We start from the raw sequence: 266858 nt of genomic DNA on the forward strand, positions 1-266858 counted from the left end.
TCATAAAATTACAAGCTTGCTCAGAACTACTAACATTTTTATGTGGTTGTATGTACTTAGAGATACAAAACCCTAGGAAGCATTAATGGTGTAGTTATAAATTCATAAAATTACAACTTTGCTCAAAAGTAGTGAACTGTTATGCTGGATGCATTATCTAAGCTAACACATGTGTTATATCACACAACAAGCAAGTTCATCAACCAGGAAAATCATATTACATTTTTAGATAAGAGGGAAAAAATAATCATCCCAATGTCTTTGGCCTGAACAACATTTTGTTGCAATTTTGTAGTGAGAATCATGGAAGGGAAGATTCACGTTCACTGATCGCACTCATAAATTTCTCTGGCCTTTGTTGCAGGGCAGCCTTTTGACCCAAGAAGAAGTTATGCAAGTGCTGTTTCTAATGTGATCTGTGCAGTAATCTTTGGCAATCGATTTGATTACAAAGATCACACCTTCATAAAGAACCAGGAGATTGTGGAGTCTCAAATAAGATTTCTTTATAGTTTCCTAGGAATGGTACGTTTTCCCTCTCTGATGCTCCTCCTGATACCCCATTTTTCCTACTAGGTCTCTCTGTGTGTGCAAACCTCCAAATCAGAATTGCAATGAGCTACTAAGCATGAACTATCAAAGCTAGACATCCAGTGGGATTGAGCTATTCAAACATAAATTGATTCTCAGCAAACCTTTCCTAGCTAGGCTTATTTCCTAGGAGACCATTTCCTTCTTTCGTAACTCCTTTGGTTCCTGATCTGCTTATTCTAGAATCACTGATTTCTTATAAATTAATGATATAAGGACAATGTCAATATTACAATCAAACTAATTATTATATTTTACAAAGTATTATAACATTTTTTAAAGTGCAATGGTATGCATACAGCTATGAATCATATTAGCAGTGCTAATTATCATGTCAGATGGTAGACAGGTGCATCTCTCCTTGTCATGGCTTTTCAGACAACTACCATAGGTTTATGCACACACTTCTTTCTTCCAATCTTCAAGGACTTTGGCCTTTTTCACCATTATCGCTTTGTAGGAGAGATGGGGCAGGGGGAGTCTAGGAAAGGAGCAGGTGAGTCCCTTGCAAAGTATCTCCTGCATGGAAATCAGCCCAGGTGAGGAGAGATCTAGGGGAACTTTCCAAGAGACACCTCTTCAATTAACTTATTACAATGATACATTCCCATTTTAATTTCTAGATGCTGTATTTACTCGTGACTACAATTAAAAACAACATACTGAGATTCTTGTGATTCTTGTCTTCTGGTCTTGGACCTATCTGAGGGTTGACAATTAGTAATATCAAAGTAAAAGCTACTCTCTGAACAGTTGGGGTATTAAGCCTCCACAATAATGACCAAAAAGGCATACTATTTAATTGTACTCTGTGGCAGATGTACAATACTTTTCCAAAAACAATGGAATACTTTTTTGGGTAAGGTGACCAGACGTCCCGCTTTTGGCGGGACACCCCCGCCTTTTGATGCATATTCCCGCGTCCCGCCCGCTTTTTAAAAAGACACGCTTTTTTTGGCGCTGGCAGCTCCCGCCCATCAGCTGCTGGGCTGGCTCATCATTTCGTTCTATGCTACCTACAAATTTAAGCCAGCCCAGCCTGCCGCTCACTAATTTGATTGGCTGGACTCCAGCCAATCAGTGAGCTGGCCAACCAGCTCACTGATTGGCTGGACTCCTTAGCTGAGGACGCATGCGCGAGTTCTCCATTTTATTTCGTCTTTCTTTCTTGTTGGGGTTGCAGCTGCTGCGCTTACTCACTGGTGGTGAGTATGTTTTGTATTGTCTAATTAATTTGGTACCGTGGGAATCGGGAGGCGCTGGGGGGAGGAGACGTTGCTGGTCGCCGCGTGCTCCCTCGCTCGCGGCGGAGGAGGAGGAGGGGAAAGCAGCCCGGCGTTGCTGGTCGCCGCGTGCTCCCTCGCTCGCGGCTGAGGAGGGGGAGGAGGGGGAAGCAGCCCGGCGTTGCTCGCGGAGGAGGAGGAGGAGGGGTGGAAGGCAAGCAGCCCGGCGTTGCGTTGCTCGCGGAGGAGGAGGAGGGGGGGAAGGCAAGCAGCCCGGCGTTGCACGCGGCGGAGGAGGAGGAGGGGTGGAAGACAAGCAGCCCCGCGTTGCGTTGCTCGCGGAGGAGGAGGAGGAGGGGGAAGGCAAGCAGCCCAGCGTTGCACGCGGCGGAGGAGGAAGCAGCCCGGCGTCGCTGCTCGCCACCCGCTCCCTCGCTCGCGGCCAGGCTTTGGTGCTGCCTTTCCCGCTCTGTGCGTGCTGCCCAGACCAGACCTCTCTTCCTTCTGTGGAGTCCGTTCGTGAATCCATGGGATTCGCCACGGAAGGAAGAGATATCGGGGGAGCGGCGGACGCCAGCAGAGAACGTCCCCTCGCTTCTTGGCCTCCCCGCTGCTGTCCCGATGTCTCTTCCTTCCGTGGAGTCCGTTCGTGAATCCATGGGATTCGCCGCGGAAGGAAGAGATATCGGGGGAGCGGCGCCGCCAGCAGAGAACGTCCCCTCGCTTCTGGGCCTCCGAGAGCGTGGACGCAGCGGCAGCTGCCCGCAGACAACTTCCACGCTCTTCCGGGGCTCCTGTCGCTCGGCAGAAGCTCCTGAAGCGTGTGGAAGTTGTCTGCGGGGCAGCTGCCAGCGCACCCACCTCTCCTCCTGCCTCTTCGTGCATGGGATCGCTGCCTCCGAGAGCGTGGGAGCGGCCGTGAGGAGTCCGTTCGTGCAGCGCCCCAACCTCTCCTCCTGCCTCTTCGTGTATGGGATCGCTGCCTCCGAGAGCGTGGGAGCGGCCGCGAGGAGTCCGTTCGTGCAGCGCCCCAACCTCTCCTCCTGCCTCTTCGTGAATGGGATCGCCGCCTCCGAGAGCATGGGCGCAGCGGCTGCCGCCCGCACAGAACGTCGTGCGGGGGTCCCGCCGCCCGGAAAGTTATGGAAAGTTATCTGCGGGCGGCGTCCGTTCGTGATTGGGATCGATCGCCGGGGCAGCCTCTCGCTTCCGGAACTTCCTCTCTCACTTCCGGGGGTCCTGCCGCCCGGCATAAGCCCCTGAACCGCCGCGGAATCCATTTGTGAATCAAAATGGATCCGCGCGGCAGGAGGAGAGGTTGGGGCGCTGCCAGCTGCCCGCAGACAATTTCCTCTCGCTTTCGGGGGTCCCGCCGCCTGGCAAAAGCCCCTGAATCGCTTGGAAGTTATCTGCTGGCGGCGTCCGTTCGTGATTGGGATCCATCGCCGCCTCCGAGAGGGTATACAGAACACTATTTACCTAAATGTGCATATATACAGTTTAGTATTTTAGCATTTATTTTTGAAAAAAATCAAACTCCTAAATCATGGTGTATAGCTTATTGCTCCTATCTTGGACATATTTTTTCTGATCAAACATTTGTGTTTACTGGGGTGGTGCATAAAGCTGAAAAGAGTTATTGTTTGTAATTTTTCTACATTATTTTGCTGTTAAAGAAGAGTTTTCTTCTTGGGGATAGATATTGATGGAGATTTCTTGTGCCATTAGGAATTGTTGCAAAGAAAAGATAAAGAATCTTATGGTGTGATATTGGTGAATTTTTTAAAAAAATAGTCTGTGTTGTCTTTCTGTCCCAAATAGTTAAATATAATTTCATTATGAACATCTGCAGGGTTTATGGGATTCCCATAATATGGGAGATTCATGCCTTTGTAGGTCATATTTGCCCATTTGTGGTTTTCTGTCTCATCTGTGAAATTCACAACCTTTTATTTGTTATGTTCTGAATTTTTCTCTTTTTAGAAAGTGATAAATCTACCTGCAATTTAATCTTGACCAGGCATCCTGACTTTTAAGAAGTCACTGACATGCCAGTTTTAAAATTGTTTTTTTTCTTGATAGTTAAGGTCAAAAATTTAAACTTGCTGTCACAACTTTGAGCAGGGTGTGAGATTGTTGATGTCCATTTTACTGTCTTTCAATAACTGTATAATGTTCCAATCAAGCCTCAAATTAAGATGTTACCAACTAGTATGTGAACTACTGGAAAGATTGTGTGCCTATAGAGTTAAGAGTAAGAGTTTCATTTCATGCATCAGAAGGCTGTATAGTGTAGAGAGAAAAATATGTTCAAAACATTACAGTTGTATGTGTTAGCCGCCTGAATCTATATTACTGTCTTTGTTTTAAAAATTTTCTCTCAGGATCCCAAAATGGTATTTGTTTGTATGGGTTATATTTATCAATATGTATTGCATTAAATATTGAAATCTAAGTATTCACTGCTACTGTGGATTCTCACAATTGTTTGATGGGATTTCAACATAGGCTGGCAAATTTGAATTTTGAGTACCCTTGATTGGGTCTGACCCTCTGGACTCCAAGGAGAGATTTTAAGAAACACTGATTTCTTTTGCCAGGTAATATGTAATAGGTTGCCACTGCAAGTGTATTTGAAAAAGATAGCTTACTCTATGGTGTTGTTTTTTTTATTTTTATACTGGAATTCTTCATGAAAAAATCCAAAAGGATTTACAAAAGAATAATAAAATATCTCTTCAAGAAAACAATAAAACTAACAGTGTCAGTGAAGATAATATAGAAAAGCAAGGCTAAGTGAGGGGTCTCGAGGAGGGGGAAAACATTTAGTGACCAAAGTTACAATGGCATTGAAAAAAGTGACTGATGACCATTTTTCACACTTAGCGACCGTTGCGACCATTTTTCACACTTAGCGACCGTTGCAGCATCCTCATGGTCACGTGATCAAAATTTTGTTTGGCAACAGATTCGTATTTATGCTGGTTTCAGTGTCCTGGGGTGACCTTTTGACAAAAAATTTTTTTTTTAATCAAGCCCCCCCTCCCCCCCCCGGTCAAGGGTGTCCCTCTTTTCCAATCTGAAAATCTGGTCACCTTATTTTTGGGTGACACATCAAGTCTTTTGCTGAGGTTGAAAAATTCTGCGATTATATCCATGAGAAGGTGGATTTGAACAAGAAGACATTAGATCCCCAGAACCCACGTGATTATATTGATTGCTTCCTTCTCAGAATACAGAAGGTAGGCATGTAGATACCATATCTGGATAACTGTATAAATATCTCCAATATGCACCTAAGATGAAAGTAGTTCATCCCAGATGATGATGGTGGTGATGAAGTTATCCATTCAGTGGTGTTCAAGTCCTAGTTATAATATGGTCCAGGCCTTTCCACATCTTCTGATCTTGACCTAGTTATCTGAGTTATTCTGTGCTACGGCTTGTGTCCAGACATTGTGTTCTTTGATGTCACTTTTTCCACCGGTCCGATTTTCATTACTAGACTTGGATATAAATGAATTGATAAAAATATTCCTTTCCACTACCTGATGGACAGAGAGTACCTCCCAAACAATTTGATACTGATTTTGAAAGTTTACAAAACTTTGGGGGAATTGAAAATTGGGTTTAATTTACCTCAGAGGCTTCCTGGTAATTTATTCAATGAAAATATTGACTATTTAAAATATAATTGTATGATGAATCAGGAGTTTAGTAGTTCTGGATGAGAGTCCAAGTTTGCGTAACCCTCCTGGAAGTCACAGTTTAAAGCAGTTTGTATTTCATTACCCTCATAGTACTGAATTCAAGGCGGAAGTATCATCTCTAACAAGCTGACAAAAGCTGAGGAAAGAAACACCTTAAATCCTACAAGAGTTCAAAAGCTATTTGCGTTATTTGAAGGATACTTCCTCAAGCAGGAGAGGGGTCATGTAAGTTCACCTTTTAAGGAATGAAGTAGACAAGGCCCTCAACCCTGTGAGCGCCACCACCTGTCAGTAAGATCCTTGTCCCTCTGAATGTTGAAAGCCTCCAGGACAGTGACCAGAGGGTGGATCCAGGTTATGATTAATATGTAGGGTGACCAGATGTACCGATTTCAGCATGACAAGCACGCTTTCTAACAATTTTTCCTGCGTCCCTCCGCCTTTTAAAAAAGTCTCGATTTTCTGGCTTCATGTTGAAAGCCCAGTGGATTTGCTTAAGAAATCCTAACCGGGTCAAGACAAAAGACACCCTATCTAATCCCTCTCTCTCTCTGTCTCAGTACTTTCATTGAAGATATTAAAACGTTAAAGCAACAAAACAGACCTCCCCCCCCCCCAAGCGCCGGTCACGTTCACCTCATTTTATAAGGAAAAAATGATCTAGTACCATAGAGCTGCAGGAAATGGCTAGAGAGGTCGCCATTGTTACTTCCTGGATTTTCTGGAGGGGAGGGGCACAGAGGTTGGAGGACTCTAAAATGGTGGGAAAGTTTCTTTGAAACTTGGAGTTTCTGCCTGCTGGTAAGTATGCTGGGTTTTTTTTCTTTTATTTTTTAATGCATTTTAAAATAATGTAGGTTTTCAAAAATGTGCAGCTGTTTTTTTTTTATTCAAAACAATATGTGATGTGCCATGGAAAAATCATTAAAAAAAAAAACCTGAAAGAACAAAAGGTTTTTTTTAGGGTATTTTCCTGATCAAAACTATAATTGTTTCTGCATGACACCCTTAATCACAAATAGCCAACTACCCTTCATTCTAAATAGTTTTATTTCCTTTATTGTATGTGATTACTCAAGTCCAAAAACTGAGTTAATTGGATAAACTCAGCTCCACAATTTACTAAATATACAGTTACAGGAATTTCATGTATAGTATGCTGTCTCTTAGGGTTTATTGAACATAGGAGAATAATATGAGAGGGATTTGGTGTAAAATAAGCTCTTTTAATGAATTCAAAATCAACGCAGCAGACAAGACATGGGAGTGAACATAATACACACTTTAACAATATTTTTTTTTCTTTTAGCCATCAAATACTGCAGCAAGTGTGTCAGTAATAATAGCAAGACAGGCATAGGATTTTCCAGCCAGGTTAATTTTACTTTTTTATGGTTTTGATGTTGTATTTAATTTTATCTGCATTAGAAACTTATGAAGGCTGTGCAACATTTTGAGGTGATATAGAGTATGTAAAGGCATGAATACAGTAGAACCTCTGGTCACAACCATAATTCGTTCCATAACATTGGTCGCAAACTGATTTGGTCAGGAATCAAACCTAATTTTGGAAATTTGGCGCTGACAAAAAAAATGGTGCAGAAGGGGAAATCAGCAGCGGGGGGGGGGAGGGAGGAGAATATGAATATTTTGGTCAGAAGCGTTCGTGACCAGAGGTTCTACTGTATAACATCTTCACTTAAGACTTAAGATTCACTTAAGATATAACATCTTCACTTAGGATTCACTTAAGAACTGTGGCAGGAAAGGTGGTATAGTGACCAAAGTTACAATGGCATTGAAAAAAAGTGACTGATGACCATTTTTCAAACTTAGCGACCATTTTCATACTTAGCGACTGTTGCAGCATCCTCATGGTCACGGGATCAAAATTTTGATGTTTGGCAACAGATTCGTATTTATGATGGTTTCAGTGTCCTGGGGTCATATAATCACCTTTTGACACAGTCAAATGGGGAAACCAGATTCACTTATGTTACTAACTTATCAGCTGCATTTATTCACTTAAGAACTGTGGCAAGAAAGGTGATATATTGACCAAAGTTACAATGGGATTGAAAAAAGTGACTGATGACCATTTTTCACACTTAGCGACCATTTTCACACTTAGCGACCGTTGCAGCATCCTCATGGTCACGTGATCAAAATTCGGATGTTTGGCAATAGTTACAATTTATATTTGTAAATTGTAGTTATGTTGAAATAAAAAAAACATTACAATACTATTTTTGCGTTATATGAAAAATTTTGTTGCTCCGTATAAAATTTTTAATCACCCCCCCCCCCGGTCAAAGGTGTCCCTCTTTACCAATCTGAAAATCTGGTCACCTTATTAATATGTCATTAGATGGAGGGTATTTCTGGAGGCTTTTAAAGAGACCTTGGTTTGCCTCCTCCTTAAAAAACCATCACTGCCAGGACAACTTTCATCCAATTTCCTTTTTGGTGAATGTTATGGAAAATCTGGGGACCTGACAGCTTCAGAGGGTCCTAGATGAAGCAAATTATCTGGATCCCTTTCAGTCAGCATTCGGGCCTAGTTATGGGATGGAAATGTCATTGGTCACACTTGATCATCTTTGATGAGAGTGGGATTGGGATATTGCAACCACCCTTGCTCTCCATGACCTCTCAATGGCTTTCAATAACATTGATCATGATATCCTTCTGGGTCAGCAATGGGGAATACAGCTGGGTGGCACAGTTTAGTGCTAGTTCAGCTCCTTTCTCAAAGCTGATTCCAATCACTGTTAATAGGGATTGAGAGATCGAGCTCTTGGTCATTATCATGTGGCATTCTGCAGGGCTTGCCACTCGTCTCTATTCCTTTCCATCATCCATATGAATCCATATGGATGAGATCATCTGTCACCATGGGTTCAGGTGTCTTCAGACTTTTGACAATATCTAAATCTATATTGCCACTCCTGGTGATCCAAATGATACTCTGGTTATCCTCTTGTGGTGCCTGGAGGCTGTGGGGCCTGGATGGGCCTTTGATTGAATCCTGGTAAGACCAAATGGCTTTGGGTACATGAGGCTTTGTCATCTTTGAATATGAATGAGGTGGCACTACCCTAGTTCAGAATTTTTTGGGGAGGGGGTCTCCTGGACTTGCAACTCCTGCCCAAAGAGCAGGTGGCTAAGGAGAAACTTTGGGTTGTGTACCAATTGTGGCATTTCCTGGATCAGGAATCCCTGGGCTCTTTTGTTCAGGAGCTAGATATCTTACAATTGGGCTATTGTAATGTGCTCTGTTGAGCCTACCTTTGAAGAGCATTTGGAAGTTACAGCTGGTACAGAGTGCAGTGGCTCAGACAGTTCTTGGGATCCAAAGAATGCCCCATATAACATCACTAATCTGTGAGCTGTATTGGCTGCCGGTCTGCCTCCAGGTGCAATTCAAGGTCTTGGTAATCATCTTTAAAGCAGCTGATGGCATAAGAGAAGACTACTTGAGGGACTCAATTGGCTTGGCCCATCCCATCTGTGCTGGCATGCTGCAGGCTTGATTATTCTGGCTGGCAGTGTCCAGGAGAAGTGCTTTCTTTGCCATTGCACCTGTGTCAGCCTCAACCCTCCTCACCTTTCATAAGGGCCAGTAGACCTGACTTTCCCAGAGTATAAGAGAGAAGCAACCTAGAACTAAGGACACAGTTTCTAACAGTGAGAACAATTAAATAGTGGAACATCTTGTCTTCAGAGGTTCTGAATGCTCCATCATTGGAGGCTTTTAAGAAGGGACTGGACAACTAATTGTCTGAAATGGAATATGGTATCCCGCTTGTGCAGTAGGTTGGACTAGACGAACTCTAAGGTCTATTCCAACTCTGTTTTTCTGTTATTATTATTTTCTTCTGAAATGATTTTTACCTTGGATAGTTATATAAAAGGCAAATGTCCCTGTTTTCAATTCAATTTATACATGCTCCATATTGTGGCACAAAAAGTACAGAAACAAGAACTCATTTCAACCTAGAATCCAAAGGTAGAGATATTGGTAAATAATTACCCTGTATTGATAACAGTAAAAGAACAAATTGATTTTTTTTTAAAGGATCATAGAAAATATGTTATTTAAATGTGATTGGGGCTCCAGTTGCCTTCTTTTTTCAATATTGTCTCATTGAAACCGTTTCTGGGAGTTTTGAAGAGGAAAATAACTCAGAAGAGGATGGAGCTGACATGGACAGGAGTTGCGCTTCTTCTCTGTATACTTTTCACTCTTGTCTCATATTTCCAAATGTACAAGAGAAAAGGGCAGCTGCCCCCTGGACCTGCTCCATGGCCTATTTTGGGGAACCTCTTTCAGCGAGATGTACTACCTTTGTATAAACATTCTCAAAAGGTAAGGCTAGTTAACTCTTGTACTTCTTCAAAGTTTCTGACCTTTGAAAGATATTTATAGCTTCTTTAATTGCATTAGCTTGATTTATTTTATAAAGAACAATTTTATTTGTGGCTCATTTCTTCAAAGGGAATTGTAATATAAAGTCACCTTGTAGCAATCTGATAAACCAGCAATGGAGGTTTCAAAGTTCATTAAAACATATAGTAACAAGAAAAACTTTAGAAAAAATAAATCTATGAGCCTCAAAATTGTATCATTTGGATTACCGGTAGCATCAAATTCACTGAAAATTCCATTTGATTCCAGATTGTTGAAATGCAGATACAACCTCTGTCCTAATAAAGTTCATCTGGGCTGAAAAAAATCCAGATGATAACTAGATGCCATCAAAGACATACAGAAACACAAAGTCTTTCCTATAATATTATGGAAATCCAGTTCCTTGAAGCCAATTTAGGTTACCAGAGATAGTTTGTCTTCATGAATGGTAGCATTTTGTTCCTGCTTCCATCCTTCAAATGAATCAATTATTCTCTTCCATGCACATTTTTTTCCATCTGTAACCTTTTTTTGTAAAAATAAAATAAAATATCCAGCCTGAAATTAATTCAAAAATTAGAAGAATATGGCAAAGTGGCAGGACTAAAGATCAATGAAGACAAAATGTTTGAATGTTTATTTTATTTATATGCCACCCTTTTCCCCCAAAGGGGACTCAGGGCGGCTCACAACTCAAACCAGGGAAGGGGGGGATACATACAAAATTAAAAACGACACAAAACAATGCATAATTTAAAACACATGATAGTCATACCATTCGAGATGGGGCAACGGTTCTGTAGCCCGAGTCCTGTCGGAACAGCCAGGTTTTAAGGGCTTTGCGGAAGGCCTGGAGGGTGGTGAGGGTTCGAATCTCCACGGGGAGTTCGTTCCAGAGGGTCGGAGCAGCCACAGAGAAGGCTCTCCTCTGGGTAGTCGCCAGTCGACACTGGCCGGCGGATGGAATTCGGAGGAGGCCTAATCTGTGGGATCTAATCAGTCTAGTGGAGGTAATTGGCAGCAGGCGGTCTCTCAAGTATCCAAGTCCAATACCATGAAGGGCTTTATAAGTGACGACTAGCGCCTTGAAGCGTATCCGGAGACCAATAGGCAGCCAGTGCAGCTCGCGGAGGATAGGTGTTACGTGGGTGAACCGAGGTGCACCCACGATCGCTCGCGCGGCTGCATTCTGGACAAGCTGGAGTCGCCGAATGCTCTTCAAGGGCTGCCCCATGTAGACCACGTTGCAGTAGTCCAGTCTAGAGGTCACAAGGGCGCGATTGACTGTTGTGAGGGCCTCCCGGTTGAGGTAGGGACGCAACTGGTGCACCAGGCGAACCTGGGCAAATGGCCCCTGGTCAAAGCCGACAAGTGGTGTTCAAAAGTCAGCTGTGGGTCCAGGAGGACTCCCAAATTGCGAACCCTGTCTGAGGGGCATACTGTTTGACCCCCCAGCCTGAGAGATGGAACACTTGGCCAATTAGTAGGAGGGAAACACACCAGCCACTCGGTCTTATCCGGATTGAGTACAAGCTTGTTAACCCCCTCCAGTCCCTAACAGCCTCAAGGCCCTGGCACATCATGTCAACCGCTTCACTGAGTTGGGCATGGGGCGGACAGATACAGCTGCGTATCGTCCGCATAATGATGGTATTTTATCCCGTGCCGTCGAATGATCTCACCCAGCGGCTTCATGTAGATATTAAACAGGAGGGGGGACAGGACCGAACCCTGTGGCACCCCATAATTCAGGGGCCTAGGGGTCGATCTCTGCCCTCCGACCAACACCGACTGCGACCTGTCCGAGAGGTAAGAGGAGAACCACCGTAGGACAGTGCCTCCCACACCCACCTCCTGCAGTCGTCGCAGAAGGATACCATGGTCGATGGTATCGAAAGCCACTGAGAGGTCAAGGAGCACTAGGACGGAGGCATAACCTCTATCCCTGGCTCTCCAGAGATCATCGATCAATGCGACCAAAGCGGTTTCCGTGCTGTAGCCAGGCCTAAATCCCGGAAGGGATCTAGATAATCGGTTTCCTCCAAGGACCGCCGGAGCTGAAAGGCTACCACCTTCTCAACAACCTTCCCCACAAAGGGGAGGTTGGAGACTGGACGATAGTTGTTTAAGACAGCTGGATCCAAAGATGGCTTCTTCAGAAGGGGTCTCACCACCACCGCCTTTAGAGTGGGGGAAAAGAACCTCTCCCGAAGGGAGGCGGTAACAACTGCCTGGATCCAACCCCGTGTCACCTCCCTGCTGTTAGCGACCAGCCAGGAGGCGCACGGGTCCAGCACACATGTGGAGACACTTACAGCTCCCATGGCCTTGTCCATATCCTCAGGGGTAACAACTTGAAAATCAATCCAGTGATGTCCTGCCAGATTCTCCCTGGTGCCTCAGCTGGCTCTGCGCAATTGGAGTCCAGGTCTGTCCGAAGCCGAGCAACTTTATCCGCGAGGAATTGGACGTAATCCTCAGCTCTGTCTTGCAAAGGATCGCTCGTATCCCTCCTATTTAGGAGGGAATGGGTTATCCTGAACAAGGCGGCTGGGCGCGACTCAGCGGAAGCAATCAGAGAGGCAATGTGTGTTCTTTTAGTCGTCCTAATTGCCCGGAGGTAAGCTCTGATGCTGGATGTTAAAAGTGCTCGGTCTGACTCAGACTTACTGGATCTCCATCGTTGCTCTAGGCATCTCTTTCGGCGCTTCATCTCCCGGAGTTCCTCAGTAAACCAAGGAGCCCTCCTGGATCCACTGCCTCGGATCGGCCGTAAAGGCGCAATCTGGTTAAGAGCCCCTGCCGCTGCTGAATTCCAAGCAGCAACCAGAGTCTCCGCCGGACTGTGGGCGAGGGTATCAGGAACAACACCAAGCTCCATCTGAAAGCCCAAAGGGTCCATAAGTCGCCTGGGGTGGAACCACCTAATCGGTTCCTCCTCCCTACAGTGGGGGTTTGGTCTCCGAAAGTCAAGCCTCAGTAGGTAGTGGTCCGACCATAACAGGGGTAAGATCTCGCTACCCCTCAAACCAAGATCACAACTCCACTGCTCCGAGAGGAATACGAGGTCGAGCATGTGACCCGCCGAGTGAGTCGGGCCCCAAATTACTTGGGCCAAGCCCATGGCTGTCATGGAAGCCATGAACTCCTGCGCTCCATCAGAGTGTTCACCGAGCGAAGGCAAATTGAAATCCTCCAGAACCATAAGCCTGGGAAACTCAATTGCCAGCTCGGCTACTGACTCGAGGAGCGAGGGGAGGGCTGCTGCAACGCTGTTGGGAGGCAGGTACGTTAACAGCAAGCCCACTTGACCCTTGAGGTCCAACTTCACCAGCAGGGACTCACACCCGACAAGCTCCGGAGCAGGGATCCTACGAGGTACTAGAGACTCTGGGATAACAATAGCCACACACCCACCCTTTTTCTGGGATCGCGGCTGATGAAGCACCTGAAAACCCTCTGGGCACATCTCTACAAGGGGGACTCCTCCCTCCGGGCCCAGCCAGGTTTCAGTAATACATGCCAGGTCTGCCCTCTCGTCTAAAATTAGGTCCCGGATGAGGAGAGCCTTATGAACTACAGACCTGGCATTTAGCGACAGCAGCCTGAGACCAGGGTCCTGATTACTCGCACCATCTGGCCTTGGAGTGGGACTCATAGGGCTGGAAGGAGGGATCTCTGTAACGTAGCGAGCCCTCCTTCCCCAGTAATGGCCAGCCCTAAAATCCCCACCATATCTGCCCCTCCCTGTTAAGACCATAATGCTCTGGCCCACTCCCGTATCTGTAGTCTCTCCACCCACCCCTATAGCCCCTGTGTTTCCCGACAGGCCCTTCGAATCAGTCATCCTCTCACACAAACACAGCCACTCATCCATGCATTCCCCACATAGGTCAATTAAAACACAAAAAATACAACAGTAATGAAGTTAAAAAAGTGGGTACAGTCATCAATCAGACATACCATTCACACCACATTCCTAAAAATTTCCCCCCCTCCGGTAGGCTGAAAAGGTCCCAAGAGTCTAAGGTGGTTGAGGGGAGCAGAAGGCCTTCTTATGCGCAGTGGGCATCCCCATTTGTCCAAAAACCAAGGCACTATGATAGATGAAATTAAATAAGTGCTGTTCAAGATGGTATTGGTATTCCTAGGGCAGTTGCAGCTAGTAATAGTCAAAGCAGCTGGGGCTGAGATAGCACGTCCAGAGGCCCTGGGAATGTTGTGTTCTTATGGTTAATTTCTTTATTCACATTTTTTTTCTTTTAAGTCTTGTCTTGCACTCCCTTCCCCCCATTGTTGTAAGCCGCCCTGAGTCCCCTCAGGGAAAAGGGCAGCATATAAATGCTCATTAAAATAAAATAAAAAATCAAATTATGGTTAGGCAAAACTTAATGTTTAAAAGCACAGCTGGAGAAGGACCAGATGACCAGCAAGGGAAGTAGACAAAAGCTCCACAATATTGATGACAGGCTGTATGAGAAACTCTCCCAGTCCACCAGGGGAAGAAGTCCAAACAAACAGAGCTCAGGAGAGAACGAGGGCAGTGATAATACAAAGGCTGAGCCACAGGGGGAGGGGAGGGGGAGGCATCCGGAAGGGCTATGGTGGTGGCAATTGTAGTCAGCCGCCCAATTCTCTACGGGCGCCCAGATTGTTTTCTCCCCCTCTGGAGCAGAGGCAGTCCAGGAAAGTCCCTAGGGGTTCAGCAAACCGGGCGGGTACCGTCGAAAGATGTTGCAGGCACCCAGGGATGGAAAGAAACTCTGCCATCATCTGCCCGCCGCCTGCAGCAGCAACAGCAAGCAGTGAAGGAGCCGCACCAGAGAGACAAGGGGGTGGGGGGGAGGCGGTCTGGGGAAACTGTAGTGGCGGCAGCAAAACCAGCTGCCCTGTCCCGACCACTTTGCCGTTGGAGTACAGCCGCCCATTCCTCAGGGCGAGGCGCAAGCTGCCTCATGTAGCACACCGCCCAGAGCAGTCAAACACAAGCCCCGAACCCAGGGTCTCACCGGCAGCGCTGCGCAGCTGAGAAAAAACGCCTGCTGCTCGCCCGCTGTTTTCAACACCGCCGAGGCCAGAATGGGATCACAAAAACCGTCCAGGGGCCGTCCAGCAGCAGCCCCCCCATGTAAGCAGATGCCTCTTCGGCTTGCCCAGTAGTTAATCTCCTGCCAGGACTCCTTTTCGCTGATCGCCGGGATCTCAATCCGCAGATTATTCGTTCTTTTCGTTCTTTGTAAGCCCAGCGTTTAGCTTGGGCAGCCATTTTCCCATCCTGCACATGTGCAGAACTCAGACTTACTGGATCTCCAAAACAAAAATGATAACCAAGAACATGACAAAAAAGCAAGAAGGAACTGGAAGTAGCAACCAGAATGCAAATTACTAAGAAAGTGAAATACTTGGGGATCTGGGTGTCAGCAAAATATTCCACAATTAAAGACAATAATTATAATAAATTGGTGATACAAATAAAGAAAGATTTAGAAAATTGGAAAAATATTCAGTTATCACTCATGGGATGTATAGCGACAATTAAAATGAATATTTTGCCAAGAATCTTTTTTATTCCTGATTCAAGCAGCTCCTATTAAAAATTCTTTCAAAAAAATTCTTTCAAAAATTAAAATAACCGCTAGGTTCATTTGGCAGGGATGAAGAGCGAGGATTAAACTAAAGTCAATGCAAGACAGGAAGGAGAGGGGCGGCTTAGCATTACCGAATTGGGATTTATACGCATCAGCAGTAACAATAACATTGGTGAAGGATTGGGTAGAGCTAAAGAATAAAAGAATTTTGACCTTAGAAGGCCATGATTTGCAAACAGGCTGACATACATTCCTGTGGGATGACAAAAATGAAATGCAGAAATACTTTCAAAATCATTTAATCAGAAGAGCGTTATTGCAAAAATGGCTCAAAATCAAAAAAATCCACTATGTGAAAATCCCAAATTGGTTATCACCAACAAAAGGATGACTCACCCAAATTTTATAGATTTGAACAAAATGCTAAGATTCAGAGACTTAATTGATAGACAGGGACATTTAAAAACAATTGAAGAATTGGCAGATCAGAACATGAAAGTTGACTGGCTAACTTACCTCCAAATCAAAACTAAATACAATAAAGATACTAAATTATATGACATCAAAACAGAACCACACAAATTGGATAAAATTATTCAAAGCTCAGATAGAAAGATGATAGGGAGAATATATAAATTCCTCCTGAAGTATAAAATGGAAGAGGAAATTATGAAAGAACAAATGATAAAATGGGCGCAGAACTTTGGCTATAATATTGAATTAGACAAATGGGAAAAATTTTGGGGAACAAACTTAAAAATGACACTATCAGTTGCATACAAGGAAAACCAGTACAAAATGTTTTACAGATGGCACCTGGCACCAACAAGGTTAGCTAAAATCTTAACAAATACCTCCCCACAATGTTGGAGATGCGAATCAATACACTGAACATATTACCATTTATGGTGGACCTGTGAGGAGGCTAAATTTTTTTTGGAAAAGGATCAAAAATTGGCTGGAGGCAATAACAGGGGTTAAAATAGAATGGAAACCTGAAGTATTTTTATTAGGAATAATGTCTGCGAAATACAAAAAAGAAATCCAGTATTTAATACTACATATAATTACGGCAGCAATGATTGCCTTTGCTCAGAAATGGAAAAACAAATTAATTCCAAATGAAGATGAAATAATAAGAAAGGTTATGGATTGTGCTGAAATGGACAAACTAACTAAAGAAATCCAGGGAAAAGAAGAATCAGAATTCTACCAGATAAGGGATAAATGGTATAGGTGGATGGAGGAAAGAAACAAGAATCAATGAAGGAATATAACAAAACTCAAAAAATAATAGTATCAGTAAAATAAGAGAGTTAAGAATGGTGAAATCCAAATGAAATACAATAGAAAAAAAATAATATAAGGTGAGTGGTATCGATTGATAATTGTTATTAGAACGAACAGGAAGCTCCTGTTCATATTGTATCGTGTAAATGTGGTGTACATCTAGGTTTTGGGTGTGTGTGTTTTACATGTTTCTTAATTAAAAATAAAATAAAATAGTCCATTAGTATACTTCTACATCAGTGGCCCTTTGCAATATGATTCCTTGTACATTGTTTGAAGCACTCCTATATATTCTTTCCTTATATCCACATTCCATTCAGTCTGTTGGGAAATTGATGTACACTATATGTTGTTATTTTTCATGAAATATGTTAATTTTTATTTTTGCAATAATTTTACATTCACGCTTAGATTTTTCACTTCTTTCCTTTTCTTCTGAGTCCATTTTGTCATGGCCTGTGCTTTCTTTATTTATAGCAATAGCACTTATAATTATATACTGTTTCACTATGCTTTACAGCCCTCTCTAGTGGTTTACAGAGTCAGCACATTGCCCCCGCAATTTGGGTCCCCATTTTACTACCTCAGAAGGATGGAAGGCTGAGTCAACCTGGAGCCTGGTGAGATTAGATCTGCCAAATTGCAGTCAGCTAGCAGTCAGCAGAAATAGCCTGCAGTACTGCATTCTAACCAATGTGCCACCGCAGCTCCTAATGCCAGAATGGTGAACTTATGGCATGAGTGCCACAGGTGCCACGCAGAGCCATTTAACAGGGCACGGAAGATGTTGCCGTGTCAGCTGACTTCAGCTTTTTTTAAAGCCATTTTTCACCCACCCCAGGCTCCAGAGGCTTTATAGGTGCTTGGGGAGAGTGAAAAAAAGTGAAAAGCCCTGCCCCCCACCCCCAGAGCGCAAAAAACAGTTCTATGGGCAAACCGGAAGTTCGGGAATGATCCTACAAGCAGGGTAGTTTTTAGTCCTCCAAAGGCTTCAGGAAAGCTCCTAATCGCTGTCCTAATTAATGTATGAATCAAATATATCAATGGCAGACTTTTGAGCATTACAGAAAGATAATTCTTACATTTTGAAAAGTCAGTTCAACCTGGGCCTATTCCTTTTCTGTTTCAAATTTTTATTAGTTTATCAAAATATAAAATACAAAATAAAAATAATGGGCAACTAGAGGAAGGAAAAAGAAAATGAAAGTTAAAGGGGGAAAAGAAAAAAAAAGTATCAACTTCTGACTTTTTAGCACAGTAGAAGATAACATTACAGCCGCTTTAACTTTTTCTTTTTGCACATTAGAACACACTACTTATTTCTATAACAACAATCTACTTAGTCAGCAAAACCAAAATCAAAGTGTCATTTTTTTTTCATCACATGGATAAAATCCAGAAGTTATTTCTAAATGAAAAAAAAACATAATTAATTATATTATCTTCTTTGAACAAAGCAATCAATTTAAACATCTCTGCTTTTTCTTCCTTGCTGTTGAAGCAGTGCAGAGTGCAGAGAAGATCAACAAAGATGATCAGGGGAATGTAGGCTAAAACATAAAAAGAACGGTTGCTGGGATTGGGTATATTTAATTTAATGAAAAGGACTGGGGTAACACGATAGTAGTGTTCCAATACCTCAGGGGCTGCCACAAGGAAGAGGGAGTCAAGCTATTCTCTAATGCACCTGAAGGCAGGACAAGAAGCAATGGATGGAAACTAATAAAGGAGAGTAGCAACCAAGAACTAAGGAGAAATTTTCTGACAGAACAATTAATCAGTGAAAAACTTTCCTCCAAAGTTGTGAATGGTCCAACACTGGAAATTTTTTAAAATAGCTTGAACAATCATTTGTCTGAAGTAATATAGGGCTCAGGCAGGAACCAGGGTGTCAAACTTGTGACAAGACGTTGTCATCATGTGATGTATTGCAACTTTCCCCCCTTTGTTAAACCAGGGGTAGGCATTTCCAGTGCAAGACACATTTTATTTGCAGGCCCCGTGGTATAGTATTTCCTGCCTGAGCAGGGGGTTGGACTAGAGAACCTCCAAGATCACTCCCAACTCTGTTATTCCGTTTACTAATATTTCTGTTTCCACTTAATAATTTTTGTAAATTGGGACTTCCGGTGACGTCATTGGCTATGGCGGCAGGCTTGGAAATCGCTCCGTAGCCTAGCTGACAACCAGGTGTCTGGCAGCATAAAGAGCAGTCGTTCGCTGGTCTTGGAGGGACTCAGCGAAGAACAGAGGTGCTTCTCTGCAGGCGGGGGGAGGTGCGATCTCCTCGGCAAGACAGAGGAGCCCTGATCCCAGACGTCTGGAGAAGGACGCATGGCGGTCCCAGCCATGACACAGCACTTTTGTTTGGCGTAGGATTTTCGGAGTGAATCTGGACACCCTAATTTTTTTTGAAGAGTAAGTTGGATTTACTATTTCGTTACTGCATCTCTGGCAATCTTTTCCCCCCCTCTTTGATGGGACTTTTAGCGGCAATTAAGACAAACAGGAGCAAATGAACTAACAATTGAAGACAGATTTACATCATAAAGAGTCATCGAAGGCGGCCTAGGTTGGTGGAAACAGAGAAGAGGGAAGTTTTTTTACCCTGAGGCATAGCTGATAGTAATCAGCCGACTTGTTCTGCCTGCTCCCAAGATTTTTGGAAAACTTTTGTGCTGTTATAGGAGGAGGCTTAAGGCTCCACTTGAGACAGTCAATATTATATCCACTGTGCGCATTGTTTTCTCTTTTCCTCTTTTGGAGCTGGAGTTGGACACTTGAAAGGGGAACACTTCGAGCTGAACCTTTTTTCTTTTTTATTCTCTTCTCTTTGAGGTTTGATTTTTTTGTGTTGATGTATTTTCCCCCCCCTTCTTTCCTTTCTTCCTGATATGAGCCCCCTCCTGTACCTTTTTTAGATCTCTCTATGGGACTATATTTATATATATTTTTCCGTATAGATAGCAGCAAAGTAAGTTGGAACATTGCTTAAACTGGTAGCAGATAGCTTATGAAGCAGTGGGATATTCTTAACTTAATTGATATGAGCTGGGCAAAGGGGGAAAAAAAACCTCGGCATTACCTACTCAGCCGTCCCCATCTACAACCCCTCCAATAACACACAGAACTTTAGACAATATGGCAGGGGTAGAGAAGGCACCCACATTGCAAAACATACAGACAACTTTGCTATCGATACAAAATAATATGGCTAGGAATCAAGAGATCACCGAAAAATCCCTGGCCGACATTAAAAATGAAATGGGAGACATGAGGGGTGAAATGAAACAGCTGTATTCACAGCAAAAGGAGATTTGGGCAAAAATGGAGAAACAGGAGGGTCAAATTCAAGAGTTAGGAGTAAAAATGAAGGAAAGTGAAGAGAATATGGCGAGGTGGGAGATGAGGCAGCTACATATTAATAGAAGGTTGGAAGATGAGATTGCTATGTTGGAATTAGAAAAGTCAGCCTTCTTTCTCAGATTTCAAAATATTCCAGAGGAAAGAGGGGAGAAACTGAAGGAAATTATGGTGGAGATGATAGCAGGGATCACCCAGAAAGATAAGTTGTTGATACAGAGTGACATCAATGACGTATATAGAGTCTATACTTCCTATACTAGGAGACAGAAACTGCCACGTGAAGTGCACGTGAGGTTTACTAAACGATCCCTGAGAGAAGAAATTTACCAGAAGGCACGTGACCAGAATACCATGTATGCGGGGGAAATGGTCATAGTACTAAAACAGATACCAAGAAGAGTGAGGGAAAGGAGGCAGAAATATCAGGACCTAACAACACAATTGAGGAAACTTCAGGTGATGTATAGGTGGCTTTTCCCAGAAGGGTTATCTTTTCTCTGGCAAGGCCAGAGGTTTCGGATTGAATCATTGCAAGATGCACAAGACTTTATGGAAAGCCAGTTGAAGAAGGGAACTCAGAATAACAATGGAGAATTGGACAACAAGAGCCGAGGAGAGGAGCGAAAGAATAGTGTCCCGGGAGATGAGAAAGGGGGAAATGAGAAACAAAGGAGAGATGAGAGACCACAAACGAGGCAAACAACGAAAGCTAAAGCCTTAAACAAATAAACATGGCGGATGAACTCCGCTTAATTTCCTTAAATATAAATGGTTTGAATTCACTAAGAAAGAGAAATAAAATACTGAATGCTCTATTTGAATTGTGATTTAACATGCTTGCAAGAAGTACATATAGCGAACCACCAGCAAAATGTGTTGTATTACCCCCGGCTGGGTATAATGTATACAAGTTTAGCAGATGAAAAGAAAAGGGGCATTGTGTTGTATGTTAAAGACCATATCGATTCTAAATTGGTGTATACGGATGGGGAGGGTAGAATCTTAATGGTCGAATTGAAATTTGGTCGATATAAAATTTTGCTGGTGGCCATATACGCACCGAATGACAGCCAAAGTACTTTCTTTAGAAAGTTGCATTTAAAAATTGCAGAGTTAGGCTATGATCATATATGTGTGGTGGGTGATTATAATGCGGTGGCAGATAGGACAATGGATTATAACCCAGGAAACATCCAAAAGGGGGAGGGGAATTAAGAGAAAGGAGGAGAGTTCTCCCCAAAACCTTTGAAGACATGAGGGAGGAATATGAATTAAAGGATGTATGGCGTGAACTCCACCCACAGAAACAACAATTTACTTTCTTTTCACATAGACATCAATCCTGTTCTAGGATCGACATGGCCTGGTTGACACCAGAAATTGGGGATTTGATTAAGGAAGCAGCAATTGAGGTTAATACCTGGGTCGATCATAATCCACTCTTATTGGTGTGGGAAGGAGTAAGGCAGGGGAGGAAGAGAAGGTGGATGTTGAATACAGAGATAGTGAAAGAACAAGAATTTCAGCAAATGTTTAAAAGGGAAATGAGGTTTTTTTTTAAAGAAAATAGGAAAGGAGTAACCCCACAAATACTTTGGGATACGGCCAAGGCTTATATGAGAGGCCTAGCTATTAAACATACAACAGGCACACACAGGAAAAAATTAGAAGAGAGGGCAAAATGGGTAGCTAAACTGGAAGTGGTAGAAAAAGCCTTGCAACAGAACCCACTAGATGATAGGAAAAAAGAAGAAATGGCTAGAATTCAGCACGGGATGTCTCTTCTAGACCAGGAGGATGTCGTTCGGAAACTTAGGGGGATTAAGCAAAACTTTTTTGAGCATGCTAACAAACCGGGTCGTTGGCTCTCTTATAGACTTCGAAAAGAAAGAGAGAGCAGACGTATAGCTCAACTGCAGAATAGTAAAGGGGAATTAGTAGAAACCAAGGGGGAGAAACAGGAAATTATCCAAGGTTTTTTTCAGCAACTATATAGTAGGGAAGAAGTTTCTGAGGACCAAATTAAGGAATTTTTAGACAATGCAAATCTACCCAAGATCTCAAATGAAGCAAAAGGGGTACTGAACCAAAAGATAACAATAGATGAATTAGAAAAGGCAGTCAAAAAAATGGAAAACAACAAAACTCCTGGCATGGATGGCTTGCCATTTGAAATCTATAAATCTTTTTGGGAAATTTTAGGACAAGAGATGATAGTAATATTTAATGCTGTCTTGACGGATTCTATCGCACCAAAATCATGGGCCGAGACTTATATAACCCTTTTGCCTAAAGCTGGAGCTGACCGCACCCAAATTAAAAACTATAGGCCCATTTCACTTTTGAATGTGAATTATAAAATCTTTGCAGCTATACTGGCAGATAGACTTAAATTGTTCCTTAACAAATTTATACACCCTGATCAGAACGGCTTCCTGCCGTCAAGGCATTTGAAAGATAATGTTAGAATTATTTTGGATGCCTTAGAATATTATGAAGCTCGGCCGGATAAACAAGTGGCCTTTATGTTTCTTGATGCACAAAAGGCTTTTGATCGGGTAAATTGGAACTTTATGTTGTCACAACTAGAAAATATGAAGTTTGGAGAAAGCTTCTTAAATGCAATTCGGGCAATTTATGTACGACAAACCGCAACATTATTGGTAAATGGAGAAGAGGCGGGTGATATTGAGATTGGTAAAGGCACAAGACAAGGATGCCCGTTATCCCCCCTACTGTTCATCCTCACATTAGAACCCCTTCTTAGAATAGTGAGAAGTGACACACAAATTAAAGGGTTACGAGCTAAAGCTCAGGAATTTAAGGTCCAGGCTTTCGCCGATGACCTTGTTTTTATCCTGGAGGATCCTATGGCTTCTGGGATACAACTTTTACATAAAATAGAGGAGTACGGTAGGATAGCGGGGCTACGTATAAACAAAGAGAAGACAAAACTGTTAATTAAGAATATGACTCTGAACCAGAAAAGGGAAGTACAAAGCCTGTTAGGGATCAACATGGCCCACAAAGTACAATACTTGGGAATTTGGCTCACGGAGAGATGCTCCTCTATCAAGGTAGATAACTATATGAAATTGCTACAGCAGGTATCTAAAGATATGACTAATTGGAGTGGTAAACAACTGTCTCTGATGGGCAGGATTGCGACAGTCAAGACATATATATTACCAAAATTTTTGTTTCTGTTTCAAACGGCACCAACTAAATTGGACAAAAATTTTTTAAAATCTTTGGAGACAATAGTGACTCAATTTATATGGCAAGGCAAGAAAGCACGAATTAAAGCCCAAATATTGCAAAAACGTAGAGAACTGGGAGGCTTCGGAGTACCCAACTGGGAAGCATACTATAACGCAGCAATCATGACATGGGTGAAAGATTGGGTGATGTTGAGTAGAAGGTGCCTATTGGCTATAGAGGGACATGACCTCCCTCAGGGATGGCATGCCTCCCTCTGGCAAGAAAGAGACACCCCCCCCATAGGTATTTCATGGGACATTATATTCGGAAGATTTTGATGGGGGTCTGGGAAAAGATGAGGAAAAAATACTATCTTAGGGTTCCGTGCTGGTTGGCACCATTAGAGGCCTTAACGCATCCCAGTGTATTTAATTGGACAAGAAACATAACATATAAAGACATCATGACAGAAGATGGCAACATGAAAACAAAGATGGAATTAGAGCAGCAGGGCAGAAATTTGGAATGGTGGGAATATTTACAGGTTAGAAACAGGTTTAAAAGTTTTGGGATCTACCCAAACCCTCAGGGGCTAGATAAGATTTTGTTTGGAGGAGACAAGAAAATGTTATCGAAGATTTACCAATTTTTGACCTGCCAAGATGCTAATGAAGAGATGGACAAAAGCCTTCTAATAGCATGGGAGAGAAACCTTGGCTATGAAATTGAAATGGGCAAATGGTGGGATCTATGGAGTAAGACCATTAAACTTACAATATCTACAGCATTCAAAGAAAACATATACAAGATGGTTTATAGGTGGCACTTCCCCCCAACGAGGTTAGCCAAGATGTTCCCTGGGTTATCTCCATTGTGTTGGAAATGTGGAAGAAAGGATGGCACATTCTACCATATTTGGTGGTCCTGTACTGAGGCCACAAAATATTGGAAAAGAATTAAAAAATGGCTAAAAGAGGTTACCGGGGCAAACATGGAATGGAGACCCGAGAACCTTCTACTAAGCATTAAACCAGAAAACATAAGCAGTTCAATATGGCATTTGAGCCTACATATAATTGTGGCTGCAAGAATAACTTATGCAAAATTTTGGAACTCCACTACCATACCGTCGGAAGATGCTATAATTAAAAAGATCTACGAATGTGCAGAAATGGATAGAATGACGGATTGGCTGAGGGACAAAGGAGAAACGGAACACTATCTTAGCTGGAACTTATGGTATATGTGGGCGACAAGGAGAACAGCAGGGACTTAAAATGGGGAAAGTTAAAAGTGAACATGGGTATTGTAATAGATCCCTGAACTTTGCAATGAGAAGATGTGGCTTAGAGACCTAACAATGAGGAAGGAAAGAAAAAAGTTGGGTTGTGAATGACTGTCACCGCAGGGGGGGGAGGGGAGGGGGGTTGTATGTTTAAAATTGTATTTGTATCTGTATGTTTTACGCTTTAAAAAAATGTATAACTAATGAATGCCGATACAAAAGGCTGTATATTTACTCTATATTGTTATGTATGTTTTGTCTTTTCTTATGTTGTTGTATTTTTCTTTCTGTTTTTAAAGGTAATAATGTTTAATAAAAATTATATTTAAAAAAATAAATAAATACATTGGTCTCTCTCTCAAAAAAAAATAATTTTTGTAAATTGTCACCATTTATTTTAACAAAATTCATTATATCCTTTCAAATTATTTAACCTTAAAAGGAAAAAAAGCACTTTTCCCCATCCATTTCAAAACATTAAATTTTTTTGTAAAAACATTTCTAAAATCAGTAAGTTCTAATACATCTTTTTTTAAATTTCCTCTTAACATACATACTTTCAAATTTGTTTTCAGTAATATTTCACAAGCTTTAAATATTACTCAAAAATTATATATAGAAGAAAAAACAATGTCCAAACTCATTTTATAAACACAGCACAAGCTGCATTAGAGCTTTCCTTCAATTACATAGATCAAACCAATAAACATCCAACTAATTCCAATTAAATCATTAAATTTAAATCAGTCCCTCCAAGTTAACCTCGTAGAATATTTTTTTTCTTTTTGTATACATGCATTTATAGACTCAAAACTTTTCTTTAAGATAATACATCTTTTTTATTTAAATGCTCCTTAACATTAATACTTTCCAGTACACTTTCAGTAATATTTTACAATCTTGAGGAATAACTTAAGCATTATATAAAAAAATACATTTTCAAAGTGTTATATTAACACTTTCTTTCAGTTACAAATATCAAACAGATAAAAATCCATCCTGATTCCAATAGACTCATTAAATTTAAATCATTCCCTCCAGCTTATCTTCATAGTATAACTTTTCTTCTTCTCTAGAATGTCAATCAAGTAGTTATAAACTCTTTTTATCTAGGATTTTTCAATCTTGTTAATATCAATGAAGAAAAAGTCCCAAACTTGCCTGTTAAGTTCCGGGTGATGTACGTATCTGTGACTCACCACAGTCCTTTGTTGATACAGTTCTTTGTGGTGGCTGAGCTGGAATGTCTTTAGCTGGGGTTGTCTCTGTTGGAGTCCATTCTGGCTGGTTGCAGACAGAGGTTCCGAGGCGGTCACACGGTTGATGTAGCAGCACCACGACCTGCTATCTTTGAGTGCTACCTTGTAGGAATGCAACCCAGTAACGTCCACTACCCAGGCAGGAATCCAGCAAGAGCTCCCAGCGTGGTTGTGGGTGTAGACAAGGTCACCCAGTGACAATGACTAGACCTGGCTGATCGAGTCTGCAGGGACCTTGGAGGAGTACTCTCGGTGCAGCCGGTTTAAGTTGGTCCACAGGCCATGACCCATTAGTAGTTTGGCTGGACTCCTGTTGGTGGTGGAGCTTGGTGTAACATGCTGGACCAGGAGGTACTCAGCTATCTGTGTTTGCCAGTCCCCTGGGCCCATCCTTGCCAGTGCTTCCTTTGCTGATCAGACCATCTGCTCAGCTTGCCCATTGTTAGCAATGGTGCAATCCAGTGGTGGGTTGTGGATCCTGTCACAACCGGTACACTGCACATGGGACCAGCATCCTAGTCTGGCACATGTGCTGCGCATGCATGTGCAAGCCACCACTCTGCAACACCCAGCTGCTCGGCGGAGGAGGCTCAGGCTCCACATGATGTGCACGTGTGCTCATTTGCCTGGTCACGTTATAAACACTATATATAGGGTGGGCCAAATGAACCACCATACTAATTTGATGGCTGCTGCTCCCAGCTACTAGCGGTACAGCCATACTGGGCTGTATCGCCCAGATTCCACCACTGGTGTAATCAGGGCATGACGAATACCATGACAGCTCGAACTTGCTTGATATGAGCTATGGCCTGTTGTCCAAAACGAGGATGTCTGGTAGTCCATGGGTCACAAACAGCCTTTTAAGGGTCTTGATCATTGAGTCTGAGATGATAGATTTCATGAGTACCACCTCAAGCCATTTTGAGTAAGCATCCACAACCACGATAAAAGTCTGTCCATGAAAGGCCCTGAAAAGTTAATATGCATCCTCGCTCAAGAGCTTCCAAAACTGGCTGCTGCAGCCTCTGAGGTACCACCACACAACTCCTCCAGAGTAGGCAGCTCCATTGAGCGGAGAGCTCATGTTGCTGAGATGTGGAAGGGAAGGAACTTTGTGTTAATTGGCTTCTTTGGCCACCTCCTCCACACCCAGTTGAGCACCTGGGCAATGACATGGTCCTTGGCAGAGTATGTAGCGATCTCAGTATCTTTCTTACTTGTTTAACAATGAGAAAAAAAATCCTCAAAATGGCACAGATCCTCAAAGGAATAACAGGCTGTGGCTAAATAAAATCTTTTCTAGCTTAATAAAGATTAATAGTCCTTAAAAGTGATTAAGAAATCAAAGACACAACATTTGAAAAATAAATTCCAAAAAGTGCTGCTTTTCAAATAAAGTGACACTTTATTTGAAGTAACACCTTTCAGCTGTTAACTTACCATGTTCTGAAGCTCATCTCCTGAAGCTAACTTGCAGACTGTTGCTGTATGGAAGATCGATGATTCTAGAACACTCCCTAACCCAGGAGAGTCATATAAACTAAAGGAATGTTGGTTTCTTCTGTTTAGAAGAAAAAGTGACAGTCTAGAAAAAAAATCCTTCTCAGGGAGCTCCTATGATCTCTCCGTGGGTGTGTTGTCAGTTGGTCATCTTCACCAGAAGTCCCAAGGCCTGTCCTTGACACAGCAAATAATCACTTGACCAACTTTAAGAAGCTCTCACCAAAATATTTTTCAAGCTTACTTTTACCTTTGTAACATATAACTTTTTTTTTGTTAATGATAAGAATAAAACTTCTGCATTTTGGTTCTTTTGTGCTAGTATGTCAGAAGTATAACCAAAGCAGAGTTTTATTTCGAGGAGCTCAAAGCTGTTCTCTTCAAGCTAGGTTCTATAATCCAATCCACAACAGTGATCTGCAGTCAGGGTAGGCAGAGGAGGCAGAGCCTCATCACTGTCATCATGAAAAGAAAAAAAAATTAAAAGGAAAAAGGCTGAGGTAGTTGCTGCCAGAGTCACAGTGGATGACTCTGCTTAGTGCTTAACTGTTTAAAAAAGCCTCTTAAAAAGTGCCCTCTTCAGTAGGAGGCAGGAGAACCACGTGCCTCATTTAGTCTGACTTTATGATCACTCAAGCAGAATTAAGCAAGGGTTAAAAGGCAAAAAATTCCTTATGTAGATGAGGCACTTGGTTCTCTTGGCTCCTCCTGTAGAGGGCGTTTTTTAAGAGACTTTTTTAAACAGTTAAGGAGAGGAATCCATTGAGGACTCTGGCAGCAGCTAACCCAGCCTGACCTCAGCAGCTCTTGCCTTTTTCCTTTTATATTTTTACATTTTTATGATGGCAGGCAAGAGCAGAGTTGAACTCCTCTGTGATTGTGACACAGCTGGAAAAGGTAGCTCAGGCGGGCTGCAGTATCTGAGCAAAAGAAAGAAAGTAGCTGCCAGCTGCTGGCTTTCTTTTGCCTGCCACTATGTCCGACATAGAGGTGGGCAAAAGAAAGCCAGAGGCAGGCGGCCACTTTCTTTCTGAGAAGTAGTCCCAGGGGCTCTGAAGCGAGCCGCCCCTGATGGCTGCCTCCCGTAGTGACAGGAGCAGCAGGTCCCGGTGGGGGTCAGAACCAGTGAGTCCCTGAAGGAGGCCACCAGGGCGAGCAGTTCCAGGTTGAGGTGCTCAAAGGCAGGCGAGAGGAGGTCGGTGGAGGCGGGCGGGGATGAGACGCAGGGCACACGAGCAAAGGAGGCCAGGTCGGGCAGGCCAAGCAATGGGGGAGGCGTGGCAGGCACTAGATAAATTGAAGCTCTGGCGCAGGAGGGGTGGGGAGGCTGCCAAAGACCTGCGTCTCCTCAGGGAAGTGATGAAGTGGCAGCGGGAGCTGTAGGGACACTCACTGTGCAAGTAGAACTTGTGGCACAGCTCCGTCTTGTACTCGGGGTGGCAGTTGACGGAGCGCATCTCGGACGAGCCGTGGGCGAACTGGCAGTTGGTGCGATACTTGCAGCGGCAGCTCTCAGTGAAGATGCGGCAGAGCTCAGCCTTGTAGTGGGACGACAGGGCAGGTGCGCTGGGCGGCTTGAGCAGCGGGAAGCCCCGGTGGCAGGGGCGGCTGCGGCTGGGCCGCCTTGCCTTCAGTCAGGCTGACCGAGTGGTCCAGGCGCAGCAGGGGCCATGGCTGCTCACCTTTGGGGCTCCAGAGGCTGCGCAGCAACCACACTGCCAAGTCCCTGCCGCCCGGCAGCATCGCCTTAGAGGAGCAGGCCGAGCGGCTGCAGAAGAAGGCAGAGGTGGAAGCATCCAGCTCTTCCCTCAGCGAGAGGTTGATCAGGTTCTGGTAGAGGTTCCAGACATCCAGAATGGAGCTCATTGTGCCGCCTGCTCGTGCTCCGCTCACCAAAAGCAGCACCGACAACTCCGCTTTCTTTCTTTTGCCCAGAGGCCATCTCTACACAAAAGAAAGAAAACGCCAGCCGGTCGCTGGCTTTCTTTTGCCCGCCTCTATGTCGGACATAGCAGCAGCCAAAAGAAAGCCAGAGGCAGGCTGGTGTTTTCTTTTGCCCGCCTGTCAGAACTCAGGCAGGCAAAAGAAAGAAAGTGCTTTAGACAGTGTGATTTTGGGGGAGAAGACTGCCTAACCAGCCATAAACCTCACCGCACGTCACTGATCCACAAATACCCACAAAGGCCAACATAACGTGGTCTATCACTTACCCGGTAGGAGATATATAGCATGTACTGGATCATAATTATATTGAAGTATTTTATAGGTATTAACAGTTATTGAAGTTCTGGCAAATTTAAGAAGTATTTCAAAAATACTGTTGGAAGAAATATCTTTCTGGGTTCAGTTCCAAATGGGGAAAAGACACTGGAAAACATGGAGGCTGCTTGGAAAGATGGTTTAATGGTGGACAGGATCATATGGCTTGAGCTCCTGAACAGAAAAGGGAGAAGATGCTGAGAGTGCCCTGGTTTTTTGTCCTATCTGGGTCCCACCCCAGAGCTTCCTATTCCTGTGTAAGAAATGCATTCTGATTGGTGGTCATACTTCCAGGGGTGGAGGTGGAAGCGGTCTTAGCTAACTTTGTAGGCTATCCTGAGAACCAAGCTTGTTTGAATTGCTGGCTGATGTAATTTTCACGGGTGCCTTGTAGTGAGTTTTGGTTGCTAGATGGGTATGCCTGAAGGGGGTAGATCTTTGTTATATAGAATAGACTGGCTCAGGCCTTAATGGCCCATTGAGAAAGGTGGGTGGAAGCTGAGTTTCTGACTCCTTTTTAAAGGAATTTTTCTGCTCTTTTAATATTTCCTAAAATATTTCATTATTTTATAGAGGGGTTTTAACTTCCTACAATACTTTATAATAATTTCACCAAAAATGGTTTGTCACCTAATTAACTGAATTTTCATCTAATTCTGTCCTTAGCTTGCTGAGAAATATGGACCTATATTTACTGTCTGGAATGGATCAGAACCGATGGTTGTTCTTTGTGGGTATGCCATGGTAAAAGATGCTTTGGTAGATCATTCAGAAGAATTTGCTGGGCGATCTGAAATGCCTGCTCATAAGCAATTGTTCCAAGGGAAAGGTTGGTCCCTTTTCATTTCTTCATTAGTTACTGTTTTTCTTTAATTTTCTGTAAACATTGTCTGAATGCCATTAATAATATTGATAGTTGTGAAAGATGCACTTGAAATGTCTTGTAAAGATGTAGATTTGGTCATGTTTCTTGAAAAAACTGGTCGCTTCTCAAGTCTGCTCAGATTGTTGCTCACATGCAAAATAACAACCACAACAAACAATAACAATAATTTGACCTCTAAATTGGTCCTTTGGGAAGACATACAAAGTGGTTTACCAACAAAGACACTTTTTGACTTATGTTATCCAAATTAATCTTGAATATCAACTTCATGTGCCTTCAAAATAATTTGGATTTTGAAGAAGCAGGATAGAGAAAATATTGATGCCTTTTAAGCTTTGATGTTGGAGAAGATTCCAGAGAAAACTCTTGAGAATATTATGGATGTCCAGGAAAAAAAAATCATTGAACAAATCTCTCCAGGATTTTCACTCAAAGCACAAATGACTAGACTCAAATGATCATATTTCAGAAAGATTGTGCAAAGGCTTAGCTCTCTAGAGAGAGTTGTAATTGTGGGAAGTGCAATACTGGGAAGTGCAGTACATACTGCAATGTGCTCTACATGGGGCTGCCCTTGAAGAGCATTCGGCGACTTCAGCTAGTCCAGAATGCGGCCGCGTGAGCGATTGTGGGTGCACCTCGCTTCACCCACGTTACACCTATCCTCCACGAGCTGCACTGGCTGCCTGTCGATCTCCGGGTGCGCTTCAAGGTGCTACTTATCACCTATAAAGCCCTTCATGGTAGTGGGCCTGGGTATTTGAGAGACCGCCTACTGCCAATTACCTCCCCTAGACCAATACGATCGCATCGATTAGGCCTCCACCGAATTCCATCTACTAGCCAGTGCAAACTGGCAACTACCCAGAGGAGAGCCTTCTCGGTGGCTGCTCCGACCCTCTGGAACGAACTCCCCATGGAGATTCGGACCCTCACCACCCTCCAATCCTTCCGCGCCGCTTTGAAGATCTGGCTGTCCCGGCTGGCCTGGGGTTAAGATTCCAACCCCACCCGAATTGCGTGACTGTTGTGCTCTCTTTTAATATGTTGTATTGTTTCCATATTGGAATACTGTTTGTCTTCCCCCCCCTCCCTTTTTGAATTGTGAGCCGCCCTGAGTCTCCCCAGGGAAAAGGGCGGCATACAAATAAAGGAAATGAAATGAAATGAATGAAGTGTGGTAGGAAGGAGAGTTGATGGAATTAGGTAGGAATGATAAGCATATCAAAGTCCTCAAGAACTAGGTTGGAGAGAGGTTGTAATGGACAAAATCTATGTGGTTGCTTATAATTTACAGTGACATTGTGGTACATAATGAAGCAACCAAATAAGAGAGCAAGTGGAAGGTACTTATTTTCTGTGAACAAAACCTCTACTATACAAAAATAACTGAATTCCCATTTTTTCTACTTACTGAAAAGAGAGATTGAGATTGAGATTTGTTTTATTTATATGCCGCCCTATTCCCGGAGGGACTCAGGGTGGTGAACAACTCAAAAGGGGAAAGGGAACACAAAAGTACAAGACAAGCATCAACCCCAGGCCTGCCGACACAGCCAGGTTTTAACGGCTTTTCGGAAGGCCTGGAGAGAGGTGAGGGTCCGAATCACTGTGGGGAGTTCGTTCCACAGGGCCGGAGCTGCCACAGAGAAGGTCCTCCCCTGGGTCATAGCCAGATGGCATTGGCTGGTAGACGGAACCCGGAGGAGGCCAACCCTGTGCGATCTAATGGGTCTTTGGGAGGTAATTGGCAGCAGGCCAATTCAAGTACCCAGGTCCAATACCATGAAGGGCTTTATAAGTGACAATTAGCAACTTGAAGCGTATCTGGAGACCAATCGGCAGCCAGTGCAATTCGCGGAGGATAGGTGTAACGTGGGTGTACTGATGTGCACTCACAATCGCTCGCGCGGCTGCATTCTGAATGAGTTGAAGTCTCCGAATGCTCTTCAAGGGCTGCCCCATGTAGAGCGCATTGCAGTAGTCCAGTCCTGAGGTCACGAGGGCATGAGTGACTGTTGCGAGTGCCTCCCGGTTCAGGTAGGGACGCAACTGGTGCACCAGGCGAACCTGGGCAAATGCCTCCCTGGTCACAGCCGACAGATGATGTTCTAAAGTCAGCTGTGGGTCCAGGAGGACTCCCAAGTGGCGAGCCCTGTCTGAGGGGTGTAAAATTTCACCCCCCAGCCTGAGTGATGGAATGCTAACCAAATTTTTGGGAGGGAAACAGCCACTCGGTCTTGTCTGGATTGAGCACAAGCTTGTTAGCCCCATCCAGACCCTGACAGCCTCCAGGCACTGGCACATCACGTCGACCGCTTCACTGAGTTAGCATGGGGCAGACAGATACAGCTGGGTATCGTCCGCATACTGGTGGTATTTTATCCTGTGCCGTCGAATGATCTCACCCAGTGGCTTCAAGTAGATGTTAAACAGGAGGGGGGATAGGACCAAACCCTAAGGAACCCCATATTTCATGTGCCTAGGGGTCGACCTCTGCCCCCCGACCAACACCGACTGCGACCTGTCCGAGAGGTAGGAGGAGAACCATCGAAGAACGGTGCCTCCCACCCCCACCTCTCGTAACCGTCGCAGAAGGATATCATGGTCGATGGTATCGAAGGCTGCTGAGAGGTCGAGAAGCACTAGGATGGAGGGATGGCTTCCATCCCTGGCTCTCCAGAGATCATCGGTCAGTGCGACGAAAGCGGTTTCCATGCTGTAGCCAGGCCTGAATCCAGACTGAAAGGAGTCCAGATAATCCGCTTCATCCACAGACCATCGGAGTTGAGAGGCTATCACTTTCTCAACAACCTTCCCAATATAGGGGAGGTTGGAGACTGGACGGTAGTTATTCAAAATGGCTGGATCCAGCGATGGCTTCTTTGGGAGGGGTCTCACCACCGCTATCTTCAATGCCGGTGGGAAGAAGCCCTCCCGAAGAGAGGCATTCACCATCGCCTGGATCCAGCTCCGCGTCACCTCCTTGCTGTTTGCGACCAGCCAGGAGGGGCACGGGTCCAGTATACACGTGGCAGCACTCACCGCTCCAATGGGCTTGTCCACTTCATCAGGAGCAACAGGTTGAAAGTCAGTCCAGAGATGTCGTTCAAGACCTTCCCCCGGTACCCCGGCTGGCTCTGCGCAATTGGAGTCCAGGTCCATCCGAAGCCGAGCAACTTTGTCCGCGAGGAACTGGACATATTCCTCTGCTCTACCTTGTAAGGGGTTATCCGCAACCCTCGCATTTAGGAGGGAGCGGGTCACCCTAAACAAGGTGGCAGGGCAAGACTCAGCGGACGCTAACAGAGCGGCAATATAGTTGTTCTTGGTTGTCCGTATTGCCGAGAGGTATGCTCCGATGCAAGCTTTTAATAGTGCTCGGTCTGACTCAGATTTACTGGACCTCCAGCGGCGCTCTAGGTGTCTCTTTTGGTGCTTCATCTCCCGGAGGTCCTCCGTAAACCAAATGGCCCTCCTGGATCCACTGCTGCAGATCGGCCGTAAAGGCGCAATCCGGTGGAGAGCCTCAGACGCCACCGAGTTCCAAGTAGCAACTAAGGTCTCCACTGGGCTGTGGGCGAGAGTATCAGGCATAACGCCAAGCACCGTTTGGAAACCCTGGGGATCCATAAGACGCCTGGGGTGGAACCACCTAATCGGTTCCTCCTCCCTACAGCGGGGGATTGGTCTCCGAACATCGAGCCTCAGTAGGAAGTGGTCCGATCATGACACGGGCAAGATCTCACTACCCCTCAGACAAAGATCACAACTCCACTGCTCCAAGAGGAATACGAGGTCGAGTGTGTACCCCGCTGAGTGAGTTTGACCCTGGATTACTTGGGTCAAGCCCATGGCTGTCATGGAAGCCATGAACTCCTGTGCTCCATCAGAATGTTCAGCGAGCGAAGGCAGATTGAAGTCCCCCAGTATCATAAGTCTGGGGAACTCAACTGCCAGCTCAGCTACTGACTCGAGGAGCAAGGGGAGGGCTGTTGTCACGCTGTTGGGAGGCAGGTACATTAACAACAAGCCCACTTGACCCACAAGGTCTATCTTCACCAGCAAGGACTCACACCCGACAAGCTCCGGAGCAGGGGATCCTACGAGGACCTAAGGACTGTCGGATAACAATGGCCACTCCCCCGCCCCTTTAATCTGCGGTTGCGGTTGATGAAGCACCTGAAAACCCTCTGGGCACATTTCGGTGAGGGGGACTCCTCCCTCTGGGCCCAGCCAGGTTTCAGTAATACATGCCAGGTCTGCCCCCTCATCTACAATTAGGTCCTGGACAAGGGGAGCCTTGTGAACCACAGACCTGGCATTTAGTAACAGCAACCTGAGACCAGGGTCCTGACTACTCATGCCATCTGGCCTTGGAGTGGAACTCACAGGGCCGGAAGGAGGGATCCCTCTGACATAGGGAACCCTCCTTCCCCGGTAATGGCTTGCCCTGAAGTTCCTGCCATATCTGCCCCTCCCCAATATGACCCCAATATTCCGGCCCACTCCCGCATCTGTGGTCCCTCCACCCTCTCCCCCAGCCGCCGAATTCACCGGCAGGCCCTTCGACACACACATCCAAGGGCCGGAACGAGGCCTGGGTCCCCCTGACACTTCTGCCAAAGCACTCAGTGCAGGAGGTACCCAGCTAAACTCCCGGCCCACCAAACACACCCATACATACAATCAATCAATCCTCACAATACAAATTAAAAACAGAAAAACAGCAATATCATGATAAAAGTGGGAACATTCAGTCAATCACAATCATACCACACACTCCCTATACATTTAAAAATTATAAAATTGTAAAAATTACAAATATATAAAAAATTATAAATTTGCGCAATCGCCAGTTATATAGTCCGAAGAGGCCAAAGAGGGAGTAGTATCCAAGCCTCCCATACAAGTGTCTGAAGTCCAAGAAATAATAGCGGGGGCATATGATGGTAACCCAGCAGTAGTCCAGAGAGAAGCCAGGAAAGTCTGAGAGGCAAGTAGGCCACAGGCAATGAATGATGGTGAAAGTTGTAGGGCCAGCCACAGGCAACGGCAGCCAGCAACGCCCCTCCTCGTCAGAAGCAGAGAACACCCGGGAGCCAGGGAAACCCCACGATAAAGGGGGGGAAGCCCCACTCCCAGCTGTACCATGACACTCCCGGTGGAGGCAGCCCATCGGTAGGCCATTAGGCTAGCAATCCCATCCCCACCCTAACCCTAACCCTAACCTTAAACTTAACCTAACTTAAACTAACCCCACTCTATTCTAATCTAGCCCTACCCTGTCCCTAGCCTGACCCTACAGCAGCACAACAGCAGAAGGAGGCGTCACACAACCTGGGGGGGTCGGGTCCCCCCAAACATTTACCGACAGCCACTTCCACGGCAGCCAAGACGGTCTCAGCCTGCTCTTCCAAGTTCCGGCAGGTATCCTCGGCCTTGACGGTCGGGAAGTCCCCACCCGCCCCTCGCCACAGGCGGCACCACAAATTTCACAAGATGGTTAGTTCAATTCGCCTAGCTACTTGAGTGATGACCCAAAAAAACTCCACAGCATCCTCTCTGGGTATTCGCAGCGCTTAACGGCAATCACAGTGGAATCGGGGCTTCCTCAGAAACCCTTAGCCAGCAGGCAGCAAAGCCCCTCCAAAACCGCTGAGCTGCAGTATTCTCTAAAAGAGTCTAAAAGCAGAGCCAGGGCAGTCTCAGGCCATAATGTTCTCAATCGGCCTCAATGGCCACGGCAGTCATATGGGAGCTCCAGCAAAGTCAGGGCCCCTCCCAGGGTCAAAAGCTAGAGCAAAGTCAGGGCCCCTCCCAGGGTCAAGTCAGCAAAGTCAGAGCCCCTCCCAGGGTCAAAACTCCCCTAGGGCAGCTGGGCCGCGGTGCTCGCAAGCTGCGTCATTCACAAACAGCCTCGGCGTCATTCACAAACAGCCCCGGCATCCACAGGCATCTTCAACCGACTGGGCTGCGACGTTCCCAAACGGCCATGGCATTCCCGGGTGGCCTCGATGATTGCAGCAGTCAGAGGACCCCTCCCAGCAGCCGGGCAGCGGCGTTTTGAAACACCGTTCTAGCAACTGCAGCACTCCCAGCTGGTCTCAACAGTCACGGAGCACAGATAGAAGCTCCGGTAAGATCTCTCGACCAGCTGAGCCACGGTGACTTCAAACAGTGTCAGCCTACTAAGATTGCATCTTAGTACAGAAATCTGTCCATGACTGGCCTAAAGACCTGTCCCTATCAGTGGTGGGTTTCAAAAATTTTCACTACTGATTTGGTGGGTGTGTCTAGGTGGCCATTACAGCTGCAGCAGGGATGAGGGCAGCCTGGCAAGCTGGGTCCCTGTAAATAGCACGGAGGTGTCGCCAAATTGTGGGAGCAGGTGCAACACATGGGATGCTCCCCACAGTTCCTCAGCTCATCTGAGCTGCAGCTGAGCCTGCTGGCTTGAGCCAGTGGACAGAGACACCACAGACACCCGAACGCCAGACTCCACCATTGCAATGGCCCTGCCTGCGTTGCCACCAGTTGGCTCCTGAGCTAGGAGTTAATGGTCTGCTCCCCCTACCCTCCAGATTGCCAATATGAGAGTGGCTCTCCAGGAGCTGCAATGGCGGTGGCTTTGTCCTGATGGGAAGGGAGCCACATAGTCACATGGCTGTGAAGCTTTCTGGGCTGCCCTGTCCCCATCCCCACCATGGCTTTGGGAGACATTGGCCGGTGGGGAGGGGGAGGTAGCCTACTGTGAATGCTTACCTGCGTGTAGGCAGGAGGAGGTAGTTCTGTGGATGCACATGGCGAAGGTGAGGCAGAGCAAGTGTCCAAACCAGTTTGGGGGCATGGCCAGCCTGTAGTCTCTATCGGTTCAGCGACCCAGGCCTCATTTCCACTACTGGTTTGCCTGAAGTGGTATGAACCGGTAAGAACCCACCTCTGATCCCTATCCATTTCACATTTATAGTAAGGTGTGACATGATTTCCACAACCTCATTCATTCTTCTCCTAATATGAGAGCACTCAAGAATGAATAGATGAAAACTGCAGTTGATCTATTTAGTAATTCAAGCACGAAGGCTTTTTTACTGTAAAAGTGGAGTGGGGAAAAATTGTAATGTATAACTTTTTCCCCTTTTGCAAAATTTGAGAACTGATACCACATTGTGATTTGTTTCCTGTGTTCTTGGTTTCAGGTGTGACCACCGCTATTGAGAAGAAATGGAGGGAGATACGGCGGTTCACACTGTCCACCTTGCGAGATTTTGGGATGGGGAAGAAAAGAATGTCTGAGAGGGTGCAGGAGGAAGCCCTTTGTCTGGTGGAGGAAATGGCTACCACAAAAGGTTTTAAAAAAAGAATCTGGAAAGGAATTGAATAGAATTGAATTTATTATATTTCTATGCCACCCTTTTCCCCAAAGGGGACTCAGGGCGGCTCATAATCCAAGTCAAGGAGGGGGGTACAAATAAGGAATAAAAATGACTAACAGAACAATACACAATTTAAAAGCACACAACAACTATACCATTCGAGGGGGGGACAAAAGCTCATTAGCCCCAGGCCTGTCGGAACAGCCAGGTTTTAAGGGGTTTGCGGAAGGCCTGGAAGGTGGTGTGGGTTCGAATCTCCATGGGGAGCTCGTTCCAGAGGGCCAGAGCAGCCACAAAGAAGGCTCTCCTCCGGGTGGTCGCCAGTCAGCATTGGCCGGCGGATGGAATTCGGAGGAGGCCTAATCTGTGGGATCTGATCGGTCTCTTGGAGGTAATTGGCAGCAGGCGGTCTCTCAAGTACCCAGGTCCAATACCATGAAGGGCTTTATAAGTGACGACTAGCACCTTGAAGCATATCCGAAGACCAATAGGCAGCCAGTGCATCTCGCAGGGGAGAGGTGTAACGTGGGTGAACCGAGGTGCACCCACGATCGCTCTTGCGGTTGCATTCTGGACAAGCTGAAGTCTCAGAATGCTCTTCAAGGGCTGCCCCATGTAGAGCACGTTGCAGTAGTCCAGTCTTGAGGTCACAAGGGCACGAGTGACTGTTGTGAGGGCCTCCCGGTTCAGGTAGGGACGCAACTGGTGCACCAGGCGAACCTTGGCAAATGCCCCCCTGGTCACAGCCGACAAGTGGTGTTCAAAAGTCAGCTGTGGGTCCAGGAGGACTCCCAAATTGCGAACCCTGTCTGAGGGGCGTACTGTTTGACCCCCCCAGCCTGAGAGATGGAAAACTTGGCGAATTAGTGGGAGAGAAACACACCAGCCACTCGGTCTTATCCGGATTGAGTGCAAGCTTGCTAACCCCCATCCAGACCCTAACAGCCTCGAGGCACTGGCACATCACGTCAACCGCTTCACTGAGTTGGCATGGGGCGGACAGATACAACTGTGTATCATCCACATACTGATGGTATTTTATCCCGTGCCGTCGAATGATCTCACCCAGCGGCTTCATGTAGATATTAGACAGGAGGGGGGACAGGACCGAACCCTGCGGCACCCCATAATTCAGGGGCCTAGGGGGCGATCTCTGCCCTCCAACCAACACCGACTGCGACCTGTCCAAGAGGTAAGAGGAGAACCACCGTAGGACAGTGCCTCCCACACCCACCTCCCGCAGTCGTCGCAGAAGGATACCATGGTCGATGGTATTGAAGGCCGCTGAGAGGTCAAGGAGCACTAGGACGGAGGCGTGACCCCCATCCATGGCTCTCCAGAGATCATCGGTCAGCGCGACCAAAGCGGTTTCCGTGCTGTAGCCAGGCCTAAATCCCGACTGAAAGGGATCTAGATAATCGGTTTCCTCCAAGGACCGCTGGAGCTGAAAGGCCCCCACTTTCTCAACAACCTTCCCCACAAAGGGGAGGTTGGAGACTGGACGATAGTTATTTAAAACAGCTGGATCCAAAGATGGCTTCTTCAGAAGGGGTTTCACCACCACCGCCTTTAATGCGGGGGGAAAGAACCCCTCCCGAAGGGAGGCGGTAACAACCGCCTGGATCCAGCCCCGTGTCACCTCCCTGCTGTTAGCAACCAGCCAGGAGGGGCACGGGTCCAGCACACATGTGGAGGCACTTACAGCTCCGATGGCCTTGTCCACTTCCTCAGGGGTAACAATGTGAAAAACAATCCAGTGATGTCTATCCAGATTCTCCCCTGGTGCCTCGACTGGCTCTGCACAATTGGAGTCCAGGTCCGTCCAAAGCCGAGCAACTTTATCCGCGAGAAATTGGACGTATTCCTCAGCTCTGCCTTGCAAAGGATCGCTCATATCCCTCCTTTTCAGGAGGGAACGGGTTATCCTGAACAAGGCGGCTGGGCGCGACTCAGTGGAAGCTATCAGAGAGGCAATATGTGTTCTTTTTGTCATCCTAATTGCCCGAAGGTAGACTCTGATGCTGGATGTTAAAAGTGCTCGGTCTGACTCAGACTTAGTGGATCTCCATCGTTGCTCTAGGAGTCTCTTTCAGTGCTTCATCTCCCGGAGTTCCTCAGTAAACCAAGGAGCCCTCCTGGATCCACTGCTCGGATCGGCCTTAAAGGCGCAATCCAGTTAAGAGCCTCTGCCACTGCTGAATTCCAGGCAGCAACCAGAGTCTCCGCCGGACTGCGGGCGAGGGTATCAGGAACAACACCAAGCTCCATCTGAAAGCCCGAAGGGTCCATAAGGCGCCTGCGGTGGAACCACCTAATCGGTTCCTCCTCCCTACAGTGGGGGTTTGGTCTCCGAAAGTCAAGCCTCAGTAGGTAGTGGTCCGACCATGACAGGGGTAAGATCTCACTACCCCTCAAACCAAGATCACAACTCCACTGCTCTGAGAAGAATATGAGGTCGAGCGTGTGACCCGCCGAGTGAGTCGGGCCCTGATTTGTTGTATTATATGAAGTTGCAAGAAAACTGGATTCTACACTAAATCTCTAATCCTCTGCACTTAATTGCACAAAATAAAGAAAAACTTAGATAGGCAGTGAATGTCCCCCTCCCTTTTATTTTCACAGTATTGTTCAGAAACAAAGGGAAAAGTAATAGAGCTGTTTCTCCCTCTTTTTTATCCAGTGTCAGTGGCTTGGTAAAATTACAAGCTTGCTGAGAAATACTGAAAACTTACTGTGGTTGCAGCGCTATGAGATCAGAAATATTAAGGAGTCACTTAATGGAGAAATTATGGCTTTATAAAATTGCAACTTTGCCAAAAACTAGTGAAATGTTAGGCTAGATGCAGTAACACACATCAAGCAAATTCAGAAACCAGCAAAAAACTTTATGGATAAAGGAGACAGGGAAACTAAGGAAGGTAAGGAACACAGACGTAAGAATAGGCTCCATGAAGGACAGAGATCCGTAAGGCAACATGGATATGAATTAAAGGGCCACAAATAGAATTTATTCAGGGAGTTGAATCAGCTTTGAAAGCCATTCTTGTGGCTACATCTCTTCTGGAAGGAGATAAAAAATAAATAGGAAAAAGGTGTATTGGATTAATTAAAAAGAAATTGGGTAGGTTAGCAGGAGAGAAGGATGGAGATAAAAGAAATGTTTGGTTACAACTGGAAAAAGTAGCAAAATGTTTCTTTAAAAAATCACTTAAACATAATGCCATATTAAAACAGCAGGAAAAATCAGCAGCCAACAAAAGGGCAAGATAGATAGATAATTTACAGGGAGAAATGAAGCCATGGATAATGATTTGCGTTTATGGGGAGTTTGCATGAGGGTGGAGAACTGAAAGGCTCTGTGGATCTGAATTAAGCAGTCATAAATAGTATTCCCTTAGTGACTTTGGCGCCTTTGAATATAATGTTTAATGGACAAACCTCTGAAATGGGGAGGGAGAAATAATGGAATGACTTATAAATGATATTATTTAAAGAAACATAAAAAGAAAAGAGGAAAAGAAAGAGTTTAGAAGGAGGAAGGGAGGGAGAGACAGGAGAGCTTAGAGGCAAAACCTTTGAAGATATGAAGAAGGGAAGGGACAAGGTAGGAAATACAACAGAAAAAGTCAGAGGAAGGAGTGAGAAAACACTTCTTGACTGAAGGAGACAGCAATAAGTTTGTGAAGAAACTGTAGCCGTAACAAGGTCAATCTTTGAATATATATTTAGTCAATTTCAAAGTGGAACATGGAAACAATATGTTGTATCTTGATTAAAATGGTTATAGGATTTTAATGTTGTGTTTATATTCCATTCTTAGAAAAGAGGGAAAGAATTAAAATTCCAATTTCTCTGGCCTCAAACACTTTTTATTGCAGTTTTGAGATGAGATTTGAGAAAGGGAAGATCCACATTCATTGATCCCACTCATAAACATTTGTGGTCTTTCTTTTCTTATTTTTTCAGGGCAGCCATTCGACCCAAGGAGAATTATTGCAAGTGCTGTTTGTAATGTGATATGTGCTGTTATTTTTGGCAATCGATTTGATTACAAAGATAAAACCTTCATAGAGAACCAGAAGATTGTGGAGACTCATTTAAGATACTCTATTAGTATCTTAGGACTGGTATGTTAATCTACTTGATCCTCTTCTTGCCATGAATCCCTATTTTAATTAGCAGGTTTTTTTGTGAGTATAAATATCCAAGTTAGAAATGTGAACATTAGATCTGATGAGCTAATAAGCAGGGGAAGGCAAATGTAGACATCCAAGCATAAATTGATTCTCAGCAAAATCTCTTCTGGTTGGGCTTATTTCCTAGGGAACAATTTCTTTCTCCCATAACTCCTTTGGGCCATGTCAGATTCTGGACAGATGTAACATGGAATTGTTAGACAGTTCTTTATGCACACAGCCAGTTTCTGTCTTTGCCTCTTGGAGGATTTTGGTCATTTTCAGCATTTGTGGAAGAGATAGGTGAGGCTAGGGGAGCAGTGGGAGAATCCCTTGACAAAGTATCTCCTACCAGGAACTCAGCCCAGGTGAGGAGAGATCTGGGGGAAAGCCTTTCAAAGACTCTACTCTTTAATTAATCTATTATAAATATTAATTCCCATTATAGTTTCCAAGACATTGTATTTATCTGAGAATAGAATTAAAGATAGCATACTGAAATCCTTGTGGTTCTTCTTTTCTTGGTTTTGGGGCCATCTGAGAATTGACAATTAGCAATATCAAAGTAAAAGCTACTCTCTGAATATTTGGGGCATTAATCCTCCACCATAATACTCTAATAAGCTATAGTATTTCATGTGAACTCTATTACAGGTATACAATACATTTCCCAAAACAGTGACATTCTTTCCTGGGCCACACCAAAGCATTTTTGCTAACATTGAAAAGTTCTGTGATTATATCCGTGAGAATGTGGATTTGCACAAAAAGACATTGGATCCCCAAAATCTGCGTGACTATATTGATTGCTTCCTTCTTAGAGTGGAGAAGGTAGGTATAGATGCCATATCTGAATAATTGTTTAAATATCTCTATTATGCATCTAAGATGGAACTAATTCATCCTATATGATGAAGTGTGGAAATATTTATTCTCCCCTCCACTTTTTTATTTGCTTTTCGACAATCCCTTCATTGCCATTTGTTGGCACATATTACTATTCCAGGCATAACTGTTGCTAAAGGTATCCATTCAATTCTGAAGGTTAGGTCAAACAATAGAAAGGAACTCTATTAACTTTTAGAGAGCAGAATTTTCCTTCAAAAAATGAGTATGCATAAACATTTTCTTCCCATGCTGATTTAAATTTTAGAAGGTATTTCTTTAGAGATCTACAATCGCAATAGGTGATATGAAGATAAGTAAGTAGAGTTTTCTAGAGCCATCTTGTAGAAACAATTTCTATTAGGATTGATCTGTTAGATGTAACAAGTAAATTTATATGGAACAAATTTAATTCTCTTTTCCAAGCATACACCTTAGGAATTCTTTAGGCCAGCTCCAACAAAGTTAGTCAGAAACAGACTATGAATTCTTGTGGTAAATATTTGATGGGTAGACCAGACAGGTAAGCTGTATCTTCCTCTGCATTAAATAGTGATCCTAAGAATACCTTAGAATTGAAGAATTTTTCCTTATTATATTCTAAATTCACTCTGGATGAATTATATTTCCTTTAATTGAAAAAGACACTATGAAAATTCTAATGAATCACTTTATTTAGAACAGAACAGAATAGAATAGAATAGAATTATTTATTGGCCAAGTGTGATTGGACACACAAAGACTTTGTCTTTGACGCATATGTTCTCAGTGTACATAAAAAGACAAGATACATTCATTAAGAATCATAAGGTAAAACACTTAATGATAGTCATAGGGTACAAATAAGTAATCAGGAAACAATATAAATCGTAAGGATACAAGAAACAAAGTTACAGTCATGCAGTCATAAGTGGGAGGAGATGAGTGATAGGAATGATGAGAAGATTAATAGTAATACAGCCTTAGTGAACAGTTTGACAGTGGTGAGGGAGTTATTTGTTTAGCAGAGTGATGGTGTTCAGGAAAAAAAACTGTTTTTGTGTCTAGATGTCTTGGTGTGCAGTGTTCTATAGCATTGTTTTTATTTACAGACCCCTCACATCCTGAACATAAATTGTTTCAACTCCTACACACAAAAAGTTATAGAGGTGCAGATGACAGACACAATTATTCCTCTGTAGAACTGTATCAGCAGCTCCTTGGGCAATTTGAGTTTCCTGAGTTGGCGCAGAAAGAACATTCTTTATTGTGCTTTTTTATGATCCATGATGGTTTTCAAGTGGGACATCACTATCCTTTCAAAAGTTTTCATAACTACAGATGTTAGAGCAACTGGTCTGCAGTCATTCAGTTCCTTGATGGAAGGCTTCTTGGGCACTGGAATGATAGTGGAGCATTTGAAGCAAGAAGAAACAAGGGACATCTCTAGTGATTTATTAAAGATTTGGGTGAAGATGGGGGCCAATTGTTCAGCACAGACTTTTAAGCAAGAGGGAGTTATCTTGTCTGGGCCTGGTGCTTTTCCTGGCTTCTGTCTGTGAAATAGACCTTGCACTTCCTTTTCTGTGATCACCAGGGCTTGTGAACCCAATGGGATGGCGTCAGTTGTAGGAGGTTTAGGTGTTGTTGGTGTGTCTGAGATGGGGGTTGTGGAGATAGGTGACTGTAGTTTCCTTTCAAATCTGCAGTAAAATACGTTCAGGTCATCTGCCAGTTGTTGATTTTCTTCAGCCATGGAAGGAGGTTTGCCGCAACGGGTAATATTTTTACGTTTTCCACATGTTTGCTGGTTCATTTGTTGAGAACTGATTCCTTAGCTTTTCAAAGTAGCTTCTTTTTGCTTCTCTGATCTTCCTTGTTAATATGTTTCTGGCCTGATTTACAGCATTCTATCACCTTTTCTTTAGGCTTCCTCTCTGGAATGATGACATAGCTGCTTACGTTTAGCTGTGAACCAAGGTTTATTGTTACTGTATATTTGCAAGTTCCTAGTCGGTATACATAGGTCTTCACAGTAACTGACATATAATGTTACAGTATCTGTGAGTTCATCCAAGTCCGCAGTGGTATCTTCAAAAATATTCCAAACAGTGGAGTAGAAGCAAGCCTGTAGCTTTGACTCCTTTCAATTCCAAGTATATATTTTTTAATACTTCTGTTTCTCTTTCCATTTTCTTTTTAGGAGCAGAACTCAACTGAGGGTATCTACACTTTTGAAGATCTTGTGTTTCTTGTGTTTGGAATCTTTATGGCTGGGACCATAACCACAAGCGAAGCTTTGCTTTGCAGCCTTCTAGCGATAGCTAAATTGCCACATCTTCAAGGTATAAAAATACCCACAAATATATAATATTGTGTTGGTACTCCTAGGGTTGCCACTATTAATGCTAAGAAAGAAATGATGGTGTTTAAAGAAAACATATTTTTAAAGAAAAAAGTAAGTAAAGATGGAGTTGAGTAAAGTAAACTCACTGCAGCTGGATTTCTGCATTTTTCCTAGGAATATATGGGCAGTGTTTTCCACTGTCTTCTCATAGATTTTTTCAAAGATTTCCCAATCTAGCTAACATGACCTTGAAACAAATGGGTTTCCCATCAAACCTTGAGATTTTATGAAGACAATTCTAGTCAATTGGTATTGATTAGATCAAAAAGAGGCAGGAGTGATTGAATGTCTATGGAGATTCTAAGTCATCCGGGTCATGGTTGTCCCAAAAGTGCTTTTTCAGGAGGCAACTGGACTTTCTTGTTTTTTCTTTCAAGACTCATTCAAGAAGCTTCTTCAGCTCTGACTGGATGGTGGGGAATGGAAGGATTTATATTCCTTGCAGACAGCTGGTCATTTGCATTCTTTTAGAGAATCTTTGAGGCCACTTGGAGATTTATCTGTGTGTTCTCAGGTTCACCTGACTAGTGCAAATGGTTCCTGTAATCTGCACTTTTTCTGAAAATCCATTCATCCAGAAAAAAAAATACAAACTACAGGAACCATTTGCACGATTTAGGTGACCCTGAGGACACAGACAAACCTCCAAGTAGCTCAATGACTCTCTAAAAGGATGCAAATGCCTAGCTGTCTGCAAGGAAAATAAATTCTTCTATTACCCACCATTCAGTCAGAGCTGAAGAAGCTTCTTGGATGAGAAGAAAAATGTTTTCACAGAAAAAGCAAGACAGTCCAATTGCCTCCTGAAAAAAGCATCTTTAAGACAAGTGATTGAATGCTGTAACAAAATTTTTCTGCCCATACAGCAGCAGTTGGATTCACTTACCTTCCCTCACAAATGTGGGTGCATGTGTCCCATTGGCGCATACGCACTGAACCAGAGAGAACCGTATGAATTCCACTTCTGCCATACAACCATAGACCACTCAAACAATTGCAATAATTTAATACTTGCTGCCTGAAATCTTAGTATGCATGACTGAAATTACTATAGGTTTTCTTGAGGATCGTTTTTGCAATAATATAAATGAACATTCCTTTTAACTCAAGGTCATCATCTCCAACATTTTGAAATACACTGTTTCAGACAATGGTAACATTCTTTTCCACAGGAATGTATAATTATGACAAATGAAAAATAATAAATATTTTTACAGAATATAATTAATATTAATTCATGATACCACCCAAAATTGCTTGATTAGTTATAGATTTAACCACTAGCTTTTTGAAAATGGGCCTCATGGTTTTTGGAGGAATGAATGTTTGTTTGCTGCTGGTGTAAATATTAATGTGTATATACACAAACACATATATTAACAGTTTAGAAAATTAATTTAAGAACTGTATCTTTTCTCCTGAATACTATTTATCCTCTTTTTCGGTGAAGACTCTGAACTTCAGAAAACCCACACAAAAATGCTTTATGATTACTGCCTCTCAAGATACCTAGTAAGGCACAGAGTGTTCTGACCTAGGCTTCCTGAGAAAGCACGAATCACAATCTTAGTCCCCAAATCCCTCTTTTATTTAAATGGCTGTGAATTATAGTCATTCATAGCCCATAATGATTCAAAAACAGTCTAAAGAGTCTGACAGATGTCTACTCGAGTTGCCGCAGACTTTCAGGATAAGTTGATAAGCACCCACATTTATCTCCCTTGAAACACTGCCAGAAATCTAATTGCCAATTCGTTTTGTAACTCCAAACGTGTCACAGAGTCAAACAGGACTTCTCAGAGCTTCAACCGCTTATACAACTCACACTGTTCTTCTGTCTCGCTGATGTCAGGCTCTGGAGGCAGCTCGTAACTAGCAGATGGTCCTGGCCCCCTTCTCTGCCTCCAATGAAGAGCCCTCATCCAAACCTTCCCCAGACTCCAAGACTGACCCATGTTCCTCCCATACCTCCTTACTGTCCAACTCTGCTGCCAGCTCCACAGGACCACAACAGAGAGATTCAAATAATATGAATCTCATCTTGCACTAGAAAAATTGAAATAGTATCTACTGAGAAATGACTTTGAGGAGAAGCTATTGTCCTGGCTAGAACCGTCTTCCCTCAATGTGCTTTGGAACACGTATTTCTATTAAAATGACTGCATGTACTCATATGACAAAATCTGTCAATATCATCTCAATCTATTCTTCTCACAGCTAAAGTGCAAAAGGAGATTGATGAAGTTGTGGGTACAAATCGCACTCCAAGCATGGAAGACCGATTGAATATGCCTTTCACAAATGCCTTTATTCATGAGGTTCAGCGATATCAGAAAGGGACCCTTGAAACCTTCCCACGGGCAACAACTTGTGACACAAAGTTCCATGGTTACACTATTCCCAAGGTATGGTGATACAAGTATTTAAGAAGGTTCTCTAGGGAAGAAAGGAAAGAATGACTTAGCTCTTTGAGAAGAGAGGCAATTAGATGTCAGGCTCTGGCGGCATTACAACATCATCTGTCAGCTGTGACCAGAGGGGCTTTTGCCCAGGTTCGCCTGGTGCACCAGTTGCGGCCCTACCTGGACTGGGAGGCACTTCAAATGGTCACTCACGCCCTCGTCACCTCAAGACTTTTTTTTTTTTTAATATATTTTTAATTCATTTTCACATTCAATTTTACAATCACTTATATACTGGATGTTCGCTATAAGAAAAGAAATAAAAGAAAAGAAAAAAGAAAAAAGAAAACACGATTCATCATCATTCAGCATAAGACAAAACCCCACCTGACACTTCCAACCTCCATACACCCCATCTTCCCCCTCCAACTTTCCTTTCCTCCCTCTAACACTCCCCTTTCCTACTTCCCTTTCCCCTCAAACCTTCCTTCTTACACCCTCCTTACATTCCCCTCTCACTCCCTCCTTGCTCCTCCCTCTTCTTTCCTTCTACCTCTCCCCTTGGTGTATTCCTTTATTCAACTCTTATTTATTAATATTGAACTATAAAGATAGAAAATAGGAAACAAAATATGATAAAAAGAGAAAGAAAAAAAAAACCCAAGGGAAAAAATATAAAGAAAGAAAAAAAAGAAAAGACAACCGTATACAAGTGCATTCTTCTTCTTATTGAAACTATATTACCACCCACCCACCCACCCACCCCCCATAGGTCCCCCTCCCTAGTCCCCCCCGACTTCCCAGGGCCCACACCTGGCATTGTCCTCTGTCAAACCCCTTCTAAAGTATCTTGTGATCCTATGAATTAAAAATAAAAGTAATATAAGAAAAAAATTGATACAAAAAAATTACAAATTATAAAAAGGAAAAGAAAAGAAAAAAAAAGAAAAAAGAAAAAAGAAAAAACTCTTTGTATTAAGCTCAGCCCCCCATCTTTATTAATGTTTAAGCAGTATAAATCATTCTATATATATTTTATTCTCGTCTCTTGCTTCTTTGTTATTTACCCGAACTTCCTGTAGACTCCCCAGTTCATCTTCCTTAACCTTATATTCAAATAAAAATTTATGCAAATTTATGCAGACATCAGTTTTCGATCTAGCTCAAAATGATCTCACCAAACTTTCCTTTCTAGTAGGATTTAAACAGCGTGGATCATTCCACCTATTCAAATAATAATTTACCCAAGAATCAGTTTACATTCTGTCTCGAGATAATCTCACCAAGCTTTCCCTTCTAATAGAGTTTAAACAACGTAGATTATTCCGCATGAATTTTACCCTCATCCCTTGCTTCTCTGATATTTACCACAACTTCCTGTAGTCACTCCAACTAATCTTTCTTAACCTTATTTTCGAATAATAATTTACACAAGAGTCAGTTTGCCTTTTAACTCAAAGTAATCTGATCAAGCTTTCGCTACCCCTCCACCTACCCCGCGTTACCCGGCTCCCTTCCTCCCAAACCAAAATTCAGTAAAATTACCATCTCCACTCTCTTCACTTTAAAGTCCTGAACAATTTAAGTTAAAGTTCAAACATATAAGTCCCGTGAAATGTGTTCAACATCCGCTCCACGTATTTCAGTCCCAATATCACACCACCAGTATCCAATTCCGCTTTTTCAACCGGAGAGAGATCGCAAACCCCCATTCAATCCACAACTTTGAGAAATATTTTGAAATGTCTAACAGGAAAATATCGTAGTCTAGAGACTGAATATCTTGCAAATTGTTGGGTCTAAACAGGATTACCGTATCTTAAACCAAACAAATATTTTGAAGACATAGCTAAATCCTCGATCTCCGCTCTTCTGCTTCTCCAGGAGGGGGAGAGCTACACCCTCCGTCTTGCAGCCATGTGGTCTGCTGCTTGCCTTCCCCTCCGCCTTGTTTTTCCTCTTTTCTGAGTGAGTCAGGAAGTCCCGCCTTCAAAGTCTTATAGTAGAAATCTTGAGCTTCCGAAACAGAATTGAGACGAAATCTTTGATTCTCAAATGTGACCATGATGCCAGCTGGTGCTTCCCATTTATACTGAATCTGGTGTTTTCTAAGCTCTTCAGTTAGAAAAGTATAGTCTCTTCTTGCTTTTAACATCTGGGATGGTATTTCTTTGAAGACAATCAAATCCTGCCCATCAACTCGCAACCTATTGTTGTAAAACTTTTGTATGATCGCATTTCTGGATTCTTTTGTGGAGAAATATATGATTATGTCCCTCGGGAGCTGTCGCTGTTCTGCTACCAACGAATTCTGGCGATAAATTTTCCGAATCTGCCAATCAAAATTAAATCCCGGACTTCCCACCGCATGGCTGAAAGCCTCAACAAAAGTCTGTTTCAAATTCTCTCGCTCCTTTTCACGCAATCCTCTGACTCTTATTGCAAATGCCTTCCTGTTAAAATTTATCATAACGAGCTGTTCTTGAGTATCTCTAATTTTTTGTTGTAATGTTTGCATGTTAGTAGTCAAATTAGAATTAGCCTCCTCCAAACTTTCCAATTTATTCTCCATTTCAGCGGTGTAATCTGTCAGAGCAGACACGGCTACAAACGTATTCGCCTTCATTTGGGCAATCTTAGTCTTTAAGTTATCATATAACTCCAATACAAATTCTTTAATTTCCTGTTTAAAGTCATTAAGCATTTGAAAAAAAAAATCCTGTGTTAAGAAATCTCCAGTAGAGGGTGTAGGAGACAAGGGCAGCGATTTTGTAACAGATTCTTTAAGCACATTCGTAGAAAAACGCTTCGGCTTTGACCTGGGAGCCATCATGAGTAAAGAGATAAACAAATAAACAGTGCTCTCGCTCCCCTCAATTTCCAAAAAAAAAATTTGTTTGTAGATTTTGGGTAGTTAATGAGGAATAGTCTCCAGGAAGGTAAAGGCGGCCCTATCAGTCACCAACGGAGAAAAATCGCCATTTTGTAATGTGTTTAAACAAAGAAGCCTCTAGGACAAACGAGGCTGGTGTTTAAGATAGTAATAAAAGTAAAACCTCTCAGGGGTGGGACCCGCTCATATTAATCATAACTTCAAACAACTTTGCTTTGTCCTGAGGGGGGAGTCTCCTGTCTAGGGCTGCAAAAAAGGCAGCTGAGAAGAACTGGCTGGAGATAAGGGCTCAGCTAAAGCTGGGTCTAATCTCCGTCCACAGCCAAAAAAAAGGAAGAAGGCTGTGAACTATGAATAGACCCTAGCCACTGGGCTTCTCCCTGCCCCTTTCTTGCCAAAAAGGGGTGATATCTTTGATCTTATTTAGATATACAGACCAGATCTCTGAGAGGAGCTCCGTTGAGCTCCAGTCGGCAACAGACTCCTCCCCCAGAAGTCGTCACCTCAAGACTTGACTACTGTAACGCGCTCTACATGGGGCTGACCCTGAAAAGTTTTCGGAGACTATAATTGGTCCGGAATGCAGCAGCACGAGCGATATTGGGTGTACCGAGATACACCCATGTTACACCTATCCTCCGCGAGCTGTACTGGCTTCCTATCGGTCTCCGAACGCGCTTCAAGGTGCTGGTTATTACCTTTAAAGCCCTGCATGGCCTAGGACCCGGATATCTGCGAGACCGTCTTCTGCCACATACCTCCCAATGGCCGATAAGATCACACAGGATGGGCCTTCTCCAGGTGCCATCGACCAGACAATGTCGTCTGGCGGCTCCTTGGGAGAGGGCCTTCTCTGTAGCTGCTCCGACCCTATGAAACCATTTACCCCCAGAGATCCGGACCCTTCCAACTATCTTGGCCTTCCGAAAGGCTACTAAAACCTGGCTATTCCGGCAGGCCTGGGGCTGTTGACCTCATGAATGAGGTCCAGCCCCACATAGATTGAGTGCATGAAGTGTTTTTTTAATCAGTTTTTCTTTTCTCTATTTTTTTAATTTTTATCCTTTTAGAGATGTATTTCTGTAAGCCGCCCGGAGTCCTTCAGGATTTGGCAGCATATAAATTTATTAAATTTGAATTTGAATTTGAATAAAAGAGCAATTTAGAGAAATATGTACTAAAAGAAATATATATTCCTTCCCTCTTCATTCTTCAAAGTTCAGCAGATGGCTAGTCACTGCCTGTTTTTATTTTAGGCAAGTGGAAAGCAAAGGCACTTTCTTCTCCATATTAAATAGTATCATTTAATGGCATCTGTTTCTTCCTCTCCTTATAGTGCACGGCTATTGTGCCAGTCTTCACCTCTGTACATTTTGACCCTCTTCATTGGGAGACTCCAGAGAAATTCAATCCCAATCATTTTTTGGATGAAAATGGTCAGTTCAAGAGAAAGGATGCTTTCATGGCATTCTCAGCAGGTACAAGCCTCTGGAACAGATAGTATTGCAAATTCATATGCTTACCTGATCCACCTTAGTCTTTTATCAGATACAGTTCCAGCAAGTACTTCCTAAATAACCTCTGTTTTCTTCATTGCTATTGTAGGGAAGAGGGCCTGTCCAGGGGAGGCCCTGGCTAGGATGAAGCTCTTCCTGTTCTTCAGCACTCTGCTCCAGAATTTCACCTTATCTCTGGTTGGGGACACCAAAGATACGGATGTAATGTCTTTATTTATGGACTTCAGAAATAATCAATATCCCCTTATACAAGCTGTTAAACGTTCAGTGGACACTTGTGATCAATAATTATGAGAAAGTACCCACATTAATAGATACTCAAATAAAGCATGTGGGATGGTTATTACATTTAAAGGCAATCTTAAAAATGATGTGGAATACAAATGTAATAGTTTTTATAGGAAAGGTAGCTATTCTGACCTCTTATCTGATGACATATTTTGGCACAATTAACAATACGTCTGAAATACTTAATAGTTCCCCCCCCCCCAAGTGGTATTCACCAAAACTGTAGATTTAACTATGTAAGGGTCTCAGTTAGAAGTATTATCACAAATTGATGTTGTGGACTAATCTATATTTGAAAGTAACAAGGAAGATCTTGTATTAGTACAATTTGGCTAAATGCAAGATTGAGTAATTTTCTATTGACAGCTAATGGTTGTTTTAAAGACTGACAGAATGAATATTGTATCTGATTGAACTATAATATTTGCTATATCTAATTTCTGATAAATAACTTTATTATTGTGGATAATAAAGAATTAGAACATATAAGTTCAGAAAATCAATGGTTCCAGAAGTACAAAGTGCAAAAAATACATCTTAGGATTTCAAAATGGAAGCCATTGCTAAGAAAATGTTGTTTCATTTTTAACTGGATTAAACTCAAAGGACTCATGTTCTTTTTTTGTCCACTACTGATAAAATATCCTGTCAAAAGGCAAATAAATTGACTCAAGGAGATTCTGCCTACAAAATGGAATTAATCAACAACCCAATTACATGAATCTTAAATAGATATATTATGCAGAATGCCCTCAAGGATATCCTTGTTGTGTTTATAGTATTTGATGATGGTCAAAACCTGACCAAAATAAAACAAATACCCTTCAAAAATATTTCCAATTCAATTTGATGCCTTGATCAAATTAATTTTTGATTTTCTTTTATTCTTTTCTGCTAGCTTTTTTTAAAATTTTAAATTATTTGAATTAAACCAGGTTGTTCTCAAATCAGAGACCAACTGCCTCAACTCCATACATTAAATGTTTGAGGGTCTCCACTTCTCCTCCCAGAAGCCTCAGTTTACCCACTATACCATCTCACATCTACTTTGGTGTAGGCACTTGTTAAGTGATACCCCCCCCCCCGGTCTAAATTCTCTGGGACAGAAGCAGAAGAGGCAGATGAAATGTGCTGTTGATCTGAGGAGCTGGTCAGCCATTAAACATTTGAGATTGTTCTAGAAGACAATGAGCAGAACAATGTGGTGTGTGTGTGTGTGTGTGTGTGTGTGTGTGTGTGTGTGTGTGTGTGAGAGAGAGAGAGAGAGAGAGAGAGAGAGAGAGAGAGAGAGAGAGAGAGAGAGAGAGAGAGAGAGAGAGAGAGAGAGAGAGAGATCTAACTCACATCATGAGGGGGCAGATTATGGTTGGCACATAGCTCAAGAACCATGCCAACAGTGACTCAAGGTAGAGCAAAGATGATCAGCATGCCTGCTCAAAAAGAAAAAGCAACTAATGCCCCTAATTTAGCCACCCAAGCATCAGTGGGTATCGAACTGCTGTTTCCTGGTCTTTGGACTTCTGTTGGAAAACAACTATCTGACTCCAGATCTGTTCCTTATCCAGCATTTGGATTCCCAGTATTCCTTTATGGTGTGTGTGTGTGTGTGTGTGTGTGTGTGTGTGAGCAATATAAGAAAATATAAATTAAAAACAATTTAACAGAAATCCCAATTTATGTTTAAAAATAAATAAAAAAGATGAGTATTCCATAACAGAGAATCTTTTGCCATGTTCTTCCTGGACAAATATCCATTTTACAACATATATGCATTTTGTTAGCAATTAACATTAATATGGTGTACAAGTAGGTTTTTTTCTACATGGCAGGAAAAATCCAGCGAAATGCAAATAACAAAAGATCAATGTGCCTGGCTTTTTTCTAGATAAATCAAATGACTAGGCTGAACACTGCAGATGGTCCTGGCCCCAATGAAAAATTGAAATTGAACCATAGAAACATAATTTGTGTTGTTTTCGCTGCTCATAGCACTGCAGCAAAACAAAACAGATCATGCCAGTCCAATCTTATTTCATTCTTCAACATAGTGACTAAATTAGTAGACCAGTGAAATATTGTGGACACAATATACTTAGACTTCAGCAAAGCATTCAACAAAGTAGACCACAAACTACTTCTTGGTAATCTAGAAAAAATGGGATAGATAGCATCACCACCAGATGGATTCGTAACTGACTGACAAACTGTACTTAACTAGTAGTCCTTCATGGGTCTACATTTACATGGAGGGAAGTAAGTAGTGGGGTAGCATAAGGTTCAGTCTTAGGACCAGTTCTCTTCAATATCTTCATAAACGATGAGCGAATAGAACAATGACAATGAGAACAATCAACCAATGGAACAACTTGCCTTTGGAAGTTGTGGGAGCTTCATCACTGGAGGCTTTCAAGAAGATATTGGACTGCCATTTTTCAGAAATGGCGTAGGGTCTTCTGCTTGGGCTTGGGAGGAGGGGCATTGGATTAGATGACCTACTAGGTCCCTTCCAACTCTGTTAATCTGTTAAACCTAATCTTCTGGTGTTCTTCTCACCTTTTGCAAAACTACAGCAAAATCTGGAAGGATGATTTTAAAAATCTGTCTGATTATAAACATATGAAAAATCTGATCTGGATTTTTCAGAAGTGAAATTCAATATCCAGGCAATGGAAAAAGAAGTTTCTGTTGGGAATCTTGAAGAATCATCATTCCAAAATGAAAAAGATATTGATTAAATAAACTTAATAAAAATCTAGAAGGGAAAACAGAGCTGCTAACCAAAATTCTTGTAGAAAAAAAATGCAATGCAGAACTATCATTCCAGATTCTGAGAGTAAGTGATTCAAATGGGAAAATAGCACAACGTTCCACAAATGGGAATGGGAGAAAATTAGAAAGACATCAGATTATGTCATGTCTCCTTATCCTGATTTCTACTTCATTCTCTCTGGAAGATTCAGATTACAGTGCAACAAATGAGAATAATCAAGGAAAAGAGCTTTACTTCATTGATCCAGAGTGTCTTGTAGTACTGAACAGCAAATTTTCTGCTGAGTTTCTCTGCTATCAAATTTCTGTAAAAGTACCATAAATATCATCTAATTTTGTAGTTTTAGACCTTTCAGAATATTCTTTCAATATTTTGGACTGACTGAAACTTCCAAGCACTATTACATTTTTTGATCTGATCCTTCTGAAATAAATTAGGGAATGTGCTGTTCTGGTGGATGAGTTATTATATAAGCAAGTCTTTTTTGACCATCACTAAAGCTGGCCATATCCAAACAATGAATGTGACTATTGGAAATACAATTCCTCCTCCTAATACTTACTGACATGTTGTGGCCCAGCAGGAGCCATTAGAGCTGCCGATGGACTCCAATAGCGAGGAACCCTATGAGTTGGCTATGGAGGATGTGGAGGACCCTGGGCAGGGTTCAGACTCCGAGCAGGGACCAAGGAGGCTGGTTGGCCACCAGGAGGTGCCTGAGGCATGGAGCAGTGGGGAAGATCAAAGGGAATTTGTCCCTGATGCCCAGCAACAAAGGGCGGAGAAACGGAGGAAGCAGTTATGGAGACAGACTCATAAGAGATAATCAAGTCCAGGTGGTTGTGGCTTGGCTTCTCCCAAGAGAGTATATAAGAAGAGACTTTGGGAGGAGCCCTTTTGTAAGACACAACCATTCATAACAAGCTGGAGAAGCTCTTGTTTGTACTGTATCTCTTGTCTGTGGGAGTCTGGATTGCTGCCATCGTCTTGCCAGTGAGTCGTGTTGGGCTTTCAGGACAGAATATGTTTCAAAGTAAAAAAACTCAGTTCATGTTGGTTTCTGCTGTCTTTAAACATTAAAATCTAACCAACCTTGAAGAGATTTCCAAAGTCCACCAAGTCACATTTCAGGGTAATTCTTCCTGCATGACCTACCTTTAGTGACAGTGAAACACAATTCACTCTTCATAAACAGTAGAACAAAGCAAAGGCAAGAAACATTTTAATTTGCAGATTGTCTAGAATTCAGGACATGGACTAATCAAGAAAGTAGCTGGAGGTCTGCATATTATTTGAAGGATTAGATGAAGCAATTATTTTAGATATATTTTTCCAAAAGTGCATATGTGATCCTAATATAAGATCTTAAATTCTTAGGAAATCCTTCTTGCTGAATTATAGGTGCTGTGGATAATTGGGCTAAGGTTTTTTTTTTCCTGCTAAAATAGATAAAAGCAGGCCTACCCACCGGTAAAAAGTTCACAGTACTGAATTCAATTCCTTAACAAGCTGGTGACAGGAAAAAAATCTTAAGACTCACAAAATTCAAAAGTTATTTGGGTTATCTGAAGGACTGCCTCTTCCTAGTTACATCTGCTCCAGAGGTGGTATTCAACAGGTTCTGATAAGTTCTGGAGAACCGTTAGTGGAAATTTTGAGTAGTTCGGAGAACCGATAAATATTACCTCTGACTGCCCTCATCCCCATCTATTCTCTGCCTACCGAGTCCCAGCTGATCGGGAGGAAATGGGGATTTTTCAGTATCCTTCCAGCCACACCCACCAATACACTCCAAGCCATGAAACACCCATTAAGCCACGCATACAGAACCAGTAGTGAAAACAAATTGAATTCTGCAAATGATCTGCTCATTCATCAGATCAGGCAAGAGAGGGGTGCTGGAGGTGGGGGGGAGGTTTCCCATCTCTCAGGGAACTGCACATGGTGACCTGTTATGCCCCCCCTTCACGGCTCTTAACAAACGGCAAGACAAATAAACTTAAAAGGAACTTTCTTTATCAGTTCTCAGTTCAAACTGGCTTCGAGCCCAAAAAATAATATAAATACAGTCTCTTGACTCGATAACGGAATGAAAAACAAAACAACACTTACAAGCACTGCACTTCTCCAGTGTAGCCTTGAATCAGGGTTACAGGAAACACCAAAGCACTTATCCAAGTGTATCAAGCAATGTTGTACGCATGAAGGAACGTTGACTCCTGCGACTAGGGCATGGCAGCATCCGTCCTTTTATCTCCAAACCTGCCCCTAACAAGCCCCAGCTGCATAAGGAATCTTGTATCCCGAAAAGACTCAAAGCAGACATCTGCTGAGTCACAACACTATCCCCCACCGCAGGGTCCTTTCCCCGGGGTCCGATGGTCTGGCTGCGGTGGGAATGTTGTGTCCACAAGATGACCTGCACCCATTTCCCTTGGTGCCTTTTTCATGAATCCCAAACCTCTGGAGGCATAGCCCCCTTGAATCGGAACTCTTTAGCTATCCGGTGGCCACCATGTTTCCTTCCGCCCTTCCTGGCATTGATACCCCATCCAGGGTCATCCACCCTCCGCAAGGCTGACCCACCAGCCCCCCCACCATCGGAGGTTGATGGCAGCTCTACCAGATTCATCTGAGCCTTAACACCCTGTCCAGGGTCCTCCACCCTCTGCAAGGTCAACCCACCAGCCCCCCCACCATCGGAGGTTGATGGCAGCTCTACCAGATTCATCTGAGCCTTAACACCCTGTCCAGGGTCCTCCACCCTCTGCAAGGTCAACCCACCAGCCCTCCTACCGTCGGAGGTTGACGGCAGCTCTACTGACTTCGGCCGAGCCTTAACACCCTGTCCAGGGTCCTCCACCCTCTGCAAGGCCAACCCACCAGTCCCCTTACCATCGGAGGTTGATGGCACCTCTACCAGCTTCGGCCAAGCTTTAACACCCTGTCCAGGGTCCTCCACCCTCTGCAAGGCCGACCCACCAGCCCACCTACCATTGGAGGTTGATGGCACCTCTACCAGCTTTGGCCAAGCCTTAACACCCTCTCCATGGTCCTCCACCCTCTGCACGGCCGACCCACCAACCCCCTTTCCATCAGAGGTTGACTGCAGCTCTACCGACTCCTGCCGAACCACCATGCAATCCCCTCCCACAGAGCCCTTCCCCCGGTTTTGATGATCAGGGTGCGGCCAAGAAGAGTTGGTGACGGCCTCCCTGGAGCACGGTCCAAGACCCTGGTACCCCTCTGGGACCTTAAAGACAAAGCCCAGTGCTGCGAGGACCGGAGTCGACAACAGCTAGAATCTCGGCGGAGTTCTCCTTGTAGACCGGGCCCAATGACACTGGGCACATGACTTCACGCACCTCCATACATCATTTTTCAGATGGGGCCACCAAAATTGACGGGAAGCCAGGCGCAATGTCCGAACAAAACCCAAATATCTTGACGCAGATGCACAATGAATCTGCGCGAGCACCCATCGATGGATGTGCCCTGCGGGAACATAGAGCCGGCCCCGACACTTCAAAAGATCCCCTTCCAAAGTCCATGGGGACGCCGGCCCCACTTCTGCCTTTCGTCGCTCCACCCAGTCATCACCCCGCTGCGCATCCCGTACCAGAGCCTGCATGCTCACGGGATGACAAACGGCAGCGCAGGATGCAATGGGTAGAAACGTCCGAGGTGGAAGCGAGTTCTCAGGGTCGGAGTTCTTTACTTTACTCGGCAGGGCATCTGCCCTGGGACTCCACACACCCCGCACGCACGCTATCTTGTGCGAACGGGGTAACATGGCTGCACCAACGTGCTGGTTGTCCGACTTGATCGTGTGTTGCTGAGGGACAGCTGCAGTCTGCGCAACCCTTCTGCTCTTCTTGGGGCAGCTCCCTGCCAGGTGTCCAAGATCCCCACAGTAAAAACACAATCCCTCCGCACATTGTCTGTCCATCTCTGTGACACTCGCGGTCTGACAGCACCCAACTCCATGGGCTCCTCCTAGTCCACTGCAGTCCCTTGCTGAACCGGCATGCTGGTGGTCTCCTGGAATACATGGCGAGGCCTTCGCCACTGCAGCCGGGCATCGATCCGGAGGCACAGGTGGATCAACGCGTCAAACGTGGTGGCCTGTCCACCCTCGAAAGTTCATCCTGCAAGGCCTCAGACAATCCATCTTGGAACGTGTCCATTAGAGCTGGTTCATTCCATGTGGAATCCTGGCTACGTAGCCTGAATTCAGACACATAGTCCTGCAATGAACCACTCCCCTGCTGCAGTGATTTCAAACCTCTAGCAGCTGTTTCCCCCTTGACTGGATCCTCAAACATCCCTCCGAAATACTGGCAGAAGCCCTGGAAGGGCCCTGCTGAACCAACAAGGGGGCGGCCCATCGGGCAGCTGTACCCGAGAGCAAGCCGACAACGAATCCCACCCTCGTCCGGCCAGTGGGAAAGTCCTCCACTCCCAGGCCCAGGAACAGCCAGCACCGTCCCAGAAATGCGGCACACATAGCTAGACTCCCACCATATCCATAGGGCATGGCCACTGGGCACCTCCTCCCCGGCTGGGGGGGGGGGGGCATGGCACCCTAACTGTTGAACCTGATCCAACAATATTGCGATCTGCTGTGCCATCAATCTATTTTCAGCCATCAACTGCTCCATAATTACTGAGATTAAGGCTTGTCAGGAAGGAGTCAATCTGTTCTGTCCCCCCATCAGGGCTCTTAACAAACGGCAAGACAAATAAACTTAAAAGGAACTTTCTTTATCAGTTCTCAGTTCAAACTGGCTTCGAGCCCAAAAAATAACATAAATACAGTCTCTGACTCGATAACTGAATGAAAAACAAAACAACTCTTACAAGCACTGCACTTCTCCAGTGTAGCCTTGAATCAGGGTTACAGGAAACACCAAAGCACTTATCCAAGTGTATCAAGCAATGTTGTACGCACGAAGGAACGTTGACTCCTGCAACTAGGGTGTGGCAGCATCCGTCCTTTTATCTCCAAACCTGCCCCTAACAAGCCCCAGCTGCATAAGGAATCTTGTATCCCGAAAAGACTCACAGCAGACATCTGCTGAGTCACAACACGCATCTAAGATGAAAGTAGTTCATCCCAGATGGTGGTGGTGGTGATGATGTTATCCATTCAGTGGTGTCCAAGTCCTGGTGATAATATGGTCCAGGTCTTTCCACGTCTTCTGATCTTGACCTAGTTATTTGAGTTGTTCTGTGCTGTGCCTTGTGTGCAGACATTGTGTACTTCTATGTCACTTTTTCCACTGGTCAGTTTTTCATTACTAGACTTGGATATAAATGAATTGATAAAAATATTCCTTTCCATTACCTGATGGACAGAGTGTACCTCACAAACAATTTGATATTGATTTGGAAAGTTTATAAAACTTTGGGGGAATTGAAAATTGGGTTTAATTTACCTCAGAGGCTTCCTGGTAATTTATTCAATGAAAATATTGACTATTTAAATTATAATTCTATGATGAATTAGGAGTTTAGTAGTTCTGGATGAGAGACCTAGTCTGTGTAAACCTCCTGGAAGTCACAGTTTAAAGCCGTTTGTATTTCATTACCCTCATAGTACTGAATTCAAGTCTGAAGGATCATCTCTAACAAGCTGCCAAAGCTGAGGAAAGAAACACCTTAAGTCCTACAAGGTTTCAAAAGCTATTTGCGTTATTTGAAGAATAGTTCCTCAGGCAGGAGAGGGGTCATGGAAGTCCATATTTTAAGGAATGAAGTAGACAAGGCCCTCAACCTGTCAGCGCCCCCACCTGTCAGTAAGATCCTTGTCCCTCTGAATGTTGAAAGCCTCCAGGACAGTGACCAGAAGGTGGATCCAGGCAATGATTAATATGTCACTAGAGTGGGAGGTATTTCTGAAGGCTTTTAAGGAGACCTTGGTTTGTCTTCTCCTTAAAAAACCATCACTTCCAGGATAACTTTCATCCAATTTCCTTTTTGGTGAACGTTGTGGAAAATGTGAGGACCTGACAGCTTCAGAGGGCTCTTGGGCTCTTTTGTTCAGGTGCTAGATTTCTTACAATTGGGCTATTGTAATGTGCTCTATTGAGCCTACCTTTGAAGAGCATTTGGAAGTTACAGCTGGTACAGAGTGCGGTGGCTCAGACAGTTCATGGGGTCCAAAGAATGCCCCATATAACATCACTAATCTGTGAGCTGAATTGGCTGCCGGTCTGCTTCCAGGTGCAATTCAAGGTCTTGGTAATCACCTTTAAAGCAGCTCATGGCATAAGTGCAGACTACTTGAGGGAATCAATTGGCTTGGCTCATCCCACCTGTGCTGGCATGCTGCAGGCTTGATTATTCTAGCTGGCAGTGTTCAGGAGAAGAGCTTTCTCTGCCATTGCACCTGTGTCAGCCTCAACCCTCCTCGCCTTTCATAAGGGCTGATAGACCTGACTTTCCCAGAGTATAAGAGAGAAGCAACCTAGAACTAAGGATAAATTTTCTAACAGTGAGAACAATTAACTAGTGGAACATCTTGCCTTCAGAGGTTCTGAATGCTCCATCACTGGAGGCTTTTAAGAAGTGACTGGACAACCAATTGTCTGAAATGGAATATGGTATCCTGCTTGTGCAGTGGGTTGGATTAGAAAAACTCTAAGGTCTCTTCCAACTCTTTTATTCTGTTATTATTATTTTCTTCTGAAATGATTTTTACCTTGCATAGTTATATAAAAGGCAAATGTCCATGTTTTCAATCCAACTTATATGTACTCCATATTGTTGCACAAAAAGTACAGAAACAAGAACTCATTTCAACCTAGAATCCAAAGGTAGAGATGTTGGTAAATAATTACCCTGTATTGATAACAGTAAAAGAACAAATTGATTTTTTTCAAAGGATCATGGAAAATATGTTATTTAAATGTGATTGGGGCTCCAGTTGCCTTCTTCTTTTAATATTGTCTGATTGAAACCGTTTCTGGGAGTTTTGAAGAGGAAAATAACCCAGAAGAGGATGGAGCTGACATGGACAGGAGTTGCGCTTCTTCTCTGTATACTTTTTACCCTTTTCTCATATTTCCAAATGTACAAGAGAAAAGGGCATGTTCTGCTCCGGGCAATGAGGTTCTGCTCGGGCAGCCAGTTAACTCCATGCTTGGGAATATCTTTCAGATCACGTTTATTATCAGGCATCCTTAATAGCAAAACTTACAGTTCAGTGTTAAGATTCTTCTGACTTTCCATGATCTGTCCCATCACATAGTGTAAAAAGACATTAATTCCTCTAACCCATACTGCTGGTGCAAAGCTGCTTCTGGTCGTGCTGATGGCGATTCAGTGAGTGCCCAGTAATAAATCAATTTCCCGGGCAGAGTACCCACTGCCCAATCGGGGAGCACAGATGTGGTCACATGTTATGGGACTACATTTCCCATGAGGTAGTAACATTTCCCATGAGGTAGTTTCTTAAAGGAGACAGCTCTTAATTCCTAAATTAGCTATATACTGTTGGGACAGCACACTGGGACAGCACACTCCCCACCTGGAATTATAAATTCCACTATCAACTAGCCTTTAACTAAAGATAAACAAAAAACATGGCATAAAAATGCAAACTGACTGCCTAACTAATTGAGTTACACAAAGACATAGCATGACTATCTAATCAACTAAGATAAACAAAGGCTTAACATCAAAAATGTTATTAACTGACTAATTAACTGAGTATGCAACTCTACCTAACTGATTAACTGGGTTACATAAGTCATAGCATCAAACAGTGCAAACAATCATGTAAACACAAAGCATGCAAAGCTTGAGGTTCAATCTTCTAGTTCAGTCTTTCGTGGCAACTGTTCTGGGTCGCTGATTGGTCTGGTGTAGAATTTCTTGGTGGAAATCTGCTTTGCGACCTGAGCCTCCATCTGACGAACTAGTTCATCATTACTGGGTGGGGCTTGGTGCACAAGTCCCATAGGCCATGAGTTCCAGTGGACACAAGTCCCTTAGGCCACAAGTTCCAATACATGTCTTTGGGAATGAAGTTCCCTGCTGGTTCTGGCCAGTCACCTGTCTTCTGGGTCAGTAAGGTGGCTGGAGTAAGGGCAGTTGGTATTTCAGGATCCAAAAACTCTGGAACCAAGGCTTGAGAGTTGATGATGGCTGCACCTTCTACCACGAGGGTGGTGAAGATGATTACTGCTAAGCCCAACATGAGAGGCTTCCGTCTGGAGAGTTGTTTGAAGCGAGGTGGTTCTTGGGACTGGTTGACAGGTAGTTGTGGTGCTAGTTTCACCTTTCCCAAGATGAGACTGATGTGGACGTTGTTCTCCCCACCGTAGACGATGTGAACGTTGTTCTCCCCACCGTAGACGATGTGAACGTTGTTCTCCCCACCGTAGATCTTGAAGTATCCTACAGCTGTTACCGCCTTCATTGTGGCGATAAGCAAGGTGGGAACATACTTGCGCTGGACAGGAATGCCTTGGAGACAACTCAGGGATTCTCGCCATATTGGCCGGTCTTGCTTCTGTTGGTTGTGCTGTTCGTTGCTGGACCACATGAAACATAGATAACTTTGATGGTTTTCTCTGACGAGGAATAAGTAGAACATCTGCTGGATGTTGTCCATGATGGCTATGGCTTCCTTTCTGGGCTGAATGAGCATGCTGAGTAGACTGTTTGTGAGGTCGGGACTTTTGAAGAACACTTTATTCAGAGAGGGACCTTGGGATTGCACGCTGGTATCAAAAAGTGCTCGAATCTGGTCTGGCTCTTGTGGCTGGCACTTTCTAAAGGATGGTGGGTGCCAACATTCTTCACCAATTTTCAGAGGTGAAGTAAGTTCTGCGTGTCTGTTCTGGACTGTCTTGTTCTCTACTAAATTAGCTATCATGTGTATGATTTGTCTCAGAATGAAGAGGCGAGGGAAAGGTTGCTCATAGTTATTTAGAAACCGTTGCCTTGGTATGCAAAAGGGTATTGGGGCCATCCAATTTTTGGTGGCCTCCTGTTGGAATTCCTTGACCATGAGCCTAAGAAATTCTTTGTTCTCTATTGACAAGGTCAAATCATTCTCTTCTTTGCTGGTCTGGAACACTGTTGCTCCTAAAACTGGTTTGAGTGTCGAGGTCATGAAGTGTTCTTGGCATGGTTTCAAGTGGGATGTTCTTCCATTACTGAGAGTGGAAGTTGTGAAGACATTTGTCTGGGTTGGGACCTGAGGTCGATCGACATACACCATCCCAAAGATGCCCCTTCCAAGTTCTGTCTCGAGGGCGGATGGGGAGTCCTTTGGACCTTTGACCACTTGTTGAGGGGTGAAAGCTTTGAAGGAGTCTGTTCCAGGCAAGAGCAGGATTTCGGCTTTGGGATCCAGAACAGGAGAGTGATTACTCATGTGCTTCAGGTGAGATGGGATGCTTGCTACCTCTGGTGTTGTAATCTCACTGCGATCATCTGGTGGGTTGTCCCATTCTAGTAACGGTGGCAGTGGGAGCTGAGCACTCCCATCTAACTCTTCTCTGCAGAATCCATTGACTTCCCTCCCCACCATGCACTGGGACCCGGTGCATGTTGATGGCATGACGTGCGTTTCTTCATTTTGGACATTGATGAGACTGTTGAGAATTGAGTCTCGTGATCCAGATCGAGATTTTCCACCTTGTTCCTGTTGTGGTGGGCTTGGGTCTTCCATGTAGGCCTTAACATGCTTTTGCTGGTTATCTTTTTCCAGCTTCCTAGGACTGTGGCTGAGGGAGGAACAGTTAGCCTTCATCTGTAGAACTTTGGCCCGTATTAGTCTTTCTTTTGCTTCCCGCTTGCGCCGGAGGTATTCCAATTGAGCCTGAGCTTTGGCTTCTGCAGCTGCCTTGTCTGCCTGAGCTTTGGCTTCTGCAGCTGCCTTGTCAGCCTGAGCTTTGGCTACTGCAGCTGCCTCGTCTGCCTGAGCTTTGGCTACTGCAGCTGCCAACTCTTCCTTCAGCAGCTGCTCTTCTCTTGCTGTCTCTAGGTCTACCTCTGCCATCCCAGCTTCCATTAGTACCTCTCCAGCTGTAGCTCTTCGTGAGCTGTGGCTGTAACGGGAAAATTGCTGTGAGACGCTGCTACCTGCCCTTGATTGGAAAGATGAGGCCTTTCTGGAGGTGTGGGAGGAAGCTGCGTGTGACTGTTGAGATGTCGTATGTGAACGATGAGACCTCACTGATGCGGCCTTCTCTCCTTGTGTAACTTTTGGACTGGATGCGGATGTCCTCTTAGAAACGTGAGTGGGGGCTGCATGTGACCCCTGAGATGGTGCTCGCGAACGATGAGACACTTCAGAACTGGCGTTTGTTTCTGATGTGTCTTTAGGGTGGGATGAGGACGCTTTACTGGAAGCATGAGAGTGAGCTACATATGACTGTCGAGATGTTTTATACTCAGACTTCTCATCTGGGGCTGTCTCCCTCTTCAGATTGGATTGTATAAGGTCTTTGCTCCGTCGGATCTGTTTTTTGCGCTCTTTGTTTAACATCTGAATGCGCAACATTTTCTTCTGGAGATCTTCATCATCATTTAGTTGTAATTGGATACCACTGAGGCGGATTTCATAAATTTTCCATAGTTGGTAGATTTCGTCCATATCTTTATATAAAGAACGGAGGCGTTTTGGGGGTAAATCGTCTTCGAGTTTGTTGCAGAGATGCTGCAACTGCTTCCAGGCGCTTTCCTGCTTTCGATAAACCCGGTCCCATTCCTCCAAGAGGTTTGACCACATAGTCTGCATAGGCTTTCTATGCTGTCTTAGGTCATAGGCTGTTTGACATGTTTCCGCCTTTTCTGATAGTTGGACATCCAATTCTGAGCTTTGGGTGACCAATTCTGAGACTATGGTGGGTTCAGGCATGTCTGACCCTCCTGCCATGGTTAGAAAGGTTCTATAACTAGGATTAATTCAGAAAATGTCTAGAATCCGTTACCAATTTTTGAGTCCAACTCCCTTTTTTGGCCACTAGGTTGCGTTGCAAGACTTGAAGATGTAGCTGCAGTTCACTTGTCGACCACTAGGGTGCGTTGTTAGACTTGGAGATGCGGGTGCAGTTCACTTGTCGTCCACTAGGGTGCGTTGCTACACTCAGAGATGTGGGTGCAGTACACTTGTTGCCCACTGAGGTGCGTTGAGAAGCTTTGGAGATGCAGGTGCAGTTCACCTGCCAGCCACTAGCGTGTGTAGAGAAGCTTTGGAGATGCAGGCGCAGTTCATCTGCCAGCCACTAGGGTGCGTTGAGAAGCTTTAGAGTTGCAGGCGCTGTTCACCTGTCAGCCACTAGGGTGCGTTGAGAAGCTTTGAAGTTGCAGGCGCAGTTCACCTGCCAGCCACTAGCGCGCGTAGAGAAGCTTTGGAGTTGCAGGTGCACTTCACCTGCCAGCCACTAGGGTGCGTTGAGAAGCTTTGAAGATGCAGGCACAGTTCACCTGCCAGCCACTAGAGTGCATTGAGAAGCTTTGAAGATGCAGGCACAGTTCACCTGCCAGCCTTTCGAGTGCGTTGAGAAGCTTTGGAGTTGCAGGCGCCGTTCACCTGTCAGCCACTAGGGTGTGTTGAGAAGCTTTGGAGATGCAGGCACAGTTCACCTGCCAGCCTCTCGAGTGCGTTGCTAGTGTTGGCTTAAGGAACTGGACTGCAGTTCTAAAGTGGTCACTAGATGGCGCTGCTTGTGTCTATCGTTTGGAGTGACGGGGCAATGGTTGCTTCCTGTCGAGATTCTTGCTCAGCTGCCTCTCCAATCTTGGGATTCCTAAGGGACTGGACCCGAACTCGGAACCCCTCTTGGACCTGGCTGGCTTGATACCTCCTAAGGGCTTGCACCTTTTCCCACTTCACAAACAATAACAAATCAGCAAGAACATAACATGCTCTCTCTTTTAATTCATTCAGCTGGTCTGCCTCTGCCTTATGTCTCTTTTAGCTGTCTGCAGGCTTGCATCAGTTGGCCTCTTTATTGCCTCTCGTTGCCAAGACAACTCATCAATAAAGTTCAAAGGAGTTGGGAGGTCTGCACTGGGCTGATGACCTCTTCCTTACTCAAATTTCGTTTGCATGGAGATTTTTCCATGAGGCATCTACTACACAAAGAACTTCTCTTCTTGTTAGTTTTGGGAACGAAAGGGGGGTTGCTTTATCATGCAAATCCTGATTTCCTTTTAACACACTTTCTTAATCACAACAACTTTCTTCATCTCAGGAGAGATAATCAGCCTTTCTCGCTGAAATGGGATGTTTCTCTTTTGCTCCAAAAAAGCGGGGGGGGGGGGATCCTGGCAGCTTTTCTCAGTTAAAATGCAAACAGAGTTTGGGATTCCACCTCAACGTCTTAAATACTCAGGAGCTTCTGGATGGGGGCAAATCATTCATCATCTTTTTCTTCTGTTTAAATGTTTTATTCATTTTCATTTTCAATTTTGTACATTCACTTATATACTGGATATTTGCAATAATAATAATATAATAATAAGAAAAGAAAAACCCCAACCTAAACACAACTCATAAACCCAACCTATCACTTTCATACACCCCTTCTTCTCCCCCTCCAACTTTCCTTTCTCCCTCCAACGATCACCCCTCCTACTTCCCTTTCCCCTTCTATCTTCCTTTCTCGCCTTCCTCACCCTCCTTCCCCTCTCATCCTCCTTACATTCCCCTCTTCCCTCCTTACTTCTCCCTCTTCCTTTCCTCTACTTCTCACTATGGTGCATTTCTCTATTCCTTAATCTATTCAGTTACGCTAAAAAGAAAAAAGAAGGGAAAAAAATAAAAAGAAAAAAAAAGAGAAAAATAAAAAGAAAAGATAAGGATCAACAGTATACAAGTGTTTTCTTCTTATTCTATATATTGAAACTATATCTCCACCCACCCACCCACCCCCAATGAACCCCCCTCCCTAACCCCCTCCGACTTCCCAGGTCCCACACCCGGCACAATTCAGTACCATTCACCTTCAAAATATCTTATTAACAATAATAATGAAAATAAAATAAAAAGAACGCTCCGAAAAAGAAAAAAGAAGAAAAAAACGAAAAAGTAAATAAAATTTTTTTTTAAAAAAAAATCTTTTGCATTATGCTCAGCCTCCCATCATTCTTAAAATTTAAACAGTGTGAATCATTCCATTTATATTTTGTCCTCGTCCCTTACTTCTTTGATATTTACCCCCATCTTCCTGTAGACTCTCCAAATAGCCTTTCTTAACCTTATATTCAAATATTAGTTTATACAAAAATCAATTTATCTTCAAATACAGAGCAGTCTAATCATACTTTCGCTACTCATCTTCCTACCCTTCGTTTCACGTCTCCATTCCTCCCTAGCCCAAATTGCATAAGATTAGGATCTCGCTCTTCACTTTAAAATCCTGAGCTTTTTATGTTATACTTCAAGCATGTAAATCCGTAAAATGTGTGCCCGAAATCCATACCATTTCGTTCAATCCCAAGATCCCTTCATCAATATCCCGCTCCACCTTCCCTTCTGCCCCACTCCTCCCAACTCCATTCATCCCAAGCCGCAATTCAAATAAATCTTAGTCCCCGCTTTCCTCACAGAAAACACTTCATGCGCAGTTTGGATTGAGATTCAAATAAGTCTTGTAAAAGTCCCGTATAATGTCTGTCTAGAATAAGCAATGCTTCTTTCCATTCCTCATCAGTACACAGCTTTACCATTCCATACCAGACAGAAATCCTAAAGTTTTAATCAGTCCAAAAGCTTAGAAAGTATTTTAAAGACATCGCTGGATCTATATTCTTTACTCTTCTGCCCTTCCGGAAAGAGAAGGCAACCCTCTGCCTTATAACCACGTGTCCCGTTGCTTTGAAAATATGACTAAATCCTCAGTTTCCGCTCTTCTGCCTCTCCAGTAGGGGGAGAACAACTCCCTCCTTCTTGTAACCAAGTGACTTGCTGCTTGTCTTTCCTTCACCTTGTCCTTCCGCATTTCCGAGTGATTCAGGAAGCCCCGCCTTCAGAGTTTTATAATAAAAGTCCCGAGCTTCCGAAACAGAGTTAATACGAAATCTTTGATTTTCAAGTGTAACTGTGATTCCAACTGGAGCTTCCCATTTGTACTGTATTTGACGATTTCTAAGTTCTTGGGTTAAAAAAGTGTAGCCTCTCCTTGCTTGCAGCATCTGGAGCGGAATCTCTTTAAAGACAAACAAATCATGGCCATCGATTCGGAGTCTGTTATTGTAAAACTTTTGAGTGATCGCATTTCTGGATTCTCTTGTGAAAAAGTATATAATTATGTCTCTTGGAAGCTGTCGTTGCTCTGCTACACGCGAATTCTGGCGATAGATTTTTCGAATATTCCAATCAAAATTGAGTCCCGGACCTCCCACCGCTTGACTGAAAGCTTCTACAAACGTCTGTTTCAAGTTCTCTCCTTTCTTTTCGGGCAGTCCTCTGACTCTTATTGCAGACGCCTTTCTGTTATAATTTATCATTGTAAGTTGTGTTTGAGTATTTCTAATCTCTTGTTGTAATGCTTGGATATTAGAAGTCAAATTAAAATTAGCCTCCTCCAAAGTTTCCAGTTTAGTCTCCATTTCTTCGATATAATCTGTCAAAGTAGACGTAACTTCAAACATATCCGCCTTTATTTGGGCAATTTTAGTCTGTATTTTATCGCATAAATCCAGCACAAATTCTTTAATTTCTTGTTTAAAGTCATTAATAATTTGAAAGAAAAGCCAAGGAATCTCCAGTAGGTGGTGTCGGAGACAAAGGCAGAGATTTACTAACAAGTTCTTTAAGCACGTGCGGGGGGGGGGGATTTTTTTGCCTGCTTAGATCTGGGAGGCATTATAGATAAAAGCTGAGAATAAACAGATAAACAGTGTCTTCACCTGGTCAGTTCTCAATAAATTATTTGTGGATTTGCTTGTTAATGAGTAGCAGTCTCCAGGGAGATAAAGCCGGTTAATTACATCATCAATCACCAACACAGTAAAAATGCCATTTTGTATCCCAATTGCACAAAGAAGTTTCAAAGGAAAAACCAGGCTGGTGTTTAGATAGTTGTAAAAAAAAAAACATCACAGGAGTAAGACCCGCTCGTGTTAGCCTTAATTTGCTTTAAACAATTTATCATTGTCCTGAGTGGGAGGGTCGCCCGTCTAGGGCTGCAAAAAGGCAGCTGCGAGGAACTGGCTGGAGATAAGAGCTCAGTTACGCTGGATCTCTTCTCCGTTCGCAGCCCAAAACAAAAGAAAGGGGGCTGTGAACTACGAATAAATCCTAGCACCTGAGCTTCTGCCTGCCCCTTTCTGCCAGAAAGGGGTGATATCTATTGATCTTAATTAGATATACAGACCAGAACTCTGAGAGGGGCTCCGTTGAGCTCCTTCGGCGACAGGCTCCTCCCACAGGAAGCCCATTCATCATCTTTTTCTTGAGGGGAATAAACTTCAAAGCTTTTTTACTCTGAGGAGGTAAAGGAATTTCTACTGTCTTCTGCTTCGGAGCTCAGAGAGGAAAACAAAGGAAGCTAAAGGAGTTTTTTTTTTACTCCGGAGCTCAGAGAAGGTTAAAGGTACTTTAATGTCTTTTTACTGTTCTGCTCCGGGCAATGAGGTTCTGCTCGGGCAGCCAGTTAACTCCACGCTTGGGAATATCTTTCAGATCACGTTTATTATCAGGCATCCTTAATAGCAAAACTTACAGTTCAGTGTTAAGATTCTTCTGACTTTCCATGATCTGTCCCATCACGTAGTGTAAAAAGACATTAATTCCTCTAACCCATGCTGCTGGTGCAAAGCTGCTTCTGGTCGTGCCGATGGCGATTCAGTGAGTGCCCAGTAATAAATCAATTTCCCGGGCAGAGTACCCACTGCCCAATCGGGGAGCACAGATGTGGTCACATGTTATGGGACTACATTTCCCATGAGGTAGTAACATTTCCCATGAGGTAGTTTCTTAAAGGAGACAGCTCTTAATTCCTAAATTAGCTATATACTGTTGGGACAGCACACTGGGACAGCACAGGGCAGCTGCCCCCTGGACCTGCTCCATGGCCTATTCTGGGGAACTTCTTTCAGCGAGATGTACTACCTTTGTATAAACATTCTCAAAAGGTAAGGCTAGTTAACTCTTGTACTTCTTCAAAGTTTCTGACCTTTGAAACATACTTATAGCTTCTTTAATTGCATTAGCTTGATTTATTTTATAAAGAACAATTTTATTTGTGGCTCATTCCTTCAAAGAGAATTATAATATAAAGTCACCTTGTAGCAATCTGATAAACCAGCAATGGAGGTTTCAAAGTTCATTAAAATATATAGTAACAAGAAAAACTTTAGAAAAAATAAATCTATGAGCCTCAAAATTATATCATTTGAATTACTGGTAGCATCAAATTCATTGAAACTTCCGTTTAATTCCAGATTGTTTAAATGCAGATACAACCTCTGTCCTAATAAAGTTCATCTGGGCTGAAAAAATCCAGATGATAACTAGATGCCATCAAAGACATAACAGAAACACAAAGTCTTCCCTATAATATTATGGAAATCCAGTTACTTGAAGCCAATTTAGGTAACCAGAGATAGTTTGTCTTCATGAATGGTAGCATTTTGTTCCTGCTTCCATCCTTCAAATGAATCAATTATTCTCTTCCATGCACAGTTCTTTTTCCCATCTGTAACCTTTTTTTGTAAAAATAAAATAAAATATCCAGCCTGAAATTAATTGAAAAATTAGAAGAATATGGTGAAGTGGCAGGACTAAAGATCAATGAAGAAAGAGAAAACAAAAATGATAACCAAGAACATGACAAAAAAGCAAGAAGGAACTGGAAGTAGCAACCAGAATGCAAATTACTAAGAAAGTGAAATACTTGGGGATCTGGGTGTTGGCAAAATATTCTACAATTAAAGACAATAATTATAATAAATTAGTTATACAAATAAAGAAAGATTTAGAAAATTGGAAAAATATTCAGTTATCACTCATGGGATGTATAGCAACAATTAAAATGAATATTTTGCTAAGAATCTTTCTTATTCCTGATGCAAGCTGCTCCTATTAAAAATACTTTCAAAAAAATTCTTTCAAAAATTAAACAAAATAAGTGCTAGGTTCATTTGGCAGGGACGAAAAGCAAGGATTAAACTAAAGTCAATGCAAGACAGCAAGGAGAGAGGAGGCTTAGCATTACCGAATTGGGATTTATACGCATCAGCAGTAACAATAACATTGGTGAAGAATTGGATAGAGCTAAAGAATAAAAGAATTTTGATCTTAGAACGCCATGATTTGCAAGCAGGCTGGCATACATTCCTATGGAATGACACAAACAAAAGACACAAATACTTTCAAAATCATTTAATCAGAAGAGCGTTATTGCAAAAATGGCTCAAAATAAAAAAAATCCACTATGTGCAAATCCCGAATTGGTTATCACTGACAAAAAGGATGACTCACCCAAATTTTATAGATTTGAACAAAATGCTGGCACCCACAAGGTTAGCTAAAATCTTAACAAATACCTCCCCAAAATGTTGGAGATGCAAATCAATACACGGAACATATTACCATTTATGGTGGACCTGTGAGGAGGCTGAATTTTTTTGGAAAAGGATCAAAAATTGTCTGGAGGCAATAACAGGGGTTAAAATAGAGTGGAAACCTGAAGTTTTTTTTATTAGGAATAATGTCTGTGAAATACAAAAAAGAAATCCAGTATTTAATACTTCATATAATTACGGCAGCAATGATTGCCTTTGCCCAGAAATGGAAAAACAAATTAATTCCAAGCGAAGATGAAATAATAAGAAAGGTTATGGATTGTGCTGAAATGGACAAACTAACTAAAGAAATCCAGGGAAAAGAAGAATCAGAATTCTACCAGATAAGGGATAAATGGTATAGGTGGATGGAGGAAAGAAACAAGAATCAATGAAGGAATATAACAAAACTCAAAAAATAATAGTATCAGTAAAATAAGAGGGTTAAGAACGGTGAAATCCAAATGAAATTCAATAGAAGGGGAAATAATATAAAGTGAGCGGTATCGATTGATAATTGTTATTAGAACGAACAGGAAGCTCCTGTTCATATTGTATTGTGTAAATGTGGTGTACATCTAGGTTTTGTCTGTGTGTGTTTTACATGTTTGTTAATAAAAAATAAAATAAAATAGTCCATTAGTATACTTCTACGTCAGTGGCCCTTTGTAATATGATTCCTTGTCCATTGTTTGAAGCACTCAAGCAATCAAGACACATCTGATCTGCAGGCCCCGTGTCATAGGATTTCCTGCCTGAGCAGGGGGTTGGATTAGAGAACCTCCAAGATTTCTCTTAACTCTGTTATTCTGTTTAGTAATATTTCTATTTGCACTTAATAATCTTTGTAAACTGTCACCATTTATATTAACAAAATTCATTATATCCTTTCAAATTATTTAACCTTAAAGGGAAAAAAAGTACTTTCCCCCACCCATTTCAAAACATTAAACTTTTCTGTAAAAACATTTCTAAAATCAGTAAGTTCTAATACATCTTTTTAAAAACTTCCTCTTAACATACATACTTTCAAATTTGTTTTCAGTAATATTTCACAAGCTTTAAATATTACTCAAAATTATATATAGAAGAAAAAACTATTTCCAAACTCATTTTATAAACACAGCACAAGCTGTATTAGAGCTTTCCTTCAATTACATAGATCAAACCAATAGAAATCCAACCAATTCCAATTAACTCATTAAATTTATATCAGTCCCTCCAAGTTATCCTCGTAGAATTTTTTTTTCTTTTTGTATGCATGTATTTGTAGACTCAAAACTTTTCTTTAAGATAACACATCTTTTTTATTTAAATGCCCCTTAACATAAATACTTTCCAGTACACTTTCAGTAATATTTTACAATCTTGAGGAATAACTTAAGCATTATATAAAAAGAAAAAAATACATTTTCAAAGTGTTATATTAACACTTTCTTTCAGTTACAAATATCAAACAGATAAAAATCCATCCTGATTCCAGTAGACTCATTAAATTTAAATCACTCCCTCCAGCTTATCTTCATAGTATAACTTTTCTTCTTCTCTGGAATGTCAATCAAGTAGTTATAAACTCTTTTTATCAAGGATTTCTTAATCTTGTTAATATCAATGAAGAAAAAGTCCCAAACTTGTCTGTTAAGTTCTGGGCGATGTGGAGGAGGAGCCAACATCGATGCTCTGAGACTGCCGTTGATACTTTTGCCACTGGGTGGTCCAATAGGACCTAAACTGTCCCGAAGAGATGGAGAACAGGAAGACCACCCAGCAAGTCTCTGATTGAGCCAAGAGAAGGCCTTAAAGCTGGCGACAAAAGGCAGCCTAGGCTAATGAAGTTGGAACTGCTAAGGAATGGAAGGAAACAGAAAGAGAAAGTGTGATCCTCTGGTGAAACCTTTCTGTTTTTGAAAAAGATTGCCCAAAAGAACTTCTTTTTTATGCTAAATTAAATCCTTAAGCAGAAGAAGTAAGCTGTGGAATTGATCTCCATTGGATTGTTTTGGGTAGTATGCTTTTCTTTTTGTAATTGCACTTTGTGGATTGAAGTGCTCACAATTTTTTTCCTCTCTCCTCTTCTTAAAGTGAACTGACCGGTTTTTCTTCTTCGACTTTTTCTTGCTTTATTTTTTTTAACAAGGATTAAAATCTCCCTCTCTACTCTAACAAAAATCTTCTATTATTTGCTATTAAACTCCAGAGTTTATATTAGAAAAAAAATGATGGGGATGGAGCCCAAAAAATTGAAGAGAAAAATGAATACAAAGATAAGAAAAGTAATGATTTGATTTCTGGAGTGAAAGTGGGCGAAAGAGAAAAAATGAGAGTATGGAAAAGGGAATTTGATGGACCAGAGCTCGACCCCAAATCTCAAGGCATAAAAGAAGAAAAAAGAGAAAAAATGATGGTTTTAAAGAGAATTTTTTTATCAGAAGCACGATTGTTAATCAAAGATAAATTAATTAAATTAGCAAAAGGGTGCCGAGATTACCTGAGAGATGCAACAAGCAACAAGGTGTGAAGAGATGTCCATAAAAACTTTACCAAGGAAATAAATAGAAGATTAACTCCACAAATGGCAAAAGAATTAAGACTATATGCCTTCTGGAAGGATACAGGTTGATATATGAAAATTAATAATAAAAAATAGCTAAGTTTGATGATTAGTAAGTAGGAATTTAATAATTTTTAGATTGCTTTGTTAAATAAATAGTTCATAGTGGTAACAAGGTACATTTCTATGTTGGCTGGAAGTGAGGAAGTCGGATATAAGTAATAAATGATTTTGTTAACAAATATTAATGATGATGATGATGATGATGATGATGATGATGATGATGATGATAATAATAATAATAATATGATATATATTTGTACTGAATTTGGATATAAATTGTAAAGAGTGACTTGGAAAAAAAGGCTTAGAAATTTTGTTAATTAATTCTTATTTTGAATATGTTATAAAGGTGTAATGTTATTGGATATATGAAAGTCGATAACAAAAAAATTAATTAAATTTTATAATTAGTAAGTAGTAATTTAGTAAGTTATAGATTGTTATGTTAAATAAATAATAGATAAGGGCAAAAAGGTAGATATCACTGTTCCCTCTAAGGTGCGCGGCTGTGCGGCCGCGCACATGGCAAGAAAACCCCACGCAGGACTTTTCAACTCCCGCGCAGAGATTTCTTTCAAAGCAAACGTGGGGAAGTCCTTTGCAGGCGGCTAGAACTGGCCGCCCTCAAATGACCTCCCCAGACTTGTTTTGATGAGCACGGAGTGACTGATGGTAGTTTGCCCCCGCCGCAGCTGCTCAAACTATCATCAGTCGCCCCGCGTTTAGCAAAGCAAGCCCGGGGAGGTCCTTTGTGGGCGGCCAATCCTAGCCTGGCGCTGCGCCTGAAATGAATCCCCAAAGTCCCCGCCGCCACCAGAATATCTGCTGCCGTCTCCTCCTCCTCCAACAGCACTGCTGGATTTGCCTCCCGACGCTGCAATTGAGGTGAAGCCGCCAAAGTTCCCACCGGCACCCCCGCCCGTGGCAGTGGTGCCTCCCCCTCCACGCGGAGCACCCGAGCTTGGGACCATGTTATCCCTCCCACTTCCTCCTCCGCCATGGTTTTGAAGAGCCATGAGGTCACAGGAGCCAGTAGAAAGGCGGCGGAGGGGGCAGGAGCAGGAGCAGGGAAAAAAGGCCTCATGGCTTCTCAAAAGCACAGAGGAGGAGGAGGTGGCAGGGGTAATGCGAAGCCCAGCTGAGTTGCTCCGAGCGGAGGGGGAGGCACCACCGCCGCTGCCATGGGCGGGGGCGCCAGCGGGAGCTTTGCCGGCTTCACCTCAGCAGCAGCGCTGGGCAGCAAATGTGTTGGTTCACCCTCTGACTCCTGCCGAAATATCCCCTGCCTATCACCACCTGAACATTGTAAGTCACCCTGAGCTCCCAGAACCTTCATCCATACTGGTCTTCTAGCTTCCTTAGTTGGGGATCCATCCATCCAGCCACACATATCCAACATCCTACAACCAACAAAGCATTTGCTCTCAGCACCTCTGAAATCCTAAGCCCTCATCCAAAAGTGTCACTCTCCCCAGCCTCTATAAATAGTCTTAAGCTAGAAGTTCAAGATGTAATTTATTTATTAAACAAATATCCCACTTTTCTATTTATAAATCACTCAAGTGGCTGATAGCAATTGAAAATAAAAGTAAAATAAAAAAGAATAAAATTAAAATCAAAATTAACTGAACTGCATAAAGCTTATTTAAAGATATTGATTTTCACTATTTTCCTTAATGTTTTTTGCAGGATTTTTCATAACCACACAGAACAAGGCCCTCTATTCAGTAATAGAGAGCTGACCTTCTGAAAATAAAGTGATCTTCAAGTGAATCCGCTTATTAAAATAACCAGGGGATGAGCCCTAAAAGAGTGAGGACCTAAACATTTTAGGTCATATTTATGCAGAAATATTTTAAATTCAGATGGGTTCACAATTTTTAAGCACCCCTGTATTTCTAAGCTTGAGAGTACATGAAGAGTAACACAGATTATAAAATGCACCAGTCTGTTGTCAATTTCCTGAGCTCTTCTTAATCATATAAGGGCTCTCTTGCCAAGCTGTTGGGATAGAAGCCTGCCAAGATTCCTGAAGATAATGTTCTGAAGCAATTCAGGCATTTGCTTGCTACATGGCCTGCAATTCCACAGGTGGGCAGTGGGCACTTAGCAACTGGTATTTTAGCAGTGCAAGTCTTGGCTATGTATATCAGGGCTTTACAGTAGCAATACAAACCAAAGTTTGTATTGCTGTTTGTTTCTGCTGTGGGCAGCGGTTTCTATTTGAATGGTTTCTCTGGTGTTCAAGTCTAAGGAGGCTAGAGAGAAGAGAACTATAAAAGCTCTTTTCTCTTATTCTTTCCTCTGTCTCTCAACTCCTCTAATTGCCCATCAACTACAACACAACATTGGAACAATTTCTCCAAACTCTCTCATATGCCAATAACTCATTTCTCAATTTGTCAGCAAGTGTCTTCCAAAACTGGTCAAAGCAAGTTTATTCCATTCCATATCCCTGACAATGTCTGGAAATCCAATATATAAATACCAACTCTGCAATGACCTTTCTTTAGTTTGTAAATTTCCCAAATCACTGTTGTTGTTCTTTCCAGTTCATCACAAATCTTTGCATGAAATATGGGTAATAATTCAGCAATTGATTTTTGCCTTCAATAAGGAGCATATCCCTTTCAGTAGCCTCTTCTTTCAGTGGACTCAGAACAAAGGCAAACCTGGAGTGATCTGTAGATAATTCCGCTAGTCCCAATAAGAGGGACAGAATCACTTGGATTAGAGTGGCTCCTTGGCTAACAATTGGTGGAATTTATTTAACACCAGCAACAAAGATAAGTTAAAACCATTACAGTCCCCCAGTCACATGATCAAAGTTCAGATTGGCAGCCTGCCTACACTTATGGCCAAAGGAGTGTTTTAACTCCCATCACCGGCCTATCTGCTGTTGGAGGAGGAGGAGGCAGCAGTTATTCTAGTGGAGGCAGGGGCAGCCCTGCCCCCTGTGAAAAAAACTGAAGATGGAGCAGTGAATGAATAAACCATAAAAGCAACAAACAGTTAATGCATAAGTAAGCTGAGGAGCAAGTTCTCAACTAAGGAAGCAATATAAGAAAGAAATATAAAAAGCTCAATATGCCAAAACACTTATTTTAGTCTTCATTTAATTACTTGTATTGTAGTCTGATGTAACATCTTTTTAAAGTTAACAAAAACTTAGTTATAGGCCACCTGCTTGCCCATCTCTCTCTGATCTATCAGAAACCAGACGACAGGACCTACACTTGTTCAGCTTAAAATTTGGTGGACTATCTATAGCCATCTATCAAACTATCTGAAGGAGAGGCCCTTCAGATAGCATGATCCCAAGCTGTTTATATGTTAAAGCCTAATGCTAGCAGTGTATCTTAAACTGGACTTGGAAGTTGGAAACAAATGTGGTGTTAGTACAAATGATGCAAAATAGATTTAATAGAAGGGGAATCTTAAGGTGGGGGGGATCTTAAGGGTTCCTTGAATAAACATAACTTTGAGTTTCAAATAATACTGATTTTGTTGTTGTCTTAGGTGACATCTGTAAAAAAAATTCAGGTGCTCAGGCATGAAAATATGCCGCTCCTTTATCAGCCAGCCAGGGTGGGAGGTATATACTTAAAGTCACAACCCCTGGTATGCCCAAGTATGGGAGGAAGGTCACACTTCCACTCTCTGTCATTAGGCTCGTCACAAGAGTCCATCCAGACAGAAACCCAATATTTTTTACTGTTGCCTTTTTGTTACATTTGTTATATTTATGCTGATAAATAAATAAAGGGAGACTAGTATAGATCTATTTCAAGCTATTTAGCTCTCATCAGCTAGCCATACCCAAGTTTTTGGGAATCGAACCTGTGCTCTATTGCCTCCCAGGCAGGGAGTTAACCATTTGAGCTACAGAGAACGACTCCTTTATCAGCCAGCCAGGGTGGGAGGTATATACTTAAAGTCACAACCCCTGGTATGCCCAAGTATGGGAGGAAGGTCACACTTCCACTCTCTGTCATTAGGCTCGTCACAAGAGTCCATCCAGACAGAAACCCAATATTTTTTACTGTTGCCTTTTTGTTACATTTGTTATATTTATGCTGATAAATAAATAAAGGGAGACTAGTATAGATCTATTTCAAGCTATTTAGCTCTCATCAGCTAGCCATACCCAAGTTTTTGGGAATCGAACCTGTGCTCTATTGCCTCCCAGGCAGGGAGTTAACCATTTGAGCTACAGAGAACGACTCCTTATCAGCCAGCCAGGGTGGGAGGTATATACTTAAAGTCACAACCCCTGGTATGCCCAAGTATGGGAGGAAGGTCACACTTCCACTCTCTGTCATTAGGCTCGTCACAAGAGACCATCCAGACAGAAACCCAATATTTTTTACTGTTGCCTTTTTGTTACATTTGTTATATTTATGCTGATAAATAAATAAAGGGAGACTAGTATAGATCTATTTCAAGCTATTTAGCTCTCATCAGCTAGCCATACCCATGTTTGGGAATCGAACCTGTGCTCTATTGCCTCCCAGGCAGGGAGTTAACCATTTGTCACAACCAGTACCCTGCACATGGGACCAGGCATCCTAGTCCGCCACATGTGCTGCACATGCATGTGCAAGCCACCACTCTGCAACACCCAGCTGCTCGGCGGAGAAGGCTCAGGCTCCACATGATGTGCATGTGTGCTTATTTGGCTGGTCACGTTATAAACACTATATATAGGGTGGGTCAAATGAGCCACCATACAGGTATGATGGCTGCTGCTCCCAGCTACTAGCAGTACGGCCATACTGGGCTGTACCACCTGGAACCCACCACTAGTGCAATCAGGAAATGACGAATGCCATGACAGCTTGAACTTGCTTGACATGAGCTATGGTCCATTGTCCAAAACAAGGATGTCTAGTAGTCCATTGGTCACAAACAGCCTTTTAAGGGTCTTGATCATGGAGTCTGAGATCATAGATGTCATGAGTACCACCTCAAGCCATTTTGAGTAAGCATCCACAACCACGACAAAAGTCTGTCCATGGAAAGGCCCTGAAAAGTTAATATGCATCCTCGCTCAAGATGTCTTGGGTGCTTCTCACTCGCATGCTGGAGTGAATTGGGGGGCTGGTCTTGACTCTTGGCAAGGCTGACAATATATGAAACCCAATCAGCAATGGCCTTGTCTCAGTTGGGCCACCAGACATAAACGTGGGTGAGCGCTTTCATCCGCACAATGCCTAGGTGGCCTACATGAAGAGCTTCCAAAACTGGCTGCTGCAGCCTCTGAGATACCACCACACAACTCCTCCAGAGTAGGTAGCTCCATTGAGCAGACAGCTCATGTTGCTGGGATGTGGAAGAGAAGGAACTTTGTGCTAATTGGACCATTTGGCCACTCCCTCCACACCGAATTGAACACCTGGGCAATGACATGGTCCTTGGCAGAGTGTGTAGCAATCTCAGTATCTTTCTTACTTGTTTAACAATAAAAAAATCCTCAAAATGGCACAGATCTTCAAAGGAATACCAGGCTATGGCTAAATAAAATCTTTTCTAGCTTAATAAAGATTAATAGTCCTTAAAAGTGATTAAGAAATCAAAGACATAACATTTCAAAAATAAATTCCAAAAATTGCTGCTTTTCAAATAAAGTGGTTTCAGCATTCCCCCTTCAGCTGTTAACTTATCATTTCCTGAAGCTAACTTGCAGACTGTTGCTGTATGGAAGATCGATGATTCTAGAACACTCCCTAACCCAGGAGAGTCATATAAACTAAAGGAATGTTGGTTTCTTCTGTTTAGAAGAAAAAGTGACAGTCTAGGAAAAAAAATCCTTCTCAGGGAGCTCCTATGATCTCTCCGTGGGTGTGTTGTCAGTTGGTCATCTTCACCAGAAGTCCCAAGGCCTGTCCTTGACACAACAAATAATCACTTGACCAACTTTAAGAAGCTCTCAACAAAATAGTTTTCAAGCTTAGTTTTACCTTTCTAACATATAACTTTTTTTTGTTAATGATAAAAATAATTTTATTTCGGGGAGCTCAAAGCTGTTCTCTTCAAGCTAGGTTCTATAATCCACAACAGTGATCTGCAGTCAGGGTAGGCAGAGGAGGCAGAGCCTCATCACTGTCATCATGAAAAGAAAATAAAAATTAAAAGGAAAAAGGCTGAGCTAGTTGCTGCCAGAATCACAGTGGATGACTCTGCTTAGTGCTTAACTGTTTAAAAAAGCCTCTAAAAAGTGCCCTCTACAGGAGGAGGTGGGAGAACCACGTGCCTCATTTAGTCTGACTTTATGATCACTCGAGCAGAGTTAAGCAAGGGTTAAAAGGCAAAAAATTCCTTATGTAGATGAAGCACATGGTTCTCTTTCCTCCTACTGTAGAGGGCACATTTTTAGAGGCTTTTTTAAACAGTTAAGGAGAGGAATCCATTGCGGACTCTGGCAGCAGCTAACCCAGCCTGACCTCAGCAGCTCTTGCCTTTTTCCTTTTATATTTTTACATTTTCATGATGTCAGGTAAGAGCAGAGTTGAAATCCTCTGTGATTGTGAAAGAGCTGGAAAAGGTATGTGGGTCAGAGGGAGGGGGAGGAATTCAAAATTAATGTAATTTGTAAGTAATTTGTGTGTGTGTGTGTGTGTTTGTGCGTGTGTTTGTTTCTTCACTCAGACAGAAGGGGGTAGGAAAGGCCGAGAGGGCAGCCCGCCAGCAGAGGCGGGTCTTTTACCCAAGTCTGCTGGTGGGCTGCTGCTTTCTTTCTTTTGCCCAGAGTTTGGCAGCTCAGGTGGGCTGCAGCCTCTGGGCAAAAGAAAGAAAGCAGCCACCTGCTGCTGGCTTTCTTTTGCCTGCTGCTATGTCTGACATAGAGGCAGGCAAAAGAAAGCAAGAGGCAGGCAACTGCTTTCTTTCAGGGAAGTAGCCCCGGGGACTCTGGAGCGAGCTGGCCCCGATGGCTGCCTTCCCACAGCGGCAGGAGCAGCAGCCCCCGGCGGGGGTCAGCACCAGCGAGTCCCCGAAGGAGGCCACCAGGGCGAGCGTTTCCAGTTTGATGTTCTTGAAGCGGGCGAGAAGGAGGCCAGGTCGGGCAGACCGAGCAATGGGAAGGGGTGGCGGGCGCTGGAGAAGTTGATGCTCTGGCGCAGGAGGTGTGGGGAGGATGCCAAAGACCTGCGTCTCCTCAGGGAAGTGTTGAAGTGGCAGCGGGAGCTGTAGGGACACTCGCCGTTCAAGTAGAACTTGTGGCACAGCTCCGTCTTGTACTCGGGGTGGCGGCTGACGGAGCACAGCTTGGACGAGCCGTGGGCCAACTGGCAGTTGATGCCATACTTGCAGTGGCCGCTCTCACTGAAGGTGCGGCACAGCTCCGTCTTTTAGTGGGACGACGGGGCGGGTGCGCTGGTCGGCTTGAGCGGCGGGAAGCCCGGTGGCAGGGGTGGCTGCGGCTGGGCTGGCTTGCCTTCGATCAGGCTGACCAAGCGATCCAGGCGCAGCAGGGGCTGCGGCTGCTCGCCCTTGGGGCTCCAGGGGCTGCGCAGTGACCACACTGCCGAGTCTCTGCCACCCGCCTTGGAGGAGCAGGACGAGCAGCCGCAGGAGAAGGCGTAGGTGGGCACGTTCAGCTCTTTGCTCAGCAAGAGGTTGATCAGGTTCTGGTAGAGGTTCCGGACGTCCAGAATGGAGCTCATTGTGCCGCCTGCTCGTGCTCCGCTCACCGAAAGCAGCACCGACAACTCCGCTTTCTTTCTTTTGCCCAGAGGCCATCTCTAGGTAAAAGAAAGAAAACACCAGCCCGCCACTGGCTTGCTTTTGCCCGCCTCTATATCGGACATAGCAGCGGCCAAAAGAAAACCAGCGGCAGGCTGGCGCTTTCTTTTGCCCGCCTGTCAGAACTCAGGCAGGTGAAAGAAAGATAGTGCTTTCTCAGTGGGATGTCGGGGCAGAAGACTGCCTCACCAGCCATAAACCTCACCACACGTCACTGATCCACAAATACCTACAAAGGCCAACATAACATGGTCTATCACTTACCCCGTAGGATATATATCATGTACTGGATCATAATTATATTGAAGTATTTTATAGGTATTAACAGTTATTGAAGCTCTGGCAAATTTAAGAAGTATTTCAAAAATACTGTTGGAAGAAATGTCCTTCTGGGTTCAGTTCCAAGTAGGGAAAAAGACACTGGAAAACATGGAGGCTGCTTGGAAAGATGGTTTAATGGTTGACAGGATCACATGGCTTGAGCTCCTGAACAGAAAAGGGAAGAGATGCTGAGAGTGCCCTGGTTTTATAACCTAGCTGGGTCCCACCCCAGAGCTTCCCATTCCTGTCTAAGAAATGCATTCTGATTGGTGGTCAGACTTCCAGGGGTGGAGGTGGGAGGGGTCTAAGCTAACTTTGTAGGCTGTCCTGAGAACCAAGCTTGTTTGCATTGCTGGCAGATGTAATTTTCCCGGGTGCCTTGTAGTGAGTTTTGGTTGCTAGATGGGTATGCCTGAAGGAGGTAGATCTTTGTTATATAGAATAGACTGGCTCAGGCCTTAATGGCCCATTGACAAAGGTGGGGGGAGGAGCTGAGTTTCTGACTCCCTTTTAAAGGAATTATTCTGCTCTTTTAATATTTCCTAAAATATTTCATTATTTTATAGAGGGGTTTTAACTTCTTACAATACTTTATAATAATTTCACCAAAAATGCTTTGTCTCCTAATTAACTGAATTTTCATCTAATTCTGTCCTTAGCTTGCTGAGAAATGTGGACCTATATTTACTGTCTGGAATGGATCAGAACCGATGGTTGCTCTTTGTGGGTATGCCATGGTAAAAGATGCTTTGGTAGATCATTCAGAAGAATTTGGTGGGCGAACTGAAATGCCTACTCATAAGCAACTGTTCCAAAAGAAAGGTTGATCTCCTTTCATTTCCTCATTAGTTACTGTTTTCCTTTAATTTTCTATAAAAATTGTCTGAATGCCGTGTTTTTTGAAAAAACTGGTCGCATCTCAAATCTGCTCAGATTGTTGCTTACATGCAAAATAACAACCACAACAAACAATAACAATAATTTGACCTCTAAATTGTTCGTTTGGGAAGACATACAAAGTGGTTTACCAACAAAGACACTTTTTGACTTATGTTATCCGAATTAATGTTGAATATCAATTTCATGTGCCTTCAAAATAATTTGGATTTTGAAGAAGCAGGATAGAGAAAATATTGATGCCTTTTAAGCTTTGATGTTGGAGAAGATTCCAGAGAAAACTCTTGAGAATATTATGGATGCCCAGGAAAAAAAAAGTCATTGAAGAAAACTCTCTAGGATTTTCACTCTAAGCACAAATGACTAGACTCAAATGATCATATTTCAGAAAGATCGTGTAAAGGCTTAGCTCTCTAGAGAGAGTTATAATTGTGGGAAGTGTGGTAGGAAGGAGAGTTGATGGAATTAGGTAGGAATGATAAGCATATCAAAGTCCTCAAGAACTAGGTTGGAGCGAGGTTGTAATGGACAAAATCTATGTGGTTGTTTATAATTTACAGTGACATTGTGGTACATAATGAAGCAACCAAATAAGAGAGCAAGTGGAAGGTACTTATTTTCTGTGACCAAACCTCTACTATACAAAAAGACGGAATTCCCATTTTTTCTACTTACTGAAAATTGCATCTTAGTACAGAAATCTGTCCATGACTGGCCTAAAGACCTGTCCCTATCAGTGGTGGGTTTCAAAAATTTTCGCTACTGGTTTGGTGGGTGTGGCTAGGTGGCCATTACCACCGCAGCGGGGATGGGGGCAGCCTGGCAAGTTGGGTGCCTGTAAATGGCACGGAGGTGTGGCCAAATTGTGGGAGCAGGTACAACACATGGGATGCTCCCCGCAGTTCCTCAGCTCATCTGAGCTGAAGCTAAGCCTGCTGGCCTGAGCCAGTGAACAGGGACACCACAGACACCCGAACACCAGACTCCACCATTGCAATGGCCCTGCCTGCGTTGCCACTAGGTGGCTCCTGAGTTAGGAGGCAGCAGCCTGCTCCCCCTACCCTCCAGATTGCCAATATGAGAGTGGCTCTCCAGGAACTGCAATGGCGGTGGCTTTGTCCTGATGGGGAGGGGGCCACCGGGCCCGGCAAGCTTCATAGTCACATGGCTGCGAAGCTTTCTGGGCTGCCCTGTCCCCATCCCACCATGGCTTCGGGAGACATTGGCCGGTGGGGAGGGGGAGGTAGCCTACTGTGAATGCTTACCTGCGTGTAGGCAGGAGGAGGTAGTTCTGTGGATGCACATGGCGAAGGTGAGGCAGAGCAAGTTTCCAAACCAGTTTGGGGGCATGGCCAGCTTGTAGTCTCTATCGGTTCAGCGACCTAGGCTCAATTTACACTACTGGTTCGCCTGAACTGGTACGAACCGGTAAGAATCCACCACTGATCCCTATCCATTTCACATTTATAGTAAGGTGTGACATGATTTCCACAACCTCATTCATTCTTCTCCTAATATGAGAGCACTCAAGAATAAATAGATGAAAACTGCAGTTGATCTATTTAGTAATTCAAGCACGAAGGCTTTTTTAATGTAAAAGTGGAGTGGGGAAAAATTGTAATGTATAACTTTTTCCCCTTTTGAAAATTTGAGAACTGATATCACTTTGTGATTTGTTTCCTGTGTCCTTGGTTTCAGGCCTGACCACCGCTATTGAGAAGAAATGGAGGGAGCTGCGGCGGTTCACACTTGCGAGATTTTGGGATGGGGAAGAAAAGAATGTCTGAGAGGGTGCAGGAAGAAGCCCTTTGTCTGGTGGAGGAAATGGCTACCACAAAAGGTTTAAAAAAGAATCTGGAAAGGATTTGTTGTATTATATGAAGTTGCAAAAAAATTGGATTCTACACTAAATCTCAAATCCTCTGCACTTAATTGCACAAAATAAAGAAAAAGATGAGGAATCCTAGGAAGTCACTTAATGGAGCAATTATGGCTTTATAAAATTGCAACTTTGCCGAAAACTAGTGAAATGTTAGGCTGGATGCAGTAACACACATCAAGCAAATTGAGAAACCAGCAAAACACTTTATGGATAAAGAAGGCAGGGAAACTAAGGAAGGTAAGGAACACACACATAAGAATAGGCTCCATGAAGGACAGAGATCCGTAAGGCAACATGGATATGAATTAAAGGGCCACAAATAGAATTTATTCAGGGAGTTGAATCAGTTTTGAAAGCCATTCTTGTGGCTACATCTCTTCTGGAAGGAGATAAAAAATAAATAGGAAAAAAGTGTACTGGATTATTTAAGAAGAAATTGGGTAGGTTAGCAGGAGAGAAGGATGGAGATAACAGAGTGCTTGGTTACAACTGGAAAAAGTAGCAAAATGTTTCTTTAAAAAATCACTTAAACATAATGCCATATTAAAAAAGCAGGAAAAATCACCAGTCAACAAAAGGACAAGATAGATAATTTACAGGGAGAAATGAAGCCATGGATAATGATTTGCGTTTATGGGAAGTTTGCATGAGGGTGGAGAACTGAAAGGCTCTGTGGATCTGAATTAAGCAGTCATAAATAGTATTCCCTTAGTGACTTTGGCGCCTTTGAATATAATGTTTAATGGACAAACCTCTGAAATGGGGAGGGAGAAATAATGGAATGACTTATAAATGATATTATTTAAAGAAACATAAAAAGAAAAGAGGAAAAGAAAGAGTTTAGAAGGAGGAAGGGAGGGAGAGACAGGAGAGCTTAGTTAGAGGCAAAACCTTTGAAAATATGAAGAAGGGAAGGGACAAGGTGGGAAATACAGGAGAAAACGGCAGAGGAAGGAGTGAGAAAACACTTCTTGACTGAAGGAGACAGCAATAAGTTTGTGAAGAAACTGTAGCCGTAACAAGGTCAATCTTTGAATATATGTTTTGTCAATTTCAAAGTGGAACATGGAAACACTATGTTGTATCTTGATTAAAGTGGTGATTGGATTTTAATATTGTGTTTATATTCCATTCTTAGGAAAGAGGGAAAGAATTAAAATTCCAATTTCTCTGGCCTCAAACACTTTTTATTGCAGTTTTGAGATGAGATTTGAGAAAGAGAAGAGCCACATTCATTGATCCCATTCATAAACATTTGTGGTCTTTCTTTTCTTTTTTTTTTTTTTCAGGGCAGCCATTCGACCTAAGGAGAGTTATTGCAAGTGCTGTTTCTAGTGTGATATGTGCAGTTGTTTTTGGCAATCGATTTGATTACAAAGATAAAACCTTCATAGAGAACCAGAAGATTCTGGAGACTCATTTAAGATACTCTGTTAGTATCTTAGGATTGGTATGTTAATCTACTTGATCCTCTTCTTGTCATGAACCCCTATTTTAAGTAGCAGGTGTGTTTGTGAGTATAAATAACCAAGTCAGAAATGTAAACATTAGATCTGATGAGTTAATAAGCGGAGGAAGGCAAATCTAGACATCCAAGCATAAATTGATTCTCAACAAAATCTCTTCTGGTTGGGCTTATTTCCGAGGGAACCATTTCCTTCTCCCATAACTCCTTTGGGCCATGTCAGTTTCTGGACAGATGTAACATGGAATTGTTAGACAGCTCCCCTATCTTTATGCACACAGCCAGTTTGTGTCTTTGCCTCTTGGAGGATTTTGGTCATTTTCAGCATTTGTGGAAGAGATGGGTGAGGCTAGGGGAGCAGTGGGAGAATCCCTTGACAAAGTATCTCCTACCAGGAACTCAGCCCAGGTGAGGAGAGATCTGGGGGAAAGCCTTTCAAAGACTCTACTCTTTAATTAACCTATTATAAATATTAATTCCTATTATAGTCTCCAAGACATTGTGTTTATCTGAGAATAGAATTAAAGATAGCATACTGAAATCCTTGTGGTTCTTGTCTTCTTGGTTTTGGGGTCATCTGAGAATTGACAATTAGCAATATCAAAGTAAAAGCTACTCTCTGAATATCTGGGGCATTAATCCTCCACCATAATGGTCTAATAAGCTATAGTATTTCATGTGAACTCTGTTACAGGTATACAATACATTTCCAAAAACAGTGACATTCATTCCTGGGCCACACCAAAGCATTTTTGCTAACATTGAAAAGATCTGTGATTATATCCGTGAGAATGTGGATTTGCACAAAAAGACATTGGATCCCCAAAATCTGCGTGACTATATCGATTGCTTCCTTCTTAGAGTGGAGAAGGTATGTATAGATGCCATATCTGAATAATTGTTTAAATGCATCTAAGATGGAACTAATTTATCCTATATGATGAAGTGTGGAAATATTTATTCTCCCCTCCAATTTTATTTACTTTTGGACAATCCCTTCATTGCCATTTGTTGGCACATATTACTACTCCAGGCATAACTGTTGCTAAAGATATCCATTCAATTCTGAAAGTTAGGTCAAACAATAGAAATGAACTCTGTTAACTTTAAGAGAGCAGAATTTTCCTTCAAAAAATGTAGAGCCATATTAACAGAATTGAGCTTAGCTCCTCCTTGCTAAACTAACTTTAAACAATTTATATCAGTCCTGATCTTGATCATAAGCTATCTGGAATTTCTTAGTCCCGTATTTATTTTGAATATAATCAATCCATTTTTCCCCATCTCGTTTATCCATATTTATTTTGTATATAATCAATCCATTTTGCCCAGTCTCATTTATATCTCTCGTTTAAGTGGTGCTTAAGATATGCAGGTATTTTAGCCATCTCGGCTAAGTTTGTGACTTTCAGTGTCCATTCTTGAATTACAGGCAAGTCTTCCTTCTTTCAGTATTGCACCACCAACAATCTAACTACAGATATTAAGTGCAAAGTCAAATTAATCTCTACAGCTGTACATTCAGTAATTATACCTTACAAAAATAACTGAGGAGTAAACTTTCCCCCCCCTTTTTTTTAAAAAAAACATTTTTTATAATCCTAATTTCATCTTCCAGTTCTATTCACTCTACCCCTTCTTTACGCCTATGTAATCTATTTAGATTTATCAAAGCTCCACTCATATACACTTTACTTGCATCCCATACAATTTCCATAGATGTACCCTTATTCATATTAAAAACAAAGTATTCTGCTAACAATTTTTTACATTCATTAGTATATTTCTCATGTCTAAATAAATTTACATTCAATCTCCAAGACCTTCTTGCTTGTGTCACCCCTTCCAACTCCATCCAAACTGGATTATGATTTGATAAAACTCTGGCACATATCTTTATCTTCTTCACCCTAGAAGACAAATAATTGGTAATTAGTTGATTGTTGTTTTTTTAATTGTTGATCCATTTGTCTGGTAATCACACAGTTTTGGCTTTGTTCCTTGGCGCCTTGTACTTCTGAGGGAGAAGGGTGATCCATTCTTGTTGATGGTTGTGTAGTTTGCTGACTATCTTGTCCTTCTTGATCTCTTTCTCTAGGTATAGGTGGGGCAGGATGTCCGGCCTTCAAGATATTATGGTAAAAATCTCGAGCTTTCCATACTGATTTAAGAAAGTATCTTTGCCCTTCAAAGATGAATGATAGCCCAACTGGTGCCTCCCATCTGAACTGTAACTGACAATTTTTAAGCTCTTCGACTAAAAAAGCATAGTCTTTCCTGGATCTTAGCATTTGAGGTGGTATCTCTTTCAGAACAGTCACTTCTTGACCCCCAGTTTGAAGCTTGGTTCTATAGGACTCTTGCAATATCATATTCCTCATGTCTCTTGTAGTAAAGTATAACACAACGTCCCGTGGGAGCTGCTTCTGTTTCGCCAGCCAGGAATTAGCATGATAAACTTTATCAATTTGCCAATCAAAATTCCCCCCTGGCCTTCCCAACAGACTATCGAAAGCTTCTAAAAGAACCTGTTTCAAGTTCTCCTGATTGTTTTCACGCAAACCTCTTATTATTATTGCAAACTCCATTTGTCTATACTGTAACATAATAATTTCTTTTTCAGCATTTCCAACTTTTTGTTGCACCACGTCGACTTTTGATACCAAATTAGTATTAGCATTATTAAGATCTTCTAACCTGTCTTCAATTTCCGAAACATATTCTGTTAACAAATTAACAACCCCCAACATATCATCCCTGATCTTCTGAACCCGAGTCTCAAGTTTATCAGACAGTTCTTTATGCACAACAAATATCTCCTCCTTAAGTTTTGTTTCCATCATAGCTACATGATTTTTAAATGCTTCAGCCAATTCCTTCTGAAAAAATTGTTTAGTCAGTGGCTCCTCTGTGGAGGGAGGAAGTAAAGACTGTGGTTTCGTGCCAGGGGCAGGCGAACTTTTGAAGCTGGGGGGTGGGGGAGTTTTTGAATAGGGTTTTGCTTAGAAGCCATTCTGAGTTTTAACCTTCTTCAACCAATTAATAAGTCCGTGCTGGTCAATTGTGCAGCTGTTACTGATTAATTTAATATTAAATCACTCCCTCCCTTTGAGGTTTTAAACTCTGTAGAAATTCAAAGCTCAAACAGTGTTACAAAGCTCCTCGGCACCATTTTGAATATCTCTTTAGCAAGTAAGATATCAGAAGGAATTCTTGTAAAAACAAAAAAATGAAGCTAAAGATTAATACAAACAATTAAAAGTCCACATGTACAGGGTCCGCTTGTGTTGGACTCTAATCAAGTTTTGTTCTGAGGATTTGAGTGTTGCTTTGTGCTGCTAATGCAGCAGGAATTCCTGGCACGGAGACAATTCTGCCGTCGGCTGGCCTCCCCCCCCCTCACAGAGACAATCTGCGAGAATTGGTTGGCATGTTGCCCGGCACAAAGCTCACCTTATCTCCTTGGCCTGAAAAATAAGGTAAACAAGCTGTCAGATGGCTGATGGATGGCTCATCTGACAGTTAAACGTGACCAGGATTCTGGAGCCGAAACAATCAGCTCCCGTCAGCAAGCAACCTCAAACCGGAAGCCTAGTATTTCTACAATTTTTAGTTCCAGATTGTTCCTGTCACACCACTAGCTGGCTAGTTGTTCAACATACCCAATGAGACCAATCACTGTTGTATTATCTGCAAACCTCAGTAGTTTAACGGATGGATCATTTGAGATGCAGACATTGGTACAGAGAAGTGGAGAGAAAGCACACAGCCCTGGGGGACTCCTGTGCTAGGTATACAGGTATCTGATGTGATTTTGCCTAGCTTCACCTGCTGCTTCCTATCTGTTAGGAAGCTTGTGATTCACTTACAAGTGTGTTCAGGTACTGCTAGCTGATTTAGTTTAGTTAGAAGAATGTCCGGTATGATGGTATTGAATGTTGAACTAAAGTCTATAAAGAGGATCCTTGTGTAGGTCTTTGGAGATTCAACATATCGTAGGATGACATGTAGAGCCATATTGACAGCATCATCTGTCAATCTGTATGCAAATTGCAGGGGTCTAACAGCAAATTCGTGATGGTTTTCAAGTGGGACATCAATAGCCTTTCAAAGGTTTTCATAACTACAGATGTTAGAGCAACTGGTCTGTAGTCATTCAGTTCCTTGATGGAAGGCTTCTTCGGCACTGGAATGATAGTGGAGCATTTGAAGCAAGAAGAAACAAGGCACATCTCTAGTAATTTATTGAAGATTTGGTTGAAGATGGGGGCCAATTGTTCAGCACAGACTTTTAAGCAAGAGGGAGTTATCTTGTCTGGGCCTGGTGCTTTTTCTGGCTTCTGTCTGTGAAATAGATCTTGCACTTCCTTTTCTGTGATCACCAGGGCTTGTGAACCCAATGGGATGGGGTCAGTTGTAGGAGGTTTGGGTGTTTTTGCTGTGATAGGGTTGTGGAGATAGGTGACTGTAGTTTCCTTTCAAATCTGCAGTAATATACACTCAGGTCATCTGCCAGTTGTTGATTTTCTTCAGCCTTGGAAGGAGGTTTGCCGCAACCGGTGATATTTTTAAGTTTTCCACATGTTTGCTGGTTCATTTGTTGAGAACTGATTCCTTAGGTTTTCAAAGTAGTTTCTTTTTACTTCTTTGATCTCCCTTGTTAATATGTTTCTGGCCTGATTTACAGCATTCTATCACTTTTTCTGTAGGCTTCCTCCTTGGAATGATGACATAGCTGCTTACGTTTAGCTGTGAACCAAGGTTTATTGTTACTGTATATTTGCAAGTTCCTAGTCGGTATACATAGGTCTTCACAGTAACTGACATATAATGTTACAGTATCTGTGAGTTCATCCAAGTCCGCAGTGGTATCTTCAAAAATATTCCAAACAGTGGAGTAGAAGCAAGCCTGTAGCTTTGACTCCTTTCAATTCCAAGTATATATTTTTTAATACTTCTGTTTCTCTTTCCATTTTCTTTTTAGGAGCAGAACTCAACTGAGGGTATCTACACTTTTGAAGATCTTGTGTTTCTTGTGTTTGGAATCTTTATGGCTGGGACCATAACCACAAGCGAAGCTATGCTTTGCAGCCTTCTAGCGATAGCTAAATTGCCACATCTTCAAGGTATAAAAATACCCACAAATGTATAATATTGTGTTGGTACTCCTAGGGTTGCCACTATTAATGCTAAGAAAGAAATGATGGTGTTTAAAGAAAACATATTTTTAAAGAAAAAAGAAAGTAAAGATGGAGTTGAGTAAAGTTAACTCATTGCAGCTGGATTTCTGCATTTTTCCTAGGAATATTTAGGCAGTTTTTTCCACTGTCTTCTTATAGATTTTTTCAAAGATTTCCCAATCTAGCTAACATGCCCTTGAAATAAATGGGTTTCCCATCAAATCTTGAGATTTTATGAAAACAATTCTAGTTAATTGGTATTGATTAGATCAAAAAGAGGCAGGAGTGATTGAATGTCTATGGAGATTCTAAGTCATCCAGGTCATGGTTGTCCCAAAAGTGCTTTTTCAGGAGGCAACTGGACTTTCTTGTTTTTTCGTTCAAGACTCATCCAAGAAGCTTCTTCAGCTCTGACTGGATGGTGGGGAATGGAAGGATTTATATTCCTTGCAGACAGCTGGTCATTTGCATTCTTTTAGAGAATCATTGAGGCCACTTGGAGATTTATCTGTGTGTTCTCAGGGTCACCTGACTAGTGCAAATGGTTCCTGTAATCTGCACTTTTTCTGAAAATCCATTCATCCAGAAAAAAATGCAGACTACAGGTACCATTTGCACTATTTAGGTGACCCTGAGGACACAGACAAGCTCCAAGTAGCTCAATGACTCTCCAAAAGGATGCAAATGACTAGCTGTCTGCAAGGAAAATAAATTCTTCCATTACCCACCATTCAGTCAGAGCTGAAGAAGCTTCTTGGATGAGAAGAAAAATGTTTTCACAGAAAAAGCAAGACAGTCCAATTGCCTCCTGAAAAAAGTATCTTTAGGACAAGTGATTGAATGCTGTAACAAAAATTTTCCACCCATACAGCAGCAGTTGGATTCACTTACCTTCCCTCACAAATGTGAGTGCATGTGCCCCATCTGCGCATTCCCACTGCACATGTGCAATTCTCGCATATTACATTGGGGTGGGTGGGCAGAGCCTCCTGCAGCTGCCGCTACCGGTTCCGCCGAACCGGAGAGAACTGGTTGAATACCACTTCTGCCATACTGCCATAGACCATTCAACCAATTGCAATAGTTTAATACTTGCTGTATGAAATCTTAGTATGCATGACTGAAATTAGTATAGGTTTTCTTGAGGATCATTTTTGCAATAATATAAATGAACATTCCTTTTAAATCAAGGTCATCATCTCCAACATTTTGAAATACACTGTTTCAGACAATGGTAACAGGAATGTATAATTATGACATAGATGAAAAATAATAAATATTGTTACAGAATATAATTAATCTTAATTCATGATACCACCCAAAATTGCTTGATTAATTATAGATGAAACCACTAGCTTTTTGAAAATGGGCTCATGGTTTTTGGAGGAATGAATGTTTGCTGCTGGTGTAAATATTAATGTATATATAATAGCAGTTTAGGAAATTAATTTAAGAACTGTATCTTTACTCCTGACTACTATTTATCCTCTTTTTTGGTGAAGACTCTAAACTTCAGAAAACCCACACAGAAATGCTTTCTGTTTACTGCCACTCAAGATATCTAGTAAGGCGCAGAGTGTTTTGACCTAGGCTTCCTGAGAAAGCATAAATCACAATCTTAGTCCCCAAATCCCTCTTTTATTTAAATGGCTGTGAATTATAGTCATTCATAGCCCATAATGATTCAAAAACAGTCTAAAGAGTCTGAAAGACGTCTGCTCGAGTTGCTGCAGTCTTTCAGGATAAATTGATAAGCATCCATCTTTATCTCCCTTGAAACACTGCCAGAGATCTAATTGCCAATTAGTTTTGCAACGTCAAACGTATCACAGAGTCAAACAGGACTTCTCAGAGCTTGAACCGATTATACGACTCACACTGTTCTTCTGACTCGCTGATGTCAGGCTCCGAAGGCAGCTCATAACTACCAGATGGTCCTGGCCCCCTTCCCTGCCTCCAACGAAGAGCCCTCATCTGAGCCTTCCCCAGACTCCAAGACTCACCCATGTTCCTCTCATACTTCCTCACTGTCCAACTCTGCTGCCAGCTCCGCAGGCTACCAGAGAACCACAACAGAGAGATTCAAATAATATGAATCTCATCTTGCACTAGAAAAGTTGAAATAGTATCTACTGAGAAATGACTTTGAGGAGAAGCTATTGTCCTGGCTAGAACCATTTTCCCTCAATGTGCTTTGGAACATATATTTCTATTCAAATGGCTGCATGTGCTCACATGACAAAATCTGCCAATATCATCTCAATCTATTCTTCTCACAGCTAAAGTGCAACAGGAGATTGATGAAGTTGTTGGTAGAAATCGCACTCCAAGCATGGAAGACCAATTGAAAATGCCTTTCACAAACTCCTTTGTTCATGAGGTTCAGCGATATCAGAAAGGGACCCTTGAAACCTTCCCACGGGCAACAACTTGTGACACAAAGTTCCATGGTTACGCTATTCCCAAGGTATGTTGATACAAGTATTTAAGAAGGTTCTCTAGGGAAGAAAGGAAAGAATGACTTAGATCTTTGAGAAGAGAGGTAATTTGAATAAAAGAGCAATTTAGAGAAATATGTACTGAAAGAAATATATATTCCTTCCCTCTTCATTCTTCAAGGTTCAGCAGATAGCTAGTCACTGCCTGTTTTTATTTTAGGCAAGTGGAAAGCAAAGGCACTTTCTTCTCAATAAGAAATAGTATCATTTAATGGCATCTGTTTCTTCCTCTCCTTATAGTGCATGGCTATTGTGCCAGTCTTCACCTCTGTACATTTTGACCCTCTTCATTGGGAGACTCCAGAGAAATTTAATCCCAATCATTTTCTGGATGAAAACGGGCAGTTCAAGAAAAAGGATGCTTTCATGCCATTCTCAGCAGGTCCAAGCCTCTGGATTGTATTGCAAATTCATATGCTTACCTGATCCACCTTAGTCTTTTATCAGATACAGTTCCAGCAAGTACTTCCTAAATAACCTCTGTTTTCTTCATTGCTATTGTAGGGAAGAGAGCCTGTCCAGGGGAGGCCCTGGCTAGGATGGAGCTCTTCCTGTTCTTCAGCACTCTGCTCCAGAATTTCACATTCTCTCTGGTTGGGGACACCAAAGATACAGATGTAATGTCTTTGTTTATGGACTTCAGAAATAATCAATATCCCCTTATACGAGCTGTTAAACGTTCAGTGGACACTTGTGGTCAATAATTAGGAGAAAGCACCCACATTAATAGATACTAAAATAAAGCATGTGGGATGGTTATTACATTTAAAGGCAATCTTAAAGATGATGTGGAATACAAATGTAATACTTTTTATAGCAAAGGTAGCTATTCTGACCTCTTATCTGATGACATATTTTAGCACAATTAACAATACTTCTGAAATACTTAATAGCTCTCCCCCCCCCCACCCGCAAGTGGTATTCACGAGGCTTTCAATATCTAATCTATACTGTAGATTTAACTATGCAAGGGTCTCAGTTAGAAGTATTATCACAAATTGATGTTGTGGACTAATCTATATTTGAAAGTAACAAGGAAGATCTTGCATTAGTACAATTTGGCTAAATGCAAGATTGAGTCATTTTCTGTTGACAGTTAATGGTTGTTTTAAAGACTGACAGAATGAATATTGTATCTGATTGAACTATAATATTTACTATATCTAATTTCTCATAAATAACTTTATTACTGTGGATAATAAAGAATTAGAACATATAATTTCAGAAAATCAATGGTTCCAGAAGTACAAACTGCAAAAAATACATTTTAGGATTTCAAAATGGAAGCCATTCCTAAGAAAATTTTGTTTCATTTTTAACTGGATTAAACTCAAAGGGCTCGTATTCTTTTTTTGTCCTCTACTGATAAAATATCCTGTAAAAAAGCAAATAAATTGACTCAAGGAGATTCTGCCTACAAAATGGAATTAATCAACAACCCAATTACATGACTCTTAAATAGATATATTATGCAGAATGCCCTCAAGTATATCCTTGTTGTGATTATAATATTTGATGATGGTCAAAACCTGACCAAAATAAAACAAATACCCTTCAAAAATATTTCCGATTCAATTTGATGCCTTGATCAAATTAATTTTTGATCTTTTTTTATTCTTTTCTGCTAGCTTTTTTTAAATTTTAAATTATTTGAATTAAACCAGGTTGTTCTCAAATCAGAGACCAACTGCCTCAAGTCCATATATTAAATGTTTGAGGGTCTCCAGTTCTTCTCCCAGAAGCCTCAGTTTACTCACTGTACCATCTCACATCTACTTTGGTGTAGGCACTTGTTAAGCGATGACCCCCCTCCCCCGGTCTGTTGTGATCCTCTCTAAATTCTCTGAGACAGAAACAGAAGAGGCAGATGAAATGTCCTGTTGATCTGAGGAGATGGTCAGCAATTAAACATTTGAGATTGTTCTAGATGACAATGAGCAGAACAATGTGGTGTGTGTGTGTGTGTGTTTGTATATGTGTGTTCTAACTCAGATCATGAGGGGGCAGATTATGGTGGGCACATAGCTCAAGAACCATGCCAACAGTGACTCAGGGCAGAGCAAAGATGATCAGCATGCCTGCTCAAAAAGAAAAAGCAACTAATGCCCCTAATTTAGCCACCCAAGCATCAGTGGGTATCGAACTGCTGTTTCCCGGTCTTTGAACTTCTATTGGAAAACAACTATCTGACTCCAGATCTGTTCCTTATTCAGCATTTGGATTCCCAGTATTCCTTTGTGGTGTGTGTGTGTGTGATCAATATAAGAAAATATAAATTAAAAACAATTTAGCAGAAATCCCAATTTATGTTTAAAAATAGATTAAAAAGATGAATATTCCATAACAGAGAATCTTTTGCCATGTTCATCCTGAACAAATATCCATTTTACAACATATATGCATTTTGTTAGCAATTAACATTAATATGGTGTACATGTAGGTCTTTTTCTACATGGCAGGAAAAATCCAGCGAAATGCAAATAACAAAAGATCAATGTGCCTGGCTTTTTTCTAGATAAATCAAATGACTAGGCTGAACACTGCAGATATAAGTCCCAATGAAAAATTGAAATTGAACCATAGAAACATAATTTGTGTTGCTTTGTCTGCTCATAGCACTGCAACAAAACAAAACAGATCATGCCAGACCAATCTTATTTCATTATTCAACATAGTGACTAAATTAGTAGACCAGCGAAATATTGTGGACATAATAGACTTCAGCAAGGCATTCAACAAAGTAGACCACAACCTACTTCTTGGTAAGCTAGAAAAAAGTGGGATAGATAGCATCACCACCAGATGGATTCGTAACTGACTGACAAACTGTACTCAACTAGTAGTCCTTCATGGATCTACATTTACATGGAGGGAAGTAAGTAGTGGGGTAGCATAAGGTTCCGTCTTATGACCAGTACTCTTCAATATCTTCATAAACGATGAGCGAATAGAACAATGACAATGAGAACAATCAACCAATGGAACAGCCTGCCTTTGGAAGTTGTGGGAGCTTCATCACTGGAGGCTTTCAAGAAGAGATTGGACTGCCATTTGTGAGAAATGGCGTAGGGTCTCCTGCTTGGGCTTGGGAGGGGGGGTCGTTGGATTAGATGACCTACTAGGTCCCTTCCAACTCTGATAATCTGTTAAACCTAATCTTCTGGTGGTGTTCTCGCATTTTGCAAAACTACAGCAAAATCTGGAAGGATGATTTTAAAAATATGTCTGATTATAAATAAGTGAAAAATTTGATCTGCATTTTTCAGAAGTAAATTCAATATCCAGGAAATGGAAAAATAAGTTTCTGTTAGGAATCTTGAAGAATCATCATTCCAAAATGAAAAAGATATTGATTAAATAAACTCAATAAAAATCTAGAAGGGAAAACAGAGTTGCTAACCAAAATTCTTGTAGAAAAAGAAATGCAATGCAGAACTATCATTCCAGATTCTGAGAGAAAGCGATTCAAATAGGAAAATGGCACAACACTCCACAAGTGAGAATTGGAGAAAAATAGAAAGACATCAGATTATGTCATGTCTCCTTATCCTGATTTCTACCTCATTTTCTCTGGAAACATTCAGATTACAGTGCAGATGTCAGCTTCTGCTTTGCTATCGCTTCAGCTGCCATGAAACGGGAAGGGAGGGCATGGTATTTGGGAGGGGTTACTCATTGTGCTGGTGGAAGGTTCTGGAATTCACCGACTGATCGGACTGCGCATGCGTGGGTGTTTCCCACCAGGTCTAACGGCACTGACATTCCATCTTCATGATGCCTTTTGAAGTTATCTTGCACCTGACATTTGGAAGACTTATGATTGGACTGGGACTGTGATGCCAAGGGGTGGGGAATGGGCTATTCTATATATCAACTGCTTTCGCGCCTAATTAATCAGACTTCGGTATGCATTGCCTATTAACCATTCTTAATTAGTAAAAGTACATTTTATTTCTACGCATGGAGTCTCGTGGTCTTTCTTTCCTAATTAACTAATGGAGAGGAGCTGACAGTTAGCGAAGTCTCAACAACACCTTTCCAGGAGACTACAATCTACCGTGGAAGGTGCAAAATTTCAAGGAGACAGAACAGGGAAAAAAATGTCTTTGCCAGCCAGCGATGGAGAAAAGGACAAAGAACCCACTGATATCTTGTTTCCTGAAGAATTGGCTCAGCTGGAGATATCGAGCCCTGCTAGTCCCCCCCCCCGTTGGTCTTTGTCGATGGGACAAAGAGAGGAGGGGGCAAACTGGGATGCGGCCGTTAGCAGAAGAAGACACCAGGAAAGGCCGTTTGAGGCGGGAGCCAAACGAAGACCCCAGGAAAGAGATCAACCTGATTACTTGGAACAGAGGTACTCTGGGCAAAGATTTGGGGAGGGTGAAGAGGCCGAGAGGGGATGGGAGCAAGAAAACCCACGAGCAGCTTCACCCCCCCTGCCAGGGGTGCTGCCAGACCAGGGGCCCCACCCCCCAGAAGACGCAGAATGGCTAAAGTCCCCCCATTACCTGTAAAATATGATGGAAACCCTAAGAAGCCGGGGTCTTTCATCATGCAAGTTTATAATTACATGGAAATCTATGGGCCCGATTTTGAATCAGATACCATGAGAATACGCATGGTTTTGCTTGCATTAGACGAAGAGGCCTCTGACTGGGGAACAGGCTTACACCAATCAAATTCCCCCCTCCTGAGGAATTTCAATGCGTTTATGGGAGCTTTCAAGAGATGGTTTGATGACCCCCTGACTGAGAAACGGGGCAAACTGAAATTTATGACCCTCGTGCAGGAGGACAGGCCAGTGTCCCAGTACATTCAGGAGTTTCAACACCTATGTAATTACATGAGGGGATGGGGTGAAGAAGCCCTTTTGGACAAATTTGCTTTGGGCTTGGATGAACATATTTATCAACAATGTGTTAATCGCCACCTTCCCAAATGCTTAACTGTTTGGTTTGAAAACGCGGCAGACATTGAACTGGATTTAATGAGACTCAAATGTGCTAAGGAGGAGAGGCAGAAGAAAAAGGACAAAGCTGCGAAATCTTCCCCCCCAAGCCGCAAAACCCCTTTCGGAGGCAGAGGCGAAGGGAGGGGAGGCCCCTCTGGAAAATCCAGGCCGTTTGCTTGCTTTCGTTGTGGGAAAATCGGCCATCGAGTGCCTGAATGCCGCGCCCAGCTGCCCACGACCACCCTAACCCCTTCCAAACGGGAGGGGAAATCCACAAAGACCTCAGATAAGAAAAAGAAAGAAGCTGCATTCGCCGTTGATTCCACACACACCCCAATTCGGCCAGGCTTTGGAGGGAGAAGCGGATGTCTCCACCAGCTCCTCTGATGACTCTGATGACCACGCCTCGCCTCGCTGGGTGAGTTCAAACAAAGGCCCTATGCTAATCCCCATAGAATTGAGAGTTCTGCCCGATGGGGGGTCTGAAAGCCTTCCAGCCCTCCTTGACTCAGGCTGTTCCCTCTCAATGATCAATCCTGCTATGGTGGAAAAACTGGGCCTCAAGTTGAAAACTTTAAAAACCCCTATTGTCTTTTGCCAGATAGATGGATCCATCGCAGGGGGGGGGGACCCACCCATTTCTTTACTGAGCCCTTAGACCCACCCATTTCTTTACTGAGCCCTTAGAGATGAAAATGGGATCCCACACGGAACTAATCTCTTTTATTTTGGCTCCTGGGATGGACAGACCACTCATTTTGGGCCTCCCTAGGCTTTGAAAATGGAACCCTCGCATAAATTGGAGGGAGGGTTGGTTACGGATTCGCACTGCCGCACCTCTGGAAGGGGAGGGAGTTTCTTCAGACCCTGTTGGCTGCAGTTCTGATTTGGCCGCTAGAGGGCAGGAGCGGATTGAAGGAGAGGAAAAAATTCCAAAAGTATATTGGGACCTGAGGGGAGTTTTTAGTGAGAAATCTTCCAACAAACTTCCGCCCCACAGGCCTACTGATTGTTCAATCGACATTTTACCCGGGGTGAAGTTGCCAAAACCCCAGATTTATTCCATGTCACCTAGGGAAATGGAAGAGATGAGAAAATTCATTGATAAAAATTTGGAGCGGGGTTTCATTGAACCTTCCCGCCCTAAAGTCGCTGCTCCTGTGCTGTTCCGTGAGAAGAAAGATGGTTCTCTGAGATTATGTGTGAATTTTAAAAACCTTAACGCCATCTTGGCCCAAAATTTATACCCATTGCCGTTGATGAAGGACATGTTGGCCCAATTGGGGAAGGGCCGCATTTTCACTAAACTGGACCTCAGGGAAGCATACTATAGGGTGCATATTAAGGAAGGAGACGAATGGAAAACTGCTTTCAACTGTCCTCTTGGTTGCTTCCAGTTCCGGGTTATGCCTTTTGGCCTACAGGGGGTGCCTGCAGTTTTCATGCAATTAATTAATGAGATCTTGCATGACCACCTTTACAAAGGCGTTATTGTATATTTGGATGATATCCTTATCTATTCTCACACTTATGACCAACATGTCGCTCTAGTGCGCACTGTTTTGAAAAAACTCAAGGCTGCTGAACTTTATGCCAAGTTGTCCAAGTGTGAATATCACCAGGCTAAAATTGACTATCTCGGTTATCGCATCTCTCCCACCAGCATTGAGATGGACCCTGGGAAAGTGAAGGCGGTCACTGAGTGGGAAGCGCCCCGAATGCGCAGACAGTTGCAAAATTTTTTGGGTTTTGCTAACTTCTATCGTCAATTCATCCCTTCTTTTGCCAAAATTGCGCTTCCTATCACCAATCTGCTGAAGTCAAAGGGTGGGCCTAAACCTAAGCCTAGCAAACCTTTGGATTGGACCATGGAATGCCAAGCGGCTTTCGAAAAACTTAAACGCCTTTTTGCTGCGGAACCGGTCCTGAAGCATCCCGACATAGATAAGCCTTTCGTCGTCCAAGCTGATGCCAGTGATGTCGCCATTGGTGCCATCTTGCTACAAGCCAACGACCAAGGTAATTTGCAACCATGCGGTTACACCTCACGCAAACTCACGGACACTGAAAGGCATTGGGCCGTTTGGGAGAAGGAGGCGTTTGCGGTGCGGTGGGCCCTGACCACATGGCGCCATTTTCTGGAAGGCGCTAAACACCCTTTTGAGATGTGGACTGATCATAAGAACTTAGAAGCATTGAGAACCCCGCGCCATCTGTCCCCTAAACAAATGCGGTGGGCCCAACATTTCAACCGTTTCAATTTCACGCTCAAATACATCCTTGGGGGGAAAAATTTCATGGCGGATGCTTTGTCCAGACTCCCTCAATACAACTGCTCGAAACTGAGCATTGTTCAACCAGTTGTTCCCACCTCCAGCCTGGCGGCTCTGGTGGTCACTCGCCAGCAAGCGCATTCGAAGATGGACATGCCTCAAGATTTTCTCTTTGACCTCAAACGCGCCCTTCCCCAGGACGACTGGTTCCAGGGGCATCAGGATGAGTGTACGATGAGGGATGATCTACCATGGATTGGAGCCAAGCTTTATGTCCCCGCCTCTCTTCGTCTCGTCATCCTCCAACACGCTCATGATTCCAAATTGGCGGGTCACTTTGGCTTCGTGAAAACTTTACATCTCGTAAAGAGGCAATTCTGGTGGCCCTCTTTGAAAAAGGACATTGAACAGTATGTTGCTAGTTGTCCGGTTTGTGCGGCCGCCAAAAGGCCACCTGGGAAACCGCAAGGGCTGCTCCAATCTGTGGCATGGCCTGTTGCCCCATGGAAAGAAATTTCGATGGACTTCATTGTCGAGCTTCCTGAGAGCCAGGGGCACACCGTCATTTGGGTCATTACGGACTTAATTTTCCAAACAGGTTCATTTTATCCCTTGCCACAAAATTCCTTCCGCTAAGGCTCTCGCTAAGCTCTTCATTTCCCACGTTTACCGGTTGCATGGAGTGCCTGATCGTATCATTTCTGATAGGAGTGTCCAATTCACCTCAACCTTCTGGAAGGAATTTCTTAAACGCATTGGCTCCGCCCAGGGCCTTAGCTCCGCCCACCATCCTCAGACTAACGGGGCCTGTAAGAGGACTAATTCTGTTCTAGAACAGTATTTACGTTGTTTCATTAATTATCAGCAAGATGATTGGGTGGACTTGTTGCCGCACGCTGAAGTCGCCTACAACAATTCTGTTCATTCCAGCACTGGTTTTACCCCTTTCCAGGTTGTTTTTGGTCAGGACTTTGTTCCTATTCCAGAGTTGCCTCGTGACCAACCGCAAGTTTCTTCCGTCGCTGACTGGAGTGAGCATCTCAGCCGTATTTGGCCTTTGACTCTTGCTACGTTGGATGCCGCTCATCACGCTCATAAGAAGCAAGCTGATAAGAAGCGTACGCAACCTTATCAGTACAAGGAGGGCGACTTGGTCTACTTGTCCACAAAGTTCCTTCAGACCACACAAAAGTCCAAGAAATTGGGGCCTAAGTATGTCGGTCCTTTCCCCATCCTCAAAATCATCAATCCTGTTTCCGTTCGTTTGCAGCTGCCTAAGCATCTCGACCGTGTTCATCCCGTGTTCCACGTTAACCTCATTAAGCCTGTTCGTGTTTCAACTTTACGTCCGCCTGTGACTCCTCCACCTGCTCCTTTGTTGATTGATGGCGAACAACACTTTGAAGTCCGTGAAATTCTGGACTCCCGCAAGCGGCATAACCGCATCCAGTACTTAGTGGCTTGGAAACATTTTCCCCCCTCCCATACGGAATGGGTTGACAAGTCCCATGTTCGTGCTCCACGGCTGCTTCGGAAGTTTTATGCTGCTTATCCTGACAAGCCTTAATTTTCTCTTCCCCCCCTCCCCTTTTCTCTTCTGTGTTTTGTTGTTCGTCTGTTTGTTTGTGATTTTTTTCGTTTTACAGGCCTGATCGCCTTTTTCCGGAGGACGGCCGGATGTCAGCTTCTGCTTTGCTATCGCTTCAGCTGCCATGAAACGGGGAGGGAGGGCATGGTATTTGGGAGGGGTTACTCATTGTGCTAGTGGAAGGTTCTGGAGTTCACCGACTGATCAGACTGCGCATGCGTGGGTGTTTCCCACCAGGTCTAACGGCACTGACATTCCATCTTCATGATGCCTTTTGAAGTTATCTTGCACCTGACATTTGGAAGACTTATGATTGGGCTGGGACTGTGATGCCAAGGGGTGGGGAATGGGCTATTCTATATATCAACTGCTTTCGCGCCTAATTAATCAGACTTCGCTATGCATTGCCTTTAACCATTTTTAATTAGTAAAAGTACATTTGATTTCTACGCTTGGAGTCTCATGGTCTTTCTTTCCTAATTAACTAATGGAGAGGAGCTGACAGCAACAAATGAGAATAATCAAAGAAAAGAGCTTTACTTCATTGATCCAGAGTGTCTTGTAGTACTGAACAGCAAATTTTCTGCTGAGTTTGTCTGCTATCAAATTTCAATAAGTACCATAAATATCAGCTAATTTTGAAGTCTTAGACCTTTCAGAATATTCTTTCAATATTTTGAACTGACTGAAACTGCCAAGCACTATTACATTTGTTGATCTGATCCTTCTGAAATAAATTAGGGAATGTGCTGTTCTGCTAAATGAGTTATTGCATAAGCAAGTCTTTTTTACCATCACTAAAGCTGGCCATATCCAAACAATGAATGTGACTATTGGAGGTACAATTCCTCCTCCTAATACAATTAGGCATCTTCCTAAGGGCCAAATACTTTTACTGATCTAACTATGTAACTCTTGGCATACGACTCATAACATCCACGAGAGAAAATTATTCATAAAACGAGCAGAAAGATCATCTCTGATTTGTAAAAGAAGGTCAATTTCTTCCTCATAATGACCATGATGGAGAATTGGAGTATTTGAATTGGCTGGATCAAAGTAGGCACTAAATAGAGAGTAGCTTAAGAATAAGCTACATAAAGCCAGGAAAATACAGTTTTTGAAATGGGTGTTAAACAAATATAAAAAATTATGGAGACAGGACAGAATATGTTTCAAAGTAAAAGACTCAGTTCATGTTGGGTTCTTCTGTTTTATAAACATTAAAACTTAACCAACCTTGAAGAGATTTCCAAAGTCTACCCAGTCACATTTCAGGGGAATTCTTCCTGCATGAACTATCTTTTCCTGATGACCCCACTAGTGAAAGTGAAACACAATTCACTCTTCATAAAGAGTAGAACAAGGCAAACGCAAGAAACATTTTAATTTGCAGATTGTCTAGAATTCAGGACATGGACTAATCAAGAAAGTAGCTGGAGGTATGCACATTAATTGAAGAATTAGATGAAGCAATTATTTTAGATATATTTTTCCAAAAATGCATATGTGATCCTAATATAAGATCTTAAATTCTAAGGAAATCCTTCTTGCTGAATTATAGGTGCTGTGGATAATTGGGCTGAGGTTTTTTTTTCTCCTGCTAAAATAGATAAAAGCAGGCCTACCCACCGGTAAAAGGTTTACAGTACTGAATTCAATACCTTAACAAGCTGGTGACAGGAAAAATCTTAAGACTCACAGAATTCAAAAGTTATTTGGGTTATCTGAAGGACTGCCTCTTCCCAGTTACATCTTCTCTAGAGTTGGTATTCAGCAGGTTCTGACAAGTTCTGGAGAACCAGTAGCGGAAATTTTGAGTAGTTTGGAGAACCAATAAATATCACCTCTGACTGGCTCCACCCCCATCTATTCTCTGCCTCCCGAGTCCCAGCTGATTGGGAGGAAATGGGGATTTTGCAGTAACCTTCTCCTGGAGTGGGGACAGAATGGAGATTTTACAGTATCCTTCCAGCCACACCACCAAGGCATGCCAAGCCGTGCCACACCCCTTAAGCCACGCTAACAGAACCAGTAGTAAAAACAAATTGAATCCCACCACTGATCTGCTCATTCATCAGATCAGGCAAGAGAAGGGTGCTGGAGGTGAGGGGGAGGTTTTCCATCTCTCAGGAACTGCACATGGTGACCCAAGGAAGCAGGATTTCTCCTTATGGAACATTCTCCTCCATCAGCTCAGTCAGCTCAGCTCTATCCCTCCTTATTTTCCAGAAATCCCTCAACACCTGGTTTTGTCGTGAAAGGACTGGTCACTTTTTGAGGCTGCTCTTCTGCTAATTGAATTGTGTATGTGTGAATCTGTGTTTGCGTATGTGAATATGATTGGTTTCAGCATGTTATTTTTATACTTTCTTTGCAATACGTGAGCAGCAGTAGATATAATTCATACCTTTTTTAAATGAAAATTATCAGTACTTTTGATCAGTGATGTCATCAAAGTAAACAAACACGTGCTGATTACGTCACCAGATCATGTCCCCTAAGCGGAAGTGACGTACACAGCCCCCACCTTCCGGATGTGACGTGCATACCCCTCCTCCCCGGCTGGGGTGTGCATAATTGACCCCACGTGGTGCAGGTTTCACAAGATCATAACCCTAGCCGGATATGTCTAATCGCCTAAGCCTATCATGATGAGTAACCCTAACAGATAAGTTGTTGTGCAATATCCTAACCCTATTTTTTCAGATAAGACGTGTTGAAACTTACCCCATCAAGAAAGATGCCAAGACTCTGTGTACATGATTAGTTTAACCCTAGATTAATTCTATGGACATTCAAGGGTGGTGGGAGTGGGGTTGTGAAATAAGAAAAATGTTTTTTATTTGTAATCAATCACCTAAGGGCTGCATTTAAACCCACTTTTTTCCCTAGAAGGAATTTATTTCTAGCAATGTTGGTTTTAATTTTTGTTGAGACATGGGGTCTGCATTTAACCATTTTTTTTCTAAAAGGTATTTATTTCTAGGTAGATTGAAGCCCGCCAACAGGAAAAGACAAGGAATATTAACAGGAATTAAAATGTTCACAATAGGCAACCCCGCCAGGTTGCATGCAGTGGATAAGCCTGTTCATTCATGCCTGGGATATGCCCTGACATGCCTTACTCGCCCACCCACCCCACTCCTCTGTGATTCCAGGCATGCGCAAGAGACATGTGTGGGACATGTCCAGACATGTCTTACCCACCCCACCCCTCCCCTGTGATTCTGCGCATGCGCAAGGCACACTTGTCATTACAAGAGCTGGTTAGTTTGCCTTAATTTCAGCAGTCTCTTGAAGATGGCAACCTCTGATTCCAAAGATGTTTTTAAAACAACAGCAAAAGCCAGCATCAAATGCTCTGACACAAGACCCCTGCCACCAGAATGCAACAAACCCTGTTGCAAGGGGTATGATAAAGAAAGTTTTTTATTCAGACCTGTTTTGCATGGCTGCAGCATGGAGTGTTGTAATTTTAACGATGATGTGCAGAGTACTTACCGGACAGTATGTGAAACAGCGAATGATGCTTCATTATCACCCTGCAATAGTAAGTAAATATGTTTTTTTATTTATGATGTTGTAAATGACACTGGAGTGGATAACTCACTAACAAGATGCGCTTTATATTTTGCAGACTCCAAAATAATAACTCCTAGACAGCAAACTCTTCAAGACACCCCGATTTTATATTCCAGTGCTATTTGCTGCGGTCATAAAGCTTCTGCAGATTTTTATGATCTAGACTATAACTGGGGTTCTGAGCTATCCCAGAGATCACGATATCTAAACAGTGAGTTAAAGAGTTGCAATCTGTGTAAAGACTGGTTTGCTTGCAGCTGCGGACATGATTTGTGGAATACAGACTCAATGAATTCTAAAATAGCATGTTATGCACCTCTATATTCTGCTTCTGATAGTGATGATGAGGGATATTTTTCTGATGGAGGGGGCATAACCCTCTGAACTCTGTATAGTCAATAAAAGATTGTGTTAGTGTCAATGCTTGCCCCATTTGTCAGTGTTCTTTCAATATAATGAAGCATGAAAAAATTCTAAGCCATATTTATTATACTCCAGGATATGTAGGGAGTTATGGAGGAGTAAATACCCTTTTCCAGGAAGTTAGAAAACATGATAAAAACATGACCATGAAGCAAGTCAAGACGTGGCTGTCAGGGCAAGATGTTTATACGCTTCATAAGCCTGCAAGAATTAATTTTCCTAGAAATAAAACAGTAGTGTCTGGCTTAGATCATCAATGGCAGGCCGACCTCATAGATGTCTCCAAAATTTCTAAAGAAAACCATGGAAAAAAATACATCTTAGCAGTTATCGATGTGTTATCTAAATATGCCTGGGCCTCCCCTTTATCTGATAAATCAGGGAGGGAAGTTACATCCGCCTTCCAGAATATCTTTAAAACAGGACGTGCACCCCGAAAAATACAGACAGATGCAGGTAAAGAGTTCTTGAATACGGTGCTGAAGAAACTTTTAGCACGTTATGGCATTCATCATTTTGTTACACATAGTGAAACTAAAGCAGCAGTTATAGAGAGGTTTAATAGAACCCTAAAAAACAAACTCTGGAGATATTTCACAGCTAGAAATACCCACCGGTATGTGGACATTTTGGCAGACATTCTTCAGGGGTACAATAGCACTTACCATCGTAGCATTGGGACTGCTCCTAAAACCGTAAATTTGTCTAACGAAAGGGATGTGTGGCTGAGACTTTATGGGGTAACTTTAAAAAGTAAAAGAAAGGAAAAATGTCTTAAGGCGGGGGATCATGTCAGGGTATCTAGACTGAAGGGTAAATTTGAAAAGGGGTATCAGCAAACCTATACGGATGAGATATTCATTGTCAAAGAACTGGGGACAAGGGGGGAAAGAGTGGTGTATAGATTAAATGATTATGCGGGTGACCCGGTAGAGGGGGCTTTTTACTTTGAGGAGCTCCAAAAAGTTCCAGCTGACCAACAGCGTATATACAGAATAGAGAAAATTATCCAAAAAAGAGGGCAGGGGAGACACAGAGAGTTTCTAGTCAAATGGAATGGCTGGCCAGAGAAGTTCAACAGTTGGGTTAAGGCTACTGAAGTACAACATCTTTGAAATGTCAGATTTTTACATCACCCTCCCCAGCAATGCATCAGCAGCAATTTTCCCCAAAACAAAAATTCTAATTTTACTATTCAATTAGCGAGATCGTTGGATCTTTCAGGGCCGTGGGAAGTAGGTCTAGCAGAGATACAATATCCACATAGCTGGCATACATTAACATCTCCTGGATATTTTGAAATTGCTAATGAGAGAAAGAAATGGCATTTTTCTTTGAGAAGCGGGTACTATAATAGCATCCGACAACTGTTAGAAAATATGAATAAACTTATATCAAATGCCAAGGATGGACCTAAGACAACCCTACATTATGATTCAGTGGGTCGGAAAATTAATCTTAAAGGAGATGAACCGCATACCATTCTAGTTAGCGGTGAACTTGGACATCTGTTAGGTATGTTCCCTGGACTCAGCACCTTATATGTTTACACAGACATTGTAGAGCTCCAGGTAATAGGTGACTTCTATGTGCCGTTACTACACTGTGTACCTGTGCAGGGGCAAGACAATGATTTCATAACTATGACCTATGACCGTCCACATTATGTGCCAGTCAGCAAACATCACATCGATACCATTACTATAGAAATCAAAACCGACCAGGACAAAAACGTGCATTTTTATCACGGGAAGGTGATTGTCAAGCTTCATTTTAGGCCTCGGAAAAGTGAAGGATGGTTGTAAACAAGGAGCACGGGAGACCTCAAGACTATGTGGCTTACTACAGGGCACAAGCTGGGGGCGGCCTTCCAGGCTTCCGAGGAGCCCCCATTATGTACGGGACCGGTTTAGGAGGGTTGTTCCGTGGACTTTTTCAAAAAGCAATGCCTTTTTTGAGGCGAGGATTAGAAATCATAAAACCGCATGTGAAATCTGCTGCCAAAAACATTGCCAGAGATGTTGCGGGTTGAGAATGGGCAGGATGGATCAGGGCTGGCCATAGCCAGGAAGAATTACACAACGGGCCCGCCTATTCCGTTTAAAAAGAGAAGACTTGTTAAAAAGCCCCATCAATGTTCCCTCTAATTTTTTTTCAGTGTGTGCGGAAAAGTATAGTATTTGAGCAGCACATTTTCATGCCTGAGCACCTGAATTTTTTTCGTTTCAAACATTTTTTATTTCATTTTCATTTTCCTTTATACAATCACTTAAATACTGTGCAGTTAAAAAAAAGCAATAAACACAACTCATAACACTTCTATCCTTCATACACCCTTTCTTCTACCCCTCCAACTTTCATTTCTCCCCTCCAACAATCCCCTCTTCTACTTCCCCTCCCCGTCAACCATTCCTTTCTCCCCTTCCCACCATCTCACCCTCCTTACATTCCCTTCTCACTCCCTCTTAATTCCTCCCTCTTCTTTCCCTCTACTCCTCACTTCGGTGTATTTTTACTATTCATTGGTCTATTCGTTTTGTAATTTACACTAAAATTATAAGAAAAAAAAATTTTAAGGGAAAAGAAAAAAAAGAAAGAAAAAGAAAAAAGCAACAGTATCCAAGTGCATTCATTGTTTTAAAAATTTAATCTATATTTCCACCCTCCCCCCTCCCCCCCCATGAACCCCCCTCCCAGACCCCCTTCCGACTTCCCAGATCCCATTCCCGACATCGTTCCTTATCAAGCAGAGTCTGGAGTATATTGAAACCAGATAGATTAAAAGTTAAAAAACAATAAAAAGTAAAAAGTAAAAAATAAAGGAAAAAAAAGAATAATTAAAAAAAATAAAAGGGGGAACCCCCCCCCAAAAAAAGAAAAATCAATAAACTCTCTACCTTAAACTCAGCTTCCCATCAATATTAACACTTAAACAATGTACATCATTCCTAATCTCAATTAATTTATTACTTGCAGGATTTCAAACTATGTTGAAACCAAGTGAGTTAATCAAATAAAATTCTACTCTAGATAGGGACCTTGTCCCTTTATCTAAATATGTATCCATTTCCAAACCTTTAATATATCCCTTTTACCTCTTTCTCTATAAAGCAACTTAAACACCTCAAATATTTCTCTCGGTTTCTGTTCCAACTCCACTCATCCTGCCTCTACCCGTGTCCATATATATATTTTATTATCATCCGTACACCTCCCCTATTTGCTCCGCCCTCCTTCAAGCTCCCTGAATATATTCTTCCAAACTTATGTTCAAATAAAAATTACTATAAAAGTCAGCTTACTTTCTGGCTCAAAATAATCTCTAATTAATCCTTCACTACCCTCCCATCTGTGCCACCCTTCCCAACTCGATTCAACCTAAACCACAATCCGAAAGCGTCACAATCTCCGCCTTCCCCACCCTAGAGAATAAAACATAAGCAGTTTATGTAAAAGTTCCAAGTTGTCCATCAAGTCTTTTTTTTTAAGTCCCATACAATATAATTTCCGAGATGATCAGCATCATTTCTTACAGCCTTAATGTCTCTTGATCGGTATAGCGCTATGCCATTTTCTACAAGACATAGTCACAGAGTGTTATTCAAGTTAAGATTAAGCAAATGTTTTGAAAGCATAACAAAATCCTTGTTCTCTGCTCTGCTGCCCTTCCGAAGGGGAAAAACGATGGCTCCCGTCTTGTAGTTGTGTGATTGGTTATTTCTGTTGTACTTCTCCTTGTATTTGTCCAAGTCCGGGTAATTCAGGAAGTCCCGCCTTTAAAATCTTATGATAAAAGTCTCGGGCTTCACAAGCTGAGTTGAGGCGATGTTTCTGATCGTCAAGTGTGACTGTAATACCAAATGGCGCTTCCCATCTGTACTGTATCTGATTATCTCTAAGTTCTTTAGTTAAAAAAGCATAGTCTCTCCTGGCTTTTAACATCTGGGGAGGCACCTCTTTAAAAACCATCAGATCCTGTCCATCAATTCGCAGCCGGTTGTTGTAGAACTCTTGTAGTATCGCGTTTCTGGATTCTTTTGTAGCAAAATATATAACCACATCTCTCGGAAGCTGTCTCTGTTTTGCTGTCCACGAATTATGGCGGTAAATTTTTTGGATCTGCCAATCAAAGTTGAGTCCCGGACCGCCCACCACACGACTGAAAGCCTCAAAAAAGGTCTGCTTCAGATCCTCCTGTTCGTTTTCACGCAATCCCCTAACTCTTATTGCAAACGCAGTCTTTTTATAATTTGTCATAACAAGTTGTCTCTCTGCCTTTTCAATTTCCTGTTGCAACTTTTCGATTTTAGATGTCAGATTAAAATTGTCTTGTTCCAAAAGTTCCAATTTGTCCTCCATTCCTGCAATGTAATCTGTCATCACGGTTATCACTCCGATGGTATCCTTCCTTGTTTGGGCAATCTTAGCATCAAATTTATCACATAGTTCCGAAATAAATTGCATTATTTCCTCTCTAAATTCTCTGAGAGTTTCAAAAAGAAATTCTTTCGTTAACAGATCTCCAGTAGGGTGCGTAGAAGGCAAAGACTGTGGCTTTATAGCGATTACTTGTGATGTATTGTTAAGAAAACGCTTAGAATTTTTTAACTTGGGAGCCATTATAAAAGAACAAAAGCGAACAAACAAAGTCTCTGCACACCTTGATTTGCAATAAAATACTTTGAGTAAACTTTGGCAATTAGTAAAGAGAAGTCTTCAGAAAAACAGGGCTGATTAAATATATCAACTGAAAAACAGTTTTTGTAAGATTGAAGCTGATATTTTAAATAGTAATAAACAAAAAAGGATTTCAGGAATGGTCACTGCCTGGACCGATTTTAAATAGCTTAAATTTGTTCTGAGGGGGGAGGACGACCTGCCTTGGGCTGAAAAAAACAGCTGAGAAGATCTGGCTGGAGTAAAAAAAAAAAAAGCTCAGCTTTGTGTTGAACCTCTTCTCCGTTCACAGCGAAAAACAAAAGGCTGTGAATTTCAAGGAGATTCTAACGACTGAGCTCCTCCCTGCCCCTTTCTGCCTAAAAGGGGAGATATCTATAGATCTTTTAGATATACAGACCAGAACTCTGAGGGGAGCTCCGTTGAGCCCCCGATGACGATAGGCTCCTCCCCCAGAAGCCCCTGAATTTTTTTCACAGATGTTTCACACAGCAATTGATTTATAGGATCCGAATTGGAATGGAGAAAAATGGTTGTGTGTGTGTGTGTGTGTGTGTGTGTGTGTGTGTGTGTGTGTGTTTGAGTGAGCGAGGGATCCAGTAAGGGAACTGCGCCTATTTAGGAAAGAAGGTAAATTATTGCAAACATGATCAATCGAAGATAAGTATGGGGACAGGTTGGGCAGTAGAGAGAAAGTGATAAAAGAGTGGGAGAGAGGAAGAAAAAAAGAGGGAAGAGAGACAGAAAGAGACAGAGAAGGACAAAGAAAGTGACAGAAGAGTGGGAAAGAAGGAGAGAGAAAAAGAGACAAAGAGAAAGAGGGTGAAAGAGACAGAAAGAGACAAAGAGGAGAGAGAAGGAGAAAGTGACAGAAGAATGGAAAAGAGGGAGAGAGAAAGAGAAGAGAGACAAAGAGAAAGAGGATGAGAGAGACAGAGAGAGAAGAGAGGAAGAGGAAAGAGTAAGAGAGAACATCTCATTTCAACCCTGAGGTACAAATATTCTCTTTGATTGGTAATTTTATTTGTCCATTTACTATCCAATACTCTCATTTCTCCTTAAATTCATCAAGAATTCCCTTCTTTTTATTGAATTTATCACAATACCATGAGAACAACTTTTTCAGCATAGCTTTACAGCTATTTAAAATATATAGTAATTTAGGTCAGGTTTTCAGAACATTAGTCTATTTATAAGTCACTAAGTGCAAAGAAACAGATTCAGAAAGTTGGCTTCCCTTTTTGTAATTGCCTATTGCCTGCTTAATTTTCTACCTACATTTTTGAGAACTGATATTCACGTTGACCCAAAAAGCCCATCATAGAAAGAAACGCTCCCTATGAACTTTGTTGGGTTTCCATGGAATGAAGTTTGATCTTTTTCTCAACCATACAGTAGCATATTCTTTCTAAGGAGGATATAATCAAGATAGTCTATAATTGCCTATCAATCTAACAGTATGGCGATTGACAATCTCTTTATATTTCAACTCTAACTCTTTCAGTCTTAAAGGTTTGGGGAGGAGAAATCCAAAAATTCTTTTAAAGAGGAAAAAAAATGCTTGGCAAGGGAAACCGCGAGCCGAAAGGAAGTCTTGCTGGAAGGACGCGGCAGCAGGCTTTAAAGGGCTCCCCCCTCCCCAGCCAGCCAGCCCACCCAGCCCATTCTTCTCCCGCCACCACTGTATCCAACAGGCCAAGTTGCTGGGAGGAGAAAGTTTGGGCTGCAGGACATGAGATTCCCCATGCTTCCATTCCCCACAATCCTGTCAGAGCTGAAGAAGTTCTGTGCAAAACGCCTCCTTTGTTCCCATCTTGCCTGAGCTCAAAACCGCAGCCTTTAAATGAGGCTCAGCATAACGTGGAGGAAGGAAGATGTTTCCTTCTGGGAAAAGAGCTGGAGGCAGTGAGAAAGACGCAAACGTGGACCCTGGCTATCTCCCCCCCACCTCCTTGCTTCCAGGAACTCACCGCAACCCCCCGCCCTGCAAGAGAGACATCAGCGCAGTCCCGAGGGACAGGAGGGGTCCCAGGCGCAGCGGCATAGCCCCCCCGCCCAAATAGAGAGGCCTTTTGCACCTGCGACCGGAGCAACTAGTTTGCGTTCAGCGGCTGAAAAGATCGCTAAAATCCGCCCAGGACAGCTACGCCTTCTGTCCGTAAAGTTTGTGGGAGAGGAAACAGCGCTGTGTTCCTTTGCGCGCATTCCAGGGCCCTGGAGGAAGCCCTCTCCCCACGCCCCACGCTGAGGCCGGATCCTCCTCGATCCTTCGAGGAGGGAAAAAGGGATCTTGGCAGGCAGGTGATATTTCAGCAGGAGTCAGAGGGTGAACCAACACATTTGCTGCCAAGCGCTGCGGCTGAGGTGAAGCTGGCAAAGCTCCCGCTTGCGCCCCCGCCCATGGCAGCAGCGGTGGTGCCTCCCCCTCCGCTCGGAGCACCTCAGCTGGACAGCATCAGATATTCTGGTGGCGGGGGGGGGGGGGCTTTGGGGATTCATTTCAGCGCTGGGCTAGGATTGGCCGCCTACAAAGGACCTTCCCGGGCTTGCTTTGCTAAACACGGGGCGACTGATGCTAGTTTGAACAGCTGCGGCTGGCGCAAGCTACCATCAGTCGCTCCGTGCTCATCAAAACAAGTCTGGGGAGGTCCTTTGCGGGCGGCCAGTTCTAGCCGCCTGCAAAGGACTTCCCCACGTTTGCTTTGAAAGAAATCTCTGCGCGGCAGTTAGAAACTGCTGCGCGGGGTTTGCTTGCCATGTGCGCGGCCATGCAGCCGCGCACCTTAGAGGGAACGGTGAGCCCCGTCATATCAAGAGGAGACGTGTGCAGAAGAGGAAACCCTGTGACAAGGAAGACATATTCTAATACATTATGTCATTTATTCATTCTGCTTCAGAGGAATGTGTCAAATCTGAACTGGATCTTTTTCAACTGGCGCCTACACAGACCAGTATTGAAAACAGTACCAATATCGAGATCCCCCCTTTATCAGCGCTAACGCCCAACGAACCCCTGGAATTTTTCATCACGGGGCATGGTGAGCATTACACGGATTTAAACAACACCTTCCTGTATGTGAGTTGCAAGATTGTAAAAGCGGACGGGTCGGATATTGATGACGGGGCAAGGGTGGCCCTGGTCAATTACCCCATAGCATCTCTGTTTAACCAGCTGGATGTTACCTTGGGAGATCGGCTCATTACCCAGAGCCATCATTGCTATTCGTATAGGGCCGTAATTGAACTGATTCTCAACTTTGGTGGTGATGCATTGGGCACCCAATTTACTTCTGGGGGATTTTACAAAGATGACTCAGATCTCATGGAGAGTACTCTACTGACAGCGGCTGGGAATTCTGGTTTCAAAGCAAGAGTGAGACACACAGCCGGTAGTCGAAAATGGGACCTGCTTGGGCCTCTGCATAGCGATCTGTTTTTTTAAGACAGACTGCTAATTAATGGCATAGATGTGAAAGTCAAACTCACAAGAAGCAGAAATGAATTTTGCATGATGAAGGATGGCAATGAGAATTACAAAGTGCAACTCCTGGCAGCTTCTCTCTTTGTAAAACGTGTGAAAATAGCCCCGGGAGTGCGCCTTGGCCATGCAGAAGCTTTGCTAACTGCCAATCCCAAATACCCCATTGATCGAGTGGGGATGAAGGTTTACAGCATTCCCGCAGGTACTCTTGTGTGTAATCAGGAAAATCTATTTCTGGGTCAACTGCCTAAACAATTAGTGATTGGGTTTGTGGACAATGCCGCTTTTAGTGGGGATTATGAAAGAAATCCATTCAATTTTCAACACTGCAATGTCAATTTCTGCGCCCTGCATTGTGATGGCAAACAGATCCCCGCAAAGCCTCTTCAGCCCGATTATGAGCATGGTCTTTTTGTGAGAGAGTGCATGCAGATGGTGCAAGCAACAGGTAAAGGCATGAAAGACAGACCGTTGTTAATCAGCCGGGAAGAGTTTAACCGAGGGTTTACTTTGTATTGTTTTGACTTGAGTCCTGATCAGGGATGCTCTGAGCACTATTCATTGATCAGGAACGGCAACCTCAGAGCCGAAATTAGATTTTCACAGCCCCTCCCCAACACCGTTAACATGATACTCTATGCAATCTTTGAAAACCTTATTGAAATAAGTCACACACGGTATGTACTTTTTGATTATATGTGAGTATGGACACACAGCAGCTCCTTCACTTGTTCTCCGGAAATAAGGCCTTTCTAGGGGGTCTACCCTTGTGACCTGTTACCCCAGAGACAGATCACCAAAAGACCTTTTGATTAATCGTAAATACCCATTCTCACACTCTTCCTGGGGAGCACTGGCTGCCCTCTACTTTCCATCTCCAGGATATGGTGAATTTTTTGATTCTTATGGAAGACCTCCGGATAGCCATGACTTTCCCGACACCATAGTGATGTTTTTGGAGCAGCAAGCTGAGAAGTACACATTTCACCAATGCCAATTGCAACACCCCAGTGCTGTGACCTGCAGACAACACTGTGCATTTTTTCTGCTGAAACGTACTAAAGGAGTAACCTATGAAAATATTTTAAAGATGTACTCCAATGTAGATATTAAAAATGATCAAATGGTAAAGCTGTTTGTAAAAACTATAAAGGTGGGGAGGGGGCTTGGACCCTGTAACCGTCACCAGTGCATGCAGGCATGCTTGCCTTACTGTAAAATAAAGAAAAAGACTTAAATGTTTAATGTTCACTGTGTTTTTATTCATTTTAAAAATTGAGCCAGTCACCAAACCTGAGCTGACTTCTAGGTTTTATTGTCCAAGGGCTAGTGGGTGTGCCTGTAAACATAGTTTTCTGAGCCCCAAAAGGTGCTGTCATAACAGAGTCGGGACTAGCAGCAGTTTCATCCTTAAAAACCAGAGTATCTTTCAACTTTTCTATTTGTTCTTTAACAGCAGTAGACCCAACACAGAAGTTGGAACATTCACTTCAGCCATAGCATTCATAAAATCATCAAATCCTTCAGGTTTCCGCTTCTCAGTAGGGGCTCAGTGTTGCGAGGCGCCTTTCACCAAGTCTAAAATATTAGTACCGGGAATAGGTACACCTTTGTATAAAAAGGTACCCCGATCTTCCCAGGTTGAGACGTCCTGGTGTTGTTTCATTTTGTTCAGCAAAAGTTCTGCATTTTTCCTATAACGAGTGCTCACACCGCTTAGGATATCATCCATAGCGGTGGTCTGTGGAGTTTTTTGTGGCGGCTGTTCTGGTAATGTTGGAAGTGGTTGAGGCTCCCCCGGTGGATAAATGAGATTCAGTTTGTCCTTTTCAGACTCATTTTGCCTGGTCAGTCTTAGATACCTCTGCAGTACAGAATTGTAGAGCTCAATCTTGTCATCCTCACTCAAATCATGCCTCTGTAGTATGTTGCGAATCTCATCATCCAACCGGTTAGTGGCTGTAGTCCCCATAGTAGGCGTCCTGCCCTGTAGCTGCTCCATCTGATGACGCGACACCAGATACATTTTCTCTGCATGGTCCATGGTTTACCCTGCTAACAGGCTAGTCAACAGAGGAATAGCAGCCCCTAGCAAGGGACCTATAAAACCGCCCGACTGAAGTATGATCTGTTTCTTTTTTTTGAGTGAAACCTTTCTATCGCTCAGCTTTTTAATGACACCCTTCTTACTCTTTAGAGACCGGAATTGTGAAGGTTTCAGAGGAAGATTTCCTTTTAGGGTGTTCAGTGCTATTTCTGCTATTGACCCCACCAGGTCACTATTAGCATTGCATAAAATGGCTTTTCTCTGTCTTGGTCCGGACTTTACTAAGATTTTTAAAAGCCCCCAATTTCTACGTAACCTCTCTGACATCTTAAATGAACTAGTGCTAAGATAACTGGGCTACAACTTTTTACTCTTCTTTTTCATTGTGTAAACAGTAGGCCAATCAGGGGGGAAGAGTCCCATTCTTAGCCTATAAGATTCTGGAGTGCTGGCTGACAAATCTACTAATAGGTACCCGTATGGTTTGTGAGTGGCATCTTGGAATACTTCTAAAAAATACTTTGTGTTAGTGGGATACATCTGCCTGGCCAGTGTGACAATTTGCATTTGATCACGGGGGCTTCTGAATAAAACCAAATATTTGGAATTCAGAGCTATTGTCCTCATTTTCTTGCCTTGAAAAAACAGGTTTTGTAGTATGAGAATAATGCTCAGGTTTCTGTGATGAACGTACTGTGTAAAAGCCTTCTCTATTTGGTCGCTGTCACCGACAGATGCCATGAGATCACCTATCACAGCTAGAGTTATTTGATGTGGTGGAAACAAAACATCATCTTCAAAAGAAGACGGAAGACCTTCCATAAACTTAATATAAGGGAATTTATTAAGCAGTTCTTTGTACAGAGGTTGCCAACAGCTATAAAACCATACAATATTTTGAGGACTATGAGACAATACCCCATCACCATGTTCTAACATTTGTTTGATAAAAAAAGATTTACCAGAATTGGATGGCCCACTTATAATACAGGAAAAAGGGTGTACAAATTGTGCAATGTTTTCCATAATCCTTAATAACCGTAAGGCAGTGTACAGTAATCCTCACTCTTTACTAACCTTTTATTATACACAACTTTTAAAGTTTTTCAGAGGACCCTCGTTTCTAAGGTCCACTGTTTCTTAACCCTGACAATTCCCAAGTGTTCTACACTGATCTCCTTTTTTCTCTTTGCATCAGGCAGACAATAATCATCTACCAAATCTTTCAAACTGTCAAAGTTAACTTTACTGCTATTACCACAGTTTAGCGTGATACCCTTCACTTTTACCACTGCTTCACCGTTGGATAAAGCATAAGCATACGTTTTGGGGCCGGCCGCAACAAACTCTGTTATCGTAGTGTTTGGTGGAATTTCGCTTGTCAGTTGTCCTAAATAATCACCCAAAGGGGGTGTCCACGCCCCCTCTCTACTTACAAAAATTTACTGAATCGGTGTCATGGTACAGACACCTATCGCCCAGCCCCTCCAGTAGTCTGTATAATTCTAGCCATGCATAAGCGGTCGTAAAGCTGGCAATGAATACATTAGTGCATGAGGATTTGGTGGGTTGGTTCTTGGCTGTTTTCCACGTCACGACAGCTGTCTCTGTATCCACAAACTCACAGGAAGAAACATCATAATAGGGCACAAAAAGATATTTGAATAATTCCTCAGGGTTTGTCACCACTGATTTGGTCAGGTGATTGGTGCTCTGGCCAAACTTGCCCCACAATGAATTTAAAAAGAGTTTGGCAATCTGTCTTTTGGCAGGATTTACTTCAATGTGGTCACGTCGTAAATGGACCCCTTCCATCTTTTCGTAATCCTGAATATATTGCTCTTTATCCTGATCTGTTTTGCACCATTCAGGATAACCACTGGCCTCCTGTTTCTGTCTGAGATGCATGTTCATATATCCTGAAAATAGCTCTTTTGGGGTTCTTTCAAAATGCCAGATCTCATAGATTTCAACAATTCTGTAACCTTTTTCTAAGGTTACATTCAATTCAACAGTACACCATGTTCCTGTCAGAGCTCTTTCCTCATCACTGTGTTTACAGGGGGAGGTTTGCAGTTTTTCTGTGCAGGTTGCACACAAACTAAACATTAATTTGCCCCCTGATTTGTGAGGTAGGACTGGGAAATAGAGATCCCTTGGTGGGTACACTTTGACTTTGACTAGCCCAAAATATTGCTTTATGTCCCCAAAGTTTTGATAGATGATTTGAGGGTGCCCAATTGGATACTCCTTGATCTTATTCACAAAAGGGTACAAACTGGTGAATCGTAGTATAAGATTTGTTCACCAGGTTTTGGTTTGTAGTACAGGCATGCAGCATTTGTTCTACCACCAAAAAAAGCATCTCGAGGATTCAAAGGAGCTGGGAGTTTATTCTCAACTAGAAACTGCTTCAAAGAGGTGTCATCCTCCACCATGGCACGCCATTCATGTTCCCAGATGCAGCGCACAGCATATCCCTGTGACCTGAGGTATTCTTCTTTAATCCTAGTACGGCTGTGCAGGCTACCATATGTTGAATCAAGTAATTTGTTGAAGTCTTTTTCAGAATAGCCGACAGGGCACCCTTGAAAAAAACAACCGTGAAATTCAAAAGCTGTGGGGGTTCCATTTATGACCACAAAACCATCCAAAAAATATTTGCCCACTTATTTTTCACCACCCTTCAGAGCATATTGAATATTGAGCTTCTCAGTGTGCTCTATATACAACAACCATTGAATCGCTGGAGTCGAATACCTTTTCTGTGTATTGTGATAATTGTCCAAAGGATCTAAAGCAATGGTATTGCTTTTCAAATACATGAACAGGTACTGCGCCATGCAGACAGATGCCAATGTGATATATTGGAAGGGGTCAATGCATTGAATCTCCTCAACAATATCCAACCCGACCCCACTGTGGTACTCACGCTCAGTCATTTTCATCACCTGATCCCTAAATCGAATACAGGCCTCTCTTAATATATCTACATCCTGTCTGCAATAGTAGGCCAGAGCCTTCTTTAGTTTAAACACAGTACCTCTATTAGCAGTGTGCCATTTCAGGAATTCTTCTCTCTCCCCGGGCATCATAGTTTCTGGGCTGTAATACTTGGTCTCAGGGAGTGGTCCCACGTAGTCTTGATTGGCCATTGTATTGAACAAGTGAGGGAAATATCCTTTGCAGCCTTGAAACCCCATAGCTTTGGGTAATTTGGATAATTTAAGTGGTAAAAATGAGAGGCTATCAATAAACCAAATCTTATAGTCTGGAAGGGTAATACACAGTAGTTTCCCCCCCTGACTTATAAGTTGAACCCTAACCTTTTCACGGATCAGCTGCCTCAGTACAAGGTATCCATCATAACCTTTGGAGTTGTGTGCAATAAAAGTACATCCTTTAAACTTATGATTTATAAATTTCTTTATAAACTGTTCCAGGCATCTAACACCATAACAATCCCACCTCACAACATCTTTATCGTCCTCATCTTTCAACATATCCCTGGCACATGTATAATTAGGTATGTGGGTGCCTGTTTCTTGGCAGCATTCAAAATCATAACTAATGTATCTTTCGCCAATTCGTGGTCGGTCCAACGATTTTAGAAAACATAAATGTTTTCCAAGCTTTCAACCTTCTCAGAGCACTGCCCACATTTGACTTCCTTGCACTTTTTGTGGGGGGTAAAGACATAAAGACCACACGTTTCACAATATTCTTTAGTCTTACACTCAACTTTTCCCTCCTTAGTGAGTTCTCTGTGTCTTTCAGCACATTCCTTAGACCGACAAGGTGCTTTGCACCTACAGCACAGCACCTTCTCCACCTCAACCTGCTGACACTCTTGCTTTAGGCATGCTCTGCAAATATATTGACATCCATGACTAAATTTGTGGTGGTAAGCCGTGTGGCAGAATTTACAGAAATAGCGTTCGCCCAGAAAGCCCTTGATATTTTTGATGCCATAGTAATGCTTGTCGTGTAATAATATAAATACTATTTTTTCTTGCTGCGGGTGACCTGTAACAAAAAACACCACCCGTCCTGCATGTAAAACAAGATCTTTATAGTGACCTGTAAATGTTTTTCAAAGATGTGTACCTGAGAAAAGTCAATCCTGTTTCCTGTGGAAATACCCAGTCTGCTGTGAAGTTCCCTGGCCCTGGTAATAATTTCTTGCTTTCTACCATCAGAACCAATCAGACAGAGCAAACAGCTGGCAAAACAAAGAAATTTGCCTTCCACATTGAAATCTACTAGATGCTGTCTTTTTTTCTCCAGTACTCTGGTGAGCAGCAAAGTATTTAACTTCCTAAGCCCTCCTCCCTCCTTGTTCTTCACGATGGTAACCACTAATTGCAAATTACCCCCTCCCCCACAATATCTCAGCCTTACTTTGTAGCAGATTTTCAACACTGGTCAGAAAATCATCAGCGTTTAAATCATTCATACACCTCCTATGAGAAAAGAGAGGATGGTTTAACCCCTCTGCATCCAACCGTAGACTTTATATCATTACTTTCCACTACCTGATGGACAGAATATACCTCACAAACAATTTGATACTGATTTTGAAAGTTTATAAAACTTTGGGGGAATTGAAAATTGGGTTTAATTTACCTCAGAGGCTTCCTGGTAATGTATTCAATGAAAATATTGACTATTTAAAATATAATTGTATGATGAATCAGGAGTTTAGTATTCTGGATGAGAGACCAAGTTTGCGTAACCCTCCTGGAAGTCACATTTTAAAGCAGTTTGTATTTCATTACCCTCATAGTACTGAATTCAAGGCGGAAGGATCATCTCTAACAAGCTGACAAAAGCTGAGGAAAGAAACACCTTAAATCCTACAAGAGTTCAAAAGCTATTTGCGTTATTTGAAGGATACTTCCTCAGGCAGGAGAGGGGTCATGGAAGTTCATCTTTTAAGGAATGAAGTAGAAGGGCCCTCAACCCTGTGAGCGTCACCACCTGTCAGTAAGATCCTTGTCCCTCTGAATGTTGAAAGCCTCCAGGACAGTGACCAGAGGGTGGATCAAGGTTATGATTAATATGTAGGGTGACCAAACATACCGATTTCAGAATGACAAGCACGCTTTATAATAATTTTTCCCACGTCCCTCCGCCTTTTAAAAAAGTCCCGATTTTCTGGCTTCATGTTGAAAGCCCAGTGGATTTGCTTAAGAAATCCTAACCGGGGCAAGTCAAAAGACACCCTGTCTAATCCCTCTCTCTCTGTGTCTCAGTACTTTCATTGAAGATATTAAAACGTTAAAGCAAAAAAACGGACCTCCCCCGCTCACTCGCGCTGGTCGCATTCACCTCATTTTATAAGAAAAAAATGATCTAGTACCATAGAGCTGCAGGAAATGGCTAGAGAGGTCACCAGTGTTACTTCCTGGATTTTCCGGAGGGGAGGGGCACGGAGGTTGAAGGACTCTAAAATGGTGGGAAAGTTTCTTTGAAACTTGGAGTTTCTGCCTGCTGGTAAGTATGCTGGGTTTTTTTTCTTTTCTTTTTTAATGCATTTTAAAATAATGTAGGTTTTTAAAAATGTGCAGCTGCTGTTTTTTTATTCAAAACAATATGTGATGTGCCATGAAAAAAATCATTAAAAAAAAACCCTGAAAGAACAAAAGGAGTTTTTTAGGGTATTTTCCTGATCAAAACTATAATTGTTTCTGCATGACACCCTTAATCAGAAATAGCCAACAACACTTCATTCTAAATAGTTTTATTTCCTTTATTGTATGTGATTACTCAAGTCCAAAAACTGAGTTAATTGGATAAACTCAGCTCCACAATTTACTAAATATACAGTTACAGGAATTTCATGTATAGTATGCTGTCTCTTAGGGTTTATTGAACATAGGAGAATAATATGAGAGGGATTTGATGTAAAATAAGCTCTTTTAATGAATTCAAAATCAACGCAGCAGACAAGACATGGGAGTGAACATAATACACAGTTTAACAATTTTTTTTCTTTTAGCCATCAAATACTGCAGCAAGTGTGTCAGTAATAATAGCAAAACAGGCATAGGATTTTCCAGCCAGGTTAATTTTACTTTTTTATGGTTTTGATGTTGTATTTAATTTTATCTGTATTAGAAACTTATGAAGGCTGTGCAACATTTTGAGGTGATATAGAGTATGTAAAGGCATGAATACAGTAGAACCTCTGGTCACAACCATAATTCGTTCCATAACATTGGTCGCAAACTGATTTGGTCAGGAATCAAACCTAATTTTGGAAATTTGGCGCTGACAAAAAAAAATGGTGCAGAAGGGGAAATCAGCAGCGGGGGGGAGGGGGGAGAATATGAATATTTTGGTCAGAAGTGTTCGTGACCAAAGGTTCTACTGTATAACATCTTCACTTAAGACTTAAGATTCACTTAAGATATAACATCTTCACTTAGGATTCACTTAAGAACTGTGGCAGAAAAGGTGGTATAGTGACCAAAGTTACAATGGCATTAAAAAAAAGTGACTGATGACCATTTTTCACACTTAGTGACCATTTTCACACTTAGCGACCGTTGCAGCATCCTCATGGTAACGCAATCAAAATTTTGACGTTTGGCAACAGGTTCGTATTCATGATGGTTTCAGTGTCCTGGGGTCATATAATCACCTTTTGACAAAGTCAAATGGGGAAACCAGATTAACTTATGTTACTAACTTATCAGCTGCATTTATTCACTTAAGAACTGTGGCAAGAAAGGTGATATATTGACCAAAATTACAATGGGATTGAAAAAAGTGACTGATGACCATTTTTCACACTTAGCGACCATTTTCACACTTAGCGACCGTTGCAGCATCCTCATGGTCACGTGATCAAAATTCGGATGTTTGGCAACAGTTACAATTTATGTTTGTAAATTGTAGTTATGTTGAAATAAAAAAAAACATTACAATACTATTTTTGTGTTATATGAAAATTTTTGTTGCTCCGTATAAAACGTTTAATCAACCCCCCCCCTGGTGAAAGGTGTCCCTCTTTACCAATCTGAAAATCTGGTCACCTTATTAATATGTCATTAGAGGGAGGGTATTTCTGGAGGCTTTTAACGAGACCTTGGTTTGCCTCCTCCTTAAAAAACCATCACTGCCAGGACAACTTTCATCCAATTTTCTTTTTGGTGAAGGTTGTGGAAAATGTGGGGACCTGACAGCTTCAGAGGGTCCTAGATGAAGCAAATTATCCGGATCCCTTTCAGTCAGGATTCAGGCCCAGTTATAGGATGGAAATGGCATTGGTCACACTTGATGATCTTTGATGAGAGTGGGATTGGGGTATTGCAACCATTCTTGCTCTGCATGAACTCTCAGTGGCTTTCAATACCATTGATCATGATATCCTTCTGGGTCAGCAATGGGGAATACAGCTGGGTGGCACAGTTTAGTGCTAGTTCAGCTCTTTTCTCAGAGCTGTTTCTAATCACTGTTGATAGGGATTGAGAGATCGAGCTCTTGGTCATTATCCTGTGGCATTCTGCAGGGCTTGCCACTCGTCTCTATTCCTTTCCATCATCCACATGAATCCATATGGATGAGATCATCTGTCACCATGGGTTCAGGTGTCTGCAGACTTTTGACAATATCTAAATATATATTGTCACTCCTGGTGATCCAAATGATACTCTGGTTTCCCTCTTGTGGTGCCTGGAGGCTGTGGGGCTGCATGGGCCTTTGATTGAATCCTGGTAAGACCAAATGGCTTTGGGTACATGAGGCTTTGTCATCTTTGAATATAAATGAGGTGGCACTACCCTGGTTCAGAAATTTTTTGGGGGGGTCTTCTGGACTTGCAACTCCTACCCAAAGAGCAGGTGGCTAAGGAGAAACTTTGGGTTGTGTACCAATTGTGGCATTTCCTGGATCAGGAATCCCTGGGCTCTTTTTTTCAGGAGCTAGATATCTTAAAATTGGGCTATTGTAATGTGCTCTGTTGAGCCTACCTTTGAAGAGCATTTGGAAGTTACAGCTGGTACAGAGTGCAGTGGCTCAGACAGTTCCTGGGGTCCAAAGAATGCCCCATATAACATCACTAATCTGTGAGCTGAATTGGCTGCCGGTCTGCTTCCAGGTGCAATTCAAGGTGTTGGTAATCATCTTTAAAGCAGCTGATGGCATAAGTGCAGACTACTTGAGGGACTCAATTGGCTTGGCCCATCCCATCTGTGCTGGCATGCTGCAGGGTTGATTATTCTGGCTGGCAGTGTCCAGAAGTGCTTTCTTTGCCATTGCACCTGTTTCAGCCTCAACCCTCCTCACCTTTCATAAGGGCCAGTAACCTGACTTTCTCAGAGTATAAGGGAGAAGCAACCTAGAACTAAGGACACATTTTATAACAGTGAGAACAATTAAATAGTGGAACATCTTGCCTTCAGAAGTTCTGAATGCTCCATCACTGGAGACTTTTAAGAAGGGACTGGACAACTAATTGTCTGAAATGGAATATGGTATCCCGCTTGTGCAGTGGGTTGGACTAGACGAACTCTAAGGTCTCTTCCAACTCTGTTTTTCTGTTATTATTATTTTCTTCTGAAATGATTTTTACCTTGGATAGTTATATAAAAGGCAAATGTCCCTGTTTTCAATTCAATTTATACGTACTCCATATTGTGGCACAAAATGTACAAAAACAAGAACTCATCTGAACCCAGATTCCAAAGGTAGAGATATTGGTAAATAATTACCCGGTATTGATAACAGTAAAAGAACACATTGATTTAAAAAAAGGACCATGGAAAATATGTTATTTAAATGTGATTGGGGCTCCAGTTGCCTTCTTCTTTCAATATTGTCTCATTGAAACCGTTTCTGGGAGTTTTAAAGAGGAAAATAACTCAGAAGAGGATGGAGCTGACATGGACAGGAGTTCTACTTCTTCTCTGTATACTTTTCACTCTTGTCTCATATTTCCAAATGTACAAGAGAAAAGGGCAGCTGCCCCCTGGACCTGCTCCATGGCCTATTCTGGGGAATCTCTTTCAGCGAGATGTACTACCTTTGCATAAACATTCTCAAAAGGTAAGGCTAGTTAACTCTTGTACTTCTTCAAAGTTTCTGATGATTACCTTTGAAAAATACTTATAGCTTTTTTAATTGTATTAGTTTGATTTATTTTATAAAGAACAATTTTATTTGTGGCTCATTTCTTCAAAGGGAATTGTAATATAAAGTCACCATGTAGCAATCTGATAAACCAGCAATGGAGGTTTCAAAGTTCATTAAAATATATAGTAACAAGAAAAACTTTAGAAAAAATAAATCTATGAGCCTCAAAATTGTATCATTTGGATTACCGGTAGCATCAAATTCACTGAAAATTCCATTTGATTCCAGATTGTTGAAATGCAGATACAACCTCTGTCCCAATAAAGTTCATCTGGGCTGAAAAAAATCCAGATGATAACTAGATGCCGTCAAAGACATAACAGAAACACAAAGTTTTTCCTATAATATTATGGAAATCCAGTTACTTGAAGCCAATTTAGGTTACCAGAGATAGTTTTCTTCATTTTGTTCCTGCTTCCATCCTTCAAATGAATCAATTATTCTTTTCCATGCACATTTTTTCCCATCTGTAACCTTTTTTTGTAAAAATAAAATAAAATATCCAGCCTGAAATTAATTCAAAAATTAGAAGAATATGGCGAAGTGGCAGGACTAAAGATCAATGAAGACAAAACAAAAGAAGAAAGTGAAATACTTGGGGATCTGGGTGTCGGCAAAATATTCCACAATTAAAGACAATAATTATAATAAATTGGTGATACAAATAAAGAAAGATTTAGAAAATTTGAAAAATATTCAGTTATCACTCATGGGATGTATAGCGACAATTAAAATGAATATTTTGCCAAGAATCTTTTTTATTCCTGATTCAAGCCGCACCTATTAAAAATTCTTTCAAAAAAATTCTTTCAAAAATTAAAATAACCGCTAGGTTCATTTGGCAGGGACGAAAAGCGAGGATTAAACTAAAGTCAATGCAAGACAGGAAGGAGAGGGGCGGCTTAGCATTACCAAATTGGGATTTATACACATCAGCAGTAACAATAACATTGGTGAAGGATTGGGTAGAGCTAAAGAATAAAAGAATTTTGACCTTAGAAGGCCATGATTTGCAAACAGGCTGACATACATTCCTATGGGATGACAAAAATGAAATGCAGAAATACTTTCACAATCATTTAATCAGAAGAGTGTTATTGCAAAAATGGCTCAAAATCAAAATAATCCACTATGTGAAAATCCCAAATTGGTTATCACAAACAAAAAGGATGACTCACCCAAATTTTATAGATTTGAACAAAATGCTAAGATTCAGAGTCTTAATTGATAGACAGGGACATTTAAAAACAATTGAAGAATTGGCAGATCAGAACATGAAAGTTGACTGGCTAACTTACCTCCAAATCAAAACTAAATACAATAAAGACACTAAATTATATGACATCGAAACAGAACCACACAAATTGGATAAAATTATTCAAAGCTCAGATAGAAAGATGATAGGGAGAATATATAAATTCCTCCTGAAGTATAAAATGGAAGAGGAAATAATGAAAGAACAAATGATAAAATGGGCGCAGAACTTTGGCTATAATATTGAATTAGACAAATGGGAAAAATTTGGGGGAACAAACTTAAAAATGACACTATCAGTTGCATACAAGGAAAACCAGTACAAAATGTTTTACAGATGGCACCTGGCACCAACAAGGTTAGCTAAAATCTTAACAAATACCTCCCCAAAATGTTGGAAATGTGAATCAATACACTGAATATATTACCATTTATGGTGGACCTGTGAGGAGGCTAATTCTTTTGGAAAAGGATCAAAAATTGGCTGGAGGCAATAACGGGGTTAAAATAGAATTGAAACCTGAAGTATTTTTATTAGGAATAATGTCTGCAAAATACAAAAAAGAAATCCAGTATTTAATACTACATAAAATTACGGCAGCAATGATCGCCTTTGCCCAGAAATGGAAAAACAAATTAATTCCAAGTGAAGATGAAATAATAAGAAAGGTTATGGATTGTGCTGAAATGGACAAACTAACTAAAGAAATCCAGGGAAAAGAAGAATCAGAATTCTACTAGATAAGGGATAAATGGTATAGGTGGATGTAGGAAAGAAACAAGAATCAATGAAGGAATATAACAAAACTCAAAAAATAATAGTATCAGTAAAATAAGAGGGTTAAGAATGGTGAAATCCATATGAAATACAATAGAAGGAGAAATAATATAAGGTGAGTGGTATCGATTGATAATTGTTATTACAACGAACAGGAAGCTCCTGTTCATATTGTATTGTGTAAATGTGGTGTAAATCTAGGTTTTGTGTGTGTGTATTTTACATGTTTGTTAATAAAAATTTAAAAATAAAAAATAAAATAGTCCATTAGTATACTTCTATGTCAGTGGCCCTTTGCAATATGATTCCTTGTACATTGTCTGAAGCACTCCTATATATTCTTTCCTTATATCCACATTCCATTCAGTCTCTTGGGAAATTGATGTACATTATATGTTGTTATTTTTCATGAAATATGTTAATTTTTATATTTGCAATACTTTTACATTCACGCTTAGATTTTCCACTTCTTTCCTTTTCTTCTGAGTCCATTTTGTCATGGACTGTGCTTTCTTTATTTATAGCAATAGCACTTATAATTATATACTGTTTCACTATGCTTTACAGCCCTCTCTAGTGGTTTACAGAGTCAGCACATTGCCCCCACAATTTGGGTCCCCATTTTACTACCTCAGAAGGATGGAAGGCTGAGTCAACCTTGAGCCTGGTGAGATTCGATTGCCAAATTGCAGTCAGCCAGCAGTCAGCAGAAATAGCCTGCAGTACTGCATTCTAACCAATGTGCCACCGCAGCTCCTAATGCTAGAATGGTGAACTTATGGCATGAGTGCCACAGGTGCCATGCAGAGCCATTTAACAGGGCACCGATGGTGTTGCCGTGTCAGCTGACTTCAGCTTTTTTAAAAGCCATTTTTCGCCCACCCCAGGCTCCAGAGGCTTTATAGGTGGTTGGGGAGGGTGAAAAGAGCCTCCCCCCGCCCCGCACCCAGAGCGCAAAAAACAGTTCTATGGGCAAACCGGAAGTTCGGGAATGATCCTACAAGCAGGGTAGTTTTTAGTCCTCTGAAGGCTTCAGGAAAGCTCCTAATCGCTGTCCTAATTAATGTATGAATCAAATATATCAATGGCAGACTTTTGAGCATTACAGAAAGATAATTCTTACATTTTGAAAAGTCAGTTCAACCTGGGCCTATTTCTTTTCTGTTTCAAATTTTTATTAGTTTATCAAAATATACAATACAAAATAAAAATAATGGGCAACTAGAGGAAGGAAAAAGAAAATGAAAGTTAAAGGGGGAAAAGAAAAAAAAGCAATGACTTCTGACATTGTTTTAGCACTGTAGAAGAGAACAACATTACAGCCGCTTTAACTGATTCTTTTTGCACATTAGAACACACTACTTATTTCTATAACAACAATCTACTTAATCAGCAAAACGAAAATCAAACTTTCATTTTTTTCATCACAGGGATAAAATCAAGAAGTTATTTCTAAATGAAAAAAAATTAAATATATTATCTTCTTTGAACAAAGCAATCAATTTAAACATCTCTGCTTTTTCTTCCTTACTGTTGAAGCAGTGCAGAGTGCAGAGAAGATCAACAAAGATGATCAGGGGACTGTAGGCTAAAACATATAAAGAATGGTTACTGGGATTGGGTATGTCTAATTTAATGAAAAGGACTGGGGTGACACGATAGTAGTGTTCCAATACCTCAGGGGCTGCCACAAAGAAGAGGGAGTCAAGCTATTCTCTAATGCACCTGAAGGCAGGACAAGAAGCAATGGATGGAAACTAATCAAGGAGAGTAGCAACCAAGAACTAAGGAGAAATTTTCTGACAGCTAGAAGTTAAACAATTAATCAGTGAAAAACTTACCTCCAAAGTTGTGAATGCTCCAACACTGGAAAATTTTAAGAAGAGATTGAACAATCATTTGTCTGAAGTAATGTAGGGCTCAGGCAGGAAACCAGGGTGTCAAACTCGTGAGAATACATTGTCATCATGTGATGTATTGCAACTTTTCCCCCTTTGCTAAAACAGTGGTAGGCATTGCCAGCGCATGACACATCTGATCCGCAGACCCCGTGGTATAGGATTTCCTGACTGAGCAGGGAGTTGGACTAGAGAACCTCCAAGATCTCTCCCAACTCTGTTATTCTGTGTAGTAATATTTCTGTTTCCACTTAATAATTTTTGTAAATTGTCACCATTTATTTTAACAAAATTCATTATATCCTTTCAAATTATTTAACCTTAAAAGGAAAAAAGCACTTTCCCCATTCATTTCAAAACATTAAATTTTTCTGTAAAAACATTTCTAAAATCAGTAAGTTCTAATACATCTTTTAAAAAATTTCCTCTTAACATACATACTTTCAAATTTGTTTTCAGTAATATTTCACAAGCTTTAAATATTACTCAAAATTATACATAGAAGAAAAAACAATGTCCAAACTCATTTTATAAACACAGCACAAGCTGCATTAGAGCTTTCCTTCAATTACATAGATCAAACCAATAAACATCCAACTAATTCCAATTAACTCATTAAATTTAAATCAGTCCCTCCAAGTTAACCTCGTAGAATTTTTTTTTCTTTTGGTATACATGCATTTATAGACTCAAAACTTTTCTTTAAGATAATACATCTTTTTTATTTAAATGCTCCTTAACATAAATACTCTCCAGTACACTTTCAGTAATGTTTTGCAATCTTGAGGAATAACTTAAGCATTATATAAAAAAAATACATTTTCAAAGTGTTATATTAACACTTTCCTTCAGTTACAAATATCAAACAGATAAAAATCCATCCTGATTCCAAAAGACTCATTAAATTTAAATCACTCCCTCCAGTTTATCTTCATAGTATAACTTTTCTTCTTCTCTAGAATGTCAATCAAGTAGTTATAAACTCTTTTTATCTAGAATTTTTCAATCTTGTTAATATCAATGAAGAAAAAGTCCCAAACTTGTCTGTTGAGTTCCGGGTGATGTACGTATCTGTGACTCACCACAGTTCTTTGTTGTTCTTTGTGGTGGCTGAGATGGAATGTCTTTAGCTGGGGTTGTCTCTGTTCTGGCTGGTTGCAGACAGAGGTTCCGAGATGGTCACACGGTTGATGTAGCAGCACCACAACCTTCCATCTTTGAGTGCTACCTTGTAGGAATGCAACCCAGTAACGTCCACTACCCAGGCAGGAATCCAGCAAAAGCTCCCAGCGTGGTTGTGGGCGTAGACAAGGTCACCCAGTGACAATGACTAGACCTGGCTGATCGAGTCTGCAGGGACCTTGGAGGAGTAGTCTCGGTGCAGCCGGTTTAAGTTGGTCCACGGGCCATGACCCATTAGTAGTTTGGCTGGACTCCTGTTGGTGGTGGAGCTTGGTGTAACATGCTGGACCAGGAGGTACTCAGCTATCTGTGTTTGCCAGTCCCTTGGGCCCATCCTTGCCAGTGCTTCCTTTGCTGATCAGACCATCTGCTCAGCTTGCCCATTGTTAGCAATGGTGCAATCCAGTGGTGGGTTGTGGATCCTGTCACAACTGGTACGCTGCACATGAAACCTGCATCCTAGTCTGGCACATGTGCTGCGCATGCATGTGCAAGCCACCACTCTGCAACACCCAGCTGCTCGGCGGAGGAGGCTCAGGCTCCACATGATGTGCACGTGTGCTCATTTGCCTGGTCACGTTATAAACACTATATATAGGGTGGGCCAAATGAACCACCATACTAATTTGATGGCTGCTGCTCCCAGCTACTAGCGGTACAGCCATACTGGGCTGTATCGCCCAGATTCCACCACTGGTGTAATCAGGGCATGACGAATACCATGACAGCTCGAACTTGCTTGATATGAGCTATGGCCTGTTGTCCAAAACGAGGATGTCTGGTAGTCCATGGGTCACAAACAGCCTTTTAAGGGTCTTGATCATTGAGTCTGAGATGATAGATTTCATGAGTACCACCTCAAGCCATTTTGAGTAAGCATCCACAACCATGATAAAAGTCTGTCCATGAAAGGCCCTGAAAAGTTAATATGCATCCTCGCTCAAGAGCTTCCAAAACTGGCTGCTGCAGCCTCTGAGGTACCACCACACAACTCCTCCAGAGTAGGCAGCTCCATTGAGTGGAGAGCTCATGTTGCTGGGATGTGGAAGGGAAGGAACTTTGTGTTAATTGGCTTCTTTGGCCACCTCCTCCACATCCAGTTGAGCACCTGGGCAATGACATGGTCCTTGGCAGAGTGTGTAGCGATCTCAGTATCTTTCTTACTTGTTTAACAATAAGAAAAAAAATCCTCAAAATGGCACAGATCCTCAAAGGAATAACAGGCTGTGGCTAAATAAAATCTTTTCTAGCTTAATAAAGATTAATAGTCCTTAAAAGTGATTAAGAAATCAAAGACAAGTGATTTCAGCATTCCCCCTTCAGCTGTTAACTTACCATGTTCTGAAGCTCATCTCCTGAAGCTAACTTGCAGACTGTTGCTGTATGGAAGATCGATGATTCTAGAACACTCCCTAACCCAGGAGAGTCATATAAACTAAAGGAATGTTGGTTTCTTCTGTTTAGAAGAAAAAGTGACAGTCTAGGAAAAAAAATCCTTCTCAGGGAGCTCCTATGATCTCTCCGTGGGTGTGTTGTCAGTTGGTCATCTTCACCAGAAGTCCCAAGGCCTGTCCTTGACACAACAAATAATCACTTGACCAACTTTAAGAAGCTCTCACCAAAATATTTTTCAAGCTTAGTTTTACCTTTGTAACATATAACTTTTTTTTTGTTAATGATAAAAATAAAACTTCTGCATTTTGGTTCTTTTGTGCTAGTATGTCAGAAGTATAACCAAAGCAGAGTTTTCTTTCGAGGAGCTCAAAGCTATTCTCTGCAAGCTAGGTTCTATAATCCACAACAGTGATCTGCAGTCAGGGTAGGCAGGGTAGGCAGAGCCTCACCACTGTCATCATGAAAAGAAAAAAAAATGTAAAAGGAAAAAGGCTGAGGTAGTTGCTGCCAGAGTCACAGTGGATGACTCTGCTTAGTGATTAACTGTTTAAAAAAGCCTCTAAAAAGTGCCCTCTACAGTAGGAGGCAGGAGAACCACGTGCCTCATTTAGCCTGACTTTATGATCACTCGAGTAGAGTTAAGCAAGGGTTAAAAGGTGAAAAATTCCTTATGTAGATGAGGCACTTGGTTCTCTTGGCTCCTCCTGTAGAGGGCGGTTTTTAGAGGCTTTTTTAAACAGTTAAGGAGACGAATAAATTGAGGACTCTGGCAGCAGCTAACCCAGCCTGACCTCAGCAGCTCTTTTATTTTTTTTTGGTTTTATTTGTATTTGTAGGCCGCCCTTTTCCCTGAGGGGACTCAGGGCGGCTCACAGAAAACCAAGGGAGGGGGGAGTACGACATTGAGATTACAACACATAATAAAATAGCAAACAACATGCATACTACATTCGGGCGGGGTAACAGTCCTTATCCCCAGGCCTGACGGGCGAGCCAGTTCTTCAAGGCTATGCGGAAGGCCTGGACGGTGGAGAGAGTACGGATCTCTACGGGGAGCTCGTTCCAATATAACGAGCTCGTTCGCTCTTGCCTTTTTCCTTTTATATTTTTACATTTTTATGATGGCAGGCAAGAGCAGAGTTGAACTCCTCCTCAGCAACAGGAGCAGCAGGTCCCGGTGGGGGTCAGCACCAGCGAGTCCCTGAAGGAGGCCACCAGGGCGAGCAGTTCCAGGTTGAGGTGCTTGAAGGCGAGAGGAGCTCGGTGGAGGCGGGCGGGGATTAGACGCAGGGCGCCCGAGCGAAGGAGGCCAGGTCGGGCAGGCCAAGCAATGGGGAGGCGTGGCGGGCACTAGAGAAGTGGAAGCTCTGGTGCAGGAGGTGTGGGGAAGCTGCCAAAGACCGGCGTCTCCTCAGGGAAGTGGCAGCGGGAGCTGTAGGAACACTCACTATGCAAGTAGAACATGTGGCACAGCTCTGTCTTGTACTCGAGGTGGCAGTTGACAGAGCGCATCTCGGACGAGCCGTGTGCGAACTGGCAGTTGGCACCATACTTGCAGCGGCAGCTCTCACTGAAGGTGTGGCAGAGTTCAGCCTTGTAGTGCGATGATGGGGCAGGTGCGCTGGGCGGCTTGAGTGGCGGGAAGCCCCGGTGGCAGGGGCGGCTGCGGCTGGGCCGCCTTGCCTTCAGTCAGGCTGACCGAGCGGTCCAGGCACAGCAGGGGCCACGGCTGCTCGCCCTTGGGGCTCCAGGGGCTGCGCAGCGACCACACTGCTGAGTCCCTGCCGCCCGGCAGCGTCGCCTTAGAGGAGCAGGCCGAGCGGCCACAGGAGAAGGCAGAGGTGGGAGCATCCAGCTCTTCGCTCAGCGAGAGGTTGATCAGGTTCTGGTAGAGGTTCCGGACATCCAGAATGGAGCTCATTGTGCCGCCTGCTCGTGTTCCGCTCACCGAAAGCAGCAGTGACAACTCCGCTTTCTTTTTTTGCCCAGAGGCCATTTCTAGGCAAAAGAAAGAAAGTGCCAGCCCGTTGCTGGCTCTATGTCGGACATAGCAGCGGCCAAAAGAAAGCCAGAGGCAGGCTGGCGTTTTCTTTTGCCCACCTGTCAGAACTCAGGCAGGCAAAAGAAAGAAAGTGCTTTAGACCAGTGTTTTTCAACCACTGTGCCGTGGCACACTAGTGTGCCGTGACATAGTGTATGGTGTGCTGTGGGAAAAACACCCGCCGGGTGTTTTTGCCTTGGGACATCTCTGTGTCCGTGCACGTGGCAAGAAAACACCGCAGAGACGTTTCAAACTGCGTGCAGTGATTTCTGCCACAGGCTTCCGAAGCTGAGGGGAATAGCTGCTGCTGCCTCCTCCTCCTCCAACAGCACTGCCGGATTTGCCGCCAACGCTGCAGCCGAGGTGAAGCCTCCAAAGCTCCCACAGGCGCCCCCGCCCATGGCAGCGGCGGTGGTGCCTCCCCCTCCGCTCGGAGCACCTCAGCTTTGCTCTGGGTTACCCCTGCCGCCGCCTGCACCTCTGCCGGGCTTTTCAGAAGCCATGAGGCCCTTTTCCCTGCTCCCCCCCCTCCGCCGCCTTCCTACTAGCTCCCGTGGCCAAATGGCTCCTCAAAAGCACGGCAAAGGAGGAAGGGGGAGGGATAACACGGGGGCCAGCTCAGGTGCTGCCATGGGTGGGGGTGCCTGCGGGAGCTTTGGAGGCTTCACCTCGGCTGCAGCGCTGGGCAGCAAATATGTTGGTGCTGTTGGAAGAGGAGGAGGAGGCGGCAGCAGCTATTCTAGTGACGGCGGGGGCTCGTTGGCATCTTCAGCGGCAGCCCTGCCCCCTGTGAAAAAACCGAAGATAGAGCAGATCCACGCAGATGACGTTGCTGCAACATGACTGGAGGAGGAATTCTGGGAGTTGAAATCCACAAGGCTTAAAGCTGTCAGGTTTGCAGACCCCTGGGGTTTTTTTCCCTAAAGGGTGTGTAAAGGTCTTGTAACTTGACAGCTTTAAGACTTGCATGCTTCAATGCCAGAGTTCCTGAGCCAACATGACTGGAGGAGGAATTCTGGGAGTTGAAGTCCACAAGGCTTAAAGCTGTCAGGTTTGAAGACCCTTGGGATTTTTTTTTCTAAAGGGTTAGGGGTGAAAAGGTCTTGTAACTTGACAGCTTTAAGACTTGCATGCTTCAATGCCAGAGCAACAATCGTGGAGGATTCAAGAGAATTACTTTATATATAGTCAATATAGGCACAGAGTTAAATTTTTTTAACATTTTCTAATGGTGGTGTGCCACATGATTTTTTTCATGAAAAAAGTGTGCCTTTGCAAAAAAAAGGTTGAAAAACACTGCTTTAGACAGTGTGATGTTGGGGCAGAAGACTGCCTAACCAGCCATAAACCTCACTGCACGTCACTGATCCACAAATACCCACAAAGGCCAACATAACGTGGTGTATCACTTACCCGGTAGGAGATATATAGCATGGACTGGATCATAATTATATTGAAGTATTTTATAGGTATTAACAGTTATTGAAGTTCTGGCAAATTTAAGAAGTATTTCAAAAATACTGTTGGAAGAAATGTCCTTCTGGGTTCAGTTCCAAGTGGGGAAAAGACACTGGAAAACATGGAGGCTGCTTGGAAAGATGGTTTAATGGTGGACAGGATCATATAGCTTGAGCTCCTGAACAGAAAAGGGAGGAGATGCTGAGAGTGCCCTGGTTTCATGGCCTATCTGGGTCCCACCCCAGAGCTTCCTATTCCTGTGTAAGAAATGCATTCTGATTGGTGGTCAGACTTCCAGGGGTGGAGGTGGAAGCGGTCTTAGCTAACTTTGTAGGCTATCCTGAGAACCAAGCTTCTTTGAATTGCTGGCTGATGTAATTTTCCCGGGTGCCTTGTAGTGAGTTTCTGGTTGCTAGATGGGTATGCCTGAAGGGGGTAGATCTTTGTTATATAGAATAGACTGGCACAGGCCTTAATGGCCCATTGACAAAGGTGGGTGGAAGCTGAGTTTCTGACTCCTTTTTAAAGGAATTTTTCTGCTCTTTTAATATTTCCTAAAATATTTCATTATTTTATAGAGGGGTTTTAACTTCTTACAATACTTTATAATAATTTCACCAAAAATGGTTTGTCACCTAATTAACTGAATTTTCATCTATTTCTGTCTTTAGCTTGCTGAGAAATATGGACCTATATTTACTGTCTGGAATGGATCAGAACCGATGGTTGTTCTTTGTGGGTATGCCATGGTAAAAGATGCTTTGGTAGATCATTCAGAAGAATTTGGTGGGCGAACTGAAATGCCTGCTCATAAGCAATTGTTCCAAGGGAAAGGTTGGTCCCTTTTCATTTCCTCATTAGTTACTGTTTTTCTTTAATTTTCTGTAAACATTGTCTGAATGCCATTAATAATATTGATAGTTGTGAAAGATTCACTTGAAATGTCTTGTAAAGATGTAGATTTGGTCATGTTTCTTGAAAAAACTGGTCGCTTCTCAAGTCTGCTCAGATTGTTGCTCACATGCAAAATAACAACCACAACAAACAATAACAATAATTTGACCTCTAAATTGTTCGTTTGGGAAGACATACAAAGTGATTTACCAACGAAGACACTTTTTGACTTATGTTATCCAAATTAATGTTGAATATCAATTTCATGTGCCTTCAAAATAATTTGGATTTTGAAGAAGCAGGATAGAGAAAATATTGATGCCTTTTAAGCTTTGATGTTGGAGAAGATTCCAGAGAAAACTCTTGAGAATATTATGGATGCTCAGGGAAAAAAAATCATTGAACAAATCTCTCCAGAATTTTCACTCAAAGCACAAAATGACTAAACTCAAATGATCATATTTCAGAAAGATTGTCCAAAGGCTTAGCTCTCTAGAGAGAGTTGTAATTGTGGGAAGTGTGGTAGGAAGGAGAGTTGATGGAATTAGGTAGGAATGATAGGCATATCAAAGTCCTCAAGAACTAGGTTGGAGAGAGGTTGTAATGGACAAAATCTATGTGGTTGCTTATAATTTACAGTGACATTGTGGTACATAATGAAGCAACCAAATAAGAGAGCAAGTGGAAGGTACTTATTTTCTGTGAACAAAACCTCTACTATACAAAAATAACTGAATTCCCACTTTTTCTACTTACTGAAAAGAGAGATTGAGATTGAGATTTGTTTTATTTATATGCCGCCCTATTCCTGGAGGGACTCAGGGCGGTGAACAAATCAAAAGGGGAAAGGGAACACAAAAGTACAAGACAAGCATCAACCCCAGGCCTGCCGACACAGCCAGGTTTTAACGGCTTTTCGGAAGGCCTGGAGAGAGGTGAGGGTCCGAATCTCTGCGGGGAGTTCATTCCACAGGGCTGGAGCTGCCACAGAGAAGGCCCTCCCCCGGGTCGTAGCTAGATGGCATTGGCTGGTAGACGGAACCCGGAGGAGGCCAACCCTGTGCGATCTAATGGGTCTTTGGGAGGTAATTGGCAGCAGACGGTCTCTCAAGTACCCAGGTCCAATACCATGAAGGGCTTTATAAGTGACAACTAGCACCTTGAAGCGTATCCGGAGACCAATCGGCAGCCAGTGCAGTTCGCGGAGGATAGGTGAAACGTGGGTGTACCGAGGTGAACCCACAATCGCTCGCGCGGCTGCATTCTGGACGAGTTGAAGTCTCCGAATGCTCTTCAAGGGCTGCCCCATGTAGAGCGCATTGCAGTAGTCCAGTCTTGAGGTCACGAGGGCATGAGTGACTGTTGCGAGTGCCTCCCGGTTCAGGTAGGGACGCAACTGGTGCACCAGGCGAACCTGGGCAAATGCCCCCCTGGTCACAGCTGACAGATGATGTTCTAAAGTCAGCTGTGGGTCCAGGAGGACTCCCAAGTTGCGAGCCCTGTCTGAGGGGCGTAAAATTTCACCCCCAGCCTGAGTGATGGAATGCTAACCAAATTTTTGGGAGGGAAACACAACAGCCACTTGGTCTTGTCTGGATTGAGCACAAGCTTGTTAGCCCCCATCCAGACCCTGACAGCCTCCAGGCACTGGCACATCACGTCGACCGCTTCACTGAGTTGGCGTGGGGCGGACAGATACAGCTGGGTATCGTCTGCATATTGATGGTATTTTATCCTGTGCCGTCGAATGATCTCACCCAGTGGCTTCATGTAGATGTTAAACAGGAGGGGGGATAGGACCAAACCCTGAGGAACCCCATATTTCAGGGGCCTAGGGGTCGACCTCCCACCCCCACCTCTCGTAAATGTCGCAGAAGGATACCATGGTCGATGGTATCAAAGTCTGCTGAGAGGTCGAGAAGCACTAGGATGGAGGGATGGCCTCCATCACTAGCTCTCCAGAGATCATCGGTCAGTGTGACCAAAGCGGTTTCCATGCTGTAGCCAGGCCTGAATCCAGACTGAAAGGACTCCAGATAATCGGCTTCATCCAAGGACCGTCGGAGTTGAGAGGCTACCACTTTCTCAACAACGTTCCCAATAAAGGGGAGGTTGGAGACTGGACGGTAGTTATTCAAAATGGCTGGATCAAGCAATGGCTTCTTCAGGAGGGGTCTCACCACCGCTATCATCAATGCCGGTGGGAAGAAGCCCTCCCGAAGAGAGGCATTCACCATCGCCTGGATCCAGCTCCACGTCACCTCCTTGCTGTTTGCGACCAGCCAGGAGGGGCATGGATCCAGCATACACGTGGCAGCACTCCCACTCCAATGGCCTTGTCCACTTCATCAGGAAGAACAGGTTGAAAATCAGTCGAGAGATGTCGTTCAAGACCTTCCCCCGGTACCCCGGCTGGCTCTGCGCAATTGGAGTCCAGGTCCATCCGAAGCCGAGCAACTTTGTCTGCGAGGAACTGGACATATTCCTCTGCTCTACCTTGTAAGGGGTTATCTGCAATCCTCGCATTTAGGAGGGAGCGGGTCACCCTAAACAAGGCAGTAGGGCGAGACTCAGCGGACGCTAACAGAACGGCAATATAGTTGTTCTTGGTTGTCCGTATTGCCGAGAGGTATTCTCTGATGCAAGCTTTTAATAGTGCTCGGTCTGACTCGGATTTACTGGACCTCCAGCAGCGCTCTAGGCGTCTCCATCTCCTGGTGGTCCTCGGTAAACCAAGGGGCCCTCCTGGATCCACTGCTGCAGATCGGCCGTAAAGGCGCAATCCGGTGGAGAGCCTCAGACGCCACCGAGTTCCAAGTAGCAACCAAGGTCTCCACCGGGCTGCGGGCGAGAGTATCAGGCATAATGCCAAGCGCCGTCTGGAAACCCTGGGGATCCATAAGATGCCTGGGGTGGAACCACCTAATCTGTTCCTCCTCCCTACAGCGGGGGATTGGTCTCCGAAAGTCGAGCCTCAGTAGGAAGTGGTCCGATCATGACAGGGGCAAGATCTCACTACCCCTCAGACAAAGATCACAACTCCACTGCTCCGAGAAGAATACGAGGTCAAGTGTGTGCCCCGCTGAGTGAGTCGGACCCTGGATTACTTGTGTCAAGCCCATGGCTGTCATGGAAGCCATGAACTTCTGTTCTCCATCAGAGTGTTCGCCGAGCGAAGGCAGATTGAAGTCCCCCAGTATCATAAGTCTGGGGAACTCAACTGCCAGCTCAGCTACTGACTCGAGGAGCAAGGGGAGGGCTGTTGTCACGCTGTTGGGAGGCAGGTATGTTAACAACAAGCCCACTTGACCAGCAAGGTCCATCTTCACCAGCAAGGACTCACACCTGAAAAGCTCCGGAGCAGGGATCCTACGAGGAGCTAAGGACTGTCGGATAACAATGGCCACTCCCCCGCCCCTTTTCTGTGGGGTCGCAGTTGATGAAGCACCTGAAAACCCTCTGGGCACATTTCGGTGAGGGGGACTCCTCCCTCCGGCCCAGCCAGGTTTCAGTAATACATGCCAGGTCTGCCCCCTCGTCTAAAATTAGGTCCTGGATGAGGGGAGCCTTGTGAACCACAGACCTGGCATTTAGCAACAGCAACCTGAGACCAGGGTCCTGACTACTCACGCCATCTGGCCTTGTGGCGTGAGTAGTCTCACAGGGCCGGAAGGAGGGATCCCTCTGACATAGGGAACCCTCCTTCCCTGGTAATGGCTCGCCCTGAAGTTCCCACCATATCTGCCCCTCCCCAATATGACCCCAATATCCCGGCCCACTCCGCATCTTTTGTCCCTCCACCCTCTCCCCCAGCCACCGAATTCACTGGCAGGCCCTTCGACACGCACATCCAAGAGCCGGAACCAGGCCTGGGTCCCCCTGACACTTCTGCCAAAGCACTCAGTGCAGGAGGTACCCAGCTTAACTCCCGGCCCACCAAACATACCCATACATACAATCAATCAATCAATGCCCACAATACAACTTAAAAATAGAAAAACAGCAATATCATGATAAAACTGGGAACATTCAGTCAATCAGAATCATACCACACACTCCCCATACATTTAAAAATTATAAAATTGTAAAAATTAGAAATATATAAAAAATTATAAATCTGCGCAATCGCCAGTTATATAGTCCGAAGAGGACAAAGAGGGAGTAGTATCCAAGCCTCCCATACAAGTGTCTGAAGTCCAAGAAATAGTAGCGGGGGCATATGATGGTAACCCAGCAGTAGTCCAGAGAGAAGCCAGGAAAGTCTGAGAGGCAAGTAGGCCGCAGGCGATGAATGATGGTGAAAGTTGTAGGGCCAGCCACAGGGGACAGCAGCCAGCAACGCCCCTCCTTGTCGAAAGCAGAGAACACCCAGGAGCCAGGGAAACCCCACGATAAAGGGGGAGAAAGCCCCACTCCCAGCTGTACCATGACACTCCCGGTGGAGGCAGCTCGCCGGTAGGCCATCAGGATAGCAACCCCACCCCCACCCTAACCCTAACCTTAAACTTAACCTAACTTAAACTAACCCCACTCTATTCTAATCTAGCCCTACCCTGTCCCTAGCCTGACCCTACAGCAGCACAACAGCAGAAGGAGGCGTCAGACAACCTGGAGGGGTTGGGTCCCCCCAAACCGTCACCGACAGCCGCTTCCACGGCAGCCAAGACGGTCTCAGCCTGCTCTTCCAGGTTCCAGCAGGTATCCTCGGCCCCGACGGTTGGGAAGTCCCCACCCGCCCCTCGCCACAGGCGGCACCACAAAGTTCACAAGATGGTTAGTTCAATTTGCCTAGCTACTTGAGTGATGACCCAAAAAAACTCCACAGCATCCTCTCTGGGTATTCGCAGCGCTTAACGGCAATCACAGTGGGATCGGGGCTTCCTCAGAAACCCTTAGCCAGCAGGCAGCAAAGCCCCTCCACAACCGCTGAGCCGCAGTATCCTCTAAAAGAGTCTAAAAGCAGAGCCAGGACAGTCTCAGGCCGTAGTGTTCTCAATCGGCCTCAATGGCCACGGCAGTCATATGGGAGCTCCAGCAAAGTCAGCAAAGTCAGGGCCCCTCCCAGGATCAAAAGCTCCAGCAAAGTCAGGGCCCCTCCCAGGGTCAAGTCAGAAAAATCTGGGCTCCTCCCAGGGTCAAAACTCCCCTAGGGCAGCTGGGCCGCGGCGCTCGCAAGCCGTGTCATTCACACACAGCCTCGGTGTCATTCACAAACAGCCCCGGCATCCACAGGCATCTTCAACCGGCTGGGCTGCGACGTTCCCAAATGGCAACGGCATTCCCAGGTGGCCTCGATGATTGCAGCAGTCAGAGGACCTCTCCCAGCAGCCGGGCAGTGGCGTTTTCAAATGCCATTCTAGCAACTGCGGCGCTCCCAGCTGGTCTCAACAGTCATGGAGCGCAGATAGAAGCTCCGGTAACATCTCTCGACCAGCTGAGCCGCGGTGACTTCAAACAGTGTCGGCCTACTAAAATTGCATCTTAGTGCAGAAATCTGTCCATGACTGGCCTAAAGACCTGTCCCTATCAGTGGTGGGTTTCAAAAAATTTCACTACTGATTTGGTGGGTGTGGCTAGGTGGCCATTACAGCTGCAGCGGGGATGAGGGCAGCCTGGCAAGCTGGGTCCCTGTAAATGGCATGGAGGTGTGACCAAATTGTGGGAGCAGGTGCAACACATGGGATGCTCCCCACAGTTCCTCAGCTCGTCTGAGCTGCAGCTGAGCCTGCTGGCTTGAGCCAGTGGACAGAGACACCACAGACACCCGAACGCCAGACTCCACCATTGCAATGGCCCTGCTTGCGTTGCCACTAGGTGACTCCTGAGCTAGGAGGTAATGGTCTGCTCCCTCTACCTTCCAGATTGCCAATATGAGAGTGGCTCTCCAGGAGCTGCAATGGCGGTGGCTTTGTCCTGATGCGGAGGGAGCCACCCAGCCCGGCAAGCTTCATAGTCACATGGCTGTGAAACTTGCTGGGCTGCCCTGTCCCCATCCCCACCATGGCTTCAGGAGACATTGGCCGGTGGGGAGGGGGAGGTAGCCTACTGTGAATGCTTACCTGCGTATAGGCAGGAGGAGGCAGTTCTGTGAATGCACATGGCGAAGGTGAGGCAGAGCAAGTGTCCAAACCAGTTTGGGGGCATGGCTAGCCTGCAGTCCCTATTGGTTCAGCGACCCAGGCCTCATTTCCACTACTGGTTTGCCTGAAGTGGTATGAACCGGTAAGAACCCACCCCTGATCCCTATCCATTTCACATTTATAGTAAGGTGCGACATGATTTCCACAACCTCATTCATTCTTCTCCTAATATGAGAGCACTCAAGAATAAATAGATGAAAACTGCAGTTGATCTATTTAGTAATTCAAGCACGAAGGCTTTTTTAATGTAAAAGTGGAGTGGGGAAAAATTGTAATGTATAACTTTTTCCCCTTTTGAAAATTTGAGAACTGATATCACTTTGTGATTTGTTTCCTGTGTCCTTGGTTTCAGGCCTGACCACCGCTATTGAGAAGAAATGGAGGGAGCTGCGGCGGTTCACACTTGCGAGATTTTGGGATGGGGAAGAAAAGAATGTCTGAGAGGGTGCAGGAAGAAGCCCTTTGTCTGGTGGAGGAAATGGCTACCACAAAAGGTTTAAAAAAGAATCTGGAAAGGATTTGTTGTATTATATGAAGTTGCAAAAAAATTGGATTCTACACTAAATCTCAAATCCTCTGCACTTAATTGCACAAAATAAAGAAAAAGATGAGGAATCCTAGGAAGTCACTTAATGGAGCAATTATGGCTTTATAAAATTGCAACTTTGCAGAAAACTAGTGAAATGTTAGACTGGATGCAGTAACACACATCAAGCACATTCAGAAACCAGCAAAAAACTTTATGGATAAAAAAGACAGGGAAACTAAGGAAGGTAAGGAACACAGACATAAGAATAGGCTCCATGAAGGACAGAGATCCATAAGGCAACATGGATACGATTAAAGGGCCACAAATAGAATTTATTCAGGGAGTTGAATCAGCTTTGAAAGCCATTCTTGTGGCTACATCTCTTCTGGAAGGAGATAAAAAATAAATAGGAAAAAGGTGTATTGGATTATTTAAAAAGAAATTGGATATGTTAGCAGGAGAGAAGGATGGAGATAACAGAGTGCTTGGTTACAACTGGAAAAAGTAGCAAAATGTTTCTTTAAAAAATCACTTAAAAATAATGCCATATTAAACAGCAGGAAAAATCAGCAGCCAACAAAAGGGCAAGATAGATAATTTACAGGGAGAAATGAAGCCATGGATAATGATTTGCGTTTATGGGGAATTTGCATGAGGGTGGAGAACTGAAAGGCTCTGTGGATCTGAATTAAGCAGTCATAAATAGTATTCCCTTAGTGACTTTGGCGCCTTTGAATATAATGTTTAATGGACAAACCTCTGAAATGGGGAGGGAGAAATAATGGAATGACTTATAAATGATATTATTTAAAGAAACATAAAAAGAAAAGAGGAAAAGAAAGAGTTTAGAAGGAGGAAGGAGGGAGAGACAGGAGAGCTTAGTTAGAGGCAAAACCTTTGAAGATATGAAGAAGGGAAGGGACAAGGTGGGAAATACAGGAGAAAACGGCAGAGGAAGGAGTGAGAAAACACTTCTTGACTGAAGGAGACAGCAATAGGTTTGTGAAGAAACTCTAGCCGTAACAAGGTCAATCCTTGAATATATATTTAGTCATTTTCAAAGTGGAAGATGGAAACACTATGTTGCATATTGATTAAAGTGGTTATAGTATTTTAATATTGTGTTTATATTCCATTCTTAGGAAAGAGGGAAAGAATTAAAATTCCAATTTCTCTGGCCTCAAACACTTTTTATTGCAGTTTTGAGATGAGATTTGAGAAAGGGAAGATCCACATTCATTGGTCCCACTCATAAACATTTGTGGTCTTTCTTTTCTTTTTTTTTCAGGGCAGCCATTCGACCCAAGGAGAGTTATTGCAAGTGCTGTTTCTAATGTGATATGTGCTGTTGTTTTTGGCAATCGATTTGATTACAAAGATAAAACCTTCATAGAGAACCTGAAGATTCTGGAGACTCATTTAAGATACTCTGTTAGTATCTTAGGATCGGTATGTTAATCTACTTGATCCTCTTCTTGTCATGAACCCCTATTTTAATTAGCAGGTTTTTTTGTGAGTATAAATATCCAAGTCAGAAATGTAAACATTAGATCTGATGAGTTAATAAGCGGAGGAAGGCAAATCTAGACATCCAAGCATAAATTGATTCTCAGCAAAATCTCTTCTGGTTGGGCTTATTTCCGAGGGAACCATTTCCTTCTCCCATAACTCCTTTGGGCCATGTCAGATTCTGGACAGATGTGTTACTACTTATCATGGAATTGTTAGATAGCTCCCCTATCTTTATGCACACAGCCAGTTTATGTCTTTGCCTCTTGGAGGACTTTGGTCATTTTCAGCATTTGTGGAAGAGATGGGTGAGGCTAGGGGAGCAGTGGGAGAATCCCTTGACAAAGTATCTCTTACCAGGAACTCAGCCCAGGTGAGGAGAGATCTGAGGGAAAGCCTTTCAAAGACTCTACTCTTTAATTAACCTATTATAAATATTAATTCCTATTATAGTCTCCAAGACATTGTGTTTATCTGAGAATAGAATTAAAGATAGCATACTGAAATCCTTGTGGTTCTTCTTTTCTTGGCTTTGGGGCCATCTGAGAATTGACAATTAGCAATATCAAAGTAAAAGCTACTCTCTGAATATCTGGGGCATTAATCCTCCACCATAATGGTCTAATAAGCTATAGTATTACATGTGAACTCTGTTACAGGTATACAATACATTTCCAAAAACAGTGACATTCATTCCTGGGCCACACCAAAGCATTTTTGCTAACGTTGAAAAGCTCTGTGATTATATCCGTGAGAATGTGGATTTGCACAAAAAGACATTGGATCCCCAAAATCTGTGTGACTATATCGATTGCTTCCTTCTTAGAGTGGAGAAGGTAGGTATAGATGTCATATCTAAATAATTGTTTAAATATCTCTATTATGCATCTCTGTAGAACTGTATCAGCAGCTCTTTGTCCAATTTGAGTTTCCTGAGTTGGCGCGAAAGAACATTCTTTATAGTGCTTTTTTATGACGTTTTTGATGTTAGGGATCCATTTTAGGTCTTGAAGTATGATAGAACCTAGAAATGTGAAGGTCTCTACTGTTGATACTTTGTTGTCTAGTATTATAAGAGGTGGTAGTATTTCTACAGTTTTGAGTGTGTTCCGTTCCAGATTGTTCCTGTCACATCACTAGGTGGCTAGTTGTTCAACATACCCAATGAGACCAATCACTGTTGTAACATCTGCAAACTTCAGTAGTTTAACAGATGCAGACATTGATACAGAGAGAGAAGAGAAGTGAAGAGAGAGCACACAGCCCTGGGGGACTCCTGTGTTAAGTATACAGGTATCTGATGTGATTTTGCCTAGCTTCACCTGCTGCTTCCTATCTGTTAGGAAGCTTGTGATCCACTTACAAGTGTGTTCAGGTACTGCTAGCTGATTTAGTTTAGTTAGAAGAATGTCCGGTATGATGGTATTGAGGTCTACAAAGAGGACCCTTGCATAGGTCTTTGGAGATTCAACATGTTGTAGGATGAAGTGCAGAGCCATATTAACAGCATCATCTGTCAATCTGTTTGCTCGGTGTGCAAATTGCAGGGGGTCTAACAGTAGATCCGTGATGGTTTTCAAGTGGGACATTACTAGACTTTCAAAGGTTTTCATAACTACAAATATTAGAGCAACTGGTCTGTAGTCATTAAGTTCCTTGATGGAAGGCTTCTTTGCCACTGGCATGATAGTGGAGAATTTGAAGCAAGAAGGCACAAGGCACATCTCTAGTGATTTATTGAAGATGTGGTTGAAGACGGTGGCCAATTGTTCAGCACAGACTTTTAAGCAAGAGGGAGTTATCTTGTCTGGGCCTGGTGCTTTTCCTGGCTTCTGTCTGTGAAATAGATCTTGCACTTCCTTTTCTGTGATCACCAGGGGTTGTGAACTGAATGGGATGGGGTCAGTTGTAGGAGGTTTGGGTGTTGTTAGTGTGTCTGAGATGGGGGTTGTGGAGATAGGTGACTGTAGTTTTCTTTTAAATCTGCAGTAAAATACGTTCAAGTCATCTGCCAGTTGTTGATTTTCTTCAGCCTTGGAAGGAGGTTTGCCACAACCGATGATATTTTTAAGTTTTCCACATGTTTGCTGGTTCATTTGTTGAGAACCGATTTCTTAGCTTTTCATAGTAGCTTCTTTTTGCTTCTCTGATCTCCCTTGTTAATATGTTTCTGGCCTGATTTACAGCATTCTATCACCTTTTCTGTAGGCTTCCTCTTTGGAACGATGACATAGCTGCTTAAGTTTAGCAGTGAACCAAGGTTTATTGTTACTGTATATTTGCAAGTTCCTGGTCAGTATACATAGGTCTTCATAGAAACTGACATATAATGTTACAGTGAGTTCATGGAAGCCCGTAATGGTATTTTCAAAAGTATTCCAAACAGTGGAGTCGAAGCACACCTGAAAGCTTTACCTACTTTCAATTCCAAGTAGAAACTTTATTCTTCTGTTTCTCTTTCCAGAGTGATTGAATGTCTATGGAGATTCTCAGACATCTGGGTTACGGTTGTCCCAAAAGTGCTTTTTCAGGAGGCAACTGGACTTTCTTGTTTTTTCTTTCAAGACTCATCCAAGAAGGTTCTTCAGCTCTGACTGGATGGTGGGGAATGGAAGGATTTATATTCCTTGCAGACAGCTGGTCATTTGCATTCTTTTAGAGAATCTTTGAGGCCACTTGTGGATTTATCTGTGTGTTCACAGGGTCACCTGATTAGTGGAAATGGTTCCTGTAATCTGCACTTTTTCTGAAAATCCATTCATCCAGAAAAAAAAATGCAAACTACAGGAACCATTTGCACGATTTAGGTGACCCTGAGGACACAGACAAGCTCCACGTAGCTCAATGACTCTCTAAAAGGATGCAAATGACTAGCTGTCTGCAAGGAAAATAAATTCTTCCATTCCCCACCATTCAGTCAGAGCTGAAGAAGCTTCTTGGATGAGAAAAAAATGTCTTCAAAGAAAAAGAAAGACAGTCTAAAGAGTCTGACAGATGTATGCTCGATGTTTTGCCTCCTGGAAAAAGCATCTTTGGGTCAAGTGATTGAATGCTGTAACAACAATTTCCCCCCCCATTCAGAAGCAGTGGGATTCACTTACCTTCGCTCACAAATGTGGGAGCATGTGCCCCATCTGTGCATACGCACTGCTTGTGCAATGCTTGCATAATACGTTAGGGTGGGTGGGCAGAGCCATCTGCAGCTGCCGCAACCAGTTCGCCTGAACCAGAAAGAACCGGCTGAATACCACTTCTGCCATACTTCCATAGACCACTCAACCAATTGCAATAATTTAATACTTGCTGTATGAAATCTTACCTTCCTTTACAAATGTGGGTGCAGGTGCCCCATCGGCGCATAGGCACTGAACCAGAGAGAACCGTCTGAATACCACTTCTGCCATACAACCATAGACCACTCAAACAATTGCAATAATTTAATACTTGCTTTATGAAATCATAGTACGAATGACTGAAATTAGTATAGTATAGGTTTTCTTGAGGATCATTTTTGCAATAATATAAATGAACATTCCTTTTAACTCAATACACTGCTTCAGACAATGGTAACATTCTTTTCCACAGGAATGTATAATTATGACATAGATGAAAAATAATAAATATTGTTACAGAATATAATTAATTTTAATTCATGATACCACCCAAAATTGCCTGATTAATTATAGATTGAACCACTAGCTTTTTGAAAATGGGCCTCATGGTTTATGGAGAAATGAATGCTCGTTTGCTGCTGGTGTAAATATTAATGTGTATATGCAGACACATATATATTAACAGTTTAGGAAATTAATTTAAGAACTGTATCTTTTCTCCTGACTACTATTTATCCTCTTTTTCAGTGAAGACTCTAAACTATAGAAAACCCACAAAGAAATGCTTTATGCTTACTGCCTCTCAAGATATCTAGTAAGGCACAGAGTGTTCTGACCTAGGCTTCCTGAGAAAGCATAAATCACAATCTTAGTCCCCAAATCCCTCTTTTATTTAAATGACTGTGAATTATAGTCATTCATAACCCATAATGATTCAAAAACAGTCTAAAGAGTCTGACAGATGTCTGCTCGAGTTGCCACAGACTTTCAGGATAAGTTGATAAGCACCCACCTTTATCTCCCTTGAAACACTGCCAGAGATCTAATTGCAAATTAGTTTTGCAACGCCAAACGTATCACAGAGTCAAACAGGACTTCTCAGAGCTTGAACCGATTATACGACTCACAGTGGTCTTCTGTCTCGCTGATGTCAGGCTCTGGAGGCAGCTCATAACTACCAGATGGTCCTGGCCCCCTTCCCTGCCTCCAACGAAGAGCCCTCATCTGAGCCTTCCCCAGACTCCAAGACTGACCCATGTTCCTCCCATACCTCCTCACTGTCCAACTCTGCTGCCAGCTCCACAGGACCAACAGAGAGATTCAAATAATATGAATCTCATCTTGCACTAGAAAAGTTGAAATGGTATCTACTGAGAAATGAGGAGGAGGAGCCATTGTCCTGGCTAGAACCGTTTTCCCTCAATGTGCTTTGGAACATATATTTCTATTCAAATGACTGCAGGTGCTCAGCCAGACAAAGTATGCCAATCACATCTCACTCTCTTCTACTCACAGCTAAAGTGCAACAGGAGATTCATGAGGTGGTGGGTACAAATCGCACTCCAAGCATCGAAGACCAGTTGAAAATGCCTTTCACAAATGCCATTGTTCACGAGTTTCAGCGATATCAGAAAGCGACCCTTGAAATCTTCCCACGGGCAACAACTTGTGACACAAAGTTCCATGGTTACACTATTCCCAAGGTATGGTGATACAAGTATTTAAGAAGGTTCTCTAGGGAAGAAAGGAAAGAATGACTTAGATCCTTGAGAAGAGAGGTAATTTGAATGAAAGAGCAGTTTAGAGAAATATGTACTGAAAGAAATATATATTCCTTCCCTCTTCATTCTTCAAAGTTCAGCAGATGGCTAGTCACTGCCTGTTTTTATTTTAGGCAAGTGGAAAGCAAAGGCACTTTCTTCTCCATATGAAATAGTATCATTTAATGGCATCTGTTTCTTCCTCTCCTTCTAGTGCACGGCTATTGTGCCGATATTCACCTCTGTACATTTTGACCCTCTTCATTGGGAGACTCCAGAGAAATTCAATCCCAATCATTTTTTGGATGAAAATGGTCAGTTCAAGAAAAAGGATGCTTTCATGCCATTCTCAGCAGGTACAAGCCTCTGGAACAGATTTTATTGCAAATTCATATGCTTACCTGATCCACCTTAGTCTTTTATCAGATACAGTTCCATCAAGTACTTCCTAAATGACCTCTGTTTTCTTCATTGCTATTGTAGGGAAGAGGGCCTGTCCAGGGGAGGCCCTGGCTAAGATGGAGATCTTCCAGTTCTTCAGCGCTCTGCTCCAGAATTTCACCTTCTCTCTGGTTGAGGACACCAAAGATACGGATGTAATGTCTTTGTTTATGGACTCGAGTAATAATCAATATCCCCTTATACGAGCTGTTAAACGTTCCGTGCACACTTGTGGTCAATAATTAGGAGAAAGTACCTACATTAATAGATACTCAAAAAAAGCATGTGGGATGGTTATTACATTTAAAGGCAATCTTAAAAATGGTGTAGAATACAAATGTAATAATTTTTATAGCAAAGATATTCTGACCTCTTATCTGATGATTTTATTATTTTGGCACAATTAATAATACTTCTGAAATATTTAATAGCTTGCCCCCCAAGCTGTATTCACCAAACATTCAATATATACTCTATACTGTAGATTTAACTATGCAAGGGTCTCAGTTAGAAGTATTATCATAAATTGATGTTGTGGACTAATCTATATATGAAAGTAACAAGGAAGATCTTGTTTTTCCACTGTTGTGCAAACACAATTCCAGCAGCTGCTAACATGTGTAAAATTAAATATATATTGTACTTCCTTGCAAATAGCCAACAAAATATTTCTGGTTTTAATTCCAGATCTTGCTTTACCATTGCTTCTAACCACTAACTTCTGAATAGCTACTTGGACTGACCTAAGTACTGAACCTAATTCATATATTCCTGTTTTTTGGAACTGAGAACTACATTTCAGAAAAAGGAAATCTGTATTGCTCTGGGAATATGACATTCATTCTTGAACTATCTTCTTGGAGGAAAGACTTTATCTTTTCTGATTGTTGATATCTTTCCTGTTTCTCATCCTTCCTGAAAAGACTGTACATTGTTGGTTGAAAGCAGGGGTCCCTTCTGTTACCCATAGTCCTCGGCTTACAACCACAATTGAGTCCAATATTGTTTTATTTCTTTGGCAGGCAGTTAATATTACTAAGCTTAAGAAGAGGCAATAGTATGACCACTTTCTTCTCCAAAAAACCAAGAGTTGAGGAATCAGCTGATCCACAACAGTCACCAGCACCAGCACCAGCACTGCCAGCACTGCCAGCACCACCAGCACCAGCACCACCAGCACCAGCACCACCAGCACCACCAGCATGACCACTACCATCACTTGAGGTTGGAGAAAGCAGCAAGTCTATCGACTCCACTGAAGTTCCACAACTTCCTGACTGCTGGAATTTGCTGCAATACAGACACTTCAAGGACAAGTATGATGGACTGGCAGTATCTGACAAGAAGGTGGGTTGTGAGTACTGTGCAAAACCCATGTTCTCGTTAGAGAAAGGTATTCATGTTTCTGGAGAGTGGAAACATTTCCAGGTTGTGCCATCAGGGAAAACCAAGGATACACAACAAGCATCACTCAGAAAAAATTAAGGGAACATTTTCAATCAAAAGCACACCTTATTTGTGTGGAGCGCAGTAAGCAACGGGAGCAGGAAGCTTTAACCAAATCCCTGGATAAATCAACTGAGAAATATTTATCCAGTACTTGCACAATATTTTCTATTGTTTATCATCTGGCGCAAAGATGTAATCCATTCTCAGACATCAAAGTGCAGGTAAATTTGCTAAATACAGTTGGAGTGGATGTGGGAGTTGGCTTGCATTCAAGGTGATCTGCAGTGAAAATAGTTGAATTCATTGCGAACCAAATCAAGACCACCATGTTTTCCAGGATTATTGCAAATATTTTGATTTGATTTGATTTTATTGTATTTCTATGCCGCCCTATTCCCAGAGGGTCTCAGGGCGGCTCACAAACCAAGTAAGGGGGGGGAATACAAGCAGGAAAAAAAGAACAATGGACAAACAACACCACAATTTAAAAACAATCAACAGCCACACAATTCGAGCAGTGACAGGAACTGATCAGCCCCAGGCCTGTCGGAACAGCCAGGTTTTAAGGGCTTTGCGGAAAGCCTGGAGGGTGGTGAGGGTCCGAATCTCCACGGGGAGCTCGTTCCAGAGGGCCGGAGCAGCCACAGAGAAGGCCCTCCTCCGGGTGGTAGCCAATCGGCATTGGCCAGTGGATGGAATTCGGAGGAGGCCTAATCTGTGGGATCTAATCGGTCTGTTGGAGGTAATTAAATAATCAAAAGGTGTGCCTAATAATCGATGAAGCATCAACACTTTCAATGAAAGCAGTGCTGATAGTTTTTGTTAGAGTTGAGGATCTAGAATGCCCAGCAACCGTCTTCGTTGAGCTTCTGGAATTATAGAAACAAGATGCGGAAACCATATATTTCACATCGATGGGAAGCTTGCATAAAGTTGGGTTTACCACCGAATATCTATGGAAGAATTTAATCGCTTTCTGCTTCGATGGTGCCAACATTATGCTTGGAAGAAAATCTTGAGTCAGTGCCAGAATAGCTCAAGACTTCCCAAACATCGTCATCTGGCACTGTTTGAACCACCACCTGCAACTTGTGCTGGATGATGCAATAAGGCAAGTGAAGCAGATCAACGACTTCAAGATCTTCCTTGATAAAATACACACCACCTTCCACAAATCCTGCAACAGCCAGCATGACCTTTTCCAAATCTCCGAACAATTGGGCATAGAAATTCTGAAGATTGGCAGAGTTTTGGGACCAAGATGGGCTGCCTGTAGTTTAAGGGCAACCATAGCTGTGTGGCGTGCTTATCCAGTGTGCTACATCAGTTTTTTCAGGGTAATGAAAGATTCCCAGGCACGGCTTCCCGTTTTGAAAATCTAAATTTTTTGAAGGATTTGGCCCTCATGATCGATATCTTAAATGAGATTTCTCTTCTGTTGAATGCCCTACAGGGGAGAGAGACAAATATCATCATGGCCAAAAAGTTAGTATTGTGAACAATCATTGCTATTGAAGTGCTTAGACAGAGAAAGGGCAGATATGAAACAGAACTTGTGAAAGTGCTAAAAACACAAGCCTTCAAAAACATCAATTTAGCTCCAAATCAACAATTTGTTGCCCTTCCTCGTGATAAGCGTCTGTCAAGCATCATCACCAATTTGAAGAAAAGGCTGATGGATTGCGACCATCTAAGAACAGGTAGCCTATTGCCAGCTGCACACAAGTTACACTTTATCACATATTTGGAGCCAGATTACTGGAACATAGAAGATGTAGTCGTTCCATGGGCTGAGGCAGAGGAAGCATTGTTGAATTTGGCAGTATTTTTAATTATGAAATTAATTTGAACGACTACAGAGATTTTTTGGAAAATGTGCTGAAAAATCCAGATAAGTACAAAATTCCTGACAGTATCAGAAAAGCTAGAGATATTGTCAGGACAATTGCTGTTAGTTCAGCAGAGGTGGAAAAGGGTTCTCAAAAATGAACCTCATATGTCCAGAGCAAAGAACACACCTAATTGTTCCAAACATAAGTAATCATAAGGTGATAAGTATTGATGGCATATCTGTTGAGAGATGGGACCCAATTCCTGCAGTGAAAGATTGGCTCAGAGCGCACCACCACATGGCCGATGATCCACGAGTAAAGACCAGGAAAGCTGCAACAGAGGAATCTGGAAGCCTAAGAACAGTATAGAAATATCAACAACCAGGAAAGCAATAACACAAGTAAGTAATTGAGTGTATCTCTTTCATTGTGTTATTCTTATGTAAGGTGTAAGTACAAGTAATTAAAGTCTTGCTTTCTGTGTCTCTCCTTTGTGCAGGTTGTTGGAGCAAAGTGATAAGGTGGTGTGCAGAAGACCAGCAAGCCAGTGATTCGTCCTCTGTAAGTAGCTGTCTTTATTGCTGGCTGTGCTCTGTGCTGTGTTCATCCTTGAGATAGTGAAGTGCAAGCAATTAAAGTCTCTCTTTCTGTGTCTGTCTTTTGTACAGGTTGTTGGAGCAAAGTGATAAGATGGTGTGTGAGGCTGCCAGCAGATGGGAGTGGTCAGTGGCACCACTCGCATCACCTCTTTGCCAGCTTACCCTTGTCCACCTGCCTACCTGATCAGGTTGGGAGAGCTGGGCCCAAAGTATGGCCAATCCTCAATGTTTCCCCCACCCCAGGCAGCCCTTTGGCCAAGTGCAGCAGGCTCGGAGCTACTTGTCTCCCTCCCCCACCATCGGTCTTACCTTCTCAATCCAAGTGAGAGGCGAAGGAAGGCTCACCAAGCAGGCAGGTAGCTGGTCTGGGTGGGAGAAAGGGAAGAATCATGAAGGAAGGCTTGGCAGGGAGCTGGGTTGTATGATGGGCTGGGGCAAAGGCAGGCAAGTGAGCTGAGCCTCAAGGGGCCATGTGGTTGACACAAGGGAGCTAGAAGTAAAGGAGCAAGAGAGCAGGAGTTGCTATGCTGCAGCCAAGGTGGGTGAGGCAGGATAAGGAGTGATGGGGATGAGCAGGATGGGGCAGGTGGGCTGAGGGGTGGCAGCCAGTGTTATGATTAGCTATTTCTCCAAATTGCACAAAAAATTAACTGGTTCACCTGAACCGGTCCTAATTGGCTGAATCAGTCAGTCTATTGGCCAAAACAATCTAGGTCCACATTTTATTTTTCCTCTAGGTCCCTCCTCTACCTTTCGGATATCAAAGTTGTCAGCTAACTTTGGTTAGGAATCTGTTCAATCTCCAACTTGCTGCAGAGTTTTTCTGTCAGTTGATATCAAGTTAGTTAAAGTCTCCAATTCCTACTGTGGTATGTTAACATTTGTTAATTGATTAACAAATTGGTTGGTTGGCCTGTAGTCATTCTTTTTTCCTTTTACATTGACCCATATGGATTCTAGGTTTTCATCCTTGGCTTTCTGTATTTCTGTAGAGATGTAGTGATCTTTGATATATAATGCAGCTATACCTCTTTTGTTTGGTCTGTTTCTTTTGAGTAGTTTGTATCCTTCTATCAGTACATTCTGGTCATGAGTTTCATCCCACCAAATTTCAGTGATGGCAACTATATCATATCTATATAATATTTCAAGTTCATCCTATTTCTTCCATAAACTTTGAGAATTGGTATATAGGCATTTGAGTTATTTATGTGTTTTGGGTATGTTTCTTAGATTTCACATAGATTTTTAGTAAGCTAAAGAAAGACTAGATTGGATTATCAGGGTTAGTTTTAACTTTGTAAAATAGAACATTTCATGTAACTGGTAAAAACAGAATGGGTGCATTTTATTACTTTGGGGCTAGTACAGAGGTGAGTTCCTACTTATTTGGTCCGGTTTGGCTGAAAAGGTAGTAATTCTGGCAGACATGTGACCGTACCGGTTCTATCCTCTGTGGCGCCATTTTGATTTTCTGTTCTGCACATTCGCAGAACAATCTTCATTGAAAAAATGTAATCCCACCCCCTTTTAATGTTGTGCACATGCACAGACCATTTTAAGTGCAGATGCCCTGCCCCCTGCCCCGCCCAGTCACTCCTCACCCTCTGGGTTGCTTCCCTGACTAATCTGCCACGTGGTACATTCCCTGTGGTCCAACTGAACTGCCTTCTCCGCCGGCCTACAGGTAACTCTCACTAGCCCCACCTGAGACTTTCTCACCCCTTCCAGGATCCCCACGAGCCTCAGTTTGGCTCCCAGCAGGCCTCAGGCAGGCCTGCTAGGCCCAAAATACAGCATGGGAGGTGCACCCATTTTGGCTCCCAGCAGGCTTCAGGCAGGCCTGTGAGACCCAAAATAGAGGAAGCCTCCCTGCAGATCAACGACTTCAAGATCTTCCTTGATAAAATACACACCACCTTCCACAAATCCTGACATTACTTCCACAACTTCACTTGTTGTTCTTTTAATATAGCAGAAATCAGGAATGGAAAGATCAAAATTGTGCAGTTCAACTAACCAGTAATTCAAGCATGAAGGATTATGTACTTTAAAAGTGGAGAGGAAAAAAGGGCATTGCATACCGTGTATCCCTGAAAATGAGACAAGGTCTTATTTTATTGTGACCCCCGAAATAAACGCGTGGCCTTCTTTTCTGGGATATCTTATTATGTTTGAGGTGCAGGAGGTAGTGAGGGTGGTCACTTCATGGCTGCTGCTGTGTTGCAATATTTTTGGGGAGGGCTTATTTCCAGGGGAGGGCTTATTTTAGTGCATGTGCTCAAAAGCCCAATTGGGCTTATTATCTGGGGGGGGGGTGAATCATTTTTGGGGAAGCAGGGTTTTTTTTTTGGTTTTTTTTTGCCGTTCTGCAAAATTTGAGAACTGATATCACATCAGTTTCCTGTTTCTTTGGTTTCAGTTATGGACGATACTGATAAAAAGAAATGGAAGGCGAGGTGACAGTTCACACTGTCCACCTTGCGAGATTTTGGAATGGGGAAGATAAGAATATCTGAGAGGGTGCAGGAGGAAGCCCTTTGTCTGGTGGAAGAAATGGCTACCACAAAAGGTTAAAAAAAAGAATCTGGAAAGGATTTTTGTATTATGTGAAGTTACAGGAAAACTGGATTCTACACTGAATCTCAAATCCTCTACAGTTAAGTGCACAAAATAAAGAAAAACTTGGATAGGGAGTGAGTGCCCCTCTTTCCTTTGTTTTTGCAATATTGTTCAGAAGCAAAAGGAAAAGTACACAAAGGAAGCTTTTGAGCTTTTTCTCTCTCTTTTCTATCCAGTATCAGTATTTGGCTTCATAAAATTACAAGCTTGCTCAGAAGTACTAAAATTTTAATGTAGTTGTATGAACTAAGAGATACAAAACTCTAGGAAGCATTTTTGGAGCAGTTATAAATTCATAAAATTACAAGTTTGCTCAAAAGTAGTGAACTGTTATGCTGGATGTTATATCACACATCAAGCAAGTTCATCAACCAGTAAAACACTTTATGGATATTTGGGGCAGATAAACTAAGGGATATAAGGAAAACACAGATAAAAATAGGCTGCATGAGATACAGAGAACTGAAGCCGAGATTGAATTAAATGGGTATAAATAGAATTTATTCAGGAAGTTAGAGCTCTTTGTAAAACTGTCTTCATTGGACAAGACTCTTGTGGAAGAAAATAGGAAAAGAAATAGAAAAAAGTGTATGGGATAATTTTTTTTAAAAAAAATGTTAAATAGATTAGAAGGAGAGAGAGATGGAGGGAACAGAGTGCTCAGTTAAAACTGGAAGGAAAAGCAAAAAAAAAAGAAAAAGCTTAAAAATAATTTGAACATAGAGCCAAATCACACACCAGGAAAAATCAGCAGCCAGCAAAGGACCATATGGATGAATGAGATAGGTGATCTAAGGGTAGAAAAGAAAACTTCGTGAATTTACGGATATATATACACATATACACACATACTGTGTGTGTGTGTGTGTGTGTGTGTGTGTGTGTGTGTGTGTATGTATGTACATATGTACCATATATACTCGAGTATAGGCCAACCCAAATATAAGCCGAGGCACCTAATTTTACCACAAAAAACTGGAAAAGTTATTGACTCGAGTATAAGCCTAGGGTGGGAAATGCAGCAGCTACCAGTAAATTTCAAAAATAAAAATAGATACCAATAATGTTTTTGAATATTTATTTCAAAGAAAAACAGTAAACTAGCTCTGTAAGTGGAAAAGAGGGTCAATAAAAACAATATGGTATCAACAATAACTTTAAAAGTACAAAAACCTTAGCTCATTCAGCAACCAAGCTAAAACGCAAGAGTTAAAATCCTTCAAAACTCATACAAAGCGCTGTCTTCACTGCCATCCATAGCATTACTAATGCCACATTTCTTGAAGGCGCGTTGCACCATGGGATTTCATAGTATCCTTCCCCTGGAGTGGGGAGGAATTGGGGATTTTGCAGTATTCTACCCCTGGAGTGGGGAGGAAATGTGGATTTCATAGTATCCTACCCCTGGAGTGGGGAGGGAATGGGGATTTTGTAGTATCCTACCCTTGGAGTGGGGAGGGAATGGGGATTTCATAGTATCCTTCCCCTGGAGTGGGGAGGAATTGGGGATTTCATCTATCCTACCCCTGGAATGGGGAGGAATTGGGGATTTCATAGTATCCTTCCCCTGGAGTGGGGAGGAAATGTGAATTTCATAGTATCCTTCCCCTGGAGTGGGGAGGAATTGGGGATTTTGCAGTATCCTACCCCTGGAGTGGGGAGGAAATGTGGATTTCATAGTATCCTACCCCTGGAGTGGGGAGGAAATGTGGATTTCATAGTATCCTTCCCCTGGAGTGGGGAGGAATTGGGGATTTCATAGTATCCTTCCCCTGGAGTGGGGAGGAATTGGGGATTTTGCAGTATCCTACCCCTGGATTGGGGAGGAATTGGGGATTTCATAGTATCCTTCCCCTGGAGTGGGGAGGAATTGGGGATTTTGCAGTATCCTACCCCTGGAGTGGGGAGGAAATGTCAATTTCATAGTATCCTTCCCCTGGAGTGGGGAGGAATTGGGGATTTTGCAGTATCCTACCCCTAGAGTGGGGAGGAAATGTGGATTTCATAGTATCCTTCCCCTGGAGTGGGGAGGAATTGGGGATTTTATAGTATCCTTCCCCTGGAGTGAGGAGGAAATGTGAATTTCATAGTATCCTTCCCCTGGAGTGGGGAGGATTTGGGGATTTCATAGTATCCTTCCCCTGGAGTGGGGAGGGAATGGGGATTTCAAAGCATTTTAAACTATACCTTATAACCTTCCAAATGGAATAATAATAATATAAGAATGGCAAAGAAAAAGAATAATTATGCTTTATATTTTTACTGTCATTTATTATCTTACAGGCAGGCAGGCTAGGAAACGGAATGAACGAGTGGCCAGGCAAGCTAGGAAATGGAATGAACGAGTGGCCAGGCAGGCTAGGAAACAGAATGAATGAGTGGCCAGGCAGGCTAGGAAACGGAATGAACGAGTGTGCAGGCAGGGGGGGAAACGGAATGAACGAGTGGCCAGGCAGGCTAGGAAACGGGATGAACGAGCGTGCAGGCAGGCTAGGAAATGGAATGAACGAGCGTGCAGGCAGGGGAGGAAATGGAATAAATGAGCAGGCAGGCAGGCTAGGAAACGGGATGAACGAGCGTGCAGGCAGGGGGGGAAACGGAATGAACGAGCGTGCAGGCAGGCTAGGAAATGGAATGAATGAGCGTGCAGGCAGGCTAGGAAATGGAATGAACGAGCGTGCAGGCAGGGGAGGAAATGGAATAAATGAGCGGGCAGGCAGGCTAGGAAACGGAATGAACGAGCGTGCAGGCAGGGGAGGAAACGGAATGAACGAGCGGGCAGGCAGGCTAGGAAATGGAATGAATGAGTGGCCAGGCAGGCTAGGAAACGGAATGAACGAGTGTGCAGGCAGGGGGGGGAAACGGAATGAACGAGTGGCCAGGCAGGCTAGGAAACGGGATGAACGAGCGTGCAGGCAGGGGGGGAAACGGAATGAACAAGTGGCCAGGCAGGCTAGGAAACGGGATGAACGAGCGTGCAGGCAGGGGAGGAAACGGAATGAATGAGCCGGGCAGGCAGGCTAGGAAACGGAATGAACGAGCGGGCAGGCAGGGGAGGAAACGGAATGAACGAGCGGGCAGGCAGGCTAGGAAACGGAATGAACGAGTGGCCAGGCAGGCTAGGAAACGGGATGAAGGAGCGGGCAGGCAGGCTAGGAAACGGGATGAAGGAGCGGGCAGGCAGGGGAGGAAACAGAATGAACGAGCGGGCAGGCAGGGGAGGAAACGGAATGAAGGAGCGGGCAGGCAGGCTAGGAAACGGAATGAAGGAGCGGGCAGGCAGGGGAGGAAACAGAATGAACAAGCGGGCAGGCAGGGGAGGAAACGGAATGAATGAGTGGGCGGGCGGGCAGGCGAGGAAACGGGGACGGGCACTGACTCGAGTATAAGCCGAGGCGGCTTTTTTCAGCCCAAAAAGTGGGCTGAAAAACTCGGCTTATACTTGAGTATATACGGGTATGTATATATGTATGTATGTATGTATGTATGTATGTATGTATGTATGTGTGTATATATATATATATATATATATATATATATATATATATATATATATATATATATATATATATATATACATACATACATACATACATACATACATACATACATACATACATACATACATACATATATATATATATATATATATATATATACTTAAAGTCACAACCCCTGGTATGCCCAAGTGTGGGAGGAAGGTCACACTTCCACTCTCTGTCATTAGGCTCGTCACAAGAGTCCATCCAGACAGAAACCCAATATTTTTACTGTTGCCTTTGTTATATTTGTGTTTTTATTTGTGCTGATAAATAAATTTTATTTATTTTATTTATTTATTTATCAGCACAAATAAAAAAACACACACACACACACACACACACACACACACACACACACACACACACACACACACATATATATATATATATATATATATATATATATAATGCATGAACATTGTGACACCTGGGTGTCATACATTCTAATACAAATAAAACTAATAAAACTAATCATAATTATTATATTCAATCAACTTATGTATTTGAAATAATAATACACATTTATATTAGCTATAGTCCATCATTGTTCAATTATTCCATATTATATCTTTTTATTACTTTTATTATTATAAATTGTATACACTAATATTCCCTCTTCTCTTATTAAAGTTAAAGATAAACTTTTATCCAACAGTGCAGAAACTATTTGTTCAATCCTTAAATTACCCTTCAGGGAGTGTACTTGTCCCAATTCTTTAAAGCCCATATATGAACACTCAGTTCCATTTAAATAGTCACAGAAGTTGCCAAAAGCCTCTTTACATCCCTTTTGCAGGTTCAATCTTCTAGCATAACATTCAAATATCCCTTTAGCTGAATAGTTTCCTCATTTTTATATTTGAGTCTCCAATAATCATAGGGTAGCTAAAAATAATCCAATATATATTTTCACTTTCATATAGATGTAGTTTTCCCTTTCATCAGCAGGTGGCAGTCCCCACTTACATTTGAATATTTACTCCAATGTCCTTTGGTTTATAGAACAGTTATAAAAGCAGAATAAATTTCATGGGTAAATAATTCCAGCATTTACCTCTTTTTCCCAATTTAAGAGTTCAATTTCCAGTATATTTGAAAATTTGTTATTTTTGTCTCCTGCGTCTGTCATTTGCAGTCTGCTATTTGCTCAAAATGCCTAGCTGCTGTTTTAACACAAGATCTGAGCTGATAGTTCTAAGTTGCTCTTTGGGGTTAAATTTAAAGCAAAAAGAAAATCCTCTCCCCCAGTTTCAGCACAGACCACCTATTTCTCTCCAGAACCAGTTGTCCCAGCCTGTTTCTAATGTGATCTGTGCAGTAATCTTTGGCAATCGATATGATTACAAAGATCACATCTTCATATAGAACCAGGAGATTGTGGAGTCTCAAATAAGATTTCTTTATAGTTTCCTAGGAATGGTATGTTTTTCCTCTCTGATGCTTCTCCTGATACCCCATTTTTCCTACTAGGTCTCTCTGTGTGTGTAAACGTCAAATCAGAATTGCAAAGATTAAATGCAATGAGCTACTAAGCATGAGCTATCAAATCTAGACATCTAGTGGGATTGAGCTATTCAAACATAAATTGATTCTCAGCAAACCTTTCCTGGCTAGGTTTATTTCCTAGGAGATCATTTCCTTCTTTTGTAACTCCTTTGGTTCCTGATCTGCTTGTTCTAGAATCACTGATTTCTTATAAATTAATGATATAAGGACAATGTCAATATTACAATCAAACTAATTATTATATTTTACAATCAAACTATTATAATATTTTTTTAAAGTGCAATGGTATACATACAGCTATAAATCATATTAGCAGTGCTAATTATCATGTCAGTGTCAGGCCTGCAATTATATTCCTTTTAGAATTTTGGCCTGCCACACTTTCTCTTATTTCATTATGCTTTTTCATTACTGTAGTAGTTGGTAGGGGGGAATAGAAAAGAGTAGGATTGTGGAATGTATTGTTGGCATTCTTTTCTAGAAGACCAAGGTCATCCTTTGTCTCTGCACCGTGGCACCTGATCGGAAGTAGCTGGGTAGGCATGCCAGCATGGAAGAAGACAATTGGACCATGTGATGGATTGTGGGTGTGGGGACAAGATCATGAACTTTTAACTTGGTGGGATTCTGATGTCATTTCCAAAATTGGGATTACACAGATGTGCTAAAATGTCTGATTTATTAAATTGGAACTTTAAGGATCATTTTGCCTTGGACTCTGATTTAATTCTACATGATACTTGGAACGCTGACAGTCAGATGGTAGGCAGATGCATCTCTCCTTGTCATGGCTTTTCAGACAACTCCCATATGTTTATGCGCACACTTCTTTCTTCCAGTCTTCAAGGACTTTAGCCTTTTTCACCATTATCCCTTTGTAGGAGAGATGGGGCGGGGGGAGGCTAGGAAAGGAGCAGGTGAGTCCCTTGCAAAGTATCTGCTGCATGGAAATCAGCCCAGGTGAGGAGAGATCTAGGGGGAACTTTCCAAGACACACCTCTTCAATTAATTTATTGCAATGATACATTGCCATTATAATTTCTAGATGCTGTATTTTTCTCGTGACTACAATTAAAGACAACATACTGAGATTCTTGTGATTCTTGTCTTCTGGTCTTGGACCTATCTGAGGGTTGACAATTAGTAATATCAAAGTAAAACCTACTCTCTGAACAGTTGGGGTATCAAGCCTCCACAATAATGACCAAACAGGCATACTATTTAATTTGTACTCCGTGGCAGGTGTACAATACTTTTCCAAAAACAATGGAATACTTTTTTGGGTGACACATCAAGTCTTTTGCTGAGGTTGAAAAATTCCACGATTATATCCGTGAGAAGGTGGATTTGCACAAGAAGACATTGGATCCCCAGAACTCACATGATTATATTGATTGCTTTCTTCTCAAAAAACAGAAGGTGGGCATGTAGATACCATATCTGGATAACTGTATAAATATCTCCAATATGCATCTAGGATTAAAGTAGTTCCTCCCAGATGATGGTGGTGGTGATGTTGATGTTATCCATTCAGTGGTGTCAAAGTCCTGGTGATGATATGGTCCGGGTCTTTCCACGTCTTCTGATCTTGACCTAGTTATTTGAGTTGTTCTGTGCTATGGCTTGTGTCCAGACATTGTGTACTTTGATGTCACTTTTTCCACCAGTCAGTTTTTCATTACTAGACTATTTCTTTCCATTACCTGATGGACAGAGTATACCTCACAAACAATTTGATATTGATTTGGAAAGTTTGTAAAACTTTGAGGGAATTGAAAATTGGGTTTAATTTACCTCAGAGGCTTCCTGGTAATTAAATTAAATTATAATTGTATGATGAATCAGGAGTTTAGTAGTTCTGGATGAGAGACCTAGTCTGTGTAACCCTTCTGGAAGTCAAAGTTTAAAGCAGTTTGTATTTCATTACTTTCATAGTACTGAATTCAAGGCTGAAGGATCATCTCTAACAAGCTGACAGAAGCTGAGGAAAGAAACACGTTAAGTCCTACATGGTTTCAAAAGCTATTTGCGTTATTTGAAGAATACTTCCTCAGGCAGGAGAGGGGTCATGAAAGTCCATCTTTTAAGGAATGAAGTAGACAAGCTCCTCAACCCTGTCAGCGCCAGGAGGGGGGGGTATTTCTGGAGGCTTTTAAGGAGACCTTGGTTTGCCTCCTCCTTAAAAAAACCATCCAATTGGTTGCCAGGACAACCAATTTCATCCAATTTCCTTTTTGGTAAATGTTATGGAAAATCTGGGGACCTGACAGCTTCAGAGGGTCCTAGATGAAGCAAATTATCCGGATCCCTTTCAGTCAGGATTCAGGCCCAGTTATAGGATGGAAATGGCATTGGTCACACTTGATGATCTTTGATGAGAGTGGGATTGGGGTATTGCAACCATTCTTGCTCTCCATGAACTCTCAGTGGCTTTCAATACCATTGAGCATGATATCCTTCTGGGTCAACTATGGGGAATACAGCTGGGTGGCACAGTTTAGTGCTAGTTCAGCTCTTTTCTCAGAGCTGTTTCTAATCACTGTTGATAAGGATTGAGAGATCCAGTTCTTGGCCGTTATCATGTGGCATTCTGCATGGCTTGCCACTCGTCTCCATTCCTTTCCATCATCCATATGAATCCATATGGGTGAGATCATCTGTCACCATGGGTTCAGGTGTCTGCAGACTTTTGACAATATCTAAATCTATATTGCCACTCCTGGTGACCCAAATGATACTCTGGTTTCCCTCTTGTGGTGCCTGGAGGCTGTGGGGCTGCATGGGCCTTTGATTGAATCCTGGTAAGACCAAATGGCTTTGGGTACAGGAGGCTTTGTCATCTTTGAATATGAATGAGATGGCACTACCCTGGTTCAGAATTTTTTTGGGAGGGGGTCTCCTGGACTTGCAACTCCTGCCCAAAGAGCAGGTGGCAGTCGTGGCTAAGGAGAAACTTTGGGTTGTGTACCAATTGTGGCATTTCCTGGATCAGGAATGCCTGGGCTCTTTTGTTCAGGAGCTAGATATCTTACAATTGTGCTATTGTAATGTGCTCTGTTGAGCCTACCTTTGAAGAGCATTTGGAAGTTACAGCTGGTACAGAGTGCGGTGGCTCAGACAGTTCTTGGGGTCCAAAGAATGCCCCATATAACATCACTAATCTGTGAGCTGTATCGGCTGCCGGTCTGCTTCCAGGTGCAATTCAAGGTGTTGGTAATCATCTTTAAAGCAGCTGATGGCATAAGTGCAGACTACTTGAGGGACTCAATTGGCTTGGCCCATCCCATCTGTGCTGGCATGCTGCAGGCTTGATTATTCTGGCTGGCAGTGTCCAGTAGAAGTGCTTTCTTTGCCATTGCACCTGTGTCAGCCTCAACCCTCCTCACCTTTCATAAGGGCCAGTAGACCTGACTTTCCCAGAGTATAAGGGAGAAGCAACCTAGAACTAAGGACACATTTTCTAACAGTGAGAACAATTAAATAGTGGAACATCTTGCCTTCAGAAGTTCTGAATGCTCCATCACTGGAGACTTTTAAGAAGGGACTGGACAAGTAATTGTCTGAAATGGAATATGGTATCCCGCTTGTGCAGTGGGTTGGACTAGACGAACTCTAAGGTCTCTTCCAACTCTGTTATTCTGTTATTATTATTTTCTTCTGAAATGATTTTTGCCTTGGATAGTTATATAAAAGGCAAATGTCCCTGTTTTCAATTCAATTTATACGTACTCCATATTGTTGCACAAAATGTACAAAAACAAGAACTCATCTGTACCCAGAGTCCAAAGGTAGAGATGTTAGTAAATAATTACCCTGTATTGATAACAGTAAGAAAACACATGGATTAAAAAACAGATTTAGGAAAAATATTCTTCTTCTTTCAATATTGTCTCATTGAAACCGTTTCTGGGAGTTTTGAAGAGGAAAATAACTCAGAAGAGGATGGAGCTGACATGGACAGGAGTTCTACTTCTTCTCTGTATACTTTTCACTCTTGTCTCATATTTCCAAATGTACAAGAGAAAAGGGCAGCTGCCCCCTGGACCTGCTCCATGGCCTATTCTGGGGAACCTCTTTCAGCGAGATGTACTACCTTTGCATAAACATTCTCAAAAGGTAAGGCTAGTTAACTATTGTACTTCTTCAAAGTTTCTGACATTTGAAACATACTTATAGCTTCTTTAATTGTATTAGTTTGATTTATTTTATAAAGAACAATTTGATTTGTGGCTCATTTCTTCAAAGGGAATTGTAATATAAAGTCACCTTGTAGCAATCTGATAAACCAGCAATGGAGGTTTCAAAGTTCATTAAAATATATAGTAACAAGAAAAACTAGAAAAAATAAATCTATGACCCTCAAAATTGTATCATTTGGATTACTGGTAGCATCAAATTCACTGAAAATTCCATTTGATTCCAGATTGTTGAAATGCAGATACAACCTCTGTCCCAATAAAGTTCATCTGGGCTGAAAAAAATCCAGATGATAACTAGATGCCATCAAAGACATACAGAAACACAAAGTCTTTCTTATAATATTATGGAAATCCAGTTCCTTGAAGCCAATTTAGGTTACCAGAGATAGTTTGTCTTCATGAATGGTAGCATTTTGTTCCTGCTTCCATCCTTCAAATGAATCAATTATTCTCTTCCATGCACATTTTTTCCCATCTGTAACCTTTTTTTGTAAAAATAAAATAAAATATCCAGCCTGAAATTAATTCAAAAATTTGAAGAATATGGCGAAGTGGCAGGACTAAAGATCAATGAAGACAAAACGAAAATGATAACCAAGAACATGACAAAAAAGCAAGAAGGAACTGGAAGTAACAACCAGAATGCAAATTACTAAGAAAGTGAAATACTTGGGGATCTGGGTGTCGGCAAAATATTCCACAATTAAAGACAATAATTATAATAAATTGGTGATACAAATAAAGAAAGATTTAGAAAATTGGAAAAATATTCAGTTATCACTCATGGGATGTATAGCGACAATTAAAATGAATATTTTGCCAAGAATCTTTTTTATTTCTGATTCAAGCCACACCTATTAAAAATTCTTTCAAAAAAATTCTTTCAAAAATTAAAATAACCGCTAGGTTCATTTGGCAGGGACGAAAAGCAAGGATTAAACTAAAGTCAATGCAAGACAGGAAGGAGAGGGGCGGCTTAGCATTACCGAATTGGGATTTATACGCATCAGCAGTAACAATAACATTGGTGAAGGATTGGGTAGAGCTTAAAAGGCCATGATTTGCAAACAGGCTGACATACATTCCTATGGGATGACAAAAATGAAATGCAGAAATACTTTTACAATCATTTAATCAGAAGAGCGTTATTGCAAAAATGGCTCAAAATCAAAAAAATCCACTATGTGAAAATCCCAAATTGGTTATCACCAACAAAAGGATGACTCACCCAAATTTTATAGATTTGAACAAAATGCCAAGATTCAGAGACTTAATTGATAGACAGGGACATTTAAAAACAATTGAAGAATTGGCAGATCAGAACATGAAAGTTGACTGGCTAACTTACCTCCAAATCAAAACTAAATACAATAAAGATAGTAAATTATATGACATCAAAACAGAACCACACAAATTGGATAAAATTATTCAAAACTCAGATAGAAAGATGATAGGGAGAATATATAAATTCCTCCTGAAGTATAAAATGGAAGAGGAAATTATGACAGAACAAATGATAAAATGGGCGCAGAACTTTGGCTATAATATTGAATTAGACAAATGGGAAAAATTTTGGGGAACAAACTTAAAAATGACACTATCAGTTGCATACAAGGAAAACCAGTACAAAATGTTTTACAGATGGCACCTGGCACCAACAAGGTTAGCTAAAATCTTAACAAATACCTCCCCAAAATGTTGGAGATGCGAATCAATACACTGAACATATTACCATTTATGGTGGACCTGTGAGGAGGCTAAATTTTTTTGGAAAAGGATCAAAAATTGGCTGGAGGGCTTCCTTGGAGGAGCCTGCTGGTGGTGGCAGCAAAAAAATCAGCTGCCTCTGAATTCCTGGGTACGTGCCTGTTTAGAGGATCTTCCATCTGACGTCTTATCAGGTTTTCTTATCCTTCAGGCAAGAAGGAAAGAAGAAATTGTTTTGCTGGCAAATGCTCTTCGATTTTTGCAGCTTTTGTGCTTTCAGGGAAAGGCGGGCTAGCCCAAGGCAGAATGGCTGTCCGTGCTGGGAACTTCAAACTGCCTTGTGCGGGACAAAGTAGGTCTCCCCCACTCAGTTCAAAGTTTTGATTGATTTAATCTTATCACGACCTGGATCCGATTGCGTGGACAATAATTTTTTATCAACATTTTAGCTTCTTTTCTTTTTCTCCTCTGAAAAACTATTTACTTAGAGGCTTTTAAAATGGCGCCGAGCAGGCTGGTTTCTCCGGTAATAATGAATACTTTTTGTTAATTGTCACAAGAATTCAAAACAAAAGAGATTGCTTATCAGTTGTTTTGTTTCACAATCAGCCAGCAGAAGCTTTTTAATTAGTTTCATTTATACAAGAATTTCACTCCCTCATTAATCTTGCTTATCTGGAAGTTAAATGGTGATGAATCTGCTGAACGGTCTTGTTACAATGTTTACTCACTGAAAGTTTTGCCAAGCCTTAAACTTCAAAATAAAAGGGGAACTCAGCCTCTTTACTTAAAGCTGCATATTCAGGCAATAGAGTTTTATTAACTGCAGGCAGATAAATTTTGAAATGGCTTCAAAACTAAATATTAACTTGAAGTCGTCACCCTCTACTTCCAGGGGCACATCCTCAGTGCCTGGCACAAAGCTGCAGCCTCCGCTTCCTACGCCCCCTGCTGGGGATGTGTTAACGAAAGAATTTTTTCTGAGTAATCTAAGCAAGGCTCTTAATGCACAGACAATTAAAATGGAAGATAAATTTAGAGATAATAGAGAGGAGAGAAAAGAGGAAATAAAAGAAATGAAAGAAGAAATCAAAAGTGAAATAAAAGGACTTAAACAGGAGCTGTATGAGAAAATTGACGCTAAGGTTGGTAAAATTAGAGACGAAATGCTGAGACTTGTAACTGTATTAACAGAACATATTTCTGGAATGGAAGATACTCTAGATGTTCTTAATGATGCCAATGCTAAATTGACATTGAAAACAGAGGTGGTGGAACAAAAAGTGGAAAATGCTGAAAAAGAAATTATTATGATACAGTACCGAGAAATGGAGTTCGCATTAAGAGTAAGGGGGCTGCGTGAGGCGAAACAGGAGAACCTGAAACAGATCCTATCGGAAGCTTTTGACCACCTGATGGGAAGACCAGGGACCAACCTTGACTGGCAAATTGACAAAGCTTACCGCATTAACTCCTGGCTGGCAAAGCAGAAGCAGCTTCCTCGAGACATCATTATATATTACCGCCTCAACTCTGTATGGAAAGCCCGAGATTTTTATTATAATATATTGAAGGCCGGATACCCTGCACCATCTGGACCTAGAGAAAGACCACAAGAAGGACAGGATAGACAGCAAACTACACAACCACCAGACAAGATGGAGCATCTCTCTTTTCTAGAAGTGCAAGGTGCTATGGAACAAAGACCTAGCCGCATGACTACTAGATGTATGGAGAAACAAGTTAAAAAGCAACAGCATCAACAATCACCGGCCATCGATCAAGGAACTACAATAACAAATCTGGAAGCAGTGGGAGGAGCTAGACCTAAGGTTAAACAGGCCATGCAGGAAGCTCTAAAAATGCTTCAGCCAACCAAAGATGACAACTAAGATTTTAACATGGAATGTCAACGGACTGAATTCTCCACAGAAGAGGAAGAAAATATTTCATTATCTCAAACAGTTTAAGAACGATGTAATTTGTTTGCAAGAAACTCATATCAAGTCAACTGATCAAAAATATTTGATCAACTCAAAACTTGGTCAACATTTTGCAGCTTCTGCTATGGAAAAGAAGAATGGTGTAGTTGTATACCTAAGAAAAGATATGAAAGCTGAATTAATAGAAGCAGATCCCTTCAGAAGATATATTGCTTTAGACTTAATCCTAGAAGGGAAAAAGACATTACTTTTGGGAATTTATGCTCCCAATCAACAGCAAGATAGATTCTATAGAAATCTTTATGCTAAATTAGTACAGTGGGACTATAGTTCCTGTATACTATTGGGTGACTGGAATGGAGTGATAGACACTAAAAGAGATAAGAAGATTTCCCGCCTAAATACTAAGATGCGAGCAAAGTTACCCAAACCTTTCTTTGACATTATGGATGATTTTGAATTGAGAGATATTTGGCGAGAAAGGAATGCAGAGGAATATGACTTCACTTTCTTCTCGGACAGGCATCAATCCCTTTCAAGGATTGATTTTATTCTAACCACTAATGATTTGCTTTCTAGGGTCAAGAAAACAAAGATTGCGGCTAGGGTCCTTTCGGACCATAACCCAGTTTGGATGGAGTTGGGAAGGGTAGTGCAGGCAAGAAAGTCTTGGAGATTGAATGAAAACTTATTTAGATATGAAAAGTATATTAATGATTGTAAAAAATTACTATCTGAATATTTTGTTTTGAATATGAATAAGGGTATATCTATGGAATTTGTATGGGATGCAAGCAAAGCGTATATGAGAGGAGTCTTGATGAATATAAATAAAACACATAGAAATAGGGAGGGTTAAAACGAACAGAACTGGAAGAGGAAATTAAGAGAAAAGAGCTGGAGTTAACAATGAACCCAGACGATACAAAGGTTAAGGAAGCTATTAACATATTAAAATCTCAATTTGATATGTTGATTTCTGACCAGGTAGCCACTAATTTATTATATGCAAAACACAATACTTTTTGTAATGCAAACAAACCTGGCAGATGGTTAGCTTATCAGATTAGGAAAAAAAGGAAAACTCGAAATATATCTAAACTGATTTACAGAGGGAAGGAGGTGTTTCAACAGGAAGAGATTCAAAAGGCTTTTCGGGAATTTTTTACAGAACTGTATAAAGGGGATAAAATTAATGGTTTAGACATAGACAAATATTTAGACAAAGAGAAAATACCTTCAGTTAAAGAAGAGCACAGGCAAAAATTGAATCAACCAATAACCTCGGGGGAAATCTTGCAGGTAATTAAGCAATTAAAGTCAGGGAAAGCACCAGGTACAGATGCTTGACAGCGGTTTACTATAAAAACTTACAGTTAGAAATGGTAGAACCTCTTAGAGAATTATTTAATATGATTCAAACGGAAGGTAAAGTGCCTCCATCTTGGAAGACAGCATTTATATCTTTGATACCCAAAGAAGATCAAGATACTACTCAACCCAAAAATTATAGACCTATTTCATTACTGAATGTAGATTATAAAATTTTTACTAAAATATTAGCAAATAGGTTAATGTTGGTTATTCAATAATTGATACATACGGACCAAACAGGTTTTATACAAGGGAGACAGATGAAAAGTAATGTCAGATTAATTATTAATGCATTAGAATATTTGGGAAAGAACAACCAGATCCCTGCTGCGTTTATATTTTTGGATGCTGAGAAGGCCTTTGATCAAGTTAACTGGCAATTTCTGCTGAAGATATTGCAAAAGATGCAGATAGGAGATAATTTTTTACAGTCAATTAAAGCAATATACCAACAGCAAACAGCACAAATCATAGTCAATGGAAGTTTAACAGACTCTTTTCAAATTGGAAAAGGTACAAGACAGGGCTGTCCTTTGTCCCCATTATTGTTTATTATAACTTTGGAAGTATTGTTGAATAAAATACAGGGCTTGGATGGTTGAAAAGGGATCAAGATTAGGCAGCAAGAATATAGAGTCCGCGCTTTTGCGGATGATTTGGTCATAATATTGGAACAACCGCAGGAATCCAGTATGGTTTTAATGAATACGGTTAATCAATATGGTCAAGTGTCTGGCTTTAAAATAAATTTAGGAAAAACCAAAATATTAGCTATAAATTTGAATATTAAACAAAAGGAAAAATTAGGAGTGATGCTAGGATGTGAGGTAGTTAAAAAAGTCAAATATCTTGGAGTTAACATTTTAACTTCAAATGGGAAATTATATAAGCATAATTATGAACCACTTTGGCATAGTATACAGACAGAGATGAAAAAATGGGAGAAATTGCACTTATCATTGCTGGGTAGGATAGCGGCAGTGAAAATGAACATTTTACCAAAATTTTTATTTCTTTTCCAAATGTTACCTATACTTAAAAAAGATGCGAACCTTTTAGAATGGCAGAAGGGTATCAACAAATTTGTATGGGCAGGAAAGAAGCCGAGGGTAAAGATGAAAATAATGCAAGATGTACGTGAGAGAGGAGGATTGAAACTACCTAATTTAAAACTATATTATGATGCAGTGGCATTATCTGTAATTAGTGATTGGACTCATTTAACCAATGATAGAATATTGAATATTGAGGGACACGATCTGGTATTTGGCTGGCATGCTTACCTGTTATTCAACAACAAGTTGGATAAGAATTTTAAAAGTCATATTTTAAGAAATGCTTTATTGCGGGTTTGGAAGAAATACCAATATAAATTAAATGACAAGATACCCATGAGGGCAATTCCTAGACACGCAATTGAAAATATGAACACAGGACGGACTTCTGGGAGGAGCCTGCTGGTGGTGGCAGCAAAAAAATCAGCTGCCTCCGAATTCCTGGCTACGTACCTGTTTAGAGGATCTTCCATCTGACGTCTTATCAGGTTTTCTTATCCTTCAGGCAAGAAGGAAAGAAGAAATTGTTTTGCTGGCAAACGCTCTTCGATTTTTGCAGCTTTTGTGCTTGCAGGGAAAGGGGGGCTAGCCCAAGGCAGAACGGCTGTCCGTGCTGGGAATTTCAAACTGCCTTGTGCAGGACAAAGTAGGTCTCCTCCACTCAGTTCAAAGTTTTGTTTGATTTAATCTTATCACGAGCTGAATCCATTTCCGTGGACAATAATTGTTTATCAACATTTTAGCTTCTTTTCTTTTTCTCCTCCGAAAAATTATTTACTTAGAGGCTTTTAAAATGGCGCCGAGCAGGCTGGTTTCTCCGGTAATAATGAACACTTTTTGTTAATTTTCAACAAGAATTCAAAACAAAAGAGATTGCTTATCATATGTTTTGGTTTCACAATAGGCCAGCAGAAGCTTTTTAATTAGTTTCATTTCTACAAGAATTTTACTCCTTCATTAACTTTGCTTATCTGGAAGTTAAATGGTGATGAATCTGCTGAATAGTCTTGTTACAATGTTTACTCACTGAAAGCTTTGCCAAGCCTTAAACTTCAAAATAAAAGGGGAACTCAGCCTCTTTACTTAAAGCTGCATATTCAGGCAATAGAGTTTTATTAACTGCAGGCAGATAAATTTTGAAATGGCCTCAAAACCAAATATTAACTTGAAGTCGTAATTTTTTTTCTTATTACTATTCAAAATACCAGCTTCAATTTTGTAAAAGGCTTTCTTATCCAGCTGCGTTACAAGATGGCGATTTTATAGCTTCTGCATTTGATATATGACACACTCAATCAGCTCTATTCTCCTGAAGACTTCTCCTTATTAACTGTTAAAAGTCTATAAATAGTATCCCATTTAAAACCGAGGGGAGCAGAGACTTTGTTTGTTTGCTTGTTTGTTTGTGCGTTTTTTATAATGGCTCCCAAATCGAAGCAGTCTAAGCGTTTCCTTAATAATACATCTCAAGAAATTGTTACAAAATCGCTGCCCTTGCCTCCCACGCCCTCTACTGGAGATCTCTTAACGCAAGAATTTCTTTTTGAAACCCTTAAAGAGTTCAGACAGGAAATTAAACAACTTTTATCGGACTTATATGATAAACTGGATGCCAAGATTGCTCAAACAAGGGAAGATATGATCGGAGTTATGACTGTTATGACAGACTATGTTTCTGAAATGGAGGACAAATTGGAACTTTTGGAAAAAAGCTAATTCTAATTTGACATCTAAAATTCAAACGTTACAACAGGAAGTTGAAAATGCTCAAAAACAACTCGTTATGATAAATTACAATAAGACTGCATTTGCAATAAGAGTCAGAGGATTGCGTGAAAAGGAACAGGAGAATTTGAAACAGACCTTTTTTGAGACTTTCAGACGTTTGGTGGGAAGTCCGGGATTTAACTTTGATTGGCAGATTCAAAAAATTTATCGCCAGAACTCGTGTGTAGCAAAACAACGACAGCTTCCGAGGGACATAATTATATATTTCACCACAAGAGAATCCAGAAATGCGATAATACAGAAGTTCTACAATAACAGGCTGCGAATCGATGGACAGGACTTGATTGTTTTTAAAGAAATACCATCTCAAATATTAAGAGCAAGGAGAGACTACACTTTCTTAACTGAAAAACTCAGAGATTCTCAGATACAATATAAATGGGAAGTGCCATCTGGTATCACAGTTACATTTGAGAACCAAAAATATCGTCTCAATTCTGTTTGCGAAGCCCGAGATTTTTACTACAAAACTCTGAAGGCGGGACTTCCTGATTCACCCGGACTTGGAGAAAGACAAGGAGAAGGAGAAGATAAGCAGTGGGACACGTGGCTACAAGGCGGAGGGTGTTGCTTTCCCCTTCCGGAAGGGCAGAAGAGTAAAGAATAAAGATCCAGCTATGCCTTTAAAATACTTCTTAAATTTTTAATCTGAATAAAATTTCAGGACTCCTGTCTGGTATAAAATGACAAAGCTGTATACCGATGAAGAGATATTGAGACTGAAAGAAGCGGTGCTGAATTTGGACATACATTGTATGGGACTTATATAAGACTTGTTTGAATCTTAATTTAAACTGCGCATGATCTATTCTTTGGGGCGAGGAGAGCGGAGATCGTAGTTTTCTTGGATTGTGGTTTGGGATGAATGGAGTCGGGTGGCGTGGGGTAGATGGAAGGGTAGTGAAAGTTCAATTAGATTATCTTGATCCAGAATGTAAGCTGATTTTTGTATAAATTGTTATTTGAATACAAGGTTAAGAAAGATTATCTGGAGAGTCTACACGAGGGTGGAGTAAATATGAGAGGAGCAATGGATGAGGATAAAATATATATGTGGACACGGGTAAAGGCAGGATGGGAGGTATAAAATTTATATGCGGAAGCGAGTAAAGACATTGTTTAAGATTTTAAAAATAATGAGAAGCTGAGTTTAATGTTAGAGAGTTTATTGACTTCTCTTTCTTGGGGGGGGGGTTCCCCCCCTTTTTTTTCTTTTTATTATTCTTTTCTTTTTTGTTCTTTTTTGTTCTTTTTTTTGTAACTTCTAATCTATTTGGTTTCAATATACTCCAGACTTTGCTTGATAAAGAACGATGCCGGGAATGGGATCTGGGAAGTCGGAAGGGGGTCAGGGAGGGGGGTTCAGGGGGTGGGTGGGGGGGAGGGTGGAAATATAGACTCAATTTTCAGAACAATGAATGCACTTGGATACTGTTGCTTTTTTTTCTTTTTTTTCTTTTCTTCTCTCTTTTCCTTTTATTTTTCTTTTGTTTTAGTACAAAACAAATAGATCAATGAATACTAGAAATACACCGAAGCGAGGTGTAGAGGGAAAGAAGAGGGGGGAATTAAGAGGGAGTGAGAAGGGAATGTAAGGAGGGTGAGATGGTGGGAAGGGGAGAAAGGAATGGCTGAGGGGGAGGGGAAGTAGAAGAGGGGATTGTTGGAAGGGAGAAATGAAAGTTGGAGGGGTAGAAGGAAGGGTGTATGTAGGATAGAAGTGTTATGAGTTGTTTATTGCTTCTTTTTTTTAACTGCACAGTATTTAAGTGATTGTATAAAGGAAAATGAAAATGTAATAAAAGATTAATCTTGAAAAAAAAGAAAAAAGAAAAAAAAAAGAAAATATGAATACAGCACAAAAACAGGACAGAATTACTTACAGACAGCTTCTTACCTCAGAAAGGGGGGTATTACAATTAAAATCTTTAGAGGTATTAAAAGAGGAGAAGGTAGTTCAAACATGGTTCCAGTATGGGCAATTACAGGCTAGGTGGAAAATAGATCAAAAAATTGGTTTTATCCAAGTTGAGGATAACTTGTTTAAACAAATAAGAGATCAAAGCTTAATGAATATAAAGAGGATATATAATGTATTAATACAGATGGATTTGGAAACAGAATTAGTTAAAGATTGTATGATAAAATAGGCTCAAAATAATGTTGGATAAATGGGAAAGAATCTGGGTAAGAAATGTGAAATTTACACAAGCTCAAAATCTGAGAGAAATTTTTTACAAGATGTTCTATAGATGGCATTTAGATCCTAAAAAGTTGGCTTCTATGTATCCGAATGTACAGCCTAAATGTTGGAGGTGTGGTTCTCTCGATGCTACATATTATCATATATGGTGGACCTGCCAAAAGGTTAAGGCATTCTGGATAAAAATATGGTGGGTCATGCAAAATATTTTTAAAAGAAGGATAAAGTTTATTCCTCAGTTATTTTTACTAGGTATATGTACTGACTTTACAGTGGTAGAGACTAATTTGATTCTGTCACAAACTTAGCCGAGATGGCTAAAATATCGGCATATCTTAAAGATCACTCAAATGAGAGATATAAACGAGACTGGAAAAAATGGATTGACTATATACAAAATAAATACGGGACCAAGAAATTCCAGTTAGCCTATGCTTAAGATCAGAAATGATTTAAACTGTTAAAAGTTAGTTCAGTAAGAAGAAGCTAAGGTCAATATAGAATGTCATTAATTTCTTTATTTCTTTTTTCTCAATAGATTTTAGACTGTGTTAGTTAAAAATCCATACCGTGTTTGGGTTCTGGGAAGTCGGGGGTGGGGAAGGAGGAGCGGGGTTGGGGGGTGGAGGGAGGGAGGGGCACACAAAAAAAATTGTACTTCAATGTCTTAATGATTGACGAATGATGAAATATTTGTGTTTTTAAAAGAAATAAAATAAATATTTGTGGAAAAAAAATTGGCTGGAGGCAATAACAGGGGTTAAAATAGAATGGAAACCTGAAGTATTTTTATTAGGAATAATGTCTGCGAAATACAAAAAAGAAATCCAGTATTTAATGCTACATATAATTAGGGCAGCAATGATTGCCTTTGCTCAGAAATGGAAAAACAAATTAATTCCAAGCGAAGATGAAATAATAAGAAAGGTTATGGATTGTGCTGAAATGGACAAACTAACTAAAGAAATCCAGGGAAAAGAAGAATCAGAATTCTACCAGATAAGGGATAAATGGTATAGATGGATGGAGGAAAGAAACAAGAATCAATGAAGGAATATAACAAAACTCAAAAAGTAATAGTATCAGTAAAATAAGAGGGTTAAGAATGGTGAAATCCAAATGAAATACAATAGAAGGAGAAATAATATAAGGTGAGTGGTATTGATTGATAATTGTTATTAGAACGAACAGGAAGCTCCTGTTCATATTGTATTGTGTAAATGTGGTGTACATCTAGGTTTTGTGTGTGTGTGTTTTACATGTTTCTTAATAAAAAATAAAATAAATTAGTCCATTAGTATACTTCTATGTCAGTGGCCCTTTACAATATGATTCCTTGTACATTGTTTGAAGCACTCCTATATATTCTTTCCTTATATCCACATTCCATTCAGTCTGTTGGGAAATTGATGTACACTATATGTTGTTATTTTTCATGAAATATGTTAATTTTTATTTTTGCAATACTTTTACATTCACGCTTAGATTTTCCACTTCTTTCCTTTTCTTCTGAGTCCATTTTGTCATGGACTGTGCTTTCTTTATTTATAGCAATAGCACTTATAATTATATACTGTTTCACTATGCTTTACAGCCCTCTCTAGTGGTTTACAGAGTCACCACATTGCCCCCACAATTTGGGTCCCCATTTTACTACCTCAGAAGGCTGGAAGGCTGAGTCAACCTTGAGCCTGGTGAGATTCGATTGCCAAATTGCAGTCAGCCAGCAGTCAGCAGAAATAGCCTGCAGTACTGCATTCTAACCAATGTGCCACCGCAGCTCCTAATGCCAGAATGGTGAACTTATGGCATGAGTGCCACAGGTGCCACGCAGAGCCATTTAACAGGGCACGGAAGGTGTTGCTGTGTCAGCTGACTTCAGCTTTTTTAAAAGCCATTTTTCGCCCACCCCAGGCTCCAGAGGCTTTATAGGTGCTTGGGGAGAGTGAAAAAGAGTGAAAAGCCCTGCCCCCCACCCCCAGAGCGCAAAAAACAGTTCTATGGGCAAACCGGAAGTTCGGGAATGATCCTACAAGCAGGGTAGTTTTTAGTCCTCCGAAGGCTTCGGGAAAGCTCCTAATCACTGTCCTAAAGAGCCAAGGTGGCGCAGTGGTTAAATGCAGCACTGCAGGCTACTGCTAGATCAGCAGGTCAGCGGTTCAAATCTCACCGGCTCAGGGTTGACTCAGCCTTCCATCCTTCCGAGGTGGATAAAATGAGGACCCAGATTGTTGGGGGCAATATGCTGACTCTCTGTAAACCGCTTAGAGAGGCCTGAAAGGCCTATGAAGCGGTATATAAGTCTACTGCTATATAATGCTATAATTAATGTATGAATCAAATATATCAATGGCAGACTTTTGAGCATTACAGAAAGATAATTCTTACATTTTGAAAAGTCAGTTCAACCTGGGCCTATTCCTTTTCTGTTTCAAATTTTTATTAGTTTATCAAAATATAAAATACAAAATAAAAATAATGGGCAACTAGAGGAAGGAAAAAGAAAATGAAAGTTAAAGGGGGAAAAGAAAAAAAGTATTAACTTCTGACTTTTTAGCACAGTAGAAGATAACATTACCGCTTTAACTTTTTCTTTTTGCACATAAGAACATGCTACTTATTTCTATAACAACAATCTACTTAGTCAGCAAAACCAAAATCAAAGTTTCATTTTTTTCATCACAGGGATAAAATCAAGAAGTTATTTCTAAATGAAAAAAAAACATAATTATATTATCTTCTTTGAACAAAGCAATCAATTTAAACATCTCTGCTTTTTCTTCCTTGCTGTTGAAGCAGTGCAGAGTGCAGAGAAGATCAACAAAGATGATCAGGGGACTGTAGGCTAAAACATATAAAGAACGGTTGCTGGAATTGGGTATGTCTAATTTAATGAAAAGGACTGGGGTAACACCATAGTAGTGTTCCAATACCTCAGGGGCTGCCACAAGGAAGAGGGAGTCAAGCTATTCTCTAATGCACCTGAAGGCAGGACAAGAAGCAATGGATGGAAACTAATCAAGGAGAGTAGCAACCAAGAACGAAGGAGAAATTTTCTGACAGTTAGAACAATTAATCAGTGAAAAACTTTCCTCCAAAGTTGTGAATGGCCCAACACTGGAAATTTTTTAAAATAGCTTGAACAATCATTTGTCTGAAGTAATATAGGGCTCAGGCAGGAAACCAGGGTGTTAAACTTGTGACAAGATGTTGTCATCATGTGATTCCCCTTTAACAAAATTCATTATATCCTTTCAAATTATTTAACCTTAAAAGGAAAAAAAAGACTTTTCCCCATCCATTTCAAAACATTAAATTTTTCTGTAAAAACATTTCTAAAATCAGTAAGTTCTAATACATCTTTTAAAAAATTTCCTCTTAACATACATACTTTCAAATTTGTTTTCAGTAATATTTCACAAGCTTTAAATATTACTCAAAAATTATATATAGAAGAAAAAGCAATGTCCAAACTCATTTTATAAACACAGCACAAGCTGCATTAGAGCTTTCCTTCAATTTCATAGATCAAACCAATAAACATCCAACTAATTCCAATTAACTCATTAAATTTAAATCAGTCCCTCCAAGTTAACCTCGTAGAATTTTTTTTTCTTTTGGTATACATGCATTTATAGACTCAAAACTTTTCTTTAAGATAATACATCTTTTTTATTTAAATGCTCCTTAACATAAATACTTTCCAGTACACTTTCAGTAATATTTTACAATCTTGAGGAATAACTTAAGCATTATATAAAAAAATACATTTTCAAAGTGTTATATTAACACTTTTTTTCAGTTACAAATATCAAACAGATAAAAATCCATCCTGATTCCAAAAGACTCATTAAATTTAAATCACTCCTCCAGTTTATCTTCATAGTATAACTTTTCTTCTTCTCTAGAATGTCAATCAAGTAGTTATAAACTCTTTTATCTAGGATTTTTCAATATTGTTAATATCAATGAAGAAAAAGTCCCAAACTTGCCTGTTGAGTTCCGGGTGATGTACGTATCTGTGACTCACCACAGTCCTTTGTTGATACAGTTCTTTGTAGTGGCTGAGATGGAATGTCTTTAGCTGGGGTTGTCTCTGTTCTGGCTGGTTGCAGAGAGAGGTTCCGAGATGGTCACACGGTTGATGTAGCAGCGCCACAACTTGCCAACTTTGAGTGCTACCTTGTAGGAATGCAACCCAGTAACGTCCACTACCCAGGCAGGAATCCAGCAAAAGCTCCCAGCGTGGTTGTGGGCATAGACAAGGTCACCCAGTGAGAATGACTAGACTTGGCTGATCGAGTCTGCAGGGACCTTGAAGGAGTTGTCTCGGTGCAGCCGGTTTAAGTTGGTCCACGGGCCATGACCCATTAGTAGTTTGGCTGGACTCCTGTTGGTGGTGGAGCTTGGTGTAACATGCTGGACCAGGAGGTACTCAGCTATCTGTGTTTGCCAGTCCCTTGGGCCCATCCTTGCCAGTGCTTCCTTTGCTGATCAGACCATCTGCTCAGCTTGCCCATTGCTAGCAATGGTGCAATCCAGTGGTGGGTTGTGGATCCTGTCACAACTGGTACGCTGCACATGGAACCTGCATCCTAGTCCGGCACACGTGCTGCGCATGCATGTGCAAGCCACCACTCTGCAACACCCAGCTGCTTGGCGAAGGAGGCTCAGGCTCCACATGATGTGCACGTGTGCTCATTTGCCTGGTCACGTTATAAACACTATATATAGGATGGGCCAAATGAACCATATAATTTGATGGCTGCTGCTCCCAGGTACTAGCGGTATGGCCATACTGGGCTGTATTGCCCAGATTCCACCACTGGTGTAATCAGGGCATGACGAATTCCATGACAGCTCGAACTTGCTTGATATGAGCTATGGCCTGTTGTCCAAAACGTGGATGTCTGGTAGTCCATGGGTCACAAACAGCCTTTTAAGGGTCTTGATCATGGAGTCTGAGATGATCGATTTCATGAGTACCACCTCAAGCCATTTTGAGTAAGCATCCACAACCACGATGAAAGTCTGTCCATGAAAGGCCCTGAAAAGTTAATATGCATCCTCGCTCAAGAGCTTCCAAAACTGGCTGCTGCAGCCTCTGAGGTACCACCACACAACTCCTCCAGAGTAGGCAGCTCCATTGAGCGGAGAGCTCATGTTGCTGGGATGTGGAAGGGAAGGAACTTTGTGTTAATTGGCCTCTTTGGCCACCTCCTCCACACCCAGTTGAGCACCTGGGCAATGACATGGTCCTTGGCAGAGTGTGTAGCGATCTCAGTATCTTTCTTACTTGTTTAACAATAAGAAAAAAAATCCTCAAAATGGCACAGATACTCAAAGGAATAACAGGCTGTGGCTAAATAAAATCTTTTCTAGCTTAATAAAGATTAATAGTCCTTAAAAGTGATTAAGAAATCAAAGACAAGTGATTTCAGCATTCCCCCTTCACCTGTTAACTTACCATGTTCTGAAGCTCATCTCCTGAAGCTAACTTGCAGACTGTTGCTGTATGGAAGATCGATGATTCTAGAACACTCCCTAACCCAGGAGAGTCATATAAACTAAAGGAATGTTGGTTTCTTCTGTTTAGAAGAAAAAGTGACAGTCTAGGAAAAAAAATCCTTCTCAGGGAGCTCCTATGATCTCTCCGTGGGTGTGTTGTCAGTTGGTCATCTTCACCAGAAGTCCCAAGGCCTGTCCTTGACACAACAAATAATCACTTGACCAACTTTAAGAAGCTCTCAACAAAATAGTTTTCAAGCTTAGTTTTACCTTTGTAACATATAACTTTTTTTTTTGTTAATGATAAAAATAAAACTTCTGCATTTTGGTTCTTTTGTGCTAGTATGTCAGAAGTATAACCAAAGCAGAGTTTTCTTTCGAGGAGCTCAAAGCTATTCTCTGCAAGCTAGGTTCTATAATCCACAACAGTGATCTGCAGTCAGGGTAGGCAGGGTAGGCAGAGCCTCACCACTGTCATCATGAAAAGAAAAAAAAATGTAAAAGGAAAAAGGCTGAGGTAGTTGCTGCCAGAGTCACAGTGGATGACTCTGCTTAGTGATTAACTGTTTTAAAAAGCCTCTAAAAAGTGCCCTCTACAGTAGGAGGCAGGAGAACCACGTGCCTCATTTAGCCTGACTTTATGATCACTCGAGTAGAGTTAAGCAAGGGTTAAAAGGTGAAAAATTCCTTATGTAGATGAGGCACTTGGTTCTCTTGGCTCCTCCTGTAGAGGGCGGTTTTTAGAGGCTTTTTTAAACAGTTAAGGAGACGAATAAATTGAGGACTCTGGCAGCAGCTAACCCAGCCTGACCTCAGCAGCTCTTGCCTTTTTCCTTTTATATTTTTACATTTTTATGATGGCAGGCAAGAGCAGAGTTGAACTCCTCTGTGATTGTGAAACAGCTGGAAAAGGTATGTGGGTCGGAGGGAGGGGGAGGAATTCAAAATTAATGTAATTTGTAAGTAATTTGTGTATGTGTGTGTGTTTGTGCGTGTGTTTGTTTCTTCACTCAGAGGGAAGGAGGTAGGAAAGGCAGGGAGAGCAACCCACCAGCAGAGGCGAGTCTTTTATCCAACTCTGCTGGCGGGCTGCTGCTTTCTTTCTTTTGCCCAGAGGCTGGCAGCTCAGGTGGGCTGCAGCCTCTGAGCAAAAGAAAGAAAGCGGCTGCCCGCTGCTGGCTTTCTTTTGCCTGCCACTATGTCCGACATAGAGGCGGGCAAAAGAAAGCCAGAGGCAGGCGGCCACTTTCTTTCTGAGAAGTAATCCCAGGAGCTCTGGCCGCCTCCCGCAGCGACAGGAGCAGCAGGTCCCGGTGGGGGTCAGCACCAGCGAGTCCCTGAAGGAGGCCATCAGGGTGAGCAGTTCCAGGTTGAGGTGCTCGAAGGCGGGCGAGAGGAGCTCGGTGGAGGCGGGCGGGGATGAGATGCAGGGCGCCCGAGCGAAGGAGGCCAGGTCGGGCAGGCCAAGCAATGGGGAGGCATGGCGGGCACTAGAGAAGTGGAAGCTCTGGTGCAGGAGGTGTGGGGAGGCTGCCAAAGACCGGTGTCTCCTCAGGGAAGTGGCAGCGGGAGCTGTAGGAACACTCACTGTGCAAGTAGAACTTGTGGCACAGCTCCGTCTTGTACTCGAGGTGGCAGTTGACGGAGCGCATCTCGGACGAGCCGTGGGCGAACTGGCAGTTGGTGCCATACTTGCAGCGGCAGCTCTCACTGAAGGTGTGGCAGAGTTCAGCCTTGTAGTGGGATGACGGGGCAGGTGCGCTGGGCGGCTTGAGCGGTGGGAAGCCCCGGTGGCAGGGGCGGCTGCGGCTGGGCCGCCTTGCCTTCAGTCAGGCTGACCGAGCGGTCCAGGCGCAGCAGGGGCCACGGCTGCTCGCCCTTTGGGCTCCAGGGGCTGCGCAGCGAGCACACTGCCGAGTCCCTGCCGCCCGGCACCGTCGCCTTAGAGGAGCAGGCCGAGCGGCCGCAGGAGAAGGCAGAGGTGGGAGCATCCAGCTCTTCGCTCAGTGAGAGGTTGATCAGGTTCTGGTAGAGGTTCCGGACATCCAGAATGGAGCTCATTGTGCCGCCTGCTGGTGTTCCGCTCACCGAAAGCAGCAGTGACAACTCCGCTTTTTTTTTTTTGTCCAGAGGCCATTTCTAGGCAAAAGAAAGAAAGTGCCAGCCCGTCACTGGCTTTCTTTTGCCCGCCTCTATGTCGGACATAGCAGCGGCCAAAAGAAAGCCAGAGGCAGGCTGGCATTTTCTTTTGCCCGCCTGTCAGAACTCAGGCGGGCAAAAGAAAGAAAGTGCTTTAGACAGTGTGATGTTGGGGCAGAAGACTGCCTAACCAGCCATAAACCTCACCGCACGTTACTGATCCACAAATACCCACAAAGACCAACATAAAGTGGTCTATCACTTACCCGGTAGGAGATATATAGCATGGACTGGATCATAATTATATTGAAGTATTTTATATGTATTAACAGTTATTGAAGTTCTGGCAAATTTAAGAAGTATTTCAAAAATACTGTTGGAAGAAATGTCCTTCTGGGTTCAGTTCCAAGTGGGGAAAAGACACTGGAAAACATGGAGGCTGCTTGGAAAGATGGTTTAATGGTGGACAGGATCATATAGCTTGAGCTCCTGAACAGAAAAGGGAGGAGATGCTGAGAGTGCCCTGGTTTCATGGCCTATCTGGGTCCCACCCCAGAGCTTCCTATTCCTGTGTAAGAAATGCATTCTGATTGGTGGTCAGACTTCCAGGGGTGGAGGTGGAAGCGGTCTTAGCTAACTTTGTAGGCTATCCTGAGAACCAAGCTTCTTTGAATTGCTGGCTGATGTAATTTTCCCGGGTGCCTTGTAGTGAGTTTCTGGTTGCTAGATGGGTATGCCTGAAGGAGGTAGATCTTTGTTATATAGAATAGACTGGCACAGGCCTTAATGGCCCATTGACAAAGGTGGGTGGAAGCTGAGTTTCTGACTCCTTTTTAAAGGAATTTTTCTGCTCTTTTAATATTTCCTAAAATATTTCATTATTTTATAGAGGGGTTTTAACTTCTTACAATACTTTATAATAATTTCACCAAAAATGGTTTGTCACCTAATTAACTGAATTTTCATCTATTTCTGTCTTTAGCTTGCTGAGAAATATGGACCTATATTTACTGTCTGGAATGGATCAGAACCGATGGTTGTTCTTTGTGGGTATGCCATGGTAAAAGATGCTTTGGTAGATCATTCAGAAGAATTTGGTGGGCGAACTGAAATGCCTGCTCATAAGCAATTGTTCCAAGGGAAAGGTTGGTCCCTTTTCATTTCCTCATTAGTTACTGTTTTTCTTTAATTTTCTGTAAACATTGTCTGAATGCCATTAATAATATTGATAGTTGTGAAAGATTCACTTGAAATGTCTTGTAAAGATGTAGATTTGGTCATGTTTCTTGAAAAAACTGGTCGCATCTCAAGTCTGCTCAGATTATTGCTCACATGCAAAATAACAACCACAACAAACAATAACAATAATTTGACCTCTAAATTGTTCGTTTGGGAAGACATACAAAGTGATTTACCAACGAAGACACTTTTTGACTTATGTTATCCAAATTAATGTTGAATATCAATTTCATGTGCCTTCAAAATAATTTGGATTTTGAAGAAGCAGGATAGAGAAAATATTGATGCCTTTTAAGCTTTGATGTTGGAGAAGATTCCAGAGAAAACTCTTGAGAATATTATGGATGCTCAGGAAAAAAAAATCATTGAACAAATCTCTCCAGAATTTTCACTCAAAGCACAAAATGACTAAACTCAAATGTTCATATTTCAGAAAGATTGTCCAAAGGCTTAGCTCTCTAGAGAGAGTTGTAATTGTGGGAAGTGTGGTAGGAAGGAGAGTTGATGGAATTAGGTAGGAATGATAGGCATATCAAAGTCCTCAAGAACTAGGTTGGAGAGAGGTTGTAATGGACAAAATCTATGTGGTTGCTTATAATTTACAGTGACATTGTGGTACATAATGAAGCAACCAAATAAGAGAGCAAGTGGAAGGTACTTATTTTCTGTGAACAAAACCTCTACTATACAAAAATAACTGATTTCCCATTTTTTCTACTTACTGAAAAGAGAGCTTGAGATTTGTTTTATTTATATGCCGCCCTATTCCTGGAGGGACTTAGGGCGGTGAACAACTCAAAAGGGGAAAGGGAACACAAAAGTACAAGACAAGCATCAACCCCAGGCCTGCCGACACAGCCAGGTTTTAACGGCTTTTCAGAAGGCCTGGAGAGAGGTGAGGGTCCGAATCTCTGTGGGGAGTTCGTTCCACAGGGCCGGAGCTGCCACAGAGAAGGCCCTCCCCCGGGTCATAGCCAGATGGCATGGGCTGGTAGACGGAACCCGGAGGAGGCCAACCCTGTGCGATCTAATGGGTCTTTGGGAGGTAATTGGCAGCAGACGATCTCTCAAGTACCCAGGTCCAAAACCATGAAGGGCTTTATAAGTGACAACTAGCACCTTGAAGCGTATCCGGAGACCAATCGGCAGCCAGTGCAGTTCGCGGAGGATAGGTGAAACGTGGGTGTACCGAGGTGTACCACAATCGCTCGTGCGGCTGCATTCTGGACGAGTTGAAGTCTCCGAATGCTCTTCAAGGGCTGCCCCATGTAGAGCGCATTGCAGTAGTCCAGTCTTGAGGTCACGAGGGCATGAGTGACTGTTGCGAGTGCCTCCCGGTTCAGGTAGGGACGCAACTGGTGCACCAGGTGAACCTGGGCAAATGCCCCCCTGGTCAAAGCCGAGAGATGATGTTCTAAAGTCAGCTGTGGGTCCAGGAGGACTCCCAAGTTGTGAGCCCTGTCTGAGGGGCGTAATATTTCACCCCCCCAGCCTGAGTGATGGAATGCTAACCAAATTTTTGGGAGGGAAACATAACAGCCACTCGGTCTTGTCTGGATTGAGCACAAGCTTTTTAGCCCCCATCCAGACCCTGACAGCGTCCAGGCACTGGCACATCACGTCGACCACTTCACTGAGTTGGCATGGGGCGGACAGATACAGCTGGGTATTGTCCGCGTATTGATGGTATTTTATCCTGTGCCGTCGAATGATCTCACCCAGTGGCTTCATGTAGATGTTAAACAGGAGGGGGGATAGGACCGAACCCTGAGGAACCCCATATTTCAGGGGCCAAGGGGTCGACCTCTGCCCCCCGACCAACACCGACTGTGACCTGTCCGAGAGGTAGGAGGAGAACCATAGAAGAACGGTGCCTCCCACCCCCACCTCTCGTAACCGTTGCAGAAGGGTACCATGGTCAATGGTATCGAAGGCTGCTGAGAGGTCGAGAAGCACTAGGATGGAGGGATGGCCTCCATCCCTGGCTCTCCAGAGATCATCGGTCAGTGCGACCAAAGCGGTTTCCATGCTGTAGCCAGGCCTGAATCCAGACTGAAAGGACTCCAGATAATCGGCTTCATCCAAGGACCGTCGGAGTTGAGAGGCTACCACTTTCTCAACAACCTTCCCAATAAAGGGGAGGTTGGAGACTGGACGGTAGTTATTCAAAATGGCTGGATCAAGCAATGGCTTCTTCAGGAGGGGTCTCACCACCGCTATCATCAATGCCGGTGGGAAGAAGCCCTCCCGAAGAGTGGCATTCACCATCGCCCGGATCCAGCTCCACGTCACCTCCTTGCTGTTTGCGACCAGCCAGGAGGGGCATGGATCCAGCATACACTTGGCAGCACTCACCGCTCCAATGGCCTTGTCCACTTCATCAGGAAGAACAGGTTGAAAATCAGTCGAGAGATGTCGTTCAAGATCTTCCCCCGGTACCCCGGCTGGCTCTGCGCAATTGGAGTCCAAGTCCATCCGAAGCCGAGCAACTTTGTCTGCGAGGAACTGGACATATTCCTCTGCTCTACCTTGTAAGGGGTTATCCGCAACCCTCGCATTTAGGAGGGAGCGGGTCACCCTAAACAAGGCGGTAGGGCGAGACTCAGCGGACGCTAACAGAGCAGCAATATAGTTGTTCTTGGTTGTCTGTATTGCCGAGAGGTATGCTCCGATGCAAGCTTTTAATAGTGCTCAGTCTGACTCGGATTTACTGGACCTCCAGCGGCGCTCTAGGCGTCTCTTTTGGCGCTTCATCTCCCGGAGGTCCTCGGTAAACCAAGGGGCCCTCCTGGATCCACTGCTGCAGATCAGCTGTAAAGGCGCAATCCAGTGGAGAGCCTCAGATGCCACCAAGTTCCAAGTAGCAACTAAGGTCTCCACCAGGCTGTGGGCGAGAGTATCAGGCATAACGCCAAGCGCCGTCTGGAAACACTGGGGATCCATAAGACGCCTGGGGTGGAACCACCGAATCGGTTCCTCCTCCCTACAGCGGGGGATTGGTCTCCGAAAGTCGAGCCTCAGTAGGAAGTGGTCCGATCATGACAGGGGCAAGATCTCACTACCCCTCAGACAAAGACCACTGCTCCGAGAAGAATACGAGGTCGAGTGTGTGCCCCGCTGAGTGAGTCAGACCCTGGATTACTTGGGTCAAGCCCATGGCTGTCATGGAAGCCATGAACTCCTGTGCTCAATCAGAGTGTTCACCGAGCGAAGGCAGATTGAAGTCCCCCAGTATCATAAGTCTGGGGAACTCAACTGCCAGCTCAGCTACTGACTCGAGGAGCAAGGGGAGGGCTGTTGTCACGCTGTTGGGAGGCAGGTACATTAACAACAAGCCCACTTGACCCGCAAAGTCCATCTTCCCCAGCAAGGACTCACACCTGACAAGCTCTGGAGCAGGGATCCTACGAGGAGCTAAGGGCTGTCGATTAACAATGGCCACTCCCCTGCCCCTTTTCTCTGGGATCACGGTTGATGAAGCACCTGAAAACCCTCTAGGCACATTTCAGTGAGGTGGACTCCTCCCTCCGGGCCCAGCCAGGTTTCAGTAATACATGCCAGGTCTGCCCCCTCGTCTAAAATTAGGTCCTGGACGAGGGGAGTCTTGTGAACCACAGACCTGGCATTTAGCAACAGCAACCTGAGACCAGGGTCCTGACTACTCATGCCATCTGGCCTTGGAGTGGAACTCACAGGGCCGGAAGGAGGGATCCCTCTGATATAGGGAACCCTCCTTCCCCGGTAATGGCTCACACTGAAGTTCCCACAATATCTGCCCCTCCCCAATATGACCCCAATATCCCAGCCCCATTCCCGCATCTGTGGTCTTTCCACCCTCTCCCCCAGCCACCGAATTCACCGGCAGGCCCTTCGACACACACATCCAAGGGCCGGAACCAGGCCTGGGTCCCCCTGCCAAAGCACTCAGTGCAGGAGGTAAACTCAGCTAAACTCCCGGCCCACCAAACATACCCATACATACAATCAATCAATCAATGCCCACAATACAAATTAAAAACAGAAAAACAGCAATATCATGATAAAAGTGGGAACATTCAGTCAATCACAATCATACCACACACTCCCCATACATTTAAAAATTATAAAATTGTAAAAATTACAAATATATAAAAAATTCTAAATCTGTGCAATCGCCAGTTATATAGTCCGAAGAGGCCAAAGAGGGAGTAGTATCCAAGCCTCCCATACAAGTGTCTGAAGTCCAAGAAATAATAGCGGGGGCATATGATGGTAACCCAGCAGTAGTCCAGAGAGAAGCCAGGAAAGTCTGAGAGGCAAGTAGGCTGCAGGTGATGAATGATGGTGAAAGTTGTAGGGGCGATGGCGGCCAGCAACGCCCCACCTCGTCGGAAGCAGAGAACACCCCGGAGCCAGAGAAACCCCACGATAAAGGGGGGAAGCCCCACTCCCAGCTGTACCATGACACTCCCGATGGAGGCAGCCCGTCGGTAGGCCATCAGGATAGCAACCCCACCCCCACCCTCACCCTAACCCTAACCTTAAAGTTAACCTAACTTAAACTAACACCACCCTATTCTAATCTAGCCCTACCCTGTCCCTAGCCTGACCCTACAGCAGCACAACAGCAGAAGGAGGCGTCAGACAACCTGGGGGGGTTGGGTCCCCCCAAACCATCACCGACAGTCGCTTCCACAGCAGCCAAGATGGTCTCAGCCTGCTCTTCCAGGTTCCGGCAGATATCCTCGGCCCCAACGGTCGGGAAGTCCCCACCCGGCCCTCGCCACAGGCGGCACCACAAAGTTCACAAGATGGTTAGTTCAATTTGCCTCGCTACTTGAGTGATGACCCGGAAAAACTCCACAGCATCCTCTCTGGGTATTCGCAGCGCTTAACGGCAATCACAGTGGGATCGGGGCTTCCTCAGAAACCCTTAGCCAGCAGACAGCAAAGCCCCTCCACAACCGCTGAGCCGCAGTATCCTCTAAAAGAGTCTAAAAGCAGAGCCAGGACAGTCTCAGGCCGTAGTGTTCTCAATCGGCCTCAATGGCCACGGCAGTCATATGGGAGCTCCAGCAAAGTCAGCAAAGTCAGGGCCCCTCCCAGGATCAAAAGCTCCAGCAAAGTCAGGGCCCCTCCCAGGGTCAAGTCAGCAAAGTCAGGGCCCCTCCCAGGGTCAAAACTCCCCTAGGGCAGCTGGGCCACGGCGCTCGCAAGCCGTGTCATTCACACACAGCCTCGGCGTCATTCACAAACAGCCCCGGCATCCACAGGCGTCTTCAACCGGCTGGGCTGCGATGTTCCCAAATGGCCACGGAATTCCCGGGTGGCCTTGATGATTGCAGCAGTCAGAGGACCCCTCCCAGCAGCCGGGCAGCGGCATTTCCAAATGCCGTTCTAGCAACTGCGGCGCTCCCAGCTGGTCTCAACAGTCATGGAGCACAGATAGAAGCTCCGGTAAGATCTCTCGACCAGCTGAGCCACGGTGACTTCAAACAGTGTCGGCCTACTAAAATTGCATCTTAGTGCAGAAATCTGTCCGTGACTGGCCTAAAGACCTGTCCCTATCAGTGGTGGGTTTCAAAAATTTTTGCTACTGATTTGGTGGGTGTGGCTAGGTGGCCATTACAGCTGAAGCATGGATGAGGGCAGCCTGGCAAGCTGGGTCCCTGTAAATGGCACAGAGGTGTGACCAAATTGTGGGAGCAGGTGCTACACATGGGATGTGTAGCACCTGCTCCCCACAGTTCCTCAGCTCGTCTGAGCTGCAGCTGAGCCTGCTGGCTTGAGCCAGTGGACAGAGACACCATAGACATCCGAACGCCAGACTCCACCATTTCAATGGCCCTGCTTCCGTTGCCATTGCATTGGCCCTTCTCCTGAGCTAGGAGGTAATGGTCTGCTCCCTCTACCTTCCAGATTGCCAATATGAGAGTGGCTCTCCAGGAGCTGCAATGGCGGTGGCTTTGTCCTGATGGGGAGGGAGCCACCCAGCCCGGCAAGCTTCATAGTCACATGGCTGTGAAACTTGCTGGGCTGCCCTGTCCCCATCCCCACCATGGCTTCAGGAGACATTGGCCGGTGGGGAGGGGGAGGTAGCCTACTGTGAATGCTTACCTGCGTATAGGCAGGAGGAGGCAGTTCTGTGAATGCACATGGCGAAGGTGAGGCAGAGCAAGTGTCCAAACCAGTTTGGGGGCATGGCTAGCCTGCAGTCCCTATTGGTTCAGCGACCCAGGCCTCATTTCCACTACTGGTTTGCCTGAAGTGGTATGAACCGGTAAGAACCCACCCCTGATCCCTATCCATTTCACATTTATAGTAAGGTGTGACATGATTTCCACAACCTCATTCATTCTTCTCCTAATATAAGAACACTCAAGAATGAATCGATGAAAACTGCAGTTGATCTATTTAATAATTCAAGTACGAAGGCTTTTTTACTGTAAAAGTGGAGTGGGGAAAAATTGTAATGTATAACTTTTTCCCCTTTTGCAAAATTTGAGAACTGATATCACATTGTGATTTGTTTCCTGTGTCCTTGGTTTCAGGTCTGACCACCTCTATTGAGAAGAAATGGAGGGAGCTGCGGCGGTTCACACTGTCCACCTTGCGAGATTTTGGGATGGGGAAGAAAAGAATGTCTGAGAGGGTGCAGGAGGAAGCCCTTTGTCTGGTGGAGGAAATGGCTACCACAAAAGGTTTTTAAAAAAGAATCTGGAAAGGATTTGTTGTATTATATGAAGTTGCAAGAAAACTGGATTCAACACTAAATCTCTAATCCTCTGCACTTAATTGCACAAAATAAAGAAAAACTTAGATAGGCAATGAATGTCCCCCTCCCTTTTATTTTCACAGTATTGTTCAGAAACAAAGGGAAAAGTAATAGAGCTGTTTCTCCCTCTTTTTTATCCACTGTCAGTGGCTTGGTAAAATTACAAGCTTACTGAGAAATACTGAAAACTTACTGTGGTTGCATCGCTATGAGATCAGAAATCCTAAGAAGTCACTTAATGGAGCAATTATGGCTTTATAAAATTGCAACTTTGCCGAAAACTAGTGAAATGTTAGGCTGGATGCAGTAACAGACATCAAGCACATTCAGAAACCAGCAAAAAACTTTATGGATAAAAGAGACAGGGAAACTAAGGAAGGTAAGGAACACAGACATAAGAATAGGCTCCATGAAGGACAGAGATCCATAAGGCAACATGGATATGAATTAAAGGGCCACAAATAGAATTTATTCAGGGAGTTGAATCAGCTTTGAAAGCCATTCTTGTGGCTATATCTCTTCTGGAAGGAGATAAAAAATAAATAGGAAAAAAGTGTATTGGATTATTGTCAGCCTCTGCTTTGCTGTTGCTTCGGCTGCCATGAAACGGGGAGGGAGGGCATGGTATTTGGGAGGGGTTACTCATTGTGCTGGAGGAAGGTTCTGGAGTTCACCAGTTGATCGGACTACCCATGCGTGGGAGTTTCCCGCCAGGACTAACGGCACCGACATTCCATCTTCGTGATGCCTTTTGAAGTTATCTTGCACCTTACACTTGGGAGAATTATGATTGGACTATAACTGTGATGCCAAGGGGTGGGGAATGGGCTATTCTATATATCAATCGCTTTCGCGCCTAAATATTCAGATTTCGCTTCGCTATGCCTTTAATCATTTTTAATTAGTAAAAGTACACTTGATTTCCACACATGGAGTCTCGTGGTTTTTCTTTCCTAATTATTTAATGGAGAGGTGCCGACAGTAAGCGAAATCTCACTAACACCCCACCAGGAGAATACAAACTTCCGTGGGGGGTGAAAGTGCAAGGAGAAATGGAGAAAATGTCTTTGCACACAAGCAATGAAGAAATTGAAAAAGAGACGGCTGATCTATCATTACCCGAGAGGATGGCTGAGCTGGAAATAGCGGGCCCTGTGATCCCCCCCCATTGGTCCTTGTCTGTGGGACAAAAGGAAGACAGTGCAAGCTGGGATGCTGGAGTTACCAGAAGAAAACATCAGGAGAGGCCGTTTGAAGCGGGGCCCAAACGAAAACCCCGAGAAAGAGGTCAGCCAGTGGACTTGGAACAGAGGTACTCTAGGCAAAGATTCGGGGAGGGTGAAGATGCCGAGGGGGAATGGGAGCAAGCTAACCCAGAGACAGCTTCACCCCACCCCCCAGCCAGGGGAGCTGCCAGGCCAGGATTCCCCCCCCCCCAGAAGATGCAGAATGGCTAAAGTCCCCCCCTTAACTGTAAAGTATGACGGAAATCCCAAGAAGCTGGGCCTCTTCATTATGCAAGTTTATAACTTCATGGAAATTTATGGGCCCGATTTAGAATCAGATGCCATGAAAGTACGTATGGTGTTACTTGCTTTGGAGGAAGAGGCTGCCGACTGGATGATGGGTCTGTACCAAACCAATTCCCCCCTCCTGAGGAATTTTGACGCTTTTATGACTGCGTTCAAGAGACGATTTGATGACCCCCTAACTGAAAAACGGGGTAAACTGAAATTTATGACCCTCACACAGGGAGATAGGCCTGTGACTCAGTACATTCAGGAGTTTCAACACCTTTGTAATTATATGAGGGGATGGTCTGAAGAAGCCCTTTTGGATAAGTTTGCTTTGGGCTTGAATGAGGACATTTATCAACAATGTGTTAATCGCCACCTTCCTAAGCGCGTTACTGCTTGGTATGAGAATGCAGCAGATATTGAGCTTGATTTAATTAGACTCCAACGTGCAAAAGAGGAGAGAGAGAAAGAGAGAGAAAGAGCAGCAAGATCTCCCCCCCCCCAACTCACAAGCCCCCTTTCCGAGTGAGAGGCGAAGGGAAAGGAGGCCCCACAGGCAAAGTCAAGCCGTTCACATGTTTTTGTTGTGGGAGGGGAGGCCACCACGCTCCGGAATGCCGCGCTAAGCTTCCAGCGACCACCCCACCCCCTGCCAAGAGGGAAGGGAGATCCGGCAAGGCCCCGGACAAAAAGAAAAAGGAAGCTGCTTTCGCTGCGGATGCCCCCCCCCCACGTTTCAGACAGGACATGGAGGGAGAAGCTGATGCCTCTACCAACTCCTCTGATGATTCCGATGACGACGCCTCGCCTCGCTGGGTGAGTTCAAACAAAGGCCCCATGCTGATCCCAATAGAGTTAAAGGTTCTGCCCGATGGGGTGTCAGAACACCTTCCCGCCCTCCTTGACTCAGGCTGTTCCCGCTGTATGATCAACCCTGCTATGGTGGAGAAACTGGGCCTCAAGTTAAAAACTTTGAAAACCCCTATTGTCTTTTGTCAGATAGATGGTTCCATAGCAGGGGGTGGCCCAGCCCATTTCTATACTGAACCTCTAGAGATGAAAATGGGCTCCCACACCGAATTGATCTCTTTTATTGTGGCTCCTGGGATGGACAGGCCCCTCATTTTAGGCCTCCCTTGGCTTCGAAAATGGAACCCTCGCATAAATTGGAGGGAGGGGTGGTTGCACATTCGCACGAGCATTCCTCCTGAGGGGAAGGGCATTTCTCCAGAGCCTGTTAACTGCAGTTCTGTTTTGGCCGCCAGAGGGCAGGAGAGGATTGAAGGAGAGGAAAAGATTCCAAAAGTGTATGGGGACCTGAGAGGTGTTTTCAGTGAGGAATCTTCGGATAAACTTCCGCCCCACAGGCCTACTGATTGCTCCATCGACATTTTGCCCGGGGTCAAGCTTCCAAAGCCCCAAATATATTCCACGTCCCCTAGGGAGATGGAGGAGATGAGAAAATTCATTGATAAAAATTTAGAACGGGGCTTCATTGAGCCAGCACGGCCAAAAGTAGCTGCCCCTGTATTATTCAGAGAGAAGAAAGATGGCTCCCTGAGGTTGTGTGTTAATTTCAAAAATCTAAATGGGATCTCGGCCCAAAACCTCTACCCATTGCCGTTGATGAAGGACATGTTAGCCCAGTTGGGGAAGGGCCGTATTTTCACTAAACTGGACCTCAGAGAAGCGTACTATAGAGTCCGCATAAAGGAGGGGGGTGAGTGGAAGACTGCGTTCAACTGCCCCCTCAGCTGCTTCCAGTTCCGGGTGATGCCTTTTGGCCTGCAGGGGGCACCTGCTGTTTTCATGCAATTAATTAATGAGATCTTGCATGACCACCTTTACAAAGGCGTTATCGTATATTTAGACGATATCCTTATCTATACTCAGACTTACGACGAACACGTCGCTTTAGTCCGCACTGTCTTGAAAAAACTCAGGGCCGCTGAACTGTATGCCAAGTTGTCCAAGTGTGAATTTCACCAGGTGAAGATTGACTACCTAGGTTATCGTATCTCTCCCGCTGGCATTGAGATGGACCCTGGGAAAGTGAAGGCGGTCACTGAGTGGGAGGCACCCCGGACACGCAGGCAATTGCAAAAAATTTTGGATTTTGCTAATTTCTACCGTCAGTTCATTCCTTCCTTTGCCAAAATTGCGCTTCCTATCACTAATTTGTTAAAGTCCAAAGGTGGGCCTAAACCTAAGCCTAGCAAACCACTGGATTGGACCATGGAATGTCAAGCTGCTTTCGAGAAGTTGAAGCGCCTCTTTGCTGCGGAACCGGTTCTGAAGCATCCCGACATGGACAAGCCTTTCATCGTCCAGGCCGATGCCAGTGACGTGGCTGTTGGTGCCGTCTTGCTACAAATCAACGACCAAGGTAATTTGCAACCTTGCGCTTATACTTCCCGCAAGCTCACGGACACTGAAAGACATTGGGCTGTTTGGGAAAAGGAGGCGTTTGCTGTGCGATGGGCCCTGGCCATGTGGCGCCACTTTCTAGAGGGCGCTAAACACCCTTTTGAGGTGTGGACTGACCACAAAAATTTGGAGGCTTTGAGGACCCCTCGCCGCCTATCCCCTAAGCAGATGCGCTGGGCCGAACATTTCAATTATTTCAACTTCACACTCAAGTACATCCCTGGGGGGAAAAATTTCATGGCTGATGCTTTGTCCAGACTCCCTCAATACAACTGCTCTAAACTGAGTGTTGTTCAGCCTGTCGTCCCCACATCCAGCCTGGCGGCTCCGGTGGTCACTCGCCAGCAGGCACACTCGAAGGTAGAGGTGCCTCAAGATTTTCTTTCTGACCTCAAACGCGCCCTTCCCCAAGATGACTGGTTCCAGAACATCAGGATGAGTGCACGATGAGGGACGATTTACTGTGGATCGGAGCCAAGCTTTATGTCCCCGCCTCTCTTCGTCTCGTCGTCCTCCAACGAGATCACGATTCTAAGTTGGCGGGTCACTTTGGCTTCGTAAAAACTTTACACCTGGTGAAGAGACAATTTTGGTGGCCCTCTTTGAAAAAGGACATTGAACTTTATGTTGCCAGTTGTCCGGTCTGTGCTGCCGCTAAACGGCCACCTGGAAAACCACAGGGCCTACTTCAGTCTGTGGCCTGCCCTGTCGCCCCTTGGAAGGAAATTTCAATGGACTTCATTGTCGAGCTTCCTGAGAGCCAGGGGCACACCGTCATTTGGGTAGTTACGGACTTATTTTCCAAACAAGTTCATTTTGTTCCGTGCCACAAGATTCCTTCTGCTAAGGCACTGGCTAAACTCTTCATTTCCCACGTTTACCGTTTGCATGGGGTGCCTGATCGCATTATTTCTGATTGGGGTGTCCAATTCACTTCGGCTTTCTGGAAGGAATTTCTTAAATGCATTGGCTCTGCCCAGGGCCTAAACTCCGCCCACCATCCTCAGACTAATGGGGCTTGTGAGAGGACTAATTCTGTTTTGGAACAATATTTACGTTGTTTCATCAATTATCAGCAAGATGATTGGGTGGAATTGCTACCGCACGCTGAGGTGGCCGAAAATAATTCTGTCCATAGCAGCACTGGTTTCACCCCTTTTCGTGTTGTTTTTGGTCAAGATTTTGTTCCTATTCCTAAGCTGCCTCATGACCATCCGCAAGTTTCTTCCGTCGCTGAGTGGAGCGAACGTCTGAGCCATGTTTGGCCTTTGACTCTTGCTACTTTAGATGCTGTGCATCGTGCTCATAAGAAACAGGCCGATAAGAAGCGTGCGCAACCTTATCAATACAGGGAAGGTGACCTGGTTTACTTGTCCACCAAATTCCTTCAAACCACACAGAAGTCGAGGAAGTTGGGGCCTAAGTATGTTGGTCCATTTCCCATCATCAAAATCATCAATCCTGTTTCCGTTTGCTTGCAGCTGCCCAAGCATCTCAACCGTGTTCATCCCGTGTTCCACATTAACCTCATTAAGCCTGTTCGTGTTTCTACTTTACGTCCGCCGGTTGACCCTCCACCTGCTCCCCTGTTGATTGACGGTGAACGGCACTTTGAAGTTCGTGAGATACTGGACTCTCGCCAGCGGCGTAATCGGGTCCAGTACTTAATGGCTTGGAAGCACTTTCCTCCCTCTCATACGGAATGGGTTGACAAGTCCCATGTTCGTGCCCCCCCGGCTCCTTCGACAGTTTTATTCTGCTTATCCTGACAAGCCTTGATTTTTTTCTCCCCCCCCCTCTTCTCTTCTCTGTCTTTTGTTGTTCTCTGTTTGTTTGCGTTTTCTAATTTTCCAGGCCTGACCACCTTTTTCCGGGGGATGGCCGGATGTCAGCCTCTGCTTTGCTGTTGCTTCGGCTGCCATGAAACAGGGAGGGAGGGCATGGTATTTGGGAGGGGTTACTCATTGTGCTGGAGGAAGGTTCTGGAGTTCACCAGTTGATCGGACTACACATGAGTGGAAGTTTCCCGCCAGGACTAACGGCACCGAGATTCCATCTTCGTGATGCCTTTTGAAGTTATCTTGCACCTGACACTTGGGAGAATTATGATTGGACTATAACTGTGATGCCAAGGGGTGGGGAATGGGCTATTCTATATATCAATCGCTTTCGCGCCTAAATATTCAGATTTCACTTCGCTATGCCTTTAATCATTTTTAATTAGTAAAAGTACACTTGATTTCCACACATGGAGTCTCGTGGTCTTTCTTTCCTAATTATTTAATGGAGAGGTGCCGACAATTATTTAAAAAGAAATTGGGTAGGTTAGCAGGAGAGAAGGATGGAGATAACAGAGTGCTTGGTTACAACTGGAAAAAGTAGCAAAATGTTTCTTTAAAAAATCACTTAAACATAATGCCATATTAAACAGCAGGAAAAATCACCAGTCAACAAAAGGAGAAGATAGATAGATAATTTACAGGCAGAAATGTAACCATGGATAATGATTTGTGTTTATGGGGAATTTGCATGAGGGTGGAGAACTGCAAGGCTCTGTGGATCTGAATTAAGCAGTCATAAATAGTATTCCCTTAGTGACTTTGGCGCCTTTGAATATAATGTTTAATGGACAAACCTCTGAAATGGGGAGGGAAAAATAATGGAATGACTAATAAATGATATTATTTAAAGAAACATAAAAAGAAAATAGGAAAAGAAAGAGTTTAGAAGGAGGAAGGAGGGCTTGGTTAGAGGCAAAACCTTTGAAGATATGAAGAAGGGAAGGGACAAGGTGGGAAATACAGGAGAAAACGGCAGAGGAAGGAGTGAGAAAACACTTCTTGACTGAAGGAGACAGCAATAAGTTTGTGAAGAAACTCTAGCTGTAAAAAGGTCAATCTTTGAATATATATTTGGTTAATTTCAAAGTGGAACATGGAAAAACTATGTTGCATATTGATTAAAGTGGTTATAGTATTTTAATATTGTGTTTATATTCCATTCTTAGGAAAGAGGGAAAGAATTAAAATTCCAATTTCTCTTGCCTCAAACACTTTTTATTGCAGTTTTGAGAAAAAGAAGATCCACATTCATTGATCCCATTCATAAACATTTGTGGTCCTTCTTTTCTTTTCTTTTTTTTTCAGGGCAGCCATTCGACCTAAGAAGAGTTATTTCAAGTGCTGTTTGTAATGTGATATGTGCTGTTGTTTTCGGCAATCGATTTGATTACAAAGATAAAACCTTCATAGAGAACCTGAAGATTCTGGAGACTCATTTAAGATACTCTGTTAGTATCTTAGGATCGGTATGTTAATCTACTTGATCCTCTTCTTGTCATGAACCCCTATTTTAATTAGCAGGTTTTTTTGTGAGTATAAATATCCAAGTCAGAAATGTAAACATTAGATCTGATGAGTTAATAAGCGGAGGAAGGCAAATCTAGACATCCAAGCATAAATTGATTCTCAGCAAAATCTCTTCTGGTTGGGCTTATTTCCGAGGGAACCATTTCCTTCTCCCATAACTCCTTTGGGCCATGTCAGATTCTGGACAGATGTGTTTCTATTTATCATGGAATTGTTAGACAGCTCCCCTATCTTTATGCACACAGCCAGTTTGTGTCTTTGCCTCTTGGAGGACTTTGGTCATTTTCAGCATTTGTGGAAGAGATGGGTGAGGATAGGGGAGCAGTGGGAGAATCCCTTGACAAAGTATCTCCTACCAGGAACTCAGCCCAGGTGAGGAGAGATCTGAGGGAAAGCCTTTCAAAGACTCTACTCTTTAATTAACCTATTATAAATATTAATTCCTATTATAGTCTCCAAGACATTGTGTTTATCTGAAAATAGAATTAAAGATAGCATACTGAAATCCTTGTGGTTCTTCTTTTCTTGGCTTTGGGGCCATCTGAGAATTGACAATTAGCAATATCAAAGTAAAAGCTACTCTCTGAATATCTGGGGCATTAATCCTCCACCATAATGGTCTAATAAGCTATAGTATTACATGTGAACTCTGTTACAGGTATACAATACATTTCCAAAAACAGTGACATTCATTCCTGGGCCACACCAAAGCATTTTTGCTAACGTTGAAAAGCTCTGTGATTATATCCGTGAGAATGTGGATTTGCACAAAAAGACATTGGATCCCCAAAATCTGTGTGACTATATCGATTGCTTCCTTCTTAGAGTGGAGAAGGTAGGTATAGATGTCATATCTAAATAATTGTTTAAATATCTCTATTATGAATCTCTGTAGAACTGTATCAGCAGCTCTTTGTCCAATTTGAGTTTCCTGAGTTGGCGCGAAAGAACATTCTTTATAGTGCTTTTTTATGACGTTTTTGATGTTAGGGATCCATTTTAGGTCTTGAAGCATGATAGAACCTAGAAATGTGAAGGTCTCTACTATTGATACTATGTTGTCTAGTATTATAAGAGGTGGTAGTATTTCTACAGTTTTGAGTGTGTTCAGTTCCAGATTGTTCCTGTCACATCACTAGGTGGCTAGTTGTTCAACATACCCAATGAGACCAATAACTGTTGTAACATCTGCAAACTTCAGTAGTTTAACAGATGCAGACGTTGATACAGAGAGAGAAGAGAAGTGGAGAGAGAGCACACAGCCCTGGGGGACTCCTGTGCTAAGTGTACAAGTATCTGATGTGATTTTGCCTAGCTTTACCTGCTGCTTCCTATCTGTTAGGAAGCTTGTGATCCACTTACAAGTGTGTTCAGGTACTGCTAGCTGATTTAGTTTAGTTAGAAGAATGTCCGGTATGATGGTATTGAGGTCTACAAAGAGGACCCTTGCATAGGTCTTTGGAGATTCAACATCTTGTAGGATGAAATGCAGAGCCATATTAACAGCATCATCTGTCAATCTGTTTGCTCGGTATGCAAATTGCAGGGGGTCTAACAGTAGATCCGTGATGGTTTTCAAGTGGGACATTACTAGACTTTCAAAGGTTTTCATAACTACAGATATTAGAGCAACTGGTCTGCAGTCATTCAGTTCCTTGATGGAAGGCTTCTTTGCCACTGGCATGATAGTGGAGAATTTGAAGCAAGAAGGCACAAGGGACATCTCTAGTGATTTATTGAAGATTTGGGTGAAGATGGGGGCCAATTGTTCAGCACAGACTTTTAAGCAAGAGGGAGTTATCTTGTCTGGGCCTGGTGCTTTTCCTGGCTTCTGTCTGTGAAATAGATCTTGCACTTCCTTTTCTGTGATCACCAGGGGTTGTGAACTGAATGGGATGGGGTCAGTTGTAGGAGGTTTGGGTGTGGTTGGTGTGTCTGAGATGGGGGTTGTGGAGATAGGTGACTGTAGTTTTCTTTTAAATCTGCAGTAAAATACGTTCAGGTCATCTGCCAGTTGTTGATTTTCTTCAGCCTTGGAAGGAGGTTTGCCACAACCGATGATATTTTTAAGTTTTCCACATGTTTGCTGGTTCATTTGTTGAGAACCGATTTCTTAGCTTTTCAAAGTAGCTTCTTTTTGCTTCTCTGATCTCCCTTGTTAATATGTTTCTGGCCTGATTTACAGCATTCTATCACCTTTTCTGTAGGCTTCCTCTTTGGAACGATGACATAGCTGCTTAAGTTTAGCAGTGAACCAAGGTTTATTGTTACTGTATATTTGCAAGTTCCTGGTCAGTATACATAGGTCTTCACAGAAACTGACATATAATGTTACAGTGAGTTCATGCAAGTCCGTAATGGTATTTTCAAAAGTATTCCAAACAGTGGAGTCGAAGCACACCTGTAGCTTTACCTACTTTCAATTCCAAGTAGAAACTTTATTCTTCTGTTTCTCTTTCCATTTTCTCTTTAGGAGCAGAACTCAACTGAGGGTGTCTACACTCTTGAAGATCTTGTGTTTCTTGTATTTGGACTCCTTGTGGCTGGCACCACAACCACAAGCCAAGCTTTGCTTTGCAGCCTTCTAGCGATAGCTAAATTGCCACATATTCAAGGTATAAAAATACCCACAAATATATAATGGTGTTGCTATTTCTAGGGTTGCCACTATTAATGCTAAGAAAGAAATGATGGTGTTTAAAGAAAACACATTTTTAAAGAAAAAAGTAAGTAAAAATGGAGTTGAGTAAAGTAAACTCACTGCAGTTGGATTTCTGCATTTTTTCTAGGAATATTTGGGCAGTGTTTTCCACTATCTTCTCATAGATTTTTTCAAAGATTTCCCAATCTAGCTAACACGACCTTGAAACAAATGGGTTTCCCATCAAATCTTGAGATTTTATGAAGACAATTCTATTCAATTGGTGTTGATTCGATCAAAAAGAGGCAAGAGTGATTGAATGTCTATGGAGATTCTCAGACATCTGGGTTACGGTTGTCCCAAAAGTGCTTTTTCAGGAGGCAACTGGACTTTCTTGTTTTTTCTTTCAAGACTCATCCAAGAAGCTTCTTCAGCTCTGACTGGATGGTGGGGAATGGAAGGATTTATATTCCTTGCAGACAGCTGGTCATTTGCATTCTTTTGGAGAATCTTTGAGGCCACTTGGAGATTTATCTGTGTGTTATCGGGGTCACCTGACTAGTGCAAATGGTTCCTGTAATCTGCACTTTTTCTGAAAATCCATTCATCCAGAAAAAAAAAGCAAACTACAGGAACCATTTGCACGATTTAGGTGACCCTGAGGACACAGACAATCTCCAAGTAGCTCAATGACTCTCTAAAAGGATGCAAATGACTAGCTGTCTGCAAGGAAAATAAATTCTTCCATTCCCCACCATTCAGTCAGAGCTGAAGAAGCTTCTTGGATGAGAAAAAAATGTCTTCAAAGAAAAAGAAAGACAGTCTAAAGAGTCTGACAGATGTCTGCTCGATGTTTTGCCTCCTGAAAAAAGCATCTTTGGGACAAGTGATTGAATGCTGTAACAACAATTTCCCCCCCCATTCAGCAGCAGTGGGATTCACTTACCTTCCCTCACAAATGTGGGAGCATGTGCCCCATCTGTGCATACGCACTGCACATGTGCAATGCTTGCATAATACGTTAGGGTGGGTGGGCAGAGCCATCTGCAGCTGCCGCAACCAGTTCGCCTGAACCAGAGAGAACTGGCTGAATACCACTTCCGCCATACTTCCATAGACCACTCAAACAATTGCAATAATTTAATACTTGCTTTATGAAATTATAGTATGAATGACTGAAATTAGTATAGTATAGGTTTTCTTGAGGATCATTTTTGCAATAATATAAATGAACATTCCTTTTAACTCAAGGTCATCATCTCCAACATTTTGAAATACACTGTTTCAGACAATGGTAACATTCTTTTCCACAGGAATGTATAATTATGACATAGATGAAAAATAATAAATATTGTTACAGAATGTAATTAATTTTAATTCATGATACCACCCAAAATTGCCTGATTAATTATAGATTGAACCACTAGCTTTTTGAAAATGGGCCTCATGATTTATGGAGAAATGAATGCTCGTTTGCTGCTGGTGTAAATATTAATGTGTATATGCATACACATATATATTAACAGTTTAGGAAATTAATTTAAGAACTGTATCTTTTCTCCTGACTACTATTTATCCTCTTTTTCGGTGAAGACTCTAAACTTCAGAAAACCCACACAGAAATGCTTTATGCTTACTGCCTCTCAAGATATCTAGTAAGGCACAGAGTGTTCTGACCTAGGCTTCCTGAGAAAGCATAAATCACAATCTTAGTCCCCAAATCCCTCTTTTATTTAAATGGCTGTGAATTATAGTCATTCATACCCCATAATGATTCAAAAACAGTCTAAAGAGATACAGATGTCTGATCAAGTTGCCACAGACTTTCAGGATAGGTTGATAAGCACCCATCTTTATCTCCTTTATCTCTCTTGAAACACTGCCACAGATCTAACTGCCAATTAGTTTTGCAATGCCAAACGTATCACAGAGTCAAACAGGACTTCTCAGAGCTTGAACTGATTATACGACTCACAGTGGTCTTCTGTCTCGCTGATGTCAGGCTTCGGAGGCAGCTCATAACTACCAGATGGTCCTGGCCCCATTCCCTGCCTCCAGCGAAGAGCCCTCATCCGAGCCTTCACCAGACTCCAAGACTGACCCATGTTCCTCCCATACCTCCTAACTGTCCAACTCTGCTGCCAGCTCCGCAGGCCACCAGAGAACCAAAAGAGAGAGGTTCAAATAATATGAATCTCATCTTGCACTAGAAAAGTTGAAATGGTATCTACTGAGAAATGAGGAGGAGGAGCCATTGTCCTGGCTAGAACCGTTTTCCCTCAATGTGCTTTGGAACATATATTTCAATTCAAATGACTGCAGGTGCTCAGCCAGACAAAGTATGCCAATCACATCTCACTTTCTTCTACTCACAGCTAAAGTTCAACAGGAGATTCATGAGGTGGTGGGTACAAATCGCACTCCAAGCATCGAAGACCGGTTGAAAATGCCTTTCACAAATGCTGTTGTTCATGAGGTTCAGCGATATCAGAAAACGACCCTTGAAACCTTCCCACGGGCAACAACTTGTGACACAAAGTTCCATGGTTACACTATTCCCAAGGTATGGTGATACAAGTATTTAAGAAGGTTCTCTAGGGAAGAAAGGAAAGAATGACTTAGATCCTTGAGAAGAGAGGTAATTTGAATGAAAGAGCAGTTTAGAGAAATATGTACTGAAAGAAATATATATTCCTTCCCTCTTCATTCTTCAAAGTTCAGCAGATGGCTAGTCACTGCCTGTTTTTATTTTAGGCAAGTGGAAAGCAAAGACACTTTCTTCTCCATATGAAATAGTATCATTTAATGGCATCTGTTTCTTCCTCTCCTTCTAGTGCACGGCTATTGTGCCAGTATTCACCTCTGTACATTTTGACCCTCTTCATTGGGAGACTCCAGAGAAATTCAATCCCAATCATTTTTTGGATGAAAATGGTCAGTTCAAGAAAAAGGATGCTTTCATGCCATTCTCAGCAGGTACAAGCCTCTGGAACAGATTTTATTGCAAATTCATATGCTTACCTGATCCACCTTAGTCTTTTATCAGATACAGTTCCATCAAGTACTTCCTAAATGACCTCTGTTTTCTTCATTGCTATTGTAGGGAAGAGGGCCTGTCCAGGGGAGGCCCTGGCTAAGATGGAGATCTTCCAGTTCTTCAGCACTCTGCTCCAGAATTTCACCTTCTCTCTAGTTGGGGACACCAAAGATACGGATGTAATGTCTTTGTTTATGGACTTCAGTAATAATCAATATCCCCTTATACGAGCTGTTAAACGTTCCGTGCACACTTGTGGTCAATAATTAGGAGAAAGTACCTACATTAATAGATACTCAAAAACAGCATGTGGGATGGTTATTACATTTAAAGGCAATCTTAAAAATGATGTAGAATACAAATGTAATAATTTTTATAGCAAAGGTATTCTGAACTCTTATCTGATGATTTTATTATTTTGGCACAATTAATAATACTTCTGAAATACTTAATAGCTTGCCCCCACAAGCTGTATTCACCAAACTTTCAATATATACTCTATACTGTAGATTTAACTATGCAAGGGTCTCAGTTAGAAGTATTATCATAAATTGATGTTGTGGACTAATCTATATATGAAAGTAACAAGGAAGATCTTGTATTAGTACACTTTGGCTAAATGCAAGATTGAGTCATTTTCTGTTGACATCTAATGGTTGTTTTAAAGACTGACAGAATGAATATTGTATCTGATTGAACTATAATATTTTCTATATCTAATCTCTGATAAATAACTTTATTATTTGGATAATAAAGAATTAGAACATACAATTTCAGAAAATCAATGGTTCCAAATCAGTGATAGGTTTCTGCCGGATCGCACCAGTGTGGGTGAACTGGTTCATGAAATTCAGTGAGCCGGTGAGAGGAGGTTCGACCGGTGGACCCATTGCCCTTGCCATCCCATCGCAGCTTGCTCGCTCCCATGCCCGTCCTCTCTAAACTAGACGAGTCCAGCCAATCAGTGAGCGGGCTGGAGGCGACCCGTTTAAAAGTGTGGCACCAATGGCCAACATTCCTCTTTTGAAAAGAGTCTTTCTATTTTGGAGACTTTGCTTTTGAAAAGAGTCTTTTGTTCCTGAGTAGCTGTTGCATCGCGCTTGCTGACCAGGTCCTCCATTTCATTTTGTTTTCCTTCGACTTCCAGAAGCTTGCTGCTTCCCTCAGGTAAGCAATTAAGCATGAGGGAGTGCGGCAGGACTCAGGAGGCTAGCTTACACCAGATCGTGAAAGCTGCGAGCTGGTATATGCTGCATGGCCGAAAGAGAGTGGGCGGCGGTGGCAGCATGGCAGCCTAGTGAAAGCCGTGGGCTGGTGTACACCACGTGGCCGAAAGCGGGTGGTCGGTGGCGATGGCAGCGGTGGCGGCCTGGCTTTTGCAAGGGAAGGCCTTCAGGCCTTCCCAAGAGAAAGCTGTGGGCTAGCGTACGCCACATGGCCGAAAGCTGGTGGGCAGTGTTGGCGGCAGCGTACATTTTGCGGCTTTGGCGAAAGCCATGGGTTGGCATACGCTGCATGGCCGAAAACAGGTGGGTGGCAGTGGCAGCAGCGGCCTAGCTTTCATGAGGTAAGGCCTCCAGTCCTTCCCTAGCAAAAGCCATGGTCTGGCGGAGGCCATACAGCCGAAAGCGGGTGGGTGGTAGTGGCCTAGCTTTCACAGGGTGGCATATGCCACGTGGCCAAAAGCGTTTGGGTATCAGTGGAGGTGGCAGCAGTGGCCTAGCTTTTGCGAGGGAACTTCTTCAGGCCTTCCCTTGTGAAAGCCACAGGCTGCTGTATGCCATGCGGCTAAAAGTGGGTGGGCAATGGTGGCAATGGCCTAGCTTTCGTGGCTTTTGTGAAAGCGGTGGGCTTGCATTTGCCGTGTGGCCGAAAGCGGTGGGCTTGCATTTTCCGTGTGGCGGCGGCGGAGACGGCGGTGACGGTCTAGCTTTCACAGCTTTTGCGAATGCGGCGGGCTGGCGTAGGCCACGTGGATGAAAGCAATAGCAATAGCAATAGCAGTAGACTTATATACCACTTCATAGGGCTTTCAGCCCTCTCTAAGCGGTTTACAGAGAGTCAGCATATTGCCCCCAACAATCTGGGTCCTCATTTTACCCACCTCGGAAGGATGGAAGGGTGAGTCAACCCTGAGCCGGTGAGATTTGAACCGCTGAACTGCTGATCTAGCAGTAGCCTGCAGTGCTGCATTTAACCACTGCGCCACCTTGGCCCCCGCCCCCCCCCTCCAGCCTCGCCTAACTGGCTAAGCCTGACATGAGGCGTATTTAGCGACAACCCTTGTCCATCCAGTCCAGTCTTACCTCTCCTGCTGCATCGCTGCCTGCCTGCTTCCTGTTGCATCCATCCATCACATTGAATCAATCGCATCGGAGAAATGCTGATTCTGCCTGCTGGTAAGTGACTCAGTTTTTTTTTTAATGTATTTTGAAATAGTATTTTATTTGTTGTGCATAGAATTTTTTAAAATAGTTTTACTTAAAAGCATTGAGTATAGAATATTTTAAAATGGTTTACTTCAATTTATTGTTTGTAGATTCTTTTTTTAAATTGTCTTAGACTATTTAAAAAAAGATTCTATCCAAAATAAATTAAAATAAACAATTTTTAAAAATTCTATACTCAATACTTTAAAATGTATTGTCCATAGAATTGTATTAAATCATTTTATTGTAATTTATTGTTTAAGGAATATTTTTAATGGTTTCATTTTAAATTATTGTGTGTGAAATAGTTTGAAATGGTTACAGTATAAATTATTGCTGGTGGAATAATGTTTACAGTATACTATTGCTGGTACAATACCTTAAAATAGTTACTGTATAAATTATTGCTGGTGGAATAATGGTTACAGTATACTATGGCTGGTGCAATACCTTAAAATAGTTGCAGTATAAATTATTGCTGGTGAAATAATGGTTACAGTATACTATTGCTAGTACAATACCCTAAAATGGTTACAGTATAAATTATTTTTGGTGGAATACTTAACAATGGTTTTTAAGGGTTTTTTATTTATAAAATATCTTTTTTTAATTATTTTTAGGGAATTTTTATTTTTTAATAAAATATATTTACTACAAGAAATGTTATTCCTTTTTGCAAATGTTTTCTTTGTGATGCAATATGTTGCTTTTAAGTGTTTAGACCAGGTTTATGTGTCTCACAGTGGCTGCTTTTCTATGGGCAGGCCAGATTGGTGCAAGGCAACTTTGCCAGATTTAGTGTGTTTCACCCTCATTGTTTAGGTAATTCTGAGGTGGTTGCTGGTTCTGTGAGCTTCCTGGCACTGTCCTTTATAATTTCCCACAATGTCTTGATGGTTTTTATTCCAGTGGCTTTTGTCTTTCCTGTCCTTAGGGTTAGGGGAAAAAACTGCTTTCATTTGCAGTCTTTTTTTAGGGGGGATTCTTATTTTTTGGTTTTTTCCTGGCACTGTCATAGTTTGTGTGGCTGTGTAATGTCCCACAGTTATCTACACATTAATAATGATCTAGTAATATTTCTTTATACATTTTAGGATCCTTTCCTTACATAATTGGTGCTTTCTTTATACTTTTGGATTTCTAATTTCTGTTTCTGTTAGTTAGCAATTGCTAAAACAAATCCCATATGAAAAACTATTCAAAGCCTTCTTGATTTTAATTGTCAATTTATTTATTCCTGCACAGTAATATTTATTCATTTTCATATCTCTGTTTTTTCACTGTTGTGCAAACACAATTCCAGCAGCTGCTAACATGTGTAAAATTAAATATATATTGTACTCCCTTGCAAATAGCCAACAAAATATTTCTGGTTTTAATTCCAGATCTTGCTTTACCATTGCTTCTAACCACTAACTTCTGAATAGCTACTTGGACTGACCTAAGTACTGAACCTAATTCATATATTCCTGTTTTTTGGAACTGAGAACTACATTTCAGAAAAAGGAAATCTGTATTGCTCTGGGAATATGACATTCATTCTTGAACTATCTTCTTGGAGGAAAGACTTTATCTTTCCTGTTTATATCTTTCCTGTTTCTCATCCTTCCTGAAAAGACTGTACATTGTTGGTTGAAAGCAGGGGTCCCTTCTGTTACCCATAGTCCTCGGCTTACAACCACAATTGAGTCCAATATTGTTTTATTTCTTTGGCAGGCAGTTAATATTACTAAGCTTAAGAAGAGGCAATAGAGTATGACCACTTTCTTCTCCAAAAAACCAAGAGTTGAGGAATCAGCTGATCCACAACAGTCACCAGCACCAGCACCAGCACCAGCACTGCCAGCGCCACCAGCACCAGCACCACCAGCACCACCAGCACCAGCACCACCAGCACCACCAGCACCACCAGCATGACCACTACCATCACTTGAGGTTGGAGAAAGCAGCAAGTCCATCGACTCCACTGAAGTTCCACAACTTCCTGACTGCTGGAATTTGCAGCAATACAGACACTTCAAGGACAAGTATGATGGACTGGCAGTATCTGACAAGAAGGTGGGTTGTGAGTACTGTGCAAAAGCCATGTTCTCGTTAGAGAAAGGTATTCATGTTTCTAGAGAGTGGAAACATTTCCAGGTTGTGCCATCAGGGAAAACCAAGGATACACAACAAGCATCACTCAGAAAAAAATTAAGGGAACATTTTCAATCAAAAGCACACCTTATTTGTGTGGAGCGCAGTAAGCAACGGGAGCAGTAAGCTTTAACCAAATCCCTGGATAAGTCAACTGAGAAATATTTATTCAGTACTTGCACAATATTTTCTATTGTTTATCATCTGGCGCAAAGATGTAATCCATTCTCAGACATCAAAGTGCAGGTAAATTTGCTAAATACAGTTGGAGTGGATGTGGGAGTTGGCTTGCATTCAAGGCGATCTGCAGTGAAAATAGTTGAATTCATTGTGAACCAAATCAAGACCACCATGTTTTCCAGGATTATTGCAAATATTTTGATTTGATTTGATTTGATTGTATTTCTATGCCGCCCTATTCCCAGAGGGTCTCAGGGCGGCTCACAAACCAAGTAAGGGGGGGGGGGAATACAAGCAGGAAAAAAAAGAACAATGGACAAACAACACCACAATTTAAAAACAATCAACAGCCACACAATTCGAGCGGTGACAGGAACTCATCAGCCCCAGGCCTGTCGGAACAGCCAGGTTTTAAGGGCTTTGCGGAAAGCCTGGAGGGTGGTGAGGGTCCGAATCTCCACGGGGAGCTCGTTCCAGAGGGCCGGAGCAGCCATAGAGAAGGCCCTCCTCCGGGTGGTAGCCAATCGGCATTGGCCAGTGGATGGAATTCGGAGGAGGCCTAATCTGTGGGATCTAATCGGTCTGTTGGAGGTAATTAAATAATCAAAAGGTGTGCCTAATAATCGATGAAGCATCAACACTTTCAATGAAAGCAGTGCTGATAGTTTTTGTTAGAGTTGAGGATCTAGAATGCCCAGCAACCGTCTTCGTTGAGCTTCTGGAATTATAGAAACAAGATGCGGAAACCATATATTTCACATCGATGGGAAGCTTGCATAAAGTTGGGTTTACCACCGAATATCTATGGAAGAATTTAATCGCTTTCTGCTTCGATGGTGCCAACATTATGCTTGGAAGAAAATCTTGAGTCAGTGCCAGAATAGCTCAAGACTTCCCAAACATCGTCATCTGGCACTGTTTGAACCACCACCTGCAACTTGTGCTGGATGATGCAATAAGGCAAGTGAAGCAGATCAACGACTTCAAGATCTTCCTTGATAAAATACACACCACCTTCCACAAATCCTGACATTACTTCCACAACTTCACTTGTTGTTCTTTTAATATAGCAGAAATCAGGAATGGAAAGATCAAAATTGTGCAGTTCAACTAACCAGTAATTCAAGCATGAAGGATTATGTACTTTAAAAGTGGAGAGGAAAAAAGGGCATTGCATACCGTGTATCCCTGAAAATGAGACAAGGTCTTATTTTATTGTGACCCCCGAAATAAACGCGTGGCCTTCTTTTCCGGGATATCTTATTATGTTTGAGGTGCAGGAGGTAGTGAGCGTGGTCACTTCATGGCTGCTGCTGTGTTGCAATATTTTTGGGGAGGGCTTATTTCCAGGGGAGGGCTTATTTTAGTGCATGTGCTCAAAAGCCCAATTGGGCTTATTATCTGGGGGGGGTATATCATTTTTGGGGAAGCAGGGTTTTTTTTTTTTTGCCGTTCTGCAAAATTTGAGAACTGATATCACATCAGTTTCCTGTTTCTTTGGTTTCAGTTATGGCCGATACTGATAAAAAGAAATGGAAGGCGAGGTGACAGTTCACACGGTTCACCTTGCGAGATTTTGGAATGGGGAAGATAAGAATATCTGAGAGGGTGCAGGAGGAAGCTCTTTGTCTGGTGGAGGAAATGGCTACCACAAAAGGTTAAAAAAAGAATCTGGAAAGGATTTTTGTATTATGTGAAGTTACAGGAAAACTGGATTCTACACTGAATCTCAAATCCTCTACACTTAAGTGCACAAAATAAAGAAAAACTTGGATAGGGAGTGAGTGCCCCTCTTTCCTTTGTTTTTGCAATATTGTTCAGAAGCAAAAGGAAAAGTACACAAAGGAAGCTTTTGAGCTTTTTCTCTCTCTTTTCTATCCAGTATCAGTATTTGGCTTCATAAAATTACAAGCTTGCTCAGAAGTACTAAAATTTTAATGTAGTTGTATGAACTAAGAGATACAAAACTCTAGGAAGCATTATTGGGGCAGTTATAAATTCATAAAATTACAAGTTTGCTCAAAAGTAGTGAACTGTTATGCTGGATGTTATATCACACATCAAGCAAGTTCATCAACCAGTAAAACACTTTATGGATATTTGGGGCAGATAAACTAAGGGATATAAGGAAAACACAGATAAAAATAGGCTGCATGAGATACAGAGAACTGAAGCCGAGATTGAATTAAATGGGTATAAATAGAATTTATTCAGGAAGTTAGAGCTCTTTGTAAAACTGTCTTCATTGGACAAGACTCTTGTGGAAGAAAATAGGAAAAGAAATAGAAAAAAGTGTATGGGATAATTTTTTTAAAAAAAAAATGTTAGATAGATTAGAAGGAGAGAGAGATGGAGGGAACAGAGTGCTCAGTTAAAACTGGAAGGAAAAGCAAAAAAAGAGAAAAAGCTTAAAAATAATTTGAACATAGAGCCAAATCACACACCAGGAAAAATCAGCAGCCAGCAAAGGACCGTATGGATGAATGAGGTAGGTGATCTAAGGGTAGAAAAGAAAACTTCGTGAATTTATGGATATATATACACATACAAATATACATACATACTGTGTGTGTGTGTGTGTGTGTGTGTGTGTGTGTGTGTGTGTGTGTGTGTATGTATATATGTTGTAGCAGATTGTGGTTAGTAATCTACTTACGAAAGAATATTCCCTCTTCTCTTATTAAAGTTAAAGATAAACTTTTATCCAACAGCACAGAAACTATTTGTTCAATCCTTAAATTACCCTTCAGGGAGTGTACTTGTCCCAATTCTTTAAAGCCCATATATGAACACTCAGTTCCATTTAAATAGTCACAGAAGTTGCCAAAAGCCTCTTTACATCCCTTTTGCAGGTTCAATCTTCTAGCATAACATTCAAATATCCCTTTAGCTGAATAGTGTCCTCATTTTTATATTTGAGTCTCCAATAATCATAGGGTAGCTAAAAATAATCCAATATATATTTTCACTTTCATATAGATGTAGTTTTCCCTTTCATCAGCAGGTGGCAGTCCCCACTTACATTTGAATATTTACTCCAATGTCCTTTGGTTTATAGAACAGTTATAAAAGCAGAATAAATTTCATGGGTAAATAATTCCAGCATTTACTTCTTTTTCCCAATTTAAGAGTTCAATTTCCAGTATATTTGAAAATTTGTTATTTTTGTCTCCTGCGTCTGTCATTTGCAGTCTGCTATTTGCTCAAAATGCCTAGCTGCTGTTTTAACACAAGATCTGAGCTGATAGTTCTAAGTTGCTCTTTGGGGTTAAATTTAAAGCAAAAAGAAAATCCTCTCCCCCAGTTTCAGCACAGACCACCTATTTCTCTCCAGAACCAGTTGTCCCAGCCTGTTTCTAATGTTATCTGTGCAGTAATCTTTGGCAATCGATTTGATTACAAAGATCACATCTTCATATAGAACCAGGAGATTGTGGAGTCTCAAATAAGATTTCTTTATAGTTTCCTAGGAATGGTATGTTTTCCCTCTCTGATGCTCCTCCTGATACCCCATTTTTCCTACTAGGTCTCTCTGTGTGTGCAAATGTCCAAATCAGAATTGCAAAGATTAAATGCAATGAGCTACTAAGCATGAGCTATCAAATCTAGACATCAAGTGGGATTGAGCTATTCAAACATAAATTGATTCTCAGCAAACCTTTCCTGGCTAGGTTTATTTCCTAGGAGATCATTTCCTTTTTTCGTAACTCCTTTGGTTCCTGATCTGCTTGTTCTAGAATCACTGATTTCTTATAAATTAATGATATAAGGACAATGTCAATATTACAATCAAACTAATTATTATATTTTACAATCAAACTATTATAATATTTGTTTAAAGTGCAATGGTATACATACAGCTATAAATCATATTAGCAGTGCTAATTATCATGTCAGTGTTAGGCCTGCAATTATATTCCTTTTAGAATTTTGGCCTGCCACACTTTCTCTTATTTCATTATGCTTTTTCATTACTCTAGTAGTTGGTAGGGGGGAATAGAAAGGAGTAGGATTGTGGAATGTATTGTTGGCATTCTTTTCTAGAAGACCAAGGTCATCCTTTGTCTCTGCACCGTGGCACCTGATCAGAAGTAGCTGGGTGGGGATGCTAGCGTGGAAGAAGACACTTGGACAATGTGATGGATTGTGGGTGTGGGGACAAGATCATGAACTTTTAACTTGGTGGGATTCTGATGTTGTTTCCAGAATTGGGATTACACAGATGTGCTAAAATGTCTGATTTATTAAATTGGAACTTTAAGGATCGTTTTGCCTTGGACTCTGATTTAATTCTACATGATACTTGGAATGCTGACATCAGATGGTAGGCAGATGCATCTCTCCTTGTCATGGCTTTTCAGACAACTCCCATATGTTTATGCACACACTTCTTTCTTCCAGTCTTCAAGGACTTTAGCCTTTTTCACCATAATCCCTCTGTACGAGAGATGGGGCGGGGGGAGGCTAGGAAAGGAGCAGGTGAGTCCCTTGCAAAGTATCTCCTGCATGGAAATCAGCCCAGGTGAGGAGAGATCTGGGGGAACTTTCCAAGAGACACCTCTTCAATTAATTTATTGCAATGATACATTGCCATTATAATTTCTAGATGCTGTATTTTTCTCGTGACTACAATTAAAGACAACATACTGAGATTCTTGTGATTCTTGTCTTCTGGTCTTGGACCTATCTGAGGGTTGAGAATTAGTAATATCAAAGTAAAAGCTACTCTCTGAACAGTTGGGGTATTAAGCCTCCACAATAATGACCAAACAGGCATACTGTTTAATTTGTACTCCGTGGCAGGTGTACAATACTTTTCCAAAAACAATGGAATACTTTTTTGGGCGACACATCAAGTCTTTTGCTGAGGTTGAAAAATTCTGTGATTATATCTGTGAGAAGGTGGATTTGAACAAGAAGACATTAGATCCCCAGAACCCACGTGATTATATTGATTGCTTCCTTCTCAAAAAACAGAAGGTGGGCATGTAGATACCATATCTGGATAACTGTATAAATATCTCCAATATGCATCTAGGATTAAAGTAGTTCATCCCAGATGATGATGGTGGTGATGATGACGTTATCCATTCAGTGGTGTCAAAGTCCTGGTGATGATATGGTCCGCGTCTTTCCACGTCTTCTGATCTTGACCTAGTTATTTGAGTTGTTCTGTGCTATGGCTTGTGTCCAGACATTGTGTACTTCGATGTCACTTTTTCCACCAGTCATTTTTTCATTACTAGACTTGGATATAAATGAATTGATAAAAATATTTCTTTCCATTACCTGATGGACAGAGAGTACCTCACAAACAATTTGATATTGATTTGGAAAGTTTGTAAGACTTTGGGGGAATTGAAAATTGGGTTTAATTTACCTCAGAGGCTTCCTGGTAATTAAATTAAATTACATTATAATTGTATGATGAATCAGGAGTTTAGTAGTTCTGGATGAGAGACCTAGTCTGTGTAACCCTTCTGGAAGTCAAAGTTTAAAGCAGTTTGTATTTCATTACTCTCATAGTACTGAATTCAAGGCTGAAGGATCATCTCTAACAAGCTGACAAAAGCTGAGGAAAGAAATACGTTAAGTCCTACATGGTTTCAAAAGCTATTTGCGTTATTTGAAGAATACTTTCTCAGGCAGGAGAGGGGTCATGGAAGTCCATCTTTTAAGGAATGAAGTAGACAGGGCCCTCAACCCTGTCAGCGCCAGGAAGGGGGGGGTATTTCTGGAGGCTTTTATGGACACCTTGGTTTGCCTCCTCCTTAAAAAACCATCCAATTGATTGCCAGGACAACGTTCATCCAATTTCATTTTTGGTGAAGGTTGTGGAAAATGTGGGGACCTGACAGCTTCAGAGAGTCCTAGATGAAGCAAATTATCCGGATCCCTTTCAGTCAGGATTCAGGCCCAGTTATAGGATGGAAATGGCATTGGTCACACTTGATGATCTTTGATGAGAGTGGGATTGGGGTATTGCAACCATCCTTGCTCTGCATGAACTCTCAGTGGCTTTCAATACCATTGACCATGATATCCTTATGGGTCAGCTATGGGGAATACAGCTGGGTGGCACAGTTTAGTGCTAGTTCAGCTCCTTTCTCAGAGCTGTTTCCAATCACTGTTGATAGGGATTGAGAGATTCAGCTCTTGGCCATTATCCTGTGGCATTCTGCAGGGCTTGCCACTCGTCTCCATTCCTTTCCATCATCCATATGAATCCATATGGGTGAGATCATCTGTCCCCGTGGGTTCAGGTGTCTGCAGACTTTTGACAATATCTAAATCTATATTGCCACTCCTGGTGACCCAAATGATATTCTGGTTTCCCTCTTGTGGTGCCTGGAGGCTGTGGGGCCTGGATGGGCCTTTGGTTGAATCCTGGTAAAACCAAATGGCTTTGGGTACATGAGACTTTGTCATCTTTGAATATGAATGAGGTGGCACTACCCTGGTTCAGAATTTTTTTTTTTGGGGGGGGTGTCTCCTGGACTTGCAACTCCTGCCCAAAGAGCAGGTGGCAGTCGTGGCTAAGGAGAAACTTTGGGTTGTGTACCAATTGTGGCATTTCCTGGATCAGGAATCCCTGGGCTCTTTTGTTCAGGCGCTAGATTTCTTACAATTGGGCTATTGTAATGTGCTCTGTTGAGCCTACCTTTGAAGAGCATTTGGAAGTTACAGCTGGTACAGAGTGCGGTGGCTCAGACAGTTCTTGGGGTCCAAAGAATGCCCCATATAACATCACTAATCTGTGAGCTGAATTGGCTGCCGGTCTGCTTCCAGGTGCAATTCAAAGTGTTGGTAATCACCTTTAAAGCAGCTGATGGCATAAGTGCAGACTACTTGAGGGACTGTCTCATCACATTGGCTTGGCCCATCCCACCCGTGCTGGCATGCTTCAGGCTTGATTATTCTGGTGGTAGTGTTCAGGAGAAGAGCTTTCTCTGCCATTGCACCTGTGTCAGCCTCAACCCTCCTCGCCTTTCATAAGGGCTGATAGACCTGACTTTCCCAGAGTATAAGGGAGAAGCAACCTAGAACTAAGGATAAATTTTCTAACAGTGAGAACAATTAACTAGTGGAATATCTTGCCTTCAGAAGTTCTGAATGCTCCATTACTGGAGACTTTTAAGAAGCGGCTGGACAACTAATTGTCTGAAATGGAATATGGTATCCCGCTTGTGCTGTGGGTTGGATTAGAAAAACTCTAAGGTCTTTTCCAACTGTTATTCTGTTATTATTATTTTCTTCTGAAATGATTTTTACCTTGGATAGTTATATAAAAGGCAAATGTCCATGTTTTCAATCCAACTTATACATACTCCATATTGTTGCACAAAATTTACAAAAACAAGAACTCATCTGAACCCAGAGTCCAAAGGTAGAGATGTTGGTAAATAATTACCCTGTATTGATAACAGTAAAAGAACAAATTGATTTTTTTAAAGGATCATGGAAAATATGTTATTTAACTGTGATTGGGAGTTCCAGTTGCCTTCTTCTTTTAATATTGTCTCATTGAAACCGTTTCTGGGAGTTTTGAAGAGGAAAATAACTCAGAAGAGGATGGAGCTGACATGGACAGGCATTGCGCTTCTTCTCTGTATACTTTTCACCCTTTTCTCCTCTTTCCAAATGTACAAGAAAAAAGGGCAGCTTCCCCCTGGACCTGCTCCATGGCCTATTCTGGGGAATCTCTTTCAGCAAGATGTACTACCTTTGTATAAACATTCTCAAAAGGTAAGGCTAGTTAACTATTGTACTTCTTCAAAGTTTCTGACCTTTGAAAGATATTTACAGCTTCTTTAATTGTATTAGTTTGATTTATTTTATAAAGAACAATTTTATTTGTGGCTCATTCCTTCAAAGAGAATTGTAATATAAAGTCACCCTGTAGCAATCTGATAAACCAGCAATGGAGGTTTCAAAGTTCATTTAAATATATAATAACAAGAAAAACTTTAGAAAAAATAAATCTATGAGCCTCAAAATTGTATCATTTGAATTTCCGGTAGCATCAAATTCACTGAAACTTCCGTTTGATTCCAGATTGTTTAAATGCAGATATAACCTCTGTCCTAATAAAGTTCATCTGGGCTGAAAAAATCCAGATGATAACTAGATGCCATAAAAGACATACAGAAACACAAAGTTTTTCCTATAATATTATGGAAATCCAGTTACTTGAAGCCAATTTAGGTTACTAGAGATAGTTTGTCTTCATTAATTGTAGCATTTTGTTCCTGCTTCCATCCTTTAAATGGATCAATTATTCTCTTCCATGCACAGTTTTTCCCCCATCTGTAACTTTTTTTGTAAAAATAAACTAAAATAAAATATCCAGTCTGAAAGTAATCCAAAAATTATAAGAATATGGCGGTGGCAGGACTAAAGATTAATAAAGACAAACTTTATTAATAAAGATTAATAAAGACAAATGATAACCAAGAACATGACAAAAAAGCAAGAAGGAACTGGAAGTAGCAACCAGAATGCAAACAACTAAGAAAGCGAAATACTTGGGGATCTGGGTGTCGGCAAATGTCCCACAATTAAAGACAATAATTATAATAAATTAGTGATACAAATAAAGAAAGATTTAGAAAATAGAAAAAATATTCAGTTATCACTCATGGGACATATAGCGACAATTAAAATGAATATTTTACCAAGAATCTTACTCCTGATGCAAGCCGCACCTATTAATCCAGGTAAAAAAATATTTCAAGAATTAAACAAAATAACCGCTAGGTTCATTTGGCATGGACAAAATGCGAGGATTAAACTGAAGTCAGTGCAAGACAGCAAGTAGAGGGGAGGCTTAGCATTACCGAATTGCGATTTATATGCATCAGCAGTAACAATAACATTGGTGAAGGATTGGATAGAGCTAAAGAATAAAAGAATTTTGACCCTAGAAGGCCATGATTTGCAAGCAGGCTGGCATACATTCTTATGGGATGACAAACAGAAAACACACAAATACTTTCAAAATCATTTAATCAGAAGAGCGTTATTGCAAAAATGGCTCAAAATCAAAAAAGTCCACTATGTGAAAATCCTGAATTGGCTATCAACGACAAAAAGGACCACTCACCCAAATTTTATAGATTTGAACAAAATGCTAAGATACAGAGACTTAATTGCTAGACAGGGAAATTTAAAAACAATTGAAGAATTGGCAGATCAGAACATGAAAGTTGACTGGCTAATTATATGACATTGAAACAGAACCACACGAATTGGATAAAATTATTCAAAGCTCAGATAGAAAGATGATAGGGAGAATATATAAATTCCTCCTGAAGTATAAAATGGAAGAGGAAATTGTGAAAGAACAAATGATAAAATGGGCGCAGAACTTTGGCTATAATATTGAATTACGGTAGACAAATGGGAAAAACTTTGGGGAACATACTTAAAAATGACACAATCAGTTGCATACAAGGAAAACCAGTACAAAATGTTATACAGATGGTACCTGGCACCAACAAGGTTAGCTAAAATCTTAACAAATACCTCCCTAAAATGTTGGAAATGAGAATCAATACACGGAACATTTATGGTGGACTTGTGAGGAGGCTAATTTTTTTTGGAAAAGGATGAAAAATTGGCTGGAGGCAATAACAGGGGTTAAATAGAATGGAAACCTGAAGTTTTTTAAATTAGGAATAATGTCTGCAAAATACAAAAAAGAAATCCAGTATTTAATACTACATATAATTACGGCAGCAATGATTGCCTTTGCCCAGAAATGGAAAAACAAATTAATTCCAAGCGAACATGAAATAATAAGAAAGGTTATGGATTGTGTTGAAATGGACAAACTAATTAAAGAAATCCAGGGAAAAGAAGAATCAGAATTCTACCAGATATGAGATAAATGGTATAGGTGAATGGAGGAAAGAAACAAAAAACAATCAAGGAATATAACAAAACTCAAAAAATAATAGTTATGAATAAAATAAGAGGGTTAAGAATGGTGAAATTCAAATGAAATACAATAGAAGGAGAAATAATATAAAGTGAGCGGTATCGATTGATAATTGCTATTAGAAAGAACAGGAAGCTCCTGTTCGTATTGTATTGTGTAAATGTGGTGTAAGTCTAGGTTTTGTGTGTGTATATTTTACATGTTTGTTAATAAAAATTTAAAAATTAAAAATAAAATAAAATAGTCTATTAGTATACTTCTACGTCTGTGGCCCTTTGTAATATGATTCCTTGTACATAGTTTGAAGCACTCCTATATATTCTTTCCTTATATCCACATTCCATTCACTCTGTTGGGAAATTGATGAACACTATATGTTATTATTTTTCATAAAACATGTTAATTTTTCTTTTTGCAATACTTTTACATTCATGCTTAGATTTTTCACTTCTTTCCTTTTCTTCTGTGTCCATTTTGTCATGAACTGTGCTTTCTTTCTTTATAGCAATAGCACTTATAATTATATAACATTTCACTATATTTTATACCCCTCTCTAGTGGTTTATAGTCAGCACATTGCCCACAACAATTTGGGTCCCCATTTTACTACCTCAGAAGAATGGAAGGCTGAGTCAACCTTGAGCCTGGTGAGATTCGATTGCCAAATTGCAGTCAGCTGGCAGTCAGCCAGCAGTCAGCAGAAATAGCCTGCAGTACTGCATTCTAACCAATGTGCCACCGCAGCTCCTAATGCCAGGATGGCAAACCAATGGCACACATACCACAGGTGGCACGCAAAGCCATTTAACAGGGCACAGAAGGCATTGCCCTGCCAGTTGGCCAGCGCATGGATGCGTGCTGGCCAGCTGAGTTCAGCCTTTTTAAAAGCCATTTTTTGCCCTCCAGAGGCTTTATAGGAGCTTGGGTAGGGTGAAAAGAGCCTCCCCCGCACCGCCCCTATGGAGCACACACAAAAAAACCGGTCAGATGGGCAAACCAGAAGTTCGTGAATGATCCTACAAGCAGGGTGGTTTTTATTCTTCCGGAGGCTTCAGGGAAGCTCCTGAAGGTCCCTGAAGCCTCCGGAGGGCTTCTGGGGGGTGGGGCAGAGGCTATTTTCACCCTCTCCAGGCTCTTATAAAGCCTCTGGAGCCTGGGGAGGGTGGAAAAAGCATGGAAAAATGGGGGAGTTCATGTTTCTCATGCGCACATGCACTCTGGGGGCTGTACATTGTATTCTGGGTGAGGCACACCCATGCATGACCCCCCCTGCGTTTCCCCCCTTATGGCATGTGTGCCAAAAAAGGTTCACCATCCCTGTCCTAATGTATGAATCAAATATATCAATGGCAGAATTTTGCACATTAAAGAAAGATAATTCTTACATTTTGAAAAGTCAGTTCAACCTGGGCCTATTCCTTTTCGATTACAATTTTTTATTAGTTTATCCAAATATAAAATATACAATACAAAATAAAAATAATGGGCAACTAGAGGAAGGAAAAAGAAAATGAAAGTTAAAGGGGGAAAAGAAAAAAAAGCAATGACTTCTGACATTTTTTTAGCACTGTAGAAGAGAACAACATTACAGCCGCTTTAACCTGTTTACTTTTGCACATTAGAACACACTACTTATTTCTATAACAACAATCTACTTAATCAGCAAAACCAAAATCAAAGTTTCATTTTTTTCATCACAGGGATAAAATTCAGAAGTTATTTCTAAATGAAAAAAAAATTAAATATATTATCTTCTTTGAACAAAGCAATCAATTTAAACATCTCTGCTTTTTCTTCCTTACTGTTGAAGCAGTGCAGAGTGCAGAGAAGATCAACAAAGATGATCAGGGGACTGTAGGCTAAAACATATAAAGAATGGTTGCTGGAATTGGGTATGTCTAATTTAATGAAAAGGACTGGGGTGACACGATAGTAGTGTTCCAATACTTCAGGGGCTGCCACAAAGAAGAGGGAGTCAAGCTATTCTCTAATGCACCTGAAGGCAGGACAAGAAGCAATGGATGGAAACTAATCAAGGAGAGTAGCAACCAAGAACTAAGGAGAAATTTTCTGACAGTTAGAAGTTAAACAATTAATCAGTGAAAAACTTACCTCCAAAGTTGTGAATGGTCCAACACTGGAAATTTTTAAGAAGAGATTGAACAATCATTTCTCTGAAGTAATGTAGGGCTCAGGCAGAAAACCAGGGTGTCAAACTCGTGAGAACACATTGTCATCATGTGATGTATTGCAACTTTTCCCCCTTTGCTAAAACAGTGGTAGGCATTGCCAGCGCATGACACATCTGATCCACAGGCCCCGTGGTATAGGATTTCCTGCCTGAGCAAGGGGTTGGACTAGAGAACCTCCAAGATCTCTCCCAACTCTGTTATTCTGTTTAGTAATATTTCTGTTTCCACTTAATAATCTTTGTAAACTGTCACCATTTATATTAACAAAATTCATTATATTCTTTCAAATTATTTAACCTTAAATAGAAAAAAAGCAATTTTCCCCATCCATTTCAAAACATTAAACTTTTCTTTAAAAACATTTTTAAAATCAGTAACTTCTAATACATCTTTTAAAAAATTTCCTCTTAACATACATATTTCAAATTTGTTTTCAGTAATATTTCACAAGCTTTAAATATTGCTCAAAATTATACATAGAACGGATGCCGTGATGAGACAACGTGCGATCTCAAAGCTCTGAGATCGCACTCGATACTTTTATTGCTGGGGGGTTCCAATGGACCTAAATCATCCCAAAGAGATGGTGAACAGGAAGATTACATCTTGCTGATCTTGGGGATATCGCAAAATGTCCAAGAAAAGCAGATCTAAAGTCTTCTGCTGGCAATAAAAATTCCAGTCTTTCAAGGCTGACAAAGTCAGGGCAATATGGAGAAGTTAAGGTGGTGAGAAACTTTTATTGTTTTTTAAAAAAACAGATTGCCTAAAAAATTCTAAAACTAACTTAAATCAAAGAATAGAAGAACTTAGCAGCGATTTTGATCTTTGTAATGGTTCTGGACAATGGTTATCTAACTTTTTAAATGTTATTTACATGGATTGATTCTAAGTAAACCTTTTCAAATGGACGGACTACTCTAACATTCTTCTGATTCTCTGTAAGCTATAAATTGACTATTTACATCTTGACACTTTTATTGCTTTTTTGTTCTGGCTTAAGATCTGATAAGATTGTACAGCTGTTCCTTTGTAGTTTGCTTTCACAGGCGAGTATTTCAGTCTTGCTGAGCTTTTAAGAAAAAATACAACTGCCTATAAACATGGAGTCTCTTCAAACCTCTCTCCAAGTGATTCTTTCAGCTTTGAAGAGGATGTTTGATACAGAGGAAAGAATTGAAAGAAAAATGGATTATTTGGTGTATTTGGCAACAGATTGTGATGAAAAAACTGAGGATGTTCATCAAATACAAAATAAGATGGAAATTCAAAAAATTGAAATGGAAGACGGATACAAAGAATTTCAGCTTGTTGATATTTGTGGCAATTGGTTTATTTCTGAGGGAGGAAAGAATGGAATATTTGAAGAGGAATTAAATGGAGAGAAATTTTATTTCAAAGGACAGGACATAGAAGGAGAAGAAAGCATTAAAGAACTTATGGACTATGAAATACTATTTGCAAAATATTTGATAACACTGCTGAGAATTAAAGACAAGCTGATAAAGGAAATAAAAGGAGGGCGTCAACATTATATGAGAGATACTACAAATAAGAAGGTGCAAAGATCACTTCATACAAACTTGTTTAAAAAAGATGTTTGGAAAACTGGATCCACAAATGGCAGTAGATATAAGATTGTTTTGTTATTGGAGAGATACAGGTTGATAGATGGAAGAATATAATTCAAAATTAGCTAAACTTAATTAAATCCAGTGGCAATAGGTATAGTTAAATAAAAATTGATAATGATAGTAATGTATACAATGTTCAGCTGTTATGATAAGTAATAATTAGATATGAGAAGGGAAGGTTAAAATATTTTTGGACTATATATAAAGATTATTAATAACAATAATAATTATAATTAAAAAAAAACTAGATACATTTAAGTTTTAGGGGGGAAATGTTATGATATAGGATATAGTTAAATAAAGAAAGGATAATGATAATAAATTATATACATGGAGGATTAGAAAATTTTGGTATTAAATATTATGGATGTTTAGCTAAAACAGGATATGAGGATTTAATGTTAATGGAGGATTTTATAAATAAGTAAATGAAATGCCAGAATGTGGTTATGTATTGAATCTTGGTATATTTAAGGATGAAGGATGTTTAAATTGCTATAGTCAAATAAAAGTGGAGGTATGATGATGTTATTATAGTAAATATTTGAGTTAAGATATTTGAATCAAGATGAATTATATTTGATGACAGTGGAAGAGATGCACAAAAGCCTTTTGTAACCAGCTGATACACTTTCTACAATATGTAAAGAAAAAGTTGTATGTTTGTTTGGAAAATAAATAAATATTTTTTTAAAAAAAATTATATATAGAACAAAAAACAATTTCCAAACTCATTTTATAAACACAGCAAAACTGCATTAGAGCTTTATTTCAATTACATAGATCAAACCAATAAAAATCCAACTAATTCTAATTAACTCATTAAATTTAAATCAGTCCCTCCAAGTTATCCTCATAGAATATTTTTTTTCTTTTTGCATACATGCATTTATAGATTCAAAACTTTTCTTTAAGATAATACACCTTTTTATTTAATTGCCCCTTAACATAGATACTTTCCAGTACAATTTCAGTAATATTTTACAATCTTGAGGAATAACTTAAGCATTATATAAAAAGAAAAAAATACATTTTCAAAGAGTTATATTAACACTTTCTTTCAATTACAAATATCAAACAGATAAAAATCCATCCTGATTCCAGTAGACTCATTAAATTTAAATCACTCCCTCCAGCTTATCTTCCTAATATAACTTTTCTTCTTCTCTGGAATGTCAATCAAGTAGTTATAAACTCTTTTTATCAAGGATTTCTCAATCTTGTTAATATCAATGAAGAAAAAGTCCGAAACTTGACTGTTAAGTGCTGGGCGATGTGGAGGAGGAGCCAACGTCGATGCTCTGAGACTGCCGCCAATACTTTTGCCACTGGGTGGTCCAATAGGACCTAAACCATCCCGAAGAGACAATGAACAGGAAGCCCACATCTTGCTGATCTCAGGGACCCAGCAAGTCTCTGATTGATCCCAGAGAAGGCCTTAAAGCTGGTGACAAATGGCAGCCTAGGCTGATGAAGTTGGAAAAGCTAAGGAACAGAAGGAAACAGAAAGAGGAAGTGTGATCCTCTGGTGAAACTTTTCTGTTTTTGAAAAAGATTGCCCAAAAGAACTTCTTTTTTATGCTAAGTTAAATCCTTAAGCAGAAGAAGTAAGCCGTGGAATTGAACTCCATTGGATTGTTTTGGTTAGTATGCTTTTCTTTTTGTAATTGCACTTTGTGGATTGAAGTGCTTACAATTTTTTCTCTCTCTCCTCTTCTTAAAATGAACGGACTGTTTTTTCTTCTTTGACTTTTTCTTGCTTTATTTTTTTTAACAAGGATTAAAATCTCCCTCTCTACTCTTAACAAAAATCTTCTATTATTTGCTATTAAACTCCAGAGTTTGAGTGAGTTTGAGTTTATTATATTTCTATGCTATATTTCTATGCTATTATATTTCAGAGAGTGAAAGGAAAACTTTTGAGGAGAAATTCTGCTGCTCGGAGGCTAGAGTTTTTTAAAACACATTTGTTCCTGTTTCTCCTTCGATTTCACTGTCTTTGGACTTCAAAGGTTCATAATTAAAAGTGATAAGAGCCAAGGGCACAGTGTTTACCACAGCTGTCCTTTGAGAGCCTTATCAGCACTGGGAGAGGGGAAAAAACTGAATCTCTTTCTTGTGAAGATTGCAAATGATTTTGTGTTTAAGCTATATCCCACCCCAGAACTTCCCATTCCTGTTTAAGAAAAGCATTCTGATTGGTGGTCAGACTTTCAAGGGTGGAGGTGGAAGGGGTCTTATCTAACTTTGTAGGCTACACACACACACACACACACACACACACACACACACCACACACATACACACACACAGACATACACAGACACACACATACACTAGTTTAACATAAGGAATTTGAATATAAATCATAAACAGTGATTTAGGAAAAAAGGTTTAGATCTTTAGTTAATAAATCCTTATTTTGAATATGTTATAAAGGTGTAATATTATTGAATATATGAGGCTATGGCTAGAGAAAATCTTTTTTAGCTTAATAAAGATTAATAATCCTTAAAAGTGATTAAGAAATCAAAGACACAACACTGTCTATTTGAAAAATAAATTCCAAAAATTGCTGCTTTTCAAATAAAATGATTTCAGCCCTTCCCTAGTCTTGTTCTGAAGCTCATCTCCTGAAGCTAATTTGCTGACTGTTGCTGTATGGAGGATCGATGATTCTAGAACTCTCCCTAACCCAGGAGACTCATATAAACTAAAGTAATGCTGGTTTCTTCTGTTTGTAAGTAGATAAAGCAACAATCTAGAGAAAAATCCTTCTCAGGGAGCCCCAGTGATCTCTCCCTGGGTGTGTTGTCAGTTGGTCATTTTCACCAGAAGTCCCAAGGCCTGTCCTTAACACAACAAATAATCACTTGACCAACTTTAAGAAGCTCTCACCAAAACAGTTTTCAAGCTTAATTTTACCTTTGTAACATATAACTTTTTTTTGTTAATGGTAAAAATAAAACTTATGCATTTTGGTCCTTTTGTGCTAGTATGTTAGAAGTATAACCAAAGCAGAGTTTTATTTGGAGCAGCTCAAAGCTATTCTCTGCAAGCTAGGTTCTATAATCCACAGATACCCACAAAGGCCAACATAACATGGCCTATCACTTACCCGATAGGAGATATATCATATACTGGATCATAATTATATTGAAGTATTTTATAGGTATTAACAGTTATTGAAACTCTGGCAAATTTAAGAAGTATTTCAAAAATACTGTTGGAAGAAATGTCCTTCTGGGTTCAGTTCCAAGTGGGGGAAAACATGGAGGCTGCTTGGAAAGATGGTTTAATGGTGGACAGGATCACATGGCTTGAGCTCCTGAACAGAAAAGGGAGGAGATGCTGAGAGTGCCCTGGTTTTATGTCCTATCTGGGTCCCACCCCAGAGCTTCTCATTCCTGTGTAAGAAATGCATTCTGATTGGTGGTCAGACTCCCAGGGGTGGGGTGGGGGGGGGGTCTAAGCTAACTTTGTAGGCTGTCCTGAGAACCAAGCTTATTTGCATTGCTGGCAGATGTAATTTTCCCGGGTGCCTTGTAGTCAGTTTCTGGTTGCTAGATGGGTATGCCTGAAGGGGGTAGATCTTTGTTATATAGAATAGACTGGCTCAGGCCTTAATGGCCCATTGAGAAAGGTGGGGGGAGCCGAGTTTCTGACTCCCTTTTAAAGAAATTTTTCTGCTCTTTTAATATTTCTTAAAATATTTCATTTTTTTAGTAGAGGTGTTTTAACTTCCTACAATACTTGATAATAATTTCACCAACCATACTTTGTCACCTAATTAACTGAATTTTCATCTAATTTTGTCCTTAGCTTGCTGAGAAATATGGACCTATATTTACTGTCTGGAATGGATCAAAACCAATGGTTGTTCTCTGTGGGTACGCCATGGTAAAAGATGCTTTGGTAGATCATTCAGAAGAATTTGGTGGGCGAACTGAAATGCCGACTCATAAGCAAATGTTCCAAAATAAAGGTTGATCCTCCTTCATTTCTTATTAATTATTGTTTTTCTTTAACTTTTTGTACAAATTGTCTGAATACCATTAATAATATTGATAGTTGTAAAAGATTCACTTGAAATGTCTTGTAAAGATGTAGATTTGGTCATGTTTCTTGAAATAAGAAGAAAATGTTTTTCATAATTTCCTTTCAACTGGTCACTTCTCAAGTCTGCTCAGATTGTTGCTTACATGCAAAATAACAACCACAACAAACAATAACAATAATTTGACCTTTAGATTGATCCTTTGGGAAGATATACAAAATACTTATTGTTTGTGAACAAAACCTCTACTATACAAAAATACCTGAATCGAAGCAACTCCTATTTTTCTCTGCTTACTGAAAATTGCATCTAATATAGAAATCTGTCCACGACTGGTCTAAAGACCTGTCCCTATCAGTGGTGGGTTTCAAAAATTTTGCTCCTGGTTCAGTGGGTGTGGCTAGGTGGGGGACATGTTACTGAGTGGGTGTGGTCAATTTGATGTCACTCATGCCCACACCCATGTAGTCACATGACCCACCACTACCAAGCCACGCCCACAGGGAAAGATAAGATTTTTTGGGAACTTTCTACCCATCTACCCCCCCCACCCTCCCTTGGCCAGTTGCCCCTGTTTCTCCTTCTTTAGCGGCCCTGCCCTGCCACTGTCACACCTGAGATGCACATCTTACCAGAGTCTGGCAGCTCTTCCTGCTGGACATGCAATCCCCTAAATCTGCTGCAATTACAGCCAAAGGGGGGGGGGGAAGCCCGCCAAGCTGGGTGCCTGAAAACAGCATGGAGGCATGGGCAAATTGTGGGAGTGAAGTGCAACACATGGGATGCTCCCCTCAGTTCCGCTCATCTGGGCTGCAGCTGAGCCTGTTGCCTTGAGGCAGCCAACAGGGGCACCGCAGGGCATGGCTGGGAGCATGCTAACCTTGCCCTCCCTGAGCACCAGACTCCACCATTGCAACCATCTTGCCTGGCTTGCCACCAGTTGGCTCCTGAGCTAGGAGGTAGTGGTTGCTCCCCCTACCCTCCAGATTGCCAATATGAGTGTGGCTCTCCAGGAGCTGCAATGGCGGTGGCTTTGTCCTGATGGGGAGGGAGCCACCCAGCTGGCAAGCTTCATAATCACATGGCTGCAAAGCTTGATGGGCTGCCCTGTCCCCATCACCACCGTGGCTTCGGGAGACACTGGCCAGTGGGGAGGGGGAGGTAGCTACTGTAAGTGCTTACCTGCATGTAGGCAGGAGGAGGCAGTTCTGTGAATGCACATGGCAAAGGTGAGGCAGAGCAAGTGTCCAAACCAGTTTGGGGGCATGGCCAGCCTGTAGTCTCTATCAGTTCAGCGACCTAGGCCCAATTTCCACTACTGGTTCACCTGAACTGGTACGAACCAGTAAGAATCCACCTCTGATCCCTATCCATTTCACATTTATAGTAAAGTGTGACATGATTTGCACAACCTCATTCATCTCCTAATATGAGAGCACTCAAGAATGAATAGATGAAAACTGCAGTTGATCTAATTAGTAATTCAAGCACGAAGGATTCTTTACTGTAAAAGTGGGGTGGGGAAATTGTAATGTATAACTTTTTCCCCTTTTGCAAAATTTGAGAACTGATATCACATTGTGATCTGTTTCCTGTGTCCTTGGTTTCAGGTCTGACCACCACTGAGGAGAAGAAATGGAGGGAGCTGCGGCGGTTCACACTGTCTACCTTGCGAGATTTTGGGATGGGGAGGAAAACAATGTCTGAGAGGGTGCAGGAGGAAGCCCTTTGTCTGGTAGAGGAAATGGCTACCACAAAAGGTTAAAAAAAAGAATCAGGAAAGGATTTGTTGTATTATATGAAGTTGCAAGAAAACTCAATTCTACACTAAATCTCAAATCCTCTACACGTAATTGCACAAAATAAAGAAAACTTAGATAGGCAGTCCCTTTTATTTTCACAGTATTGTTCAGAAGCAAAGGAAAAAGTAATAGAGCTGTTTCTCCCCCTTTTTTATCCAGTGTTAGCTTTTGGCTTGATAAAATTACAAGCTTGCTGAGAAATACTGAAATCTTATTGTGGCTGCAACACTGTGAGATCAGGAATCGTAGGAAGTCACTTAATGGAGCAATTATGGCTTTATAAAATTGCAACTTTGCCAAAAACTAGTAAAATGTTAGCCTGGATGCAGTACCAGACATTAAGCAAATTCAGAAACCAGCAAAAAAACTTTATGGATAAAGGAGACAGGGAAACTAAGGAAGGTAAGGAACACAGACATAAGAATAGGCTCCATGAAGGACAGAGATCCATAAGGATCCGTAATTTTAAAGTGGAAAATGGAAAGACTATGTTGCATCTTGATTAAAGTGGTTATAGGATTTTAATATTGTGTTTATATTCCATTCATAGGAAAGAGGAAAAGAATTAAAATTCCAATTTCTCTGGCCTCAAACACTTTTTATTGCAGTTTTGAGATGAGATTTGAGAAAGGGAAGATCCACATTCATTGATCTCACTCATAAACATCTGTGGTCTTTCTTTTCTTTTCTTGCAGGGCAGCCATTCGACCCAAGGAGAATTATTGCAAGTGCTGTTTCTAATGTGATATGTGCTGTTGTTTTTGGCAATCGATTTGATTACAAAGATAAAACCTTCATAGAGAACCAGAATATTGTGGAGACTCAAATAAGACACTCTCTTGGTTTCTTAGGACTGGTATGTTAATCTACTTGATCCTCTTCTTGTCTTGTCTCCAATTTTAACTAGCAGGTGTGTTTGTGAGTATAAATATCCAAGTCAGAAATGTAAACATGAGATCTGATGAGCTAATAAGTGGGGGAAGGCAAATCTAGACATCCAAGCATAAATTGATTCTCAGCAAAATCTCTTCTGGTTGGGCTTATTTCCGAGGGAACCATTTCCTTCTCCCATAACTCCTTTGGACCATGTCAGATTCTGGACAGATGTAACATGGAATTGTTAGACAGCTCCCCTATCTTTATGCACACAGCCAGTTTGTGTCTTTGCCTCTTGGAGGACTTTGGTCATTTTCAGCATTTGTGGAAGAGATGGGTGAGGCTAGGGGAGCAGTGGGAGAATCCCTTGACAAAGTACCTCCTACCAGGAACTCAGCCCAGGTGAGGAGAGATCTGGGGGAAAGCCTTTCAAAGACACTACTCTTTAATTAACCTATTATAAATATTAATTCCTATTATAGTTTCCAAGACATTGTATTTATCTGGGAATAGAATTAAAGATAGCATACTGAAATCCTTGTGATTCTTGTCTTCTTGGTTTGGGGTCCTTCTGAGACTTGACAATTAGCAATATCAAAGTAAAAGCTACTCTCTGAATATCTGGGGCATTAATCCTCCACCATAATGGTCTAATAAGCTATAGTATTTCATGTGAACTCTATTACAGGTATACAATACATTCCCAAAAATAGTGGAGGTCATTCCTGGGCCACACCAAAGCATTTTTGCTGACACTAAAAAGATCTGTGATTATTTCCGTGAGACTGTGGATTTGCACAAAAAGACATTGGATCCCCAAAATCTGCGTGACTATATCGATTGCTTCCTTCTTAGAGTGGAGAAGGTAGGTATAGATGCCATATCTGAATAATTGTTTAAATATCTCTATTATGCATCTAAGATGGAACTAATTCATCCTATATGATGAAGTCTGGAAATATTTATTCTCCCCTCCCCTTTTTTTGTTTACTTTTGGACAATCCCTTCATTGCCATTTGTTGGCACATATTACTATTCCAGGCATAACTGTTGCTAAAGATATCTATTCAATTCTGAAAATTAGGTTAAGCAATAAAAATTCTCTGTTAACTTTTAGAGAGCAGAATTTTCCTTCAAAAAATGAGTATGCATAAACATTTTCTTCCCATGCTGATTTAAATTTTAGAAGGTATTTCTTTAGAGATCTACAATCACAATCGGTGATATAAAGATAAGTAAGTTGAGTTTTCTAGAACCATCTTGTAGAAACAATTTCTATTAGGATTGATCTGTGAGATGTAACAGGTAAATTTCTATGGAACAAATTTAATTCTCTTTTCCAAGCATACACCTTAGGAATTCTTTAGGCCAGCTCCAACAATGTTAGTCAGAAACAGACTATGAATTCTCGTGGTAAATATTTGATGGGTAGACCAGACAGGTAAGCTGTTTTTTTCCTCTGCATGAAATAGTGACCCTAAAAATACCTTAGAATTGAATAATTTTTCCTTATATTCTAAAGTCACTTTTCCTGAATTATATTTCCTTTAATTGAAAAAGACACTATGGAGAATTTCATGAATTACTTTATATAGAATAGAATAGAATAGAATAGAATAGAATAGAATAGAATAGAATAGAATAGAATAGAATAGAATAGAATAGAATAGAATAGAATAGAATAGAATAGAATAGAATAGAATAGAATAGAATAGAATAGAATAGAATAGAATTCTTTATTGGCCAAGTGTGATTGGACACACAAGAAATTTGTCTTTGGCGCATATGCTCTCAGTGTATATAAAAAGGCAAGATACAGCCGTTAGGAATCGTAAGGCAAAACACATAATGATAGTCATAGGGTACAAATAAACAACCAGGAAACAATATAAATCCTAAGGATACAAGCAACAAAGTTACAGTCATGCAGTCGTGAGAGAAGATGGGTGATAGAAATGATGAAAAAACTAATAGTAATAGTAGTGCAGCCTTAGTGAATAGTTTGACAGTGGTGAGGGAGTTATTTTTTAGCAGAGTGATGGCATTCAGGAAAAAAAAAACTTTTTGTATCTAGATGTCTTGGTGTGCAGTTTTCTATAGCATTGTTTTGAGAGTAGGTGTTGAAACAATTTATGTCCAGGATGCGAGGGATCTGTATATATTTTCATGGCCCACTTTTGACTTGTGCAGTGTCCAGGTCCTCAATGGAAGCCAGGTTAGTAGTAATTGTTTTTTATGCAGATCTAATTATCCTCTTAAGTCTATGTCTATCTTGTTGGGTTGCAGAACCAAACCAGACAAGGCAGACACAGACTTCAGAGGATAATTAGAACTGCAGTAAAAAAACAATTACTACCAACCTGCCTTTCATTGATGACCTGCACATTGCACGATTCAAAAAGAGGGCCATGAAAATACTTACATTGCATCCTGAACATAAATATTTCAACTCCTACACTCAAAAAGTTATAGAGGTGCAGATGACAGACCCAATAATTCTTCTGTAGAACTGTATCAGCAGCTCCTTGGGCAATTTGAGGTTCTTGAGTTGGCGTAGAAAGAACATTCTTTATTGTGTTTTTTATGACGTTTTTGATGTTTGGAATCCATTTTAGGTCTTGAAGCATGATAGAATCTAGAAATGTGAAGGTCTCTACTGTTGATACTATGTTGTCTGGTATTATAAGAGGTGGTAGTATATCTATAGTTTTGAGTGTGTTCAGGTCCAGATTGTTCCTGTCACATCACTAGGTGACTAGTTGTTCAACATACCCAATGAGACCAATCACTGTTGTATTATCTGCAAACTTCAGTAGTTTAACAGATGGATCATTTGAGATGAAGCCATTGATGAGAGAAGAGAAGTGGAGAGGGAGCACACAGCCCTGGGGGACTCCTGTGCTAAGTGTACAGGTATCTGATGTGATTTTGCCTAGCTTCACCTGCTGCTTCCTATCTGTTAGGAAGCTTGTGATCCACTTACAAGTGTGTTCAGGTACTGCTAGCTGATTTAGTTTAGTTAGAAGAATGCCGGTGTGATGGTATTGAATGCTGAACTAAAGTCTACAAAGAGGAACCTCGTATAGGTCTTTGGAGATTCAACATCTTGTAGGATGAAATGCAGAGCCATATTAACAGCATCATCTGTCAATCTGTTTGCTCGGTATGCAAATTGCAGGGGGTCTAACAGCAGATCCATGATGGTTTTCAAGTGGGACATCACTAGCCTTTCAAAGTTTTTCATAACTATATACAGTATGTTAGAGCAACTGGTCTGTAGTCATTCAGTTCCTTGATGGAAGGCTTCTTCGGCACTGGGATGATAGCATTTGAAGCAAGAAGGAACAAAGCAGATCTCTAGTGATTTTTGAAGATTTGGGTGAAGATGGGGGCCAATTGTTCAGCACAGACTTTTAAGCAAGAAAGAGTTATCTTGTATGGACCTGGTGCTTTTCCTGGCTTCTGTCTGTGAAATAGATCTTGCACTTCCTTTTCTGTGATCACCAGGGGTTGTGAACCGAATGGGATGGGGTCAGTTGTAGAAGGTTTGGGTGTGGTTGGTGTGTTTGAGATGGGGGTTGTGGAGATAGGTGACTGTAGTTTCCTTTCAAATCTGCAGTAAAATACGTTCAGATCATCTGCCAGTTTTTGATTTTCTTCAGCCATGGAAGGAGGTTTGCTGCAACGGGTGATATTTTTAAGTTTTCCACATGTTTGCCGGTTCATTTGTTGAGAACTGATTTCTTAGCTTTTCAAAGTAGCTTCTTTTTGCTTCTCTGATCTTCCTTGTTAATATGTTTCTGGCCTGATTTACAGCATTCTATCACCTTTTCTGTAGGCTTCCTCTTTGGAATGATGACGTAGCTGCTTAAGTTTAGCTGTGAACCAAGGTTTATTGTTACTGTATATTTGCAAGTTCCTGGTCAGTATACATAGGTCTTCACAGAAACTGACATATAATGTTTCAGTATCTGTGAGTTCATCCAAGTCCGCAGTGGTATCTTCAAAATATTCCAAACAGTGGAGTCGAAGCAAGCCTGTAGCTTTCCTCCTTTCAATTCCAAGTAGATTTTTTTTATTCTCCTGTTTCTTTCCATTTTCTCTTTAGGAGCAGAACTCAACTGAGGGTGTCTACACTCTTGAAGAACTTGTGATTGTTGTGTTTGGACTCTTTATGGGTGGAACACTAACCACAAGCGAAGCTTTGCTTTGCAGCCTTCTAGCGATAGCTAAATTGCCACATATTCAAGGTATAAAAATACCACAAATATATAATGGTGTTGGTACTCCTATGGTTTTCACTGTTAATGCTAATAGTAATTTCGCAATCTAGCTAACATGCCCTTGAAACAAATGGGTTTCCCATCGAATCTTAAAGATTTTATGAAGACAATTCTAGTCAATTGGTATTGATTAGATCAGAAATAGGCAGGAGTGATTGAATGTCTATGGAGATTCTCAGTCATCCAGGTTATGGTTGTCCCAAAAGTGCTTTTCAGGAGGCAACTGGACTTTCTTGTTTTTTCTTTCAAGACTCATCCAAGAAGCTTCTTCAGCTCTGACTGGATGGTGGGGAATGGAAGGATTTATATTCCTTGCAGATAGCTGGTTATTTGCATTCTTTTAGAGAATCTTTGAGGCCTCTTGGAGGCTTATCTGTGTATCCTCAGGGTCACCTGCAAATGGTTCCTGTAATATGCAATTTTTCTGGAAATCCATTCATCCAGAGAAAAATGCAGACTACACAGTGACGTGCAGTCAGGGGAGGCAGGGAAGGCAAAGCCTCACCACTATCATCATGAAAAGAAAAGAAAATGTAAAAGGAAAAAGGCTGAGCTAGTTGCTGCCAGAATCACAGTGGATGACTCTGCTTAGTGCTTAACTGTTTAAAAAAGCCTCTAAAAAGTGTTCTCTACAGGAGGAGGCAGGAGAACCACATGCCTCATTTAGTCTGACTTTATGATCACTCGAGCAGAGTTAAGCCAGGGTTAAAATCCGAAAAATTCCTTAGGTAGATGAGGCACGTGGTTCTCTTGCCTCCTCCTGTAGAGGGCATTTTTTTAGCATCTTTTTTAAACAGTTAAGCAGAGTCATCCATTGGAGGCTCTGGCAGCAGTTAACCCAGCCTGACCTCAGCAGCTCTTGCCTTTTTCCTTTTATATTTTTACATTTTCATCATGGCAGACAAGAGCAGAGTTGAAATCCTCTGTGATTGTGAAAGAGCTGGAAAAGGTATGTGGGTCGGAGGGAGGGGGAGGAATTCAAAATTAATGTAATTCATAAGTAATTGTAAGTAATTTGTGTGCGTGTGTATGTCTGTGTGTGTGCTTTACTTCACTCAGAGGGAGAGGCAGGGAGGGCAGCCCACCAGCTTTCTTTCTCTGTGTCGGGGAAGCCCACCAGCAGAGGTGGGTCTTTTACCCGCCTCTGCTGGTGGGCTGGCACTTCTTTCTTTCTAGAAAGTGGCTTTTGGCTGCCCCGACTCTATGTCGGACATAGCAGCAGGGCGGCTTTTGCCCGCTTTCAAGAAAGCTTTCTTGAAAGTGGTTTTTGCCTGCTTTTTTGAAAGTGGGCAAAAGCCAACCTGCCACTATGTCCGACATAGAAGCCGACTTAGAGTGGGACATCTCTATGTTGGATATAGCGGCAGGGCAGCTTCTTGAAAGCAGGCAAAAGCCGCCATGCCGCTATGTTCAACATAGAGGTGTCCTGCCTCTATGTTAGACATAGCGGCACGATGGCCAAAAGCCGCTTTCTTTCTTTTTGCCTCACCAGACATAAACCTCACCACACATCACTGAGACTACAGGAACCATTTGCACTATTTTGGTGACTCTGAGGACACAGATAAACCTCCAAGTAGCTCAGTAACTCTCTAAAAGGATGCAAATGACCAGCTGTCTGCAAAAAATATAAATTCTTCCATTCCCACCATTCAGTCAGAGCTGAAGAAGCTTCTTTTTTCAAAATATTTTTTTTATTTTTAATTTTTAAAACAAACACAACACAAAAAATCTTTCTTCTTTACATACTGTAGAAAGTGTATCAGTTGGTTACAAAAGACTTTCGTTCATCTCTTCCACAGTCATCAAGCATAATTCATATTAACTCAAGTATTTTAACTCAGATATTTATACATGTTACCATCACCATACCTCCATTTTCATTTGACTATAATTGTTTAAACGTCCTTCATCATAAAATATACCAAGATTTAATATATAACCACATTCTGGCATTTCATTTACTATTTCTAAAATCCTCCAATAACACTGAATCCTTATGTCCCATTCTAGCTAAAAATCCATAATATTTAGTAACAAAATTTTCTAATCCTCCTTTCCATTCCCCCCCAATAATCTAGACTTAACTGAATCTAACTTAGTTCTTTTTATTAACCTTTATATATAATCCAAAAGGATTTCTAATCTTCCTTTCATGGGTACCATTCAATGTTCATATCCAATTATTACTTATCATAATACTACACATTGTATACATTATTATAATTATCAATTATTTATTTAACTATATCTATTGTCACTAAATTTCACTAAGTTTAACTAGTTTAAATTATACACTTCCATCTATCAACCTGTATCTTTCCAGTAGCAAAACAGTCTCATATCTTCTGCCATTTGTGGTGTCAGTCCTTTAATCATCTCCTTAATCAAATTCCTCTTACCAACTCCTTGCTTATAAAATCTCTCATGTAATCCTGATGCCCTTCTTCTGTTTCCTTAATCAGCTTATCTTTAATTGTCAGTAGTGTTATCAATGATGTTGCTAATAAAATTTCTCTCTTTAAATCCATAAATTCTTTTGTTTTTTCTTCTTCTGTGTCTTGCCATCTGGGGTTAAGTTCCCCTCCATTTAATTCCTCATTCAGTATTCCACTCTTTCCATTTCCAGAAACAAACCAATCACCATAAATATCAGCAGATTTAATTTCTTTATTGTCATTTTCCTCTTGGGATTTTAGGATTCTAACCTCCACTTTTTCCACTTGATAAACACCTCCAAGTTCTTCATTATATTTTACTGTTAGATATTCTAAGTCTTCAAACTTCTTCTCCGTCCTCTAAAATGTGTTTGATAATTTCTGAATTTCTAAGAATATCTTTTGCAGGCTTAAAGTTTCTTTCTGCTGTTGAAGTTGTACAATTATCTCCAGCAATGCTGCTCTAGCTTGGAATGTTTTTACAAGATTAAGCATAGATTCACAATAAAGTTTTATTTTCACTTTTCTCTGGTTAAAGATATACTTCAAAGGGACATCTGTATGCTTTTCTTCTTATCACTCTCTATAAACAAGCAGTGAGACCTTGGAGTGCCAAGCCAGAATAATCAGTAAGAAAAGTAAAAGTGTTTCATTTTCAATACATAAACTTCCAGCCTACAAGTAGCAGTGTTATTGTTGCAATTTTCTTTTATTTCTTTTTGTATCTTTTTTGTCTTTCAAGTTAAAAAAAGGTCCGATTCATGAATGAGTTAGAAAAACACCCACAGTAATGAAAGAGGAGAATTTTAGTCCATAGGTTATAAAGAATAATAAAAGAAAAAAAAAGAAAACTTAATCCATTCATTTTAAATTTCATCCATGAACATAGTATTTAAAAAATAAGATAACCCACTGTCCAAAACCATTCCAAACTTAATTCCACCGCTTATTTCTTCTGTTCTCCAATTTAAATTAATTTTAAGTTTTTTATAGGCAGTCTCTTTTAAAATGGTAAAAATTCCTCACCTGGTGGAAACACTTTTCTTTCTGTATCCTTCCATTTTGGAGCCATCCCGACTTCATCAGCCTTGACTGGATTTTTTGTCGCTGGCTTGAAGAACTTCTCTTGCATCGATCAGGGACTTTGCAATGACCCTGAGATCAGCAAGACATATTCTTCCTGTTCACTGTCTCTGTGGGACGGTTTAGGTACGATTGGACCACCCAGCGGCAAAAGTATCAGCTGCAGTCTCGGAGCATCGAGACCGCACGTCCGTATCGTTGCGACATTGGCTCCTCTTCCAGAGCTGAAGAAGCTTCTTGGATGAGAAGAAAAATGTCTTCAAAGAAAAAGCAAGACAGTCTAAAGAGTCTGACAGATGTCTGCTCGATGTTTTGCCTCCTGAAAAAAGCATCTTTGGGACAAGTGATTGAATGCTGTAATAACAATCTTTTTTCCCCATACAGCAGCAGTGGGATTCACTTACCTTCCCTCACAAATGTGAGTGCATGTGCCCCTTCTGCGCATATGCACTGCACATGTGCAATTCTCGCATATTACGTTGGGGTGGGTGGGCAGAGCCTCCTGCATCTGCCACTATCGGTTCACCCAAACCAGAGAGAACCGCTGAATACCACTTCCGCCATACTTCCATAGACCACTCAACCAATTGCAATAATTTAATACTTGCTGTATGACATCTTAATATGCATGACTGAAATTAGTTTAGTATAGGTTTTCTTGAGGATCATTTTTGCAATAATATAAGTGAACATTCCTTTTAACTCAAGGTCATCATCTCCAACATTTTGAAATACACTGTTTCAGACAATGGTAACATTCTTTTCCACAGGACTGTATAATTATGACACAGATGAAAAATAATAAATATTGTTACAGAATGTAATTAATTTTAATTCATGATACCACCCAAAATTGCTTGATTAATTATAGATTGAACCACTAGCTTTTTGAAAATGCCCCCCCTGGTTTTTGGAGGAATGAATGCTCATTTGCTGTTGGTGTAAATATTAATGTGTATACACATACACATATATATTAACAGTTTAGGAAACTGTATCTTTTCTCCTGACTACTATTTATCCTCTTTTTTGGTGAAGACTCTAAACTTCAGAAAACCCACACAGAAATGCTTTATGCTTACTGTCTCTCAAGATATCTAGTAAGGCACAGAGTGTTCTGACCTAGGCTTCCTGAGAAAGCATAAATCACAATCTTAGTCCCCAAATCCCTCTTTTATTTAAATGGCTGTGAATTATAGTCATTCATAGCTCATAATGATTCAAAAACAGTCTAAAGAATCTGACAGATGTCTGCTCGAGTTGCTGCAGTCTTTCAGGATAAGTTGATAAGCACCCACCTTTATCTCCCTTGAAACACTGCCAGAGATCTAATTGCCAATTAGTTTTGCAACGCCAAACGTATCACAGAGTCAAACAGGACTTCTCAGAGCTTGAACCGATTATACAACTCACAGTGGTCTTCTGTCTCGCTGATGTTAGGCTCTGGAGGCAGCTCGTAACTACCACATGGTCCTGGCCCCCTTCCCTGCCTCCAGCGAAGAGCCCTCATCCGAGCCTTCCCTAGACTCCAAGACTGACCCATGTTCCTCCCATACCTCCTCACTGTCCAACTCTGCTGCCAGCTCCACAGGACCAACAGAGAGATTCAAATAATATGAATCTCATCTTGCACTAGAAAAGTTGAAATGGTATCTAATGAGAAATGACTTTCAGGAGAAGTTATTGTCCTGGCTAGAACCGTCTTCCCTCAATGTGCTTTGGAACACTTATTTCTATCCAAATGACTGCATGTGCTCAGCAAGACAAAGTCTACCAATTTCATCTCAATCTATTCTTCTCACAGTTAAAGTGCAACAGGAGATTGATGAGGTGGTGGGTACAAATCGTACTCCAAGCATGGAAGACCGGTTGAAAATGCCTTTCACAAATGCCGTTGTTCATGAGGTTCAGCGATATCAGAAAACGACCCTTGAAACGCTTCCACGGGCAACAACTTGTGACACAAAGTTCCATGGTTACACTATTCCCAAGGTATGGTGATACAAGTATTTAAGAAGGTTCTCTAGGGAAGAAAGGAAAGAATGACTTAGATCCTTGAGAAGAGAGGTAATTTGAATAAAAGAGCAATTTAGAGAAATATGTATTGAAAGAAATATATATTCCTTCCCTCTTCATTGTTGAAGGTTCAGCAGATAGCTAGTCACTGCCTGTTTTTATTTTAGGCAAGTGGAAAGCAAAGGCACTTTCTTCTCCATAAGAAATAGTATCATTTAATGGCATCTGTTTCTTCCTCTCCTTCTAGTGCACGGCTATTGTGCCAGTCTTCACCTCTGTACATTTTGACCCTCTTCATTGGGAGACTCCAGAGAAATTCAATCCCAATCATTTTCTGGATGAAAACGGGCAGTTCAAGAAAAAGGATGCTTTCATGCCATTCTCAGCAGGTACAAGCCTCTGGAACAGATTGTATTGCAAATTCATATGCTTACGTGATCCACTTTAGTCTTTTATCAGATACAGTTCCAGCAAGTACCTCTATTTTTTTCATTGCTATTGTAGGAAAGAGGGCCTGTCCAGGGGAGGCACTGGCTAGGACGGAGCTCTTCCTGTTCTTCAGCACTCTGCTCCAGAATTTCACCTTCTCTCTGGTTGGGGACACCAAAGATACGGATGTAATGTCTTTGTTTATGGACTTCAGAAATAATCAATATCCCCTTATACAAGCTGTTAAACGTTCAGTGGACACTTGTGGTCAATAATTAGGAGAAAGTACCTACATTAAAGATAGTCAAATAAAGCATGTGGGATATTACATTTAAAGGCAATCTTAAAAATAATGTAGAATACAAATGTAATAATTTTTATAGCAAAGGTAGCTATCCTAACCTCTTATCTGATGACATATTTTGGCACAATTAATAATACTTCTGAAATACTTAATAGCTTCCCCCCCCCAAGCTGTATCCACCAAACTTTCAATATATAATCTATACTGTAGATTTAACTATGCAAGGCTAGAAGTATTATCACAAATTGATGTTGTGGACTAATCTATATTTGAAGGTAACATGGAAGATCTTGTATTGGTACACTTTGGCTAAATGCAAGGTTGAGTCATTTTCTGTTGATATCTAATGGTTGTTTTAAAGACTGGCAGAATGAATATTGTATATGATTCAACTATAATATTTGCTATATCTAATCTCTGATAAATAACCTTATTGTTGTGGGTAATAAAGAATTAAAACATATAATTTCAGAAGATAAATGGCTCCAGGTGTACAAAAAGCAGAAAATAAATTTTAGGATTTCAAAATGGAAGCCATTCCTTTGTTTCATGTTAAACTTTATTAAACTCAAAGGGTTCGTGTTCTTTTTTTGTCCACTACTGATAAAATATCATCAAAAAGCAAATAAATTGACTCAAGGAGATTCTGCCTACAAAATGGAATTAATCAACAACCCAGTTACATGAATCTTAAATAGATATATTATGCAGAATGCCCTCAAGGATATTCTTGTTGTGATTATAGTATTTGATGATGGTCAAAACCTGACCAAAATAAAACAAATATCCTTCAAAAATATTTCAAATTCAATTTGATGCCTTGATCAAATTGATCTTTGATCTTCTTTTATTCTTTTTTGCTAGCTTTTTTAAAATTTGAAATTATTTTAATTAAACCAGTTGTTATCAAATCAGAGACCACCTGCCTCAAGTCCATATATTAAAAGGTGAGGGTCTCCAGTTCTCCACCCAGAAGCCTCAGTTTACCCACTGTACCATCTCACATCTACTTTGGTGTAGGAACTTGTTAAGTGATCTAAGGTGACCAGACATCCCACTTTTGGCGGGACAGTCCTGATTTTTAATAATTTGTCCTGCGTCCTGTGGGCCGCAGGACAAATTATTTTTAAAAGTCCCAATTTTTGTAGAAAGGATGCCCCGACCCTTTTTTGGCTCCACCATGTGCAAACATTTTCACTCATTTTTCCAGGTCTATCTTTGTCTATAGTGGCTGCATGCCACATAGCTGGTTGGCACATAGCTCAAGAACCATGCCAACAGCGACTCAAGGCAGAGCAAAAGATGATTAGCATGCCTGTTCAAAAGGAAAAAGCACTAATGCCCCTAATTTAGCCACCCCAGTATCAGTGGGTATCGAACTGCTGTTTCCTGATCTTTGGACTTCTGTTGGAAAACAACTATCTGACTCCAGATCTGTTCCTTATCCAGCATTTGGATTCCCAGTATTCCTTTGTGGTTTGTGTGTGATCAATATAAGAAAATATAAATTAAAAACAATTTAACAGAAATCCCAATTTATGTTTAAAAATAGATAAAGAAGATGAGTATTCCATAACAGAGAATCTTTTGCCATGTTCTTCCTGGACAAACATCCATATTACAACATTATGCATTTTGTTAGCAATTTACATTCATATGGTGTACATGTGGGTTTTTTTCTACATGGCAGGAAAAATCCAGAGAAATGCAAATAACAAAAGATCAATGTGCCTGGCTTTTTTCTAGATAAATCAGATGACTAGGCCAGTGGTTCCCAAACTTGGCAACTTTAAGACTTGTGGAGAGCTGGCTGGAGAATTCTGGGAGTTGAAGTCCACAAGTCTTAAAGTTGCCAAGTTTGGGAACCACTGGACTAGGCTGAGCACTGCAGATGTAAGCTCCAATGAAAAATTGAAATTGAACCACAGAAACATAATTTGTGTTGTTGTGGCTGCTCATAGCACTGCAACAAAACAAAACAGATCATGCCAGACCAATCTTATTTCATTATTCAACATAGTGATTAAATTAGTAGACCGGCAAAACATTGTGGACATAATATACTGAGACTTCAGCAAGGCATTCAACAAAGTAGACCACAATCTACTTCTTGGTAAGCTAGAAAAAAGTGGGATAGATAGCATCACCACCAGATGGATTCGTAACTGACTGACAAACTGTACTCAACTAGTAGTCCTTCATGGATCTACATTTACATGGAGGGAAGTAAGTAGTGGGGTAGCATAAGGTTCTGTCTTAGGACCAGTACTCTTCAATATCTTCATAAACGATGAGCGAATAGAACAATGACAATGAGAACAATCAACCAATGGAACAACTTGCCTTTGGAAGTTGTGGGAGCTTCATCACTGGAGGCTTTCAAGAAAAGATTGGACTGCCATTTGTCAGAAATGATGTAGGGTCTCTTGCTTGGGCTTGGGAGGGGGGGTCGTTGGATTAGAAGACCTACTAGGTCCCTTCAAACTCTGTTAATCTGTTAAACCTAATCTTCTGGTGTTCTTCTCACCTTTTGCAAAACTACAGCAAAATCTAGAAGGACGATTTCAAAAATCTATCTAGTTATAAACGTGAAAAATCTGAACTGGATTTTGCAGAAGTGAAATTCTATATCCAGGCAATGGTAAAAGAAATTTCTGTTGGGAAGCTTGAAGAATCATCATTCCAAAATGAAAAAGATATTGATTAAATAAACTTAATAAAAATATAGAAGGAAAAGCAGAGCTGGTAACCAAAATTCTTTTTTTAAAGTTTTATTGTTTTAATTAAACAAAAACACAAAAAAGAATCATCCTTCATTACATCTTGTAGAAAGCGTGTCGATGGGTTACAAATACATTTTGTGTGTTTCTTCCACAATCATTACATATACTTCATTCAAATTGAATTGTACATTTTAAATCAATTTTTTTTACATATTTTACTATCACTGTACCACAATTCTCATTTAATTACCATTATTTAAACGTGTTTTTATCTGAAATCATTTGTATTTAAAGACACAACCACCTACTGGCATTCATTCGCAATTTCAATAAACCTCCAATAACATTACACCTTTATAACATGTTCTGAAACAAAATCAATTAATGATATCTAGGCACACACACACCCTTTTCCCCCAACTCAGAATTTAAAGTTTATATCCAATTTGCTTTTACTAATACAACACATATATGTATATCATTAAAAATTATCCTTCAACATTTCCTTGCTATTATTGTAATTAACTGAAATTTACTTACCATTTATATCACCTCTCTGCTCATCAGGCCCAAAAGAAATTATACCTTTACAGCAAGCTCTAGGCAAGAATGTATTAATAAAATTTTTAGGTCTTTTCCCTAAGTCCCAATTTACAATTTATATCCAAGTTATTTTTACTAATTAAGGTTATCATTTCATTATTATTATTGTTTTTAATTATATGTTAACGAATGAACATTTAATAACAATCTAAAACAAGCTACAAAGTACTAACGTTCCTACTTATTAATCACCAAAAATATCCATTAACATTTCCTTGTTATTATTGTGGTTAACACAAAATTATTTACTATTAATATCACATCTCCTCTCTTCAGACCCAAAGGCATTATACCTTTATAACAAGATCTAAACAAAAAATTATTAATCAAATTTATAGGTCTTTTTGCCAAGTCCTAATTTACAATTTATGACCAATTTATGGGGTTGTTATTTTATTATTGTTGTCATAGTTAATTATATGTTAACTAATATACATTCAATAATAATCTAAAACAATCTACAAAATACTGAAATCCCTTATTAATCACCAAAAATTAACTAACTTTTTATCATCAACTTTCATTATCAACCTGTATCTTTCGAATAGCAAAACAATTTTATCTCTCTTGCCAGTTGTTGTGTCAATTCTCTTTTCAGCTCCTTTATAAAGTTTTTATAAACTTCTGTCTGCACTTCATTGCTTAAAAGATCTCTCAAATAGTCTTGTTGCCCCTTAATTGTTATTAGCATTAGCTTGTCTTTGGTTGTCAAACTTATTTTTAAAAAGGTTTCTCTTCTTAACTCCATCATTATCACCCTTTTTTTCTCCTGTATCTTGAAATCTGGGATAAAGCTCCAAATTGTCAAATTCACTTTTCCATCTTCCCTTCTTTCGACTTTCACCCATATTTGCTCAATTAATAAGTTCATCTACTGTCTTGTCTTTATCTTCTATATTTTCATTCTCTTCTTTAATTTGGGGGGCTCCAACCCCATTATCTTTTGCTGTGAGAAAAAATATTCTATCCAACTTCTTCTCAAATCTCCCAAATCCTTCCAAAAAATTTTGAATTCTAGCCAGGATGTTTCAAAATTTTAAGGTTTCCTCATCTGGATATTGATCTAGAAGGAAAAAAAAGAGTCTGATAGCCACTGCCACTCTAGCCTTCCAAGCCTATTTGTGTGTGTGTGTGTGTGTGTGTGTTATATATGTCTTTGGTTATTCAGGTTTTCTCCCGCATAAAATTGGAAGTATCTTGGTGACGTTTTGACGAAGTCTCATTCATCATCTTCAGGCTTCGTGCTTCCAGGAGCAATGTGAGATCTCAGCTGTTTCTTCCTTTTTTTTTTTAATATATATTTTATTATGTTTTCATTCTATACAATCACATATTCACTGTGCTTAATCAGGGCATATAACATTAAAATGCCCTCTACAATACAAACCCAGTATACCACCTTGACCTGCCATACACCCTCTTTCAACCCCCTCCAACTTTCATTCTTCCTTCTCACACACCCCTCTACACCTACTTCCCCTCCCCTTCTTTTAACGACCCTATCACACCCTCTCCATACCCTCCCTCCCTTCTCCTCCTCCTCTCTCTCACCCTCTCCACCCTCCTTCTTCTTTCACTCGACTCTTTCCTTCGGTATCTATTACCTTCCAGTATATTCGGTTTGTTCTATTTTCGCACTAACATTGAAAAGCCACAGTATACAAATACAATCATGGAATTTAACACATATTGTATTTCCCCCCTCCCCCCTCCCCCTGAATCCCCACCTCCCTTCCCTCCCCCCGACTTCCCAAAGACCATACGTGGTATAACTTTTGAACAATCACAGTCTAAAATATCTCTACATTGAACTCAGCTTCTTACTGTTATCCAAATTTTAAACAATTTAAATTATTACTGATACTAAGCATAAGCTATCTGGAGTTTCTTAGTCCCATATTTACTTTTTATGTAATCAATCCATTTTTTCCAGTCTCGTTTATATCTCTCGTTTGAATGTTCTTTGAGATATGCAGAGATTTTGGCCATTTCGGCTAAGTTCATAACTTTCAAAGTCCATTCTTGAATTGTAGGTAAATCTTTCTTCTTCCAATACTGCGCCACCAAGAGTCTTGCTGCCGTTATTAAATACAGAACCAAATTAGTCTCTGCTGCTGTAAAATCAATACATATACCCAGTAAAAACAACTGGGGGGTAAATTTTATCCTTCTTTTAAAGATGTTTTGCAGGATCCACCATATTTTTATCCAAAATGCCTTGACATTACGACATGTCCACCATATATGAAAATATGTAGCATCACAAGAACCACATCTCCAACATTTAGGTTGAACATTTGGATACATAGAGGCAAGCTTTTTAGGATCTAGGTGCCATCTATAAAACATCTTATAAAAATTTTCTCTCAAGTTTTGTGCTTGTGTAAATTTCACATTTCTTACCCAGATTCTTTCCCATGTTTCAAGCATTATTGGTTCCTCGATATTCTGAGCCCATTTTATCATACAATCCTTAATCAGTTCCGTTTCAGAATCCATCTGTACTAATACATTATATATCCTCTTTATATGCATTGAGCTTTGATCTCTTATTTGTTTAAACAAGTTATCCTCAACTTTTACAAAGCCAATTTTTTGATCTATTTTCCACCTAGCCTGTAATTGACCATACTGAAACCACGTTTGAACTACCTTCTCTTCTTTAAGTACCTCTAAAGATTTTAGTTCCATCACCCCTCTTTCTGAGATAAGAAGTTGTCTATAGGTGGTTCTATCGTGTTTTTGTTCTACATTCATATTTTCAATTGCATGTCTAGGAATTGCCCACATGGGCACTTTATCATTTAATTTATGTTGATATTTTTTCCAAACCCTCAATAAAGCATTTCTTAAGATGTGATTTTTAAATTTCTTATCCGTTTTTTTGTTAAATAACAAGTAAGCATGCCAACCATATAACAAGTCATATCCCTCGATATTCAAAATTCTGTCATTAGTTAGATGAATCCAATCACTAATTGCAGATAATGCCACTGCGTCATAGTATAATTTTAAGTTAGGTAATTTCAATCCTCCTCTTTCACGTGCATCTTGCATTATTTTCATCTTTACCCTCAGCTTCTTTCCTGCCCACACAAATTTATTGATACCCTTCTGCCATTCTAAAAGATTCGCATCTCTTTTAAGTATTGGTAACATTTGAAAAAGAAATAAAAATTTTGGTAAAATGTTCATTTTTACTGCCGCTATTCTACCCAGCAAGGACAAATGCAGTTTTTCCCACCTTTTCAACACCAACTGTATACTATGCCAAAGTGATTCATAATTATACTTGTATAATTTCCCATTTGAGATTAAAATATTAACTCCAAGATATTTAACTTTTTTAACTACCTCACATCTTAGCATCGCCCCCAGTTCTTCCTTCTGTTTGATAGTCATATTTATAGCTATTATTTTGGTTTTTCCTAGATTTATTTTAAATCCCGAGACTTGACCATATTGATTGATCGTATTCAATAATACCCTACTAGTTTCCTGCGGTTGTTCCAATATTATAACCAGATCATCCGCAAATGCACGGACTCTATATTCTTGCTGTCTAATTTTAATCCCTTTTAGACCGCCTAGGCCCCGTATCTTATTCAACAGTATTTCCAAAGTTATAATAAACAATAATGGGGACAGAGGACAGCCTTGTCTTGTACCTTTTTCAATTTGAAAGGAGTCTGTCAGACTTCCATTGACAATGATCTGGGCTGTTTGCTGCTGATATATTGCACCAATTGACCGTAAAAAGCCATCTCCTATCTGCATTTTTTGCAATGTCTTCAGCAGGAATTGCCAATTAACTCGATCAAAGGCTTTCTCCGCATCCAGAAATATGAATGCGGCCGGAATTTGATTGTTCTTTCCCAGGTATTCTAAAGCGTTGATAATTAATCTAACGTTGTCCTTCATCTGTCTGCCCTGTATAAAACCAGTTTGATCGGTATGTATCAGTTGTTGAATTACCCCCATTAGCCTATTTGCTAATATTTTAGTAAAAATTTTATAATCTACATTGAGTAATGAAATAGGTCTGTAATTTTTTGGTTGGGTAAGGTCTTGGTCTTCTTTGGGTATCAACGATATGAACGCAGTCTTCCACGAAGGAGGCACTTTCTCTCCCGATTGAATTTTATTGAATAGTTCTCTGAGGGGTTCTACCATTTCTAACTGTAGATTTTTATAATAAACAGCTGTTAAACCATCTGTGCCTGGTGCTTTCCCTAACTTTAATTGTTTAATTGCCTGCAAAATTTCCCCAGAGGTTATAGGTTGATTCAGCTTATGCCTATGTTCTTCTCTAACTAGGGGGATTTTCTCTTTATCTAGGTATTTGTCTATATCTCTGTCCTTAATTTTATCCCCTTTATACAACTCTGTAAAAAATTCCCGAAATACCTTTTGAATCTCTTCCTGTTGAAACACTTCCTTCCCTCTGTAACACAATTTGGATACATTTCGAGCTTTCCTTTTTTTTCTAATCTGATAAGCCAACCACCTACCGGGTTTATTTGCATTGCAGAAAGTATTATGTTTAGCATATAATAAACTAGTAGCTACCTGGTCAGAGATCAGCATATCAAACTGAGATTTTAATATAGCAATTGTTTCCCTAATCTTTGTATCTCCTGGATTCAATGTTAATTCTAACTCTTTCCCTTTAATTTCCTCTTCCAATTCTTTTCGTTTTTGCCCTTGTTTGTGTCTATGTATTTTGTTTATATTCATTAATACTCCTCTCATATACGCTTTGCTTGCATCCCATACATATTCCAAAGATGTACCCTTGTTCATATTGAGAACAAAATATTCCGATAGCAATTTTTTACAATCATTAACATACTTTTCATATCTAAATAAATTTTCATTCAACCTCCAGGACCTTCTTGCCTGGGCCACCCTTCCCAATTCCATCCATACTGGATTATGGTCTGAAAGAACTCTCGCCATAATCTTTGTCTTCTTCACCCTACAAAGTAAATCATTTGTAATTAGTATAAAATCAATCCTTGAAAGAGATTGATGTCTATTGGAAAAAAAGGTAAAGTCATATTCTTCTGCATGCCTTTCGCGCCAAGCGTCTCGCAATTCAAAATCGTCCAGCATGTCAAAAAAGGGTTTGGGTAACTTAGCTCGAAATTTGGTGTTCGGGTGAGCTGTCTTCTTATCTCTTTTGGTGTCGATCACGCCATTCCAGTCACCCAACAATATACAAGACTCAAAGTCCCACTGTACTAATTTAGCGTGAAGATTTCTATAAAATCCATCTTGTTGTTGATTAGGAGCATAAATTCCCCAAAGTAACGTCTTTTTCCCTTCTAAGATTAAATCTAATGCAATATATCTTCCAAAGGGATCTGCTTCAATTAGCTCAGCTTTAATGTCTTTTCTTAAATATACTACTATGCCATTTTTCTTTTCCATGGCTGAGGTCGCAAAATGTTGGCCCAATTTGGGGTTAAACAAATATTTTTGATCGGTTGATTTGATATGAGTTTCTTGCAAGCAAATTATGTCATTCTTAAACTGTTTGAGATAATGAAATATTTTCTTTCTTTTCTGTGGAGAGTTCAGTCCGTTAACATTCCATGTCAAAATCTTAGTTGTCATTTTTGGTTGCCTGAAGCTTTTTTAGAGCCTCCCGCAAGGCCTGTCTCACCTTTGGTTTGGCTCCTCCCACAGCTTCTGAGCTTGTTGCAGTAGCTCCTTGATCAATGGCCAACGAATGTTGAGATTGTTGCATAGTAGCTTGTTTATCCGTTTGTCTGGTGGTCTTACGGTTGGATCTTTTTTCCTTGACTCCTTGCCCTTCCGGAAGAGGGAGATGATACATTTTATCTGATGGTTGTGTGGTTTGCTGTTTATCTTGTTCGTCTCGTGGTTTTTCACCATATCCCGAAGGTTCAGGGTATCCCATCTTCAGAATCCTATGATAGAAATCACGAGCTTTCCATACAGAGCTGAGACGATATCTTTGTTTGTCCATTGTAACTGTAATACCGAATGGGGCATCCCATCTGTACTGTATCTGACGCTTTCTGAGCTCTTCCACCAGAAAAGCATAATCTCTTCTGGCTCTTAGCATCTGAGGTGGTATTTCTTTCAAAACAATCAGGTCCTGTCCACCAATTTGAAGCTTAGTATTGTAAGACTCTTGTAGTATTATATTTCTAGATTCTCTTGTAACAAAGTATATTACCACGTCTCGGGGAAGTTGCCTTTGTTTTGCCGCCCATGAGTTAACACGAAAAATCCTGTCAATCTGCCAATCAAAATTGGATCCCGGTTTTCCCACCAGACGGTCAAAAGCTTCAGAAAACATTTGCTTTAAGTTCTCCTGCTTTTCTTCACGCAGCCCCCTCACTCTTAATGCAAGCTCCATCTGCTTATACTGTATCATAATAATTTGTTTTTCAGCATTGTCAATTTTTTGTTCCACCATTTCAGTTTTGGATATCAGGTTAGTTTTAGCTTCATTGAGAGTTTCTAAATTATCTTCCATTCCAGAAATATATTCTGTTATCACATTTACAATTCCCATCATATTATCATTCATTTTAGTGACCCTGGTATCGAATTTGTCATATAGAACTTCCATCTCACTCCTTATTTCATCTTTGAAATCTTTAATCATTTCTTGATTCTGTTCTCTGAAATCTTTAAACATTTCTAAGTTCTGTTCTCTGGATTCTTTGAACATTTCCAGAAAAAATTCTTTTGTTAGTACATCTCCACTAGGGGGCATAGATGGTGGGGGCTGCAACTTTGTACCAGGTATGGGAGACATTTTCGGAGGTAATTTGACAGAGGTTGATTTGGATGCCATTATATTTTGGTTTTAATTATTTGTTCTAAATTACTAATCCACTGTGCTATGTGGAGAAAAAGAAATTCCTCCCCCCCCCTTTTTTTCCTTCTTTTTTTTTTTTCAAGGGGTTTTACGGAGGATTTCAAAAGAGAAAGTCCGTTTGGAATGTTTGGAATGTCTCTTTATCAACAACAAAGCGTCTTGAAAACTTTAAGTGAGTAGCTCTATTTGAATTATAAGAAATTATTTCTTTGATTCTGTAGCAGGAAGCCGGAGATAACAAATGCAGAAGCTGTAAACGCCATTTTGAAAACAATTAAACAAAAGAGGTTTTTATAACATTGAAGCTGGTATTTCCGATAGAGAAAAGTTTTAAAGTTCACAAGTTGGTCTTTGCTCGTATTGATTTTTAATAGTCTCTTTTCTAAAGATTGTCCTAAGGGGGAGGGGTCCTGTCTAATGCTGTGAATAACAGCTGCGAAGTTCAGGTCGGAGTTGAATGACTCAGCTTTGGGTTGATCCTCCCCCTCCGTCCACAGCTCACAAAAAAAACAAACTGTGAACTTCAAAGAAGATTCTTACCAGCTGAGATTCCTCACTGCTTTTTTCTTGTCTGAAAAAAGAGTTATCTTCTTGATATTGAGCAGATAACGAACCTGAATTCTGGGGGCAGCTCTGTTAAGCTGCCGACCGGCGACAGGCCACTCCCTGGAAGTCAGCTGTTTCTTCCTTTTAACTGCCAGTGGGGGTTTGAGTTGATTGGGTGGGAGCTTGGCTGTGTTCTGATTGGGTAGAGGTGTGCTCTGATTGGTTGGGGGTTTGTGTTTCATGTAAGGATAGGAGGGGTTTATATATATATATATATATATATATATATATATATATATATATATATATATATATATATATATATATAAAACATACACACAAACACACACACACACACACACACACACACACACACACACACACACACACACACACATATATATATGTGTGTGTGTGTGTATATATATATAACATATATATATGTTATATTTGTGCTGATAAATAAATAAAGGGAGACTAGTATAGATCTATTTCAAGCTATTTAGCTCTCATCAGCTAGCCATACCCTTACTGGGATTCAAACCTGTGCTATATATTACATCTTAGGCAAACGTCTTAGCCATTAAGCCACAGGTCTCCTCCTTATCAGCTGAAGCCAGGGAGGAAGGTATATATTTAGTGTCACAACCCCTGGTATGCCCCAATAATGGGAGGAAGCTAACTGCTTCCATTATCTGTCAATCGGCTCGTCACAAGAGTCCATCACAATAGAAACCCAATATTTTTACTGTTGTCTTTGTTATATTTGTGTTATATTTGTGCTGATAAATAATGGCTAAGATTTTTGTCTAAGATGTAATATATAGCACAGGTTCGAATCCCAGTAAGGGTATGGCTAGCTGATTTATTTATCAGCACAAATATAACACAAATATAACAAAGACAACAGTAAAAATATTGGGTTTCTGTCATGATGGACTCTTGTGACGAGCCGATTGACAGATAATGGAAGCAGTTAGCTTCCTCCCATAATTGAGGCTTACCAGGGGTTGTAAATATATATATATATATATATATATATATATATATATATATATATATATATATATATATATATATATATATATATATATATATATATATATATATATATATATATATATATATATATATATATATATATATATGAAGTTAACTTAAGCACAAGTTCTTTTATACTCTTCAAAGGAGAAGCGTTCTAGCTTTTTCTTTCCTTTCCTTCTCTTGCCAAAATATTTTCCCAGAGCACCTGCAAAAAACAATCAGATTTTGTAAGCAAGTTACAAACCCTTCAGTTACAAAGTAGTAAGATCAAATAGGAATGAACAAAGGATACATTGTTTCAAAGAAAGAACTCCAGACTTTGGCTTCCGAATGGCAGATTCAACTTTTTCATACTTTTCTCAATCTTATAGAAAACAAAAGTCTTTAGTGGAATTTAATAACAAACAGGGAAGAATTTGTTAAAATAAAAAAGAGTTTTAATTTAAGCCAAAAAAATAAGGTGATAAAAAATAGAGGGAAAAAATATCAATCCATTCACTTCAAGCGGAGAAACAGGAAATGTTACGGTCATTTCAATCCACAAAATATTGTTACAAGAAAAAACAAAAACTTTCCAAGGCAGTCAAATAAGAATTAAATTCACCGCTTTATTCTTTTACTTAAAGGACTAATTTATCTTTTTTTTTTAAAGTTTCTTTGGCAATCTTTCTCAGAATAAAAAAAAACCTCACCTGATGGACTCACTTTCACCTCTTTCCTTCCAGAGCCATCTCCGACTTCATCAGCCTGGGGGCTGCCTGTTTGCCACCAGCTTAAAGCGCTTCCCTTGGGTCAATCAGGGACATTGCAAAGTCTTTGTCTTCCTGTTCACCGTCTCTATGGGATGGTTTAGGTCCTGCTGGACTGTCCAGTGGCAAAAGTGTCAATGGTGGTCTCGGACTGTCAAGACCGCAAGTTGTGTTCTCGCGACGTTGGCTCCTCCTTCAGGCCCTGACCAAAATTCTTGTAGAAAAAAAATGCAATGCAGAACTATCATTCCATATTCTGAGAGAAAACAATTCAAATGAGAAAATGGCACAACACTCCACAAGTGGGAATGGGAGAAAGGCAGAAAGAGATCAGATTATGTGATGTCTCTTTATCCTGATTTTTATCTCATTTTCTCTGGAAGCATTCAGATTACAGTGCAACAAATGAGAATAATCAAGGAAAAGAGCTTTACTTCATTGATCCAGAGTGTCTTGTAGTGGTGAACAGCAAATTTTCTGCTGAGTTTCTCTGCTATCAAATTTCAGTAAAAGTACCATAAATATCATCTAATTTTGTAGTTTTAGACCTTTCAGAATATTCTTTCAATATTTTGGACTGACTGAAATTTCCAAGCACTATTACATTTGTTGATCTGATCCTTCTGAAATAAATTAGGGAATGTGCTGTTCTGCTAAATGAGTTATTGCATAAGCAAGTCTTTTTTTACCATCACTAAACCTGGCCATATCCAAACAATGAATGTGACTATTGGAGATACAATTCCTCCTCCTAATACAATTAGGCCTCTTCCTAAGGGCCAAATGCTTTTACTGACCTATCTATGTAACTCTTGGCATACGACTCATAACATCCACGAGAGAAAATTATTCATAAAACAAGCAGAGAGATCTCTGATTTGTAAAAGAAGGGCTATTTTTTTTCTCAGAATTATGGAGAATTGGAGTATGTGGACCAAAGCAGGCACTATATAGAGAATAGCTTAACCATAAGCTACATAAAGCCAGGAAAATACAGTTTTTGAAAGGGGTGTTAAACAAATATAAAAATTATGGAGACAGGACAGAATATGTTTCAAAGTAAAAGACTCAGTTCATGTTGGGTTCTGCTGTTTGATAAACATTAAAATTTAACTAACCTTGAAGGGATTTCCAAAGTCCACCCAGTCAGATTTCAGGGGAATCCTTCCTGCATGAATTATCTTTTCCTGATGACCCCACTAGTGACAGTGAAACACAATTCACTCTTCATAAAGAGTAGAACAAGGCAAACGCAAGAAACATTTTAATTTGCAGATTGTCTAGAATTCAGGGCATGGACTAATCAAGTAAGTAGCTGGAAGTATGCACAATATTTGAAGGATTAGATGAAGCAATTATTTTAGATATATTTTTCCAAAAAATGCATATGTGATCCTAATAAGATCTTAAATTCTAAGGAAATGTTCCTAATCATGAAAGATCATGATTACCAAAATCTTGCATAGTGAATTTGTATACTTAAATAGCATGGTCCTGTGCATTCATTATCTAGAGTCTAATCCTTCTTGCTGAATTATAGGTGCTGTGGATAATTTGGCTGAGGGTTTTTATTTCTCCTGCTAATATAGATAAAAGCAGGCCTACCCACTGGTAAAACAAAACTATCGCTTTGCATTTTTCAGGCTTGAAATTAGAAAATACAGGGTAATAAGATTAAATGGTACTTATATTTTCATGAATAAATTATTAATATAGAAAAACCATAGTTTAATGTTGGTTGGTAAATCTCCTCCTGTTAGGCACAGGAGACATTTCTTTGTGGTGTTACTTTAAACTGGCTCAGACCTCAAGTCTGTTGAAGCAATTTTTAAAAGGGTTTGGGGAATTGAAAATCAAGTTTATTTTTATCTCAGGCAGTTTGCATTCAGTTCGTGCTCACAGTACTGAATTCAATACCTTAACAAGCTGGTGACAGGAAAAATCTTAAGACTCACAGAATTCAAAAGTTATTTGGGTTATCTGAAGGACTGCCTCTTCCCAGTTACATCTGCTCCAGAGGTGGTATTCAGCAGGTTCTGACAAATTCAGGAGAACCAGTAGTGGAAATTTTGAGTAGTTCGGAGAACTGGTAGATACCACCTCTGACTGGCCTCGCCCCCATCTATTCTCTGCCTCCCGAGTCCCAGCTGATCGGGAGGAAATGGGGATTTTGCAGTATCCTTCCCCTGGAGTGGGGAGAGAATGGAGATTTTACAGCCACACCCACCAAGACACGCCAAGCCATGCCACACCCCTTAAGCCACGCTAACAGAACCAGTAGTAAAAAAAATTGAATCCCAACACTGATCTGCTCATTCATCAGATCAGGCAAGAGAGGGGTGCTGGAGGTGGGGGGGGGAGGTTTTCCATCTCTCAGGAACTGCACATGGTGACCCAAGGAAGCAGGCTTTCTCCTTATGGAACATTCTCCTCCATCAGCTTAGTCAGCTCAGCTCTATCCCTCCTTATTTTCCAGAAATCCCTCAACACCTGGTTTTATCGTGAAAGGACTGGTCACTTTTTGAAGTTGCTCTTCTGCTAATTGAATTGTGTATGTGTGAATCTGTGTTTGCGTGTGTGAATATGATTGGTTTCAGCATGTTATTTTTATACTTTCTTTGCTATATGTGAGTGGCCGCCAACCTTTGGCCATCAGGGACTGGTTCTGTAGAGAGTAGTTTCTCCATAGATCGGAGGGAGAGTGGTTTTGTGTACTGCCTACATTCTGCGGATGTGGCTTTGCCTGTTTGTGTGGCCTGGTTTCTGACATGCTGCAGCCCTGTGCTGGTCCATGGACTGGGGGTTGGGGACCCCTGCTGTACACAACCTAGAATCACTTCTTATGAGATAAGCAGTCGCATAAATTTGATAAGAAAATCAATAAACAAATGTTAATGAATTGCTCTTTCATATCCTGTAATTTGTAAATGGGGCTGCATGGGTCATCAACTCTTTGAGGTTCACAAGTTAAGTCTCACCTCCACATACATACAAATACTTTATGCACATTTATGGCTTCAATGAGTGAATTCCCCATTTCCAACCATTCTGAAATCAGTAATCTGCTTTCCAATAAGAGATTTAAAGTAAGTTTTGAATGAGCTTTAAATCCTAAATGGCATAACATCATTGTGTAATTTTTGAGTTCAAAGTCTTCCTGAATTTTTTTTTACACTGCCAGTGGCCAACAATTATCTTCAGATCCTCACCTTGGATAGTTACATAAAAAGTAAATGTCTGTTTTGTGAACTCCACTTTTATGCTTTTCCCAAAAAGTGTATAGAACCTGTAATTTATTTGTCTTTACAGTCTGAATTTAGGAATGTTGATAAATAATTGCCCTGTAGTGATAGAAATAAAAGAAAACATTGTTTAAAAAAAGTTAGAGCAAGTATGGAATTTAGATTAAATAGTGGTTTCAGTTGGTCTTCTTCTTTCAACCGTGTCTCATTTAAACAGCTTCTGGGATTTTTGAAGAGGAAAAGAACTCAGAAGAAGATGGATCTGACATGGGCAGGAGTTCTGCTTCTTCTCTCTATAATTTCCCCCCTTTTTGCATCTTTGTACAAGAGAAGTTTCCAAGTTTCCAAGTTTAATAAAATTTGTATGCCGCCCACTCCCGTTGGGACTCTGGGTGGCTCACAACAAGACAAAGAAACATTTAAAATTTAAAAATAGAAAATACAATATTAAAATTCCACATCATCCATTCCATCTAAGCGGGGCTGGATATCAATCAGAAAAGGGCAGCTTCCCCCTGGACCTGCTCCATGGCCTATTCTGGGGAACATCTTTCAACGAGATGTTTTACCTCTGAATAAATCCTATAAAAAGGTAAGGTTAACTAACTATTGTAGTTTACAATGGATATTTGATGTTGCCAAAATCCCTTCTACATATTTGATTTGATTTGATTTATTGCATTTCTATGCCGCCCTATTCCCAGAGGGACTCAGGGCGGCTCACAAACCAAAATAGGGGGGGGAGAATACAAACAAGAGGAAAACAACAGACAAACAACTACAACAATTTAAAAACAATCAACAACCACACAATTCGAGCGGGGACGAGAATTCGTCAGCCCCAGGCCTGTCGGAATAGCCAGGTTTTAAGGGCTTTGCGGAAAGCCTGAAGGGTGGTGAGGGTCCAAATCTCCATGGGGAGTTCGTTCCAGAGGGCCAGAGCAGCCACAGAGAAGGCCCTCCTCCGGGTGGTAGCCAATCGGCATTGGCCGGTAGATGGAATTTGGAGGAGGCCTAGTCTGTGGGATCTAATAGGTCTGTTGGAGGTAATTGGCAGCAGGCGGTCTCTCAAGTACCCAGGTCCAATACCATGAAGGGCTTTATAAGTGATGACTAGCACCTTGAAGCGTATCCGAAGACCAATAGGCAGCCAGTGCAGCTCGCGGAGGATAGGTGTAACGTGGGTGTACCGAGGTGCACCAACAATTGCTTGCGCGGCTGCATTCTGGACAAGCTGAAGTCTCCGAATGCTCTTCAAGGGCTGCCCCATGTAGAGCGCATTGCAGTAGTCCAGTCTTGAGGTCACAAGGGCACAAGTAACTGTTGCGAGGGCCTCCTGTTCAGATAGGGACGCAATTGGTGCACCAGGCGAACCTGGGCAAATGCCCCCCTGGTCACAGCCGACAAATGGTGTTCTAAAGTCAGCTGTGGGTCCAGGAGGACTCCCAAATTATGAACCCTGTCTGAGGGGCATACAGTTTAAACCCCCAGCCTGAGAGATGGAATACTTGGCCAATTGTTGGGAGGGAAACACACCAGCCACTCGGTTTTGTCTGGATTGAGTGCAAACTTGTTAATCCCCATCCAGACCCTAACAGCCTCCAGGCACTGACACATCACGTCAACCGCTTCACTGAGTTGGCACGGGGCGGACAGATACAACTGCGTATCGTCCGCATACTGGTGATATTTTATCCCGTGCCGTCGAATGATCTCACCCAGTGGCTTCATGTATATGTAAAACAGGAGGGGGGACAGGACCGAACCCTGTGGCACCCCATACTTCAGGGGCCTAGGGGTCAATCTCTGCTCTCCAACCAACACCAACTGCGACCTATCCGAGAGGTAAGAGGAGAACCACCGAAGGACTGTGCCCCCCACCTCCACCTCACGTAATCGTCGCAGAAGGATACCATGGTCGATGGTATAGAAAGCCGCTGAGAGGTCAAGGAGCACTAGGACGGAGGCATGACCCCCATCCCTGGCTCTCCAGAGATCATCGGTCAGTGCAACCAAAGCAGTTTCCGTGCTCTAGCCAGGCCTGAATCCAGACTGAAAGGGGTCTAGATAATCGGTATATACAATTAAGTTGAAAAATAGGTTTGAACAACTGTACACTGCTGAGAAGATGCCTGATGAACTGTTGCAGGAAAATTCAATGGACCATTATTGGAATTGCAGAAGAGCACATAACTTATAAGAAGTCAGAGAAAAAGTACAAATAATTTTAAGGTGAAACCCGTCAAAATAGCTCAGCAAGGAAAAGCAGCCAAGGCAGAAAGCAAATGGGAAGAAGCATCTAAACTGTTTCTGAAAATGTTGAAGAGTACTGGGCCTAAAACAGAATCTTGGGGTTCCTCCCCCTGCTCCAGTGGTGGAATTCAAATAATTTAACAACCGGTTCTGTGCCCTAATGATTGGCTGGGTAGGTGTGGCTGTGTATGTGTGTCATGTGACTGGGTGGGCATGGCCAACTCAATGTCACTGCACTAAGTGTACATGCCCTAACATTATTACCACATTTAAACATACATTATGATACATAGCAAATAAAGCTATTTGGGGAAGCAAATGCTCACATATTATACAATGACCTCCAACTTAGAAATAAAAATATTTCTCATTAAATCACCAACTGGAGTCCTCTGTAAGGATCCCAAAGAGAAGAGGTGCCTGGTTATATGCATCTCTAATCTTTGCCTGGGTAATGGCAAAGAAAGGCGCGTTCAAAGAACAAATGCCATAACACCCAAGAGAAGGAAGGCAGAGAAGACAGGGAAGGCAGAGGGCTACCGGGTTTCCCCGAGAAGACACTCCCTCCTTCCGAGCCTTGAGGCCGAGGCTACCCACCCACCAAGAATGTGCAAATGCTTGCTCACTTGGCTGTCATAACCACATTGTGAATGTCTAGATAGGTCATCACTAAGGTGTCAGACCCTTTCTGCTGCTGGCTTGCTGAGGCTGTGGGCTCCTGCTTCCGGAGCCACTCTCTGGCAGGTGGCCACTTCTCCCAGTTTGAAGACAAAGATTAGCTGAGAAATCTTTTTAGACTTCAGTGCTGTATCCTGATTAAACAGGATATTTTATTATTTATTATTTAAATTTTGGGGCTACCCAACTTCACCACAACTCCAAGTAGTTAGAAATCACAAAAAGTGTGAAACAAAACAACAGGCATTTAAACCACTATTTTAGCCCAAAGCTACAGTTGCATCTAATTCTGGGCAAGACATTTTAAGAACGATATTAAGAAATGGAAGCATGTCTTTAGTGGATCAACCAAGTTGATAAATTTTTCTACGGAATGGTTGGAAGCCTTTGTTTTGTATAGCCTAGAGATCTGTAGGAAGATACCCTTCAAGTATCTGAAAGTGAATGTGGTGAATCCTTGCTTGGGATTTGGGACTGAGAGAAGAAGAGGTGGGAGAAGATCTTGGCTTCCAACCCACCAGGATTATCAACTGCAGAGCTTGCTTGCCTCTGTTCCCAGCCTTCTCTGCAGTGCAAAATAACAGCAACAAAAAAGCTGCAGTCAAGTTTTCTGCAGCATCATGTGGATCTCCTGGAGCGGAGGAGAGGGAGAGAGAGGCTGCCTGGCTTCCCGCTCTTCCTCCCTGGAAAGGCAGCCAGAGCATATTAGACATTGATTCCATTGTTTAGAACTTTTTGTGACAACAAGAGTATGGAGTAACAAGTCTCAAAGGACTTTCCCAGTGTGAGGTTTGGCTATCTTTTAAAAGCCCATGTCAGCAGTTTCCTCCAGTGAGCAATGCTTCCATTAATAGTTTTCCATAGAGAAAGTCCTGATATGCTGAACAAACTTGTCTGCCATTCCACATGTTAAAGATACCCTTTAATCTCATTCTCACTGGATTCTTGCTTGTTTTGTAAGATTAACTTTCTCTCTGGCCAGGTAATCTCCCTCTCCCTCTGCTATCTCCCAGGGAGAGCCGGGTAATGCCACAGAAGCCTCTACCAAAGGTTTTTTGTTGCTGTTGATTTGCATGCACGTCAAGAGCTGGGAACAGAATAAGCAAGCTCTGCAGTTGGGAATCCCGGCGGCTTGGAAGCCAGGATCTTCCTCCACCTCCCCTCCTCTTAGTCCCAAATCCCAAGCAAGGATTCTTATCTGCCATTCCATATGTTAAAGACTTAAAGTTACCATTTAATCTCATTCTTGCTGGGTTCTCACTTGTTTTGTAAGTGGCCTTTCTCCCCTACCTTCCTGGGAAAATCATGTGATGCTATGGAAGGAAGCTGCCAGTGGCTGCCAGCCAGCGAGTGGCTCTGGGAGCAGGAGCAGGAGCCCACAGCCTCAACAGACCAGCAATGGAAAGGCCCTGGTGTTCAGCTTTGGGGCATGGAAGAAATGCATGTATTGGGCCACTTCTTCTCACCAGGGCTTCCTTGCAGAGAGGAAGGCAGGAGGAGCACTGTGCGAACCAGCCAGCCTAGGCCGAGCTCACCGGGTGCTCCTGGCCAGTCCCCCTTGAAGAAATTATTGCCCCTGGCCCATGTCACAAAGAGAGGCTGGCCACGCATGCCCCCAGCCACTGTCTCTCCCAACCTGCCTAGGAGCTCTGGGCTGGGCAGCGGTTTGACTTTCCCAGATGTCCTCAAACCCTGATCCTCACCTGCCCTGCCCTTACTTCCATATCTGGTGGCAGAGAGAAATGCGAGCCAGACTGAGCCAGCACCACTTGTCCCCCTTCCCCACCATGCATCTCGCCTCCACCCAGACTCTCCATGCTGCTGGGCCTCACCTGCTGTGGCTGCTAGCAGATGGGAGTGGTCAGTGGCTGCGAGGTTCCACCACTCACATCACCCTTCTGCCAGCTGGCCCTTGGCAACCCGCCAGCCCAATAAGATTATGGGAGATCCGGAGCCCAAAAGATGGCCAATCCTCAATGTGTCCCCCACCCCAGGCCAAGTGCAGCAGGCTCAGAGCTACTTGTCTCCCTCCCCCACCATCGGTCTTACCTTCTCAACCCAAATGAGAGGCGAAGGAAGGCTCACCAGGCAGGCAGGTAGCTGGTCTTGGTGGGAGGAAGGAGAGAATCATGAAGGAAGACTTGGCAGGGAGCTGGGTTGTATGGTGGGTTGGGGCAAAGGCAGGCAAGTGGGCTGAGCCTCAGGCGGCCATGTGGTTGACGCAAGGGAACTAGAAGTTAGGGACCAAGAGAGCAGGATGGGGCAGGTGGGCTGAGGGGTGGCAGCCAGTGTTATGATTAGCTATTTCTCCAAACTGCAGAAAAAATAATAATTGGTTCACCAGAACCAGTCCTAATTGGTTGAATCAGTCAGCATATTGGCCAAAACAATTTAGGTCCACATTTTATTTTTCCTCTAGGTCCCTCCTCTACCTTTTGGATAACAAAGTTGTCAGCTAACTTTGGTTAGGAATCTGTTCAATCTCCAACTTGCTGCAGAGTTTTTCTGTCAGTTGATATCATTAGTTAAAGTCTCCAATTCCTACCGTGGTATGTTAACATTGGTTAATTGATTAACAAAGTGGTTGGTTGGCCTGTAGTCATTCTTCTTTCTTTTTACATTGACTCATATGGATTCTAGGTTTTCATCCTTGGCTTTCTGTATTTCTGTAGAGATGTAATGATCTTTGATATATAATGCAGCTATACCTCTTTTGTTTGGTCTGTTTCTTTTGAGTAGTTTGTATCCTTCCATCAGTACATTCCAGTCATGAGTTTCATCCCACCAAATTTCAGTGATGGCAACTATATCATATCTATATAATATTTCAAGTTCATCCTATTTCTTCCATAAACTTTGAGCATTAGTATATAGACATTTGAGTTATTTATGTGTTTTGGGTATGTTTCTTAGATTTCACATAGATTTTTAGTAAGCTAAAGAAGGACTAGATTGCATTATGAGGGTTAGTTTTAACGTTGTAAAATATAACATTTCATGTAACTGCTAAAAACAGAACTGCTGCATTTTATTACTTTGGGGCTAGTACAAAGATGGGTTCCTACTTATTCAGTCTGGTTTGGCTGAAAAGTTAGTAATTACGGGGACACATGACAGTACCTGTTCCACCCTCTGTGGCGCCATTTTGATTTTTTGTTTCGCACATGCGTAGATCAATCTTTTTTGAAAAAAATGTAATTCTCCCCCCCTTTTAATGTTGTGCACATGCACAGACCATTTTAAGTGCAGATGCCCTGCGCCCTGCCCCGCCCAGTCACTCCTCACCCTCTGGGTTGCTTCCCTGACTAATCTGCCATGTGGTACATTCCCTGTAGTCCAACTGAGCTGCCTTCTCCGCAGGCCTACAGGTAACTCTCACTAGCCCCACTGAGACATCCCCCACCCCTTCCAGGATCCCCATGAGCCCCAGTTTGGCTCCCAGCAGGCTTCAGGCAGGCCTGCTAGGCCCAAAATAGAGGAAGCCTCCCTGCAGCCCCCTGGGAGCAAAAGCGGGGAGGGTTCAAGAGAGAAAGAAAGAAAGAAATCCTCACCGTTTGGGGATCCCCAAGTGCATGGAGCAGAGAGGTCTTCAAACCTGGGAACTTTAAGACTTGTGGACTTCAATTCCCAGAATTCGGGCTCTGGTGGTTGGAGAATTCAGGGAGTTGAAGTCCACAAGTCTTAAATTTTCCAAGTTTGAAGACCTCCGCTAGCTGCTATCCTTAGGCTCAGGCCAAGCTAATCAATAGTGGAGCTCTAAGAATACCAGGTGATCAGTGGGCATGTTCTCAGTTTCAAAACGTCTGGCTTTTCTTCCTCCTACCAAAGACTACCTGGGGTAATTCACAAGAAAGGAGGAAGGAAGGAAGGAAGGAAGGAAGGAAGGAGAGAGAAGGAGAGAGGGAAGGGAGAAAAATGGAAGGAAAAGTGAATGAGATATGGAGGGATGGAGGGAGGGAGGGAGGGAGGGATGGAGGGAGGGAGGGAGGGAGGGATAAAGGAGAGGAAGGAAGGACCACAAACCTGGCACTAGATGCAGCTTCAGAGGATGCTTTGAACCAGCACTGCAATCCAGGGCAGGAAGAGACCTTAGAGGTCATCTAGTTAAACCCCCGCTCCAGCATTCATCTTGGTTATTTTAGTGCCTCTAATACAGAGGATGCATTCCTAGAAATCCCCAGGTGTTGCCAACCTCTCCACCCTAGTAAAAAAAAAACCTAGCGCAAAAACCTCATGTAGTATTAAAAAGAATAGAAAAAGAATAAAAAGAATAGAAAAGAGGCGGCTGTATATTGTTTAATGGATTGTTAAATTGGCAAAATGGATGGCTAAATTGGCCACGCCCACCCAATCACATGACTGCCAAGCCACTCCTACCCAGTACCATGGCCACCAAGCCACTTCCACATAGTCACATGACTGCCAAACCACACCCACAAAATAAGCGGCTATTTCGTAGTAGCCACGCCACAGTTTTGGTAATAAATAAAATTGAAACCCACCACTGGGCTAGTACATCAGAAATGCAACCAAAGCAGAGTTTTACCTGGAGCAGCCCATGCTATTCTCTACAAGATAGGTTCACTAATCCACAGATATCCATGAAGGCCAATATGACACTGTTTGTCACTCATTAACTAGGATATATATGCCATGTAATGGAACATAATCATATTGTTGTATTCTTTGGCCATTAAAAGTTATTGAACTTTTTGCTTAAACATATTGAAGGTCTTTCTCTATCAAATTTAAGAAGTATTTCAAGCATACCTTAGAATAATTTCACACTAAAATCTTTATCACTTAATTAACTGAAATTTCATCTAATTCTACCTTTAGCTTGCTGCAAAATATGGACCTATATTTACTGTCTGGATCAGATCGAAACCAATGGTTGCTCTTTATAGATATGAGATGGTAAAAGATGCTTTGATAAATCATGCAGAAGAATTTAGTGGGCAAATTGAAACACCTTTGAAGAGGTGAACCTATTTCATAATAAATGTTCATTATCTTTCATTTCCTTATTTTTGTTTTTCTTGAAGTGTCAATAAGTAATTTGAAAATATCTATATGCCAGTTATATTACTGATAGCTATGAATATTTCACTTAAAATCAGGTTTTGTAAAGATGTTGATTTTGTTATGCTTCATGAAGTGGAAGAAAATGTTTTTTCACCATTTTTCTTCCACTCCTGAAATCTGCCCAGATTGCGGTTTACTTGCAAGAAAATATAATCTCCCCTTAAACTGGTCCTCACAACACTTTTCAAAAAAGACACTTTGAAGAGCAAATGACCAATTTCTCATATTTCAGACAGTTTGTGCAAAGGCCTAACTCTCTAGCGAGGGTTGCAGAGGTGGGCTCCTACTAGTTCACACCTATTCGGTAGAACTGGTTCGTCAAATCTACTGAACCGGTTAGAAGAGGTTCCACCAGTGGACCCAGAAAGCAGTCCACACCTACAGAAGAAGTTCCAAAAAATTTTGAAACCCACCACTGGCAAGGATCTTGTAACTTGACAGCTTTAAGACTTGCATGCTTCAATGCCAGAGTTTCTGAATAGCTACTTGGACCGACCTAAGTACTAATTCATAATTTCATATCCAGTCACATGGGCGGCAAGCCACTCCCACAAAGGAGGCCACACGCACAGAGTAGGTTCCAACATGCTGGTCCCAGCCAGGTTTCAGTAATACATACCAGGTCTGCCCCCTCGTCTAATATTGGATCCTGGATGAGGGGAGCTTTGTGAACCACAGATCTGGCATTTAGCAACAACAGCCTGAGACCAGGGCCCTGACAACTCTCGCCATCTGGTCCTGGAGTGGAACTAGTTGTCAGTCTCTGCTCTGCTATCGCTTCAGCTACCATGAAACGGGGAGGGAGGGCATGGTATTTGGGAGGGGTTACTCATTGTGCTGGTGGAAGTTTCTGGAGTCTACCGATTGATTGGACTAT

At 41.8% G+C, this 266858-nt stretch overlaps 7 protein-coding genes, 1 long non-coding RNA gene and 3 pseudogenes across 9 annotated transcripts; 7 read left to right on the forward strand and 4 right to left on the reverse strand.

Moving 5' to 3' along the window:
• The first annotated feature begins 9633 nt into the window (after window positions 1–9633).
• LOC148048124 (cytochrome P450 2C20-like) lies at window positions 9634–52554 on the forward strand. 2 transcript variants are annotated; one of them, XM_087709805.1, is made up of 9 exons: window positions 9635–9893; window positions 30353–30515; window positions 37772–37921; window positions 41915–42075; window positions 42778–42954; window positions 45191–45332; window positions 47612–47799; window positions 52026–52167; window positions 52295–52554. In XM_087709805.1, the coding sequence occupies exons 1-9, from the start codon at window positions 9720–9722 to the stop codon at window positions 52492–52494; spliced, it is 1497 nt and encodes a 498-aa protein (XP_087565931.1). In that variant the 5' UTR covers window positions 9635–9719; the 3' UTR covers window positions 52495–52554. The 2 variants fall into 2 exon arrangements, with proteins under 2 accessions (XP_087565932.1, XP_087565931.1); XM_087709806.1 differs by lacking the exon at window positions 37772–37921 and having other exon boundaries at window positions 9634–9893.
• LOC148048125 (uncharacterized) lies at window positions 26730–29293 on the reverse strand (annotated as a pseudogene).
• Window positions 52555–61291: 8737 nt separating the features above from the next.
• LOC148048126 (cytochrome P450 2C20-like) lies at window positions 61292–96166 on the forward strand. Its single transcript, XM_087708243.1, is given in 11 exon segments — window positions 61292–62357; window positions 71282–71365; window positions 84134–84296; window positions 86070–86118; window positions 86120–86211; window positions 87543–87703; window positions 88413–88589; window positions 92703–92844; window positions 95178–95365; window positions 95637–95778; window positions 95901–96166. Coding segments are annotated over 11 exon segments (1488 nt in total). The 5' UTR covers window positions 61292–62267; the 3' UTR covers window positions 96101–96166.
• Window positions 80269–83074, reverse strand: LOC148048127 (mRNA decay activator protein ZFP36-like; annotated as a pseudogene).
• Window positions 96167–107168: 11002 nt separating the features above from the next.
• Window positions 107169–108214, forward strand: LOC148048128 (uncharacterized). The gene is made up of 2 exons (XR_015695795.1): window positions 107169–107761; window positions 107849–108214. It is a non-coding gene; the product is annotated as an uncharacterized LOC148048128 (long non-coding RNA).
• A 7551-nt stretch (window positions 108215–115765) lies between these two features.
• On the forward strand, window positions 115766–117874 carry LOC148048129 (uncharacterized protein F54H12.2-like). Its single transcript, XM_087708244.1, has 3 exons — window positions 115766–116222; window positions 116337–116822; window positions 117831–117874. Exons 1-3 carry the CDS (start codon window positions 115766–115768, stop codon window positions 117872–117874), a joined length of 987 nt encoding a protein of 328 aa, XP_087564370.1.
• A 9309-nt stretch (window positions 117875–127183) lies between these two features.
• Window positions 127184–152475, forward strand: LOC148048130 (cytochrome P450 2C14-like). The gene is given in 9 exon segments (XM_087708245.1): window positions 127184–127472; window positions 138237–138399; window positions 144952–145000; window positions 145002–145093; window positions 146417–146577; window positions 147297–147491; window positions 151079–151453; window positions 151725–151866; window positions 151994–152475. Coding segments are annotated over 9 exon segments (1551 nt in total). The 5' UTR covers window positions 127184–127298; the 3' UTR covers window positions 152194–152475.
• Window positions 135219–135987, reverse strand: LOC148048131 (uncharacterized; annotated as a pseudogene).
• Window positions 152476–167375: 14900 nt separating the features above from the next.
• LOC148048132 (cytochrome P450 2C20-like) lies at window positions 167376–207130 on the forward strand. The gene is made up of 9 exons (XM_087709807.1): window positions 167376–167617; window positions 186400–186562; window positions 193187–193336; window positions 200501–200661; window positions 201381–201557; window positions 203196–203337; window positions 205739–205926; window positions 206198–206339; window positions 206467–207130. Exons 1-9 carry the CDS (start codon window positions 167444–167446, stop codon window positions 206664–206666), a joined length of 1497 nt encoding a protein of 498 aa, XP_087565933.1. The 5' UTR covers window positions 167376–167443; the 3' UTR covers window positions 206667–207130.
• On the reverse strand, window positions 182652–185339 carry LOC148048133 (uncharacterized). The gene is given in 4 exon segments (XM_087711156.1): window positions 182652–182801; window positions 184525–184810; window positions 184812–185065; window positions 185067–185339. Coding segments are annotated over 4 exon segments (963 nt in total).
• An 11510-nt stretch (window positions 207131–218640) lies between the features above and the next one.
• On the forward strand, window positions 218641–242741 carry LOC106551689 (cytochrome P450 2C20-like). The gene is made up of 9 exons (XM_087709804.1): window positions 218641–218891; window positions 228734–228896; window positions 230579–230728; window positions 231466–231626; window positions 232335–232511; window positions 235755–235896; window positions 241255–241442; window positions 241714–241855; window positions 241971–242741. Exons 1-9 carry the CDS (start codon window positions 218718–218720, stop codon window positions 242168–242170), a joined length of 1497 nt encoding a protein of 498 aa, XP_087565930.1. The 5' UTR covers window positions 218641–218717; the 3' UTR covers window positions 242171–242741.
• The last annotated feature ends 24117 nt before the right edge of the window (window positions 242742–266858 follow it).

Source organism: Thamnophis sirtalis, unplaced genomic scaffold (genome assembly GCF_051295495.1).
Source record: "Thamnophis sirtalis isolate CommonGarterSnake01/CBP01778 unplaced genomic scaffold, rThaSir2_p1.2 scaffold_3, whole genome shotgun sequence".
Classification (NCBI taxonomy): Eukaryota; Metazoa; Chordata; class Lepidosauria; order Squamata; family Natricidae; genus Thamnophis; species Thamnophis sirtalis.

Coding starts and splice junctions, on each gene's coding strand:
- LOC148048132 (XM_087709807.1), top strand. CDS start 167,444: ATGGAGCTGACATGGACAGGAGTTCTACTTCTTCTCTGTATACTTTTC. Junction 186,563..193,186: donor GCAATTGTTCCAAGGGAAAG/GTTGGTCCCTTT, acceptor CCTTGGTTTCAG/GTCTGACCACCTCTATTGAG. Junction 206,340..206,466: donor TTTCATGCCATTCTCAGCAG/GTACAAGCCTCT, acceptor TTGCTATTGTAG/GGAAGAGGGCCTGTCCAGGG.
- LOC148048124 (XM_087709805.1), top strand. CDS start 9,720: ATGGAGCTGACATGGACAGGAGTTGCGCTTCTTCTCTGTATACTTTTC. Junction 37,922..41,914: donor GGAAATGGCTACCACAAAAG/GTTTTAAAAAAA, acceptor TTATTTTTTCAG/GGCAGCCATTCGACCCAAGG. Junction 42,076..42,777: donor CTATTAGTATCTTAGGACTG/GTATGTTAATCT, acceptor ACTCTATTACAG/GTATACAATACATTTCCCAA.
- LOC148048129 (XM_087708244.1), top strand. CDS start 115,766: ATGTCATTTATTCATTCTGCTTCAGAGGAATGTGTCAAATCTGAACTG. Junction 116,223..116,336: donor TGACTCAGATCTCATGGAGA/GTACTCTACTGA, acceptor TGTTTTTTTAAG/ACAGACTGCTAATTAATGGC. Junction 116,823..117,830: donor GCAGATGGTGCAAGCAACAG/GTAAAGGCATGA, acceptor GTTCTTTAACAG/CAGTAGACCCAACACAGAAG.
- LOC106551689 (XM_087709804.1), top strand. CDS start 218,718: ATGGAGCTGACATGGACAGGCATTGCGCTTCTTCTCTGTATACTTTTC. Junction 235,897..241,254: donor TAAATTGCCACATATTCAAG/GTATAAAAATAC, acceptor TTCTTCTCACAG/TTAAAGTGCAACAGGAGATT. Junction 241,856..241,970: donor TTTCATGCCATTCTCAGCAG/GTACAAGCCTCT, acceptor TTGCTATTGTAG/GAAAGAGGGCCTGTCCAGGG.